We start from the raw sequence: 288,358 nt of genomic DNA on the forward strand, positions 1-288,358 counted from the left end.
CAGCGGCGCGTAAGAAAAATGTCGGGTCCGCACGGAGCCTGTAACGGTATCTCCCTTTATCCGTCTCCCCGGATAACAAATGTATATTATCATATTGAATGATACTGATTCGATGCCACGGTAGAAGAAGAATGGAAAACGGTGCTTTCGGCGGTACAGGAAGACTTCGATTAACTGCCTTCATCCTTCTGTTGTGCTCAACTGATTGCTACATTTATCGCGGCTTTGCACGATTGCATCGCAAGAAGTGAAACACTTGCACGCTTTGAGACCGGCACACGGCGTGGCGCTGGTCTCCATTGACAAATGACGATGAAAAAGATCGATAGATAATACTGTAAACGATCGTAAGCATGCGCGGATATATTTTTTGTCAAAAGGCTCCACCCATCGAGAGTTGATCGCGTTCCGTAATGCTATTTCAATGCATAAAAAGTTATATGGGGTATGTTCCACTTATAAAATTGAATACATTTTAATCATAAGAACGAATTTATGGTTGAGCAGTATAATTTTTATGGGAAATAACAATTTTGTGCGTTGATTGCAAGAAAAAAAAATAGATAAAAATAATTTTAATGAATTATATAACCAAAGTAGAATCTTAATTTTTATAACAATTACTCTTTATTTTAAATATTAATGTTTTGTAATAATTATATAATAAAGAAAGTGTTTCATATTAAAGCAACACATTTTATATTCGCATATGTGATTACTATTATAATGTGTCCTATTCTAAATTGTACATACATTTAAAACAAGTTTTCAGCTATCTCTTTCTTGATCCAGTTTCATTTATATATTGTCATTAGTTTATATAATTTCAGTATAGGCGGTGAACGTACAAAACGACGCATGCTTCGGAAGAAGATTATAGGAGAAAAAAGAAACGGAAATTCGGATTGAAAAGTTTTTTGCTCGAGCAACTGTACAGGAAAATATTTATGCTACGCGCTGAAACAACTTCTTCGACACAACCTGTTCAAGAGCGCCAGAGCAAATATTTTATTTTGCAGATCATTTTTGCTTGCTTACAAAACCAACGCATCGTCCCTCCCCCTCCGCTTTGTTAACTTTATTTTGGCAATCAGAACGGTAGGCCAAATACAGGACACGGACGCGTCACTTTCTTTTTACAACAACGAACGTACGATTCGTTCGAATGTATGCTCGCCCGTTTCGTTTCGTGCGAAAGAATTTTTAAAATAATAAGCTCGCGAAAAAATTGCAAAACGTAGATCCGGAATGCGCAAACAAACACCGTTACGGTTTGTTCTTAATTATCATTGGTGGGCCGCAGATTTTATGCTTCTATTATAAATATAAATAGGTCAAATACGAATGCTAAAATAATTTGACGATATCGTTACATTATTTTCAATTTATTAGAATTATTAAGAATGGAAACATTTTTAACTCGCATTTCTTGCAGTTAAGTTAGATAATTTGCAGTTTGCGTGAAGAAAATACAAAAGTCTTGTCAAAAGTAGAATATCGACTATCAATTTTTCTTCCAAAAGAATTGTATACTGTAAAGAAAATTGAATGCGTTATTAGTTTAATTATTGCAATTTGTATTTATGTGTATTGTAGTTTAGCATTCATTGAATTACGAATAGCTACAAAGCGACAGCAATATATAATTGAAACATTAACAGAACACATACTTAAAAGAGTTTAATGTATTCGCAGCGAACAATAACACAAAACATAATATAAATGAAAGAACCTAACATAAAAAATAAAAAAAACTAATATAACAAAAATTCATACAGAATGTAAATTATGAGCTTTTATTATTGACCATTGATTCGTGTGCAGTAGTCATTTTAATAAATTGCACACATTGGGAAGATATTCTTGGCTCTTCTATTGTCTTCACGGTTTTGTATTTAACGTAGTTGTTCTTAACAAAAATGCATAAAATCCGCAGTCTAATAATAACCGTACAGTGTGTGGAGAACGTACAGAAAACTTACGATTTCATAATGGGAACACGTTTTAAAAAAAGGCAGTGGAGATCATTATGCAAGCATTAAATTCTCTTCAATGGCGACGCGTAAGAGAGCTCTCCATCTTTGAATCCTTTATGGCGATCTGTGATTTTCCAGATCTAACTAACATGCGTCATCACTAATGAATCAAATAACTTTTTAATCATTAACCCGGTATCAGTGTTGTGTAACATGGCTTAACCCAGTCCATTTTTTAATTTTAACCTGCTTTAATGACAATATGTAACGTACGAAATGACAATAACAACAACAACAATAATGATAATAATAATGAAGAAAATGCAATGATAAAAGCAATGAAGGAAGGGGCAATGTTAATAATTTGAAGAAAAAGTAACCAAATTACTTGATTACTTTTACCATAAATTCAAAAATCATAGTCTTGTCGTAATAATTCATTAATGTTAATTTTAAATAGAGAAGCAATGCTGAAAAATATATATAATTAGTAATGAACCCTTAGTTGATACTTGCATAAATGAAATATGATTAGGAGATACTAGATTTAAAAAGGGTTCAAACTGTAATCACTAAGTTGACTTTTAGCTTCTCATTTTCAGTTTTGTTTACTAAATTATTATGATTTTTTGACAGTGAATGTGTTAACTGTCCCAGAAACAACTTTAATTAAATTTTAAATAATAATATCACAACGAGGAGAAGTCTGGATAACCCAAATTTTTATGAATGTTCAATAGTTAATTTTTGTAATAAAAAGACTGCCCAATTTGATGCAGAATAAAAATTATCCGCATTAATTGTAAAGTACAAAAACTACAATTGATTTACAGTTACAATTGAAATTACAAATATTTCTCTTAATAATTTTAATAAGTTGAAGATAGTACCTTTATTAAATTCTTTAAATGTTTCTACTGTTTCATATTGTCTCTATTAACTTTTGTTATAAATGCATAAAACACTCAGTCTAATTATATGTATTATATCGCTATTAAGTTTAAGAAATTTTCGAGAATTTTCGATCGGATCAAGAGTTGTTTCACCATTTGTTGTTAAATAAATCCTTTGACGAAGAATCGAGGGCACTGCGGTCAACGACCTTCGCCTGTGGTAAACACCCTATAGCGAATTACAGGCACGTCAGTTTTTACGTTGACAGTGTCGAATTGTGCGGTTTCTCGAAGGTGGGAAATAATCTGTCTGCGTCTGAATCGCGGGCACTGTTGAATGCAATACTACTGGACACGTTGCACAAGACTATCGAAATCTCAAGCACGCAATGCCATTCGATAAAATGGCTTATAAACTTATTTAAAACAACTGCTGGCTTTGTGTTTCACAATTCCTTATAGACAAATATTTTACGGAAAATTGTTTTTACCGAATTTATCGTAAAAAATCATATCATAATTAATATCATCATAAAAAAATATTGAATACCGCAAAAAAGACTGAACACAGAGTTGGACAAAATTTTAATCGCGTAACGGATTAAATATAGACACTCAACGAATCAAATTTTATTCAACGCTATCGAATGAATACTTGATAAAACGTTATCTAGATTAAAATTTATTCGAATAAAATTGCATTCGACACTATTAAATAAAAATTTATCTAGCGAAACATTTATCCAAATGAAATTGTATTCGATAAGAATTTATTCGTACAGAAATTCGTACGGAAAATAATTGATTTGAATAAAAATGGTAGAATATAAATTGTTTTATCATAGTTTACCGACTTATTTCTTTCATATTATTTTATTTTATTATAACTCCAATGAAAAATTAAGGAAAATCGCAGCCAAGTTACGATTTTTGGCACTCTCGACCAAAATCTGTGAAAAGTCAGCAGTTTCCTTTATTCCTTACCGAGATATTGTTTTTAAATTTTGTTAAGAAACAAGAATTTTGATCCTTTCTTGGAATTTCAAGTAATAGCAAAATTAAAAAAGGTATTCTGATCATTGTACAGCATAATAGTCCTTCCATTATTTAAAAATAAATACGCGGTCGCTGAGATCAGTTTAAAAAAGATGATTGCGCTTTGAGAGGTGTACGAACACTTTTGTGGTTCACTGTGCATTAGTCGCGTTTAGGAATCGGTAAATCTACTGTTAAAATGGTGTTTACCCGGCTCGGGTTCCGGCCGATCAAACAGGACCACCTAAACAAAGAAACAACTGTTCCGAGGAATGAGTGCGCAGAATATCTCGCCACCAGTTTTCGGAAACGTAGCCCCGTGGACTGCGTTAAGGCCGCGCGATTTGCAGTAAAAAGTAAATTGACTTCCAGCGAGCTTCATTATGAGTCACCGGCGAGCAAAAGAAACAATGGGTGTCGAATGGGAGGACAGAAGAAAGATTGTTTCGTACGGGCAGCTAGCGCGGATAGAATAAAAGGGTGAAAACGCGGAGAAATAATGGCGACAACAGGTGAGAAGATACAACTTAATACGATTGCTATAGAAATCTAGTTGCTGAATTTGAATATGTCATAATAGGTAGAAAATACGAAATAGAAAATCACCACCGAGATGGTCATTGCTTTTATATTATTTTTTGTCAGAGATCATAATCATCCAATGATTAACTACAGTTATGCAATTAGAATATGAAATTTAATATGATAATATAAATTTTAAATCATTTTTGTAATTAATTATAACAGGATCATGTTTAGTTTTTCGATTTTTTGAGAATAAATTAATAGATCATGTGGTACGAATATTCTTTCTACAATAGTTATAAACGCAATAATCGTAAAAATGTAATAATGGATAGTATAATGAAGTATAAATATTGTTTGAAATAAAAAAGATTCATTTTTATGGATAAAACTATGTTTATCGTAAACGATTTTTACTTTTATAGTATAAAATTATATTTCCTGTTATACTTAATAGAAGTAGGTATGTTAAGAGTTAAATTTTCAGCATTAAAAAATACGAGATTCTTTTCTATCTTTTCTCATTCCAAATTTAAAAAGGAGTATTTTAGTCACTCTACAGTAAACAAATTCAGAAAAAATATTCGAATCATTTAGTTCAGTTTGAAAATAGTTATCACATTTTCTAAATTACACGAACACTTTTGTAGGCTACTGTATATGTCGCTTCTTAAAACTTTTGCAATATGTGTCGTCATTTATATAATGAAACTTTGTAAAATTGAAATGAATAAACAAGCATTTGAAAAAGGAAACATTTGATTTCCTGTATAATGCACCAGTCCTTCTATCATCTAAAAAATAGTTCAAGTCATTCGGTCCAATTTGCAAATAATTATTAAAAGGTACACAAGTAATCGAATAAGCAATTAAAACGGTATAAAGAGCCACCATATCCACCGAAGCTATTTAATTTGTCAAAGGCCATGACATCGCTTTAATGACACAGTAATTGATACGCTAGCCCTAGCAGCGTAAACCCGTAGCGAGAAGTAAAAATGCCCATGGGTGTGGCACGGGGAGGCGCGGCAGGTAACGCGACAACGAGCGATGATGGGTACGTTTTAAACGGCTGATTTACGCGGAGTCGCGCACAGGTGCGCGCGTGCATTCGGTTCCCCGCTTTGTCCGTGTGGTTCAACGCAATGCGGGCGCTAATTCCTTTGATTTCCTCCCCGAAGAGAATGCTGCGGGGTAGGGAAGGGAGGGGGGGGCGGGGAGGGGGAGGTCAAGGACACCGAGGGTACGCGAGGCCTTTTAAAAAAGGGCATCAGGTGCAGGACGCGTTCTGCGTTCAAGGTAGAGTTTAATTGTTGACGTAAACTTCCCAGCCAAGGACACGCGTTTTCAGGCTGAACCAGCAAGGTCGTCGTTCCGTGATCAACTGGTGTTTCATGCACTTCTTGCACCGCGCTGCGTTCGAAAGATAAAAAAAAGAAAGAAAAAGAGAAAAAAAGCGGCGCAGATATCTCTGCGACCGGTATGCGAGTACATCACCACCTTCGTTCCGAACTGTAGCGATATTTATACGATACAACACGGGCACCGTAACGCCGCCGTTTATTTAAAGCCGTTAATTGTGCAGCTGTAAGGAGAAACGTCGCGTGACACGAATTCGGAAAAATTAAGAGTTATCGATGAAACGGTAGCATGTAGGATTTACGTATTCGTTAGAAAGAACATCGTGAAAGCGAATTCTGTGGTCTCGAACATATTTGAAGCGCGAAGCATTGGTGATCAGAGCTTTCAGCTACTGTAGATTTCACGGTTTTGAGTATTTTATATACAAGTGAACACACAATACACACGTGTAACACACATGCATGTATCTATGTATTTCTTCTAGATCCACATATTTGTCATGTGAATAAACCATATTTTTTCTCAAACTGTGTGCATACTTATAAAATAAATACTTAAAAATCAGGTGTTTCATTCTACATGAAATAATTGCGCACACTAAATTATATGTACACGTGTTTTCGTCTATTCAAATAGCCACATTTTGATACACGTGTGCATGAGAAAATGAGACATGCGTAAAATAGAGATTAATACTTTTAAAATAGATTTTTCCTAAAAGAAATAAACAAAAGTTGTCATCTTATAAACGCTTTCTAGTTATTGAGGTTCTACTGTACTTTTATGAAGTCTAACTATCCCGGATGAACGTCCTGTTATTGAAACATAGAATTACGAAAAGAATTAATACTTCGAATTAATAAACTTTTAACGATTACATTTTATTAACAAAAAAGGCATTTCAGACCTTTTTGCAGAAGATTTCTAAGGTAACAAACATCAACGATCGATAATAAAAATACGCATCGTTAGTCAACCGGTCGAGCACTTGTCACCTTTCTCTGGAGCCTATAATTATTACATAAATTAAAATAGTAAGTACTGTAATTTCTCTCGCATCGTCACTTTGGAAACAGAAATGGAAGACTTGAAAAAGAGACACGATTATTCGCGGCTCGTTTTTATAATCGCCAATTATCAACGATTATAAACACGATCCGCAAAGTTTTTATCTTATCACCGCTTCCTAATTTGTCCACTTTCGTTCCCAAACTGAGGAACAATTGGGGAAAAAAATTACTGGATACTTTACAACGCAAACCAACGACTGATTTTTGTATTCGATCCACGCGTTAACGAATTCAAAAGCTATTACGAAAATAAGGGCGAGTTAAGATGCAGTTTGCACAGGTTCTTCACCGTACATGCAAATTTGGATTCCGACAGAACCGGGACGAGAAGTGTCTGGACTGGCCGTACAGTAGCCAGTAAGTTGAAAACGAACGAGCATTAACAGAGGCAGGTTTGTAAATTCGTTTCTCGCGATTCGCGGTCCCGGCGTTATACACCCTTGCGAACGAATAAAGGTCAGACTCGCGCGGATTTTGTCAGCTCCCGTAGCCGTATTAAAATAATTGCGATAAGTATGTAAAACATGCGCCGGGTCTACCTCGTAAACCCGATCCTCGCTGGTATCCTTAAAGGAACATATGGCATCGGAAATCGTTCTCTTCGCGTGGCGTACAGCGCCGGAGGAGACTCCGGGCTCTGAGATACGGTTTTAATAACGACGCGATGAAAACGCTCACAATGTTCCGCGGGGATTACGCCCCGCGAATTTTAATTGAACAAGATTCCCGAATATGTCGCGCTCTGAATCGGCGTCGATCGACGAATAAAAATATGGAATTAAGCGTCGCACGTTTTCAACGCGAAACGCGCGATCGTGATCTTCCGAAACCTCGGTGCTCGAGCGTTCCGATATCATTTGCGAGGAATCTGGTATGCAGAGATCAACATTTGTAATGGAGGATTCGAATTATGCTGTCTAGTTGCAAATACGAGATCGGTCAGCATCGAAACGTTCCTTATTTTTAGTAAATAATCTTGCACGACGCGATCTGTACGAATCGTTATTTACAGATCTTTACTTAGAAATCGTTATTTATAAATTGTTATTTTGAAAACGTCATACAAACTTTGCTATTTATGAATCGTTACTTATAACTCGTTATTTATGCATGTCGTGCCAATAGATGCTTATTTTAACCCTTTTCATTCGAAGCCATTTCAACTATAAATCTGAAATAATTTTTTTGGCTTATAATAATTCCATTTTATATGAAATTGATTCTTATGACACATACCGATAGTTTTATTGTTAACAATTTTTTAAATCTAAACTCTGTTAGTATAAAAATAATTTTGGAACGTGCTAGAATAATTCTAGTGGTGCCTCGGAGTCACCACTCGAGTGCAAAGGGTTAATCATTTGTAATTCGTAAAGGAATTAGTAAAGTTAATTATAGCGTACTAGTTTTATTATAGCATATTAGTTTTATTATAGCATATTAGTTTTATTATAGCATATTAGTTTTATTATAGCATATTAGTTTTATTATAGCATATTAGTTTATAGCATACTGAGTTAAACTCGGATAAAAAAGTGAATAAACGACAATTTTTTAATATTTTTTATTCTAAGTAATAGAAAAATTTGAAAGAAAATTATTTCAGTCATTGTAAAGTAAACTAGTTCCTCCAACATTTACAGAAAAATTCGAATCGTTTAGACCAGTTTGAAAAAAGGTATACCATAACTTAGACCAACTTATTTTTACAGTACTGTGCAATTATCCAAATACTTATACCGAGCACAGAATTAAACGAAATAATGAAACAACAGCTAAATAAAAATTAGTGTCACCCATATGTGGCCGAGCGATCCGGCCCTCAACGTGTTAAATCCCGACTCGCGATGGAGTTTACTTAACAGCAGATAAGTTCAGAGTACACAACCGCGCGATAAAAAGAAGAAGTGTTGCGCTCGAAGTACGAGCCTTGAGTGTGCCCACGGTAAACATCGACGCGCCTATTTACATGAATTCCACGTACCGGATATACCGGAATATTATTTCACTTTAAGACAGCTGGCAGAATCTTTCGAACCATTATGAAATTGGCCGCGCGAAGTTTCCATCGCGCAAGCGGGGGGGGGGGGGGGGGATATGGAAGAGACGCGTATTGAAAGAGACATAGTAAATTACCTTGAAAATCGAACCACGTTTTACACGGAATACATTTTAAGAGACTGGACAAAATGATATTTTAAATCGTTGGAATAATTGACGAATTTTTTTGAGATGATAGGAGGATCTTAGTTAACTATTTAATCGCACGAATTGGAATTGCAGGAAATGGCAAACCAATAAAAGGACCTCGCATTTTCTAACATTCGAGTGAATAAATAAATATTAAATTTGATTATGCACGCTGAATATCGCAGGTCTCTATGCGAGGTAAAAATAGTTGAGGTTAATTATAAAACAAGGCGCGGAGAAAATTTTTTCCTCGTACGAGAAAAGCTTCTTTTTTTTTCTACAAATGTCTAGCATCCAAATTTCTTTTCTTTTTCGAATTCTTTATATATTCTTGCATCTATTAGTGTCTATCTTTTTCTTCGACGACGAAGATAAGCACCGGGCGGTGAAAAACGCCGAAAACAAGTGGCAACAAAATCCGGAGCAGCGGGCTGCGGAAATCGTGATGGTTTTCGTTTTAAAAGTGCGACCGTAAACCGCCGCAGCGTTATATGGGTCATGAAAAAACCGCGTAGCGCGGGGAATTCAAATTACTTTTAAAAGGACGGTAGTAAAATCTGGGTTAAGATCCGCAATCTAAGTAATAACAGGGTGTGCGGCGCGCGTCTTCCACGTGTTAGGTTCGGCCACCGCAAGCCCCGGCGCATCGTTCGTCGAACGAGAAAGAAAATGGTTGGTAGCCGAGGAAAAAACCGAATGAGGAATGAAACATTAAAAGGGTCGGGCGACGCGCGCAGTGGGATGGAACGACAATGTTCGGCGACAAGCAAAAAAAAACTTCTGATAAAAGCGAGATAAAGCGACGCTGTCTTTTTTTTTTGTTAAATTTATTTATTTAATCTTTTGCACTCGAGTGGGGTGACTTCGGGCACTATTAAAATTGTTATATAGCGTTCTAAGGTCATTTTCGTATGATTAAAGTTTAGATTTAATAATTTGTTAAAAGTGTAATTGTTGTATCTATTATGAGACTCAATTTCATATGCATAATATACACATTGTCGTGAAAATGTTTGCAATTTAAATAGCTTCGAGTGCGATGGGTTAATGATGCATCTGATTAATAGCAATTAACGACCACTTGTGGCATTACAATATATGTGTATTACATCCGCATGTGTTACAATAATGTATGTATACAGTATATACAATATAATTTATACAGTATATACAATATAATATATAGAGTATATACAATATAATTTATAGAGTATATACAATTTAATATATAGAGTATATACAATATAATATATAGAGTATATACAATTTAATATATACAGCATATACAATATAATGTTTACGATATATGCAATAGTATCTACATTTATTGTTTATATTAAACACTATGGCTTCAAGATAATCATCTTAATCTAGGTTCACTAAGTTATTATATAACTTTGTTAAGCAATATAATTTCTTTTAAATAGAAATATTCTTTGATGATATCGGGTATTTTAATTTTCTTCGAGATATTGATGCACGATAGACATGCTATTGAAGTATATTTAACTGTAAGCTTAATGGTATAGTTATTACAACGCGGTTTTACCAGTGTGTTTTACTATGTCCATCATGAATACTTCTTCGAGATCGATTAATCTTCGTATGAATTTCAAAAATTAAAGATTCAAAAAATCGCAGTTTTGTCTTGATTTTTTACGCTATCGAACAATATGTAATAAGAAATCTACAATTTTAAAACTTTTTTAACGTTTGTAACTTGATTTTGCGTTAACCATGTATGAATATAACTTACAAAGGTCTACAAAACGCATTTTATAAATTTTCATTAGCGGCTCCAATAAAGAAGTTAAAAAATGAGAATTTTTTATTTTGTTTTGTCACTCCAAGTAATAGCAAAATTGTAACAGAATATTTAAATCATTGTCTAGTATACAATTCAGTCATTTAGTTTAGTTTAAAAATATTTATTGCGTGAGAATGATAAGAATGAAATTTTTGAAAATTGAAATATATAAACAAGCGTTTGAAAACGAAACATTTTAATCATTATCTAGTAGACTAGTCTCTCTATCAACTAAAAGACATTCAAAATCGTTTAGTCCAATTTTGAGAAAGTTATCGCGTTTTAGAAATTGTCCGAATATTAACGAGAATCACCGTATACATACATATAGTAATATATATTATTAGCAGTAAATATTACAATAGCTCTCGCTGAAATTTGAAATAAATGTCTCATTCTTCACTTTTACAAACTAATAAAGAAGCTGCTTTGAATGCTTCATAAATCTAGCTTCAACCATGGATTTTCAAGATTAAAAATATTCTCTCTATCGGCTGCTTACACATTAACATTTCAGCTGTAACGTGAAAAAATATACCCGCTTTCAAACATTTCTATGAAAAGTTCTCCAACTTCGAGAGAAGTTCGTCACTTCGACCCAGCGCGCGCTACGCCGAGGAAGGATTTGATCGAGCAGCGGTGGTCGCGAGGAGCGTTAGGAAGACACGCGCATAGAAGAGGGCCGGAGGAAATCTCTCTACCCGACTCGTCCGATCGCCTTCGCTATCTCTTTCGCTCGCACGGCTAGCTAGCCGGGCACGGCTCGGACGAGTCAATTCCGGCGACCATGGCCCCGAGAGTCGATGGTTTGCCGGAGAGCGAAAGGAGCCAAGGGTGGCCGAGGACGTCCGAGGAAGGAGCGGTGGCTGGGGGGCAAAGCGATCTCGTGGGAAAAAGGAGCAGGTGTGACTCGAGCGAGACTCCGTGCAGAGCGACGCGAGTCTCTCCGTAGCTTGTGACGCGCGGCGCACACACGCAGCCCGGCGCGCACGCGCACGAGCGTGCGGACGAAGCGTGTGGACGGAGCGTGTGGACGAAGCGTGTGGAACACGTGGTCACGGCGGCCCCGCGGTGGGCGTGCGTGAACGGAGTCGGAGAGCCTCCGCGTGGCCGTCGCGCCACGCCGCGCCGCGCCGCATCACTCCGCTCCGCATCCGAGCGCCGAGCGCCGAGCGCCGAGGAACGTTCAGCGAAACACGACGATATCCGCCGAACAAAAAGGAGATCGCGACGCACACGCGTACACGTACCCCGGGACTCCGACCGAGAGCGGAGAAGCGCGCCCGAGTCCGGTTCCGGCTGGAAGGGGACCAGCGCGATAGATAAGAATTGCCCGAGGGGGGAAACGAGCAACAGGAGTGACGGGTTATTATTGGTCATCATCGTGCGCTGATCGATGGATCACTCCGCGGCAACGCGATTTCACGCGGTCCGTAATTGCTCTCGTTAAAGTAGTTACCGATCGACCGTGCCGTTCGGACCGTGATTCCACCCCTGCCCCCAATTTTTCTTCTTTCTTCCTACCTTTCTATCTCTATCCCACCTTTCTTTCTTTCTTTCTCGCCCTCTGCCTTTATTGCGTCTCATGCCCACCCCTGCTTCCGTAATTGTTAGTAACTAATTTAATAACTGGCGCGGGACTGGTTTCGCGAATCGCTGCTCAATTATTCGATATAACCGATTGGAGGGATGCGTGGTGATTTCACGACGGCGCACGGGGATGCTCCGAATGGCCGATTTTACTGCGTTCGTTGATTAGAGGTTCCACCGTGTTTAGTCCCTTGTCAAAATTTTTTCTTCCCGGTCCGGACACGATTGAAAGGATTTCGATTGTAATCGTTTCGTAATAAAACGTAACAATTATGTCGGTAGCGCGATGATGAGAAAAAAGGAGGCCGAAAATGGCATGTGCTGTTTGTAGCAGTCTTAATAAGGCCAATTTTTCGTATGTGGTACGCGACCTCTTAAACACGTCCATTTTACGGCCATCTCGTTTAAGACGTCTTCTACGAGCGCAAAATATTTTCATAATACATTTTAAACGTTTCTGAAACCGCAACGATTGCGGCGAAACATTTTCGAGGCGCATAAATTATTTTTAAAATATGCAGGGCGCGTTTCGTAATTCGTGGTACAAATTTGCTCAGGCAGATTCTATGGCTGGAAATAAGACGTGTATTTTTAGTGGTCATGTACGAAATCGTCGGAACTGGTCTGACTAGTGCAAGGGGTTAATTATCTTGTAACAAACATATCGCTGTTGCAATTGAAGAAAAAGCGAAATTTAGAGTTATTCTACTGCTTTATACATAACAATATTGTCTTAAACGTGTAAGGCAAAAGCATTAATCACGATACACCACATTTTATATACATCTTTTCATTCTTCGTGTGTATCTATGTATGTATTTATATTTAAATAAATTATTTTTATGATATCTATTTATATTCATATTTACTTTATTATATCATTTCAATGCACATTAGTATAATATTTAGAGCAAATAATTTTTCATATATTTTCGAATACCAAATTATTATTGGGAAATGAAACTTTAAATGTCTTTTTTATTTTATCTCCATTATTTAGGCGTAACGTTTTATCTTCATTATTCAGACTCAGTATCGCATTGGAGTGGCGATACGTAAATTATCGATTTAATTGCCGTTTCCGTAATTTTGGAACTCGGTAACCGTCCAAAGAGATTCCCCCGCGCCGCGTACAGCGGAACGTAATGTATTAATTTTATGGATAATTACGCGTGTAAAACACATGTCCTACCGTTTAATTTCTCGCGCTTCTATAAATTACGCGGCCTACACGGAAGAATTATCGATGTCCAACGATAATCAATTAAGATTACCCGGCCGTGTGTACCGTTGCGTTTCAATGTTGCGATATTCGTGCGAAGTATTTTTTTCAGGCCGGGAAGAGAGAAGTAGCTGGGTCCATTAATTATTATCGGTGGTCATTAATCGACGGCGGACTTCACAGAAATGCGATTTACGAAGTTTCGTAATTGCTCTTCTTTCGTGGAACCGAATGATCCGGCAATTATTTTCCACGGGAGCGTGCAACATTTATGCGTTTCGTCGATATATGCGTTGCATTAGTTGCATGCGCGACCGCGCTATCGTATTCTTCATCGAGACGTTTAATTCGTCGAGATTTTTTTTTTGAGATTGCTTGCTCAGTCAATTAACCGCAATATTTCGCGATTCTGTTTAATTATACTTAATTCCGCGTGGAGACGTTTAAATCGCTACCTGAAATTTGTCCGATACCGTGCGAAATATTAATTGCACGTGTCCGCTGTATAATGACAAATGTATGTTAAAAGTTACATTGCTCGTTTGTTTATCGAATTGTTGAGAAGCGCATAGGTATAAACAATGTGGATTTGCACGGTTAATCTGATTGTATTGTAGTTTGATTCCTTTTCTTTTTATTTCTACGTAGATATGATCTTGAAGAAGGAAACAGATTAAATGTAAAGTGAAGAGTATGTCGCGATAACAAAAAGAATATGTTAGACTGCAAATCTTTATACAAAATAAAAATTGTCCGTCTAAGCTCCTACTTTCTTTAATAATTTCAATATGTTCAGACTGATACGTCAACATTCTTCATTTCTTTTGATATTTGCACCGCTTTAAATTAGGCGTACTGATATTTTCCATAAATGCATAAGATCCACAGCCTAGTAATTATAATAACATATATGTGATTCAAATATGAGTTTAATTAGTAGATCGTGAATTCAATCGCTCAATCGGTTAAAATAAATTGCTGTAAGAAGCTGCGATTTAGCTCAAAGTGTTGGTTACTCGATTAAATATTAACATCGTATATAATAACATATAAATAGATACATTCTCTATGTGGACAATTTGCAAGGCATATACTTTGATATTTCAAGTTGACGGTGCTGCCAACCACCGTCAATATTGTTATCGGATATCTCAAAGACAATTAAGACGTTCACATAATCTTGTGAAAAACTGAAATTATTTGGTAAAATGTCGATACATTAGCATGAGATCCGAAAGTTACACGAGCCGATAGAGGGTTAAGATATAGAATATCTTTTCACCGCGTTTAGTACACAATGGCCGTGTTCTGCGCGGCGTTAAAATCACCTTACTTTCACGAGCCTATCAAATTATTGCGTTTTTCCCACGTTTACTTTCCGATCGACGCATAACTTCTCCGATCCAATTACCGCGCGGCACCGAAATCCCTCGAAAGCGTGACATTCGACGGTTTTCCTTGCAGCGGCAACGGAAATACGAAAACTGGGGCTTGAACTCCCGGAGGAGGAAGAAATAAATTCGCCGGTCGACATGTAATATTTGTGATTCAATTAAATTGGGGGGATATCTGGGTCGTGATCGGTAAGAGCCCGTAGCGCCAGGTGTCTCCCGCCGAATTCTCCGTCTACGTTCACGGGAGTTCGCCGCGAGAAGAAAGGATTACACCATCCGAGTAGAAAATAGGAAGGAGCGAGGCGGCCGTGCGAGGGTGATATCGTTCGAACAACTTAATAGCACGTTCCGTTCTCTTGCGGCTATTTATAGCGAGCAACAAGTTAACGCCTACGTTTCAGGAATACGCGTTTAATCGGGCAAGGGCGTTTACGCGCGATACCACCACCCGATTATAACCGCCGTAGGGGGAGGAGGAAGAGCGATTTTTACGGTGGACAAATTATGCCTCGTTGCTATAATCACGATTCGCCTAGAGCTGCGACCGGACGAGCTTTCCGAACGAGCTCGCGGCCGCGAGCGGAAAAATCTGCTCTCCGTTCAACCCGATAGCGGCCGCACCGGAAATACTGGCTGCAACACTCGGTGGAAATGCTGCAACATTCAGTCCTATGCGCTAACCGTGCAGCTTGTTCGTTGCTCCTGGCTAAATGCCATCGACCAAATACATAGCCATATTAACGTTATTGTTTTTCATAAAGAAACGAAATCGCGTAACGCTGCGTTGTGGAACTCGTGAAAATGACGGGTCTGACACTAATTGTTTAATTTTACGATTATTCAAATTGGAAAGATACATTTACGAATTATTCATTCAATGGACAGTAAGGGGCAAAAGTGTCCACGCACCTTCTAAGACAGTGTAATTTTATTAAAACTGCTACAAATTGCATTATTTTTATAATTAATATTCGAGGGTTTAACGTTTTTTCTTTTAATTTTGCTATGACTTTTAGAAAACTCTAGTTTTTCTTCTTTCTTAATCTGAGCCCGTAGTGGACATTTTATTGTTCTGATTGTAAAAATACTTTCACAGGAAACAAGTGAACATATTTCTTAATTCAAGCATACGTTATAATAAAAGTTATTAATACAATCTTGTTATTTTTACAAACTATAACGCGTCGTCACTCGTAGCGTGTTGTAGCGAAATGAATTCTAATTATACAGTAATTCAATTGTATTGCAATTCGTAATTCAAATCATCATCCCATTAAATTACAATCTAATTCGAATCTCCAATGAATTGAATTGAAATGTAATTCGTAACTACACTTGGAATACAATTACAAAATTCCAATTAACTATATCAATTACGAATTAGGCTGTAATTAATTTAAAATTACTTATTATAAAATAGTAAATTAATAGACGACAGAAGAAGAAAATAAGTATAATAGACAAAAACGAATGTAGCAAAAGAAACATAAAAATGCATCTCAAAATTTCCGATTGTAATTTCAAGAATTATAGTTCAATTACATTGTATATGAAGCACGCTCGGGGTTCAAATAGTTAAGAATTGAATCGAGTGGAAAGCTTGAACTGTGTAGTTGAATAACTGCGTAATCAAAAAACAATGTAATGAAATTGCGAAATTAAATTAGCAGAACTCTGTCGATAGGTTTAACGTTAAATTACGTTGAATAAAATCTGACCGTAATATCACCGTTTCCACATGATCTATCCACAGGATATTTCGAACGTGCGAAACGCGGTTAATTAAAAGCACTGATCAGGCGTATCGATAAAACAACGAAATCTTGTTTCGATCGGACGAGACCGGTGACGAGGAAAATCAGGTTTTGTTAATCTCTTAATTTCGGTTCTCGGTCTACTTTGCAGTGGTATCGACGAGTTCAAACATCCGCAGTCTAGCAATCCTGCGTCGACGCAGCTGATTGATAAAGCGATAATGCAGGATATATAAAGCTACGCGTGATTTAATTACAGGAACGTCCCGCGTACGTTTCGTACGCTCTGCCAATTTGCGACAACGAACGACAGATGCATCGATAATTTGCCATGTGCGTTTATAAACAAAATGTCGTGGAAAGTGTCGATGTTCATTTCAATGCAAATCAACACCTGCCTGAAATCGTCATTTATATTGAAATTGTCGCACTTACGCTCTGTCGTTATCTAGAAGCATTTTCTTTACTCCATTTTCTGCGAGATTCGTTTCTTACTCTGGCGCGCGCGCTTCGTCCTTTAAACGTTCATAAATTTCCTCCGTTAAATACTAATTATATGCAATCGTGTGTCTACCCTCAGCCATCAGAGCTGCTTATTCTCTTTTATTTCTACATAAAATTAAAACGTATTATTTTGTTACATATATCAAAACTTTAAAAAAGGATTTAATAAATTTGGTTTTTCTTACTTAGTTCTGTATGTTATATATTACTGTCCGTTCGACGAAAAATAATACCGATTAGCATGACACCTACGTATGAACTTAATACGACCGCAAAAGATTGAACTACAGGAAACATGTGCTCGGATCACGGTTGACAAAATTTTATTCCCACGACGGATACGGGATAAAGGTCAACGAATCAAATTTTAAACAACGCTATCGAAGGAAAATTTATCTAGAAATATATATGTTCAAATAAAATTTGGTTTGTACAGAAATTCATACGAAAAATAGTCGATTCGAGAAAAATGTTGAAATATAAAGTGTTTTCTTCGTAGTTTCTGAATTTATTTCTTTCATATTCCTTTTTATAAACTTAAGTAAATGTATCCTATTCAACATTAGGTAGTTCTATAATTAATCTAATAAGTCAAACTGAAATTTTCCCCGCTTCTAATTATTCTTATATATTATTTGCATCAGTTCCAAGAAAAAAGGTGTCGACTAAAAAGTTATTTATTCCTTTAACGATGTTTATAAGCTGAAGCTGATACATTGAATCATCTTTTAATGTTTAACGTCTACTCATTTAATTGCCATTTGTGTAATTTCATCGCAAAAGTACCATGTTCGTCATAAATGCATAAAATTTGAAGCCTAATCACCAGATTCTAATTATACATTTCTATTCCGGATCTGTTAAATTGGCTCGCAATAACGACGAATACCTTACGATCCAACTACGATCGAAGACAAAATTACATTTTCGAAGAATCGAAAGAGTTAGAGGACGCCTAATTATGCAAACACTTTTACTATCCAGTGCAAGTGGAGCGTTGGTCGAATAGCTTCGCATAATCCATATCAGCTATGGAAATTCCAGAGAGCAAAATCCCTTGCAGCGAAAATAGTCGAGCGAGTTTACGCTGTACGCCTTAAGGTACCCCTTCCTAACTATGTAAGTACACCCTGATGCTAAGTTACACTAAATGTGTACGCAGCATCGGGACTCTAAACGACGTAGACCGATATAGCGTCGCTATACAGAAATGGGCTTGGCAAATTGTAACGAACGATGTACATAAGGAAACAGTTGTATTACAAAGCTGTTTCATCACGCATAAGACAATCAGTGGGGCGATGCATTGCATATAATTGAAATTAGTCGGATTAAATGCATAGGACAGAAATTAGTAAGATTAAATGAATAGGACAATGATTAGTTCAATTGAATGTATGGAACGAAAATTAGTAAGATCAAATACGTGGAACACAAATTAGTAGAATTAAGTGCATGGAACGCAAATCAGTAGAATTAAATGTATAAAACAGAAATTAGTAAAATTAGATGGATTTATCAGAAATCAGAATAATGAAATGCACAGAAAATTGAAATACTTTGCTTTAATTTTGTAATGATTAAATGTTTTTTAAGGACTTTATTGACTAAACTTATTGTTAACACAATTTAAAGTTAAGTTAATTCATAGTAACTTTATAATTTATTTCACTTGCCATTTTAATATTTTGCAATGACTATATTCGAAGACATATGTCAAAACTTTCGAGAATGTAACTTATATCTTAAAATAATAAAAAATAGATGCTAATATAAAAAGATAAATGAAATAAATTGTAAAGATACTATAAATTTAATTTAACTCTAAATTACCTTAAGGTTAGGTTATGTCCACGCTACTTTTAATTCATGCCGCGAGCATTTTGTATTTCGTGATTTTTGGAAGAAGTTCAATTACACTTCTAACTGAAATAAATGTTATAACGATGACAAATCTATACAAAAAAAGAGAAAACAATTTTCTGTTATAGTTACGCGTGTCATAAACGTGAATTATAATCTACAATATTAGTCTCCACGTAAGCCGTGCGATCGCCAAAGACCACTTAATGCGACCACGCTAAGCCAAGTAAACGCGAGAGTTCAGAAAAATGTCCCCGTTAACTGAAAATTCTGCGTCGTGTTCGGATCGCGCAACTACGTCTTAACCATCGATATACGCGATAGCGGACCGGTGACGACGTGCACAGGTGATCGCGTACACTCTAACAGCATAAATATTAGAGTTTCCCCTGCACGAGAACCGAAGGCGATTAAGCCGATTAAGTCGAGCCGGTAGAGAAAGAACAGAGAACGAAAACGGTTTGGCTTTCTTGCGCATCGGCGACGTTCCTTGGCGGAGGAGCTCGTTCTACCGGTCCCCGGCAACGATCTCTTCTCCTTCGATCGACCGACACGCGGATATCGGCCCTGTGGATCGAGCTGTCACTCGTTAGACGTCTCCCCTCCGGACGACGAATGGCGTGTTCCTGCCAAAGCCACCACGGGAATAATGTCGCTTCTCATGAATCGCGACGCCTGCTGAATACCCGCAGAACCCAAGTAAGATCCCGATCCGTCGGATGATTTCTTCAGAGCACGTAGAGGGACGTGTTCGCCCGGGAGCAATGACTCCGCTCTATCACCGAGAGAGCCAAGGTAAATGTCCTAGTGATTGGACATGCCCGGTGATTAGACACCGATTTACATTTTCATCGATATCGAGCTTCGCGTTGACAATTAAATAACTGGTAGTTAAGGTTACTTTGAAGGACCGTAACATTGTCGAAAATGAATTGAAGCCGCGTTTATTTTTAAAGCGAAGAAGAATTTCGTTCTACTTCAAACGGCATCTCTGAACAAAAATTTTAGAAAATCCGCGCATTTCGTCAAATTTGATCATTTTGAATACAACGAACATGGTCGCATGTTTAAAGGGTCACAATGGCGAGAGTGCGACCAACTTAAAAGTCAAGAACATTGTCTTAATGCGGAGGTTTCAAGTTTTGATTTAAAAAGAAAGTCATCTGCCTACGATGATTTTTCACGGAGTTATCGTCGATCAAAAGTAGATCATTGGACTAAAATATTACGAAAATTAAAGTATTTTAAAAATCGTCGACGTACTATAACAGAAATGAGTACGGGTGATTTTCAACGCTAAGACAAGTAAACAATTTATAGGGGTCGATATGTTACATTGATCTTAAAATTGTTAAAGAAAACGTGGAATCTCTGTGCCACTTTTTTCTTCAAATCGACGCAGCCGACTTTGATTTCGCGATTCTTGGAAAAAATCACGTTTCTCGATTAACAATTTCAATTTAGATAATAAACAAAACTTCGTTACTGATAGAAAATAATCTGACAATAACCTTGGACTAATTAATTATCTACACACCTAAACCATCCGACATTTTGGCTCTAAGAAATACTTGGATCATGAAATTTCGTCGATCAATTTGTACAAACATAATTCCTATAACTCGCGATCAAAAAATGCGAAATCATTTCGTGCGACTCGGTAACTTTCTTATTAATAAAACAATGGCGCTTCTACCCGGTAACAATTTCCACCAGCGAGTTCGTCAAAGCCGCACCCCGGCTACGCGAATGCACGAGCAATCCACTGACGGCAATTACTTTAACGGGGAATAGGAGACGCAGGTTGTGCTCGCGACCGATCATTAACGTCGATCGGTCGATTTATATTTATAACACGCGCCGAAAAATAAATCCGAGTTTTTTGCAACGTTAACGCGTTGGAGCAGTTTGAAAAATACAAGGCACGGCGCAGAAAGGCGCGCGGAAACCAGGAGAAGGCGGCGAAGCTGCATGAATATTCCGGGCGAATAAACATCCCTTTACCTGTTTACGGCCCGGAAGCAAATATGCGCCCAACTGTGTCACACGTTCGCATCTCCTTTATTATATCGATACGCACAGCTCGATACTTTTCACCAGCTTAATTACAGTGGATGAGCAGCGTGATAAGCGGCACTCGGCGCTCGTCCTTTTTGCTTCTCCTCTTTTGCTCCGCTGGAACGCCCCGGAGCGACTCTCTCGCCTCTCGGTCGGCGTAGTCTTTCACATCTACTTGGCCGGTCGGTCCCTATCGTTGACCTCAATGACTTATCATTGGTAAGAATACAAACGCAAGAGTGTTCCCGAGGATACACGGAAATTACAACATCCGCAGGTAATTTATGGTCTTCGGGCCGAAATTACGGTACCGTGTAACTCTGGCAACAGTCCCGGGGGCCGCGGCACAGTTTCCGTTTCTTCGGGCAACTTTATTGCCAGTTTCGGGGCGACACTGGCACCGGCACCGGCACGGCACCGACTTCTTTTTCTGCGGTAGCATCTACGCCTCGCGCCCGACCGTTACGAGGCCCAATTTCTTTTTTTCCGGCCCGATCACGGAGGTGTCGGCGCGTCGACCGCGTCCCAGAGTTGGACGAGCCGTTGAAGCTCTGTCAAAATCGAAGAGCTTTTGATCGAACGGCGACGAAGCGGTTACTATTTGTTCGCGCTAAAGCGTGTACCGTTTCTCAACCGTGGAAATTTGTGTTAAACTTGAAGTATTATAAATTATGATGTATTCAATGCCATGTAGAGTTAGTTTGGTTTTTAGATGTTCCATAATACATTATCTCGAATTCTGCCTTTATTCTGGCCATTAATTCAAAATAAACAAAATTAAATAATGAAAAATATTGTTCTTCAGTTTGTGAACAATTATGGACAATTTTATATGGGGAGGTAAGATTAGTAGAACTCTCAAGGCTCGTTTTTATAGTTGCTGATTGTTTGATTTCTATCAATTCTTTGATTTTGACGTGACGAAGTTGTGTACACTGTGCGTTGTTGCGAAGACAACTTCGTTGAACATTTATTTTCAAAATTAAAATTTAAGAAAGTTATATACTAAATTGACTCGTCAGTATAATGATAATTATATCCGTTAAATGATAAAAATGCTTGTATTTAATAAATAAATAAGATAATGAAGTATCAGCGTCTCTGACCTGAAATTTAATCAGAAATCTTGATCTGTATGCCCATGATTTCTATAGATACCAATATTTTTATTAACAATAACGTAAAATGTCTCGAAAATGTCTAAATGAATCGATTAATGATAAGTATGTTATTAGAGGCAAACTGACATAACCTTACAAATATAATTAAATGTAACTACCTAAAAGTATTTCAAGATATTGTTTTTTGTGAAAACTAAAGAATTCCATTTTTTTGTTATCGACTCTTATTACCATAACGAGATCTCTTTACCCCATATCTACAACTTTAAAACTACTTTAAGGTTATTTTTAAACGCTTTGGAAATATATAATAATTTAAATTTGTTTTAATATTTTTATACTAAAGAAAACATATATTCTTTTCGAACCGTTTATGGGCGAACCCTGCCCCGGTTTCCCCTACCCGCGCGGCCCACGAGGCCCACGAGGCCCATGGGACCCATGGAGCACGCGGAACAGCACGCGAAGCACACGGGCCCCGGTAGGACCAACGAGAAAAGGGAGGGTGTGCGATCACCGCGAGGGATGCAGCTTCAAAAGGCGCACATGCTTCTCGCACACGACCTCCACGTTCCGTGCACGCTTATGGTTGCCGGTCGAGTCCTCGGCCAGCCAGGGGTGAAACCGTGAAAAAAAAATCGGCACTGCGATCGGATCACCCGGCATCCGGTGAAAGGAAGGGCAAGGAGCAAATGCTGCGAATTGTCAATGTCGAGATTCCACTTTCACCGAGCACATAATAAATAACTCCGCGTATTCAATTACACGTCCTGGCGAGAAGATATCGTGCATTAAGATTTCTGCAATTCTTTCGGTTATTTTATCATTGTAACTGCAATTTATGTGACGTATTCTTACAAAATACATTTCGAAACACAGACGTCGTAAAAAGTATTTTTGCACGTTTGAAAACAGAATGACCTTTTTTTAAATTCGGACGAACTTCCTAAATTTCTTCAACTTTAAATTGTTTAAGTTGAAGTGTTAGAGAAACGGGTTTACTAGATAATGGCTAAAAAATTGTTTGGAATAATTGCAACTCGTTGGATTGGTGAAACAATTAAAAGTAGTACATTCTCCACTTTTTCTGTTTGAGCTTATAATGAATGTTTGTTTTTTTAATTTTTGTTGACAATGTTACAGCTATTGTCTAGTAAACTAGGCCTTGTAACATACCAACAAAATGTAGATCACTTGTGACAATTATAACGAAATCATTCCGTTTTAACACGTGTACGAATACTTTTTGCAACGACTGTATTGTAATAACAAAATACCTAATGTTATTAACGAGTTCCATAGACAATATCAGATTACGATAATAATCCGTATAACTGATTCTACGTTTTTATTCTTAATCTTATTGAAGTTATTATATTGCTAATCTAAAACATAAAATAAAATATTCCTTATATTAATAACATAGAGCATAAAATAGACTATTGCCTGTAGTTCTTTACATGAAAATAAACTGTGAAAATAGTTGACCTAACATAAAACGTTATGACGTAAGAACTTATAATATTTACAAATTAAATCTACTCAAGTATTTGTCAAAGATCTCCACTGAATGTATATTTGTAATGCAGAAAGAAAGTATACTTTATAAATAATAAATATAAATAAATAATTCTATTTTACACCAGGATTTAGTAAAATAAAAATATTGTAATTGACGATGACAAATGAAATAAATAAAACATTCCGAATTTATGACATGAATGTTTTCAGACTTTTCCAAATAAAATGCTACATGAAATATCATCTGAAGAATTTGTTAAACAACGAATGAAATATATTCTTTCGACCAAATAAAACGTTTCATTTTCAAAAATACAGTCCTTCGAACAAATAAAGTACTCGACTTTAGAAAGTGCATTCTCTCGAGAACTAAATAACGTATGTCCAAATGTACCTGCGCGAACTAAGATAAAATATGTATTTACAATTCGCCATTTAAAATGCTATTTTATCCAGCACCGACAGTAACTGGCCCCCGTCCACCCTAGCCAAATAACAATATTTATGGTGTGGGTCGAATTGCACCCGAACCCCGCCGGCCGAGTGTTAAAGACCGCGATACTTTCTCCGATTCGGTGAGGTATCGACGCCCCTGCGGCTTGGGCAAGGCGCGGCGCGACGAGGCGAGGCGAGGCGAGGCGAGGCAATGTAAAGGCGAGGCGAGGCAAGGTAAAGGCGAAGCAAGGCGTGATTACTTCGCGAAGGGTTGCAGGCAGCGCGCGCGCGCGCGGCACGACGAGGCGCGGGGAGGGCGAGAGAAGAAGCAGAAAGAAAAGGAGGACGAGGAAAGAGGGTTGGCAGTCGCCTCGAGAGAGCAGCACAAGGACAGGTGGCGACGAGAAACCAGGGAACCTCGGAGCCACCGAGTTCTCACGCGCGAACCTCCAGCTGCCATCAAGAGATATACACACGCTGTTGGGGCCGATGGCAGGCAAGCGAGCGAACGAGCCGATGAACATACCCTCGAAAAACGCACCCGCGTGTACCCTGTGTGTCGGTGCGTGCCGGTGCGTGCTGGTGCGTGCCGATGCGTGATGGTGCGTCCTCCCGTACGTGTGCGTGTGCACGCGCTTGCACGTGTAGCCTCGCTCGAGTGCTGGACTTCTGCCGGAGTGCTGGCATAGATACCGTTGCGCGCACCATTTGCTCTATCTATGCAAATATGTACTCCTTGCTGCAAGGCGCCCACTGGTATGCAATTGGTACGCGGGACCGTATGTTCCCGTGAAATTGTTCGTCCGCGGAACAAACCTCGCGCGGGCACACGCGAGCCTCTGTAGCCACGCGTGTTCGCCGCGACTGGTTTCGCCGTTGTCTCGAACAACGCAACCGGTACGTATCCCGCGGCACAATTAATTGATTAAATCGAAAGCAAATTCGCAATGCCGAATGCACGCTCGTACGACGCGTAATGAGATTCGACGAGCACTCGGATTAATCTCGGATTGTAATCTCGAGGATTCCCCGGAGCCGTTTCGCCTCCGAGAGCATATGTGTAACTTGTTACAACACGCCGGGGCGGCACGCGGAAATAAGAGCACCACGGTAGCGTTACTGTTCGTAGGTACGGATGGGCAACCTGATTAAACCGGCGATCGTGTTTTTCTGCGGGCAAAAATCAAAGGGAAACGCTCGCTGTGTTCTCGGCAACTATGTTGTTTTACCAATCAAGGCGCAACGTGATTTTAGATCGAATTGTTCAATTAGCGATGCTGATCGGCTCCGCGTAATTATCGTGGAAACGATCGGAGGATATTCCAGTCTCGTTCCATGAATAGATAAGACTTTTGTAAACATAAAAGTGATTCGCGTTAATTGTATGCTATAGAAGCTGTCGAGACGTTTCTTCAACTAATTATCTTATTTATATTATATATACGGAAATAATGCAGAAGTATATTTATACTCTTTAAAATAGTTTTAATGTTTTGCATTTGATCTACAGTCTGGTGATCAACGACAAGTAGCGCACGAATTTTTATGCGACATAAAAATTGTCTCCGGCAATCGCAAAAAAGAGAAACGAAATAGAAAGTCTTCCTTTTCTTTAATAGTTTAAATAGATTGTTTTAATAATACGTCATTGTTTCTAAATTCCTTTAAAATGGTAATTAATACTCAATTTTGTCTAAGTTTATCTTTTGTTTTCTACACAATTGAATATAATTTCGAATGTGCAAGTACACGATATATTTATGGCATAATTGAATGTTTACCGTATAAGATAGGAAAAGAATTGAGAGAATTTAAAAGTGATAGTATATTTTCTACACATATTCTCTGCGCGAAATATAAATTAAATAGCAAGTTCTTTCTTTCTTCAATAATATAAACAAGTTAAAAACAATGCACTGACATTTTCACATTCTCTTCAGCTTTCTACTATTTTATATTGCAATTACTCAATTTTACCTAAAAATATATAAAATCTGCAATCTATTTATCACAAGTAGACTACAGATGTTTACGAAAAATTAAAATTATCTCAATTATTATTCATTTTCTGCTTATTATTCATTTCGGAATTCTTCTGTTATCAAAGTTTAGAAACGGAAGTAAATAAAGGCAATACAAAAAACAAAAATTATCTTAAAAAATAAACGGCCGACAAATAAGTGCTAATCAACGCAGCGTGAAAAGGGTTATATCGTAGTGCAAGGAGTCAAATAGTGTTACGATTCGACTGTGAATTTTACGCATTTATGACAAAATTTCGTAATTACACATTAACATTATCTTAAAGATTAAAAACAATTATAAACATCAACGTATTATTTTTAGTTTTATTTTTAGTTTCTATTTCTTGCAACTGATGCGGACACTTTTTATCTCGCATAAAAATCCTCCGTCTAGTTTTTACATATTGTTACGTGCCGTTTAATTTCATTTAATTTGTGCTCTACGTTTGAAATGTATCTATTCGCACCTCCTGCGCGGTGGTGCGCGCGTAAACTCGTTTGCCTGGGTTTTGTATGAATGCGCATGTCAGGCGGGAAGAGAGAGAGATAGAAACGTCGGACACTAAACGGCCGACAGATGCGTGCGGTTGGTCAGGAATCTAAATATTGCGACTCGAGCAGACCACAGCACCCCTTTAATACCACCCTTTGCATCCCATTCATCTCGAATGCGGCTACCATTAGTAAAGTCTATCCTTTTCCTTTTTGAACTCCTACAATGTCCACAATTTCATGTTTGCTCGATATAAGGTATCTTATGGAAACCGGATATTTTCGAAACAATTATTAATTAGGTTGTACTTGTTGAAAGAATTTGTGGTATCGAATATGCAGACACCTTTTACTTGATTTCAACCCTATAGCTACCGAACATTGTAAAATTGACCGATACGCGATGCCATATAAAAGTGGCAAAATACAGTTTATTTAAATTTTGTACGATTTTCACATCCTTTATAATTTTAAAACGAGGAATCGGTCGTTAGGCCGTTAGTGTTAATCAATTAAAACGGGGTCTGTATCATTAATATTCCGATTCTATGTCGATTAGTATGAATATTAATATAAAAGCATGATATTTACCAATGTATGGTAGGTAGATATGTAAAGAAGAATTATTCGTAAGTTGTGTGTGTGTTTTTTTATAATTATATAGTAATTATATAGTATACTTCATCTCGAAATGTTCATCATTGAAAAATCGATCTTTTACTTAGTGACCATCTACACTTTACTATCCGTCATTGCAGACATGCAATATTGCAGTAATGCACTCGGTGCGTTTAGTGTCAATATACAGGGTGAGTCATTTAGCTCTGTCATGTTAATTTTTCTCGTAAATTACATGTTCTATAAATAGATGTGTCGGAAAAAATACAAAGGGGTGCATACACGTCAACAATTAATTTTTTGCTATTTTCCTTTTTTATCAAAATATAAAATCACTTGTCGAAATATAAAACATAGATATATCATTCGCACTACTTAATCGCCTACAATGCTACCAATGATTACAAAGAACATTTGAACAGTATTTGCATTAAAATCAACCAAAGAATACTTCTATAAATATTCATTGTTGAATTTTTGCACCGTAAAAATATGTTATGTTATAATGTGAATAGAATGATTAAATCTTGCAGATTATATTTAAAAAAAAAAACAGAAGGCGATGAAAAATTAAATTTTGATAAAATAGTAGCATAGCGAAAAGTTAATTATTACCGCATATACTCTTCTTTTATACAACACACGGTTTACAAAAAGAATTTAATGCGTATTCGCGTAAAGAGAAACGTAACGATAAAAATCATTACGTTAATCTGGAACCGCATTCTAAACCAATGTCCGCCGTTATTATACGATTATTGATTGAACCAGTTCCCGATCCATTCTCGGACGACTCCGCGCAAACGTCCGCGTCGAAGTAACGCTATCGCGGAAAATTAAGACGCGTTCAATTTTCTGCACAAGACCGTTTCTTTTTCTTCCGATTGTCGCGAATCCCCGGCTCGTTCGAAATTACGGGGGACGTCGCGGAATATCGATAGGATCGGGCGTGACGTGTTCGTAACTCACGGGACTTCGTGAAAGATTCGATTAAAATATCTGTCGGAAATGGAATCCCGGCTGGATGTTCGAGTTCGGCGAGGCGTTAATGATCGATAGATTGAGCCCGGCCACTTATACGATCGGATTATCCGTGGAATCGGTCCATCTTATAACTTATTCCAACGATACGGGATCTGATCGGAACTGGGTAATAACTTCTGGTTACCGGTTGTAACCCGAAGCTCGATTGAGTAGAACGCCCTGCCCCGTGCACGTGTGTGGATACCATCGGCGTTTACCCGCGCCGAGTCTATTCCACGCGAGCAACCCTTTCAGTTTATTGGGTTTCTCGATTTTTATTGCGGAGACGCGACTACATATCTCATCTCACTCGCCGGAAACACGTTATAACCGAACGTTAATTCATTGAACAAGGACGTCCGAACTTAAGAACGTTCGAAGGGTAACATTATGTTAATATATTAGAATTACGGGATGATGATTTAAGGTCGAAACGGAAGGCTCTGTTACTCGTTTAGAATAAATCAGCTTGTAGATGCATGATTGGAAGATGGGTAAATTTGTTTACACTATTCCGGTGTTAGGATCTCGGTTGTAGACAAGTATAGGTAGACGTCCATTAACACATGTTCGTCCACGTGACGAAAATTCGTCGTTTGTATATTAGGGAAAATAATTGACTCTAAATATATATAATTCCAATAAAGAACTGATTTTAGCTTTGGTTGCGCCGCATAACGGTGTAAACATAACCAAAAATAAAGTTAAAGCGTAGTATTCGGTATTGTGTATAGAAGCATTTTATTCAAAGATTAAGCGCTTGGATATTGTATAACTTCAGAAAGCAACAAAGATTAAAAATTTGTATCTAAAGACAAATTTGTTTTATGTAATTTTTCAAAATTTCACTGGAAAATATACGGTTTTTAACAAGTTACGTTGTTTGTGAATGGCGGTACAACAAATTACTGACGAATATGTGTTAATACTTTATTTATTATTAACACTTTATCGACCGGTCATTGGACCGTGAACATTTTTATATTTCCATAACATTAGTATTAAATAATATTTACTTAATTTTATTTACTTTATTTATCACGAAAGGTATCTGATATTTATAAAATTATATAATAATACCTCAATAATAGATAACAAATTATTGGTTATCATAACAATCGATTCATAGACTACCAATTGGGATAAAAAGCTAATTTATAGGCTATCAATTGGTAAAATGTTAAACTAAGCTTTCCAATGATAGGGTTGCATGTAGAAGTAGTTCAACAATCTTCTTAAAAGAAAAGCACCCTTAGTACTTGAAGCAATATCAACTGTGAATATAAAATAATTTTTCTAATTTACAGTATTTTCACTTTATATGACAAAGTGCACCTTATAATATAAAATTGAATCTTGCGACTCATATAATAGTTACGCTTTTAGCAATTTTTTAAACATAAATTTTGATAATATGAAAATTATCTTGGAACGTGATATAACAATTTCATTTTTATAGGGTCAAAGAATTAAATAATAATTTTGGGATCGGGTATTCCATCTTATTAGACTAAATTATTTGTTGAATTATGGATAAAACCGTTATTGTTTTTGGAACATTTTTTTAAGAAATTCTCAACTATTGATCCGAACTGCTGGTACATATAGTGTTAAAACGGAATAACTATCATAAAATTGGACCAAATTATTGGAACGCTAGCTGCATCACAATCGCGACATCTGTCGATTTACTTCTAAACTACATTCGTAAGTATTGTAATCTGAATGTGTATGCGTATGTATGGACCTAGTGGCGACATTGTATGTTCCTTTGTCTCGTTTCTGACAAGTTGTTAATACGTGTGAAAAGTTAAATAATTCGCTAAGTGTATTTTTGCTCAACTTAAATTGATTCTTTAGCCAACCAATTATATGCACCAATTAATCCAATTTGCATCAGACGATATACCGCGGATTATTATGCATTTATGGAATGTGATTGTACGAATTAACACAGTATAATTTTACAACGAATAATCTTTTAGTGGTCGAAGCAATCTGACTTGTTAAAAAGGAGAATAAAATGTTCACGCTGAACAAGAGAATACTTAAAGAGATGAATAAAAACGTAACATGTCAATTAATTTTCTCGATTGTTATAACTTTTGTGAGCTACATGCAATACTAGAACAAGTGGACACGTTATCTCAAATATACTAGTGAAATCGATGAATGTTCTATTTTATTGCAAAATATAATTTATGTACATCCCATATTACTTCGAAATAATCGTCTCACTATCCAAAAACTACTTTACATAAATATATAGAAATCGGCAAGTTATTTTAACACATATTCGTCCGCATGACGAAAATTCTTGATTTCACAAACAATCACCAACAGCCAAATGACGAAAATTCATCATTTGTATATTACAAAAAAATAATTAATTCCTATTCTTCTAATTCTAATTTTTACCAAACAGAGATAATTTTAACCAAAGATGATATAATCATAACCATCACTGAAAAATATATGATTTTTAACAAGTTCCGTTGTTTTTATATAGACCATATCATTTCTACAGATAGTGTCAAAAAATGCCGACATTTTGTGAATGGCGGTGCAAAAAAATTACAGGGCCAACATGTATTAAGATTACATAATGCTGTAGGAGCCGTCGATATAAAACGAAAGTGTTATCTAGTGTATGATACGAGCGACAGCGAAGCTATTTTTATGGAAACTGTTCTACCACATACCATTAGTGTAGCCGACAAAGTATGTTTTTCATTCTTCGGGATCGTTCGTTTTCGGTTTCAATGGCAAACCCTGGTATCACAAACCCCGGAATTTCCAAAGACACCGCGGTCTAAGGCCCGATGGTCAACAGCTGGCCCACGATGGATTCGCAAATCCCGTTACGCAGTTGGAAAATCCGTATCCCAGGATTCGAAAAATGAAAACGAGAGAACGTGTCGCGGAAGTAATGTAAAGAGGGCGCAATGGGACCCACGCTTTGCAACCTGATTGGTTATGCATCCATCATAGCGTTGGCCAATTAGAAAACGCGTGGGTTTGAGACAGAGAAATAAATTTTCCTGTAGAGGAAAAAGAAAACTAAAAACTAAAATTCTGTCGTAACTTTAAATAAAATAACAAAATAGATGAATTTTCATTCCAGAAAGTACATGATCAAACATTTAAAACAACATGGGAAGATCTCACTGATGAGAAGAATTAATTAATAAAGAATACGGAATAAAAACAATGAAGCCCAAAAGATAATAAGAGAAAACTCGTCCAAACTAGCAGAAACTTCGAAGGTTCTCGAAAATTGAAACGCCGAAGAAACCTACTTGTGTATACGTCTAATGTAAATTTAATCGGAAAAGTATCAGTAAATGTGCTTAATATACGAAAAAATTTTCGCAAGAAAATCCAGCATACACTGTTTTAAGAAGCATAAAGCATCAATGGTTTCGTAACATTCGTGAAACCTACTCCTGCAATCGAATTTCGCGAAAGAATAACAAGCGCAAAAAGAAATGGTTGCAACAGAAACAGCGTGCCGTTTCTCGTTTTTGATTTAAGGTTAAGTTCGCGGCATTACGGTCTCCCGTGCAACAAGTTATCCTTCTACCCCCACCCTTTCATCAAATCGACACGTTTCTCTGTCGCTCTCACGCGGTTCCTTTTACTCCGGCGGCGCTTAGCACACTGTACCCGACTATACAGGGCGTCCTGTAACAACTATCAAGACGTCCCGTTCTCTCCTCGGAGATATTCATGCTGTTTCACTCACCTCCGAGATATCAGGCTCTCTATCCTTTGTTGCTGCTCGAAGTCGAGGCTACTTCTTTCTTCCTCCAGCACGATCTTACCACGTGCTTCACTCGCACTCGTTTTCCTGAACCGCGTCCAGGCTTGTGCCGCGCATGCGCCAAGTGTTACCGTGCGCAGCTCGTGCTGCGCGTACGCCGGAACAAGCGATCTTTTTTCTCTCGCTTGCTCCCGCCCCGTGTCTCTTTCTCTGTCATCGTCCGCTCCGCTCCCTCTACCATGCCGCGCCGGCTTCTTGGCTTTCATCGTTCGTACCGTCCTCTTCCGACTCCCGTTGTTCCTTTTCTCGTATCTGCATTTTTTTCTACTGCGCCGTTCGCAACTCGTGCTGCGCGTGCGCCGCAAAGTATCTATTTTCTCTCCCTCTCTCTTCGTTCCCCGCGGCCCGGGCCCCGCCGACTCGCTCGCGTCGACTCCTTTCTTACAGCCTCCGTAATCCCTGTCTCCTTCTTCTCTCGCTCTCTTTCTCTCTCTAAACTTCTCCAGCTCCCTCTCTCGACCGACTACCTCTCCGTCTGTTCCATGGCAAGCCGCTCGTGCAGCGCGTATGCCACTATAAAACACCTACTTTCTTTCTCCGTTGCTTCCATCGGCCGTCCCTCTCGCCGTTCGCCTGGCTCGTTCTAACTTCCTGCTCGGGTTCCGTAATATTTTTTTTCTCTTTCTTCCTTTTTTCTCCATCGCTTTGTCCTTCGCTTTACTTTCCTCTGCTAACAAAGCTTGTTTTCTTCTCATCTCGGGCCTTTTGTGTCTTTTTCTGGTACCGTGCGCAGCTCGTGCTGCGCGTACGCCACGGTCAACCTTTCTTTTCTCTTTTGCTCTCGTTCGTCACCTCACTAATAGTTCATTCTTCTCTCTCTCTCTCTCTCTGTCTCTCTCTCTTTCTCTCTTCCTCTTCCTCTTTCTCCACTCTGCCTTATCTGACGTCCTCTTTACGTTTCTTATTTTGTTTTCCTTGGATCTTCTTTTATTCTTTTGGATTGCCTTTGCGATCCGCCTTTGCTTTCGAGATGCGCGTAATCCGAGCCGAACGCAACTGTCAATCCTGTTTATATCCGGTTCTTGACGTTTCTGTCTCTCCCTCTCATTTACATATTTTTTTAGACACCGACGTATCGCTCCCTACATTCCTCTGTTTTCAAACAAGAAATCTTATTAATTATGGATGACAATTACAAAAAGATTGAGGGTCCCATTCAATTAACGGAGAAATTATTATTGATTTATGTGTTTCGACGTTGCGACGTATATGAAGCAACCGCGATTACACGCAATCACCCCCAACCCCACCCAAAAAAAACATCGACAACATGTACCATGTACGATAACTTAAAAAATTACATGTGATTATGCACAAGTTATAAAGTGTTATAAAACCGGTAATATACTTAGATGTCGATTGTTATTTTCCTTGAATTAATTACTCAAGCAGATATTTATGATCAACTGTATGACGATTGGTATTATTAAATTAAAATTTTAACCATTAGCAATAATAAACATTATATTCCCCTTTTATAGTCTACAGGGGAATACAAGACAGTAAATACATTTTAAAAGAAGTGAGAAAGTAAACTATTTCACCATGATTTAACATTTTTATAAAATTGTCAATAAATATTGTAATCATATTTAGATAGTCCTTACGTGTCAATAAACCACAGAATCTGATAGCCTGCGATTTTTACGCATTCTCGACGCAAACGACTACAAAATACCAAACGGTTAAGAAGTTGTAAATATTAAAAAATATATTTCCGTTCATTTACAAGTTACTAAAACCGTTGAAGGAGGAAAAACATTTTCAGCAGATCTACATTTTTTGCAGCTATCTCGAACGCTCATCATTTGCATAAAAGACCGCAGTCCGCTAACGGATAAAAGTAACCCGTTTGTTTCATTTCCGATTAATTCGCATAATTCCTTCCGCCCCGTCGTTTGACCGGAAGGACACCACGGATCAAGGGATCCGTGACAAAAGCTTACGGGGAACAAAAATTCATGTGGCAGCGTGTAAGATGCAAATTACGTGGCCGGCGATCGTTCGCCCTTTTTCCTGGGGTGCGGAACAGCAATATCGAAGGGGTGGAAACTGCCCGGCCCTTTGCGCAGACGGGTCGACGCATGTACCTGTGCGAGAGGACGACGGGTGTCTCCACCCTCTTCGATGCTCGACTTGGTAATGGCGCATGCGCAGCTTCGTCGGCTATATAAGAGGAAGACTCCTGATCCTAACTCACATTCAATCACACCTACTCAAAACGTGCGCTTCTCCAGGGAAACAGGAAATCAGATCCATCCGTGGAGTTCGCGTTGCAGCGGCAGTGCACGTGGTTTCGTCATTCCGTTTCCGGTTCGCTATCTGGCTGACCGGCGCACGCTTGCGCCGGCACTCTCGTCGCACATAGACGCGCAGAGAGACACGCTGGGCGAAACGAAATAGCTACAGGACGAGCAGCCTCCGGCAAATGCATACAGAGATTCGAGTGCGTTGACGTATGCGCGGTACAGTCAACGCAAAAGACGACCCGCGCCGATCAACGACGCCTGATCCAGCCCTGCCAGTCTGGTTCCGAAACGTCAAGAGACGCGACCGGTTTTTCTGCTCTGTCGGGCGGCGCCACCACCATGAAGAGCCTGATCGCGAGAGCGACCGTCAGTTCGATGACTGATCGACGTATTGACAGTGCGCTCTTCACGCGACGCGCTGTCAAGAATGCTCTGTCAAGTGTTCGCCGGCTGTGCGGTAGAATTCATCAGGAGATCCGTCGCGCAGATGACAAGAGCCAGCCGAAGAACCGTGTTAACGAGATGGGAAGCAGACTGACAGCGCGACGGATGCAACTGGACGAGGAAGAGTTACGGAATTTGAGGAACGAGAACCTGGAGAACGAGTTCAGGGAATTGGCAACGAAAATTACACACTGACACCGGATCAAGATCTCAGTTTTTGCTGGCGGCATCGCCGGGAGGAGAGGAAAAATGATCTCGCCGTGGGATTCTCCGGGGGCCGAGGCGCTGCCAGTGCTGCACGAGGGGGACGCGCTGGTGCATCGACGCCGTTGAATGTCAATAAGCAGATTTCTTTAGTAAGGTCTTCCATTACGCGCACACCGCGGATTTTAAGATAGCTTTAAATCGATTGTAATCGTAGAGTTTTCGTAGATTTTAAGTTTCCTCGACGTTTGTACTATAGGACTTAGCTTTGTAAATTGACTCATCGATTGACTCCTGGTTCGGAGCTTTAACTGTGTTAGGTTTACAAATCGCGACGAAACAGCCCGATAGTTTTAACGAGATAAGCTTTAACGAGTAAACTGCAATAACCGCGCGAAATACGATCTTTAAGTTAGATATTATCGATGGACTGACTTAAACTGTGATAATATGCTTAGCGATATAATCGATAGGATTACTCTTAGATGTAACGTCATCGAACTTTGGTTTCGAGAACATAGGCCGCCCAGTGCATATTCTTCAATATGAACAACTGTGATACTCTGTAAAGAGATTGCATTACTTTTTCGAAAGTGTCGTATCTGTGATAAACGATTAGGAAAGAATTTCCAGATAAATGTGATAGTAGCTATTTAAGGGAATCCACTGTGATATTGGTAGGTTAATACGAATACTGTGATAGAACGAATAATTGATCTCATTGTATGTCTTCCGAAAACTGTAATATTAGCGTGTAAGAAGATCTGATCTCGTTCTTCTAGCGAGAAATATTCTAAAGTATGTCTTCCGAAAATTGCAATATTAGCACGTAAGGAGATCTTATCATTCGAAAGAAAAATATTCTACGATACGTCTTCCGGAGATTGCAATATTAGTACTTAAATAGAGGTTGAGCTTTATAATTGTAAATTACGTTCTGCAGGTAAATTACGAAAACTGTGATAATCGTATAGGGAACACGTAGAGGCGCGATAATATTGTAAGGTAGATTAGGGTAGTAGGAACCAGCTCGAGCGATGCCTTGTGATATACGATATTAATTGTCCAAGCAGAATCGATCGAGATTATATCGATGCGCGTTCTGTCTATTGGAACTCAAAGTTGCGATTGGTGTGTCGAAATTTCATTATCTTTTTTTTTTCTGTTTGTCATGGTTTGAACTTCGAAATTCGTATTGATCTTTGTTTTTGTCGCTTTCTTCTCATTTATACACTCTCGTTCGTAGTATGTGTTTTATCTTTTCGTTTGTATTCGCACTTTTATGTAATCTTACGTTTTGTCGTTTTCTTTCCTTTTCGTATCGTACATTGACTGCATGATTCAGCTTCACGTTTAAGCTACTCATTGTAATCGTTTTAAACAAATATAATGTGTGAGAATCAAATTAATTTGCGTTTGATACTTAATACCTATCCGCTACTATACCCCTATTTCTGCGGTATTAATATTTACTTAAATTGGTTTGACAAAATGAAAATTACAAATTCGATCGTCGTATTTAGTATTCCATTCTACTTTATGGTAATACGTTTCTGTTAAAAATCAAATATCTTTTATTCAAAATCAATTTTGAAATTTAAAATTCAACATCTTTTACTCAAAATCAATTTTGAAATACAAAATTCACATTTTTTTATCAAATAAAAGTAATACATAAATAAGTGTAAATAAGTATAATATGTGTACACGTTACTCAACACAATTGGACATATTTCACTACATATCTTTCTCTATATAATAATCATTAATAAAGAATATATATACTTTATAGAAGCATGTAGAAATACACTTGAATGTAATTTTATAAACATATTCTCGACTTTCGTACAGTTATAAAGAAAGCAATAAAAATGTAACAGTTGGTAAGTGCATAAAATAAATCATATTACATACAATAAATAATTACATCACGACTCTTTAAATAATAAATATTTAATCTTGAATGATCTTTTCTCTCTAACTCAAATGAATTTAAGCCATATATTCTTCATTATACGCTTTATTGAATAAATTAATGAGGTACAATAAACAATTTTATATTATTGAATTCAATAAATACATATATGATACGATCACATAAAACAGCTAGTTAATAACAACTTTGTGCAATGTACTTATCTTCAAGTACTATAATTTATTATTAATATATTACTTTCATTGCAATCGTCAAACTGGGAGCTTTTAAAAAGATCAAGGTATATTTAAAAAATTAATACACGGTGTAAAAGATTATTACTCAAGATAAATGTATTCATAAAAGTACAATCGTTTGTTTATAGTGTGATTTGCAGCGTTAATGTATTTATATTACTTTCGTTCTATTTTTGAATGTAAGGACAATTAATTATTTTTTATATATATTGCAATAGGTGTTGCACCATCTACCATTAACTCTTCTAACTTCCCTAAACTGCACAGTTTGGTCCTGCAACGTTAGATGGCGATCCCAAGGACCTTCGCGTCCTTCGTATTCGCAGGACCTCTTGCCGCGCTAATTGAATAATCCCTACAAAATCCTATAGTTACATAACTAACGTAACAAGTATGAAATACATATCTAACAAATCTACGGATTAAATATGTAGTGAGATCGTATGTTTATAACATTTTTGCAACTTATTTTCATTAAAAAATATATTTCTATATATCCAATGGGAAAATGATTGATAATATTGCAGAAATATAGTTGCATCAGTAGTATAACAATTATATGAACAATAATAAGTACATTACTTGTTACTTCAATAGTAATGCAATTAATTTTGACGGTGCAAACAATAACCAAGAATACTAATATAAAATAAATTATGTATATCTACATGTATATAACATTTAGAATTGTTTAAACGTTTATTCCAAAAGTTGTAATACTTGTTACTGAACGAAAATGTTCATCAATCATAACGAAATAATGAAAATGAAATTACACTTTGATAAAATAAATATAATCTTTAAAAAAAGTGTAATAATTATGAAAATTTATAGAAAGGCGGTGTTAAAATAATAAGAATAATGTATTCTTACATTCAGAAATATTTAAGAACTTCAATTGTTTCGATTGATAAAGTCTCTCTTAAATAACATTTGAGTGAGTATAAAAAAACATTTTTGCACTTTTTAGCCATAATAATGATCCCATTGATTAATCTTTAGAATCATTATTAATAATAAGGGCGTTTATGCACATTTATATGTATATTTTAATCACTTGTAACCATAAAACCACCCCCTTCTATTTTTCGGCACGTGTAGTATCGTGGGATTGTGTCGTAATACATATATGTAGTATATAATATAGTACTTATAATATGTAGTTAATGTATTAATTACTATACAATATATTACAATATAATTAATGTATTAATTACTGTACAATATCAAATAATATACATATATTATAATATATAGTTAATATATTAATTACTACACAATAACAAATAATATATTACTATATTTTACACAATTGTAACTCTATGTTTTAACATTTACTTACACGTTCGCAGACAAATTACATTTTTGTAGGTTCACCAACAACCATGCAATAAATATAATTCTAAGGGAAGAACAGAGCTTTCACGTTTCTGAGATAATTATAACTTAATCGAACAGAATCTGCGTCAGTATTAAAAACATTTATGCACATGGATCAATTTTAAACGTACAAACATTCCTCCAATAAATATAATTCGAAGCGAACAACGGAGCTTTCGCGTCTCCCGATCGTCATAATGAACCCACTGAACAGGATCCTTGTCGCTAATGGAAGCATTTAGGATTGGCCAAAGGTATTCCAGCATCGACCACAAAGGCGAGCGTGGATCGCAGGATGAGATGACAATGAAGCAAATAAAGAAACTGCGGTGCGAGATCGAGTGAAACGGAATCATGAAAGAGGGCCGAACATTCGATCCGTTTTTAAGGGATCGAGAAAAATCGCCGGCGTAGGTTAAGATTACGTGCATTAACTGTCATTATATGGGTAGCCAACTACCTGGGAGCTTTCATTATGTAGCTGCTGATTCAATACAATTTCCCATTTAGATTATCGCGCTGATCTTCGCGCATCTAACCTGTTGCGCAGCCCCCAGGAAGCGCGCAACACGATACCATCGGCCCGGGGAACGCCAATAGAAGAGAGAGCGCTTTCACCGGGGAGATTTTTACACCGCATAAAGGAATTCCGTTGCTGCACGGGACCCTAATCTCTGCCCCGAAGTGGCGGAGTGTTGGGTTACGTTTTCGAAACTTTTGAAAATATTGTCAAATATTTGATGCCGAGACGCGAACGGTAGAGTCTATCCGTGGGTTCGGTGAACGCAATGCTTTTAGTTCACGCTCACGTGGATTGGATATCCGATCGCGATCGCGCCTCTCGATCGGCCTGAAAACAACCACGGACCCGCCATTCCCTTCCACCATTTTCCGGCCGAGACCATTTTCCGCATCGTGTCCCACTTGCGGCCGCTTTTTCTCTCGCGACCTCGGTGTTCACTGATTAGGGGAGGCAGCATTTAGGCGTCGCATAAAAGTCGTGCGACATTTTTATTAGTGGACTACGTGGATTATTATGAGAAATAAAAATTGTTTGCATTGATTAGAAGATGCGAGGACTATATTGGATATTTATTTCGGTGTTTAATTATTTCGATATGTCGAATATAGTGGAAAAGATTTTGTTAATTTTTGGACGTTTTTATTGCTTTATATTTGATGTAAAATTGGAAATAGAGGCAGATTAGATTAAAGTGAGAATATACAGTGATCACTTATTACAATTATTAAACGGAGAAGGAAAATTATTCTTGACTCATTCATTTGTATAACTTCATTGTATAACAAAACAGGACAATTGTGTCACGTGGAGACGTCCTGTATGCGGCTACCATGAAAAATATTTTTCAAAAAATTTAAGAATTGCAAACAATATCCACTCCTAGACAAGCTTAATATCCAGCTATTTTTACAACTTCTCGAGTAAATATATCAGTTATGTAAATTAAAGATATTAATGAAAATATATTTAGCAATCCAGAAAATCATATACAGCTGTATAAAACTTCTTCTCGTATCTTCTTGTACTTCTGAATACTATAACATATTATATAGTATTAGACAGTATTATATTATATAGTATGATATAATAAAATATATATTGTACATACATGTTTTGTATGAAGTATGACATTAATAATAGTGTATAAATTAATAAAATTCTCTAATTAATCTTATCATACATCTAATATATTTATTATATTTCAAATAATTGACAATTTAATAACATGGAATACTATATATTTTATTTTATACAATTAAATTATCAATAACTTGACAAAAATACTCCACTGCCTTTGAATTCATTAAACATTCATTTTTATCGTTTTGTGCACAATGTCAACTACATAAAAATCCATAGCTCAACTTTTAAGCGTTTCATCGGCTTTACAAAATTCGCCTCTTTCTGGAAAGGCATAAATAATACGGTGAACCAAAAAAGTTTCGGCGAAAAGTTAGAAAGGTAAGTAGCATTGTAACAGATTTTTAGGACATTCTGAATGAAGGAGCCTCCTCTCGATTCTTCTGACACTCGTGTCACATTTAGACGTCCTTTTAGTCAGTTGGGCACCTATCGGCCCCTCTAAAGGAGTTTCTATTGTCGGAGAACCCAGCATTATGGAGTGATTTTCGAGTTATTCCAACTTATTTTCGACAAAAGACGGCCTAGACTGCGGATCTCCATTGTGCCGCGCTCCAAACACTGGCGTAAAGCGAGCAAATCTTCACCTACTAAATATTGCCGACAATTTCGCACGCAAAACTATAAAAAAAAATATATATATATATATAAAAGAAAACGAAGCTCGTTAAATTCACATCAAATTATAACCGTACTATCCTTACTTATGTAACATTTAAATTATCATTGCCTATTAAGCTCCAGAATAACAGCGTGAACAAAAAATGAATATAATACAAAAATATAAAATCGAAGATATTGACGTTAATAAATGTTCGAAGAAAATTGTACGAAGTTGCAATATGAAATGCGTCGAATTCGTGGAGTTACGCCTATGGGTCTCGTAGGGCCGAGGACCAGAGCAGGCTGACTCCAGGCTCAACAAGCCGAATTTTCGACTACAATATTATGGGAAGACAAATTTCTTAAAAATGTACCTTTTCGACTCTTAAAAGGGACAATTATTGTATTATTTGACGGCGTTTAAACCTGGCAAAACGAACTTATGGAGTCCACCGGGCTGGATGAACGTTAGGCCAAGGAATTTATATTTATGAAAGGATCAACTCACCGGACGAATATTCGCATCGAGATTGTTATTCTTGCTCGGGGCCACGGAAATATTTCTGAAATAGCTGATCGAAGGAAGCGAGACCGCTGCCAGGTGGCTGTATGGCTTATTGGCTCTGATAATAGACGTATTAAGTCACATTCAAAGTCAAACTTGGCCGCTTTCGTTCGACGGTCAGCTGAAAACAGTATAATGGCGGAGAGAGCATTCGAGACATCGAAGAACCAACTCCACTGGAAATTTTACTTCCCAATGACAAGATAAATATTTCTTTTCAACGCTCAAATTATTGGCGAGGATCACCGGGATTGAGAAATCTTGATAAATTTTTGTTCGCGTGTCCAGGTTCGGTTTACTCAAGTAGACAGTTTCTCGTTTTTCAGGATTGACAAAATTGTGGATGTATGGACGGTTTAGAAGCTTACTTTTCTTTGGAAATTAGGTGCATTATGCAAACACATCTTCATCATGCGATCTTTCGATACGATACAGGTTTCTTCATAAATAAATAATAGATAGTAGTATTTATATTAATCAAGGAATAACTAAATAAAAATGTTAAGAGGAGCTGCTTTTTCTAAGAAAATATTGACGTTTTTCTTTTGTTTCTCTTCTGGTTGAGTACATATTTGTCATTTTATAATAGAAATTGTGTTTTGCATCATTAGTGATATTGCTATCTATTTATAGCTAATTTTCAAAATACATATTTATCTTATTTATCTTATTTTTAAAATAGAATTTTGATATGTGAACATTCGTGTAAATTATGGTATGGCATTTTTTAATGCTCATTTAGGGTGGAAAGAGTTATTTGTCATGCCATTTCCTGAAATAAACTGAAAAACATTTTATTATCAAATAATTTACATAGAGACACATATGTATCTTTTTAGTTAGGTCTATAAGACTCGAATACCATTAGCGTAAATTTTCACTATAAGGGATACTATGAGAGGGTTAATTTATCCCTAATTTTTTTCCCTAAATAATTGTAATAAATTGAAATTATAATCGGGATAGTAATGTGCAACGAACAAAGTAATTTTCTAATTACTTTAGCTTTAAATTGCCAAAACAAATGATGTTATTCTAAGATTTATATTATCAAAATAAAATATTTTACATTACCAAATAAAATATTTCACACTTCAGATTATCGAAAAAAGAAGCAATTTTATTTTCTGTGTCACATTATCGAAAGAAAATATTTATTTCCTATTCTATATTCCTTTATTTATGTCCTATTCGAAATACCAATTTATTCTTATTATTAATTGTTAAGCAATTATTAATAAAATATTACTCCATTAATATATAAATTATTTATTATTTCAAATAACATTTCAAACATTTTCTCCACAAACATCACCGAACTTTTAGACCTAGGAAACCCATAAATTGTTGCAAATAGCATGGCAGTAGCCGCGCGTTGGCATTCGGGGGCCGCGTTCTCCACCGAATTTTCCAAGCGTTCGGCGATATACGAAGGCACTTAATGTGGGAAGATACTGTCCGGGCGAAGAAAACGTTGGCACGATCAAAGGGATCCCTCGCCACTTAGGTATCGATTTTTCTTACGTTTCGTGACAATCGCGTGGTGCGGCTCGCCGAGCCAAGGCGGGCAGAATCGAGCAGAATCGAGCCCTTCTCCTTACAGCCACCCTCCCACGTGTCCCAGGCAATTCCTACGGTATAAAGGAGAGAAGAATCGGCCCCCGTGCACTCGGTTACACATCGTTCCCGAACGGCTCTCTCTCTCTCTCTCGCTCTCGCTCGCTCGCTTTTTGAGGCGAGTCGAAGAATCCTTTTACAAAATTCCTTTTGTGAACACGTGCACGAGAAATCGTAAATCTAACCGAAGAAAAACCCCCATAGAAAATGAAGAAGAGGGAGAGCGAGAGACCAGTCGGAATACTCGGGGCGCACCCATATATACGGAGGGCTCGTAGAAACCTATACTAAGTGGATAATGGGCCAGCGGCGTAGCGCGTTTCCATTCGGCGCAACGCGGACCCGGCCATAGGGGTTTCGCTTGTCGTGCGGGGTGGTGGCTACGACTGTGTCGGGTAGCCGATGCACCAAGGACCACTAAACTCACGAGTCTAAGGCCCATTGTCAGTCGGTCGGTATTGTATAAAACGGCTGAATGATAGAAATATTTGTAACTTCGCGCACCAAGGTTTCCAAGAGTCCCGAGAGCATTCTCAAGCTGCTTCTCGAGGAGCTCGTTGGTTATCTTTCTCTGTAGGGCAGCCTCGAGTACTGCTGGCACTACAGCACCGCTGACACAGTAGCTGTCAATGCGCCTGCATTCGATCGCGCCTAAGCGATCCTTTGCTGGCAGTTTTTTTAACTCTTTGTGTTGTAGTATTATACGTATAGTCTCTGTGTTGTAGTATCGCGGTGCAGCTTTTATACGTGAATATTATAATATTTTTTATAATTACGCTAATTTTATACCGAATAAGAATTGTATTTGCCTTTTCGAAATCGATGGATTTGATTAGAGAATCTTGTCTTGTTCGAATGTTTATGCGACTATTTATGCGAAATAGAAATTGCCCGTGTTGATTACGAGAAGCTGAAGCCAATTTATTTTTTTCCTTAATTATATCATTGAATGGGTGGAGATATTTTCATAATTATATCAACGATAGTGTAATAGTTTTTTTAATTGTTTTCGACGATTTGCATTCGATCTGCGAGTTTTTATAAAAAATGCATCAAATTCCATCTACTAAAAATAATATTAAAAATAATAGATAAATTTGATCTACGTAACTGTAGAATGTATAGAAAGTTGCAGAATCTCGACGAAACAATTTATTTACGGACACAGCTTAAACATTTTAATTTTCTTAAATTAAACCTCGAACTTTTGCAGTTATACAAACGTTGAATTTTCTAAAACAATTTCTAAGACTGAAGTTTTTACCAATATCTCGTTTTAACATTCGAGCTATTTGAAATAATTTTTCTGAATGAATCTGACAGGCATTGCCACCCCTTGACATAATCTCGTCACCCCTATAATTTCTAATAGACGTCTAAATATAAATTTTAAGTTTTAATAGACTCAACAGAAACTTCAATTAATCGATTTTAAATAGGGTTAAAATTAATAACAACATCATTAGTGTTATAAGAGTCATAATAGATTTTAATAGTAAGCATGAGTTACAATTGCGTATATATTACAAATTACATTTTCCAGCTCCGTATAATTACTGTAAATTATAAAATGTTTCATCAATAGATCATAAAACAAGGAAATCGTTACCATGGCCAGCGATTAAACCCGCCTGTCTCATCAGCAATTTGATTCGCCGGTTGTTTTTGCGTCGAGCTCCGTTATTTCCTTACAAACGGCTGCATTATTCATAACGCGGGTACCGCACATTCGAACAGTTATACTTAAAGTTCAGATTAAATGGAATACCTGCGAGAGGAAGATGCGTCGAGCGCGACGACTGCTGCGCGCGGCCGTTGTAACGCGCTCATCTTCATAGTCACCGTTCGCGCGAGACGGTATAAAATATCAATAATTTTTGGAAACACGTCGAAGAGTCGCAGGACGGATCGATTGGGCCGATTTCGTCGCCGTGCAAGGAAGAACGGTAGATTGCAGGGCCGCGTGACGCCCCTTTAATAAATCCTAAAGTGATTGGGGTACCCCTCGTACCGTTGCAAAAATTATAATATAACCCGCCACAAATCGCGTTCTGATTACTCACGAAACGCGTATTAATGAAGCACGGTGACAGGTGGTACTTACAAGAATGAGGAGAAGATTCCCAATGGACACGAATCCATCAATCACTTCTTTATGAGATTTAATTCGTTTTTAATTCGAACAAAAACGTTGTCTTCGTTAACGTCCGCCCGTCTTGTACCGCTTTTTTTTCCACGGGGCCAACGCGGACGAACTTCAAATATAAAATTATGAAGATGTGTCTCTTTTAAAGGCTATCGCGGGCAAGGCGCGCACGGCTAATAAATCACTCCGGGCTGGGTACACGGGAATACGCGAATGTACACGCGAAACCGAAAAACGTATCCGTGGACGTAATTACTTCGGCGATTAACGCGCGCTTATCAATCATCGGCGGATTTAATGATCGGTAAATACTGTGACCAAACTCGCTAGTCGTTCGCTCCTTTCTAGAGATCTTTCTCTCTATAGAGATCGTCGCGGGTAAATCGATTCGAAACGTTGCAGCGATAAGCGAGGTTGCGTTCACTCGACGAACATGTCTTTTCTGCGAACATTTCTTTTCGCAATTATTTTATACTGAGAAATTGGATTATCGGGCCAGGTCGACAACTGTTGTATATCAACGCCACTCGTTTATACATAGATAATGGGCATCGACATGCTGGTCTTTATATTTCTTAACTCCCATCACTTAAATTCAGAACCTAAATGTATAGGTGTTACTCGCTCAAAAAAGGACACTGTTCCGAAGAGTCGACAGACACGCGTTACTTAGTTCTTTACGCACGATTGTCCTAGACCAGGGCTTCTTAAACTATGGGTCGCGACCCCAAGTGGGGTCGCGTAGCAAAATTCTGCGGACGCGAGAGATTTTAATGTCAAATATTTATATATACCATTTTATTAACATCACTAGAGTTGGCGGAATACAGTGGATATATTTTCATATGTATATGTATATGTATGTGTATATTGTTACCTAATAAATAAATCATCAAAAAATATTAATTTAGTTTTCTTTTATATTTGTATGGGGTCGTCAAGAAACTCGCAATCATAAATGGGGTCGTGAATGACAAAAGTTTAAGAAGCCCTGTCCAAGACTATAAAAATATCACTGCTAACTTATTGCCAACGCGTCCAAATTTCGTGTATCTTATATCATAAAATATATCTTCAATGGAATACAACATAACTCTTTTGTCAATTCAAATACATTTTATCAAGACAGATTCTGTGCACTTTTCTGTCGCCTTGTTACTTTCTTCCATATCTATATGTGGAAAATACACTTTGCTCTCTTTTATTATCACTTTTCATGTTCTGTTTAACAACGAAAGAAAATTTAAGTGAGGGAAACTTATACATAGAGGATCCTTGGATATTATATTTTCTTTATACACGTATAACGCGGTTGTTTGGATTAAATTCGAATTTTTCGTAAAGTTAGCGAAATGTTCCTTAAACGCTGTTTTATGTACTCGCATAAAGCATTTAATATGTAAATTAAAAATTTTATCAGACGACGAAAAGATAAGGAAGATGTTGCAGTGTTTCTTCAAAATTTCCCCCTATTCTGATATTGTTAAGATATATATTCCACCATAGCAAAAATAAGAAATAAATAGATACGATTATTATCTAGTAGAGTTATATTTACTAAGCATTGATAACAGTGAATTATACCTGTGCCAATAGAACAGAAAATAATTTGATTTTAATACAGACATTCTGAACGTAATTTCGTCTTAACATTTGTTAACACAAATTATCTTAAATAATTTTATTTTAATAAATATTATTATCGAAAGAAATATCGTAGAATGCATAAATAAATAATTTGGAAATATTTTGATCTCAATATAAGTATTCTGGGCATAATTAGATCCTAATACAAATATACTACAATTATTTTAAAATATTTTAAAATAATGAAACATCTGTATAATAAATATGTGTAAATTAATACAAATATTGTGCAATTATTTTAAAACGTTTGAAAATAATGTAGTGTCCGTGTAATAAATCTATGTAAATTAATACAAATATTCTGCGATTATTTAAAAACGTTTGTAAATAATGTAACATCTATGTAATATCATTACAGTGGAATATTTTCTCACTGAAAACTCAGCTATGATAAAACAATTTTGTGCAATAATTGATAATTTTGTCTCGAGGGAGGAAACGCGAACAAGTCTACGCAGGAACAAGGAAAGAGGAGTCAGCGGGAGTACAAGCTAAAACATCAATCATCACCCACCTAACACCGCCATTAATTACAGCGGACGTAGATGGTCTACTAGACCCTCCTACGTTTCTAACACGAGGACTGTTAAACGCGTATCAGGCGAGAACGACGAAAAGCTGGCTAGTAATACGAGCTTTCGCTAAAGCTTGTCATCTAAATACTTTCAACGACTGTTCTAAATATACAGACTGACTTATGCGGTCGTTTTGTGCGCCACTATGCACCACCTTGTACAGCATATGCAGCTAGAATTACAGAAACGTGTGCTCTCTCTCTCTCTCTCTCTCTCGCCCCCACACGAACGCCGAATTTTATTACATAAACATTTTGTAAACGGAGCGTTTTACTTGAAACATAATATTCAAGCGCCGTCATTACCGATAAACGAGCGTCTCGATTTTCGCGTGTAAAATGAATTTTTTGAGGTGTTGCCTTTTAATACTTTAACTACCGGCGGTTGTAATTAACTTATTAATATAGCAAATTAATAGTTGGGTGTTTTTGAAGAATATTTCTCAGAAGCAACGGCAATTTCATTTACACATCAATCAATTACTTGGAGTTACACTGTGAGATAGCTTCTCCGGAAATTAATGTTTAATATTGCAGCCATGAAACCAATTAGGATTATTATAATAACGTTTAATAATTTAATTAACGTGACGAATGCTATATGGATATTAATACGAGTCACTCCGTGTGCCTCATTTATTTAAATCAGCTATCTCTGTTCCAATATAATCTTAAAACTTTTCAAACTATTGTTGCAGTACGTTATACAATAATTATTTATAAACGATACACTGCTCAAGAAATTATAGCATACACAAATTTCGGATTTCAAGTTTGCTGCACCCTTACACCACTATAACCCCTGAGGTTATGATTGTCCCATCGAAAATTAACAAGTTTAGCAAAATGATTAACATATGGTTTCAAGCTTTCGTTTAAAAAGAATGCTGCGATGATTTTTCACGAAGATATCGTAAATCAAAGTTGGTGAATCTTAATCCAAAATTTGTTCTATTTTATAATTTCATTAAGTATTATATTTCCGCTTTGCTTTAATCTCGGTATTATATACAACGTAATATCTTCTTTTCAGGCAGAAATTTGTTCGACTAATAAATAAATAAATATCGTTTCAACCGCGATAATTGAGGCGTCGAGATGAGGATACGGTCCAAAAGGAATTAGGTATCTCTAATCGTTCATAGTTTCGCGCGAGTCCCGAAACATCTGAGAACGATCCAGCGCCATTACGTTACTAAAAATAGATTTAGTAATAGACGTCGCCGGTATGGTGACAGTTCGTAGTGAATCGTTTGGGGTCGGGAATGTCGAGTAGCGTTTTCCTCGTTCGGCGATGGAGAGGCGGCACAAGGTACAAGGCGCAAGTGTCCGGACGATAGTATATTTGTCAAGGGCGAAGAGAAAGGACCCCGGAGAGGAAGGGACGAAGGCAGTTTCAACTTTCGACCACGTGTGTCTCGCATTACGGACGTCCAGCACTTTTTTCCCCTGACTCCTCGAAATTTTGCGCACATGCCTGAACAGCGTGGCCGAGAGTGCGCGGCCGGGCCCACCGCCGTCAATTATTATCGGTCTCGAGTGACCACTTCCGGTCTTCTTTCACCAGCAACCTCTCCCGCCTAACCGTGCAACTACTCCCGATCGAAATTCGATCACCTGACTCCGTCTCTTCACCGACGGTGATTTCGTGCTTTCTGTTTCCTCTTGACGCGGCCCGCCCGGCCATTCACTCTGCCCGGCACATCAATTTTTATTCGACCGTTTCTTTTATCGCTTTTTATGCTTGCACGTTCGATGGCAGCGGCGGGAGGGAGAGCCGCCCTGCGATGTCGAGCCACTGCTTTTCATCTCGCCGAGAATGCTCCTCTTTTTTTTTTAATCTTACTTTTCATTTCGATGTTAATTACCGGGCTTTCGTTTTATTTAATTTCGTCGAATTGTTACGGGTTTAATAAATGAGATTCAATCGATTTCGTCGCACGAATATTTAATAATTTGTTTGACATTGTTAGGTGAAATAGGCTCGTTTCGTTACTTTGTTCGAATTTATTCGAAATTTAGTCGTTTCGTGTGAAAGGGTTATCTGTATGTATTTATCTTTGTATTTGTAATCAGAGTTGGGCATTGTTCGAATTGTTTCAAGTAAATATCTAACCAAGATGAGTGTTCGAATGAATTGTTTTTAGATTAACAACGATTCGTTGTAAATTGTTCTATCCATGTAATCGATTAATTCTTATTAGATTGAATTGTCATTTTTATTGAAACTTCAAAAATTCATTATTCGAATGAATTCTTAGTCGAATAAAATTTGATTCGGATGAACATCTATTGAAATAAATTTTCATTCGGTCGGATATTTATTCAATAATGATGAATAAAATTTTTGTATGACTATGTTTATAACTGCAATGAAATAATAAGAAAGGACAATAAAAAATTAATAAATTTTCATAAACCAAATGAGAATAAGGTTAGAAATTAAATACCTATTGAATAGAAATGTTCAAAATTACTATTCATTTCAGAAGAATGTTTAAAAAGCATTATCAACACGCACCTATCATCGTGACCGGAAGATAGTAAAAATTAAAAGCGACATTCATTTTCAATTTAGATAAAAAATTACAGTCGTAACTTCTCCGCCTTCTAGAAACAGAATACGATATCGCAATAAAAATCTGAAGAACGAAAGTTGGCCCAAATATTTTAATAAGACCGCGCAGATAACTCACGTTTTCAATCAGAGGTAGACATGAGTCACAACTGTTGGTTCATTAAGTCGCATGATTTATGAACATAAATACAAAAATACGCGTTTCATCTTCTCTCATTCGTTGCACAATCCAGCACGAATGTACCATTAATTCACGATCCGGAAATGGAACTTTTATTCGATCGATATTCCAGATAATCAATGGTTTTGTTAGCCATATTGTTAATCTGTCCTACTATTTCGAATCGAATTTTTCTGAAACATAGTTGTACACGGCAAACATTTTACAATACAACAGAAATTAATTTTATATCAACACAATTATTCTGAAAATAATTTTGTCTCAATACAAATATTCTGAAAATGATTTTATCACAACATAAATATTCTGAAAATAATTTGACCCTAACACAAATATTCTGAAAATATTTAAAAGTTGTTGAAAATAATGTAACTGTTAATTAAAGTGCAAAATTTTTCCAATGAAATATTCACCCTTTGCATTACCACTTCCCTTCACCCTACGTTAATTATCACTTATCTATCTTCAATATTTGACTTAATAGGACCAGATAATACTTGTTTCTTGTATTGCCTTTATTTAGTTTTGTTCGTAGACTTCGATAACAGAAAAATTCAATTTGATTTCAATTTAGAAGAAATTAATAATATTGATATTTGGTAGATCTTACACAGAATCTTTATAATGAGTCTGACTCTTTATTATAGTTCTAGGGATTAACTGTGATAAAACAATTTTGGGCAATTGCTGTATACACAGACCACGTGTCTCGATATTTTTAGCAATTGATATAGCAATATCATAGCGATATTAATATAGCAATTGATGATATAGCAATTTTTAATGATGCCATTATAATGAAAACACTCAACCATTGTTCCACGCTATTTTGATAGTTCGCACAGTATACCAAACATACTACCGACGAAACCACTACTTTGTCGGCGTCAGAAGGTGGTTGAACACAAACAGTACCCCGAAGCGCTTGCAGCCACTCGTTCGTGTTATGATTTCGATTTACGTCTAGCGCAGCAAGCAGTCGGTGTCCTAAACCAAAAAAAAAAACGTCCTAATCCAAAAAGACGACCATGCGACGAGAACAGAGCACGCTCTCGTCTATTAATAGATAATCTCTTCCAGATCCAACCACGATGGAAAAAGTGCTTGGGAGAAGCCCGCGTGGATCCGAAAAAAAAACCGACTGACCACGTGCAGCCGTACACGTGACGTCGTGGGAAAAGCCAAGATATGATTAAAAAAATGTGGTTTAAAAGAGAGACCGAGAACGACGGCGACGCCGTAACCCCACCGTCGCGACCCAAATCTCGAGACTAAATCTCGAGACTAAATCTGATCATCCCTTCTTCTTTCGCTCCGAGAAATACACCTTACGTCATCGATCGACTTTTTAATCCTACAGTGATACGTTAAAACTTCTACTTTACAATACATTTTATTTTACGCATAAATGACAATTACATACACTGAATAAAATCGAATTAAATGGTAACTCGATATATTGTTAGTAAATGGTGTTTGGAAAAAATGTTGCTTAATGATATTTAATGAAACTTTTACTTAATGATATTTCAAATAAATGTTACTAAATTATATTTGAAGATAACATTAGCGATTAATATTTGAAGGAAGTTTTGTTAAATGATATTTTTTATATTGTTAAATGATAGGTTTCCCATTTTTTATTTCATAATTATTGAAGTCGTAAAGCTGTTTTCATTAAAAATTGTTAAATATATTACTTTACTCAGGCATGCGCTATTATAAATATTTAATAAAAATTTTAATAAATTCTATCTTGTAATTCTTACAAGACAACTTTTGTTAGTTGTTTTTAGAACATGATACTGAATAAAATTTGCATGAAACGTTACTAAATGAAAGTTATTTAGAATTATTCAATTAGTTCGTGCTCTGGGCGATAAACGATTAATATGCACAGTAACGTTTCACTGAAGAACGTATGTAATCTATATGGCTTATTAAATTTCAATGGAGGAACTCACCCCGTATCGCGAACGAACACCGCATCAATGAAGTCCTTGATGTCACTGGCTTCTCGATGAATCTAAAACAAAAAGTTAAGATCATATATCTGAATCTTCATTCGGGATTCATTAATTTAATAAACATTTAGTCGATCGTGGTTTGGAGCGGAACAAAATTGTTTAATCTGTGATATTTGTAAAACATTTGATTTGCATTGGTCTTTAAATGATTTATAAATAATACATTATAAAAGTAATATACTACAGTGTAATATTATAGCGTAAATAATATACTACAAAATTATGAAAGCAATATAAAAGATTTGATATTAGTGCAGTTAATTAATTACAAATCTAATGATTAAATAAAAGTAATATACTATATTGTAATATTATAGCGTAAATAATATACCACAAAAATTTAAAAGCAATATAAAAGATTAGATATTTCCTCCATTTCGAACTTTATAAAAATGACAGAAAAGGTAGACATCAATAAAACTTACTGTTTAAATTTTCATTACAATCTCAAATAAGAAGATTGAAAAAAAAGATCTTTATCTTTTTCTTTGTTATTTTGATCAAATATAATTTTTAATATAATTTTTACTATAATTTTAAACTAGTCAGTTTAAAATGAAAACCAAATGATTTTTATTCGATTTTAAAGAAGTTATTGCCAGGGCATTTTGCAAGTTTCGACATAATAAAAATCGGACATTGAAAAAATCTATAACATCAAATTTTATTATTATAAATACTAGATATTTACAGGATTTAAACAATATATAATGGATACGTACACATTAGTTAACACATTCCACATATTATTAACGCTTCTAGATAAGTGGGTACGTTTATGGATTTCCTCTAGAGCCACGGAAATATTTGCTAACAAAAGTGCAGGGGGGTCGAAGAATGGGTAACCCTACGATGCCGTTTGAATCGCTGCAAGTAATTCGAAGAAGTTGCCATTTTTTGCCCGATGGGCATCCCTTGTAAATCGGCCTTAGCCGTCCTTAGAATTGCGCGCCGCCTTGCAGCACGGTTTGAAATTCGAACGCAATTGTCCCGCCCGTAAATTCATCTGGAATATCCAGTTTCATCGTTAAAAACTTAAATTGGGAGAAACCTTTCCGTTCTCAAATTGCGATAGGCAGGTAAATATCACGTTTCATGGGTTATTAATCAGACGAAACCTCACATCGTAACCCCGTGAAACTTTACTCGCGATTTATTCCGTCGAATCCTTGCTTCTGCACCATCGTGATTCCATTGATTGCAGAAGTCACCTCCCCCCCCCAAAAAAATTAAAGTTATGCGATCGGCACGGTAGATTCAGTGTTAACACATGTACGTTTGCATAATTAAAATTCGTCATTTCGCAAACAATCACCAATAGCTAAATGACGAAAATTCGTTATTATATATTATAGTATAATGTATATTTAATACGTATATATGTATATTTAAACGTCATTATATATCATAGTATATTACAGAAAATAATTGATTTGCGTTCTTTTAATTTTGAATAGCGCTTGTCTAGCGAATTCTTAAGCGCTTGGATGTTCGGATATTATGTAACTTCAGAAAGCAATGAATAAAAATTAAGAAGTTATATATAAAGACAAATCTGTTTTATATCATTTTCCAAAATTTCACTGAAATATATATGATATCTAACAAGTTACATTGTTTTTATAGAGACCATATCATTTCTATAGATTGTGTCACAAAATGGCGGCACTTTGTGAATGCCAGTGTAACAAATTACTGGACTATGTTAAAAGAACAAATTATCGAATTTCTGACTATTGGTAAACATAAATGAAAAAAGCATTCTTTTCATAAACCTTCTTAGTTTTCCCATGAACTATACAGTCTTCTTAAATTATTATCATGTAAAATATGTTTTATAATCAATTGTAATGGCGTCAAAAAGAACATACACTGATAAAATAAAAGTAACATTAAGGAGAAAGACTAATTATTAGTTTTTACAACAGAAATCGTACGACAAACATACTATTTCAGTTTAGAAATGTATATACTGTATGCTATTCGATATTCGGTAGATAAAGAAATATTTAGTTAAAGTCATTCAATTATTAAAGCCCTCTAACAATAAATCGTGTGACTTTATCTAAATATCAGTGTCACGAAAATGATATATTATAAAAATAGTAAATGTATTATTCCTAAATTTACACGCATCGTGGTTATCTTTAGCTACAACAAATAAAAAACAAAACAGAACGCTAAAGTTATTAACATTGAACCTTAAAACATTTGTTAATACTTCTCAAAGTGAATAAATTGTAATCGAACGATTTCATAATAACGAATCTACAATATTAACATAGAGTTAATAGAAAACGCAAAGAAAATCGCAGCAAATTTAAAACATTAAAACGTTTCCTAGAAATCGAACGCGCGCGCCGCTTTCGAGGAACGCGTTCCAGATATGGGAAAAAAAATCTGGAGCATAATCCGACAAATGGTCAATAATCTGTGAACCGTATTCACGCGTACGCGTATAGCCGGAGCAAGCCGGAGAAGGGTTGGACAGTTATCGCTGGCTGGAATCGAAGAACCTGTACACTCGTGAGTGCAGTTTTTTCTGTTCCCGTGCGTCTTGATTTCCGAGCAAATCCATTACTACCTAAGGGGAGGGGGGAGGGGGGCGGGGAGGGGAGGGGAGGGGGCCTTAAGATCTCGCTAGAAAAAATGAATGAAGGTACCCGCGGACAGCAAAAGGGGGCAGAGAAGAGGGGTCCACCTGTTGCTGCGGCAACCCTGATCCCGCTTCTTTCTAATCTGGCCTAAAAACATCGTAGATTCACGCATTAGCCCTGCTACCACTGTTACACCTAACCGAGAGGAGGACCCCGGGCCGCTCTCTTTCATTTCTTCCTTTCCTTTTCTTGTTTTTTTTTTTTCTTTTTTTTCTTCTGTTCGTTCTGGTAACATTATACGCGGTCGCACCTGCGATTGCTGCTCCCCTCCTCCCCACCCCGCCCCGGTTGTCGTACGGAATGGAAGAGGTCTGGGAGGGGGGGTGGGGGAAGAAAGGTGGAGAGATAACCAAGCGGACACAAGCAAACCATTCCAATCCACTACTCGAATTACTATAATTTCTTCCTCTGGTCGATGCTAGAGAAGCAGTTTTCGTCGCCGCCGGCCAGGAAACGTTACACAATACAAACGCGATTCCCTTTTTTTTCCTCCTTCTTCTTCTTCTTCTTCTTTATCCCTCGCGGTGTCTTCCACCGAGATCTCGCAAAGATCTGTAATCCCGACATCCGGTTTCACGTTTCTCGACGGTCGGCCGAGTTCGCATTGTCCACCGGCGACTCCTTATTCCCGACAAATGACTCACGGGGATCACCCGCGGAGACAGTGTTGGACAAATATGTATAGAACCGGATCGAGGACGCGCGGACGATCCAGCGAGGACGCATCTGCCGGACCGGAGATGATACTGATCGATTATCGGCTGGCTAACAATCCAACCTGTAATGAAACCTTGGGAGTCTCGCTATGAAACTTGCCAGACCGTAACGCAACGCTGGCGAGTTTTGTTAAATCATTTTTTTGGTGACACCATTGTGATCTATATCGACGGAGGTAAGACCGGAAGTGGAGAGCTAGCGGGTACTACGCGGTGCTGTCCTTAACCTCTTGCACTACGATTTCTTTCGCGCTGCGTTGATTAGCACTTATTTGTCCTTAACACGTTGAATGCCACGGGGGTCACTGGTGACCGGCACTGAACTTGGCAGTGACGCCATGGGGGCCACCGGTGACCGGCGCGCTCAGATTGATGAAAATATATATAATTTAAACAAATGACAATACTTATAATTTTTTTATTATCATCATCGTTGACGTAGTGGTGTGAGGAAATGAATGCCTTATAAAACATCTGAAAATAGTTTTATTTATACATGAAATATAGTTTTATTATGTGACATTATATGTATCGCATAATAGAAAATTCATCGTGGCGCCACGGACAATTCCTGTAAAATAGGCGCGGCATTCAACGTGTTAATATCTTTACTAATAGGACCAGACAATTTTTGTTTCTTTTATTGCCTTTATGTGCTTTTATTTCTAGACTTTGATAAGAGAAGAATTTATCTTGACTTCGATGTAGAAGAAATTAATAATGTTCATATTTAGCAGATCTTGTATGAAATCTGTAACACGAGTCTGACTCGTTATTATAGTGATAGGGGTTAATTGAATACCTTAGGAAAAGTTAGTCTGATTAAGCATTCTTCAGTCTCTACTGTCTTTACTGCAAAGTAAATGCTTGAATAAACTAAGCGTTAAATATTCCGCATTTGCACATTGCTATCAATTTCCTCATTCTCGCCAACTCTCCAAACTTAATTAACCCCTTGCACTATAATAACGAGACAGACTCGTGACAAAGATAATCGTGTAAGATCTACTAAATTAATAAATTATTCATTTCTTCTAAATCGAAATAAAATTGAATTCCTCTGTTATCAAAGTCTAGAAACGGAAGTGAATAAAGACAATAGAAGAAACAAAAATGATCTGCTCCTATTAAGAAAAATATTAAGGTCGAATCAGTGCTAATTAACGCAACGTAAAAGGAGTCGTAGAGTGTAAGGGGTTAAGAAAATCTCTCCAAAAATCGACTTGTCATGCTAAATGCAAGCATTATCTTATTGAAATTAGAAATAAAATGTATTAACCCTTTACACTCGAGCCGCGACTTCGAGGCACCATTAAAATTGTTGTACAATGTTCCAAAATTATTTTTATAGATACTGCTACAACTTAGATTTAGAAAATTGTTAAATGTGTTACTGTTACATGAATCGCGAGACGAAATTTCATATGCATATTTGTGCACTTTCATTTGTGCAATGAAAAAAAAAACAAACTGAAGAAAATAGATGAATTAAGTTCAGAAAGCCGTGAGTTTTTATTTACAGATATCTTTTTCTTTAACTATCTGCCTTAGACCTGTTGGACCTATCTTCAAAGTTTAACCCTTTTCACTATTACGTCTTTCAGAGCTACGTTAATTACGACTGTTCCATCCTTAATTATTTCCTCGATGTAACGAGATGATTCCAGTGTCCTGATTGTTCTTGTTTACTTTCATTCTCAGATTTCGATGACAGGGGATTCAAATTACGTTTCGATTTAATAGGTATGATAATCAGCCATATCTATCGAATCGTGCACGTAACATTCGTTACGAGTCTGACTCGTTGTTATAGTGCAAGGGGATAAAGGTGTTGATATTTTCTAGGTATATATATTTAATTATTTATCATAAGAACACTGAGAATATTACAATCGTGAACATGACGGACATGAAGTGAACACACAGAGAACAGAAGAGGAAGAACAAACGAAAGGCGTGACGCCTAAGCGGAGGGGAATCGTCGCGCGTCCTTATTGCTAGATAACATTAAGGATTATCTTCAACAAAAGGTATATTATTCATTTTTCCGTTTCTGATAATGAACAAGAAATAAGAAAATAAGGAAATAATGAATAAGGAAAGCCTGAAAATCATAGTCACCGTCGACTGCGGATTTTGTAAAGAGTCTTTAAACAACAGTCCGTGACACTGGCATTATTCCATCTCTCCTTACAAAAATTTAGAGAAACGTAATCCAAGATTGTCCAAACAAATCTCATCAATCTCAAAACGCAACGTCTCGATGAGTCTTTGCAACAATTCTGCAAAGATGTGAAAAAGAAGATCGAACAAAATACCAGAAGAACGAATTAAAAATGCGAAAACCAAGTCGAAAGATTTGTATATCTTGCATGAAGATCATCAGCTTTCCTTTAATCACCGGCGGACACGTGACACGGATGACGCGTCGGCCTACCTAATGTCCTGCGATTGTTGCTGAGCACGGATGTTTCTCCCTTAACCTAATCGATCTTAAACGCAGCGAACGGCTGAATAGCTGATTTCTTGAAAAATCCTGGTCAGAGACATAAATTCCGGGTCACGACAAAGAGACGTCAGAGAGAGAGAGAGAGAGAGAGAGAGAGAGAGAGAGAGAGAGAGAGAGAGAGCGCGAGAGAGAGACGGGTCGAGGGTCGAAGGATTTGACTGCGCCCCCCTCGTGCCCCGTGTACACCCACGCAGCGAGGGCAAACAAGAGACAAGATGGGACAGATTCCTACGGGTAACCATAACAACCACCGTGGCCTGCCACAATGGGGAGCATGCAGCACTGTTGGCCCATAGGCTGAATGGATTTTCCGCGAGGTCGAGCAAACACAAGCAAACATAGGGGCGTCTCGATCCTCGTCCTCCCTTTTGCCAAGCCTCGCGCAGGGACAATCCCTCCTTCTTTACCTTCCTACCATTCCCGTCGTTGAGGAGTCACTCATTGTGCCCACCTATGGGAACCACTGACAACTATTTCGCTCGCGAACATGTGTACGTACTGGAAATCCATTTAGCCGGTGATGGATTAAGAGACACGGGACAAATGGCGGGCTAAACGAGCTCTTCCTACCCGCCGCGCCACTTTTCATGGGGCGAGGATGATTTAATCGAGGAAATCGTGACGCGTTCTATGCTCGGCGAGATTTAGCCTCTTAGGCACGGATGAATTCTGCGCGAATGAAGTTTCTCATAAGTAAATTACCATTTTTTCTTAATATATATATTTTTAGTACAATATTTAGTATATGCAGTATTAGTTATATATAATTTTTTTTGTTAGTGTATTGTATATATACACAGTGAACCACGAGATCGCGAGGTGAAAATTGAAACGCAAAATATAGTCCACGTTAGGAAGCGTACACATAAAACCGTAAAAATCTATTTGATGTATTATTCACTAGATGACGGTGAAAGGGTGTATGCATTGCTGAAAATGGATCTAAATGGGAATCCAAAATAATTCCTCGATTTTCTTTTATTCGAATAGTATTAATTCTTCGACATAGATTATTCTATCTATACCTTCGCATAACTCTCAAACTTATTCGAATAGAAATTGTAAAATTATTCGAACAATCATGCAAAGAATTGTTAATCTTTTACATTCACGTTTGCATAATTTTATATGAATATACGATATTGAAATGAATGCATTTGGTTCGATTTCAACCACTCGTAGAATTATAATTAAACCAACTTTCCAAAACTTTCCACCCCTCGTTCGGAAATTATTAATTGACACGTGCTACCCTAATTTCACCGAACGTCAGAAAGGTTCGATTATTCGTGACACGTGACCGCGTAGCATAGAATCAGTGTTAACGCATAAAAAGGAGGTCAGTTATTTCGGCGTTCGTGCATATTCATATATTAAATCTTAATTATCGCTGTCACCCTAATTCCCCGGGAACGGCTCGTTAATTTCACTTGCTCCATCGGTAATGAGAACTCATCAGAGAATTTACGGAAAGGCAGTAAATCTCATTATTCGGTAGTTAAACGAAATTCTTTTACGGTCGTCGTAACTGGACGCCTCCAGCTGCCTCGAAACTGTTACGCTTCCTTTAAGACCAATTAGCCCCGGGACTCGTCGATATTCCTTATACGGCGGACGTTAGGCAAACGGCTCGTTAGAAACTGGACACTTCGAGTAGTCGGATAACAGCTTTACGGGCGACGGAATCGATGACTCTATCCACGATCGTGCCTACTTGCGTTATACAGGGTGTCTAAAAAACGTCATTCGTAATCGAGAAATGAGGAGTACCTCGGTTCGTTTGAAGCAACACTTTCCTTAACCCCTTGCCTTACTTTAACGAGCCAGACTCGTGATAGAGATTTCTATTAACCAATTGCACTCGAAGCCATTCCACCTGCAAATCTGAAATCATTTTTCTGGCTTCTAGTATTTCTATTTTATGTAACAAAATTTATTCCATGCACACGAAATTGAGTCTCGAGACTCGTGTGACAATTACACTTTCAACAATTTTTCAAATCTAAGCTTCAACGACATCTATAAAAATCATTTTTGAACGTGTTACAGAAACTTTAATGGCCCCGCAGAGTCGCCACTCGAGTGCAAAGGGTTGATATCATGTTGAATATCATTGTTATTTCGTTCTTTTAAGTCGGAATAAAATTCTGTCCCCTTGTGATCAATATTTAATCGTTCTGGTAAACGTAGACATACAATAAATACTTTCCTTTTTCTCCTAAGAAATAATTACGATCGAAAAGGCGTTTACCATTGTGATTATAAAGAAAATGATACGGCAAGGGGTAAACGCAAACACAATTCGCGGTTTTGTTTACCAGTTATTAATGAAAAACAGTGACCAATGAGAGTCAAGCGTGATTAGCATAATACAACCGAGCCAATCAACGGAACTAGGCTTCGATCGCTCGATGGTATCGACCGCCTAGCGCCACAGCCGATCTCGTCTCTCATTGGTCACCGTTTTTCGTTAATAACTCGTTAATACCGTCTCGGAGAAAATTTTTCTAAAGGAAAAAGTTACTTCAATTAACGTTAAGAATCTCTAACTACCTGGTTGCGAGTGATTTTTGGGACACTCAGTATACTAGCTGGGTACTTTACTGCTCGATCGTACCTCGAGATCTGTCAGTTACGAAACACACGATATCAGAAGCCGCAGAGACAAGCTCGGTGTTAATTCCGTACATCTGTTTCCCTAATCTCGCGAAGAGATCTAGTACCTGTTGATATCCACGTTAATTTTGTACGGTCCGTGGGCCGATCGATACTAATTCGACGTCAACTGTGAGGAGACGGGACAAGGGAGACCGATGACGGTCGTAACACTTTGATTTTCGAACATGATTACTAAACTACGAATTTTGTTCATTTGTAACAAACATCTGTCGCTGAAACATACAATTCTGAAGGTCCATAAAGAATCTATAATAATATTGTTGCAGTGTTTACGGCTTATGAAAATTATTCGAAGGACCGATTTATTTCTATTTAATTTATATTTCTCGCAAGTGTGTTGGAATATTTTTACTTTGAATAAAGGTCCGCGGTATTACACATAAGTTACTGTATTTAGAATTGTTATAACAATTGTAAAAATTTCTTTTTATTAAGTTTAAATTAATTATAATTTTTTATTAAGTTTATGCATAGGTGACACGCAGGTCAGAATTAATTTTCGTTGAACGAACAGTAATTCATAACATAAAAATTTAAGAAGGGGAAACAAAATTTATTAATCCTTTTTAAAGGTTTTAATATAACACGATAATATGTTTTAATTTTATGTAAAAATGAAGAAAATAAAAGGATACAAATAAATAGCTTTCGTGGCTGAGAGTGGATATACGAACGGGTTAAGTTTTATGGCATCGTTTTATGACATTGCAAGCACAAATTAAGTTAGAAGTGTCTGTAACTTGTGCAATCGGTTCACTAATTTACTGCATCTTGCTCGGTGAAAAAGTATACCGAGTCCATTTCGTACGCATTATTTATTGGTACTAACTTTGTCGTTAACTATTACATTTAGAGCTTATAAAGATGAATAATTATTTACTCAAAATTCGATATTCTTCCATATTATGATACAAAAACTATAGCATTTCATTTAAGAAAAGAAAATTAACCTTTAAATCTTTAGAATGGCTCCACCTATAGAAATATAAATGCACTATTATGACGCGTACCCTTAACACTAATTTCTGACCAATATTGAAAATTAATTTTTATTGTAATATATTTGAACCAATTGAATTTGACTAGACTATTTCGTTAGCGAAAGAGTTGTAATGCCAGCTCCTATAATAAATATTAGCTTCCTAATTTCGCTTTAATTAAATAATTTTAATTAATTCAATTTAATTATTTAAATTGCTTTAACTATGATTTTAGTGGTCGATTGAGCGATTAAACGAAGCAATTTATGTATTGAATTTGAATTTTGCTACCCAACGCACATTTTAGAAGTCGTAGAAAGCGCATAAGTTGCGTGAATCACCCTGTACATTTATCTACTTGTTACAGTATCATAAAATTAACTTAGAAATGCTTTAAAAGATTATAGCTTCTCATCGGCTTTTCAACTTTATATAATTTTCTATAAGCACCCTACTTTCGGAGGAGAGTGTAACAATCCGTAATCCGAATGAAATTTTGCCCGGCTCTGAAAATCCGCATTTCCCGTTAAAACCGCTTAAAACCGGTCTCCCAGTCGAAGAATGGCTAATTCGAAGTAAAATGTAGCAAGACCGGCTATCGCTCGCAGCGCATTGAACGCAACGGAGCAACGATGTTGCGAGGAGGCCGGTCGCGGCGTTGGTGAACGAACAATGCGCGATCCGGTTTGCAGGAAGCTATTGACGCCATCCAGCTCGTCGACCGGGGCCCCGACACCAACCCCTCGATACAAGTAATCGCCCCCGCGGAGTGGCCAACAGACTGGCTGACACGGCTAATGCGCGAAGGAAGGGTCCGAGCCGAGGACAGACACAATGCGACGAAGACCCCGGGGTCCCCGGCGAGTCATCTGCTCGCGTCGTAAGAACACGCGCGAAAGAAAAGAAGGTCGTCGTGTAGGCGCAACGTCACAAGGATTGGTCACTTTCAATCGGGCCAAACGATGAATGGTGTCCGGTGCCGTGCGTGAAGTGACTGGCTACTTTGGCCCGCATCCCTCTCCCTCTCTCTCTCTCTCTCTCGCTCGCTCTTCCTTTCTCTCGCTATTTGTGGAATGGCACGCCACGAGCTGGCCAGTTTCACAGAGATGTCCAGGAGGATGAAAATATTTGTCGGCCGCCATTGTTCCAGGTGTATCGGTAGCTGCGCCTTCGAAGACGCCGTTAAAGGACGATTCCGACGTGGGCTTTACAAAGAGATCGGTTCTTTGCACTCTACAAAATAGGCGCGCACACGTGTGCCGCCGTTTTGTCTGTTAATGATGTATTCGACGTTTTGTCACTGTGGCTCGCGCGATACTGCTTCCATGTATTAGGATGTCCCATAAGTTTCTTCCCTCTTCTTATGCGAAATCAATAAACGATATTTGTTGTTTAACCCTCTTAGTACCGAACAACGATATATCGTTGTTGGCTATTGTTGGAAAAATAGTTTTCTTCATATTTTTATTAAACAACAATTTCATTTCTTATTTTTTCTCCCTTTTTGAATTTGTTATTTATCAAGCTTTTCAAAATTCTTGCAATCTCTTTCCAAAACTTGATCAAACTTCGTCAAACGAGTTTTAAACATTTCGCTCAAATACAGACTTATTTGCCGGTACTAAGAGGGTTAAGGTTGATTTATTGTGTTATATATGAACCGTTCTGCTTTCTTACCTTCTTTCATCTCTTAGGAAGCATACAGCTCTCTTTTAAAAGAGTTGAGACTTGCAAAATATTCATCGAGCTGCATTTTATTTCGCTTTTTTCTACTGTAATAATTTCATAGAAGGAAAAGGAACAATATTTATTGCGTTTCTCTACATTTACTTAAATGGTTAAATGCTGTGACAGGAGACAGACTTTTATTCCGGCTAAAAAGAACGGAGTAACATTTATACTTATATTATAAGATATTTATACTTATATAATAAGATATTAACAGAAATCTCGATGACGAGTCAGACTAGTCAAAATACGTCAAAATAAGTTTAATTAACCCCTTGCGTTACGACTTCTTTCAGAATTGCGTTCATTATCGTTTTTCCGTCATTAACAATTTACTTGATGGAAGAAGAGGATTTTTTTTCCCTGATTGTCTTCGTTTACTAGTTACTATAACTTAACAGAGAATTTCATAAAGAAATCGCTATCGTTATGAACTATAACAAATAGCACATGTTATACTACCAAACAGACTTCGTTCAAAAATTTATTGTACATAAATTTAAACACTCATTTTTTTTTTTTTTAAATAGTATTTTACGTCGCATCAACTACACTTGCGGTTATTAGCGACGACTTTTAGTTGGGGATGTTAGAGTTTACTGTATAGGCTTGAATTTTTCAGGAATGAGATAACTTGTCCTATTTGTTTGCTGTTATTAAGGTTATCGTGGAGGTTTTTACACAGCTTTTCAGACAATTACAAGAAGATGAGATTATCGCTTCAGCTCCATTTTAATACTATAGCTCACAAGATACTCAATAAATAAAATACACTGACATTTCCTAGGGGCTATTTTCACCCCCTTAAACCGCATGTCTGCACTCAAATAAAAACACAGTTTCACCATGAATAACTTCACATTTTACCAACCGGAAGTCTATAAATCGGCTTCTTTCCCCGATCGGTAGCCTGTGAATTGGTTGCCATAGAACCCTTAATTTGTTATCTATTATTGAGATAAACGTGTTAGATTGTACTACAAGCTTCAATATTATTATACAACTCTTTAAATATTAAATATCTTTCGCGATTAATAAAATAAATAAAATCAAAATAGAAACGAAACTTTAACGTTGAATTAAATTTTTACGACCGGTAAAATGTTAATCAACGAGTGAGCAGAGATTCACAGTATTCAACCCTAATGGAGAAATTTCTTGGTATACAAGATGTTTCCTTAACTTCGGCCATCCTTGGTACACACGAATGGTCAAAAAGGTGCAGATTGGAATGGGCAATCATGTCTCTTTTCCGCCATATAATCGAACGGGGGTCCTCGGGTGGTACCCCGGGCTTAACGAGGCGCTTTGGACCACCCGTGTTTGCCCGGAGGTATACACCGCAGGCTGGCCCCGGTCTCACAAAGATGTCCACGGCAATGAAAATATTTAACAACAGTCGGCATTGTCCTAGACAGTTCCGGACCGAGGACGAGAGCGTCGGTTTTCCACGCGACGACCACTGTGCCGGCCCATTGATCGACGCCTCCGCGAAGAGTTATGTCAAGAACGCAAAGTTTGCCCAACGTCACGCTGTTCCGCCGGCCGAAATTTACCCGCTGCGCTCTTTTAACAGCCTCGTCGATTCTCGCTCGGAGTCTTGTTACGTATTATTTAGAGGCTGTCCCACGCTGTTCGCGATCGCATTGTGCGCGCCGTCGATCCGAAGAAGAAGCACGCGTTTCGGGGCCAGGTGCGCGTCCCCTCCGCGGAGATTTCCGCAAATTAGCCGATCCGCGCTTACGCCGCGGCGCGCGCGCGCGCGTTTCAATTGGACACGGAATACTCGGCGCTGGAAACACGCGAACATAGTCGCGCACGGCCCACGGGCAGGCAGAACTGCGAGCAGCCAAGCTAATGAAAGAGCAGCCAGGGAAATGATAACCCGCAAATGATGGGGTAAACGCGCTGCCATTGATCAGGAAAGACTCGACAGCCCTGTGCTTTCCGTGGCAATAACCATTTTACAGGTATTTCGAGAGTTAAGGTCAAATCAATCATCATTTTAGTGTTACTTTTACGGTTACGGTTATTTTAATAATCATTTCAGTGTTATTTTATGGGTTAAAGTTATGTCGGTAATCATTGTTGTATTATTTCAGATCTTAAGGTTGTATAAATAATTATACTGGTATAATTTCAGATCTTACGGGCACACTAATAATAATTTTAGTATAATTTCAGAACTTAAGGGCATATATTTAATTATATTTCAGGATTTAAGGTCATATTAATTCATCATTTTGGTATTATTTTAGATCTTAAGGTCGTATCAATAATTATTCTACGTAATATTATTTCACGATTTAATGTCATATTAATAATCATTTTAGTGATACTTTAGGACTTAAAATCATATCAATAATCATTTTGTTATCATTTCAAGATTTAAGATCGTTTTAGTAATCATTTTGATGTTATTTCAAGTCTTAAAATCATATCAATAATCATTTTAATATAGTTTTAGGACTTAATGTCATATCAACAGTCATTCTAGTAATATTTCATGATTTAAAATCATACTAATAATAATTTTAGTGTTATTTCATGACTTATGTTAATAATTGCAGGTTCAAAATAATTTTGACATTTTTAGTGGTATTTAAACAAAAACTAAACACAACACCAGATTTGTATATTCCTATCTTAAAGATAATAGAAGGAGAAATATGAAAATATAATATTCTCTTAATTTTTGTTTCAATATAACAATAAACTTAACAAAATGCCATATTTGCATATTTCCATACTAGAAATAATAGAAAATTGAAATATAATAGCTTGTTAAGTTATCGTTTGGATATTGATAGCAATGCAAAACTTATTTTCTGTCCATACTTATGCATGTCACTATATACAGTATAAAGTTTAAAAATATAAAATATAAACTATAAATTATAAAATATAATATATGTATATAATATAATATAAAATAATAATGGTTTAGTGACGTGTTTTCTTATTCAGTTATTTTAAGGACACTATGTTCCCATTGTCAGATTTGCAGAAATATATAAACCATACAATAAACTATAATATATACATAAATATAAACTATAAATCATAAAATATAATATCAAGTAAAAGTAATAAAATATAATGTTTAGTGAGTTGTTTTCTTATTCAGTAATTTCTTGAGCACTACGTGCCCTTCGTCATATTTGCAGAAGCACTGTTCATTACGATTTTCTTTCTCGTCAGATCATGCGAAGCCGTACGCCAGGACAGCTCTATCTCCTGCCGCTCTGTAATCTCGAGGCTGCCGTGGCAGGTAAATAGAAGTGTGATGTCTCACGAGGTGTCTGGCAGCGGGCCGACGAACGGTGTCACTTTCGACGCCCCTGAGCCCGATCATCCGCGATGATTCTTATCCACGCATGAGCTGCCGGTTACCCTCGAGTATCGCCGCGCCGGTAAGCTCGTCCCCCGTCCCTTCCCGTAGATAAAAACAGGCCGCCCCTTGCGACCTTCTCTCGCCGTTAACCACGCTCCGATCAGCCCAGAAGAGAAACTCAACAGGCATCGATAAAAGTGCCCTCGTAAAAAGGTTTGCCGGGCGTAAGAGGGATACAAGGAGGAATAAGGAGGAATAAGGAGGCCAAGGGTGTCAAGGAGAAGGATCCTGCTCGAGCGGAGATACTCAAAGCGGACCCTGTTCTGCTTACTACCGGCGTGTGCAATTATTTGCGTAGCCCGTTCCTACGTGTCCCCGGCTCTTGCCGCGACGATGACGCAAAAAGGGACACCTTCGATGGCGAATCAGGCGACCGCAAAGGAAGAACGCCGCATGTCACGTGTTCTCACTTCCAACACATTGTCGAACGAAGTTCGGATCGCTAAGGCTTCGTATTAGCAGCCTAGCAGATTGCATAATCCATTGCCAGCTATAGAATTTGTTTTTACAAAGTGCCTTCTGCGAAGTAAGCAAATTCTATATGCTGCAGTACAATTAATGCAATAACGTAGAATTTTCGATATTGCGTCTTATGGCATTTTTGTTTATAGTTACAGAATTATGTCGACGAAAGTAGATTCCTTAAAAATACACAATTGTCACAAATATGCGACTTTGATCGCGATAAGATGATGTTTGCTATAAATTTCTGACTTAATTGTGCGATAAACATAGTTTAGCTAATTATTATTATGAGGAAGAAGTCCCCGAAGTAGGGGAGGTATTGTTTCTTTAAAAATCAATAAACTGTAATGAAAAAAAAACATTTTGTGTCAAGAAATATTAAAAAATTAAAAGTGCCAAGTGGCGATCAGTTTCATTGAGGTATTATGTTATAAAAAATTGTCTAATATCACTCTCGTTTTAGTGTCTCCTCTCTTAAGTATTGACAACAAAAGATAGAAATAACATTAATTTTTAGCACATTATTGTTAGAAAAGTCTATCATGTACCAGTCTTGTCAAAATATGTTAAAGGGTTAACTCTTTCACTAATCGCTTTTGTCTTCAATCATTTTTCTAGTAAAAAGTGTTAATTTCTATTTCTCGTGTACACGTGCCAATTACTGTGCAGTTAAACTAATTTGATATTTCCCGATGCGTTTAGATTGTATTTTAAAATTAATCGCGTCGTTTAGAACCAATAAAATCTGTCCATAACCTTTCTTTCTTACTTCTTGTAAAAGTAGTATCTGCGATATAATTAGAAGAAAACGAAAAATACATTTATCTCTATCTGCACTTTTCTTACAGGCTATAATAATACTGTAAACTCAGGAATTTAATTACGTTATTAATAGAGGAGCGTGGTATCGTCGTTTATAGGGAATAAAGTATTAAGTAAAATAATTCTAGGCAATTATAAAAGAACTGTAAATCTGTAAATTTGTCGAATCTTTTTTATCAATTCATTATATTCTATCATAAGTATTATTGATTACTTTATTTTAATCTTTTAAGCGCGAGTCTGCGTTTAACAATAATTTACAATATGAATACAAGTTATTAGAAACCTTAAAAATAACATAAACAATAGGTATTTTTGTCACTATACTCTTCCAATTTAGTTGTCACTCTTAAAGTATTAATATATTGAATTTAGAATGATCCGTCATCAAAACTGTAACACAAATTAACAAATTGTTCGAACAACAAACAAACTTGTTTCACAACACACCGTCACAAAATAGGATTTTTGTCGCTGCATTAACCCCTTGCCCAACGATTCCTTTCGCGCCGTGTTAATTAGCATTTATTCGTTCGTAATACTTTCTTTAATAGAACTAAACAATACCGATTTTTTATATTGTCTTCATTTATCTCCATCCCTGTACTACGATAACAGAATAAATCAATTCGATTTCGATTCGAAATAAATTAATAACATTCATGTTTAAGTAGATCACGCATGAAATCTTCATCACGGGTCTGACTCATTATTATAGCGCAACGGGTTAATAGTATAATTGAATGCGAGACGAATAATTGAATCTTCCGATAACGATAATTATCAAATTGCTCATGAATTTCGAAAAGAACGCTCCGGGGAAGTTTCTGACAGTGGCCAATTACCCGGGGAAACGGTCTCGAAAGCGTCTTCCAGGCACGCGAAAGAAAAATTGATTTCTGAGAGGTTAATGACATCCCTGTTCAACGTCTTCCACTTTTCCAGCTGGCAAAAGCTCGGAACAGTGACAGAAGTCGGATAAGTGGTTGAAGTGATTCCCATCGGTGTAGGGGACCAACGACGGGAACGATCAAGTATCATTACAAGGCGTCTCTGTGCACGCAATAAAAAAAAAAACAAACCCGCGGCCCTTTTCGGTGCGTTGGAAACAGGCCGCGCGCCCTTCACCTACCAAGGTGATCTCGCCCATAAAAGTCCCCAGGCGTTAAAATCTCCTTCGCCAGAAAGGACCCCGGATGTCTCACTCGCTCGGCTCGCAGATAGTGAAAGCAGAGATTCTGTGCTTCGCGTCTACCAGAGAGAGAGAGAGAGAGAGAGAGAAAGAGAGAGAGAGGCACCCACTTATTTAGATGGAAAGTGTCGCGCGTCGAGTTCGGTGAGGCATAAAACGGCACTTTAGCAGCGCCGGCTAACCTGGATAACGTCATCGGTGCCTCGTTTTTTCTCTCCGTTCCCTTCGAAAATGTGTTCCACCCTTCGGGAACCGACGGAAGAGCAGCGGAGCGTTAACACGCTTCAGATTTGTTCGAAATTTGTGGAACGTTCGTCGCGGCCAATTTACATGCAAGATAAAGCTGGCCTGATAGCTGAACTGCAAGAAACGAGGAATAAATTTATTTCTACTTTCAATAATTAATCAGTTTACACTAATTGGAGCCTGGAAATACTTTAAACGATTTCGTTGCTCTGCAGTTTATCTAGTAATATTTATTAGGATGACACGATTCAAAATCAACATTTTTTTATTTAGGTCGGTCCGTGGAAAGTTGTCTTTATATTTTGTGATTAGTAGTTTGAATATAAATATAGTAAGATCTTATTATTAATTATATTCGTAACGATTATTGTAACTTCTATTTCTGATCATCGTGAGTAATAATGCATCGCAATAAAGCATCGTGATTAATAATTAAATATATAATCGGTACGAGTAGCAATAAAATAAATAATAATAATTGTCATTAACGCGTAAAATATTAGAAGTTTAATATTAGAAGAAGCGTGCCTTTTTATGCGATAACAATTGAAAGACAGCGCATCGAATGCGAGACAAAAATTGAACAACGTCGCACGATTGGATCAAAATATTAAGAAAACAAACAAATTTTTATCGAACTCCTGTCTGTACCAATCAAGACGAAGAATATTTACTTTACGGGAAGGCCTCGTTCGAGGGCAGGTCCGTCAAAAACGCAATCAAAAATGGAAATCGCGCGGCCATCTCGTTTTTCGCAACTCTCGCCGAAGGATGGCGCGCGAGGGGCCCCCGGGTAATTTATCAATGACTTTTGCCGGTTATAAACGCTGACAGTTCCGCGGTTCGCTCATTAATACACGTAATAGCTGGCCCGTGATCGCGGCCAGTCGAAGATATTAATCGAGAGCCGGGTGAGTTAATTGCCTCTCCCATAAACCGGCGCGCACGGTGTGCGTATCGGTGGCCCCGGCCAGAAAACGATCAGACACCCAGAAGACGGGGGACGAGGGAGGGGGTGGTAAATTAGAAAATCATGAAGAGGAAATCGAGCAGAGTCACGTCATTTAACGGCGCTAATTGGCAGGGGGTAGTGACCCGGCGCGGTTCGGGATCGCCGTTCGCCCGCTCCCCCGAAATCCCGAAAAACTACTTCCGGCGGGCGGGGAGAACCCGGGTCCACCGAACGAGTCAAATTAGTTTCGAACGGTAAGCGCTCGTCCTTTCCGCGTTGCGGGCCCCGATTGCCTGGCGGAATGGGGGGGGGGGGGGGGGGGGGGGGGGGAGACGAAGGACGAAGGAGGGGAGAAGGAGAGCCGGGGTGGCGAAGGGAGGGCGCAGAAGGGAAAAAAAGTCGTGGAACCCGTAAATTGGGACCGCCGCACGATTTCTATGGGGGGCTCTCTCTCTCTCCCTCTCTCTCTCTCCACGGACTTGTGGGCGGAGACCTGCCCCTGGCAACCGAGAGAAAGGATCGCGTTCGGGATCGGGCCTAACTAACTAAGCCCGGCGCAGGTGTTCGATCTCTACTCCAAAAGGAGCCCCTATATCGGGGCCTGATTCTTATGAAAGCGCGCCATCAATGCCGCGGATAATTTATATGGTGTGTCTGTTTTCAAGCCCGTGAAGCGTAATTGCCGCGTTATTTATTATTATCTCCGGCGTAGCCACGGACGTATCGTCGAAGGGGGTGCGCTGCTGCGCATCCACCGACCAATCACGTCCGACAGCATCGCGGTTTGATGGAACCGTGTTCGAAGCCGGGCTCTCGGGTTCCGTCAAATAAATAACGGGAATTGTTAATTTAACCCTAGTGGCTACTGCCCCCATTGAAATTCACGCGACCGGCTGTTAGCGGCCCCCCCTCCTACTTCATTGCGTTATTGATGACGTTAAAGTGGTAAATGAAAAGGAAAAGTCAATCGTTCTTGCCTCGCGCGTTGACGTTGAACGATCGCCTCGGGACGAGTCGCGAATATTTTATAAGACGTTGTCGAATTCACGTGTTCGATCGAGTACAAGTTTATTCGAATCGAATTTTAGACGACGCTATCGAATGAATTAATTATCCGAGTTATTATGAATGAGTTAATCGAGTAATAAATTTATCTGGGTAAAAATATCTTAGAATAAGAATTTGGTCGAATAGGAATTTGTTCGTGTAAGAATTCATGCCGAAAATAATTGATTTGAATAAAAACGATAGAATATAAAATGATTTAGATATACAGTGTTATTTTATAGTTCATCGATTAATTTTTCTATGTTACTTTTTGAATAAGCAAATAAGGAATCATTCGAGTGAAGAATTGTTCGGGTAAATGGATCGAATAATAGTTAATCATTATTCGAATAAGATATCGGAAATTAAAATATATTAATTATATAATATTATATATAATATAAAAATATATATTATATATAGATAATAAGAGAGTGGATTATAATGGTAATTATATTATATTATAGTAGAAATTATAACATATATAATGCATAATATATTATAATAAATATTCGAGTAATATATGTATATTACAATATATTCAAATAATTATCTCAGACAAATATTTATTAGACACAATCAGAATAATACCAAACTCTGTATACAATCAGCTAAAAAATATAGAAGAAAAGCATTTTAATCACGTTCTTCTTGTCATTCCCTTCAATTAAAACTATCACAAAAATATTTCTACCTTTTCTTCAGTAAACCAACATTCGAGTCCAACATCTGAACAGAGGAAATTCAAGCAATTCGACTAAATCCGCAAAATATTATCGCGTTTCCAAAGGTGTCCACCTATCATCCTCACAAACTGCAACACAAATGAATAATCGTCGGCATTTAGAGTTTCCAAGAAAAGAGCCGACGTCCCGTAATCCGTTCGTTGCGCGTCGCCCATTGTCCGTATTTGTTAATGTTTTTCTTTTTCCTCTCCAGTGGCACGGCTCGTCACGCGCGCAGCCATGCGTCTAAGTCCACACACCTTTTCGGGGTGGGGTAGTCTACTCTCCTGAATCGTATCGTTAAGTTTCTCCAGTGGCGCGTGAAGATTGCCCGAGAGGTAGAACTCGTGTTTTCCAAATAGTCTGTCGCGCCTGCGAGGACCTCGGTTTAAGGCCGGACTATAATCTCCGAGCCCTTAATCTCCCCGATCCGGCCGAGACGAAGGATTGAGATCCGGAAGATCGTCTTTATGGGGGTCAAGAAGCGGATCGCGCATGACCGATTTTCTCCTCGCGTTCTATTCATCGCGCACGATCTGCTCCGCGCGCACCGAATTTTCGCCAAAACGTGCAAAAGCACCGGGATTAACTGGCTCGACAGCTCCCTATGAAGATCTTCTTGTATAGCGTCCTTAAGGCGGCTTAGAATGGCTCGCGTGTGATGCGGGGTCGTGTACACGGGGGCGACGTGTAAGTAAATCTAATCTATGATAGACTGAGAAATTTTTATCGGTTTGTAGATTGTACGTAAAGAAAAGCTTTATGTAGTGACATGTAAGTACAAGTAGAAATAAGAAAAGAATACTATACAATTATTAATATAATATTCTTTAATATGAATACTTTTAAATATAAATATTTTTTAATATAAATATCTTTAACCATTTGTTAAATAATTATGACAAGTCGGAAATGATAATGCAACGTATTCTCGGAAATATAACGAACATTAAAGTTTATAAAATAGATAACGCAATGTGATTGTACATTTTTCAGACGAAACACCAGTCCATTATCATTTCGTGTCTTTATTATAAATTTTTAACAGAACATTTTAAAATCAATGTTTCTGTAACATTCTTCTGTTATTTTCTCATCATCCTTACTTTCCAAATATTGTAATATTGCTGTACAAAGTCAAATTGAAATAGAAATTATTATACTTCTGTGAAATTTTATAGAATACAAAATTTTTGAAATAATTTGTACAGTTGTAAGAGTTTACTATGTGATATTCTGATATCGATACTATACGTATTCACTTAAAATATTCAGTTTTTCTATCTCTTAAGTCTTCGAAGTTTAACAAAACATGCAAAAATCGATCATTGAATTTCAAAGTATCGTCCCTTGTATAATTATTGACTTTTATTCTTTTGTTACTTGCTATAGACAAATTCACGATAATTAAAGAACTTTCACGATTTTTTATTCTAGTCAAGCAAAATAGCCAGAATCGTAGACACCGTGAAACGAAAATTTTTTAAAAACGACTATGTTTAAGCATATGCAGTGCCACTAACTTTAACTGTTTTTCCTTCCAAAAAAATGTATACCCTCGTTGACACACGTACAAATAAATCTCGCAAATTTGACTACAAAATGTACAATAGCTTCATTGCAAAAAATTCTCTGATAAAGTTAAAAATACTCATCACGTCAGACTCGTGTTCAACCACCTTCTGACGCCAACAAAATGAAGGTTTCGTCGCTAGTATGTTTGTTATACTGCGTGAACGATCAAAATGGCGACATTGTGGCACGATTAAAAATTGCCATAATATTTTATAAAGTAATTTTTATATTATTGTAAAAATATCGAAACATATTGTCTGTTTACACAGCAATTGCATAAAATTGTTTTATCATAGTTAACCTCAAGCACTATAATAAAGGGTTAGACTCATTATAAAGATTCCATGTAAGATTTACCGAACATGGATATTATTAATTTCTTGTACATCAAAATAAAATTAAATTCTTTTGTCATCAAAGTCTAGAAACGAAAATAAATAAAGACAATAGAAGAAACAGCAATAATCTGGTCCTATTAAAAACAGTATTAAGAACAAATAAGTGCTAAACAACATAGCGTGAAATAAGTCGTGGTACAAGAGGTGGATCGTAAAATAACCTCACAGCATTTTCAACTTATCTGCAACAATGTCATTAAATACTAAAACATTGAGATTATCCTTGCCCTCGTAACTCACGTCATACATTTATAAAATAATAAATAACATTTCCATTATTAAAATTTTATTTTGACTCTTAGGTGAATATTTTAGGTCTTAAAAATCGATACCGTACCTCCTCAACGCGACTGAAATTAAAACGTATTAGTCGGCGCACAATGCATCGTCGACGTCCTCGAGAAGAGAGAATTCCGTTCCACCGGCACCATAGCGGAACGAGTTCCGAAATTGGAATCGAACAAATGAAATTGTCTAGTCCCCCTCGTGCCGGGGCGAGCACACTCTATCGAGAGTAGTTCCCTCGTGTAAAAGTATCCATGACGATGTAACAAGGCGCGATGTCGGTCGGTCATGGTCTCGGATTCGGCGCGGTGCTCGCCGATCGTCCGTAAACCGACTTGCACTAGAGATCGAATTGAAGGAATTACTCGGATTCGGTTCTAGATCGAAAGCATTTTCCACGGCGACTAGACACGGTGCCGCCGCAGAATTTCCGCGGCTGTTTTCCGCGGTGTATTAAACAGGGGGTCGTCGCCGGTCGCTTCAGCTGCCACGGTGTCGTTCCGATTGGCCACGGTACCCCGGTCGAAGGGATTTATCTCCGGGACGGCCATTGTGGCCGAATCAAGGTGTCCGCTGCCCGAGCGGTGCCTATAAAACACCGTCGAAAAAATCTGCGACATCGAAAAGGCGATCGCGTCACGCCGATTTCCGCGGGACCCCGGGCATCGGGACCGATCTCTTCAAGGGCCGTTCACGAGGCAAAAGGAAAAATCGCCGGCAATGGGACCACCCGTTCCGCCGCGTTAGGCCCAGTCGTTTCCTCGCTCGCGTTCCTGCCTTTGAAATTAGCCGGTACGCCGATTTCGAGCTTCGTTCCCTTCTCCTTTCTTCCTGTCCTCTGTACGGGCACGGTTCTCGCTCCCGTCTTTTCTTCCGCCGACGATATAGTGTATCCTCTCTCCATCTCTTTCTCACTCGATTTTTCTCCCTTCCTCTCTCTCTCTCTCTTTTTCTCCCTCTCTCGTTCTCTCCTCGTCTGTCGCTTCTTTCCGACAGCTTTTCGCTCCTTCTTTACGCCGGCATTTAGACGAGGCGGCGCACCACTTTTGTGACACCCTCGCCGTGGCCTTTCACGGACGACGAATGCCGCCCTAATATGCCGTGACGACAGGTCACTCGCTGCTTTTCAAATTGTTGCGAACGGCCGCTGTGTTACCGGCCTGCCCATTCCGAGCCAACGGCCGAGCGTTATTTATCGCAGCTTCCTCGTTTCGAGCTGCGAGTTACCCTATTATCGTGTGCGAGATCCTGGCAACCGACTTAGGGAACGATCGCGAGAACTTAATCTTGTTGGTGTCTTATGCGGCGAGCCTAACACTTGTAACTAGATAAACCGCGGATTTTATGCATTTTTAACAAAAAGAACGCTAGCGTATGAATCGGTTATCATGGTAAACAATAATTTGTTATTTATTATTAAGGTAAATTGTTAGATTGTACTACTCTGAGCTCCGATATTGTTATACAATTTCTTTAAATATTAGATATTTTTCGGGGTTAATCAAATAAATAAAATAGAGATAGAAACTAGAATTTCAGATTGAGCTACTGCAAGCTCAATTATTATTATATCATTACTTTAATGTTAGATACTTTTCGAGATTAATAAAATAAATAAAGTAGATGAAGTACATATTGTTCAATGCTAATATTTTAAAGGTATAAAAAAATCTTAGTAGATTTAATTACTCTATAATAACAGAAATGTTTAAGGTCGGTAAAGTATTGAAAGAGGAAAGACATTGTCGTACGACTTGCATTTCTTATAATAACAGTTTCTATTTTACGTGAAGATCGACAGTCTATTTACAAGTAAAGCGAGTAAAAATTTAATTATAATTATATATAATTTTAAATATAAATAAATATCATTTTAATTATAATTTTATGCAAAATATAAATTGTCTGCACTAATTACGAGACACAAGAGCTACATAAATATTTCTTTCGCTCATTGATCATTTTAATAAGTTGATAACAACTATGTACTTTCTAAATATTTTAAATGTTTTTACTGTTTGATCAACACGTTTTTGATAGAAGTACATAAAATCCACCGTATAATTATAAGCATTAAATTTTACCAGTAACTATTATAAACAATCTGCAGATGAAGATCATTATCTCAAAACATAACCTCGAAACTAGCATATATTTTTACACAATTCTCCTGTAAAAAGTTTATTTTTTAAAAAGTTTTATGATATTTGGATATTTTATACTTTTATAATTATAATAGCATGCGTGTTTTTATTTAATTTATATTGATTTACATTAGATTATAATTTAATTTAATATTACAAAATAGAGACTAATGTGATGTTAAGCTCTTCTATTCTTAAACATGATTGAGAGAGTATAGTATTTACCAAATGTATTCTGCATATATGATTGTCGTATTTTTAAAAATTATTTTTATAAACTATTGTACTATATTATATTATATTACACTACATTATACTGTATTATATTATACTATATCATATTACACTATATTATACTGTATTATGTTATATTTTATTATACTGTATTACATTATACTATATTATACTAAATTATATTGTACTATATTTTATTGTAGTATATCATATTATACTATATTTTCCTCCATTACAACAACTTTTCTTTTTTCATTGGCTCTGTGTCATTTGCTTTCCTTCTTCCGAGTATTTTCAACGTACGAGAACACATCGCGAGGAAATTAAATCTAATTTTAAATTTTTCTAATTTCCCAATCTTATGAAATACAGGGTTAACGCGTTTACCCCGCGCCACGTGAATTCAGAATAAGCTGGAAAATATTATCTGAGACAACAATGAAGGTACGCGACCCTCTCTGCTATTGATCTCCATCATCTTCCGGGGGGATCTTGAAATCTAATCTCCGCTCGAGAGAAAGCAACTTTTGTCTTTTTTCTTCCCGCATACCTTTCCGCCCGGAACCCCAACACGCCATTAGAACACGTGCACCCACCGACGTAACAAGTGGCCCGTCGCCGTCACAACCCCCCGAGGGGAACGCCGAACAAAAAAAAAGAAGAAAAAAAATCGACACGGCCCATCGGGAAGACCCTCGTGTTTGAAATAGCCCACTGATTATCTTAGATTTCCCGAAAACCTGGTAGCTCTGTTTCTTCTCACTCGGCACGGAAACGTTTTTCGTGAGCGGAATCCTATGGCGTCATTACTACGATCTTCTACGAAATACGTATGACTTATTTTCTTCGTAAAGAAAATTACTATTGGCTACACGCGTCTGTAGGTTACAGTGTAATTTTGGAGTAATTGTTATACTTGTTATTGGGCGTCATTTTATTTATGCATAATTTATTAATGCTCTTCATTTTTATATCTTTCAATAATGATGGTACAAGATGCAAATATAAAATTCTGTAGTTAATGTATGTGACTCGATGATGGTTCCATAACAATGTCTGTAAAATTTAAGGTACTTTTCTTTCACGTATACCATTATAAATATATATATTAAGAATAAAATAACCTAATTTATCTATGTTGATTTTGATATGCTTTGTATCATTTTTGTCTTTATAAGAAAATCAATTATAAATAGGAAGACAATCATCAATCAACTTTGCATAATCTATATATTAATTTTGTAGCAGTATAATATAATGAAATAAAATATTAAATTATTGTAAAGTAATATTATAGTAAATCTAGAACAACCCCCTTCTTTTTTCGACATAAGTAACAATTTTAGTAATGAAAATATTGTTTACTATTTTTAATACATTTATGAAACATGTTATACATTATACAGTATATATTATTACTATATACAATATATAATATTATTCTTATACATTAAATATCGCACATTATACTCAATGTTTCGTATTTTCTGACACGTTTATTTAACGTTATTTAACATATGATATGTGTGTATAAAAAAGTATTAAATAATTAATAATTCAAGTTTTCTATTTAATATTTCAACACATACTTGTAATCTTATTGCCTTTTGAATTATAGAAATTTATGTATTTGTATTAAGTTGTTGCATATTTTATTTTACGTGCTACAACCTAACAACAAAAGCTAAGATTATTGACAAAAATTGAATAAAAATCTATGACTGATTTGTCTATAATAAAATACAATATAATATAATTATCTTTAGGTTTTAGATTTGAACTGGAAAAAGTGAGAAAGAGAAAATTAACAAAAGATGTTAATAATAAAAGAAGAGTAATATTAGTATTAACAATAGTATTATAATATTAACATTATAATAGGAATATAGTAACAATAATAATAATAAGAAGAAGAAGAATATAAGGTTAATAAAGTCTATAATATGTAATTTTCAATGCGCTTCAAAATTTAACTTGTGCGGAAAATAACTAAAGAATTGTATTGAAAATTGTCCGGCGGTATTCAAGATCCTCTTCACCGTCACGCATTCCCCGATCTGTAGAAAAAGCTGACCGAAAATACTTGATCATCTACTTCCGCCTCACGATTGTACCAGGGCCGGGGCGCCTTTTTCTGCTCGCCACGAATAACCATTTCAGGTTGCACAATAGTTTCGGCGTCACCGAAGCCTGCGTAATTTTGTTTCCGCTGTTTAACCATCCAGAGCTTTTTTCTCTTTCCCCGATGAAAGAAGCGAACGAGCCTCCGAGGATTCAAAGAAGACACGCAGCCGCCGGTTCGTTTAATTCGCCCTCCAGGTACGTAACGCCGCGCGCGGCCTACAGAAAATGGCACGCTATCTCGAGGGAAATCGGTTTTTCGTATAATCCAGCATTATGGAACGTTAATAGGCGTCAAATACGGTGCGGCAATGAACCGCGACGAGGTTCCTCGGCCGAAGAATCATTTCCGAAAGCGTATTTCTGGCGGAAAAGGTAGCGGACCATTGCGAACGGAAATCTGTCGCGTCGAAAAGATGATCGTTAGTTAGTGTTAAGGTTCTCCTCGCTTGGCAAAACCGGAATGTTCTCCAAGTTTATGTTCTTTCTTTGCATTGTTACGATATTTACAATTTTTCTAAGCATGTTTTAATTATTTGGATTTTACACATTTTGTTTTAACTATTTTAAACATTATATCGGAATATCTTTGTTTTAATTTATTTCAACACTAAATTCCAGTAATTTGATGAAGAATTGTAAACAATAAAATTTGCATATAACATTCGATAGTATATTAATGGAATAAAAGCATTTAAGTACTCCATTAGTTTATCCTATATTTAAAAAAATAATTAAAATGTTATTTTTGACGCTGTTAAGATCATTTTTATTATATCAAGATTATTATTATTAAGATTAACTTGTATTAAATTTATATATTGCCGTTTTAAATAACTTAAGATAGTAAATTTGTTAAACATTATTCAATACATATTATATTATTTAATATTACAATATAGAATAAACAACTTACAATAACTTAGATCAAAATATAGTCTATTTAAGATATCATATGGGTCACTTTAGGTTTAAAGTTATTACATATTATTTTTCATAAATAATATATAAATGCATCTAAAAGTAAATTTTAATAGTACTTAACATAACAAATCACTTTTATTTAGTATACAAATTGCCTCACAATTTTATTACAAATGGATTATATTGCAACGTAATAAAAGTATCGGAGAAAATGTTTTTCGTCGAATTTTAATTGAATATAAAATCTCTTATTTACATCGAAAAGATGATTTAGTAAAATTATATATGTCATTGTACTATATTTTTCATATATGTGATATTAATATTAAAAATTACTAAATATAATTACTATTAGATTTTAGTGCTCATTTAAAATCACAATAATGTAACCTTGAGTACACATATTGGAAAAAGTCGTGGCACATAATGTGTCGGTAACCGAGACTCAATTAATAAATACAGCGGTCATAAAACTCGTCGGAGGCAGAAAATCCGGTTTCTCCCCTTTCTTCCCCAATTTTCAAGAGACAACTAAAAAGTCGCAGTAAATCTCGTTTGTCAGCCTGGCGAGCGCCAGATTGGTGGCAATAATTACGAGCGGAGGAAAACCGTCGCGTCGCGTCGCCTAGGTCCAGAAACAAGCTCTCCCCCGCGGCACGGAAAGCCACTGGAAACTTGTCCCAAAAATAAACAAGAGCCGTCGCGACGTGAAAGGGAAATATTTCGAGGACTTGTCTCGTCAGAAGAGGAAACAGAAGACTATGGAGAATTAGAGGCTACGGGGGAGAGCCAGAGGCTTGTAAGGGCGTCTCTCTATCTCGCTTGGAGATCTTCGGCGCTGGAAGGGTCCGCTCGAAGGATCTGCTCGGACGGTCCCCTCCGCGTTTCCATCACAGGGTTGCCACCACTCCGGTTTTTAATAGGAGTCCTCGTATCTTCGGTTTCATTAAAAATGCCAACAGGTTGGTGGAAAAAACGAATCAACCCCTTTCGTTATAATGGATCAGACTCGTGACGAAGATCTCATCTTTGTGATCTATTATACCCTTTGCACTCGAAGCCATTTTATCTAAAAATATGAAATAATTCTCCTGGCTCACAGTGTTTCTATTCTGTACAATAAAGTGCACTTTTACGCCTACGAAATTGATTCTTGCGATTTATAGCAACAATTTCACTACTCAACAATTTTTTTAAATCTCAACTTTATTATTATAAAAATTATTATCGAACGCAATAGAATAATTTTAGTGGTGCCTCAGAGTCACCATTCGAGTGCAAAGGGTTAAAATATGGATGATATTTATTTCTTATAAATGAAACAACGTTTGATCTTTTTCGTTATCGAAGTTTAGGAAAGAAATAAAATACAAGAAATTAATGTTATTAAAAAAGTTATTATAATTTGTTATGAAACTTAGTTAAAAGGGGGTTGGAGCAGGGGTTGAATTTACGTGAACAAATAGAAATAAATCGAAAGTGTAGAGAGGATGAGAATAAATCAATGTTAAATATTTGCAGAATACGAAAAATATCTTTTCAAAAGCAGGGTTTAAAAAGATTTATTACTTTATAATAATAGTGCTTATCAGTTTATATAAAACAAGTTATCATTAGCTTATAATATAAGTTCCAACGCTCTTTTATATATTATTTATTAAAACAATACGTTTCTTACCGAACTTCGTTTAGTTATATTTCTTCTACAATTAAACATTTCCCGAAATAAATTATTTATACTTAGCTGATAATGTATTTTTGTAAACACAATTTTATTAACACAAACAAAATCTTATCTCTTCTGATAAATATCTATATTACATGTATAAAATATTATCATACACAAAGTGTTTATTTTATCCAGCATATAGAAATATCTTCACCATATTTGCCGACATAAAAATGATGGAGTAAATTGAGATTAAATGAAAGTAAATTGTTAATAAATTTGTATAAAAGTATACTTTAACTGTCTCTATATATCCTATCGTTATTAATTGTATAATCTCAATCTACATGCCTTACTATTGTTAATACTAATTACTTCAAATTGTAAAGGCTAATAAGACGGATGCGGACCTAATCTCTTTGTCAAATAACAAAAGAATAAAATATTCAAACATTTCGCAAAGTCCAGCTTTGACAAGAAATCTCGAGCCAACGATTCGTGATACTTCGGGTTTTACATCACGATAAGGTGGCAACCCTGTTCCCCGTAGTCTATCAAGGGCCACCTCGGGCCCGAGCTCGTTCCATGAGTCACCCTTGCACGTGTTCGATTTCAGCCCCTTTTGAGCGTTCCTTATCCTGCTGGTCAGAAACCTCCGGCGGGATCCTCGGCGGAGCCGGACGAGGTCTTTTCTCGGCGCACCGCTCCGCCCACAGGACCTTTCCCGGCCCGAGAAAAGGATCGAGAGCCCAGAAAAATCCATCAAACGGGGTCTCTCCTCTAGCGCCTTCATTGTGCGTCACGAGAGAAAAAAAGAAGAAGAAGAAGAAGGAAGCGGGGGAGCGAGGGGAAGCGAAAATGCCGGCGGCGATTGCGGGCCACTCGCAAGAAGTCATTGTAGCTTGATGGACCTATCTGCTGAAAGCGTTGCGCCCACGCGGACGTGAATAAGGCCCACCGGGCCCAGCACTGAATTAACTGTTATCGCGAAACCCACGGCAGAGGTTGGACTGGGCGGCGGCGGTTAAGGGTGGCGAAGTCAACGGATGAATCGAGCCGGAGGATAAAGTCGGGCGTTCTGTGGGCCCGACACTCGAATGCGGAATTTTCCACGCGGACAATCGAGTCGAGCGAAACCGATGGGACGGTAACGATCTCCGTTCGCCGAACATCGCCGAAATCTAGCGAAAAATCGTCTTTCGTGGTCGTTAAAAATTGCAACGTTTCTCTTTTGCTGTAATGTTCCTTTTTAAGTCTATTCTTAGCTGGAAAAAATTCGAAAATCCTTAATTAAGTGTTTTTGGTATTTGTTGTTTTGCTGTTCAAATTTCAATTTTAGTGGAAACTGAAACATATTTGCGAATTTTAAGATGTTTTGGATATTTCGAGGCTGCGGCGAAATAACAAGTAAAAAATATAAATTATTATGAAAAAATTGTGTGCATATATATAATATATTTTACTGTCTCAAGAATAAGTATTGCTATTATAAATATTATGCCAGGAAGATTCAACATAGGAAATTGTGTCGATCAAAAATATCTTGTGAATAATTAAATTCTTTGGTACTGTATTATGCAAGAGCACCGAAGAACTTTTGAATAAGATACTATACTATAGAATAACAGAGCTTGTTAAATAGTGTAAAATTTTCCTCTCAATTTTATTCCATTTTATTCCACAATTATTCCACAATTATTCCACAATTATTCCATTTTATTCCACAACTATTTCATTTTATTCCACAACTATTCCATTTTATTCCACAACTATTTCATTTTATTCCACAACTATTCCATTTTATTCCAGTCATCGGTCACGTGGTTAATTAGACCATCGATCTGACCACGTGTCGATAAAATAGTACAAAAGTCTCTGTAAAATGATAATAAACCAAGTAATTGGAGCAATAATCAAAACACAATTCCTAACATATTCACTTAGAAAAATGTTCCAAATGAATGTTGTTCCGTTCATTAAAAACGAAATAAAATTCTGCCCTCTAATTATGCAACTACAAAGAATATGGTACTATAAGTGAATTAACCCTTTCAGTACGAGCGCCGGTTATATCCGGCGTCCATGTGATGATCGGTATAAATAACAGTACTTTATATAAACATCTCTTCATATTAAAGATACAAACTTTATGTTTAAATATGTTGTTTTATTAAGCACAGTTTTCACTTAACCCTAAGAGTACAGAGTTTATTTCATAACATAAAGAACAGAGTGAGATCACTAAAGTCCCCCACGCAAAAATTGTTTTCTTTTGTTTATAAGTTGGCATATTAACATTACAAAGAAGGCTAGTAAATTAAAAAACGATTATTTAATTTACCAAGTCAAACTAAGGAATCCAATTTTACTTCTGTCAACAATATTTATGAAATTATTCCTACGAAATTATTCACGAAGTTATTAAAGAAAAACTAATCTTGGAGGGCCTAAGATCTCCCACTCCGTACTCCTGGGTTAAACGCTTAAGAAAATCTTCATATAAAGGAGAATTGACCATGTGCGAATTTTCGGCGCGGCGCCACGTGTAGCAAGAGTGTCACGTCTGATCGACTGCTCTCGTACCGAAAGAGTTAATAATTTTCGCGATAAAATAATACACTTCTTGTTGCTCGCATACATCGAATTATCTGCGACACGTCGACATAATCCGTAACACGTTATCAATATTCATCGGCGACCGTATCGATGGTGAAACCTCGACACCAAACGCGACCGACCCGACGCCTCTAAGCGTCCTTCGAGGGAGCCGTGTTCCCGGTGGCAAAGAGGGTAAAAAAATTCGTAACAGCCGGCCGGTGGATCGTGTTTCATACTCTAAACGCGGTGTCTGTCCTCGAACGGCCACGAGAGATCCGGCGGCGAAAACGAAGGGAGAAAAAAAGAGGGAAAAAGAAAGGTTAATGTAAACAGGCGACGAGAGGGAGAAGAAAAATGCAAGAGTCCCCAAAAGGGTCGATCTCGCGGCGTTGCCCTCCTCGGCGCGATAGACGAAGAATGAAATCGAATAGGCAGGATACCGCGATGACACGGTCCGCGTTAATCCACCGATAGAAATCTCAGGGGCTGCTACCGGTCATCCGACGGAACGCGCTGGAGGACACATCAGTTGGCTGCAACGGAATAGTATAATTTATGACGATAATCCTTTAAGAATGGATCCGTGCTCCGGATCCAGATTCACGGTTCTACGACCTTCAATGCGCCGGTGGCCCTGCCTCACCCCCGCGCCGGGCCGACGGTTTCACCGTCCCCTATTCGAGCCTTCACGAAACCATCCCCCGACCTTGTGGACGAGCAATTAGCCGTGACAGTGAGAAAGAAGGTATCCATTGTCTTCTGCTTTCTCGACCGCACTTTTTTTCGAATAATATTCTTTAGAACGAAATCTATCAATATTTTATTGTGCAGGGTGAGTTTTGCGATACAACGACTTCAAATAATTTGTCAAATATTTGTTGGACGAAAAAGTGTTTCGGATAAATGCGCCATGGGTTTTATGTTATTTTGCTTTTTTATTAATATATACGGGTCATCTTAGACTTAGTTTAATATTTCTTTTTATGTATATACTTCTAATATTTCTTCCCGAATTTGAATCAATTCTACATAAAAAAGTATTACATAAAATAGTTTAAAATATATAAAACTTACGGTAAAATAAAACTTATTTTGCTAATATCTTAGTAAGTAGGTATCGTAGGTGAAATCCTGTACATCAAAAAGTTAAAAAATTGAAGGTGATCTTAATATCTTGATAGAATAGCAATACAACATTAAACTGATCAGAATTGCTAGTATATGCTACGCAAATTCGATCTAAAATATTGTTAGAAAAATGAAATATTGAAATTGAATATTGAAAATTAAATATTGAGACTTACCCTGTTGTGAACAATTAAATTTTGATAATTTATATTTCAATGGACAGACTAAGATCTTCAAGTTACAGATGCACTTTTTTTTATATTTTTATCATGAACTTGAATCAGCAAGTAAAGAGAACGAGACATTTTTATATTCTTTTATTATTCTAAACAATAGTAAAATTTAAAAAAATAGCATTCTAGTTATGGTCTAGTAGACTGGTCCCCCTAACACCAGAAAATAATACAAATTGTTCAACCCAGTTGGAAAAAAATTATTGCGTACTCATGTGTATATGCGCTAATGTGTTAACAATAATATAATACAATGTAACATAATGTAAAGTAATATAGTATAATATAATAATGTAATAATAACATATTTCACCCAAATATTAAACCAAACTTTAAGAAATGTAAAACGTGCGCTCTTCTTATCCCGACATAGAAGCATCAATGAATAGGGAATCGGTGCTCTGCCGGTGGCGCGCTGGTAATAAATTGATACAGATAACAGACGAGAATATAAAACGTTAATCCCATAAGAATGGTTCCATGCCCAGATTCACGGTACTGCGAGCTTGAATGGGGTCCGGTGTGGGCACCCCCGCACCGGGCCCCGGCTCCACCGTTTCCCGGTCGTCCCTTTTCAAAATCCTCCATTCGAGCTCTTTTTTTTAGCCGGTCCGCCAATGAATCCCGGATCGACGGGGACGATCCGCGTCCGGGGAGTTCTGGCCCCCTCGTGTTTACATAGGTGCAAGACTCGCGGAGACTGTTTACTTAACAGCATAATGGGACCTCCTAAATAGAAACGGATCTCCGGGCACCGTCACGCATCCCGCTCGGCCCATGAATCTTTCTTCTGCCGTTTCCAGTTAACGATCCTCCTTTTCTACGGCGACGATCGTTACCCGGGTCACCGTCGCAGCCCCCCTCCCTCTTTCCGCAGACGTTTGCCAATACCCTCCAGCAACCAAGAAGATCGGTACACCGAGCAAACTTTGATATTCGGATTCGCTCCCCCCGTTGCCATCGTGTCGACGATGGTATCGCGAGTTTATGTTGACTCCGGGACTCTATCGTTGAGGATGAGCCTCGAGTGTTGGCGAATAGGATTCGAGGATGACCGGTTTCGTCGATTCCACGCATTCACCGTGTTTTATATACTTACTCAGGATTCGATGAGTTCGTGTTGGCTCCGAGGTTTAGGCGACGCGTGGCTTAGCTCTCGATAACGTGATCAACGGTATCGCAAATATGCTCGCGTTACTCGCTTCATTCGACGCTGATCGGTTTACGATTTACCATTGTGCGCGGCTGGATAACTGCTAGTATACTGTGGCGGCTGGAGCTTGAAATTAGTTGTTAACACGTCGAGTGCCACGCGATTCTATAAGGAAATCCTCGGCAGGCCACGCGCGCTGGTATCGTGGCACAGCAATGCGAAGCGCGTTACTAGCAAATTAGAATTTACTCGATGCATTAAATCCATTAAAATTTTCTGTAAAAGTACGTTAATAATAGAGTCCAGTGTTAAATAAAAATTAGGTGGACTTTAAATGAATTTTAGGTAACAACTTAACACATTCGCATCGGGCTATTTTTTCCTTAAATTTTCATAGAAATTGGGGTATTTCTATTCATTTCAGGAAAGCACACTAATCGCAAAATGAGAATTCTCGTTTCCCGATACGAATGCGTTAAAACAATGTAAATTTTTTAGTTTTATATCGTATTTTATACCGTCAGTCACCGGTGATTGACACGGCCTGAACGAAAAGTTCAGTGTCAGTCATCGATGACTGACGTGGCACTCAACGTGTTAAGTTTTTGTTGACGTTGTAGGGTGTCATGAGCTTCGTCTTCATTGGAATTGCTTGGATGATTAGTGAATTTTGCGACAGGTGGTTTTAACCCCTTGCCGGACTTTAATAAGATTTATAACAATAAATTCCTTTAAGTAGTAATCGAATTTTATTCTCTTGTCTCTAATATTTAAACATACAAGTAGATGCAAGCACGCAATAAATATAAAATTCCTTTTTCTACTAAGAAATTAGCGCGTGCACGTAAATATAATATACTTTTACAATTTATAATTCAAGTAAGAATGTCAAAGTATTTATTCTTTTTAAGCTTTGGCGAGTATACAAGTCACGAAAAAGTGAAAATATTTTGCGCTATAGTAAGAATAATCGTCGCGAAAAAATGGCAACAGTCTGTACTCTGGTGAACATTTTTAAAAATTACTGTATGTAAGTATTATTGTATTGTAATTTGTTATCTGAGAGTTACTTTGAAATTGAGTTTGTGTTCGGATGATAGAGATATGGAAATTATGTCGCATATTGACTATGTTTTCTTTAGCAAACCTTCCCTTTTCTACCTCAGCATCTGTTTCTATATGATTGTACCGAAGTATGTTTCTGTTGTGATAGGAAATTAATTAAAATATTTTATAATATTATTCTATACCTTAGATACAAAAGATTATAATGTAGCATTAATCAATTTGTCACGAAGAATAATGCAAATGAAAGTTAACATCAAGGGGATAGATATAAATATTATTGAAGTAACATATACATAAGGGTAGTTATTTGTTCTTTTATTACCGCCTTCCATGATTATCAAAAAATATTTTATACAAACTCTTAACTTTTGAAATTTTTACTATCTAATTCTGATTAGATAGAATCATATGTACAAAAATATACTACAATGGTGCTATAATATTATATAACTAATAAATAGAAATAATGCAAGAAGTAAACTTTTTGAAACAGAAACGAAAAACGTATTAAGAAATGTGATTTTGTAAAACGTATAAAAGTCAAACTTTTGGGTGACACTAATTTCTGACCAATTTTGAAAATTTATTTTTATTGCAATATATTCGAGCAAAATGAATTCGGCTATGATTTTTCGAATGCGAAAGAGTTCTAATGTCATCCCCTATGATAAACGTGAACTTTTTAGTTTTATTTTAATTAATTAAATTGCTTTAATTATGTGGGGATTTTGGTGTCTAATTGTGGGCGACGAACGTGTTAAAAAAATAAACCTGTGGAATGCTACGTTACTTTAATTATTTTAATAGTATTGTCGAAGCTAATATAGCTGTACCGCGAAGCAATTATCGTAACAGCATAAATTCCTATATTTATCCCTTTTATCACCAGTGCCGGAAATCAAACCGTAAATACTCACAGGTGGAGTTTGTACACAACCGCGAGGTGTGTGCTGTGAATTAACAAGTTGCTACCCCGTCGTGTTCGCTTGGTCTACCAGAGGAGTAATGTTCGGACTTCTCAACAGAGGGCAACGATATCCAAGTTCGGCGAGGGACTATGATATTTTATTAAAACTAAAATTATTAGAAATGACACGTTACAAATTTTTATTGGAATCAATATTTTGTATTTGAGATTTTAATATTTAGTAACAAGATTTTTAAATCTCACTATTTTACAGAATAAAAACGAACTTGTTTTGTAGATGTAATATTTCGAAGATGGTTCAGTTTCTGCGATTTTTATTAATTAAATATGGTTCGAAATTATGTTATTTAATCGAACTTGCTTCTAAATTATCTAACTAAATTAATGAATTAAGCAGATGAATTAAAAAATGTTAGTATATATTAAAATGATTTGTATGAAAGAAATGAATTAAACATATTTACAACACATGCATTCTTAAAAAAATTACGTAAAAAACTGTTAGCGATTACTATTGATATTATTATTGGAATAATTTTACAGTCTCCATTCAAATAATTTATTCGAATAAAAAGTTAGAAATTATTTGGATAAATAGATAGAATACAATTACGAAGAATGACTGATTATTATTCGGATAAAATATTCGTCTAAAAACAGTTTATTGGAGTAGTTATTTTAACTAAATATTTATTCGAAACAATTCGAATAATGTTCAATTGTGATAGAGACTTCCTGGAATTCTTATATACAGTGAATAACTATAGGCTCGAATTAACTTTTACATTTTTAGTGATATTTAAAACCTTAACAAGATCATATTTTACATTTCCATATTGAAAATAATATAAAGTAGAAATATACAAATATAGGTCTTTGTGTATAAGTAAAAATGTGAAGGCTACTTTGATTGTATAATTATTTACGGTACTGTACATTTTTAGAGATATCCCATAAATTTAAAAAAAAATTTTAAAACCATCACATTTGTATATTTCTATTTTCTATTATTTCTAATGTATAAATTGTCTACGTAATAATATAATCGATAATTATAATATGGAAAATTTCTATATTTCTTCTACATAGAAAGAACATATATTTCTATAATAAAGAAATAATTTATACTTTTATAATATAATTAATTTCTACATTAGCTATCACAGGAATTATAAATATACAAATGTGATATTTTATTAACCCTTTGCACTCGAAACTATTTCAACTGCAAATCTGAAATAATTTTTCCGGTTTCTAGTATTTCCATTTAGTATAAAAAAATTTATTCTACGTATATGAAATTAAGTCTCGTGATTCATATAATTTTGCAACGTGTCGCAATAATTTTATTGGCGCTACTCGAATGCAAAGGGTTAAGTTATCGTCGATATACAAACAACAACATAAAAGTTCGGTAAAACTGGATATTCACAGTTACCCGTACCGCTCTACTTGTTGAAAGGGACAAGTTGAAGACCCGCCGTCATAATCGTGAATCGTAACGCGAGGCGTCTTCCCGTTTCACGCGTCTCTTTGGAAATTCGCCATTGAACGGTGCGTGCCGTTGCATCGAGCGAGAGAGTTAGGAGGCCCGACCCTTCGGGAACCTTTTTTTTCCCGGGATTCCTTCGTCCGCCCGCGTTTAGATTTGCTTTTGAAAACGTCGCGGCAGGTTGCGTGGAGCCGCGTGCATCCGGCAGGATCTTTTTCACCGGGCAGAAGATTTTCGGACAAAAACCCGTGGACAGTGATCTATGTCCATTGCTCGGACAGGTCTGAACGCGCTCCGTTTTGCTCTGTGACCGGGACTATCTCGCCTCGCGGAGAATTCAATGCCGGGTTGCGGGAGCTCGGAGTGGCCGCTCCGATGAAAAGCCGTGGCCGATTGGAAATGCTATCAGCCGGCGTAATCCTCCGCGAAAAATTCGGCTCCCATTCGAAACGGCGCGACGGAGGAGAACGTGACCGTCGCCCTGCGAGACGTCTTAGCGAGATAATGGATCTCGCAACTTTCGGGCAGTGCGTTGAAATTCAAGACATTCTAAGGGAGTCCTGTGTTCGGGGGGCAGGGACCCTCTCGGGGCGCCTGATATGCGGGTGGCTCGATACAGTTTTATATTTCGTGTCTTCCTGAACAAAAGGGAATCGTTTGACACGATCTAAAGTGCTCGGGTGCTAACAATATTAGCCTGTTAACCGGAGAATTAGCTTTCGTTCGGCTTGTTTCAAAACGCAGAATTTTTTCTTCGCTGTAAAAAGTTATATTATCGTGTTTAAGGTCACCGTCTTAAAGCGTTAATAAATTGATAAAGTTTGAGAATTTATTTGTTGGTAATTACTGAGGGTCAGATTTATTTCTATTACGAGAATGTAGATGCAAGTTTCAGCTTTGTTTTGCAATTTTTTTAAATTGTAGATATCATGCAAGATAGCGAAATATTAAATTTTAAAAAAATGTGATACATTAGTTTATTCTTATCATATACTTTATACGCATTCCTTTCTTCTAACGACAATTGTTTTTCATTTTCTTCAGGGATGTTTTATCAATTTTCACTTCTATCAACTTTTTTGTTATTATATCAAAATAATTGAATTTTTTACACCTAATTATATAAATAGAACTATGTCACATATAATATTATTAATACAATTTATAAGAAAAAAATTCTCCTACTGTTAAAAAGATATATTAATAATCTTTATCTTTTAATCGAGAAATCGATTTAATTAACAATTTGTTGTTACGTTTAATTAAAAAAAATATATATATACACGAAATATTTTCGAAAAGAAAAGAACACTTTCATGCGAACTAGAAGAACATAAATTATTTTCAAATAGTAAAGATGAGCGCGATAAAAAGTGCACGTACGCATGGAGGAAATAACGAAAAATAATTAAAAAATGATGGACGAATATTAGCATTAATATGACATCATATGCTTTCAATGAAAGAGGAAGTATAACATATAAATCGCTGTTACGAAATATTTCAGAGCGTCTACAATTGGTTATTTATGGGGTTACTATTGAGTTGGCGAGTTCTTTATCGAGCCTGCGTCCATTTTCTAGCTTCGTTTTATGGATCAGGAACGAACAGGTCCGAACACGTCCGAACACGTTTCTGCAGCTTGCACGTGCATTCGGAGTCAACTGAATGGTGCAGGTTCGAACCTGCGCCGAGAAAAAGAAGGTCGTTTCGATGCAGCGCGTTTTAAGAGCACAGAATCCGCCGTGACCTAACAACGTGCTCGAACGAGGTTCCATGTAATCTCTTACGAATGTTACGTTCTTATTTCAGATATAGAAGTGGATTGTTAGTTAAGATCGATTACGATCTGCTTTACGACCGACTCAGGCAGACTTTATTTTGCATGAAGTAACAAATTACTACAGAAAAATTTACTAGTATCTTAAAAATATCTGCATTGTTGTTTCTGATATAGGGAAATATAAATATGATATTTCGTTTTTACAAGATCATTTTTATTGCAAGCTTAGGAAGTTAATAAATAAAGGCACAGGTTTCTGGATGGTCTACTTTCAGCGTTTCGACTAACACTAAGTGATCTTAACCTCTTAGGCACGGACTGGATTTTGCGCGAATGAAATTTTTCATTACTAAATCACCATTTTAGTTTATATATATATTTCTTTGGTATAAATATATATAATATTAGTTATATATATATTCTTTTCTTAATGTATTGTATATATACACTTTCACTTTAAGCGTTTACTTTAATAATTAATAATACAATTGAGTACAGCACGAGACATCCGCGAAAACCATTATAATGGCGCGTCGTGCCTAAGTGGTTAAGCAATGTCTGCAAAATTTTCTACAATAGTAACATATTCACTCATAATAAATTATTCGAACGTGCAATATTCTTAATAAATCATTTTATTTCACTTTTCTGTCTTTTTAAACTGCCTATCGATCATTATATCATATCAAATGTTAGAAAAAAGGGATAGTTAAGCGACAATACCGACGCGATTCATATAAATAACGATTTATATAGATAACGATATATTTAAGTAACGATTTATGTAAATATTATATAAATCTATAATATTATATTTAGTATATTATAATTTATTTAAATCGTGTTCTTAGATACTGATTTATGAAAATCCAGTCAGCTAGGCAATAACTAAAATGATTTTTTTAAATTTTGCTATTACTATTAAAGTTAAAAAGGATCTAAAAATTTAAAAAAAGAATTAAAAGCTTTCATCTTAAACTTTTCTGTCTGAACATAGAACGAAAATTGTGTTAACATATATGCATGTTGAATATTTTCTGGAAATCGGCTGACGTTGTTACGAGCTACAAACATATAATGATTATAAAAATTGTAGTTTCGTCTCGATTTTTAATAATTTCGACTAAAAACTGTGAAAAATTGGCAGCATTTTACAGCTTTCAACATTTGCAGCTTGTTAGTAAAACTTTCAGCGTGTTCATAAATTACCGAGATTTTATATTTATATTATAGCAAATTTTATATATTATAGCATATTTCTATTTTTATATATTATTTTATAAATATATTATATATAAATCATATAGTATATTTTAAATTTTCGTTGTAGGCGGAGATGAAGAAATTTAAAATAACACGAGTTTCTCACGTTTCTCTTATAATTCCAAATAATAGCAAAATTAAAAAATCGAGTTATTTTGTTCAGTTTCAAAAAAAGTCATGTCAGTGCATTAGAATCATAGTCGCCTAAATGATATTTTCAAAAATTTGGACTAACAGTATACAATAAAATCTACAGACGCAAAAATTGTCAAAAGAGACAAATAAATCAAATAACAACGTTGTTATAAATTATCTTACCTCTAAATTATCTTATCAATAAATTTACTCGACAAACAATATTCACTCTAGTAAGCAATAACCCTCGTAACACTTTATCGACCGGTAGCCTAAATCGTAAGTAGTATAAATCGGCTTTTTCTCCCGATCTGCAGCACGTGAATCGATTGTCATAACAATCAATAACTTATTATCCATTACTGAAGTAAAGGTACTACTACAACTTTTCATATTATTATATCATCTTTCAAATATTAGATACTTTTCGCAATAAATAAAATAAATAGATTCAATTATTCTGCAATGGCCAAATGACCGGTCGGCAAAGTGCTAATTTTCCACCGCGATGAAATGTACAGTGAGTCACGAAAGTATTCGAGCGCTCTAAAATAAAAAGTTTGACACGAAGAAAATGTGAGACCCATTACGAATTACAAAATATTTGTATTTCTGTAATAACATACAAGTATCACAGTTATACATGTTAAATTTCAAGCGTGATACAATAACGTGAACAATACTTATGAAAGATTTGTTGCCAACATCAGCTAAACGAACGCTACAAAAGTATTCGAACGATTAAATTGGTAATATATTATATACACAAATATAGAGTTTTAATGGTTTGTCGGTCCTCCATGAGCACTTACTATAGCTCGCAAACGTCTTTGCATGCCGTCAAGCATCTCACATTTATTTCGCGACAAACTTTTCATTTTACAACGTTCGAATACTTTCGTGACTCACTGTACCATACGCCACTCCGATCCTAACCCTCTCACTTCCCCCCAACTGTACAAAAATCCATAAAAATCATCAGGTGTCTTTATGATAATTTCGCAGCAGCAGTTTCGAGAATATCACCGCAACGTTACGACGTCGCGCTGCCCGTACCGTTAACAGGATTAACCTGCTGCCGGCGATCCCTTAACCCACATTCTCAACCCTTTTACCTGGTCCGGTCCGAAAGGGTTAGCGGGGTACCAGTCGCCGACAATGCGAGGAAAGGGTTCTCTCGGCGGTAGAGAAAGCGTTCACCTGTGGAAGGGTTACGGTCGCGGGACAAAAGAACGCGCGAACCGGGGAATCGTCGCGGCGCGTCGACCGGTGCGGCGGGGAAACAAGTGCAACGGGACAGGGTTAATCGCGTATTCGTATCACGGAGGCGATAAGAGTACCACCTCGCAGCCGTTCGATGGAGAATCACGCGCGGCCACGTAATCGCAGCTGGTCCTTTTCCACAAAACAGGAAAAGAAAGGCTGCACATGTCGGTTCCGACAGCTGCGAAAAGTGTATTTTCTCGGCGAACGGAGGCAAGCGTCGGGATCGGACGCGTTCGCTGCGTGCTCAAAGGAGAGAAAGAGTATCGGGTGGTATAGTGGAGCAACCCTTCGAAAAAGAGATCGAGCAGCCTCTCCTCTTTCACCGCGGTCGATTCGTCTCGTGTCTCGATCGAACTGTCCCTCGCGATTGCGTCCCATAGAGATTTCCACGCACGCACGCACGCACGCACACAGCCAGACGGGTGGTGCTCGTTGATGCACGTGTGCCCTTTTCGCAGGTTTGACCCTTTTCACCTGGATTTCACCGGTTCGATTCCGGGCCGGTACGCGCGGGGGTGGCGGCGGCGATGGTGGTGGTGGTGGTGGTGGCCGTTTGAAAGCGGGAACTCGAACAGACCCCATCGCCGTGCCTACCCCGTACGGTGGCCCATTCAACGATGCAAGATATGCATCTACGCGCCTGAATAGCCCTGGAAATAACGAAATTCCACCGGAGAATTTCATGATTTTGAATAATATTGCATCCCCCTTTCACCGGTGTCGGATGAACCTTTCTAAAGAATTGAGAAAAGGGTCCGCGCGCGGTCCAGGCTTTAACGGCCGCCCCCCCCTTTGTTATTGTGCTGTCCCCGAAAGTTCTTCGAACTGGTCCGCGGGACAAAGGATTCTGCGTGATTCCCGCGGATGGACAGCCGAGAGGTGAACCGTAGAAAGGATTTACCAACCGACCGAACCGTGGTGTTGGTTTTTCGATATCGTTAAAAGTACGCCGCACGAAGGATGCGAAAGTGATTCATGATTATGCGGTCATGATGATAAATGTAATTTGTCAGATACGATGCATAATTATGCACACTGTGGCGTGAGATTTCTTTAGGTTCACTTAACTCCATTTCTCTTCCTCTTTCTCTCTCTCACTCTCTTGTTTCGTCAGTCGGACAATAAAATGATTCTATTATAATATACCATATATAATATTGTTACATGAGCGCAGTCGCGACATGTTGAATAATAACGTCACGACTTTAATAACAACAGAACTCTTTATTCGGGTGGAACTTAATATTCGACCGTTTACCACGACGTCTCTCTCTCAACTCTGAGTCGTTCTTGTAAAATCGTTGCTCAGGAGATATTTACCAAGCAACGATGCCACAAGGAACTCTCGATATCTCGATATCAAAAGATATCGATCCATATTCGTAACAATATATGTATATACTATAATATATTACTATAATATAATATATTCGCATTGATTCTATTATAATATTTGGAGTGTATTTTATGGTGTGTCAAATATAGTATTTTATCGAAATTAAAAAAGTAAAACAGAAAACACCGCAGATAATAGATTTAAAAGATTTCAGTTATTGCGATAATTAAACTGTATTATTATATAGGATTTACGAATTCGTCAAGAAACATGTTATCGACGAAAATGCGACGATCATTTTAAAGTGCTGTAACATTGCGAATTAAAATCGAGATTATTTAAATAAAAGGTCGCTAATAGCCTTGCAGCTGATGCGACGTAAAACCACTAAGAAAAACAAAAAATCGAGATTCTTTTTTTTTAATTGAAGCAGAAGGATCGAATTTTATTAGGTTGTTAATAGCGTCTCTGAAAAGAATTTTACGAAGTTTGAGCATTTTCAATGTGACAAATATGCAACCATGTTTAAAAGATTAGAGTGGTGAGGGTGTATCAATCTTAACTTTTTTCAGTCGAGAGGTGACTCAGAGGCAACGCTAAAAATTGTTTTGTCACGTTTAAAAGTAACATTTACATCACCAATATTGTATTGTCACGTTTGAAAGTAACTTTTACCAAAATTGTTTATATTTAAAAAGAAACTATTTAAAGTGTTGCATGCGCCACAAGACTCGACGTCATGGTGTATAAAATGTACTAATTATAAATTGTATAATATGAAAGGACTGTGGTAAAACTATTTTGGATTTAGAGTTCAAATGTTTCCGAGTGCAATGGGTTAAAATCCAAGCACAGTATCTTAGAGTAGTATCTTAATAGTGTCTTAGTATCTTGGTATCTTCGTAGAGATTTCAAGCATTAATTTAAAAAATAAATCATCATGATACGATGATTTTTCGCGGAGTTATCATCAATCAGAATTGGCCATTTTTTTGTCAAAAGTTTGTCACGTCTTTTTCATAATAGTTTCTTCAAATCAAAGCATAATATTTCTTTTCATACTTTTCACAATTCAACAAGAGGCTGCAAATAGTTAAACCATGGATATAATGAAAGAAGAAATATAATAATAAAGCGAGAAATAATCAACTGATTAAAAAATTCGGCTTGCTATGAATTTTGACAGACAAAATTATTCTACTCACCTACTGACGAGTATCTTGAACTAGATGATGTTATCGCTCCACTTTTTATGTAGCTGTAACAAAATAACGCAGAGAAATATTTATAATGAATCTTTATATTTTTGGTTTGTCTATAAATTCTCACATTAACAAACCAAATTTTGGACAATTGGTATGGAGTTGAAAATTACTCGTGCTGCATAGGATTTCAATCATAATATTATATTACATTATATTATAATAATCATTATGTTTTGTAAATGCGCTATAAATACATAAATAGGCACAATCGATAAAATACGAAGAAAAATGTTAGTATAGATAATATAATATGTTAATGTAGTTAATATAGATATTTCTATTATTATTACCATTAACCATTTGTCCTCGAAGCTATTTTCACTGTAACTTTGAAATAATTATCCTAGCTCATAGTATTGCCATTGTATGCAAAAAGTGCACTTTTATGCATATGAAATTGATTCTTGTGAATCATAATAACAGTTTCACTATTTAACAATTTTTTAAACCTAAACTTGTTGTTATAAAAATTACCTTGGGACACTTTTAGATAGAATAATTTTAGTGATGCCTTAGAGTCCACCACTCGAATGCAAAGGGTTAATACTATTACCATTATTATTATTACATTATCAATAACATTACGTCTGGTTCGAGACTAAATCGATTAAAATAAATTAAATTAAATTACGCGAACCATATTGGAAGTTCGAACACAATCAGAAAAGGACGAAGCGAACGAAGAATGATGATTGCTTTCCTAAAACGAGACGCCAATTAAGAGAACAACTCGCCGGAGTCTCGGTCTGTCCAATAGGAAATTTCAGAAGTAATTCGACGCGATTGCGGCACGGTGGCGGCCTAATGACCTCAAAATTCGTATCGATGAGCGCCGGCACATCGAAAAAATATTTAATAACCGGGGAAAAAAGTGTAATGGGGTCGAGCTACTATACGTTTACCCCGTTGGCCCTAGCGAGGGGGAGAGAGAGATATATAAAATTCCGATTACGAAGATCTTTATCTCAAAAGCCGTTGCCTACCTGCCGAAAACGATTACCAGCCCCGTACAGGCGAGAAACAAAAAAGGAATACGGTAGCCCGTGTTACAGATTATTTTTCGCCCTGAGCAAAACGAGAGGCCCATTTTTTACCGATCTTTCTGTTCGTTAACGTACCTCCACCGTTTTTCCTTTTCCGGTGACCTTCTATTATTTCTTCCTAATTTTTAAGTCAATCATTTTTGACGGGACTGTACACTCTTCCTTCACCAACTTCCACGACTTCGAATTCTAGAACTACAATTTCAATTTAGGATTAATCGACAGATTTAGGAGTAGAATTGTGCAGAATTGTAATTGATTTACTCAAGCAATAGTAGTCACAAAGTAATTTAGTTATATTGTAATTTAGTCACATTGCAATTCAGTTATATTGCAATTCAATCGCATCATAATTCGTAATTTAGCGCAATATTCAGATAAATTACAATACAATTCGTAATTACAACTGAAATGGTATTAGAAAATACTAAGTAACTAAATTAAATTAATTACGAATTACAATATAAGTGAACTAAACTTACGAATTAAAAAATAATGAATTAACCCTATGCAATACGAGTGTTGATTGTGATGCACCATACAATTGTTCTATGTTCTACATTATCAGTGAATGACGTACATATTTAATAGTTTATGTTACAAATCTTCATAACGAGTCTGACAGGATATTTTTAAGTTAATAATATGAAAAATTGCTCGGATTCACTTAATTCAGTTAAAAACAAGGAAACTAATAAAGTGCTATGGATTCTTTATCACAACTACATGCATTGTTGCCACGATTCATTGGGATATATTAATATTCAATATTCTAGAGATTTATTTAAGTGGGATCTATATTCTGTAAATGAACGAGGAGCGTACGATTCCCTGTAATGAGTGCCGACTAATTAACGTTATAAACGCGACTCCGAAGAAACGCGGAGGGATCGGCATTTCTTCAATTCGCAAACCAATAGCATCATATCAGTATGTTACGATCCGAATGAACAGAGTTCAAATTCTACGCGTATAATGAAAAATCTGAACGTTCTATTAATACGATCTACGGTTTAATATCGTTTATTTCGTCCTGATTGGCTCACAGTTTTGTCTCTGACGAAAAAGAAGAACGTCATTTACATAAATGAATTCTCGGCTGTCAGGGACCAGTTCGCCAGGATTATCTCTGACATTCAATCGGATAAATGCTGCTTGCCTTAGGTAACGGATCGCCTTAATCATTATGTGGTCACCAGCAACGAAAATGATCTTTTTTAGTATAATACTGACTGGCAGCGAGATCTTCTAAGAAACTGCATAATTGGCAATCTGAGAAGCGAAGCCAATTGCCTCGGTTTTCAGGTTTCAACGACTATTTCAAACGTGGTTAAAATTTTAATAACGGCCGCAATTTACATAAATAAGAGGAAGACGGTCATTTTGCAGGTTTATTAATATTATTTTATGAAGTATTTTATTATTTTGCGACGGAGGCGAAGGTCAAGTATTTTTTCTTGGAAGTGGGCACGTCTCGTTCATGTGAAAATAAAGTAAATTACCGTAATTGTTGTTTCTAATGTGTGCCACTGATCTTTTTTCTTCATTATGACTGTTTTTTAATTTATTTCTTTTGAATCAATCTTCATTATTAATTCTCTAAATTTTAACAATCTTTGAAACCTTCATTTCTGTTACTGATTTTGTCTTTATTATGACTGGCCTATTTTCTAATTTTTAATTCACGTTGTTTCGATTAATTTTGATTATTAACTTTCTTAATTTTAACAATTTCTGTTACAGATATTGCCTTTATTATGACCGACCAGCTTTTTCCACTTTTAAATATATTTGATCTTTAACAAAAATTACTTAAACCAATCACGCGTGCTTAAAAGATTCAAATAAAATTGCCTGAACTCGGAGAAATGTTGGATTATTTTTTAAAGATAATTACAATTGATTATAAATAATTATAGATAATTGAAATAATTAATTTGATTGTTAGTCAAAATGTTGTGCTGAAAATTCATTTCAAAGTTTTAATTTCGAATTCGATAGAAATATTGGAAAATTCATTACGAGGAAATTAAACTAAAAATATTACTATTCTTCCGTTCATATAATTTATTGCTTGCAATTTATAAATTTTCACACACACGCTATTGAATGTATAGAACCCACAGTCCGCTCCTGACGCCAACTTACACACTGGTCGGTGAAATTCGAGTAACCACCTGCATAAGTACCTCTTACTTCTTTTTTTCTCATTACAAAAAAAGACTAATAGTGTCTTCGACGCTCACAATAGGCACGAGAGATTTGATCTGGCGGGTTGAAAGGGTTCCGTTGACCTTGGTCCATTTTCTCAGACTCGTACTTTCATCATCCCCTTCGTTTTTTGTTCACAACATTTATACCCGTCTTCGTGGCATCACCTTATTAATATTTATCGAAATTTCACGTTATGAGCCCCAATTATGGCGCCGTTAACATCGTTACGTATTTTAATGGGTAACGTAAAACAGATAAATAACGAAAACGTATAAATCGGTTGTATTAACAAAAACGTTCTTTTTACCTGCGATGTGAGAAACATGATAAATAATTGTAATAAGTATCGGTAAATAATAATTATTATAATTACTAACAATTCATAATATATTAATAATTACTGCTGTAAAATATATTACTTGATTATGTACCTTGTAAATTTATGGATAAAAAAATGTGCAAATGAACAATAAATGAACAGAATAATGAAAACAATAAAAAGATTTCACAATCTACTATACTATTTTCAGTTTATTGAAACTATTCAATGAAGAAAGAAATTAAACGAAATATATTTTCAAATAAATCAACATTTAGTATTATGAATTCATTTAATAATATATCCTAAGAATAGTAATAAAATATCTTGAAAGAAACACAAATTCTGCAATTTAATTACATTGTATTCCAATTACATAGCAATTCAATTTCGCAATTTAATTACATAGCAATTCAACTTCAAAGTAATTACATTGTGATTGAATTGTTCAACTCAAATCTTCCAGTTCATTCAAGCACTAATTATCGTAATCACGAGTGTAATTCAAATATAGGGCAATTTAAGTACAGAGTATTGGAAATACAGTAATTAAAATACAATGTAATTGAAATACAATTGTGCAAATTACAGTCTGAAACTTTAAAGTAAGATACACGTTATTATATTTTTCTATCGTATACACATGTTTTCGTTTCTCCTGCACAATTTATTACTTTTCAAATTCATAATTTTCGTTCAATTGTATCGTAATTCGTAACCTTAATGCAAACACATCGAAATTCATAATTTGAATTCAATTACATTGTAATCCGTAACTAGTATAATAAAATTACTTAACATTTAATAATAACACTCCAACCGCAATTACGAATTACATTGCATTTTAATCGAACGATGATCTGAATTACCAATTAGAATATAACGAAATCACAATGCAACAAGATTACTTTCCAATTATAATTCCTCGAGTAAACCAATTGCAATTCTGCTTAATGCCAACTAAACGATCGAATACAGGCGGTCCTCGACTATCGCGCTTTCTACTTTCGCACAATTCGCTATTTCGCAAATTTTTAAAAATTCAACTTTGTAAGCCTTTGAGGCTTGAGTTCTTGAACGAAGCCTTTATGCATCTAGACAAATTTTTAACTATTATGGAAAAACGCGATCTCAATGAAGAACGTATATCTAAAGCACTTAGGGCAATAAAACAAGACACTACGCGTTATAGAAATCTATATTACAAAAATAAATAAAAAGGAGGTACTCAACTAACTCTTGACAAGTTTATAAAGGAAACACCTGAAAGCTAAATAAATAAATAAATAATTTAACATGTTGAACGCCGCGTTAGTCAAAATATGGGTGACACTAATTTCTGACCAATTTTGAAAATTCATTTTTATTGCAATATATTCGAACAAACTGAATTTGACTAAAATGTTTCGGATGCGAAAGAGTTCTAATGCCACCCCCTATGATAAATATTGATCTTCTAGTTTCGCTTTAATTAATTAAATTGCTTTAACTATGTGGGGGTTTTAATGGCTGATTGTCGGCGCTGAATGTGTTAAAACATCGTTTTCGGTGCATATTCTTTTACATCCCTCTACTTTCGAACATTCAACATTCGCGCACACTTTCAGGAACCAATTCTGTGGGACACTTGAGGGCCAACTGTATTATGTTAACATATTCGGCGTCCACAATCGACCACTAAAATCCCCACACATTTAAAGCAGTTTAATGAATTAACCCTCTGCACTCGAGTGGGGCCTCTGAAGCGCCAATGAAAATTGTTATATAATTAACGAAATAATGTTGACACTATTAAAGACCCTTCTGTTAAAAGCGTAACAGTTTTACGAGTCGCACGACTTAATCTCATATGCGCAAATTATACTAAGTACTATACTACAGCTGGTCAGAATAGTAATTTTAAGTTGAAATTGCTTCGAGTGCAAAGGATTAAAACGAAACTAGAATATTAATATTTATTAATGGCATTAAAACTGTTTCGCATCCGATACATTCTAGTCAAATTCAGTTTGTTCAAATATATTGCAACAAATATGAATTTTCAAAATTGATGAGAAATTAATGTCACCCATATTTGACTGATATTTGATTGCAGCGCTGAACGTGTTAAAAGTGTTGACTCAATTTTGCTCTCTACTATTTTTCTTTTTTTTTAATAGTAATTTATTAGCGACGACTTTTAGTTGAGGATATTAGAGTTTACTGTATAGGCTTGAATTTTTCAGGAATGAGATAACTTGTCCTATTTGTTCGCTGTTATTAAGGTTATCGCGGAGGTTTAGTTTCATTTTCTATTTAGCGCGGAGTTCTGTGTACTTGGAACAATTTAGAAGAATGTGTTTCATCGTTATTTGGGAGTTGCAAATATCGCATAGTGGAGGACTAGTTTTGAAAATTAAAAAGGAGTGAGTTAATTTGGAATGACCTATTCTAATCCTGTTTATCGCTACTATATGACATCTTATAATCATTATAACCCATATAACACGCCGCGAAACACCTTATAGAACAAGAATTTCTCAATTTCTCGTTGCAGCGAGAGAAGCGAACGATTTTGACGAACAGCGAAACTAGGTGGACCGCTTTTAAACGGAACGATCCTGGCGAGCACCGTCCGTGGCGCGGGCACCGTAGCGACGATTTTAATCTAAAGAAGATTTGGAACGGGTGTAGTCAGCGAGACGTATAGCTATAATTTTAATCCGCGGTCCCCGAGCAAGAGGGAACCTGTGCCCGACCCGTGTGCACCGTAAAACAAACACGTAAACAGGCAGCGTCATGTAAGCAGGTAACCAAATCCGTGCCGGGCGGAGGGAAACCTGGTATCTCGATCATGAAATCAGTACGATTACACGGTCGGTGCTGGAGAAAGAAAACGAGCGGGCGCGGCGTCGCGGCGGAACGAGAGGGAAGAGGAGGAGGCGCGTAGAGAGGGCGCGAGAGAGGCCCGCGGACAGGTAACAAGGATGCACTGCTGGATGCACCTGCCGGTGACGTCAGAAGGGATTTCTTGTTTGGTGCTACATAGCCCCGGGGGTCACTACTACTGTTTCAGGCCCCGGCATCCCGGCTCCTCTTTCTTCTCTTCCTTTTCTCCCTTAACACGGTGCACTGGCCACACGGGGAACGCTCGCTCGCGAAAAGAGCGCGCGCTCGCTCGCTCGCTCGCCTCCCCTTCGGCCGGGGCATTATTTATATGCTAATGAAAACTCGTGAAAAGGCGTGATATCGGCCGAGCCGCGCGGCGGCGGTCGCAACCGCGGGATCGCCGCAACGCGGCCGAAACCACGGACACGAATTTCCCGTTGGACGTGCGCCGCAGCTGAAGATTAAGGCGAACAGGAAGAGAGAGAGAAAGGAATTTCGTTGTAATTTCAGACGAAAGAAACTTATTTTTGATTTACCGCGTGTTTCGCTGTATGGAAGATCGAGGCTACGGCCTTCCGGGCAAAGTGAACTTTGTCGGATATTGATTTTTGTAAAGTCGAAATTTATGTAACGGAAAGTTGTGTACTAAATTGATCGGTACGATGGTAATGATATTTGTTAAATTATAATAATGCTTTTATTTAATAAATAAAGTGGTAAAGCGTCGGTATATTGGTAATTTTCTAGAAAGTGGAATTTGGATATATAACCTTTTATTTTCTTTTCTTTTCTATTCTTTTATTTACTTAAGCGTTCACGGTTATTTTAAATTAATATTTGTATTGAGAATAATTTAAAGTGACTTAAAAATTATTAATCTTAAAATTAAATGTAAGTGAAGAATGTGTCAAACAGTTCAATATAATCAATTGATTTATTTAATTTCTAATTTTATTATCTCTTTTCGCTTCATAGCCTCTTTATCCCATATATGGGGCACAGAGAGACAATTGCACGGCGAATGATGCGATTAGTATTGAACGAAAGTATGTGCAGACTTCGGTGAAATTGGTAAAATGCATCGCAGTTGATATTCTTCCCCAACACAACGCACAGTGGTATGTATCTCCAACGAATTGGCCATAATTCATTATTTTATACGACTTTTACGAGAATCTTATGTCTTCAGGTTTATTGAATTGGAATATATTATCGAAGACATATCTTAGTCGGTCAGGAGAAAGGTGAAGCAAAAAGTTTCTTCCACGCTTCTTGTCACATCTATCATAATATACGGTTAATATAAGTTATTCGTTCAATTAGGTCCTGTGGAAATGTTTTTTTAATTAGCACGATTTTAAGGGACAAAATATAAGACGGATCATTTCAAAAAACGCGGTAGGTTCAATGCTAAAACTATAGTTGTTAGCTCAGCAAATGTCTTCTTTTTGTATTCTTTTGATCACATAGTATACTACAAGATTTATTGTAATAAATAGTTATACCAATATCCAATCTATAATTATCAACATAACAGTCTTTGTAAAAATTACAAGATTTCATTTATTTACACATTTCACAATTTTTATAGAAAATGTCGCGATGAATAAAGTTTATCAACAGTTCCCGGAAAAGGAAAAGGGAAAATTTTTAATTTATATATATATTATTAAATAATTAAATAAATAATTTAATATATGAATTAAATTCATTTTTAAAAAAACTAGATATCAACAAAACCGATTTATTTTTCACATCCAATTTTATATTAATAATTAAAATAAAACTTAAAAAATTATATAAAATTAACTCTTCCATCTTCGAAATAAATAATACCTTATATATACTTATATAAGTATATATAAAATACCTTATATATACTTATATTCAACTTTTAAATAAACTTCAATACCATTAAAACTTTCAAAACAACTTTGAAAGGGTCTTTATAATTTCCAGAATTATAGAATAAAAATGATCGAACATCGATGTAATAATTTTATGATTATTGTTAAATAGTACACTCCGTGATTTTAATTGCCATAATTTTATTATAAAACAGAGACTAAAACTTTCAGTTTAGATTTGTAATCAGCGACCATGAAGACATCGAAACAGAAATTCCCCATTTTTAATAGAGAAAACGTTTTCAGATTATGGCAATTCGAGACTAAAACGGCGCGCTGACACTCTGATTCGACCAGTCGGCCCTCGATGATGTAACACCGGCTACCGTGATAACGAACGGCCGGCAGATCGCGAAATCGAGGAAGCAAGCAATAAAACTTCTTGTCCTGCCGGCGAACGAGTCCGCGCACACGCGCGATTATGGTTGTCGGCCTCTTCTGTTTTTACTTTCGAGCGGAAACTTCGATTTTCGACCGAGAAAGCTAACGCGTCGTTGTATAATCAGTAATCGCCGCGGCAGGGCGAGCATGCATTGTTTTAGAAGCATGGCATCTAATTGTTAGTTTTTATTAATATTTTAATTTAACATGTTCACCGATCGGAATCTCAACAAAGCTGGAGCTTCGAAGCAATTTTATTAACTCACTGGAATACAGGTCTTTGTGCAAACTAAAAATGTTCTCTATTAATTTCTTTAATAATTTCAATGTGTTCTACATAATGCTTAGGTATACCTAAATTATTTTATTACTTTCATTGCTTTTAATTTTACTTCTCGTTTTTGTCATAATTGGTATTAACAAGTACTTCTTGTTTTTGTCATAATCTGTGTTAATCTCATTGGTTTGAAATTATTGTATAAAAGTTTAAATTGCAACAATTGTGAAGAACCTCTATAAGCAATTGCCGATGCAATAACTGACAATATCTATTATTTAAAAGGAAAGGATATTTTAATTACCTAGAAAATAATTATGCTCACACGACAGAACCAATTTTATTATGCACCAATTCATAATATTACTGATTATGTTATTAGTCTACCTAAGCTGATATTTCTTCAATATATGACTGTATAATAATTACTTCCATAAAGTGAGTAATTTGTTGTGGATCACTATACTAATCAATGTCTAACAATTAGACTGTGTATCTGTAACTGAAATAAAAATTGTCTCTGCTAATAAAAAATAAAGAAACTGCAAAGACATATACATTTATTTCAATAATTTTAATGAATTAACAATGAAGGAATAGTTTCAAATTGCTTAAATAATATTTGCTATTTTACATTTGATCCACTAATTTCTGTGATAAATCTATAAAATTTGCAATCTATTAATAATATAATTCTTACTATGTACTTGTTTCAATAAAAGTTCTACCTGTTTAATTTATAACCAATTATAGATAAAATCAACTAAACGAAACCGTTTATTTTAAATAGAATGTCTTGAAATTAAGAACCATTTTAATATAATTAATTAAATCTAACATAAAACACCTTCACTTTCAATATTGAATAAGCACAACATTTTTAACATTCTTTTATCGTTTAGTATTACAAGTCATTTATAAGCACGGATACTTATTCATTACTATACCTGGAACACGGAATTATTTACTGAGCAATTAAATTTACTAAATTAAATTTACTAAATTAAATGGATGAATATTTTGAATAATCTCGCAGCGCGTTCAGAATATATCCAAAACAAAGCACAGAACGAATTGTAACAATTGCATTGAAACAAGAGTTTCAATACTGTGCGGAATGTTTTAACGAATTCGAAATTACATGTTAATCGATATTAACATTAATTCTCGAGACAGTTAAATTACATCCGCCGCATCTCCCGCATACGAATGCAAAATTGTACTGTCTTCGAACTAAGTTCAGAAACGAGCAAAGGAACGACTCCAATAACAAGACACAAAGCAATTTATCACTCATTTCGCCCAAAGCTAAGTACTGTCCCGCTGCATGAAGCGACGATGCATGACCGACTCGTTCCACATTTATTATTTAAAACGACCGTAGGTGCGTCCGTCCGTGGACAACATTTTATATTCGGGCGTCGGATAAGTGGCAAAGATTAACGCATAAAATTTCATCCGACGCTACTGCATAAATATTAAATTCGTGCACAAATTTATCCTGGCCAAAATTCGTTCTTGTATGATTTCATTTGGATTTTATTCGATTAAGTACTCGTTCGAATAAGATTTTATTTGAATAAGATTTTATTCGAATAAGATTTTATTTGAATAAGAATTTATTCGAACAGGATTTTATTCAAATAATATTATATTCGAATAAGATTTTATTTGAATAAGGACTTATCTGTATGAAATTTTATACGAATAAGAATTTATTCGAATAGGCTTTTATTCGTATAAGAAAGAATTCATTCGAATAAGAATTTATTCCCACAAAATTTTGTGCGGAAAATAATGTCGTTCTTGCGATTAATTTTTTCCAAACTGCATCGTAAAGTTTGTTACTTTTAGATAGATCAATCATTGATGCACAACTAAATATACTCGTGTAAGTATACTATAAATATATTCGTGTAAATACATTTTCATAAAATTGGGTAAATACAAAATATATTATAAATATTGTATAAATATATTCGTAAATGTATTCGTGTAAATATATTCTTATAAAATTAGGTAAATACAAAAAAAAACAACAATTGCTCGGATTACTATTCGAATAATTTCACAATTTTTGTTCGAATACTTTATTCAACTAAAGAATTATAATTTGAACTTTTACCTGGCCGAGTAAATGAGACAGCTTCATGTGCACAAATCTTTAATCAACAAAATTCAATACGTTAGGCTGTGAAATGTAGATCTTTGCTTCACCGTTTGATTACGTTCACTGACGCCGAAATATGCGTCATCTTGCCTATCCTTCAGGTAGATAAGACTAGGTATCCCTTTCCGAAATCTCCCTTTCTTGTTAGTTTTGTTTCTTATCTTTAGCCACGTATTATCTGCACCTCGTGAGAACCACTGCAGATTATACCCAGTCACGGCTACCATGTTGGTATACATCAAATTCAAATAAATACTAAATTATTTAAATAATTCAAAATTTGCTTGTATCCTGAATTTGTTCAAAAATACGAATCATATTTCTTTATAAATATTATATTCTTTTAAATTGATTACATTGTTAAAAATTATTTGTAGATTGCATTTTCTTTTTCAAATATGAGTCCCATGCAAGAATCTATGTGCTAAATAAAAAGAAATTAAATAAATTATCTGGATTAATAGAACGTAACACGTTTAATCGAATTTATTATTTACCGTTGGATTTGCGGAGCGCTGAAAGCAACTGTTTCTTGTTAATTTAAAAAAGTAAATACGACATTTATTGTAATTTTTACGGAGCGTTGTTGCAACATTTCCTACAAGAAACACGTATCGAATAAATAACTCGTAAATGCATATTTACAATCTGAATAATTATAAATAAACACTAAACATACCATGACGATCAATACGACTGATCTAATATATTTTATTTTCAGAACGCTAAAATTACGAAGACTGTTCCTTAAGAAACCTTATAATAAATTGCTTCATTCTACCATAAATTATAATAAAAAATAGCGAGAAGTCTAAACGAAGTCACTCTTATCAGTCTTATAAAACAGCACGCGTTGATCGTGCCAGTGCTCGTACATTAACTGTTGAAAAATGTTGAAGCGACCAGTCATTGTGACAGGCTCGGTAAACCTGCTGTTAGAAGAAACTCGTCGAATATAGCTTACATGCTAACCCTGCCATCGAAAATCGCGTTAATATGCTTCTGGTAGATAACGTCAACCTTTAACAAACCAGATCAGGGATCATTGCTTACGTCCAGTGCTCTGTTTTTATTCGCAGATACGAGTTTGACCAATTAAAACTGTACTTCAAAGTCGGCACGAAAGGGGCGTCTTCGGAATTGGCTATAACGCCGACGTGTTAGAAACTGGTTACGTAGTCCCGGCACACAAAGTTGATCAGCGCGGCGGTATCCGATTTTTCAAGAACCGCGGAAGAATGCAATCGGCGGACAGACGGACAGCTTGACGTGTAGCAACGACGCTGCGGCAACTATTCTAACGACAACGCGCGAAGACACGTCGCATGCTTCTTTGCGAACCGGTTTCTAGCTGTCAACGAACAAGTAGCGCAAGAAATCGAGGGATTTTTTTATCTATTTTTTGATTTTCTATGGTGAAAACCAATTTCGCAGCCGACAACTGCAATGAGAGCAGGCTGCGGACCACCCTGTGTTACGCGCGCGCTGCGAGCAACGAATTCGCGCACTTAGGGCACTCTGTGGAATAATTAGATCGCGGATTTTATGCGTTTAAGACAGAAATGGCTCGACGTAATTTGCGACTGTAAAAAGATTAGAGGAATTTGAACGCATCGAACCACACCCAGGAAACGAGCATTTACCATATTATACGAGACAGAAACGTTTATCGTGCCCTTTTTACATTAAAATGTGCAAAGTAGTTCTATCATACACCTGCAGATGTTTTACAGACGCTATTTTGTTTTTGCTTCTAATTTGTAAATTATTTTTGATAATTGAACTCTTCATTAATTTCATCTGAGAGTTATCTTTGTTCTCTTTGTCTGAGAGTTATCTTTGTTCTCTTTGTCTCAGTTATTTCTGTTATATTTTTGAAATTAATTTTTACAAATCGCAAGGCTCAGATTTATTTTTCTTGCATGTCTCGTGCAACATTAAACAATGTTTGTATTTATTTCGCCTAAGCTACTTGTCGTTCCATGTTTCATTTACGACATGATGGATGAATAAGAAGACGTTTGTCAGAAAACATGCACCGACTAGTGAACATATTAACAACTGCATGTATTTTAATACGCGATATAAAAAAAAGTTTTGGGTTATGCAATATACTTTTTATTATAAAAGGCATTTTTATTTGTAATTGCTACGAATTAACAACTCTGAAGGTTTTTAATTTAAGTTTAATAATAGGTACTGTAGTAATGAATGAAATATTAATTGTATTAACAATGATACTATAGGAATAAATTAAATACCAATTATATGATTTTTCTTCTGCCATTATTTGTAAAACGACAAATGGAAATAAATGAGAATTTGGGTAAAAAGTCTACAGTCTGATATGTTATTTCACATACTTCAGTTACAATATTGTTCGTTCAACAAATCTGGTGTTAATCAGACTATTTAAAATATCTAAAATGAACCCTTTGTAGTAACTATATTTATTTCAAAACATATTCCCCCGGGCTTACAGAGAATACAATTAACAATAGTAACAAAAAGTAACAATAATACAATCGAGTCCTAAACACGAACATCGTCCTACAACAATTTCTACGATAATATAAATACTTTAGCAAAAAAATGCATGTAAAAATTTCTGAGAACTCTAAGAAAAAATCTTTAGAATAAAAAATGTAAAATATGTTAATAATGTTCATAATTATACAGGCGAGTACCTCCTAACAATAGGCATCCAGTAGACAAAGCGTTCGTGAAAAAAGATGGCGTCCAAGACGCATAATGCGCGCGTCGCGTCGCACAAGCCGTTGATATCCGATCGAAGAAGCGAACGGAAGACACGGAAATTATGGAAAATAAAAGAACTGACCTGTGCTGGCCCCACCGTGGCAATGACTATCGCTCGATCGTGCCTCGAGCGAAACTCCGTACGAACCTACCGAGATCTGTTAGCACGCAAATAAAAAGCGAACTGACTCCCGGGAACCCCGTGGAATGTAGCGAAGAGAAGCGCAAGCAGCACACGGCGGCGTCTTCATGAAAGTAAAATCATTTCCTGCCGCAGGGAGGACGGTTCTGGCTGCAGGTTTGACGAGCACGTCCACTTCACCTGCCTCGGACTGTGTGCAGTTCCGAAGCGCAAAGTGAAAACAAATACCCCCGATGGTACCTGTCCCCGAAGAGGGCTGTGCCAGGGCTACCCCACGAAGCGATCCCGTCGCGCCGGAACGGCGCATCGATGCCCCTACGGGATCCCGGCACGACCTTCACGAACCCTCCTCCAAACCTCAACAGGTTCACTCGGGAGGGTCGGCAGCCCCGATGCACTTGCCGGATTTCCAAAATGCCTACAATTTCGCCGGCGCTGTCGACCACCGGCGACCGTCGACGACCACCCTCGTACCGTTACGCGGACTTAGTTTCTTAGCAATATTTTCAACGACTTGTTGCGGACACTTATTTTCACCGAATTCGTTTTATAATAATCGCAGAAAAAATAATTATCTGACCGCGGTGAAATACTTTGTAAAATTTAGCGTTTGAAGAAAACTAAATTTTTAATTTTAAGAATTTTGTTTCCAATTTTGTATCTTAGTAAATTTAATAATTGTGAAGTAGAATTTATTTGATTTGTTGGACATCTGAACGATTACATTTTAATTATACCAATATTTGGATTAGCTTCTTCTATTATTTTTAAGACAAAATAGGTGTTTCTGGAAATTTAAAAATAATTTATAACCCGCGATTTAAAAATGAAAACTTTCCCACGGTTTGAGTGTCGAACATTATAAAAAGATGAAAATTGTTTACACCAACTGCAAAACGCAGAAGCCGAGAACAAATTTCATAATCACTTTAATCATTTTAACAAGCACAAAAAAGTATGTCCATATTCTTACTTTCACTTAAACTTTCTACGGTTTAAAGTTTCTTATTTTTGTCATAAATACATCAAATTGTTACCTTTTTATTGTTTTTGGTCGTGTAATGTTTAGGTGACTATTAAATTATATACAATTTGCAATGATCTATAACACAACATCTGTAACCCCGACAGCTCAAAAACCTCAGCCGAAACGACTTTAAAAAAATAAGTTAATAACGATTACATAAATGAAATTGAATGTAATTAAAAAAGAATACTCTCTGCCGGGTTCGATAAAAGTTCATTTATACGTTTAGACTAAATAACTAATGAATATTATAAGAAAGTGAACAATTTTTTAATATCTTTCTATAACTATAAGTATATTTAATTTTTTTATCAAAAATGCTCCATGAAACATTAAAAGTAAGAACGTCACACGTATCTTTAATATTTTCAACACACGTGTCTACTTTCTAAAAGAGATTAACATACACTTCCAAACTCGGAATAATAATAATACAGATATATAATGATATAATACATATAAGAAGAATATAATACATCGAATGTACAAACCCAACGCGATCTATAAAATTATTAAATGCATATCACGATTGAAGGATAAATTATAATACAAATGGCAGAAAGTCTAAATAAATCCAGTCTTGTCATTGTTCTAAAGCAAAACAACGCTTAGCCACTGTTCGAGCTCGGTAGATTTCGTGTTAACCCCTTGACGTACCATTTCCTTCACAGTCACCGCGATTAGGAATTTTTCAATCGGCACAATTTCTTGAAAGGAACAGAACAGTTTATACCGTGCCGGAATTTACTTGAATGCTTAAATATTAATAGCAAGGGATTAGAATTGTATTCCAATTTAAAAGAACAGTTAATTATTTGTTACCAATAATTTCCATCACGAGTCGAACTCGTCAAATTCCTGCAAGAGGTTAATATTTCCAACACACGTGTCTACCCTCTAACAGAGATTGACATATACTTCCAAATTCGAAATAATAATAATAATACAGACACAAAATGTCAATACATATAATAATAATATAATACACCAAACGTACAAACCGAACGCGATCCGTAAAATCGAACGAAACCAAATTTTGCCGTCACTACCGAACGCGAGCGAGCAATGGTATTTTACATTTAAGATAAAAGAACCCCTCGGACGCTCCAACAGGTTGGATCGGAAAGTTCACCTGACTCGAAAGTCGAACAGGTCGCCCGAAAAAAGGCGGCTCCACCCGAAAAACTCGTTAATTCAATGGACGCCGAGGGGAGCCCCGTTGGTATACGAACGAACAAAAAGCACGGAAAGAAACGCGGCAAAAAGAAGAAGCGTACTTTTTATTCGTAGCTTATTACAGAGAGTTATGCGCTGGAGGGTGTTCTGGCGCGTCCCTGCAGGGATGCAGACGGGAGGGGGGGGGGGGGGGGCGCGGTTCCACGGGAAAAAACCAAGCCCGAGGCGCAGTTAATGACTTTGACGGGTGTCAGGCCTATCTTGACGCGTCTAGACGCTCGACCCTAAATTTCTCTCGGCCACTGTGCGTCAGCGGAGGACATAGAAAGGGAGGGAGAGAGAGAGAGAGAGAGAGAGAGAGGAAAGGAGAGGGAGACTGTCGCCGTCGCGCGTTAATTACTCCGCTTGCAACCCCCTACGCCAACTTGTTGATTTAAGAACGCCGGCCGTGCTTTGCCCAACGATTCGCTCCCTGCGACGAACTGTCTCGTCTAATTGGCCAAATTAATCCCTCTGCTGGAGCAGTAACTTCGCTCGAGAGCAAACTGCAGACGGTTCTTATTCCGCAGCCTCGGAATAGTTGCAGAAATTAATTTGTTCGATCAGCGTTCGTTCGATATCATCTGATCGACGTTCTCTGTATAGTTTTAATATGGGAAATTGTAAATTGCAGATTTATTTTAGGGAGAATCTCGAGTACAATAGACGTACATAATTTCTCCCTTTTTTTATATGTATTAACATTATTTAGTGGAATCATATTTCGGTATTTAACTACTTCGATTTATAGTTCAGTGTGAAATTTAATACGTAGCTTAATGTTTAGTTTAATGTAATGCGTGAAATATGTGTAATGTGTGTAGTTCAATATGTAGTTAAATGTATAGATCAACATGTAGAGCTCTGTTGTATAATTTGTAGTATTTATGAACAATTTCATTCACCATCGCCTATGTACATTCACTTTGCTGAAAAAAGATAAGGAACTACATATTATATACATTTGTGTCAAATTTGACGTTTTAATAAATATAGCTCTCTTTACTGTCAATAGTGCATATAGTAAAGTATATAAATATAAAAGTAGAAAATAAATTAAGAAGACAAGAACTAGTTAAATAGTAAAAAATACGACAACTAGAAAATTATAAGAAAATGAAATTAACATCTTCGTTGACACAATACAAATTTGTATATGCTTTTATTATAATATTTTATTTCAATCTTTGTTACTTCAGTATCTATGTGGTGCAAAACCCAGATCTAATCTGTGCATAAGACTAGAAAGGGTTCAGTACAGATTGTTCCGTATAAAGGTAGGTAATTTAATTAAAATATTACGAATGTTTTGTCAGACAACTACATGGAAACTTTCATAGTAAAAATGCAAATAATCATGTTCGTGTCTATTTGAGCAAGCTAAACAGTATCGTTATCGCGACGCGGTTCTTCCAGAAAGGGTTCGAGACAGCAATATTCGAACTCGGTGGGGTCGATCGATCGAATCGAATAAATAAAAATCGACAATAAAAATAGTTGGGAAAAGTGAGAATCTGCGCCTAGAATCGCGTAGCCTCCGCAGGAGCAAGTCGAGACCTGTCGTAACAGGTTCGATCTGGTCCAGCGCTGTAGCGGGTGACTATCCACCCTTTTTGATCACGGTTGCTGCGTAGTAAAAGAGAGCCGAAAGACCCCCGGCTTCTCTTCTCTCCGTGGAAACCGGAGAGGAGCGAAAGGAAAGGAAAGGAAAAGGAAAGGAAGGATCCACCGAGAGCGAGGTTCTACGAGCTCGGGGGTGATCGCGGGGGTGGGTGGTAAGGGCCGTGCAGGTCGGGGTGGTAGGTTGGATTAGTGTCGGAGGGTATCAGAAGAGGAGGGAGAAAAGCGGCAGATGGTCGGCGTGGATCCTGACGTGGGAAGCTCCGAATTCTCCAAGTTCCCACAGCCAGAGTGCACCTGCCCTCCCCACTCTGTCACCCCGTCCTGCTCGGCCGGGCCTATATAAGGTCCGGGGTTGCTGGTTTAAGGCACCATTCGCTCACTAGCGCTTCGTACCAAAGCATCCTCTGAAAAGTCCACGACCGCTTCTCGCTTCTCTCCGAGATTTTCGTCTCCGAGATCACAGCAGCAGAAGCAGCACCAGCTTACACGGAGCAGACGGTTTTTCGTGAATCGAGTAACGACGAGCCGACGTGCGTCCCTCGTGGTCAGTTGTATACGAGACTAACACGGTCGTGTGCAACGCTCCTTTAAAACCGGTTCAGTGCGTGTTCAGAGAGAGAGAGAGATAGATTGCATCTCACCGAAGGACGAGAGCCCGATAGTCAAGATGGCCGCCACCACGATGAGCCACGTGTTCGAGTACGAGAACGAGTTGAACGACAATCTTTACAACTTGAAGATGTCGGGCAAGAGCAAGGCGAGCAGCATGCGGCTCAGGAGAGCCCTGAAGCCGATTCTACGGCTGTTGAAGAAGAAGACCAGCAAGCCCGCCAAGCCTGGCAAGGAGCAGAAGGCGGTGCCGCAGGTCGAGCTGTTCACCGAGGAGGTCGACAACCAAAACAACGCGAACGAGGCCCTCGAGAGAAGGCTCCTCGCGGATCTGCAGGACGCCGAGGAGGGCGCAGCCATCACCGTCTGCCTCGACGGACAGATGACCGTGGTGCCGGTTGTACCTGGTCAGTGCTACGTGCCGGTACACTTCGCGCACACCCACGCCGGCGACTTCTACTGGACAACCTTGAGCATGGCCGATAGTGATCTGTGCTACAAAGAGCGCGCGTTCTCCCAGCACCAGACGCCCGAGATGCAAGTCGCGTGAGACACCACCCCGTTCGGCAAACCGACGACGACGTGTCGTCATCTACCTCACACGATCTCCGGAACGCTTCCTGGGGACGACGCCGGTGCGGCAATCGCGCACTCGGCGGAAACAATTACGAGAGGATCCGACGAGGAAATGGAACTCGGAGCTTCCGGGGGGGACACACCGAGAGATCGTCGACCAGAAACCAGTTGACCAAGAAGAGAATGTTTGGCCCCGAGGATACGCGGCAAATTCCCGGTCTGACAGACAGGCGCCGCCTTTTAGATAAGATATTGCTTCGGAACTGTGATATATAGATTTTAGTTTTTACGATCGTACGCCAACTGATCATTGTGAAGTTTCTCGCATTTCAAACACGTAGTTTCCTTTTTTTTTTTCTACATTCTGCGGATCAGTTGGGATCTATAAATAGTCTATATTTTGCCGAACATTTTTGTCTCATCTTTTTATTTCATTTTTTTATTTTTTGTTTAATTAAACATCGCGACACCGTCGAAAGTCGCAATTGTGATATTTGTACCTTCTAGGTTAATCGTTAGTTGACACTGAACGTACCAGGCGGGTCGAACGACCCCTTCCAGAATTAACTTTATATGTAAAAACGTGCGATTATTTCGTTTATAAAAATATGCTCGATTATTTCATTAGAAATCAGAGATGTTACACTGCGAATGATTTCTTTGAGTAGATAACGAATTTCTTTCGAGAAATCGACAACTAAGGGGTTAAGCAACCCTTTATGCTAAGAATAGGTTATATGTAAAGAGCAGGAACGTTTAGTGTTAACGTATACATTGTGATATGGGCTTTAATGCCGTCGGTATGTGCTGACGCAACTTCCTACTGTCTTCCAATTTGTTAAGAAAATAAATTTTACTCGTAACACAAATTCACCTGTTTCGTCGATAACACCTCACCCGATTAGTACTTAAGCCTTTTAGATACAACGAAAACCGAGCAGCTCGTTCGCGGATAAAATTCCATTGGACCGCGCTCGATCTCTGCTCGATAGCTTCGTAAATCGTCTTTGGGTAGCCGTTTCGGGAAAATTCGTTTGTTCCAGCGGCGATTCACCTGCGACCTTCCGGAATCGTTAGCCTTTCAAGAAGGGGAACAACGTTTTAGAGCGTGGGGCCCCTTTGAACAGAGCCTATTCATACCTGGGACTGGTCCGAGAAAGCCTTAGGGGTCCTTTCAGCCCTTCGACGCCATGGAAAAAAAAGATCCACGAAATCTCTCTCAAGAACCTCGGTTACGCTGGACCGGAACAAGTATTGTCCCGGAACGCTTTTGCGACGCGGGGAAAGTTCGGTCAATAGTTACCCGGGTCGGAGCGATGGGAAACTCGGCCCTCGAAATGTTTCCCACGATACGCGGCGTTTTCCAGCAACGGTCGCCGGAGAGTTTCCAGCCTGGACGGGGCGAGCAACCCCCTCGAACACACGGGGATCCTTTTACCGATCGAACGACACCGCGTTTTCGACAAATTTCACCGACCAAAAGAAACGTTCGCAGCGCACGGCTATTGTAAAAATCAGTATGGGCAGGGTGTTTTTTCTTTTTTTTTCTTTTTTTGTTAGCCAGCACATTACGTATCCAATTATCTGTTATTTATACACTTCGGAACGCATAGGAACTCGAACGATTCACCATTAAGGCGAACTGGTTCGTTACGTAACGCCGAATTAACTTATTACAGCTTGCGCGCGCTGGCCCCGTTCGCCGAAATCGTGAAAATTTTTGTGAAATCAATGTCGACCAGAAGTGAAATTTTTAATGAGACATCGGCCGCGATGTAGGCAAGCATACCCGTGGTATGCTCATCTTATATTATTCATTGGAATTAAATTAAACGTGAGTTTTACATAATTGATTTTCCTTTTTAATGGATTTTGAAAGTATCGTTAACTGTACGTTCCCAGAACTCGTTCGTGATTATTTTAAATAAATGTTCTAGCACTTTTGTTCGCTTCGCTTTCCATTTACGTTTTTTCAGTTTTCTTTTTTATTAATTTCGTTGCTGTTACAGTGATTGCGACCAAGTTTTCGTTAATTTGATTCGCGTTGTGTCTCGACAGGTGGTTGGAAAATCGCCGGGCTAATTAATTTAAAACGACGCGTTCGTCGAGACCGTGAAAATGCTCGCGAAATCAATGTCGTTCAGAAGTGAAATTTTTAATGAAACGTAAGCTTACCCCATAGCAATTAAAATCGGATTAAGATTATTCTTTTTAATGAGTACTCAAAGCATTAATTATACATTTAAAAATCGTACCAGTTAAGTGTTATTTAAAAAAAAAAACATTCTATCATTTCTGTTAATTTTATTTTTCACTTTCATTTGTTAGCCTTCTTTCAACACTTTCTACAAACATTATTGAATTCGCATCGCTTGCAATCGAGCCTTTCTTTTATTTTATTTGCGCCTAGATAGGGGTGCCCGATTGAAAAATCACCTGGTTAATTTATTTAAAACGACGCGAACGGGAAGCGTGGCGCAACAACGATGAAACGAGTGATTTAATTTAGCAAAAAGTATACATCATGTGATTGACCCGGGGCCTGCCGGTTAGAACGAAGGGTAGAACTGTAGGTAGTGAATAGGCACACGTGTTACCCATATGCGACAAGCACATGTCCGTCAAGGTGGGTAGGGGTGCCCGGGTTCACATGATTTTCCATGGTCGGTTGGGGGTAACCGCCCCTACCGCGCCGAAAAATAACGAAAGATTGCTTGTGCGCGAGCGATGCTTGTGCTTCGGATAATAGGACAATAATATGTGGGGTGAATAATTTGGGGATAGGCATCCGATAGGGTTATCCCTGTTTTCTGTCCATTTAACGGTCAGCCGACCATGAGTGGCCGAGCGGATGGCGAATTCAATGGTGACCTCAATAGGATTAAAAGCGCAGAAGTTTCTGCCGAAAATTAGAATAACAAAACCGACAAAGCCGCAAATTGGTCATTGTTACCTTGCGCTGGCATCAGGTGCAACACAGTATGTATTTTATTTTCAGTTTCAAAGGCCCGTCGATCTGGGATGTTGTTAATCGTGTTATGCATTTTTCATTATTGTACTGAAACATTGTTAATTATTCTTTGTATTTAAATAGTGAGATCATTGATTTTATTTTATCCTAATAATAGTACCATTATTATAATCATTTTGCCATGATAATATTACCTTTATTATAATAACTTTATCACACTAATATTAGCTTTAGAAAAATAATTTTATCACACTAATATTTGCTTTATTATAATAATTTTACCACAATAATATTACCTGTATTATAATGATTTTGTCACAATAATATTACCTTTATTATAGTAATTTTATCACAATAATATTACCTCTATTATAATGATTTTGTCACAATAATATTACCTTTATTATAGTAATTTTATCACAATAATATTAACTTTATTACAGTAATTTTATCACAATAATATTACCACTACTATAATTATTTCATTATGATTATTATTAATTCTAGAAGCATTGTAAGTGTTAGTTTAATATCCGTTTCGTCAAACAATTTGTAAAAATGTTGATAATGTAGAGGCTCATTGTTTATTAATGACCCATGTCAATACGTAATATATAAATATTGACTGCAAAAAAAATATTAGCTAAATTATTAAAAAATTTAACCCGTTAATACACGTGTTCACGTTTCCCGCCTTTTTAGTGTTACCAAATATAACTGGATAAAAATTGAACACACTGCGATGCAATAAATGATATTGAATGTACAAATTCAAATGCTAATATCAATGAACAGAATATATTTTTAATTTCAATCATATTCTTAAACAAAAAATCATTACGAAGATTATCAAATAAAAATTCCCTGCTGATAATACTATATTTGACATAATAATAATTGTATTATTAAAAACATTAACAAACTGCAAGCTCGTGCTGTAGTAAACATACCAAATACACATTTAATCAGTACAAAAATATGATTTTATTATCATTTTCAATTCAGAGACAATCTTATTTCAGCAGAAAGATTATAAAATGCAGGAAATTGTGTGGTATCGAATTATTAGCATGATTATACTTTCAAACAGTTAAAAATAATACTCTACTATTAAAAAGTAACTTAAAATAGCATTTTATTATTTGATAAATAACAACTACACGTTATACGAAGATTAAATTTTCTTTTCTTAGTCGCACTATTAAAGAAAATTTTATCTTAGTTCATCAGTAAAATATATTACAAGCTCTGCAATAATCAACGTTACAATAACTTTACTCGAAGTTATTCTACAATTTCATTCAGCAGGTGGCAGAGAGGCGATCGGAGCCTGTAGGGTAGGCAACCCTCCACGCAACATTGTATTAGGAACACGAGCACCAGACGTTCAAGGTAGAATAGAGATTCGCGAATAATTTGAAGGTGCACAAAACAAGAAAATAAATATTAGAAAAACGTACATGTTTTCATCAAATTTATGTAACAATAAAATTGTTACCTCCACCTTCCTTATTCGTTAGTAATAAAAAGAATGGTAATACTAAATGGGAAATTTTCTCACTACGTCAAGTTTAAGACCAAATCAACAAGTGAATTGACCATTAAGTAAAAATAATCTGTAAGTTACCACAGCTATAACTACAAATATAGTTATAACAAAAATCAATTTAATAAAATTTGAGTTTATTAAGAATTGAGAAATCAATTTCTTTGAGAAATATTTCGGATATTTATTAAATGAACCAAAATTGTGAAGGAAAGGTCTTTATTTTTTTACATTATTTCAGTAAATATTCCGTATAAAAATCGGATCAAACAGTATTCGAAATATTTCTCGAATAAAATTATATTGTAACAATTTGTTCGCACCGTTCCTCGAATAAAATTTCATTCGAGGAATTCGTCCGAAACATTCCCCGCATAATATTGTACACGTACGACGTCCAACCGCGTCGACCGTGTACACTCGGGATCAAGCAATAAACATTCATGCGTCGCAAATTGAAATTACTCTTAATACTTGGCGCGTAAGGTTTTGCGCAACGTGTTAGTTTTTCGTCGCATGGTACAATATAAAATACACTTTCCACTAATTACAGTCGCGCAACAGCCGGCTGCGATCGGTTCGAGAAAAATTTCATCCCGGGGCCCCATTATCGCATCTCATTAAGCCGTATCAAGCGCGCCACACTTCCACCTTGTTGCAAACGTCGAATGTGTATGCTTAAAGGAAGTAAACAGGATAGCCACATGAAATGTATCAATTATACACCCGGGTCTCCTCTTTTTACCCTCTCCTCCTCTCCTCCCCCCCCCCCCCCCCCCAATCGGCGGCGATCAGCTTAATCGACAGCGTTTCCAACGATGAAATTAATTCATTACACGGCGCACCGTAACTGGGCCGCTCGTTTCTTTTCCCCGTGGTGTTTCGAGGCCCCGGGAACGAGCAAATCGATCGGAAAGCCACTCTGTCGCAACGCCCGTGAGACCTTTTCTTCGACTAATTGAGATGATTACGGAGTCCGGGCGAGAAATTAGTTGCTCGACGTGGATCGATTCTTTGCCGAAGCACTTTAAAAGCGCCCCGGCCGGACACGTGTGCCCCGAGAGCGTGCCCCGGCTCTCTCGAAAGTACCGACGGCGTTCGAACACTTTCAAAATGCATCTTCGATCACCGAACGAAACCGGGGAAATCAGAAACCATTGGGGAACGGGCAGACAAGGTTCCGATCCTCTGCGACTACTGTAACACTAACCTATCTACGATACTTTTGTGGAATTGGATTGAACGATTTTTTTAGGCGAAGGAAGGATCAATCTATCTACTATATCATATTCTTTTCTTAAGTTTTGCCGTTGCTTAGAATGACAAAAGAAAATAAAAAGCTCTCGTTCATCAAATTGTTCATCTGAGCTCATGATACAAACTTAACCTCTTCAGGGATGAATTTTTATAGTAGGGAACAATTTATTTAATTGTCTCATTTATCTCATTTCGTTCGATGAGGTTTTTTTGGTATTGCTGAAGGATTCTCTAGCGAATAGTTTTTGAACTGATTCTCATTTTCTTTACACTTAGAATAACCATAATTTTAAGAAAACTGAACGTGCACATACGTGGCGGTATCCCTGATAAGGTTAAAAAATCCATTCTGTAGATTTCTGTAATTTGTATGTAAAACTGTTTAAATGAATATTTTGTGTTACAGGATATTAGAACAATTTTACAATGGTAAAAAGGTAATTATATTATATTGTTAAACTGCGGTTTCTCAAACACATTCTCGTTTTCATAAATGTTGCTTTGAAAATTTGGAAGCACGTAGAGTAATAGTCCAATTAATTTTTGTTAATGAAAATCTACATTACTTGTCTTTTAATAATATAGATAACCAGAAATCCTGAAAAATCAACAATTTACGATAATCTATATATTATACTATACATGTATTATACTATATGTACTATGTATTGTACTATACTAACAACATTAAATTTCAAATACATTTCTGACAAAAATGAATACTGTGAAATATAAAACAGTGAACAGATTAAAATATTAAAACGAATTAAAACTTGCCGAAATTATTTAAAAAAAGCAATTACGTTCTACATTCAGTAATTAATGAAGACAATATTATCTTTGCATAAAAACCCGCAGTCTATTCATAACAAATCTATGAATACTTATCTTAACTGTCCGTAATTTATACAAACACGCCCTTCCCTGTATCTTCCACAAACGGCACCAACTAATTACGAATGCATGAAACGTTTAATCTCGAGACGCGAAACATTAACGGAAACGAAGTATTAATTTTGAAGCGGTGGCGAAATAAAGATATGAAAGTTTCCGGCTGGGACGCGGATTGTTCGAAAATTTGCGAGAAAGCGGCGTTGAAATCGCAGTCACACAACACCTGTCTGATATTTTATTACATTTTAAGGGCTCAGTGTCTCACGCTCAAAATGCAACATAATTTTCGTGCGACGGGCTCGCGCGGATAAGGAAGGCGATTCTCATGACGGCGTGTCGATTGACGGAATATTCGCGCTTCTTTAAACACTTTCACCACGGACCTCCGCTACCGACGCGACCACGTTGCTGCTGCTGCTGCTGTTGCTGCACATTGCTTCCATCATCGCTTAAGCGATCGTAAATACTATCGCATAAAGATACACTTTCCTTTTCCAGACCACAAATGGATCCAATGTTATGTAGAAAATGCGATCAAATGTTTTACCGCTTCGGGGGAATACGTTGTTCGCGTACGCTCACGTTTTTAATGCGACATGTTTAACACGCTGAACACAGGCAATCTTTTAGCATCTTTTATTAGCAACAGCAAACCGTATTTAAGTCGTATTTGTCAAACGTTTTTATTTTCAAGAAATCTACTTGTTCGAATCTGCGAAAGTACGGTGGTGTGAATAATTATAGACGCAAAGTAACTTTTATATTTTCAGTGATATTTAGATGAAAAAATGTCAGATTTGTATATTTATATTCTTTGCTATTGATAATATGCAAATAAAGTTTCTTTTCTTGGTTTTTGTTTAAATGTCAGTAAAAATGGAAAAATTATTTTGAATGTACAATTATTCAGTTCACAGTACTGTAGGTGGCTGCTTTTGCCTGAGACAACCTTAATGTCGAAATTGACTATAGTGTAATATAGAATAATATATATTTCTATGAGATAGAAAATTTCTATATTAGAAATAATAGCAAATAGAAATATACGAATATGTTTTGTTAAGTTTTCTCTAGTTTAGTTTTAATTGTAACATCGTGTTATACATAATATATATAAGTGTTATATAATATATTATATATAATTAATATTTAACATATAATATATAATATAAAATATTCCTATAATGTCAACATAATATATATTTCTACTTCTGAGCTACAAGTAATATATTTCTACTTCAGATACAAGTAACAATGCAAAAATCGTTTCAATCTACAATTACGCATACCATTTTATTTCGCTGTGTTCTCGATATTTAGCGCACCTTGTACAGGACGGTCCATAAATTTGTGCGGCTTTAATTCCGATTTAACTTTCCCGCAAAATAATTGCCTAACAGTTATGCCTCGTATGTCATTCGATAGCTTCGGTTTTCTCCCGTTCTGCGACAGTCTACTCATATGATTTCGCACGAGCAATAAACTGATAAATTTATTGGAAATTGTGGGTTGTCAAGGTAACAAGAACGAAGCATCTCCGACACGTTTTGCTTGTACGATTAAACTCGTAATAAAGTGATACACTTTTCGAAAACTATATATGGAGTGTCAAATTAACAAGAGCGAACATCTCCGACATGTTTTTCTTGTACAATTAAACTCGTTATCGAGAAATTAATCAGTTCAAACGTACGAAGTGTCGAGTTATGCATAATGAACATTTACGATTTAATCGTGCAGTAAAATGTATCGGAAATGATATTTATACGATTAATAACAATATAACTATATTTTATCATATTGTTCATTCACGAATATGTCTGACCAATCAAATAAAACCAGTTGGTAAATGGGACAGAAAGCGCTTTTGAAAAAGGTTGAAAATAAAGCAAATAGGCGTAAAAGAAATTCATTGACACAATGCGTTTTTATAATAAAAGAACTGATTTTTTAAATGTTCTAAGCTAGAATTAGATAGGACGTTTAGTTTTTTTTTTTATTATCTCGTCCTAAATACAGGATGTTTCAAAAATCATTCGCATAGGGAAGTGAGAGATTCCTGAAGTCATTTGAAACAACTTTTTCCTTAGCGAAAATACAATCCCCGGCTTTGTTTACCAGTTATTAACGAAATACAGTGACCAATGAGAGGCGAGCTCGGCTAGGGCTAGGCGTTCGAGCCAAGGGGCTACCTAAATCTAGTTCCGCTGATTGGCTCAACAACTGCGCGCCAATTTCTCTCGCCTCTCATTGGTCATGGTTTATCGTCAATAACTCGTTAACAATGCCGCGTAGAAAATTTTTGCAAAGGAAGAGGTTGCTTGAAATGACCTCAGCTACCTCCTGCTTCGGCATTGTTAAACATTTTTGAGATACCCTGTAGAAATCTTTCATTAATTGCAGGGTTCTCTGACCTATTGTACAAATCTAAGCAAGTTATATTATAACATATGCATCATTATTGTGTATTATAATAAATGCACGTTCACTCTAAGAAACATTAAAGTGTAAACAACTAACATGAACAAATTAAAGTTGTAAACAAGAATTGAACATCCGAATTTCGCACACCTTGAGCCACTGAAACTTCTCGTACACATCGTAAAAGTACAATGCGTATTTGTGGTACTGGATAAATGAAAATTCGGAGCAAACATTTGAAACCGGTGCTTGTACAAGGTAGCTATATCTTATCAGTTAAATCCATCCCTTATCAAAAGACGTTTAATATTTTGCTTTGAACTTACTTTCGAGCCGGTATGCGCGTGAAAACGCACAGTTATCGAAAATCAAAGTCTCCAAGGATCTCTAGTGTTGGGATTTGAAGAGGATTAGTTTGATAAGAATTCATAACAGTATAACATACCCTCGAATATCTTAAACCGATAAGTAAAAAAAAAGAACCGTCTTGATAGTTCAAGATAAGAATAATTTTCAACATCCGACAGGCGTAGCAGCCGGAGCGTTCGGTACGAACGTACTATCATTTCAAATCATTTCTGTATATTCGAAAAAACATCGTCATTTTTCTTGAAAAATCTTTTGTTGTTATTAATGCAAATACTTGGTTCAATTACTTTGCGTTTCTGTTGCCAGCAATAAATGTCGACCTATTATATGTATACAATGCGACCTGCTACCATTCGAATCAAGATCAAAGAAAAATAAAATATATAATAACATAACATTGACAAGTAGAATAAATGTTCCTCGAGCCATTGTTTGCAATTTGAAAATATTGAAGTAGAATTGCTAATAAATGAATTAAAGAATACTAAAGACGTAAGTGCGCCTTTGAATAAAAATTTTAAATGTAAAAGTGCAAACCAAGATAATTATTAATAGATAGATAGATAAATAAAGCAATAATGTTTCAGATCATCTATGACATCAGATCATCAGATCAGTCAGATCATCTAAGACGCTCCATGTAAACCACTAACAAGAAGATAATCTTGGGTCATCGATTTTGATAAAACTTTTTCTACTCAATCTAAAGCAAAAATAAGCCAAACCATAATTCGCTGTTCTGCGAACACATGAACTATTGTATTTGCAACGATCATTGTTGCACAAACCTCTTAACTACATATCCGAGATTATTAGTTAGTTACGTCAAGGAACCTGCATCAAGGAAATGCATCAAGCTGTGCATCAAGGAAATTTCGACGGTGACTTAGGGAACATTTTGTATAAATGGCATGTTGAAACTGAGTTTCCCTTCAAAAGGGATGGTCAGTATAGAATACATTAGCGTGCTGCATAATAATTTATTCCCGTTTGTTAACAAAAATAAGACTATAAAATGGACGTTCCAATAAGATAACGAGGCCATACGTATTAGTCACAGAACGACGACATAATTTCAGACAAACAGGGTTAATATTATTAAATGACCAGAATGTTCTCCTGATCAAAATCCAATAAATTATTAATTTCACACAGAAAAACGTCAATTTCAAAACATTATAAAACTAAAAAGACTGCAGCCAGCAATGATATCCATGGCGAAATTTTTCAGAGCTCAGTGAGAGTACATCAAATCGCAATTTTTTTAAATCATAACAAAGAAAAGTGGACCTACAAATTACTACCACATATAATTATATAAAATAAAATTATACATAAAATTATATATTTCATGCCGTGGTGCTACAGTTGTGCAACGATAAAAAAATCAGTTTACATAAATCTTTATTTGTGTCAATAGAAAATTACAATAAAACTTCTTTTTGTTCATTATTTATCATGCCCTTTCACCTTATATAATATAATCGTCTTTTTCGCATTCCCACCCAGAAATCCGAAATATTAAAAAATGAGAGGGCTATAATGATATAAAAATGAGGTGCTATAGTTATGCTTCTCAGCCTACATTGAGGTATTTAACGATAGAAGTCGGAGACACGGCTCGCGTTTGAGATCGATCAATGAGCAAGCAGACGAACGTGTCCGGTGATCCGGGTGGAAAGAGGTCCGGTTTAAACGCGAAACGGATTTACACGCGGCGGGTAACAAGAAACGGATTCTTTCTGTCCGTGGTACTTTCTCGGTAACGTTTCTCCGGGCGATTTACGGCTGGAGGAAAAGCACGTGTCACGGTACGGAATCGGCTTGCCTCCGCAGACCGGAGCGGCGCGGATCGGAGCCGAATGGAGCGCGGCGCGGCACGGCGCGGCGCGAGCGGTTGCCTTCCTGGCGGCGAGGCGTGACACGCTGCGGAACGGTAATCGACTGTTCTGTCCCGCTCCGACGCCGCTTTCGCGAAAGTCGACGCTCGTCGCGGCGCTCGTGCCAGAACGGTCGCGGTGTGCCCGCTCATTCCCACGGCCCCGAGAGAACGCCGTATAAATACCAGCGTACACGTGCTCACGCGATGTAAGCGGCTGTGTACGCACGCGTGTCACGTGTGCCGTGTATGCCTGCGTGTCAGGTATACACACCTACGGGCTCGAGCTGCCCGGAGAGACTCGCGGCTCGACTCGAAGCGGCGAGGCCGCGCGCCCGCGCGCGCGTGCTCCCTCGCGTGCGTTTTCTTTCTACCGGTTGTGCACGGCTGGAGAACTGATTTCTCTATGACGCTCGAATAACGAAGCGATACTCGGATTGATTGCCGGTATCGGCACGCTCATTATTTTCCGAAGCGAAAGCCTCGCGATAACTTTGGAATCGCGATTATTTGATACGCTGCCCAGCGCGGACCGCTGCTGAAAGAAATTGAGAAATTGTTGTTCTACGGGGTATCTTGCGGCGTGTTCTACGGGTTATAATGAGAATAAAATGTTAGATAGTAGTAGAGAGAGCAAAATTTAGTCAACTCTTTTAACACGTTGAGCGCTGCAATCAAATATCGAGTCAAATATGGGTGACATTAATTTTGGACTAATTTGAAAATTCATTTTTGTTGCAATATATTTGAACCAACTGAATTTGATTAGAACGTTTTGAATGTGAAAGAGTTACAATGCCAAACCGTATGATAAATATTAATTGCTAGTTTCGCTATAATTTATTAAATTGCTTTAATTATGTGGAGGTTTTAGTGGCTGATTGTCGGCGCTGAACGTGTTAACTCTTTGCACTCGATTGGTGACTCTGAGGCACCACTAAAATTATTCTGTCACCTTCTGAAATAATTTTTATAGCAACAAAGCTCAAGGTACCACTAAAATTATTCTGTCACCTTCTAAAATCATTTTTATAGCAACAAAGCTCAATTTTAGAAAAATTATTAAACGTGAAATTGTTCTTATGAATCGCAAGATTTTATTTGATATATATAAAATGCATTTTGTCGCTTAAAATGGAAATACTGTACACCAGAAAAATTGTCTCAGATTTACAGCTAAAATGGCTTCGAGTGCAAAGGGTTAAAACACCGTTTTTGGTGCATATTTTTTTTACATCCCTCTACTTTCGATGTCCCCCGAGAGGAGGCATCCCATTGCAATTGTATCCTGCTCGACTCACGATATCAGCTCACAGAGAACATTCGACCGCAGGAGCTTACAAAGTTGAATTTTTTAAATAAAATATGCAAAATGGCGAATTGTACGAAAGTAGAATGTGCGAAAGTCGAGGGCTGCTTGTATTCGATCGTTTTAGTCTGCGTTAAGTAGAATTGCAAGTGAGTTACTCGAGGAATTATAATTACAAAGTGATCTTGTTGCATTACGATTTCGTTCTAGTCTAATTGGTAATTCAAATCTTTGTATATATAACTTTTTTATACACATATATAAATTTTACTATTACTGGAAACGAAGAAATGTACAAAAACTACCGTATCTTTTTCACTTTTTTTTACATGCATGTTGAAAATTTCATTGAAATATATGTAACACAATAATATATTTTATTTTACGTAAAAATAAAACAGATTTGCTGGCTGAGAGTAAACATAAAACCGCAACAGGTTAATCTGCCTTTCGTGTGTCAAATTCGTTTTATTGAAAAAATTAATGTAATAATATCATGAAATCAATACGATTTATTTGCTAAATATTTATCAAAACTAAAGAAAAACATATTATTTGCACAATGTCGGAGAAACTGCATCCTTACACGTATCGGATAACCGATAAAAGCAGTCTACTGCATTCGTTACGTCCTGTATTGCAGTTACTGTAGTTCCTTTCACGTTATCAGCCACTCGTTATCGCGCACATCGATTCAAAATTCTTTCGAAGTATTTAGATTTGAGTTTCATGTAGCCGAAAGGTATATCTTTCACAAAAATTGCAATGACATATCTCCTCCTGCTCGTGAAATTCATCTTGCTTTTCATCACAAGTTGTAACTTTTTAATCATTAGAGATATCGCAATGAAATTTTCACCAAAGATAATTAAAAATTAGTTGTTTTTCTAAATATGTATTTCATATTTATATTTCATACATGTAACGTTTTATAAAGTACGATTTATGGAATACCTGCTGTCCGCGACGCAGACTCCTTTAAACAATTATAACTTACAAATTTGTTAGTTAAAGCACTTAGTATACAAAATATTCTTTTTTGCTAGAACATGAAGACTGCGGCAGTTCAAAAGTTATTCTCTGTCAAATAAAATTAATTTTCTAAGTTTATCACGTATTACTCAGTGTTACCCTTTTAATATATTATTATTAGTAAAGACTAAAACAATATATGATTTGCATCAGGAAGATATGATCTTTACAACATAAAAAGGCTGAGCAAAAATATGAAACGCAATGAACAGGACATCTCAAAGAAGGTGAGGAGTTCCGTCAGACGTAATATTCTTCTCTCAAAACGCTCAAAATGAAATGTCTATAGTAACTAAAATATTGATTCAATTTCATTAACATTTTCATTTCTAATGTCCAGAGCGCTTCGTAAAGCAATACGAATCTAATGATTATCAATTTAGAGAAGTTCACTTATTCGTTAGACGTCACTGAATTCTTGAAACCGGACTACTGTGCGTCGATCGCTCAAAGTGCCCGATTGATTTGACGTTGCACCGATCGTTTTACCGTTTCGCAGGCGCTCGGACAGGGAACGTGTTGAACGGCCCCATAAAAATGACTAATTACGTAAACTTCCGCCGCGTAATAATCGCGGGCCCGTGCTCGGTAGCCAGCTAGAGTTCAGGTGAGTTACGGGCGGCACGGAGCGAGCGTAATCGCGACGCGGCGCGGTGTCTCGGCGAGTCGATTCGTTAAGAAAGTGGCAAGAAATCGGAGAGGAAAGAAGGAATCGGTAGCGGCAAAGTGGCAAAAGGAGCCGAGATACGTCGGACGCGAGACGCGTCGCGTCGCGCCGCGCCGGTACGGTCCGGCACGAATCCGCGCGCGTTTCGAAGCGGGCACGTGACGCGAGCACCGATTAGTCCTGCTCGCCGAACGATATGGAATAAAAGCGATAGCGGCCACGAGCGCGCCGCTCTTTTTGCGCGCGTTCGAGCCTAGATTTATACGGCGGCTTTCTTGTCGCGCGGCCAAGCCTTGCTGGAATTCGAGCCGCGGCACTCGGCTCCGATCGGCTCGACACGGAATAACGCGGCGCGGCGCGCAGCTCCTACCGTTTTCATCGAACCCGCTATTTTCGCGCGATTAACTGCGGAGCCGTGTGTCGAGCGATATGCCCGATCCATGTATTAAGAGCAGGCGCACGGCATCGTGATTACCCGGTTAACTATCGAAACAGAGCCACGCGACGCCTGGCGATTCGAGGACGTTCGTGAACGCGTCCGGCCACGCTCTCTACGATCGGCGGCAAAATGATAATAGGATTCCTGGGCATGCTGGTCTCAATGGCAACGAGGCTGCCGATGATGCTGCAAAGACATTTGTAATCCAATATTGTTACCTAAACCCGGGCCAAAATCCTTTGTTACAATTATTATTATTATTATTATTATTATTAATAGCCTATTATTAACCCTTTGCACTCGAATGGTGACTCTGAGGCACCACGAAAATTATTCTATTACGTTCCAAAATAACTTTTATAACAATAAGGTTTAGATTTGAAAAATTGTTGAGTAGTGAAACTGTTGCTACGAGTCGCAAAAATCAATTTCGTACGCACAAAAGTGCGCTTTATTGCATAGAATAGAAATAGTATGAGTCAGAAATATTATTTTACATTTACAGTTAAAATGGCTTCGAGTGCAAAGGGTTAAATAGCACAGCAATTGGATGAACGTCACACGAATCAAAATTTTGACACCTTTTGAGGCAGAATAACTTCTTCAAAAGTGCACCAAAGGAATTGTATATTTCTTTTTTTTTAGATATTGAAGAGATTAGTTTGCTGGATAATGTTTATAAAATTTCTTTTTTGAACTGCAAAACACGTTAAAAGCATTGTTTAAAGTATTCTTGTAGGCTCAGATGAATAAAGTTGGAGAAACATTATTTGTAACATTTTTTATTCATTCCAAACGATTGCAATTTTTGAAGACAATTTTTCAGCTACTGTCTAGTAAAATTTTTGATACCTTAAAAATAATTTTAGTCATTTCATTCAATTTGAAAAGAAGCTATTCTATTTTAAAAGATGTTCGGATAATAGACGCTAGAGATCGTATTCACCTTCCTCCATTAGAAATTAATCATTTCATAGATTATGTTCACGTTTTTGCAAATAAAATTTACTCCCTTTAATTTTTTATTCGCGCCGGAATATTTATCATGTTATTCGCATCTTCATCATCGCTTATTTGGTTACCTAATTCTACTTACGATCTTCGAAAAGAAAAATCTAAGAAGGTCATTTATAAATTTAATATTCAATACAATTCAAGTTTCATTTATAAATACGGAATAAAAATAATCTTCGTTGATTCCAACAAACATAAATATCTTCCCATCTTTAATAATTTTCGTGCATAATTTAAGAACATAATACATAATGTTCTTAAACTCATTCAAAGCTTTTATCCTTTTAAATTTCACCTCGCCATATTTATTATAAATCCATAAAATCTACAGTCCGATTGTTACGCTAAAAATTCCTGGAAATCTAACCAAATAATATATATTTCTTACCTCTACAAAATATTGTAATATAAAGTGGTTGCTGTTAATGCTCCGTAAATCTAGCTTTAATGCGACCCTTCGGAAACCACGCATTTATTGCGTGGTTTACAATTTTCAACCGCAATCTCCCACTTAATTTCTCCGTTCATGAATTAGATTTTTAATAAAATGGTTTTACCGCCCCCCCCCCCCCCCCTTCGCTCGTCGGGCAAGTCGCAGATCTGTATCTCCGGAAACGATGATCCAAAGAAATAACGGAAGCATAAGAAAATCCTTCTCCCTTTTCCGTCATAAAATGTGGATTTATTTCTCGCTGGTGCGGCACGTATAATTAATTCACGGTGTTTCAAGGAAACGTTACCGCCGAGAAAAACTTGACAGCTCGACGGGAGACTCGGAAAGAGACGACTATTATATTTCCTCGCAAGATAAGCCCCCAGCATCTTTCTTTCGTGGCTCGGCAACCGTAATAATTTATGTCACGCTTTACGTCGCGTTAACACCGCGACTACCAGAACCGCCATCTTAACGGAGCTCGAATTCTTTATTTTGGAATATCAGAAGGGTTAAGGATGCCTTCGCGCGCTATTGTTTAATCGTTTATTTATTTACGCATTCGTTTAGTCATTTAGTTATTGAAAGATTGTGCAGATGGGGAGACAGTTAATGGAATATTTAAGTAACGTTGTTAACTGTTAGAATAATAGTTTGTAATTCGCGCCCTAACCAGAATTATGTATAAACATTTATCGAGCGGTTGCGCCGTTTTTGTTTATCGACGATACGATGTTGTCTTGTCGACAGATCTGATCGCATCGTTCGTTATGTTGTACAAACGCATCGCGTTACATAATTAAATACAATACGTTATTTCTTATTCAGCCAAATATATATATAATCACGCGTCAACTCTAACATTAACAATTATCGACATTGAGAATGAAAAAACGAAGTTTATCGGTGCATACCATAACTGCAGATTCAGGGTGATGGAGTTAATAATATTAAAATATGCGTCAAAAGAGTACACGACCTTTAAACAACACTGTCAATTAGTTAAAATTCATTCGAATCGAGTGCACAATATTTTAATCTATAATGCAAAAATTCATTCTTATTAAAATCGTTAGAAACGAAACCAAAGTACCATGCAACTCGCACTGTTATTTAAATTCTTCCTTCTTCCTATAAATGTCCATGAGACAGATTAAGAATTTATACTCATCTGACATATTTAAAAAATACTTTATAATAGTTTCACAGAATGATACACGCGAACAAATGTTTAAATGTCTCAAATAATTATAAATGCTGTCGATAATGTCCTTTATTCTTTCACACGAAATTATTTAGAATTACTTAAAAAATATATTTACATAGCTCTGAAGATATCGAATTATTTTCATGACAGAATATATTATGTAAATCACCAGGTACTTTCTCGGGTGTTTCATTCTTCAGTTTTTCAAACTGTCACGTATAAATTGTAAAATACTAATTGAAATATGCATTTGGAAAAATAATATAAATGGCATATAATAAAAAACGTGCAAATCGTCCCAGACGCGTCACATACCGGTTAGCAATTTCCAACATTTTCAAAAACCAAGAAACGGCTAATATATTCCGGTATCGACGAGAATAACTTATGACTGACGTACAGCGAAACCCGAACGCAGCGGTTGCATTAAACCGAATGAATAAATCATAAAGAAACTTCAGAATTTCATTGCCGGAGGATTGATGGCGACCTGTCCGATTTCCCATTTAAAACAATCCGTCGCGCGCCGGATATCCCCATCGAGCACCGCGCGCGAGCGCGCGCGCGCGCTTCTTAAAAGCGCAGATTATCTCGATGGCCTTTTACTTAATAAACATCTTATAATAAACTCCGGCGTGCATTCCGTCCTTTAAATCACTCGCGGTAGCCCACGCGTCAGCGGCTTTAATGACCAGGAAGAGCCTTTGAGATAACGAGAAAGTTGACGAGTAATCTCGAAACGATATCTGACAACCAGCGAGCAGCCAGTAGCAGCAAATGCCAGGTAATGACTTTGTCCTTTATCGTGTTCGTTCGCGCGCGCGCAAGAAAAAAAAAGAAAAGAAAAAATAATTCTGACGAATTTTATTGAACATCGTCGCCGGAGATATGGCTCGGAAGAGGCATAACGAGAGGACGACGTAGACCTTGCGAAAAGACTGGCACAGCTGACATCGTAGAAAGATAAAATAAACTGGCCGCGCATTAAAACCGTGCCCCGTTCTGCTACGCTTTTAATAATCGTTTTCTTGTGCCCGTCGCAATGCCTAATGCCCCATCGTCAGCCGAGCGTTCGCGAATAGTACGAGCGATTTGACGAACATCGGTTCTTATTTGCTGCAAAAATACCGTAAGAGAACAAAAGTAAGAGAACTAAACAGTTTCGTTAAATTCTGATTTTTTACTTTAATTAACCAATGCTAAGCAATTTATATTTATCCTGCATAGTGTGGCTATCATGTAGTTAACGAATGTATATGATTAATACCTAATATGATTAATTTTCTAAATTGTTACGAGCTTTTTAGGCAACGAGATAAGTTCGTGTTATTTTAATCTACGTTTTTTTCTTTTATGTAAATATATTTTTAAAATAGTCCTAACGTTATCTTTCTTCTATAAATTAGTATCGAATAGAGAAATATATTTCTTACAAGCTCAAATAAAAAAGTGAAAGAACGATGGATTTTTGAAAATTCTCTTATTCCAAGTAATATTTAAATTAGAAAAAAACGTATTTTAGTTATTGTGCAAAGAATTAGTCGTTCTTGCTTTTACAGAAAAATTCAAGTAATTTAGGCCGATTCTAAAAAATATTCGACCATTTTAAAGGTGTTGGCTCAATCTTGCTCCCCGCCTGTGCGTTCCAGTCCTTTAAAAGACCCTCGCCGCAAAGGATTAACTTTCGCGACACGTAAATTAGTCAATCCCGTCGTGCTTAAAATGTATAAAGATGCGCGGGCTCGATTACGGGATCGATTCTTCTTCGTCGCGGCAACGTGTAATCAGCATCGAACGTAATAATTTCGCGGTACCTCGGAGAACCGATGCTCGGGGAGGGTAGAAAGAACCGAGACAGAACAACAAATAATTTGGCCGGAAAATAAAAGACGGATTCTCCGCAACCAGTTGACCGCGCGCGCTTGCTGCCGTATGCAAATTTTGATTACCGGTGCCCCCGCGATTATCCCAGCGCTGCCGTCCCGGTTAACTATAAAACGTCCGGCCATTGGAGCGCACCGAGAAAATAACCGAGCAACCCCTGGAGGTAGGCAAACGGACGGCGCCACCGTCCGATCCCTTTCTACCCGACCAGACATCATAATAGCGCGGTAGCCGACCATAAAACGCCCGAAAAGTCGTAAGAAGGCGCAGGGGTCTTAAGCAGCCAGAACGAACAAGGACGGGGACGAGCGCTAACGCGCGGTGACAGCCAAATCAACGGGCGTTGCCGAATCTTAAATCACCCCGGTTACTCATTTAAATTATGCTACCTGCGGACTCGCCTTCGTAAAGCCATTAACCGAAGCTTCGTCGTGGTGGCGACGTTGTCGCATTGGCAATAAAGTCATTGCCGTACAATAAAGTCACTAAACCTTCGGCATCCTTTCGAGCGAAGTCCTTGATAACCGGAAAATATTTTTCAAGAATGGTGATAAATTATTCCATTTAATTATTGGAATTAGTCTTCACATTTTATTCGAATACATTATTGCAATAGAAACTGTAATATTATTCGAATAAATTATTGGAATAGAGACTGTAATATTACTCGACTAAACTATTGAAATAGAGACTAATATTATTCGAATAAATTATCGAAATAGAAATTGTAATTTTATTCGACTAAATTATTGAAATAGAGACCGTAATATTATTCAAATAAAAATATTATTCAAATAAAAAATATACAAATTCAAATATTGTCCGTTTTAGAATTTTTTGCAACTAGTGGAAGAAGATCCGCAGAGTTTATGTCTTTAATATATTAATTACTAGACCATGAGTCTTTTCGCAAAACGAAAATTATCTATGTTAATCATAAAAAATTGAATGTTACAAGGGGATTTGTTTTCTCTATTAGCTTCTTGTGATATTTATTATGTGGTACTAGTATTTTTAAAATTTTCGACCATCTTATATTTGATATTTATTTATGGAACACTAAAAGTTTTATTAGTATTTCTTCAGTATCCAGGTAGAACATAAGCTAAACCATTATCATTTCCGTGCCGAAGTTCGTACAGCTAACAGAACGTTATTGTCTAAAATAAAGTGATTTTAAGTGAATGTAACGGCACAAGTCACGCGGTTAGGCATGTCGCAACGTATCTACAGGAACTTCTTAATCCGAGGTGTACGGATTTCACACGAGGATAATTGAAACGAACCGAACACGCGCAAATCACCAAGTTGTGTGTCCAGAGACGTTTACGAGCAATTTGATATATTAATATGACAAATCCAATGTAAACCGATTGTTGCAACAATAGGCCGTAATAAAGTAATTTACAACGGAGAGTTGTGAAAGTACCATTACTTCGACCTGTCTTAACAACCGCGTGAAACGTGGACTCTCGATATTGTAGGGCGTGGACTCTCTGACGTGAACGGGAAACGGTTTTATAGTCTTTGTATCGGATGGAAATTGTCACAAGATATCTTCTTCTCGGGTGGAGCCTAAACGATCCACCCCTAATGCGACACAAGCGATGAGGGTACAAGTACAATGGCGGGAACGAGCACGTTCTTTACACGCGCCGGACACACGCTTATGCGCATAGCCTCCGGGCCAAGACCTTGTCGAAGAAACCAAATCACTGTCAAACTGGTAATGCTCGAATCTATTAATTGTTAACATCTGTATTCAGCAAAATTGATCACAGCAAATGTAGAAAATAAATGACTTGCTTTCTTTGGTTATAAATTTATCCCCGTGTATTTAACGAATGATGATAATTGACTGCAAGATAGATTATGTTATGTAATGTGATAGGGATCTTTCAACATTAACTTACGAACAATATGAACTTAGTTTCATAAAATAAAACATGAAATGAAAAATAAAATATCTCATGCTGGATACTTGATATAGTTTTTAATTGTTGACGGAAGTGATCTACTAGTATGTGCATTATACTGTAATACTATGTATTATAGTTAAAGTTATACTATTGTATAACTTTACAAGATGTAATTTATGGCGAGCCGTTTTAGAAGTCGTAGCATCTCAACATATCTATACAATAAAAATCATCAGTCATATTACATGATATATCAACATATCTATATAATAAAAATTAAAAAGGTATTATTTCATTTATAATGTTGATATAATATATAGATGTAAGAGCAAATTGAACGATATCGTAAAAGATCTGAAAACGTGTTAAATATACGAATGGTGCAATAGATTATTATTGTAATTATATTATATTTTTATTATTCCTTTCAGCTAGAATATATTTGGAGAATGGTTCAATGGTGCTAATATATTATAATGTCTCTTTAGTTCCACTTTTAATATGTAGATTGTATGTTAATGTAATCAGTATAGTAATAATTAAACTGCAAATCTTTAGGCATTTATTTTTCTACAAAACATTCGATTTTTCTGAATTTTCACTTCGTATAAAAAATTCGTTTATTTTCGAACACATCTAATATTTAATCTGCGACCGAATACGTCTGCCAACCGTACTTCTATTTATCGTATAAAGATATATCATTTACGTTACCAAAATGTATAAAAATTGTAAAAGTCAAGAAAAATCATATGTTCGAATACATCGATTTTTCGATATATCGGCTTTTCTGTGGGATGATGGAACCGGTTACTGCGGCATCATCAATTGCTGTTTCTTTTCGGACGTAATTAACTTCATACTTATCGAATAAGACATATTAAATCTTTTTACTAAAAGCTGGCAACTGGTACGAAGTCAAAAAACTTTAACACGTCTTCTCCGATAAGGGCGAAGCTATTTTTTTATTCGAGAATAAATAAGATAAAAGAATGAGAAAGTTAATAAGGTCTTCTTCGATGAAAACGACGTTATAACTTCTTGTTCGAGAATGAACAAGATAAAAAGATGGTTTAATAAGGTCTTCTTCGATAAATACAAAATTGATTTCTTGTTTGAGAATGGATAAGACAAAAGAATAAGAAAATTTAATGTCTTCTTCAATAAATACAAAATTAATTTCTTACGCGAGAATGACAAGCAAAAATAATAAGAAAATTTCATATTTCTTCTTTAATAAATACGAAATTAATTTCTTACGCGAGAATAGACAAGCTAAAATAATAAGAAAATTTAATATGTCTTCTTTAATAAATACAAAATTAATTTCTCACTCGAGAATAAACAAGATAAAAGAATAAAAAAGTTTAATACGTCTTCCACGATAAATACTTAATTTCTTATTTCTTAAACAAGATAAAACAATAAGGAAGTTGAACATATCTTCTTCGCTAAACGTATAATTAATAAAAGTAACAATAAAAGACTAGGAAAGTTTAATACGCCTTCTATGATAAATATAAAGCTAATTACGCCGGGAAACAAAAGAAAGGCACAGCAATTGGTCACCCCGCAGCAACCGGCTCTACCAGCCTACGGCTTTATTAGCAGAATTTATCGGTATCAAAATCATACCGGTTTTTTCGAGTCGCCGTTCCTAATCGACCGATAAGTGGTATTACCGAATAGCTTTCCGAGAAGAGGGCCTCGGGAACGTATCATCACCGGCCAGCTCGAAGGCAGGGAAAGGAACGGGGGTATCGCGGAATCCTTTCGATTCAAGGATATATTCCGCATAGGTCGATTCTCTAATCCGTGGCGCGCGGACAAGCGACAGGAAAGCCGGTGGCGAATCTGAGCCGGGCCGGCCACGTGGACGGGCGTTGCGATGGCGGACGAAACTTTCTCGACCGGCGTAGCTCCTGGGCCACGGCTTCTCCCGGGGCCCGTTCTCGTGGGAACCCGAGACAGATGCGTCGCGCGTGAGAATCTCGGGCAGATGCGGACTTACGCACCTTCTCTCGAGTGCGCCACGCACTGTCTTGTGTATTTATAAGAAGCCCGTGTAGGTGTACGTGTACGACATGCCGATTCGAGTATTATACGCTCGACCGCTTTACCACTTCTCTTCCCATTTTTCCCTACCGTTCTCTCTCTCTCTCTCTCTCTTTCTCCGCGCCGCGCCGATTCACCGATCACACCCCCCCACCCCGCGGCCGCCGTCGGGGCCACCGTCGGGGCCCCGGTGGGTCCACGCCTTGCCCCCACGTCCGCGCGCGTTGCTCATCTATCCGCGCGCCGCTGCCCTCGTAATTGTAATCTAGGCATCGCGCCGAGGCGTGTGCACGGAACGTGTACGGAGCGTGGCTCCTTTTCTTTCGTGTTGCCTTTTCTTCTGCCGCTTCGGCACGGAGCCGGAGCCCGCGCGTTACGAGCCGGGACCACTGCCCCGGCACCTTTCGAGAAGTTTGGCCGACGACCACGGTTCCGGAAGAAATGATACCACGTGTTTGCTATACTCGACACGTTTCCAAACAGTCGACATTTTCACCACACAAATAGATTTATCTTTAATCTAATTGTGGCATCGGAATATTGTTTGGTCGCGTTTCGTTCGAATGCTCGAAACATCGCGTTTTAACCCTTTGCACTCGAAACCATTTTAACTGTAATTTTAAAGTAACTTTTCCGACGTGCAGCATTTCTGTTTTATATGACAAAATGTATTTTATGCATATGAAATTGAATCTTGTAACTCATGCAACAGCAGTTATACTTTCAATGATTTTTGAAGTCCAATTTTTCATAATATGAAAATTATTTTGGAACTTGCTGTAACGATTTTAGTGGTGCCTCAAAGTCACCGCTCGAGTGCAAAGGGTTAATAGGTATATTTTCTTTTATACACAAGTAGAATATTACAGCATTCACAAGGTTATGCCACGATGAATATAACATTCACGTCCGCGACTATGTTAGTTTCTTAGAGATAGCGTAGAGATTTTTATTTTCAAGAAATAATATAGAACTGTCGCGACGTAAACGAAATGGTCATCTCCTTTAATATAGATTGTAAACGATAGAAATTTGGAAAGCGAATGGTGTTACACTTATAAAATTTATACGTGTGCAATAAACTGTCCCTAATTACCTTTCAGCTAGTAAACAAAAAGAGACAATTTTTTAAAAAAAAGATACGATTATTGAAGCCATGACTCGTTTTTATAGCCTCTTCTCAAATTGTTCAGTTTTATTTACAAAGCGAATTTACTGTAATTAATAGAAAGAGAAAAGCTTCATGTTTATATGTTAATATTATTAATGTGTACAGCCATCTTTGTTCTCAATCGCCTGAATTATTCGTTATTTATATAGACGTTGAATTGTATTTTGAGATAAATTATCTTATTCCGTGATAACGGATTTGTTTAATTTTTCTATGTGTCTTACCGTCTTCCAGTTTTATAAACTGCTCGTGCTAGTTCCCTCCAACAACTATAAAAACAACAATAATAAATATACAAGCTCTCCAACAGTTCTTTATAATATTTCCGACAAACAGGTCATAGTAAAAGGGATATATGTATTTAGGTATACAGTTTCCTACGAACACTGCATTGCAATAGGAGGAACACACATGGAAAAGAAGATTTGTATTATTGAAGAATCCTTGTCGATGTTAATATCAATTAATCAAATAATGAAAAAGTCTATTTTCTGTCAAAAGGATTCACTTCTGTTTCCATATCGACTCGAAATGTTTTACTTCTCCCAGCGAGTACTATAAATCCTTAAAGTCTCGAACCATTTTACTCGAACAATGTTCCTAACCGCTTGAAACAGTTATTTTTGAAACGATTTTAAGCCCTGATCGTAATCGTTAGTCATTTTGCCGATTACGTTTCGCCTAACTCGGCCCCGAGACGATGCCGCGCGGTTTCCTCGAGCCGATCGTTAACCGCGCCTACACAGGAGACCCCGTAACCGTCACGCTGCCGCATCGATAATTGGCGTCGACATTGTCGTCTCTACGAGTCACCGTGCCGCAAAGGTGTTTCGAAATGCCCGGTAGCGTTATTATACGGCAAATTGTTTTCAATAAAATCCCGGGACGGCGCGACAACCTTATATACACCGGCGACTTTTTGCTCGAGGCGAGGAGGAACATCGCGCCCGGTTCAACCCGCCTGGGCTCGGCGAGCCGGAACGTCCTGGCCTCTGATGGCCATTTAACCTTTGCCTTAAACACCTTGGCGTATAAAGACGTCCCCGGGTACGTCGGCCGGTGCTCCTGCACGCATTCTAAAAGGTCGTATTAGGTTGTCGCGGACCGTCGTTTTTTTCTTCGGAATGCGCGCTCTCGATCGCGGTCGGGTCCGCTTATCTTTTTGGTAATTCTCTGCTTCCTTCGCCCGAGGCATTTTGTAGCATTTTAAATAGCATGCTTGGGGGCAACGTTGCGATTTCGTTGGGAATAAATGGAGCCTTGGTAGAACCGGACTTCGACGTTGGCTGCGATCTGGGTATATTTGATATAATTTTATTTGACGGAGTCTTTTAAATAACATGTTACAGTTTTTTTTTTTTGGTAACGATTTGCATGCCTATGGTCGCTTTTAAAGTAACGTTACTTGAAATATTATCTTGAATAACATGTTATTTTGTGTTATAATTATTTGAGGTAATCGTGAAATGTTTCTTGTAGATTACACGGTGACATAATTATTGGTTGCGATTGCGAGCCCGGTTTGTTCTGGCGACATCACTGACGTTAATGTAAGGAAACATTTTGACCGGTTTTGTGCTTTATAGTTGAAAAATGTTGATGCTATAAAATCTCTTTATTTACAGTATAATCAAAATGGCGAAATGTCTAAATGGATTTAATTTTGTTATTATTCTAAAACAACAGTCGTTTGTCATTGTTAATGTTCGTTAAGCTTGCTTTTAAACCTACCAATGAAACTCGTGAAAATTGAATACCCTGCCATCTAATTATTTATCGTCTAATCATCAAATTAAGATCAATATTCTATTTAGTTTCTGTTTCAGTAGTTTATACACTGTGTACCGTAATTAAAGCTATTTTTCATCTGTGATACTTTTAAGAGAAGAGATGTAAATACAAAATTGTATTAAACCAGTGACATCTAATGCAAACATATTAATACCTTACTATTATGACATTACATTCTTTTTATAAAAAAAAAAAACAAAGTATATCAAAGAATGTCAAATATAAGATTCGTATTAGATTATTATATTAGAATCGCGATTATTTAAACTGAGTATTCAGAGAGAGAACACAGTGACTAAAGCACAGTCTTCAAAGAAGAAGCACAGTAATCGGTTTTAGTAGATCATGAGCACACAGTAACTGACTTAAAAACATTTGTCTCTCTTTTCTTAATATCAAAAGAAAGTTTAATATTCATTTCACGAGAAAATTAACATCAATAGAAGTACCTCTAACATTTTAGATACTTCAAAAATGTCGACAAAATTGCTAGAGTTGCGTTTAACAGCGAAAATCCCGGAGGCCCGCCAACAGGGGCACAGTAACCGGCTCCGCCACCCTAGTACACGCTACAAGCGATCCAGCCATCAAGTTACAAGGTCGGCGGTATCAAAATTAATGGTGGTGCGTTTAAAAGAAATTGATCGGGTCAGTTGGACGCCGCGTTTACTAACCAAACAACTTCCCAAGCGTCAGATAAGCATCGTCTCCCATTTAGCTCACAATCAGCCAGACATTTGACGTGGACGTCTTTAGCGGTTACATCTTGTACAACCGATCGGCGAGGTGTGCGAGAAATAATTTAACCCCCCATGATTACGCGCCGTTTAATCGAACGACCATGTACGCGACAACAAAATTTCTCTCGGTTTCACGTAACGGCTGGAAAGCGAGCTTTGCCCGGTGTCCAAGCGTTAAAGCAAGTGGTTGTTGTCCCGATCACGAGATGTGTCTTAGCCGGTAAAAGGACAACCGTGTCCCGGCGTCGTCGTTAATCGTGTATTAATAATTGCCGGTGTAAGTACCGGGGGCACCGGAGAGAATGCGCCGATTCTTATCGTGACACTTCGGGGGGACCGCGCGCCGGTTCTGTTGAAAAGCACGCTCGAGCGTGCATACAAAATAGCTGAAATTACAGGGGAGCCGTGGACGCTGACTCCCCGTGACAGCGCCGGGAACTTTGACAACCACGGTAACCAGGGTTCACCGTCGCGGTGTGCTTAACGAATGTTACGTATGGGCGGCGGCGAATATAGTGACACGCAACAACTATCAATCGCAACGGGCTCGCGCGGTCGACCGGCGTGATTGACGACAAGGAACTCTGGGGTAACGCTCGGTCGTTGGAAATTTCAAAATCCACTTTCACGGAAACGATTTAAACCCCTCCCTTGCGCCATGATTTATTTTACGGTCGCAGCGATCGGTATTTCTTTGCGAAGCGTGTTTTTGTTTAACGCGATGGAATTGATAAATTCGTCGCAAATGATATATCATAACGGAACTGTTAATATTCATTTTTATGAAAAATATACGGCAATTAACTTCATTCATTTTTAAATTCAATTTTGTTTCAATTCTTCATTTTGTAATTCAATTCTTCTGTAGTGAAGAAGTTAAGAATTTGAACACTGAATTTTGCTTTATTAATTTTTTCTCTTGCCAAATCTATTGACTCTCCCAGTCGCATAAAAATTGTAGCATTACTGACGATTACTTTTTGGATATTCTTTCTTATTAATTTTATATATTGCTAGATAAAAGATGCATCCGTATTTGTGCATTCTACGAAATTGGAAAATTTCGTAATGTAAGAACGTAATCTAAGAAATTATTTGGATTTAGTGCAACAACGTCTTGTCAATCATTAAAAAATCTATCGATAGACCTTCAGTAAATAAAGTGTTTTTTTAATTCATTGGTTGTTTGATGTTATTTTCACTAAACTATATACTTAGTAGTAAAACAACTGGTTCAAGATAATATTGTCAAAAATTAGCTATTAGAACTCCTTGGCTATTATAAAAGAAATTATTAAGATTGAACTGTACTCTTGTTTAAGTAACAGCCATTACCTCGTTCTCCCCTATTTAACCCTTTGCACTCGAGTGGCGCCTCTGAGGCGCCATGAAAATTGTTATATCGTTTCCAAAATAATATTAACATTATTAAAAACCCTTCTATCTGTTAAAAACGTAACAGTTTTACGATACCTATACATAAATTGTACTAAGTCATATAAAACGGGAATACAGTTGTTCAAAATAGCTATGTTGGTTGTAGGCTTAAAATGGCTTCGAGTGCAAAGGGTTAACATACAATAATTACACTTTTGTATTTTGTACAATGGCTGCGTTTATCCTAGACATTAAAAAAAAAGTGCACTAACTCCTCGGAGTGAGCCAGGATGAATGAAACAACTCCACGACGAGTCTGGCTCGTCGTTAGACCGCGAGCGATGATCTAAAAAAGAGAAGAAACAAATTGCACGCGCTACGGCAACGACGCATAAACAGGACAGTGGCAAGGAGAGAAACGAGAGCTCTATCGCGCGTGTTCCAAGATTCGGATAACGTCGTTGCAATTAAAAAAAAAAAAAGAAAGAAAAAAGGAAGAAAAGGAAAGAAAACGCAGAAGGAGTCGGATCGGCCGGACCTCCCGTGCGCGCGCGGTTGGTGTCGGTAGTCGTGCGATAAATCGCGTGACAAGCGATGATTTATTGCGTCAATGCAATTACCGGACACTGAAAGCGTCCTGCGAGCGTCGTTTTCTCGGCAAGCGATAATAATTGTCATTCGAAGAATGAAAAGCCCGCGGGGCCGCCCGTAGTCGCTTGCGCGAGCGATCGAGCAGGGGCAGGGGCGCGCGCGCTCACGATCGCAGCTCTCGCACGTCTCGTTTGCCAATGGGAACGAATAATTACGCGATAATTACTTCTTACGGGGAACCGATCACGGGCGTTAATCGAGGTTTTCGGTTGCCCTCCGATCCCCCGATTATGCGGCCGCATAACGAGAGAGAAATTGATCGAATTTACGAGTAGCTCCGAGCGTGACCTGCTTTCTTTGAGAAATGCGTTTGCACTGTTAGCCACCGATATAAACCTCGCCGGTGAGTTTTATTGTCCGACAAGGTAGGTGTCTTGTAACGAGCACAAAAGTAACAAGATGCCACTTTTCCCGTCCGATTCTTTTTTCGGCGAGGAAAGCACCGTGTTCGCAAATTTCGTTTAATGGACGGGTGCCCGGGCAGCGCCACGGGCTGCTGCGCCCGGCCGATCGGACGTATTACGGAGGTTTTTACGGCGCTTGACTACGCCGCCTGAAGTTGGCGTGTATTTCTGTACGAGAAGAAAGCGATCGTTGCGAGGAAATGGATAATACGGAACTGTAAATCGGTAAATCGGGGCTCGATCATGTCGACGATAATTGGCGTAGGCATTTTACTAGATGTAGAAGAGACCGGGGAGAAGTTAGTTCAGAAAAGCTTGGAGAAGGATCCAAGACTTTTAGTCAAATTTTAAATAACTTAGTTGCACAAATTCGATCGATTCATTCGAACATTTTTTTCGAATGATGCATCAGAAAGGTTGTTATTTGTATTATAAATGTAAAATTATATATACATTATATACATTATGATGCACAGAGCAACAATATATATCTATAGCCAAATAAACTGGATGTTGTAGCTGTTTTCAATATATTTAATATATATCGTTTTTAATATATTTAATATATGTTGTTACAGTTTAGTATAATTAACATAGAAATTTATCTAAGAAATTATGACAATTTCCCCCACCGATTTTTCAAATAATGAATAATGTAATAGATCTAATGATTGAACAAAACATGCGATTTTCTCAAAAAAATTAAAAAATTAACTGCAATATCCATGTTATTTTCTCTGTTATTATTATCACTGTCTTTCTCGAATGTTCGGAAAAGTAAATAATTATTTCAGAGTATCCCATCAATATTTACAAAATAACTGATTGATACGATTATATCGGCTAACCACGATAAAATAAATGGAAAGTCATATTTTAATTAAGTTGTGAGACCTGTTGGAAACAATAACACTATCGTTAATGAATTTTCTTTTTCCGCAAAAGTTTCATTACACTTTGTCGATGTCCTGCAGCAAAATTTGCACGAAATTAACAGGATAAATACCTCGCAGTCTATCGGTCTATTTAGCGATCCGAACGAAAGCGCAAATCGGGTCCAGCTGGACGCAGAATCGCCGAGTCGAAGCTTGAACGAAAAAAAACTCATCAGTGACGAAGATTCCATTAATGCGGCCTACAAACCCAGAAACGCCAGTCACGCCTCTAAAACCGATTAATTAATCATTTTTCGTTGGCGAAATGTAAACAGAGAACGTTGCGCGCATTACGAACGAGAAACGATTCCTTGGGCGAGACACGTTTAATTGAAGCGAGCGGACTGGGGCATCAGCTTAAATAAACATTTGCCCGGAATCGGCCTGGTAACGAGCGAATGGGTTCGTAAATGAGTAATTTCCAAATGAGTGGCACTTCCGTCGTGGTCCTCGTGGCCGGAGGCGCAGCATTCTCTCCGTAACTGTCACGATTTCGGGCCTGCGACGTGACAGTTGTGGTAGAGGCAAGGTAAAACGAAATTTTTATCGATTTTATTATAACTTAAAAGGGTTTGTTGTTGAAGTTTATACTAATGGTCGATAGATTGATATTTCCAGTTGGCGTAGCGAACTTCGAAATATTTGATTAATATAAGAAAAGAATTACACGAGCAAGGATCAAATATGCAATTTCTTATGGAACACCGTTTTCGTACCCTTATATTTTATGAAGCAGCACTGTGCTGCATATTAACCCTTTGCACTAGAGTGGTGATTCCGTAGCATCGCTAAGATTTTACTACCACATCTAAGATAATTTCTTAAATCCAATATTTGCCGGAAGTAACATATGAATAAATAAGCCATAAATGTACCCTTTAACCCTTTGCACTCAAGTGGCGACTCTGCAGGGTCATTGAAATTGTTGTACCACGTTCCAAAATGATTTTTATAGACACCGCGAAAGCTTAGATTTAAAAAATTGTTGAAAGCGTCACTGTTATATGAGTTACGAAACTCAATTTCATACGCATAGAATGAATTTTTTTATATAAAATAGAAATACTAAAAGCCAGACAAATTATTTCAGATTTGCAGTTGAAATGGCTTCGAGTGCAAAAGGTTGGAATTTGTATAATAGTACATTGATAAATCAGTGACCCGTCATATTGACGGATTCCGTAAATCCAGTGTTAATTTACACTACAAATCGGTTAGAGCGCAACGGTGTTTTCGTTTCTCCTTATCGAAACTCGAAATCTGTGGAACTCCGACGGGCGTCGTAAAGCTACCGTTAATCCGAAAAGTGGTCGGGGACTGACGTTGCACCGACTACTAGTCAGGTGCCATGTGAGCAAAAGTGATCATCGTGGAAAAGGAGGCAGGACCTATGGCCGCGCGGCGAGAAACAAAAACGAGAAGAAAAAAGGACCAGAAAAGAATGGGGGTTCACCGTTCCTGGATCCTCTCGCATCCGTCCAGGCGGAGATAACACAGTGAATGGACACCGGATAACCCTTTCCTAACGATCTTACACGGATGAGTAGCGAACGGCCACGAGTATCGAGTGAAACGTAAAAAGTATATCCTGCTTAATAGCCGCACATCCTTCGCTCTATCCTTCGGCCGTCTCCCGTAATATCGGTATCCCGTTCGACCAATTACTCCGCGCGAAAGGAAACAGCCACCGGCTCCGATAAGTGTTACTACTTCCATATTCCATCCGCTCCGCCGCGCCGGCTCGACGGGGCCCCGTCCGTAAAAACGTAACCGAGGATCCTGAAAAATTACGCGATATAAAACCGCGTCGGGAAGGAAACCTGCCGCGCGCAAAAACAGCGACCAGCCGCGAGATCTTCTTCGAACTTCGTAACGACGGCTAGCCGCGCTGTTATTGTTACGATTAAGGTGCCGTTTATCGGGATCGATGATTCTTCCAACCCTCGGACGGCAGGATGGTCCAATTTACGGTGTCGATGACAATTCTCAGGTTGAGGGATATCAAGTTCTAGAAAATTTTCCGAGTTTTGTTTTCGTATTTTTGAAGATAGGAAAATGGAAAATGGTTCTAGTTGGACAGTAGTTGTTATTCTGATTTGAACAAATTTAAGTAGGTGGATTATTGTTACTGATAAGTGTGTCGATTACTATGTCTAGTAAAGTGATGTCCTAAGTTTTAGGCAAATTAAATAGTTTTTATTATCTGCCTCGTATTTTTTAAAACATTTAAACTATATGTTGACGTAGTCTATGTAAGTAGCAATTTTTTGTAATTAAAATATATAAGGAAGACAAAATATTTGTAATTATACATTCAATGAGCAGAATCGTTTTTGTGTAAGCTACTGTGACCTTAAAAAGATGAAAAATTAATTTTTGTACACTGCTCTAGTTACTGTATATCAGTCTCTGTACACTGATCTAATTTCCATGCTTCAATTACTGTAATCATGCAATTCTATGTTAATAATTCCATAAAGAAAAATATAAAAGCATAAAATATTCCGTACTAAATTATTTAGCATAATTTATTCTCACATTGCTCATAGAAAAATGCGTGCAAAGGAATATTTCAAAATTTAAAACTTTACCAAGTAATTTGAATTTGCGAGAGCGTACGAATAAATTACAGCGAAATTTTTAAACCGTGACTAAAAGGTCTAGTAATTATCTTCTGCTCGCCTTTTTAGGTTATAATTGAATGCCGCGAGGAATATGAGCGTGGCATACGTGTAATCGTTAAATGAGATAATGTGTATTCCATAAAAAATCTATCGCAAGTGGCAATTATGTTCATAAATAAACGATAATGCGTCGAAGTTGAAATGTATTAATAACACAAGACCGTAGATCGTATCTTCAAGTGCATATGCAATTGAAGAATGTTGCAAACCAGCAGTCTGCGACTGAAAAATTAAGACCGGTTCCCAAAGAATTTTCTCTTAGCAAAACAGCCATTATCCTTTTCTTTTTACCATACTGACGCGTGCAGCCATCAAGGTCGAAGAGGAACAGGCAACCGCAACGATTAGCTTCTGAATACATACATGCATGTTGTACATGTATATTTGTATATATGTACATATGTAAATGTTTTTTTTTTCTTTCAAAAGTATTAACGAATTTAATAAGAACGGAATACTAGATACTATACCCTTTGGTAATGTACTATTTTATAAATTACCCCAGTATAATAAAGTATTATAATAATGAAATCTGATTAGAAGTGAGCATTCTACAACGATGCTAACAAGATTTTCTATCTTATAACGAGTCAGACGACGATAATCGAACGAGAATCATTATTTAACAGTTATTAAAGGAAAATTTTAATGTTAACGTTAGTATTTGATTTTATAGCGTTTAAAAACTCAAAATGACTCGAAATTTCGATTAGATAACATGAAGGGAACATTAACATAATTTCCACAAATTTACTCTCCTAAGAAGTAATTGCGAGCGTTATTAAAAATAATTAAGTCACAGTTAGCAAAATCATCAACTTGCAGATTTTGTAACACGTATCAGTTTGCAAAATTGGTAATATGTATTAATTGTTTTAGAATTTGTGATACATTGATATGACTCTTTAAAATACGTAATATATATTACTTTACAAAATTTGTGATATCTTGATATAAGTTGTTAAAATATATGACATATAAGGTATCGGTTTGAAAAATTTGAATTAAAAAGTGAAAATTCGTTTGCAATTCGTGAAGATTACAAATTTATCGTAACCCAATTAAGATATAAAGGTGTAGAAATAATTTTATTTTAGAAACAACGAAAAGACCAAAACCGAAAACTATAAATACTCGGCCAAAAATATAGAATAACTTTCTGTATTAATATTAAACACAACAATTTCCACGTGTCCGATTTAAAATTGTGAAACAACTTTTCAATTGAACAATAAATCACGAGCAGTGAATCGTAACTGCGGAGATATCTTAATGCTCTTAGACGAAATAATTCGGTGCTTCTCGGACGGATGAGAAATATGCTCAACTCTGATCCTAATTAATTTCCAGAGACCGTTCAATGGCATCCGTGCACCGACGCAACCAGAAACACGTCGTTAAATTTAGCAAAGTAAAGAGGCGAGAATGGTGAACGGGCATTTGGAAACACGCCAATGCCTCGTGTATTTCGAATAACGAGAACGAACGACCTGTGAAATCTGCCAAGATAATCGTCTCGTCAAGAGAACACACGGCTGTTAAGAGAACTCGAGGATCAAACACCAACCACTGTCGGATATGATTCAGATTTATGTAGTGGATAATTTCTCTACCGGGAAGGATGCCTGTTCGATATCTCGAAATCATTTAATCAGCTCGTTCGAGCTAATTTATTAGTTCATTATTTAGCAGTGTTTAGAGATCTCACTTATACTTTAGAAATTAAGAGTATGTTACACAAATGTATATTCTAGGGTGAAACGCAAGATGAATATTCTTCTTAACACATATTACAGAAAATAATCGATTCTTGTTCTTTTAATTCTAAATTTAATACTAATTTTTACCAAACAGAGATAATTTTATGCCAAAGATAGTATAGTTACAACTATCGCGAAGAATGTATATGATTTTTAACGAGTTACCTTGTTTTTATACGGATCATATATTTTATATAGAATATGTGTCAACACAGTATCAAAATTTCTATCGTGTCAACAAAAATATTTTAATTTCTATAATATTTTTATTTTATCTTTTATTCTGTTTGTGTAGTTTTAACTTTTATATTTCTTTTTAATATCTTTTAGCTGTTTATAGTTTTCATTATCTCTTTTATTTGTACTATACACTAAATAAAACAACGTTGCGATACAAATCATGTATTATATGCTTAACTATGATGTGTACTATTAATTTAAGAAGATGTGTATTCATTAAAACATCAAATTTTACTCAAATGTTAACGATATATAAAGTTTTGTTGAACGAATGTTCAACTTGATAATTAACAGCAGGTAATCTGCTTGGAGCAAAGAAAATAAGATAGAAATTGTAACGATATTACCTAAATGATTTTTTATGCTAATGTGTAATACTTAAAGTAGAATAAAATAATGGAATGACACGGTTCTATAACCGTATTTCATATGTCACTTAATTTTAAGCTGTTTTTAATGCTAATGTCGAGCATAACCATAAATATTATCTTCAATTAAAATTTGTATAGCGCTATAACTTCAAGGAAGCTTGACTTCAATAGACTATTAAAAATTATGTTTCAGAAAATAGTATATTACAATTTGAAAAAAAAAGGATTATGCATTTCACGTCAGATATGAGCAGATCAAATGCAAAAACCCGAAATATTGAAATAATTTAGAAATATGATTTTGTTATTATCAACTCATTAGATATATTCAAAAAAGAAATAAATGTCTATATGATTTCTGTATCTTGCAATTAACAAAGACAATTTTTGCAACGATGACAGAAGTGATAATAGTAGAAGCAATTTACAGTTGAACATATAATAGAAAGAATTATCGTAATCATAGTACAGCTAACGAACTACTTTCATTATTATTAATTATTACTTATTTTGATGTGTTTCTTTTACGGTATGCAAATTTAATGTCCCATATACGTAAATCGCAAATTGATATTTCGCATCGGCCAAAACGGTTTTGAAAGCCAAAAGTGTTCTGCCGATATCACGTTACATACACGCATATGTGTGTACGATAATTAAAAGCGGGAGAAATTGATTAATGTTGCAATTTTTAATTTTAACAAATCCCACTGCGAGAGGGCGATCGAAGGAATGCGTATGTCCATAAAGTATCCGTTAACAAGGGTAACACACGCAAGAAAGTTGCGATATCCAGATCATGCGTGATATTCAATTTATGGAAAATAAAAGATATCCTTTTTTAATCTTCCATTAACCGGACACGTTTCTGTGCCAGTACTGTTATTCATCGATAACGGCAACACACGAAAAAATTCTACCGGCGATAATTCATTTGATATAAATATCTGCAGTTGAATAATATTTATGGAGTTTTTAATTAATGATACATTAAAAGTACAACCTCGGGATTTAAGGATCGAATGAAACAGATAAAATTAAGAACTGGATGGAACAGTTAAATTTAAGGAACGAACGAAATGTTTAAACGGGATCAAGATAAATATAAAATATAATCACTTCATGTTAAAAGAAATAATGTTCGAACTTCTACGTTCCATTTAAGAAAATGTCGCATTAATGTTAATAGTTAATCACCATAAATACATATAATTGCTTTCAATTATTAGTCTCGATTAACGACTAAAGTAGGAATTTTAGAGAAATGTTACGAAGTAATAAACGTGATCGAAATATCCCTCGAATTCCATTCGACAATTAATAACTATTAATTGTTTCTTTCAATCAGGGACCAGCGATTACAATAAATTAATTCAATTGTTGAATTTGCAACGATTAATATTTTAAAGTGTTTGTGAAGGTTATGTTTAAGGTATAATTAAGTTTGTTCTACATATAAAAGGTACATGACCAACCCTTTTACAGTGAATCGTTTATGTAAGTATTACAAATAAATAGACTGCGAATTTTATTCATTATTATAAAAGAATCGGTTTTACATTATTTTAAAATTATAAAACCTTTACTATATTTTAGTTTTTTAGTATGCAAAATTTTTAATTTCCATAAAGATCGGCAGTCTACAAATCAGCAACATAGAATTCATTATCGTTCTTTACAGTAACTTATAATTTATTTAAGGTTTCCCTTGGTAACGTCACCTTCTTTTAAATTAAATAAGCATTGTCGTCTTGTTCGTGAATACGATTTATTATCGCGTAACCTATATTTAATTAACATTGACATCTAGTAATCCACCTCTAGTAATTTAAATATTAAATGAAATAAAATTTTGTATAAGCATACAAAATTAACGTTATTTGTCGACATTTACAACAGTAAAATTAGTGGATATTTGCAATAGAAAAGTTAGTGAACATTTGCAATAACTCCAGACGTTTTCTTCTAAACGAACATTACACTTTCAACAATATTATTTTCACAAATTTTGACTTTGAACAATTCTGTTTCCATAAATACAGAAATTTTTATTCAAATGACACACGCAAACGTAAAACTCCCTTTGAATCTATACTTGTTCACACTAATATGTCAATATAAATATTATAAAAAGTTCAACCAAAAATTCACACTATCGTCCTCTATAGCGAACATTGAAAGTCTCAGAAAGGATTAACACAAGTAAAAACTGAATTCCGTTCAAATAAATTTGGCACGTGACACTTTAATCGAGACAGAGAACCGTCTAATCATCGCGCAAACGCAAGAAATCATATTGCACCGGGGCTAACCGTCATTTCTCCAATAAAACCATGCACCCGCAGCCTATCAATTGGTAACGGCAAAAGGAAGCAACGCGCAGTCAAGGGACACTCGAGTGGTATAATTGGAAAAAGCGGGTACCGCGTTGCCACGCGGCGATCACGAGCTACAGGGGGTGAAAGGAAGGGAGGGAGGGGGAGCGGCGCGCGGGGTCAAAACCACCCTGATTCTCTATGCGGCCACGTGGTTAAGAAATCCCCAAATGCGCCAGGTCACGGAATCCCGTATACGTATACGGAAGGAACAGCGTGGAAAGAGGGCCCGTGTAGAGGATGGCAAGGAGAACAGGGACGGAGGGGGGGGGGGGGGGGGGGAGGGAGAGGGGAAAAAAAAGGAAGGGAAAAAAGGAGAGGGTGACCGGCCACCCCATAACTCGTGCAGCACACGAGCGAGCGGACCGATGCACATGCTCGATATTCCCATGGATTCCTTGCCTTATGGCGGCCAATGTGCCGCGGACAGCGTAGGTCCGGTCTTCCCCCTTCCTTTCCCCACCTGCCGCCTCGCCGTAGCGCTCCTCTCTTTCCAAACACCACGAGGAGATTTCCCCCTCGTGTGCGGACCACGAGTACGGCGTGTGTAGGCACGCACATGTCCCAAATTCCCACAGTCCCGAGGCATCGGCGTCACCTTGTGAGACAGCCACGAGAAAAGGCGAAGGATGCGCCGCCGTGCCGTAACGTGTCCTTCCCTCCTCCTCCACCTCCCCCCCTCCTTTATCCCTCTTTCCATCCTTCTCTCTCGCACTCCGTCCCCGTCTCTCGCTCTTTCTCTCTTAACCACTCCGTTCTCCCGTCGAGCACAACCCCGCACACACGCCAGAACGAAGGACAGCCACGTGCACTCACGTGCACGCGCGACCATTTGCCGCGCTTTTTCGAACGGGAGCTCGCCTTTCAAAACAGCCTCAGCACCACGCTCCGGTAAGTGCTTTTTTGTTTACAGATCACGTGCACCACTTTCGAGTCGTTGCTAAGGACGACTGTGGAATCTCAGGTGCGATACGATACGACCGTTGATAACCGGCACTCTGTCAACACAGGAACGATCCACTGCGAGGGATAGGTAGCTCCGAACTGATAGTCGCGCGAGACGGCTCGGATGTGGTAGACCCGGCTACCGGAATCTAGACTCTGATCACGGTTTGCAATTTGTTAGTAATCGACGGCGCTGGTAATGGTATAGAGTGCTTTCGACTGTCTTTTATCTACAGCCGTCAAGCAGCTGCTGTCGAGAGATTGAACTCTGGGAAATCACTAAAAGTTTTGTGTTCCGAAATCATTTTTTACGTTGTACAGATTTGCGTTTTAATACAGGTGGTTAAGTCACGTAATACGGAAATACTGCAGGTTGTAGAAAAGTACTTTGGATTTCGGGTTCAAGCGGCTTCGAGTGGAAAGGGTAGTTAACCCCTTGCCGTACTTTGACGAGTCCGACTCGTGATAGAAATTACTAGTAATAAATAATTAAGTATGGATGTTATTCTGTTCTTTGAAATTGGAATAAAATTTCAATTCCGTTCTTATTAATATTTAAACATTCAAGTAAATTCAGGCACGGAATAAACATTAATGTTCTGTTCCTTCCAAGAAATTTTGCCAGTTGATAATTCCTAATCGCAGTGACTGTGGAGTAAATGGTACGCCAAGGGGTTAAGTACCCAATTCTTATTTCACGCGGTAGATACGTTACAGAGAAAAACCATATACAAATTACCATGCAAGAAATGACATCGAACACGTGTTTAGAAAAATAGTACGGTTCTTAATGTATTTAGAAAATTAAGATTATTGTAAATAATTATCGGGAAAATTAAAGTCGATTTAACCATGCTAAATTGAATGATATAGAGTAAAAAGACAATTGAATTTTTTTTCTAGGTCATGTTAAATGAAAACCATGTAAAAATAGAATTGGTTGTAAATATATTATAATTTTTCTATGGTAATTACGACAGGAATTAGAAGTACATATCTAAGAAATATGTTGTATTATTTTCAATTCATTAATGCTATTCAACAGAGGAATCCATTTTGCTCCTGCTTTATGCAACTGTTGCGGTAAATTTTTATTTTACATAAACACTTGCAATCTAATTATTAATAACATTCATCTCACGTTTCTTCTATTTTGTGTTGCGTATATTCAGTTTTATCATAAATGCATTAAATCAGCTCAATAGTTGTGATAGGAATTTGTTCTCGGTATAAAATAATATGCAGTAATCAATAATAAAAAAAGGCTAAAACTTAATTTATTAAAAACACACACAGTTTATGACACCAAAATAAAAATAATTTGATCAATAGTCTCACAATAAACTGTCTATCTAATAATACAGTAAATTACTATAACTCTCCCTCTGCGCTTCGAGCCGACTAACAAAAGCGGTTCAACAGTCGGACGCACACGTGTGCGCAAGTGAAAGAACAATTAACGCGGTGCCAAAAAAGTTATTGAACTTTTAAGGGAGCCCCGCGCGCCTCTATACCGGCGAAACAAATTCGCAGGCAATAAACGAAACGAGAATGAATCGTGCAAATAAAAAGCCGTCCAGCGTTTTATTACGATTACTACGTTTCGCATTGTAACTTAATTATCGCAGTTAGAGCTCCCCCTCGAAAATGCAAATTCCCTGCTAACAGGTTTTCCGTGGCGCACACGAGTGAACGGTATATCACCTCGCGGGGAAGCACTTTCAATTTTTTTGAACACACAGAAACTGAGAGACACCGCTAATTAATATTCAATCAATCGCGGATCGCGAGCGCAGCCTGTCCGATAGACTTTCCTGCGAAACGCAACGGCTTCCGGTTACGGTTGAGAAAGTTATTGCAAATTAGGTGTGACCATGCGTGAAGAATCGTCTTATCAATCGTGGCTACCGTGAGAATATCGAAGTTGATCGGGGCGGTTGATACCACGCACTCGATTCCCGTTCATTTCATAACGTTCTCGTTCGCGTTCCGCGTTAATGAAGTATATAAACGCATCGAGACGCTCGGCCCAATACGAAACGTCATTAGTACCGCGACCAATCGGATAAATCAGATTGCGATCTAGAACAGAGTCCGGCGATCTTCGGCTTATCTGTTTCTCGTTCGCCGGAACCGGCGTGTACAGTTATGATGCAGGGGCCACGTGTCCCGTGGATCCATTAAAACGTCTAAGTAAATAAACTAAACTGCTATTCCGCGCGGCAGATTTCCGACCCGCACTTTGTCAACGAAGCCCGCACGGTTATCCGTGCACGTCGACACAGCAATTCGCAAGTCTTGCCTAAGTTGAGGCGTTTAAAATCGTTTTCGTATCGGCGAGATAACGAAACGTGATTCGCCGTATCTTGAACCGTTCAAGAAATACCCGAACCTAGAAGACCAGTTTGAAGTTCCTCGTGATGCCGAAGTTACTCCGAAGTTACTCCGACTGATGAAGGAAATTTCGTAGATAATCTAATGATTGTGTATAACCTATTGATTATTTAACTCAACTGTAAAGAGCGGATATAAAAATATATTGCTTCTTTGAATAATTAATTTTTCTTTGTTCTTTTCTGTATCATTTTCTTCGTTATTTTATTATTTCTTATTTTTACTTATTTTTACTTATTTGCTGTATTTATTTTTCTTTACATCTTATCTCATTTACTAATCATTTTTATTTGTTACCAAGCATATTCTTTTATATGGCTATTTATCTTCTTATTTAATTGTATTCTAGTCTCCATTTTATTTTATTACTTATATTTATTATAATATTAGCCAGATTTGATCTTTTTTTATATTTTATAAGCTACTTTGTTGTACATATTATTATATTTTAACGGGCACATAAGATGACATTGTAAGTAAAGATTTCGAACATAATGTACCAAATATGATTGTTACGAGGACGTCGAATATAACCTACTAAATATAAACGTTATTTCTAAATCGAAACAAAATTTGACTCTATTGTTAGAAAATCTAAGAATGAAGGTAAACGAAGAAATGTGAAATAAGAAATTAACAACAGGAACGCGTCCCAGGAAAACTGTATCGATTATCAATTAAAGGATATTTTTCACAACGCAGTTAGATTAATTAATGAACCATCTGATAATATTTATATAAACAAATCCAGTGCATACAATGAATCCAGACAATTATAAATAAAAGAGAAAAGTAAATCAAAGATTGGTTTTTTCTCCAACTTTGAAATATTATACAAATTTCGCTGCGAGATTTAAATTCGGATTTAAATGATTAAATTGATACAAAAAATCGGTCGTACATCAAACCAAAATTTTATCGTAAAATATCATATTTATCATAGACGTTTGATATTGAAAATCGTTCGTGCAACATTCTCTTTTGTGGAATGTTTTAAGTTGAATTTTGAAAAAAAACCATCGTCTTTCTGTTTCATTTCTAATAGAAGCACTACGATTTCGCCGGAAACTTGGTCAATTTCCCGCGCCGCGCGCCGTAGATCAGCGGCGATACCGACGGGTTAATACGACATTTACATTGCGTAACGGACAGGGATATTAAAGCGTTGCTTTAAGGTAATCGACCGAGCTTCATCTCAATTAACGCTTGGACACGATCGAGCGCGGGGACGTCCATGAAAAGCACGAGAGAGAGAGAGAGAGTCTCACCGGGTGTATGCCGGAAGAATGATTAGGTACAACCTTAGTAGGTACGCGTACCGTCCATTAAATACCGCCTCCAGATGCGTCTACCGAGATCTGTTCTCTGGCTTCGTCTCTCCTTTTGTCATTTCTCTTAATCGTCGAAGCACCACGGCACTCCCTGTATCATCCCGCCCACTCGAAGAAGACTCTCCGGGGCTCTTACAGAGGCTGCGGACGAAGGCGGGAGAAGGAGCGGAATAAAAAGAGAACGGGAACGAGAGAGAGAGAGAGAGAAGGAGAGCGGAGCGGCACGACCTATCGACGAACGGGGAGAGAAAAAAGACAGAGGAAAAGCAAAGGAGAGCCAATCTTAGCCACCCACTTAATGGCGATTCCTGGCTCTCGTGCACAGGCCCACGCGCGTGCACCGACACGTGTTCGCGCGTGGCCGGTTACACGATCGCGGTGCTCTCCCGACACGATGCAACAGGTTTCGATTAACTCTTCGCCGTTTGATTTAGTACGCCATCAGTGGATTGCGCACCGCCGCGCGCTGCCTTAGAATTATTCGCACCCGTGCTACCGCTTGGCGACCGCTTTGCGACCACTCAGCGACGTCGCTTAACTTTCTAGCTCGCTCCACCTACGATCGCCTAAATCGAATATTATAATTTCAAACGGTGGATCGAACATGGAACAGACCGAGGATAGTCGGGCATTTTTAGGCACGATGTTCAAATGTGTTTTTTTCAAACTGGTGCGCTCGTACATGTCGTGCGTAATTTTTAGAATTGCTTCCAATACATATTTATCTTACAGATAATAATACATATTTATCTTAAAAATATTAAAACATATTTATCGTAAAATTCATAATATCCTTATATTAAAAGTAAGTCGTTCTTTTAAGACGAATATTTTATTTGTGTTATTACTAGTAACTAATTTTTTATCTATTGATTCAAAAATTCTTTATTCGAGTAAACTGTTCAAATGATTCTTTACTTTTTATTCGAGGAAACTGTTCAAACGTACAATCTCTAATTATCGTTTCTATAAAATACTTCTTTACTAACATCAAGCGGTATTTAACGTAGAAGGATTTGCGGGCAGTCGAAACAAAAATAACGAGTTCTTCTAGCAAACAGAAGCGTCGTCTGCTCTATAAATTAATCTGTGATAGGATCAGTCTATAATCTAATAATTAAAAGGAATTAGCCAAGTAACCTCATTGGTTAACTAGCCCCGGTCTCCCTTCCTGATTTTTCGTGAAGCGACGCGCTGCGAAATGACTTCGATCGGTTTATCTCTCGAATGCCCGCTGATAAGTGCCGCGATAACGATAATTGAGCGATAATATCCTTGAACCCCCTTAATGCTGGCATGAGACGGTCATACAGTGGGTAGAAATAACCAGCCCGGGCGCAATTTACAAAAGAAAAAGTGTCTGTAATATTATTTAAAACATCGTACGCGGACCGGTTCAGATAAAATATTACGTTGAACAGAATTTTTATGAAGTTCCCACATTCTTCTCTGATAACGGTACATTATTTTTGCACAAGCTGTGCTGCGCAACTCCAGGTAATTTGTATCACTCTTTTTTTTTTCAGTCCGAATGGTTTTGTAAGCTCGCGGCGTTAAAACTAGTCGAGATTCATTGTCGCGCGACTTCATTTTACAAAGTTCCAACCACTTCGATCAGCTATTTCTCCAAAATTTCGAACTTGAAACAAAGAATAACAAAGCTCTCTGCGTCAAGTCGATAATATACAACTTTTAAGAAATTATTGTGGCGCTGAAATTTTACATTTTGACTTGTTTACTTAGCTTATTGTATTTCTCGCGGCACTTGGAAGATTGAGAACCGTAAATGGCACCATCGATAGTCATCGATAGTTTTCGTAAACTATGGGAAACTATCGATGGTTCTCCAAGCTCTGGTATATACGACGACTATCGGTATCCCGTATTTGTTCGGCAACGAGCGTGTCGGAGGAGAACAAGTTAGCCACGGGCGGCCGATAAATCGGGGCGATTACCCGATCTCGGTCGTGCCGAAGGAATAATGGAACCGGGCGAACAATTAAGAGATAAGGAGCGCGCGCGGCGTCCGTCTTCGTCGCGCGTCAGCGTATCGGTGACAGAGAAAGAAGGAAGAGTCGAGGACGAGGACGCTGACGGGTGGAGGGAGCGACGCGACGGCGAGAAAGAGAGAGCGACGAAGGGGGAGAGAGAGAGAGGTAGTAGGGAGAGAAGGGAGGAATCCAGGGCACATTCGTGTGCCCGAGTAATACGGCAGATGAGAGGCTGCAGGAGTCCGTGGGAAACATCCTCGGTGGTTCCTTCCTTAGGAAGGCGTGTAGGGGTTCTTGGTGGTCGTGTGCACGTACACGCGAGCGCCGTGGAGGAGTTTCGGAGCAGGCCATCTGCCCGAGTCTCTCACGATTCCAGGCCAGCTGCCGATATCTTCGCATAAGCGTGCATCGTGAAAGAGCCTCCAGGCGCTAAATGCGCGGCGTGCACACTTATTCGCGACTAGGTGTGTTAAACTGCCTGGTCCGGTGGGTCCCCCCGCCTCGGTCTTCCCGATCGCTCTTTCCGCGCCGATTTTTCGTGACTTCACCACCACCACCACCACCACCACCATCATCAACGTCGCCCGGCATCGTCATCCTCCACCCTGGGGGTGTGGGGACACCGCGGACCCCTCGGCAACGAGACCTTTTCGGGATTAATGAGCAAAGACGGCCGACGATCGGCCTCGTGGCGACCACGTGCAATCCACGGGCCCTCGACGTCGACGGTTCCGCCGCGCCGCCGACGATTCTACCACCTGTGTCGAATCACCGCCGCTCGGTCGTCCTAATCGCGAGCTAATCGCTCTCTTTAACTCCTTTACGACATTTTTACAGTCTCGCGAATAAGCTAGCTCGAACGAAATTGACCGAGTGTCGTTCGAATGGGTTCGAATCATAAGTGGCGTAGTAAATCATGTTTTAGAAAATTTTCAATTGCACCCCCGACGATTACGTTTCCGGGTAAATAATTTCCAGGCAGTTTGGTGTTGCAAGATTTGTTGTAGATTTTAGCGATTTAACGATTTTTAGCGTGTGACGATTTGCGAAAATTGTTCGAAAGCCTCAGAAATACAGCTTATTTTATGGATTAACTGCGCTACCCTAAAAACTTAATGTTTACAAAATTTTTGGAATATAAATAGTTGCAGACAAATATCATAATTAATAGACTATTAAATTTAATGTAACAAAAGACAGTTCCGTGTAAGTACTAAATTATAATAATTAAAAAGAAGTTATAATTAACTTGAAATATCAAATGTATCACCTGGCGAGACACTTGACAAATAGAAAAAGATAAGAAACATAAATGAACGCTAATTTTACGGACTCCGACAACATTTTTGTTATTTTCGATTATGCAGATTGTAAAGATACATTTATGAATTACTTAACGCTATAATAAAAAATAACAAATAAAGAATAAAGAAGAGGAAAGAATTAAAGCTGTTATTTGTTAAAAATATTGAGACAGCAACATTTCCACGAGCATAATCAACACGATACATCGTTGTTCGGTACTACAAGGATTAATCACAGGTGCAATTACATTCCACAGTTTATAAAAAAAAGCAGACACACCGCATTACAGAAAACGATGAAAATAATTCAGAGATTTATCGAACACGGCTTAACATTTACAAGCCGTGGGCTAGTCAACATTTACAACCCTGCGGTCGTATAATATGCTGCATAAGCCGCGGTAATAAGTCAGTAATTCGAGCGTGCAAAAATTTGCATATGCACGCGTACCAATGACATGTTATTCCCTTTCCCGCCACAACCCTAACGGTCTTCTCCCCCTGTGGACACAAAAGGCCGCCTCCAGGAGAGGGTTGTCGTAAATGGATCCCTGACCAGGGAAGACGGCTACCTGTTGAATAAACCGTGGGTGCACCGTTCCCACCACACGTGCACTCCTATTCTGGCCGCAATTTTCCCCGGGACACCTGCACGCACCCCCTGGACTGCGAACGGCTTTTCGCAAGGCTAAATTCGCCGACGAACGCGAATACACGTGACGTACGGTGGAATCTTTTTGTTCGAATCACAGCTTGCGCGGGAAAACGCCGACGTGGCTCTCAGGCATTTTGTGATTCAACGTTTCCGAATGGAAATTATGGCTATCTGTGTGTAACGGAATGGCTTTTGAATTATAGCGTATGTAAAAATGGATAAAATGGATGCTTTTAATCGCTTATAGAGAGATAGCCATCCCATACACTGCCATAGTTTGCTATAACTGATTTTATTAATTAAATCGTATGCTGAATTATTGCGTATGCGGAAACGGATAAAATGGATGGATTTAATCGATATAATCGCTTATAGAAAGACAACCATCCCATATACTTCCATCGTTTGCTATAACTGATTTTATGCATTCGTGATTTTATTTATTCAAAAATAGTCAAGTCAAATGCAAAACTAAGACGACGTTAAAAGATTGTAAAGATTTTAAGGACACTATTTTCAACTAATGGGATTGTCAAAAAAGAAAAGAATGCTTTCAACTAATTTATATTTCTTACAATTAAGTTAAGTCATTTTTATTCCTCACAAAATTTGATAATCACATTGAAACAAATTAAGGATTTCATACATTTAAAAGGAAAAATTTGTATTTTGCATAAAGAATTGTGATCTATTTATAACTAATGTCATTTTGTATTTTTATTGAGTTCCTTTTTGGCCTTTAGATATTATTTGGAAACTTTGCAGGAATTGGTAAGTATGAAGGGATAATTCTAATTATTTTTAAATTTTATTTAATTATCAGACGACAAGTTATTTTCTCAGATTTATTCATCAATTTTCACCTCAATTTTAGACAAAACTGTGAGAGCTGTTTTCATTGTACGAGTAAGGAATTTTTTGAGTTAGGCATTATTTGAACAACTTTTAATTCGGATAATTATTCTAATGAATAAATTATTGAGTAATTTTATTCACGAATATTTCACTATTTCTTCATTAGTGAATAATATTCGCAAATAGCAAATACAAATATTATTCTTATGAATTACTCATTAATCGAATAAACTTTGCTCAATTATTATCAACTATTATTGTTTTAAACTTATTATTACAAACTATTATTGGTAATACGTAGAAATACGTGCAGAGTATATGGAGAGTGAGGTAACGTCTGCATTAATACTTTTTTTTCGACATTTTATAATCGACTATACCTTCATCTACATTTAAAAAGAGTACAGACCAATTGAACAATTACCAGAAAAACCAATTAAGTCTATTTACAATAAGATGCACAGCATTGTAGCACACAGAGCCACGTGACCCGTTCGCATAAACGAGGATCCTTCTTACGGTACCCTTCGTATCAGCGGATCTTTTCATTCACGGTTCAGGGGGGGGGGGGGGGGGCAGAAACGAGGACACGCGAACGAAAGAGGAAGGAAGATGGGATTTTCCACGGTGTGCCGAGGGTTAAATTTACAAAATGCGGAAACGGTCGGGACATTCAATTTCGTGTCCAGCTCGTGCATTACACGCTTCCCCTGAAAGACTTCCTGAAGGGAGGGCGCTTTTAATTTCTATGGGTTTGGAGCTTTCTAGCCTGCCACCCTCGTGGCATGTATAGGGGTAAATTCTTCTGGTGTACGTTTCAATGGCGCGGAAAGTGTGGGAACGTAGCCGCACAAGAAACGGGCCGAGGAACACCCGTATGGGATCCTGTTACGTTTATGGGAGGCTCGTGCTAAGAAGCCGCATTGACGTCAAACGAGGAAGCCGCGATTTCGAGCGAATGCCTGCGACCAATAGATCGGAAAATATTAATAAAATTCCGCGTTCCTGCAACAATCGAATCGACTAACATCGCAGTAAAGTGTCTCATATTTTTCTCATTTTGAGAAACAGGGGCTGTTACTGTTTACTAAGACGCGTATTATTTAATGACTAAATCTATTGTTAAGGTAACTTAGAATCCAGTGAGTTTCGAAATTAATCTGACATTACTTCAATAATTTTATCATTTATTTCACTTGTCTTTTTAATATTTTGGCATGTATAAATTACATTTTAAAGCATAAGTTAACATTTAAGTCAGTATGATTCCAATTAACTCAACTGAGTCTTTTTTAATTAACTTCTTTTTTTACACAAAGATACTAATGTGTTACGTTCATATTTCTTTGCGGGGTTTGTTTTTAATTCAAGGATTCTCGCTGTAGTTTTTAGTTTAACTCGTTCTTGATGATACGACTTTTAAGTACGACTCCATTATGTTTACGTTAATAACATGTTAATTATGTAATTATTTTTACGGTCGTCAGAAAATCTGTGCCTATCAACCCCTTACACTAAAACGTCGTCACAGACTCGTGGTGAAGATTTCGAACAGAAACTACTTCATGTATAATATTGTTCATCCATTTTCAATCATACAAAAATCTAATTTCCTTTCTTTCGTAATAATTTATTCACGACAAAGTAATTCTATTTAAAGTATATATTACACGATAAAAACGCAGTAAAAGAGAAAAATTTATTTTTAACGAAAAGATAAATTATATAGTCCAGTTTAAGATAATATCTTTGCCAACATAATTTTAATAATTCCGCACGAAATAAAATACGGAACGCATAACGTCGACCTGCACGGTGGGTTTAGCGTCAATAAAATGAGAGCAATGTTTACAAAAACGATGAGCGAAGAATGGCGCTCGATAAAAGACCGGCAAGTGAAATCTCGTGAAAGTTCTACCGTTCAATTCGAAGGGACACGTTTATTGAATAATCTCATCCTTCGCGAAGATCATTATCGCGAATTCGAACGGAAGCAGTCGAACACGGCCATGAGACATACGTTTCCCGAGCCGTTAATGAGTCTGAAAACAGTAATATAGGGAGGCCAGGCCGCGTAAAAGAGGCGCATTCGCCGCATACAAGTGGCTCGAAAGCATCCTAATTAGGCAATGAAAGGACTCTTTGTGGTCCTCGAAAGAGAGTGTCTAAAAGCCGCCGATAACACGTGCGTCAAGCTTCCGAGAGACCAGGCGAGACGTATCCGTATGCGCGTCACAGAGCTCTTCCGACCGTTTTACATGACGCAAATGAAGAATTATGAACGTGTCGATCGTGGGATCCCATGTAAGGCCAAATCCACGCTTTGTCGGCTTCGGAAACGTCGATCCTTTTTGTATTTTCTTGCGACACAACGCCCCGAAAATATTCGAGAAACTGGCTGCCTCGCGGAGCCATTAGCATTTCCCTTTTTAATCGATTCATGCAAAAGTTTAAACGCGTTTTCCACGGAATCACGTTCTTTGTTCAGCGCCGCGAATACGTCATTGAACATATTACGAATTTTTTCTACGAATTTTTACGAACAGCCTAACAATTTCAGAGTTCAAAGTTCTTCGCGTATATTTTTATACTGAAATCAAACTCAGGCTGATTTCATATTTTTTGGACAGAAAATTATTGAAGAAATTATGGTAAATAGTTAACATGTAATTTATTCGGAGGACGAGAATTTTTAGGAATTAATCCTTTACGGTCGAATGGCGACTCTAAGGTGCCGATAAGAATTATCATCGCACGAAATAATTTTTATCAAATTTACTTATATTTAAAAAATTGTTCAGAACTGTTGCACGAGTCACAAAATTCAATTCTATAATGTATAAAATGCACGAGGTTATATAAAATGGAAACACTGTAAGTTTGAAAAAATTTTTTGGATATCCAATTAAAATAAGCTCGATTGTTTCCAGTATTCTAATAAAATATTGGCATCAGTTGGTACTTTATATATTAATCGTATACGACTTATATGTGTGGAATAGGAAGTTTTCTTTTTATTGCTATGTTCACAATTCAAAGTAGGATTAAGTATTTACTGTTTGCTGTTCGATCTGGTATTCGCAGATACGCGTTCGTGGCAACGCCAATAATGTAAGTGTCGCGGTGGTGTCCAACGGGGCCAACATGCAGAACATGCCGCATACGGTGAGGCAAGTCGCCGATTGCATCGCGAATAATTAGTCCCGATGCGATGTAAACGAACCAACGCAATTAATCACCGTCGCGCGTCTGTCCACGTTCCGTGTGAATCCGATCGCACGTTACCCATATCCTGATCGGAAGATTTTCGATCCACTAAATGCTGATAAGCTTCGCAAACCGTTAAATAAAATTGATGCGAACAATTTTCACTAGCAAAATAAAAATTTTACAAGAGAACTGTAAGAAATCGATATCAGATGAAGATTAATTGTATCGTTTAATAATTTCAGATCATTTCTCATTCTTCTTGCGTCTTCACGATTTGATATTTTAATTGTTCAAGTTTCTTGTAAATATAGAAATTCCATATTTTTTACATTTCCCTTTCACTTTTACCTGAAGAAAAGTGTTTCATATTTTGCTTGCTATACATATGCATAATAAGCGTCTGAATAAAGATTTTGATATCGCGTTTTAAAATCATTTTTACATTATAGCATTAAACGATTTAAAAATTGTTGTGACTGTTATAACAGACGCAGGCTGAGTTTTACATGGATCAAATGAACTAAGTCATATAAAATGGAAATACTATAATTCAGATAAACTATTTTGACTTTATAAATAAGATGTCTACGAGTCGGAAGGGTGTATTGATTACTTCTCATGGTGAACATGATTTTCTTTCCTTTCTTGAATATCATCCTAAGTATTGAAATACATATAATAATTTATAATTTTCCCATAGGATTATTGGCCTAGAATTGCTCACAGTAATTAGATCAATGTACCAAAATTAACATACAGGAACCAAACTATTGTACAAAAACTGACAGAGAGTAATAAAATGTCATCTTTTCAAGAGCCCAGTAGCTTGCTCAAAAAATTGTTACATATATTTTGTTAAATATTTCGTACTATACTTTATATCGTATCTCGTACCAAAATAACATAGAAACACATCAACAAATAATTGAAACGTTTTAAGAAGCGCGATACAAATAAAACAAACTAAATTGCCGAAAACTCCGCACGTCGCTTCAACGGGCACAATGATTGATGCAGTTGCCCTACACTCGGCCGTTTAGATGTGACGATTATAGGAGATCCTACCTTGGCGCGTCCGAAGAAAAACACAACAGTCCCGAGTCTCGGCACGAGTTAAATAATTTAATGAACCGGGGAACCGGGTCAAGGACCGGATCTCGTACGAAATGAAGACACGCGTATTTCGTTGAAATAGGAAGCGTCTCGCGAAATTCATGCGAAACGCGCGGCGACGTTTTCGAAAGCCGTTCCTCAAACTCATCCGACCGTTCTCCTCCCCCCCTGTAAAATCGCTGGCAATCGATTCCCCTCGTCGACGGCAATATTTCGTTGAAAATATCGCGGCGTTTAATCAAACGCCACCGATCGAGCTGTTCAATTGATTGCGACGGTGTACGGCGTAATCAATTACTCGAAACGTGGGCCGGCTCGTTAAAAAAGAAACCGGGGAGTTCCGTGAAACGAGACGCGCCGTCGGTACGGGCCGAGTAAAAATCGTTATTTACAATTGGGAAGCGTACACGAATGTGAAAGCGACTCGCGGCGGGCGCAAATCGATGGGGAGCATCTTAACGATTTGTATGTGAGCTGCGCATCGGTATCGGGAGCCGATCGGCCGCGCCGTGGAATCGGCTTGTACGGTGATAAGAATCGCGAGGATGTTCTGATTTCACGGGCCCAGCTACCGCTTCCATTCGGCCGCGGACCAACGGCCAACTATCGCGACGCAAAATTGACCGGACTTCTGGTTCCTACCAATTATCATCCCTCGACTTCGATGCTATCGACGCGCTACCTTTTCTCGAAACGTTCACGACGCCGCGGCCACGAAATCGCTGAGTTCGTGCTAAATCCGTAGAATTTCTGTCGGAAATGATATACAGAGATGACACATTGTTTTAAACTTAAAACTTGCCACAATAAGGAAAAATTGTAAGGAATATCGTGCCAACAATTATCAACATTGAACATTTATGTTAGATTTGATATCTTTCGACGAAAATTTTTCGCTTGTCCCATAATGAGTTTAATCTTTCATGAACAATGATAAATTTGATTGGTGAAAATCATAGTAATATTTTATAAAATGTAGAATTATTTTATATATGATTATTTAGAGAATATACAATTTATTCATAAATCTTATAGAATAAATATTTAGAAATTTCGATTAACCTCTTCACGCCCTTGGTCACGTATGTGCACATTTAGTTTTCTTAAAATTATGATTATTCTAAGCTTAAAGGAAATGAGAATGAGTTGAATCTCTCAGTAATATTAACAAAACCTCATCGAATGATATGAGACGGATGATAAATAAAAAAGAAACAATTAAATAGATTGTTCCTCACTATAAAAATTCATCTCCGAAGAAATTAATGAGGGTTGAATTTTAAAATATCCACAGAAGTATTTTATATTATATTCTAACGTTTTTCGTAAATAAAATATAGTATTATACCTTATGATTATATAATTTATTTTACATTGAAAATAAATATTTTCTCATTTTCATAATACCCTATAAAAATTGCCCAAAATCTTGTATTAATTTATAAACGTTTCATACGAGTAACTATTATAACTTGCGACTATATAATTTTTCCATTAAAAATAAATGATTCTAGGCACATTTCCTAGGATATTTCATAAACGGGCTTCTTTCGGCCACTGTGCACCAGCTTACTCTCGAGGCGCTCTTCATCGGCGACGAAAGCGATCGACAACTTCGAGTCGTCGCCGCTTTCTTTCTCTCCCCGCTCCGAAAAGAATCGTCAAGATCGCCGATCGCCGGCTGTTTCCTGCTCGAAAATATACATAAACGAACCGACATTTTCTCGACATTAATTAAGAAATTGGACCGCTCTGTCTACGTTATCTCGGGATCGATCTAGGCTCATCGATTACAAGCTGACTCTTATCCATTGGTTTTATTAAGCGAATATCGGTAAATACCGGCCATGTCTGTTTCTTCATTACTTTCCTGTAATTGGGAAATTAATGTTTCCACGGTATATAACGCAAGTAGCATAACGAGAGTCTCCAGGTGACAATAAACGGTTTGTACCACGGTCGACCGCGGTGTTAACGAAGCTGTTTCACTTGGACCACGAATGCTGTTTCTGCATTACGCGTAACAAGATACAAATTCGTAATGTTGTCGAATTACTACGTAAATTAGTATAGTAATTCGTGCTGTTAATATTTGTGAAACGTTGTAGAGGAAGAAGCCGCGTGTTCCGACTTAATTACGATAGATAATGTATCTATTTTCATTATTTTAAATGCAATTCTAAAGATTAATCTTTTTAGTCTAATTTAATATTTTTCAGTTTTACGTGCAATAACAGTCCGTTTCTATGACTCGTAAATTTTCACTAAGATAAATGATACTTTTTATTTGTAAGTGTACAATTTCCAAAAATAAAACATTTTTAGAAAATTTAATAGAAAATTTTTAATTCTCGCATTTACTAAGTACGCAGACTTCGTTAGCAAATGCAAAAATTACAAATATTTTCTTTGTTCATGTAGTTCAAAATATGTAAATCACTGCACTGTAAAAATGGCCGCTCAAACTGTCCGCGAATTGGAAATCCAATCGATTTTTCAGTAATAGAAACATACAGAATTATTTGTCGAGCTGTTTTTAATAATCTACACCCTTAACATTCCACTAATTTTATTCTTTCATTTTAAAGAATCGCAAAGGAATGAATTTTGCACGCGTCAAGCCACCCCTTAACATTCGTAAACCACATGGCGTCGAGCTAATTTCACTAACTCTAATTGTCATTTCATCGTTAATTGACGAACTACTGCATTTGTGCATTCTACTTTTATTATAAATTTTACTAAATTTATCCTTGTGGCAAATATTAAAACACAGCATCTTGTAACGCAATTTTTATTCGAATGACGTACTCGTGGATGGTTAATATGTAGGTTAACGTTAACCCTGTTTACAATCGCAGCGAAGATAAACTGAAGAACAAATTCGAAAGCAAATCTGACTCAGGTGTTCAGCTCGAAATGTGTGGGTGATACTTTTGGATTATCGGGCGAAGCAGAGTCTTATTTATAAGATAGAGAATAAGAGCGCGATTAAGGTAAGAACATTTCAGAAGTAACGATGACCAGCGTTTCATAAACAAGGATGAACGGGAACTTTATAATAGTATTAATGTACTACTACAAGTGCCGAAATGTTCCTCGTTAATGAACACAGTACTTTACACCCTGATTCGTACTTAAAAGAATATAGGTCGATGAGATTCACTTTCCCGTTCGTTAGGATCGACTTTATTGCTCGCCTCTCGCGCCTTTATTTTCCCTTATTAAAAATTCCATAATGCCGATAACCATCGAATGAAGTCGAGCTCGTTTTGCGCAGCACCTTTACAATTATTAAGATAGTACCGTACGGAGATTTGGTTTTTCATTGTCCGGCTACGCTTCATTGTATCTTATGACTTTTATAATTGCAATATAAATTTCGTATTTAACGTAACCAGATTACAGTTTTGCAGACGTCAATACCATACAAAGTAAACTCCGCTTTAAAAGTCCGGTTAACTTACATTAACCATCGTATTACACAAGTAATTTCGCCATACGCGTACTCTTTAATCGGCAATCTTTTCACCTTACAAATATTTAACCGTACAGAAATTATGTTTTTCCTCCGCGATAACATTCCTCGGCTTTAAACATACGTAAATAATACTCTTTATTGTTAACTGTTATTTGAATTACCGGTTTCTGATAAACTACAGCGATTAACACTTGTTCGAATCTCAACGTTTTCTCTAATAAGACGAAATCATTATTGTAATTCTCTATTTATCTTCATTCTTAGATTTTCCAACGATAGAATAAAATTTTGGTTCGCTTTAGAAGAAGTTAATAACATTCGTATTTTGTAGATTATATTCGAGATCGTCGTAATGTTTGTAGTTAATAAATCTTGATATTTATATTTAGTAGATTGCGTTTAAAAAATGTTCATAATACTCGTGTTCTGTAGATCATGTACGAAACACATATATTTATTAGATTGTGTATGAAATCTTCGTAACATTCATATTTAGTGTTCATTGTCTTCATAATATCCATATTTAGTAGAACACGTTCGAAATCTTCATAATATTCGTATTTAATAAATTAAATACAAAGTTTTCTGAAATGATCTGCAACTACTCCCTTCGCAGACGTGTTAAAATAAAATTGATAAATAAAATTACAAAACAAGCGTACCGAATATTTACGTCACGTCCAATTATTGTTCCCAAGTGATTTTAAACGAGCATTTTTCTGTTACCGTCCCCGTTAAACGATCCGGATGCCCGACTGCAATAACCCATCGCGCGAAAAGAATTGTCGCTCATACATTTCGTTGCGCGGCAACGAATTTATCAGCGACGTTCGGATCGATTACACGACCTGGCGAGCAGAACGAAAGCAAAAGAAAAAGGAGTTATTCACTTTAAAGAAATTAAGCGTTTCCAATAGTTTCCAACCGGACGACGACGCTCCGCGGCCCGCAGGGTCGAAGTAATACGCGTCCGGCAAGAACAAGCGAAATATTAACGAGCCGTTATTACTTTCTCTGGCTCGTCTCGCCTTTTTAACCACTATCGATAAATTACAAGCGGACGGTGAACGAGCCGACGATTATGTATCTCTTGCATCTTCTCACGCGAAAAGCTGTATGTCACTTTCTCAAAAGCGCATTTATGCCGACACATTAATGTAGGCCCAAATTAGGGAGTCAAAAATCGATAAATGAGATACAGTCCGTCATGACAACTACAGACAAATTGCCATCTTCGGCGCGATTTCAAATACAGATGTTCCAGCTCGTGATCTTCAATGCAGGAAGTTCGGCCCGGGAAGATATACTTCGGGCACGTTGAAAAACTCGCCCCGCGATAATATTTTACTTAAATACGTTGCCCGGCCGTGCACCGAATCTCTCCGGAACTTTTACAAATAAAACGTGACCGAACGAGATTTCAAGCTCCTTTCAAGTCGGGCATTCATCAAGCTTGATTTATGAGAAACCGACGAACCTTGCGTGCAAGGTACAGTCGGAGGAATTTTATCTGATAGCAAATGTCAACGTACTTTCCAGTAAAAATGCATAAATTATGGTAATAATCTACGGTTTGTGTACACATAATCCAGATAGCCGTGAGTTTCTTTTCCCATCGAAACATCGGCTTTTGACCAAGGGAAAATATTGATTCATTAAGTCTGATACAACGAAGTAAGCCAATTTTTATGTATAAAATTATTTATTGCTTATGAAAGCGTAGAGGAAAGCGCATAAATTCGACCGGGGGAAATGTTGTTGCGACACGTTTTGATCCGAATAAACAAACGTAAACGAAGCTGCAGTGTAGCAACTCGTTGCGGCCAACCTCGTGAAACTGCGAATAAGAATTCGACGAGGTGAGGTTAAATACTTTCGACCAGGATATTGTAAATTTTAACTATACTGTTGCCGAAATGGTAAAAGAACAATGTATAAAAAGATAAACATTTAAGTGTGCGAATTATTAAATCTGTATAGAAACAATTAAGCGTCGCGTATCTGTCTTAATCCTTTACACTATAATGGTGTGTCCGACGCGCCACTGCAAATTGCTGCATCATTTTTCAACGTGAGTGGAAGGTTAAGTTCCAAGTGGAAATGTTGCGCGAACAAGTAGCCTCGATATTATATGCACGGAATGGTAACATTTTTAAACGTAAGGATACTATATATCAGAACAAGTGTCTTGATTTTCGGGTGAAATTACCTACGAGCGTAAAGGGTTGACACAACGATGCTTTCACAATTTTTGAGTTACACACTTCATCATAGATTGTATAATGACAACTTTAATCTTGTACCAACAATTTACCACAGTAACATAAATAATTGCGTTTGCCAATAATAAAATATGTGTTGCGACTTGCCTTAGTCACCCCTACATTACGGATGTTCGATTCACTTCCAAGATTCGCTTCGAATTTCAAAACGGCTTTGTATATAGTCGTCTCACGCGTACAATCAAAAAGTAAAATTATATATAAATATAATACAAAGTAAGAAATAACTTAAGAAACAGTGTAGCGTTTCTAATATGTACATAGCATATGTATATATTTATAACAAAAGAGGGAATATAATAAATGAGAAATTTGATCAGACATACAAGAAAAATAATAGACGAAGGTAATAGACGAACAAGATTGTAAAATGGTAAACAGTAACCGTAACAATATCTACGACCCTGAAAGACAATTACGAGCCGTGAAAATAATTAAACAAGAATCCATAGTAATTTGTATCAACTAATCGGACATCCCTACCACGGACCACTATCGTGCGACCAAAACAGCGAATGCGCGAAACTCCGGACAACAAATGACCAGTAAGCCGGTAACACTCTCGACCAACAAACACCGCGGTGTTTAGCCAGCAGCGATAAAAATTAACAGCTTCGTAAGGCGGCGACGGTGTTTAGGGTTCCCAGCGTTAAGTCGACGATAAACACTCGGAACAATTCGGCCGGGAGACCGCAAATCGTGTCCGACAAACGGAAACGCGCGCACGCGCATTTCCAGAAAACTTTCACGAGCCTCGATAAGATACGCTCATAGAGGCCCCCTTGTTAGTTTCTGCAAACATCAGCATCCTCTCCGTGGCCGTGGTCTCCGACGAGCCGATATCCCGCGACCAAGCGAATCGACCGGCTCCGGTAAGTGTTCGACGAAAAGATTCCTCGCAAAAAATAGTCCGAGAAAAAAGACAAAGGAACAGCGCGAAAGAGATGAGGAAAAAAAGGAACCGCTCTCGTGAGAGAGGAGAGCCGGAGGAGGAGGAGGAGGAGGAGGAGGAGGAGAAAAAGAGAGAGAGAGGAAGATCGTATTTCGATATTCCCGCGAGTCTGACTCACCTCGTGCCAGCACGTGTTCTACCTGCCCGCCTTCGAAGGACCTCTCGGTTCTCCGTATCCTCTCCCCTGCCCCTTCTCACACGTGCTCGTGCGAGGAAGTGGACCGAAGGGGATACAGCAACCACGAGAGCGTGCAGCTCTTTACCGAGCCGGCCATTCTCGCCCTCCGTCGAGATCCGCGCGACTTTTATTTATCTACTATTTATTTAGTAACGTCGGCAGTTAATATCTCGAAGACGTTTTAACCCGAAATCCAAAAACACTTTTCCTAATTTATAGTACTGTGATTTCAGTGCATTTCATACATAGAAAATTTAATCTTCTATATTATACACCAATTACACTTTTAACAATTCTTATCTAAGTACAAACAAACTTGGTAAGGTAGAAATTATTTTTGAACTTGATACAACTATTTTTAGCGAAGTCACCACTCGGGTGCAAAGGGTTCTGCACATAATTAACTGCCGTGTTGGTCACTAATTTTTCGCTACTTTTGAAAATTCATTTTTTCTCTCCTAACAACAGGTTTCGCGCAATTTTGTGTTAAATTTTCGGCACGGTCAGAGTTTTCCTCGGATAATTTAAATTGTTTAGGTTGAGTAACTGTTAACAATAATCCATTTATGTACGAAGACGAAAGTGTAAAACCCAACCAGAAATAATTTGTCTTAAAATTCATTTTTATTGCCATTGTATTTGAACAAACAGAATTTTACTAAGACGTTTAGAATCCACAAGAGTGATAACATCATCCTCTGTGACAAATTTTTATTTTTTGGTTTCAGTTTCATTGATGAAATTGCTTCGATTTCCAGGGAATTTTAGGGGTTGATTTTCGGCACAAAACGTTATTAGTGATAAATAGTTTGTGTATTGTTCTCTATTACAATTATATTTGTCCTAGTTTGCTGTAAGAAAGTGTCAGTATAAGTGACTGTAAAAATATATCGCCTTATTGTGTGTACAAAAACGATAGGACCCCTATAACGCTGTACTTTCAAAGAATTAGTTACGTTATTTCAAAAAGGAAATAATTATAAAGTATAATATGACGACCATTTTGATAATGATTTTGTATTTTATGCGAAAAACATGTAACTAATTTTGAGAATATAATTACTCAAAATTATAACACCTAACACTTTAGAGAATATATAGTATCTCTTTGATGAGAGGATTCTACATATTTAATTCTGCGATCATACTTAAGCAAGACACCCTGCATATAAAATGGGTCGAGATCATTTAGATCTCCGGAGTTACCCTTTACTGTCTTCATTTCCGTCGAGATCATTTGGACCTCCGGAGCTATCCTTTCCAATCTCCTGCTTCGTCAAGTCCCTTGCTACCCTTTACCGTCTCACTCTCCAACTAAGTCCCTTAAATCTCCAGAGCTACCCCTAACCGTGGAGGTCCTTCACATCTCCGGACCTACCCTTTATCGACTCCTTCAGTTTTCCATCCATCCGAGGGAGCAGTTCCCTTCCCGATGGACTCCGCACGCGAGGACACGCGTGTACACGCGAGGACACGCTTGGCTACTCGAATCACGCGGCAAGCGCGCGCGCGTCCCTTTCTGCTTTCGTCAACCGAGAGAAGGATACTCTGGCTGATTTCTGTTTCTGTTTCCGTCTGACCCTGTTTTTCTCCGTTTCTCTGGACCCCCGTCCCCGGCAGCCCTCGGGACACCACCCTTCTCTGCCGTGGGGCCCGTGGTCCCCGTGGGCCCCGTGGCCTACCTCTGCTCGCTGTCCTTCGGAGAGGAGAGCCGGAGCGCTGGCCGTTCCTACACACGCGGTCCGTCGTCGTCTATCTCATCCGTATTCGAGAGGTTCGCTCTCGGAGCTCGTGGGAAAATGAGGCAGGTGGTAGTTAGATCTCGGAGTCCAGAAACGAGAGATGTACCACTCCGGCCGGCAGCGGCATTCATTCCGTGCGGGTATATTGTACGTGTGGGCCTGTCGGTGTTCGTGCGAGCGCGCGAGCGCGCGCGAACGCGCGTACACACGCAGAGACGAAAGCCCGGCGTAGTGGCGCATTGTGCCTGTGGGCGTGCAAGCAGGTAGAGATAGTCTTGTACGAGCCCGGGCGAACGCCTATCGATGAGGGGGCCCGGTACATATTTTTGTTCGATCACCAAACCCGGGACCAATTAACGAGCGCTCTTAACAGGAGCTTCCGGCTCGATTAAAATGAAATTATACGACCGACTCGGCGACGCCTTTTTACGCGCCTGTCACGACGACGTCCGCGTGGTTAATAAGTTCAACGGCGAACGCCATATACGGCGGTACGAGGACCAACGGGGGGGACTACGAGGGAGCCATGGGGGCCACGGGGTACACGGAGCCCGCAAAAGGATTTATGACGTCGACCGAAACTTGAGAAATTCGGCTTACTTAAGTGGCCCGACGATTACCGATCGATTATTCATGCTCGATCGTGTTCGAGTGACCGCGCCTGGATTTGTAATTGTAGCTCCCAATTATATCATCGTGCGCCGCTATAGGGATCCTCTTACCTTATCGATGTCTTGCTCGAGAATTAGTCGTTTCACGGCTTGCAGCCGAGGGTTATGATACCCGGTCGGTGATATCTTCATTGAAAAGTTATCGACTCGCTCGCCGGCCGCGGTAACGAAGTTAATTTGCAACCCGGACGCGACAGGTGCGATCGTATTTACTGCTTTTGCAAACGGTACTTTGTTTTCCCCGCGATTAAACGAGATTTTCGACTCCGGAGTCGGGCGAAGCCGTCGTCGGATCTCTTCTTTTAGCTTCGAGAGTGCCGGAAATTTGCTCCCGATTTTAAACGACGCCGCGGGTGTGGACGTTATTAACAATACGGTGAGGCCAAGCGCGAATCGAGAAGGCGTACACGGGGGGAGACGATAAGGCGAGTTAATCGCGTTCACGAGCAGGTAAATATCTCCGGCGATACTCATCGGACTACATTAGCAGCTTCGTCCGAAAGAGTGCAGATCGGCAATAAAGCAGCGAATTGCCGCCATGAACCATGTAAAACGCGCGTACGAACGCGATGGTAGCACGCGGTGGCGCGCATTCGTCGTTTTCAGTTAGCCGTAGCGATTCACTTCCTTATAGGGCCCCGTCTCAATTCCGACGGATACTACGAGAAGCATGAGTCAGCGCCGATGGAATTTCGGGGTAAGAAACGGCCACGTCTATCAACCGTGCCCGTGGATATTCGCGGCGTAGGTGGTCCCCGGGCGCATTTTCGAATGGCCGGCCACGACCAACGTCAAACAAGAAAAATCCTCCCTAATCTCTCCGCCATCGAATAGGCGACCGGACTTTCTTCCGAGGACGATCCGTGTCGCAGCCGTTATTCATGTTTAAATGTGCCATCCCGAAGTCTGCCGTAACTTCTTTCTTCAACACGTTCCGTGCTGAGTCATTTTTGCTCGACGTTTCACTCCAGCTATTTGATGATTTCACTGAAGATTGATATGTTACATGCAATCGTTAATTATTACGTATTTAATTGCTAAGCAAATCTACTTGCTTTATTCATACTGCGTTTTACCATACATTTTCAAGAAAAATGTTAAATGTAAAAATTACTCGACTTCAAGTAACACTTTGAACGTTCTCTTGAGGGTAATTTTATTTATCTCTTCGGGGATGAAATTTTATAGTGGGGAACAATCTATTTAATTTTTTTCTTTATTTATCATCCATTTCATTTTATTCGATGAGGTTTTTTCAGTATTCTGCAGCGAATAGTTTTTCACCTGATTATTATTGTCTTTACATTTAGAATAATTATAATTTTAAGAAAACTAAGCGTACACGTATTTAGTCTGCGTACTAGACTTTTATTCGCAGACTTTTATTCTACGTGGAAAAAAAAAATGAACATTTTTGTTTAACATTTTTTCCTGATATGTGCTGATTTCGAGATATTTAGTTTGAACGCGTTTAAATGAACACCCTGTATATTCTTCGATCTCAAAGTTATTGCGAGACATGTCTGCTGGACGCATTAAATAAATATGTAAGCGAGTACGACCGATGGTACACACGGTTCGAATGAAATGTTTAACGTGTACCATCGGCGGTACATGTGGCACAGAACGTGTTAACCGCGAGCATTGTAACAAGTCGGACTCGTGATGAAGATTTCGCTTGATGAAGATTTAAATACGGATATTATTCACTTCTACTAAATTGAAAGAAAATTCATCTTGTTAGCACAATCTAAGGATGAAAGCATGTAAACGTAGATATAAATAAAATACAGGAAAATCTGTTCAAGACAAAACATATTAAACAATGTTAAATAAGTCACTGTACGAAAATGAATGTGGAAGATGAAAGAAAATGCGAGAAAAATTAATACGAGGGGGTTAACAAAGATATTAGAATAAAAAGAATAAAAGAGCATTTATTCGTAGGTGTTCTTGCAGATCACAACTGTACGGGAATATTAATTTTTATAAATACGGATAATGGCATTATAGGATTACATGAAACGGTAAGTAAAATAACAAAATCTAAGTAATTAAATACTTTAGTAAATACTAAGTAATTTAATACACACTAAACACAAAGTTTATCCTATGAGTTTGATATAATTATTAAAAACTATAGAATCTAAATTGAAACCAATGCCATTGTGTTTTTATTATTCAATTAGTTTGCAGTATTTTTCAGGCTGGGAATACAATGATTTCCTTGAACAACTTTTACATGGACACTTTAACGCATTGCACGTGCATACGATCTAAATCGTCGACGACGAAACAAGAAATAAACAGACACCTATACGAGCGGTAGTATTGAAAACCGAAGAACACGTGTCTAGCGCAAAAGGGAAGCTGTAATCGTTCCTGTAAAACGACTTGATTTGCGAGAACGGGAAACGAGCGAACGATCTCCCGGAATTGGTCCCTTTTATTCCCGCTACCGGCAATTTGTAGTGGTTATCATTTGCCGTGGGAAGAAAGGAGAAAGACGAAAGTGGGCAGACCTTTAATTTCGAATGTCTCAGGCCCGTGTTCGACACAATGCCCCCTGCCCCTTTCCAGCCTCGGCGTTCACCCCTCGGCGAGCAGCAGACCGGCTGCGTGCTATACGCGTGGGAAAACCGAGCACGTGCGCAATCTTGAACCTAAGACCCTATAAAGAACGCCTTTGGGGTCCTATCGGGGCCGGCCCCTTCTGCTTCCAAGATGCAAACCCAACCGGCAGGATCGTTTGTCGATTTTACTCTGGTCACGGCGCACCGTGACACCGATCAATCCACGCTGTCTATTCAAACAACCTCTAATGTTTAATCTTTATGCAAATTTTTCATTCCAAGAGAAAGAGGGCAGCGTGAGGGAAATTTTTAATTTGACGATTGAGAAAAATTTAACGATGAAAGTAAAGCAAGAACGGCATTAATAGACTGTGAATCTTTATGCAAAATAAACGTTGTCTGCAGTGATTTTATAATATTGTAGAAGAGTTGAATAGAAATGTATCTCTTCTGTTAATCATTTTAATCAGTTGATAATAATTCAACAATATTCTTAAATTCTTCGAATGTCTACGCCGGTCTGTATTTAATGGATTGATGATTTTTATGCAAAATGAAAATTGTCCGCAGCGTTGATATAAAAGAACGATTAATATAAAAATGTATTTCTTCTCTGAATACTTTTAGCCGATTGAACATAATGGAACAATACTCTTAGATTCTTCTACTATTATGTATTTATATATTATTTTATTAATATTTTATATATTATTAAAGGGCGTTATACAAAATGAAAATTATCTTCAGCAATCGTATAAAACAAGAGTTAAATAAAAATGTATTTCTTCTTCCAATACTGGACTCTCTATTTCTGAGTTAAAATTGTTTTATTGCTCTAAATTGTACCTGCAAAATTTGCAAATTGAAAGAATTATTTTTGCTAATTTAAAGAAATTAGAAAAATTTCAGTATCAACAACAGACGATTCTATTAAGATTTAACTTTCTATGGTACCGAATTAACCTTATAAGATCCAGATTAGAGTATCAATTCATAAAATAGTCTATAAAAAGATACAAAATGTATGTATTGATAAAATATTGACTGCGATGCATTGAACTCTTGCATCGATATATAATTTGAAATTTTGTCTACAAACTGCGGGCGCGTTTACGATCAGCATTTTGCTGTTACTATTTTGCAACGCGTAAACTTTTTCGATGTCACTCGTTTGAGATTTTTTTTTATCTTAATCGTATGGATCGAAGGCTGTGCGACGCCGCAATCAAAGAACGCTAATTGAGGTTCCCGTGTAAATAAGGGCTGTTCGGTAGCCCCGCGGGATTAGTAGTTGAATTGACAAAAAAAAAAAGAACAAGAATGGGAGGTGGAAGGAGACCGGTAGAGGTCGAAAGTTGCAGGAAGCTAAGCAGTCCAGCTTTACCGGAAGATCCCAAGGATACGGGGCGAGGTCGTGTGTACACGGAAGCGACGACGTGTGTCGGTATTGTGAGCACGTGCTACGACGTAGCATTCAATTAAAAAAGAGGAAAGGTAGAAAAGGCATTTAAATAGGGCGAAGTGCACACGGTGCGTGCACACGCCGCCGCCAGGTGAACACCAACTCGACATTCCGTGAGAATGCTCTCACTTCTTCGCCCTCTCCTCCTCGCGCTCCTCGTGGTTACTCTGCTCGTGCAGTAGGTCAGAAGGTCCCCGTGGTGTTTGTGTTGGGAGAACGACACGGCATGCAAATTTTATCGTTTCTGAACGCCAATTTTCCGCCGACACCGAGGCACTTCCCGATATTTCGCATACGCGGCATCTCTGTTCTGCCATTGTTCCTCGCGCTCTACAGTGAATCTGGAGTGCGTATTTTTATAAACGAAATCAGAAATAGGCAGATATCGATATTTCTCAACACAATATAAGTGATTATTACTATTAATATGTTATATAATGTTTGAAAATTAATACATATTCGTCTACCTTTAATTCTAAATAAATTAAATTTTAATTTTTACCAAACAGAGACAATTCCAATAAAGATAAATTTGTTTTATATCATTTTCCAAAATTTCATTGAAAAATATATGATTTTTGACAAGTTAGGATGTTTTTATATGGACCAAAAAATTATCGAACGAACATGTTAATCTTTATTCGTATAAAATCACCATTGTATTTTAAAGAAGATTGAAAATAATGCACTGACTAGTAATAATGAACTTTTATGTCTTGTGGTTGTTAACTAATAGTTACAAATTATTGTAATCATTTTGGTTACAGATAACGATGACGGATGACGTATATTGTTTTTAGTGACGACTAACTGTTATAGATAATGGCAATTGCTTCCGGTTATGAATAACAATTAGAGATGACAACGTATTTGCAATCAACATATCCATGTTGGACCGTAAGGAGTTAAAATTCGCCAATTTATGCGCAGAGATAGCTAGTTCCTGACTTCGAGTTACACAAGCATTTCTAATACTTGACAAATTTAGGGGGTTGATCATTATTACCGTTCTTGCGGAACCGTCTCTTTAATAAACCTCGGAGCAACGAAAGGAAAATTAATGACGCGGGACCTACCTGGGGCCAGAACGGCAAACAATAAGACCCAAAAGCCTACCCATACAATGCGAAGTTTACGATGCCATAACTAGCACGGTGACGACGCCGGTAATCCCTTTATGACCCGCCATAACGTCTACGCGGGTATTTCTTCTATTCCTTAAGGCTAACTTTATGTGGTCTTTTTCTGAAAAGGTCCCGATTACCTGTCGTTCCAACGCCCGATACGTATAATTTCTCTCAATATATTTTATACGGACAGCGGCTCGAAAAACTCCGTGTTGCATAACAAACTCGAGCCGTTGCACCTAACACGGATACATGCATTAACGGTGTGTCCCAAGCAGCGACCAAATTTTATTGACAGGGATTTCTGTCCGATTGTAACCCTCTACGGTCGGAGAATTTTCTTGAATCGGGCAGGTAATATAGGGATTGCATGAAACGAAACTATATCATTTCAAAGATACCACTTTTACAAGCCGGCTGCGGATTTTAGCCATTTATGGCAGGGATTTGAAAATAGGGCCAGCGAGAAGATTTAGCAGTACTAAAAACAGTAAGTATTTGAACAATCACCTTATTTCTAGAACTTCTTTTACTATGTAATAAATTTACTACGTAAGTTTACGAGAAGTGAAGGTATTATTAATTATATTTAAGGTTTTGGCAGGCTATATATTTGTAAGAATTGTCTAGAATTTTATATTATTCCAAAATGTTTACTGCGAGTAAGGATATTATTGTGACTTAGATCTATACAACTTATTTTTACATTAAAAATAAGTTTATTGTATACAAATTTTCTGAAATAATTTAAGAAAGAAATAATACCATCGTACCTGCGGCGATAAAAAAATTGAAGGCAATAAATAGTAAGAATAATCCATAAAGAACTCTATAGAAGAAAATCTATACAAATAAAAAACCAGACTACTTCATAAATACGAACTATATCTCCACACCCACGCTCAAAAACTAGCCATACTATAAATACTTATTTCGATTTCTTCTTTTTTTCATCCGTAACCAAACTATAGAACAACAAGACTAATCCTTAGATACGAACTTCGAATTAACTATATCACGACATCGCCATTAATATCAACATAAAACGACGAACGAAATATAAGACCTAACATTATAAATCTCGTCACTATAAGGTAGTCCTTAGTATTTTCATTTGCCCCCGCTGTAAGTACTGTAAACATTAAGCAAATAAAAATTTTAGAAAAGAAAACAACCCACGTGTTATTCCTAAATAAAAGGCCAACAATAATTATCGCAAGTGAAAATCGCGCAAATCAAAATACGAGAAATGTATCGAGTTACCCCAGTGTCCTCCAGCCTATTTGCCAAAGTACATTGTTCCTGAAATAATCGTTCCGCGGCAGAACTTTTCGGGGATCCCGTGCATCGGGGGCGCAGTACAAACACGTGGGTCGGCGAAGGTTCGTGCAATGTCGAATTAGGCAACAGTTTCTACGGAGATAAAAAGGTTCTCACGGGGAGGGCGGCCGAGTTAATATAAGCGTCCGGTGGTGTTATCTCTGGAACAGCCCTCGTATATTAAGTACGCGCACGCGGAAATCGACGCGTGCGAACCAATGTCCCCCGGGGGGGGGGGGGGGGGGGGCTGCTGATACTCTATGTAGATAGGGGAGGACGGGTTCACGATTTCGTTGGCACGAGCCAAACGGCTCGCGACATATGTTCTCCAACAGCTGATGTACTCGCTAATAAGTCTCCCTATTTTGCCCCGTGTCGGAATAAACGATACCCCAGCGGACTTGGTAAACTCGCGGAGTCATGGCTATGAGAACATTTTCACGCGCCATGTGCATCGCGAATCGAAATTGCGCGTTTCGAGCGATTTTATTTATCCGGTGGCTCGCGCGATACGAGATTAACCCAATCGCTGCCAACCACGAAATACCTCGTGATTCATTACTAATGAAAAAAAGGAATTGTTACTTTTTCTTATGTTTTACGTCCTACTATTATTTACTTATTTATTTAAAAGATAAAAATAGCGATTAATCTAAATCAATTTAGGTACTTTGTTCTTATAAAAGTTAGTATAACTCTTTTGTATTTTAAAAAGCCTAGTAATATTCAGTCGACGCAATGTATTACAGTAAAAATAAATTTCGGAACCTAGTTTTAAAAATTAATATTACTTAAATCTAGTTAAAATCATGAGTTACATGAATTATTGTATATGCGTATAATTACGGATATTTATTTATATAAAACTGCTAGATGGTGGATTTTTTCGCAGAATAAAAATAGTCAGTGTTAATTGTATGATACAGGAGCTACATTTATTTCTTTAAATAATTTTAGTAAGCTGAAACTGATACAAGAGTATTTTCCACTGCTTGACATGATTTCAGTAGTACTCACGTGATCTATTAAATTCTATGGTGAACGCAAAACAACCGCGGCCAAACAAATACTTAAAAATTTCTATTTCAACCCGATACAACTAATATTCAAAGTCATTTATGAATAATTAAGACTGGAACCTTTAACAGTTGAATTAGATGCTCACAAATGAAACGAAACTAGAGTGCATAAACAATTTTAAAGATTTATTGAGTAAAATATTTTTTCTCCGCCACATTATTTAAAAAGCTACACGTTCTCTTTTCAATGATATCTTTAGAAGAACGTAACAAATTAGTATCGAAATTATAATAAATGGTAGCCGACGCGATGGTTCGTTTCAATAAGGACAAATAAAGTTCACCGACACGTTACTCTCGTATATATCTTGACCATAGAAAAATATGATGATCTAATGAATAATGTACCGAGAAACGAGACGCGCCGGAATGCGAGAGCAGAAAACATTCCGAGCACTCCAGCAGCTCTTAACCAGATTATTCCGTAACAAATAATCTCGTTCCCGCGCGGACACGGTTGATCAGGTAAGAAGAATAAAAAGTAGGAAACGGAGGCTGTTCCCGCGGCACGGTTCTATCATTTGTCTGGTGGACGGGCCGTTAATATTTTCAAAAGGGGCACATTTGTACCGGGAGTACGGTGATGTAATTCATCAGTCGCGGGTCCCCTGACTGCACTCTCTTCCGGTTAATATACAGTGCATTAATCTACGCGAGCCGCGCTACCGCAGCCTCCAGCACGTGCGGATGTAGCGTAGAAAGATCGCGCGGCGCGTGTAGCCACGTGCACGTCGACTAATCGCTGGGCCGAATTAAGTTTATATTATCCGGCGGCGCGCGCTCTCGGAAGTCTATGGTACAGCCTCGGCTAGAACGTGCAAAAACAGGGAACAATGAGCGGCACGTGAGAGGAAGCTGACTTGAAATCGAGCCGACACGTGGCCGCATTAGGTTTGTTTCAGCAATCAACTCGGCTCCAGTGGCGTGTCACTGATCGAGATGGTCCTCGTGGGATATTATTCTACGACTTCGCGTGTCGCGCCGGCTTGAAACGTTTCTCCAAAACTTTCGACGTTTATCGAGCGTAGCTGCTGCTCGCTGTGCGTTGATGTATCAGCAATCTACCTTAGCGGATTGTGTTACCTTAACACCGGAACAACCGAGCATTAACCCCTTGCAGTTTAATATCAGATTGACTCGTCACGAAGATTTCGAACATAATATAGAAAATCTGTATATCATGTGCTTTCAACGTTTTTCCTTTAACTGTTAAGCTATTAGTACAGATTAAATTTCTATATAATTTTACAAACAATCATGTCAGGTTATATTTTAGTGTCCTATAAGCGTTTAATAAAATTTAATTTATGTCTACCTTTACCTTAAAACCATATTTTATTGATGTCACATTTCTCTTCAACTTCTATTTAATATAAATGATGAATATAAATGATGAAATTTATTCAAATTATATTTTAATGTTTGTAAGCATTTGGTAAAATTTAATTTGGAAGAAATTTTACATCGATAAATATAATTTGAACGTCGAAATTGAATAAATATATAATCTTAATAAATACAGTAATTGGCTACTATATTATAAGTAATTAATTACAGTAAAAATTGAATAAATATAGTAAAATCTTATTGTTCAGTAAATAACATAATATTTAACAAGGTAAACAGTTATTATATTTAATTTACAATAAATATATTAAAATATGAACTAAGTCTTCGAGTCTTCTTTTGGTACATTTCTCGTTTTGCATGAAATATATTAAAGTCATGAGACAAGACTCGAATGAGACCCGAATAAAACTCGAATAAGAGTCATCAATTTATCAAGATCAATTTATGACCGAACAATATATAATAATAATAGTTGAACACCGTGCAAGGGTCGAGCTGTCAGAATGCTTTAATATAGCAATCCAGATTTAAAATATTTTCCATAAAATAAACGGAGGCATCGGTAGGAAAACTCGACGATCTGGTTCTGCGGTGGAAAAAAAACCTGGAAGCAGCTAATGAAATTAATATCGTAACGCGATCGTAAAACCCGATCAACGCAGGATGTTCCAGTTCATCATTTTATTATAATGAGCTCGAGTAGAACCAGTAATTAAACGAAGAATGGACAACAAAAACTAATAATAATCCGACGGAAATAAGGGGATATTTAATTAAGAAGACGGAAAGTCAACGAAACTCTAGACAGATTTCTCGTTCAGCCGCTTCGCAGCCTGCTAAAACGTTCGCGGACGAAGAAGCTGCATTTCCGATTCGATTTATCACTGTCGCCTGAACTTCGTGGGACTCGACATTTCAACGTTTAACAAGAAGAATCGAGTCCGCGTCAATCGACCCGTGCGCCACATTTGACTCCCCGTCGCGAACCCCTGTCCCTTTATTATGCCAGCAATGTTGCTTGCTATTACACGGACCGGAGGCTTCGCAAAACCGTCCTCCGCCGAGTTCTCTCCCTGTTTTCGTGTTTTGTTCGAACCAGATCCTGATATTCTATTCGCAGAGACGCGACTATCGATTACTGGCGAAATTATTTAACATTATCGATACCTTAGCGATTTATCGAGAACGCCGTTAACCCTTTGCTGTAGAATTTCATTCATAGCTATGTTCATTGACATAATAATGTTTCTTGCGTCGCGTCATTTAAGGTAAGTGTGTCAATTATTGTGCTACAATAGATTGTAAATAAAGCTTTTAGAATTAAGTAAAATTTGATATTATTGATACAATTTTAAGTAAACTTTGATCTATCATTTTCATAGCCGTCGAATAAAAATTTCAACTTCTTAATGCTTGTAAAATACGGGAGCTAATTTTTGATATTTTTGCAATATAAAACAATATTATAAGGTTGCAAATTAAGCCAGTTTAATTTTCTTTAAACCCCGATAAAGCGCGTAAAGGTTTCAAGTACAGTTGATTGAAAACTTCAATTATCGATCTCAACGCTGCGGATCAAAATTCTGCAAAATTTCTTCGCTCGAAATTTGGAATGACTCTCTTGGATGTTTTCTGGACAGTCTCGCCATTTCTATTGTAATTGGAACAATCTCCTAATCCGAATAAAACGACACAAACCCTACGAAACGTAAACACGCGAATCATACGATTCGTGTGCAAATAATGTTTGAACGATGCGAATGAAACGATCAAGAAATAACGAATAGATTTCCGCGAATACGGCTCGACGTGTTCGACGGATTCGTGTAAAGATCGGTGCAGCTTGAACGGTTAATTACAGCGTTCAAGTACGCAGAAGTAGGAGCGCTCGGCTAAGACTAAGTAATCGCAATTTCGTGTGCGATTCAAAGAAACTATCGCGCCGGGGCCAATACGCGGCGGCGAAGAACCGGGGCGCGCTCGGTTAATAACTTATTTCCTTAAAAACTGAATCGATGGGACGGGCATTCGACACAGCGCGCGGCGGATGAAATAAGGCAAAAACGACAGATTGGAGTTACGCGTTATCTCGGCATCACGTAAGTTCCACGGAGATGCCGGCGTCGTTAGGGACACGTGCAATTGGTCTGCTCGGAGGAGCATCGAAAAAAAGAGGAAGTCGAGGAAGGTATGGACAAGAGGAAGAATACGAGCGTAAGAAGAACAGAAGCAAGAAGAAGCCGGACGAAGAAGACGAAGGATGGCTCGTAAAGTTGCGGTAGCAAGAAGAGGGCGACTGGTCGAGCGAGGACTAACACAGGGGAAGAAGGATGAAACTAGCGTGCGTAATTATTCGGTGCGAACGATGTTTAAGTACCGGACTCGCGACGGAATAAGCGAGGTAGTTGGCAGGAGGAAGCGAGCCGCAACAAAAAAAAGAAAAAAAAAAGAAAGAAACGCCACGCCGGGAAAAAGGAGGAATAAGGTGAAAAAAAGGAATGCCGACAGAAAATGAGGATAGAGAAGGATTGGACGGGGGGTACCAAGGATATAATTCAGCAAAAGCCTCGGCGAAATTAGTATCTGGAAGTGCTCCAGCATCCAAGCAGGATGTACACGTGGAGCGTGCAGAGATATTCATTCGGGACGATGACTACACGAATCGGTGAACGCTTCAGCGTGAGCGCTCACGAGACGAATCTCCGGTTACAGTGGTATCATCTGCGAGGACCACTTTCAACCAATTTTCGGTAGCAATCCGTCGATCAGGCCGATGGCGAGCTTTTTGCCGTTCGCGCCCGTTAATGTTACAAATCAGTGGTCCGCGACCGAACTGCAAGCGCTGGGTTACTTTGTCGCGTAAAAATGATTTTTTGATGGCGGCCACTTGTGATCGCGGTGCCGCGCCAACTTAAATTGCAGGCAAAAATCAGATTAACCGGTGATGAGACGTTCGAGTCGCCGGGGAAATGAATTTTAATGGATCGTCGTATTTACTGCCGGCCGAACAAATCCAAAAAGCAACCGCACCGCCCGACTCGCGTTTCAGCGTGTAATAATTCTTTTCGAAGAGCCCAATGCTACTGATTAGTTTGACCAACAATTGTCGACAGATATTCGTAATATCAAAATGTTGACGATATTTTAATATACCGATATTTCATACATTCATCCCTTGCGCTACGATTTCTTCCGAAGCTGCGTTAATTACCTATTTTCGTTCTTAATCTTCTGATAAATATAATAATTAAGTTAAGTAATATAAAAAGTTAACAAGAAATGAAACAGTGTAGCTAACAGAGCCCTAAACGTGTCAGACATGTGTTACTTTACGAAAAACGTAAGATTAAATTTACTTAAACATCTTGCTATTTTTATTTCAACGTGTGTCTGACAGAAGAAATTTATTCAATCAAAAATTATAATTTTAACAGTTCTAGAAGTTAAAATAATAAACCGATCATTTCAACCGTTACGGTAGGTTTAGTGTCGTTTTAAATTATTTGTTATTTTATTTAAACGAATAATGGAAATGACAAATTATTTGAAAACAATTTGTGAAAGAAAGTATTTGAAACAGTCGAATTATTTACAATAATTATTTGTTATCTTACTTTAAATCAAATGTTTGCATTAAAATTATATATACACACCGTATAAATTATAATTATATATGTATATATGTACACCGGTTTCAATTCTGTTCCTTTGACTTTTCGATTATACCTGCTACTTTTCGGGTCCCGAGTTTCGACTGTGCATTTCGGTTGCAGTACTGTTTCGCGTAATAAATACAATGGATTTCCCTTCGGTACTAAAGGTATAAACCTCGCCAGGTTCGAAGATACGCATGGTATGATCCCACGTCTTTGTTACAGTTTGTATTGCCGGCAATAAACGACGGTGGGCGCCAAGTGGTTTTATCGATCACACTGAACCGATACCGAGAACAGAAAAACGACATTTATGGAACCAATACTACATTGTTTCTGAAGAATCGATACCGATCAGCCCAAAACGATATTCCTTGTAACAGTTAAGAAACCGTTATTATAACTGTTTTCAATTTCTGATGCAACTAATTCAATCTTTATTGATTATATTTATTTATGACAATATTTACTATTGACAACATTCTATATTTTGCACAAACTATCGATCGCTAAAATATACTTAATAGAACCATCAAAACGCCTTTTTTATTGCAACAAGATATATAAATAAACGTTGACTTGTCGATATTGTCTATGTAAACCAAAAATGGATACACGAAACATAGAGTATTGAAAACACAAGAAGAATTTTAAAATAGTGTTACCTTATTTTCACTGTATCAATATCATAAAAGAAAATAGCTTCTATTTTGTATAATCGATGGAGAAGGTTTTTAGGTTTTACCCAAAGATCCGCAGTCCGATAATCGTATTTCTCTCGACCGAATTTTTATGACGTCGGATAATCGTAAAACAAAAGGACCCGTCGCTTGGACGTGTTCGGTAGTTCCAGCGTCAGAAACCATAGAACACGATTCCAGAGAAATAAAGGGAAAGACAAAGACGACTCGAGCAGGTATTGTGGTAGGCTTCGTTGGGTAACCGCGTGTAATTACGCACGGCTTTCGAACGGCGTTCAAACGGCGACTAATTACAAAGTTCGGTAACGTTCCCGTCGCGCCCACGCGACAACAGTATTAGACGATTCATCACATCCTTTTCAGAACGTCAGGTTTTATCGCGCGATATTTGTCTTCGTGTCTACAGCGGGTTTCTCACGCGACAGTTAATACGTGCAGAAAATGATTGATCAATTACGGAGAGGAAGCGACAGGAGACGGGAGGAAGCGGGGCGGCGTGCGATCAACGCAGCGGCGGGCACGGTGTATCGTTTCGCGGTGGCTTGGTAGCATAGACACACGTACCGTGATTCAGTAACGTGTAACTAGCGGGATTGCAATCGAGAGAACGCTGGACTTGTGCCTAGCACGCTCCACCGGGCTGCTGTTCGGACAAGGACGGGCCGATCGGCCCGCAAACCGGCGAGACGGAGACGCGATCTCGATAAGAAGATGTAGCACGAGTACCCTCTTCGGGTACTAGAATGGAAAAAGGAGGAAGACTAGGTGGAACGAGGGAGCCGCGATCCCCCGTCCTTCCCCTCCGCCGCCACTCTCTCCCTCTGCCTTTGATCCGTCGGAACGTTTCTCCGTCGCTCCGCCGGCAGCTTGAACGAAGGAAAGGACGACGATATCGGGTCCTTCCGTATGAGCGCACGTTCGTGAAATAGCAAGCCGAAAGGAGCAAAGAGAGAAAGAGAAGCACGTTAAGCCGTGCATACCGTGGCACGACTAACCGAGGAGGATCAGAGGAGGTAGGAAATACGGGTTCAAACGGTAGGTGCAACGAGGACAAAGAAACGGTGACGATGGCTTGGTGTGGGCGCGTGTCTGGCAGCTGCCGCTTACAGGTGGTGTGCTTGCTTGGGAACCAACCTCTACGGACCGTTCCCACGGAAGGCCTGTCCCCCACTAGGGACCCTGACTGCAGCCCCTTGCCCCACCCTGCTGAAGGGCCCTTGACTATATAAGCTTCAGCCACAGCCGACAGCCACCACAATCACTGTGATCGCTCAGCGAGTTCGAACAGGAGACGCGTCCGAGATACGAGTCGATACGTTCCGAGAGAATTTCAGTGAAAACAGCCTTCAAACGGTTTTCGAAAAACTGTATACGCAAAGACCTGTGCGACGATAAAGGACATTGAACGACAAGTGTGATATTATTGTCGCGATAAGTGAAGTTCGTCGTTATCGGTGTGTGAAGATAAGCGAAATTCAAGGATTAACAACCATGCAGATGCACGAGCAGATAATGATCGTTGACGGACAGGAGCAACCGATCTCCAGGACATATCAGTACAGAAAGGTAAGCGTCGCTTAACTTCCGTTCAAATTTCCTTGACATAAACCACTTGTTGCTTCAGCAACGGTGACTCTTTTTAAAAACGAGTTCTCTTTTGTTTCAACATCGAGTCGGTTCTTTTCTCTTTCCTAATATTCGATTACTAGATGAACGACGTGTCGCTATAACGGTTCCCTACTTTGAATTTCCAGGTGATGAAACCTATGCTGGAACGCAAACGCCGAGCACGCATCAACCGGTGTCTGGACGAGCTGAAAGACCTCATGGTGACAGCCCTGGCCGGTGACGGCGAGAACGTGGCCAAGCTCGAGAAGGCTGATATTCTCGAGCTGACCGTGCGTCATCTACACAAGCTACAACGGCAGCAACGGCTTTCCGCGAATCCGGTGATCGACGCGGATCGCTTCAGAGCCGGATACACGCATTGCGCCAACGAAGTCAGCCGCTGCCTCGCCGCCACTCCCGGCGTCGACGTCGCCCTAGGCACCAAACTGATGACCCACTTGGGCCACAAGCTGAACGCCATGGACAAAACCGGCCCTTTGACCATCCACGTGGCCGCGCCGCAATCGTCCCCGTCCGCGAGCAGCGATCTCAGCTCCGACGAATACCCGATGCCTCTGACACCGGCCTCCAGCCAACCCTCTCCCGTACGAACGGAAATCGAGAGCATGTCTCAAGGCCACCAAGGTCTCCTGCAGGTCGCTAAACCCAACGAGCCGATCTGGAGACCGTGGTAATAGGTAGAGGAGCTGAAGCGAAACCGACGGGAAAAATCGTAATGAAACCCGGTCGGCGGAATTTCCGGAATTGCTGAAGCGACCTGATCGGGCCATCGACGAGTATCCATCAAGCGGGGAGCAGAATACCGGTGTTGCAATTTTGTCTGTGATTCGAGCGAACGAACTCACGCGCCCTCGATCAAGGGAAATCGTAAACGCGAAGAAATAACCTCGGGTAGCCTCGCTCTCGTTTTCGAGAAGCTGTACGGAGGATTATTTTGTAATTACGCATATGGGGTGTGCAAATACGGACTCGTGATCCGAAGAGAAATAGACTTAAGATTTTGTTTGCTTCGAATTTGCTCAAGACCACTCGGAGTGAAAGATCTTGGCGGGCTGGTTAACGGGAGGGAGCGAGAGAGAGAGAGAGAGAGATTCTTTTGCATGTCCGTCCGGATATTAGAAATTTGTTCGAACGAACCCCGACCGTCGTCAACGGTCGACAAACGTAGGATCTCGATGTAAACGGTACGCTCGCGAAACAGCGGCTGAAGCTTTAATCCACTCAACAGAGATATCTATTCTTTATTTCATACTTTTTATCGAGAATTTTATTTTGCCGATTTCGGTGCGAGACCGCGTTCTACGAGCTGACAGAAGGGCGGTTTTCCCGCGTCGGATCGCGCGCCGGCAAGAGCAGCCACTTCACCTCGCGCCGAAAATGTTGTTATATGTACATATCTCCTCGGTCAGCTGTATCAGTTTTACGCTTGACACAAATTCGAATGTCTATACGTTCTCGTTGGGACTGTCAACGAGAGTAACGTGATCGAGTAGAGGATCTTGTGATAGAGAAACGTGTACCTGTGATATTTACTCTAGACCTAGAGAAATGATACTAGATTTCTAATAAACATGTTTCATTGATCAATTATTTTGACTTCTCTTTATAGCTTTTAACATTATAACCCATTCATCAAATCCCGCTGATCCGTTTGCACCTACTTTTCCTATTTTATTAATAATTCGAACCCTGTATGTCGCTTAAAGTTTTCAATTTCAACATTGGGATACATTTATACTGAAAGAAACTTAAAATTCATGCTAACCGAGAAACTGAAAGTTGAGAAGTACTCACATTTTCACGTCTTCCGAAAATAAAGCGATACATTCCTCTCCCGCGTATCACCTTCACCTGTAACGAAATAATATCGGTCTTAATTACAGAGAAGACAATAGTATACTCGGAACTTCAGATTGTAGAAATGTTATAGCAACTCGTGGATCGATATTATTATATCAACAGTAATACTTAATCTCCTAATAATTGTTTTTCTCTTTATTTCGAGAAAATATTTATTTGTTTATTTCACTTGAATTTAGTAAGAAAGATATATATAGTCCGAATAACAAAGTATTATGAACTACAACGCAATTAAAGAAAAGTATCTTAAATAGCCTATCGCAACAATGAATCACAAACACGTATGTACTTCACAAATATACTTTATATCCTTTTTGGGAACATTGATGTGTTGTATTATCTCGATTTATACTAAATCGTTAACATCAAGATAAAATAGAAAATGATCTCCTGATCCTACAGTTGTATTTCTAGATCTGGTTGTAAAAGTGTTTATTTAAATATTTTAGTTAATTATAAAAAATTAAGAAAAATAACAACACGCAAGCAGGGTAGTATATTTAACACGAAACACTAATTATTTTCATATTTAATTATTTAAACATATGTATTATTGAATGGTTGTTCTAGTACAATTTCTTGTTTTCTAGGTAATGTTCTTCATGCAATCTGAATTTCGTTTTGTCTACAGAATACGCGTAACATTGTACTTTCACGCTTATGAAACATAGCAGACTTTAATTATTGTCACATTTTACTTCAAACATTGCCCGATATATTTAGACTCTTCATAAACTGATCGAAAGAACTAAAATTTTGGAATTTACAGATATCTAATTAAAAGCATCTGTCAACGCACAGAGATCCAGTAGAATACGAAATAATTACAACATGGATTAAATTGAAATATATATACAACGGGTTACATTAAAAAAAAAACAAAGAAAACTGCAAATAATAATAATAATAATAATATCAAGTCAATAACAAGCCATAAACTAAATCGAAATACAAGTTCACAGTAAGAATGATAACACACCTGACAAGTAACACAATGTCATTACTGTGACACTATATCGATTTCCTACATCAATGTAATAAGTCCTACGAACATTGATTAAAAAGTATACACATATTATGCAAATATAATAAATTGAGCGCGTATTATGTGGATTCACGCGCGAAAACTAAAAGAGAACAATGCTATTATTCCTAAGAATTCTACAAAGTATTTACCTACACCACGGTCCGTCATATTAATTTCTTCGATTAGATCGAAATCGATACACATATTCGAAATCTATCATTCGAATCGACATATTCAGATTGTACACTCGTGAGATTGAAAGTAATTTAAAAAAAAACCGTGATATATGTACGCTGCGACCTCTAGGAACGCCGTTCGTTAGACGGTATCGTATCGATAAACATTGATTTAACATATCATGGCGTTCTATTTAACAGATTCGTTAAGCATCCATACTTCGGACATACGAGTGCAAAGGGTTAGGTTAGTATCGCAGACGCATCTGATTCTTCTGCTGCTCGCGTTAATAAGAAATATCTGGCTGCACGGCCGACAATCTTTTACCGTGAATGTTCCCATGACATTCGAAACGAGCGTCTTCTATCAACGAGCACGAGTCTCGGCCAAGGTTAATTATCAATCCACAATTTACTCTGGAAACATTGGCGGCACACGTGCGAGCGTCGAGTAAATATAAGACGATTTCGTTGGAACACGTTGTTACTCGTCCGATTTTCGACGCACAATTCAAAGCACAGGACTACCCCGACAATAGATGGAAGCCAGGTAGGCCTGAGGGACCGGGAAACACCTTTAGAACACGATTATACTTACTTTTCCGAGATCGAGACCGCCACTCAGGTGTAGCACGTGCTGTCATCACAGGTGCACGATCACGCTCCGCGGCCATCTTGTGGCAATTTTCGGAAACCGCTGAAACTGAAACGGTTTCGTTGTCGATAAAACGGGAATTAGAAGATTGTTATTATTACGTTGGTCAACATTAAATCTATTTTTCTTTGTTTTCGGTTTTTGAGAAATATGATTTAAGAACAGAAAGTTGTATTTTCAACTTTAAACTTCTTTTTTCTATCTTTTTTTTTATCTACTATTTTATTCATTGTAAAAGTTACGAGAATGTTTATTGCATAGAAGAATTCTGTGGATTCTCTTCTTAAGTATAACCCGTATTTTCGTATAACATTACAGACGTTTAAACAGGTGCAAACAATGTTGGAAGACAGCGAGACTCCTCGAAGAAATTAATTTTCTTTGGTAATTTTTAATTTATTTTAATAATTGAAGATTTAAGAAAAAATGTAATTATATCACAAGACGGAACTAGAATTCTTTATTTTATAAAATAATACTTGAATTTCTTAGACAGTATTATTAAACATGTGCGAAATAATTCATTTACTCAGAAACCTAACCATCTTCTATTTTAGGAAGTTTTACTATTTCGTATAAATCAAACGCAGTGATAAATAATAAAACTATGATATACAGTTATATAAATTTTATAACTCAAATTGTTTATCCCAGTCCTCGATTATTCTTGATTACCCTAGCCTTTTGATAATTTTTATTATATTATTTTTCTCTTTTGAAATTATAAGTAATATAGCACGTGAAATTATATTTTAAAGCTTATTTATGAAACAATACGACGGATTAATTTAATTTAACTATATTATAAAATGTGTTAATTGTATGATGACTGTTTTTGATGTCCTATAAAACATTTTATAAACGTGTATGAAACATTTTGTTAGATAATAATAATTATGAACATGTTGTATATATGTAATGTTTAACAAACTGCATTGATTTATTCAAATATTTATTGTTACATCCACAATCCAGTTAAATCGAAACAAATTCCGTTTCTATATGAAACATGTTATTTTTTTTAGATGACATACACTGTGTTATCGACATGTTTCTAGCTTCATTGATAATACAGATTTGTATCTTCCAAAGAATTTGTGGAAAAGGAACAGCTTTTTTACGAAAATATGCTCTTATTATATTATAGTATGTCATATGCAATTTTGTAATAATTTAAAAGAATGTTTGAATAAATCAACACCAAACTAATTGTATTGAAATTTAGAAGAATTGTACGAATAGTTAATTAAGAACATTGGATCAGCAATGTTTCAAGAAGGTAAATACACATCTTTATTATTATATAATAAATACACATCTTTATTATTATATAATAAATACACTTTTATAACTTCACCGACTTAATTACAATTTATATGTAAAAAAGAAATGTTATTTAAACAAACTATTATTTCATATGTATATATAATTAACTTCTGCCTATTCTATAATATATTTGTCTATTTTGATTTCTTTATTTATCGACCTAAAAAATACTGTTACTATCATCACATTTAATTTTCAACTTATGCTTCTCATTGTAGTACCCCTTTTATATCCTATCATCATTTCCGTTATGTGATGGTATATGTTTATAAAATGTATCATCAAACATATATAAAATTACATAAAATATATAATTACATATAATAACAAACAATTTTTGTAATTTCCGAATCACGTATCTTTTTACTTACATTTCTAACAAATTCGCTTGATATTATTTATTCTATTTGTATTCCGTAAAGTTTTAATGTATCTGCTGTTAAAGAACGATATGAACGAATATGTTCATTCTTACGTACGTGCACACATACACAAACGCACATAGGTATTCTTTAATGCGGATTATCGATTGTACGAATTCAGTTTCCAGGACAACGAATGCACCTAAAGTTATCCGCAATATCATTAAGAAACGAAATCACGTAGTCCATCATATCCGCTCTGGTTTTTGTAGCATGTTGTACATGTTCCATTAGATTATTATATTAGTATTATTGCTGCCACGTATAGGTACCCGGTTACCCCGTTAGTGCACGATACAACTATTCGACGTATGGTGTCCAAGGAGGAAATAAAAAAGAAAACTGTAACGCTTTACGTATTTTCAATCCACGTGTCAAATACTTTGATTAATCGAACTCGTAACATTTGATGACACATTATAAATTCGAAATAAAACGTTTCTTCTTTTTAACGTAAAGTGATACAGCTTGCAATTTACCTCCACACCATTACTTAGTGTTTCATTTAAATAAAGTAAACAAGCAGCGAATCCAAGCGTAATCTGATTAATTTTTCGAGCATTCTGATAATTGTGATATGAGTGACGAAAATGATAAAAATGCTGCATCCGATGGACCGTCGGCTTCGAAAGAATCAGTAAAATCTTCCCCAAGTTTAAAGGTACACTTCTTAAATTATTTTGAATGTTTTTTCTTAGAAGCATATTAAATTCAATGAAGTATTTTTAAATTTAATCAAGCATATACTTTTTATAATGCAGGAATACAATGGCGTTACTTTGTACTTAGATACTTTGGTTGCGTATGATACTGATTACTTCAAACTTATGAATATTTAGACTGCTTTGTAATATTTATATTTCAGGATATGCATCTGTGTTATCAGCTTTTTAGATAATCATTTCACATGGTTTATGAAATCAAGACTGTTAAAAATAGTTTCTCCGGATATATTATAATAATATTTTAACGAAAGAACAAATAAATTCCACATTTACATTTATTATCTCTAACTAACTGTACATGCTTCAAATTCGGTCTGTACTTTTAATTTCTTGTTTGTTATAGTAATGTGGCAAATTATAATGTAACATTAACATACCGGAATCGTTTCGTCGTTAAAATATTTTCTCCATCAGATAAGTTAAAATCTTTTATTCCCCTCTGACTACGTCATTTGGCATTTATTTATTTAAAGTAAGTTATCACAATTAAATATCACGATAAAGAACAGTAAAAAGCAGAGCAAGATCTTTAGTATCTACAATTATTTTTTAAGAAGCATGCTTGAACCAAGGGTTGCGAATAGTCTCCATTGTATTTATGAAATTACCACTATTCATTATTACGTTGCTATTTATTTTTTAATTGACTACTTTATATTTCTTCGTTTAAAAGACTGTCCCTAAACAGAAATCGGCAGGTTGTATGGATCTACAACCTGCAATAAAGTCTCTAACCTTACCTAACAAGGATGAAAATAAACCGGAAGAGGAGGGAAATTCTAGTAAGAACAAGGACGTCGTGGATAACCCAGGAAAGTTTACTACCGCCATAGAGGTATTTTCCTATTTCCTATGGTATATAGTAATGCTATTCTAACGCGTAAATCTCTTAGTAATTCACGTGGAACTGTGCTATAATTGTTCTGCAACGTTCTTATACCAGAGCCGAGTTAACGCTATTAAAAGATCATAATTAACAATATTTTAAATTTTATAGAAATACGAAACAAATTTATACTTGTTTATAAATATTTATTTATTTTAGTAATAAATGTTCTCAATTCTGCAAACACCATTTAATTGGATCAGCCTAAATTACGGTATTTTTCAATAAAATACGTTCTACCAATTATTTTGAAACAAGGACTCCGTTTAATAATCTTTCCCTGATATTTATTTTAGCGTTCGATAATGACCATTACCATGAACTTTACATTATTATAATTACAATTGCTATATACTATAATATAATAATTATACTATTTATAACTTAAGAGATAATTATATTTATACTAAAATTTATAGTATTTATATATTATAGTATAATATAGTATTGAATAATATTTATAATATAGTCTTTCAATTATTATATTAATACTACATGGTATTAATAAAACGAAAAGCATACGGTATTTTGCAAACATCATCGACAAACAACTCGTCGCATCTGTTATTGCATAAGCAGAACAATTCAGATTCGAAATAGTCTCTTTCCGTTCGATGTAAAGGCGTGCGACGTGCAAATAACAAAACTTCGAAACAGGACTTAAAAAAGCGAAGACTGGAAGAGGTGCTGGCAAAGAAGAAGCAAGAAGAAGAAGAAAGAGAAAGATTCGTTAAGGAAAGCGCGGAGAAGAAGGCGGCTGAAAGAGCGGAAATAATAAAACAAGCGAAAAGATTAATACTTTACAGAAAACCAATGTGCAGGCGAATCAATCGAGCTTTATTAGTTTCCGAGGTAATTAATAATACCGTATGTAGCAGTGCTAAACTATTAATTTGTTTCTTCCATTTTCTTTTATATACCAGAATATTATTGACAATAGAAGTTTGTTTTTATTGAAACGTTTTTATTGTTTTTTTTTTTTTAAATCAAGAAGCTATCATTTAGTCATACAACCTAGCTGCATCGAAATTATTTTAAAGCTTAACACACAGTAAATACAAATTGTCTTTCATCTCCTTAAAAAATTATTGCAATCGGAAAATAGTCACTGCAACTACGAAGAAAATGGTACAGCAATGGTTTAACAATGCTACGAATAGGTTTCCGGTCGATAAAGCATTGTTCTCTATCGATCGAATATGAAACCATAATCGTTTGACAGTGCTACAGAGAGCTAGACGCCCAAGTGAAATTTCAAGAAACCCTGAAACATATGGACGATGAAGAAGAGACAAAATATATCAACCTGATGAAAGCCGACGTGGCAAAGTACGAGGAGGAGCAACAACGAACCGCGGCTAAGCAGCTCGAGAAACAGAGAAATTATGCCGGTGGATTGAAGGAACAGTAAGTTAATCATTGTTCGAACGGTAGCCGCTGTAACGTTTGTATGATTGAAGTGTGCCGACGACCGTAGGATCGAAGAGAATGAGAGGAATATGATCCAGAAGGAGGCCGAAGAATTGGAAAATGGTAGACAAGATCAAATTAACATAAACAAGTATTTGAAAGATATAAAGGAACACGAAGAACAAGAGGTCAGATTCTGAAAATTCTATTTTTCTGTACGGGGTGTCGCAAAATTGTCATAGAAACGTCGAGCTCGAACATCGAGTAAATTTTGTTCGTCTACTAGAATTACATTTTTTGCTGACAGTAAATATATATATATATATATAAAAACTTTGGAAAGCTGAGTCTCTTAATGAATAGAATGCGATGGGGATAAATAAAAGCTTTTCGATTGTCGAGCTCGACTTTTCAATACTTTAATTAATAATTCGGTACTTTAATTAATTAGTACTTCCAGTCTAGACCTTTAATTTTGCGACATTCTGTACCATAGTACCTCGATTATCCGAATCTCCGATATCTTAACGTGGAATTATTATTACTTCGCGTGGAATTATCTGAATCCAAGCCATGTCTTCCTGCTTAGTTCACACAATTAAATTAATAATAAATTCGACTCTGACCAAAAGGAGTTCGAACATTGTATTGGCATCGTTTCATGAAACACAGATGCTGGCCAAGAAACAGAAACTGAAACAATTCTTCAGAGACGCCATCGAGGAGAAGAAACAGTTCGATCTTAAGTTAAAACAGGAAGAGGAGTTCGAAGACCGAGCGATCGAAGCATATCAGAATGCTAGGACTCGAATTAAAAACCTGCATAAGGAAGTGCAAGTAAAAAGGAGAGCAAACATTGAGACCAAAGCTAATGCGATATGTAATTACTTATGTTTTTCTTTTACTACGTTTAACAGAATATATATAATTACAATAATCGATGCTAATTAGCACGAGCTTTACGAATTACAGATACAATTACGAACTATTGCTTAAATTATTATTATATTGTTATATAGGTTAAGTTAAAACAGGATATGGAATTTTCCTTTTAATATACTACATCTTGTATTTCATGCTTATGTTTTTTATTTATTTATGTTTATTCTTGTAAAGCATTTCCTAATTACTCTGAGCAATGATTTTACTGTATTATTGACGACAGAAAATTAATTTTATTGATAGTAGAATATTATTGGTAGCGGAACAATTATTTTGTTTACAATAGAATAGTATCGATAATGGAAACCTAATTTGTTTCACGGTATTATTAATATAATAGAAAATTGTTTTACTTGGTGATAGAATAATACTGATACAAAAAAAAAAAAACAGATATTTTCGGTAATGTAAAAACGATTTAAGAAGATGAAAAATAGGATTTGCAAGACATCGTATTGTCCAGAGTATTAGATTTCATGAAAAATTCGTTTCTTTTCCGATGACTTGAACGATCAAGTAACGTGGTCATAATAACCGAAGGCTTGCGAATTAACCAGGCTCTAAGAAAATGAAAATCTTAAAACTAAACTATACGAACGACTTGCTAATCTCATGTGAATACAGGAGTCACTGCTCTATTACTTCGACAGCGGAACAACATCGAAAGTTCATGTACTCCACGCAAGATTTGGAGGAGAAAATATTAAGGAAAGCTTTGGAGGAACAGGAGGCGACGTACCAAGAAAGACAGCGAAACGAGAAGGAACGCGAGACCCGGATCCGCCAGCAGAGACAAGATTTTCAAAAAGCAACGACCGCGGCGAGATTGGAGCAGCTTGGCAGGGACAAGCAATTGAAAGCTTGGGAAATGATGCAGAGGTTCAAAAGGGCGGAACATAACGAGGAAGTCGAGCTCAAAGAACAGGGCGCCCAATGGAATAAAAAGATCGAGTATGGAACCGCACTGCGAAGACAGATCGTAAGTAATTACGCTATAGACCAGTTTGCACGCACTGTAGAGTGTAGATACAATGACGAAAATAACGACACACAGAGTACATACACTGTACACCAACAACCTAAAAAGTTTTCTAAAATTACAGTATTTTGTTTAATCAAATTAAAATTTAAAAGACTAGCCGTGCAACGTTAGTTAATTTATATAGTGAATGAACGTAAAAATCAATTATCGTATCTGAACAAATAATTTTGTCGCTCTCATATGGGTGACACGACAAAGTTTTCAACAGTGCGTCGTTTTCTATAAATATTCAGCATGTATATAAATTATCGAGATCGAGAAAATGCATTGTTTTTAGTTCTAAGCTCGAATAAACAAGTTGAAAAGCATTATTTTCCTATTTTTTGTCACTTCAATCAATTGCAACTTTTACAAAGATGTTTTAGTTATTGTCTAATGTAGTACACCAATCCTTCTGGCATCTTTAAACAATTGAAATAATTTCGTTCAATAAAATAGAAGTTATATGATGGTTGAGGATCAAGACAATTAAGAGAATGATGACTACATTCGGGAAATAAGGAGTTCTTGAGATCATTTGAAGTAACTTTTTCCTTAGTTATTAATTCTTAATAACCAATTTAAATTTCTTAAGCGATTAACTAAAAACATCGTTCAATTGTATTCGGGCTAATGACGAAGTTACTTCAAATGAGACGAGGAACCTCTGATTTCTCGATTCGGAATGATTTTCGTGCGTTTCTAGAGTCAGCAGGAAGCTCGGCGAGAGCAGGACAAGCTTCTCGAAGAAAAAGCACTGAACACGAGTGAGGTTATCGAAACAGAAAATCGACGAGTACTTGATTACGCGGAAGAAGTTATCAACGAGTCCAGAAACGTGCGGCCACTCTATCCAATCCTCAAAGCCGTGGAGGTATGCTTAAAGCGCACAATAAATATAACAATATTAATCGAACACTGGTAAACTTTCTGAACTTCTTGCGCGTTACACGATCGAAAGTATTGAAGAATTCTAAACACTTTTACTTGCATCATATTATCTAACACAATTTATGCTTGCGCGAATACTGATTGTTGGAGTCTTCATCTTTAGGAATGCAAGCGGGAAATGAATTTGCTGCCATTAAGAAAAAAAGAAGGGACAGTAGCAACAACGGCACCTAAAAGAAGACAACGTCGCCGTGCCTGTACGAAGTTTGTTCCCGAAGAACAAATATGTTATTTATAAAAATACGAGAAGCAAGAGAAAAGACGTTTTAAGAGTCCTCTTATATTTACAATAAGCAGTCCATCGCGCATCAGAGTTTGTTTAACGAGAAATTATCGTTGAAGTTCTCATAGGAGTAGATAATTAGCGTCTGACATGCATATCCTCTGACAATTACATTTTAAAGTAAATTCTACTCGATGTCACATTTGTCATCTTCATTTGTTTTAAGTGCTAGGATACCATTGTTATACTACCTATTACACTACTCTCGTACAATATTCTTAATTCTATTATCACGCATTATAATAGTGTACTTCCGATTATTCCTATCTTTCAAGATTTTATTATGTTATTCTCGAGATGTGACACACCTTTCTCTATTTCAGACGTAATTTTTTTCTCTTTCTTTCAATCCATTTGTGTAGAGAACCCTTTTCTAAAATTTAGTGATTCTCTACATGTTCTTTATGATTTTATTTCTCTCTCGATATATTAATAATTCTTTACGTACGTTAAATTTATACTAAAACCGCTCCACAAATCTCTGCTGGTTGCAAATCCTGAGGATTTCTGTTCGATGTTCTTAATCTTCGTTTATTTACCGTGACAGGTTGCATTTATTTAGCCCCTATTACACTTTCCTTTATCATAATTTTTTAACATCTGTCTTATGCTTATGATACTAATAGTAAAAGTAATATTATACTTTAATTTTCCTAACTAGAGTGCATTTACATTGCTTTCTTTGTCTATCTATTACTAATTTCTTTATTTATTTACAGCGGCAGGTTACAATTATTTGGTACATATTACACTTTCCTTTATCATAATTTTTTAAAACTTGTCTTATGCTTATAATATTAATAACAAAAGTAATTACTATACTTTACGTTTCCTAACTAGCGCATTTACATTTCTTTTTTTAACTATCTACCACGAATTTTATCTTTTCTAATCTTTTGTTTTTTATTACCGCCTTTTATCTCCTCAGTTAAGAGTTTTGCTTTTTTTCTTATATGTATTTAATCTTATATCAATTTCTTTCTTCTTTTCCTTTCTTTCCCTGTCACGAGAGGCATTTATCCCTAACAGAGTTGTTCCGCGTCTCCTGGATGTCATTGGTCCATCCTTTATCCTTTTATACATTTTCACACACATCCTTTCATTCTATCCATATCCTCGTTCATTCTTCTGTTCGATGTCTGAAAGAACTCGTATCGAGTAACGTTATGCTTACTTAATAATACACGACGCACAGTGGTACATTTTCGAAGAAACCACGGAGCAAAACGCTGCTATAGTACGCGTATTACGACACGACCTGTACTCATAACCGGGATAAGTCGACTTCCGTATCGATGTTGCGGTTTCCGGTCAACGGTGGTTGTTTGAGACTCGGCCGATCGATCGAGAAACGTCAACGGAGCTGAACGAACAACACGATCGTATGCTAAAGTTATATTAACCCCTTGACGTACCATTTTCTTCGCAGTTACTGCGATTAGAAATTTTTCAATTCGTATAATTTCTTAAAAGAGACAGGACATTGATGTTTATTCCATGCCTGAATATAGTGACATGCTTAAATATTAATAACAAGGGATTAGAAAATTATTCCAACTTTAAAGAATAGAATAACATTTATAGTTAATAACTTGTTACTACTAATTTCCATCACGAGTCGGACTCGTAAAAGTACGGTAAGGGGTTAATTCGTATTATAGAATATAAGAATAATAAAACTGACCATTTAATAACGCTTGTAAACCAGAATTATCTTTATACAAAAACAAATTTACAAAAACAAGTTTTGAGTAATGATCGTGGATTAACCAGTGCCAATATTAATCGATTTATCAGAGGTAATCTCGAGCACAACGCGACTAGATATTTCAAACTCAATCATATCTCAATCACTATAATATAACCGGAAGTGTGTGTCGTTCTATTCAAAGCCTTTTTCGTAACCGGAAGTGTGTCTTCGTTCCATACTAAGTCTAGTACACATCATCCTTCGTCCATACCTTCAACGAACACTACAAGTATTCGACGCATCCAATATTTAACGTTATTTATTTAAATAACGAAGTTCAAAGTCGTCTCCGAAGTGTCAGCTAAATGATGCACACATTTCGGAACATCAAAAGTATCATTTGAAATTTTTAAACATCGCGCCCGCTAATTCTTGTATTTCATAAAGTTTAAAGATTGCAACATCTCTCGATATCCATCCTTAAAGAAACCAATTGTAGAACAATTTACAATTAAAATATACGTTATGGACATAAACTTTATCGTGGAAAATTAAAAAATAAAGCTTTTGCACAGTTGACTGGTTCGCAGAGTTTATACGTTCATAGTGCCTACAAATGTACGTGGAAAATATTGTAAAATAAAGACTTGCAAACGAACAAACTTTCTATTTTTGTGTCAGCCATTTATTCCGACAAAAAATGTCTATTCATACTATTATATAAACACTAAAATCAGCAGAATTAAACATTATTTTTACGTACTTGTAATTTATTTTAATGCAATTGCACTAAACATTCTTGTAACTGCAAAATAAACCTTAAAATTATCCAAGTGATTTAATATGCAAACGTTGCGGCGTTTAATATAGTTTTTCTGTCGCGTTGCATTGAATTAATCGATTGTTTATCGATTCCGTGTTGAAAGCGTTTTCTATTATCTCGAATCGATATGCGACCGTTACAACGCGGAATGGACGGCCTAACTTTTTAAATTAGGTTAACCAACTCCCAGTATGTAATGAAAATTATGACCAACCGTTGGGCTAATTGAAACCAACATTTGGAACACTCATGTTTCTGCTGAAACAAAGCAGACATGAGCGAACCAGTAAAAAAGAAGCCACTGCCACCAGCATTCACCTTCCTAAATGCAGGAGTTTCTGGGTATTTAACAGAGTTTTAATAAATATTTTACTTCGAAAGGATCCGGTTATTTAACTACCTTTTGTAACAACGCTGCCTAACGTTGCGCTCCTTTAATTAACAGTTCTTGTACAGTGTGAAAAGTTCGATGCAATTTCAATACCTGTTATTTACATCTTCATTAGTTTCTGAGAGGTGAAATGTTCAGAAAGAAGCGAAATTGTTAACGATATTGTCTCCCACATACTACAAGAAATATATTTTGTTATCACTTTAAACCACCGGTAGCCTATTAATCGATTAACGACAACCAATAATTTGTTATCTGTTATTAAGGTGAAAATGTTAGATTTTCCTACTGCAACGTCCTATATTATTATATAATTTTGCAAATATAAGATACCTTTCGCAACGAATAAAATAAATAAAATAGACGAAATAAATATTGTTGAATACTAATGTTATGAAACTAGAAAAATGTTAGTAGATTTAATTATCTTGTAATAACATAAATGTTTATGGCCGTATGGTCGGTCGTTAAATTGTTAATGCTGTGCTATATAGGTTTGTATTTAAATTTCTCAGGATGTTGGCAACCTGTGTCGTACATCCTATGGATGTAGTCAAAAATCGGATGCAAGTGCAGAAAGAAAAAACGTCAATCGGTTCTGTGATAGGCGGTATAGTGAAAAATGAAGGAATTTTGAAATTCTATTCTGGATTGAGTGCTGGTCTCGTGCGACAGGCTACTTATACTACTGTAAGACTTGGTATTTATAATCAGCTGCAAGAATATTGGAGGTAAGCTGTAAATTGATTTTACTACTTTTATTCTTATTGCGATGTATGTAATAATATAATGCTACCGACCCGCATCGTTTAATACACACATTATTATTTTATTTAAAATAACCTAAGCACTTCGAATGTTTTTTAATTGTTAGTCATGTGAAAAAACGTCGAACTAAAGTATTCTTTACGGTTTCAAGAGTATCTACAAATTTATTCAAGATTGTTTAAAGGTTACGCTTTTATTATCTTATTTATATCGAAATTTACAAACAAATCTACGAAATGAAAATCTCGGAAAGTTTAACTTTCGAGAAAAATATTCTGTTTCTAATAGTGGAACTTATAAATTAATGTAGTCTAATTGCTAAGGCATTTATCCACATTTTAATCACAACATTTGTTCTTTCAAAACAAACAATATTTCACCTTAGAAAATTTGTCATGTTATCAAAAACAACTGGAATACTGAAAGCGGTCAAATTATTTTGTTCATCCTGTATAATTTATTCCTTGAAGTGTCAACGAAAGAAGAAATCAATTTTAATAAATTTTAAGTTTAACATGTTACTGTATTCTATTGCATATAAAAGGCTTTTTCGATGTATAAAAGTTGTTAAAAATTCCGAGGTACAATGAAACATGAAGGACACAAAATTCGACGTTTTTCTTCAGTAGATCCATTAATTAATAAACGATATCATTACCGCGCATTGTAAACCATATTATTATTACCATGTGTAATAATTAGACTGTGGATTTTATGAATTTATGGGGAAAATGTATGAACTTAGTATGTTAAACTATGTATGTATAAAAATCCGCTATGTAGTAATAATACTTAAGCAAGCAAATTGTCAGGTTTGCATCTAAATGTTACGTTAATTTTCATTTAAAAATCGTTAGACAGAGGCATACCGAGAAACCTAATTTCGGTATGTTGGCACTGATGGCTGGTACAGCAGGTTCCATGGGGGCTTTTGTTGGTACACCGGCGGAAGTAGCGCTCGTAAGGATGGCGACTGACGGCAGATTGCCAAGAGGTTGTAACATTGTCCTTCTCTATCATACATGCATTCATTGTTATACCAGATTATTTTAATTATTATTTTTTAATTATTAATATAATAATTTATTATTATTATTTAATTATGAATTCGTCCCATATAACTTTTTGTGTTAGGAATTTGCAATATTCCAATATTACAATGACTGTTACATATTGTAAAAATTAACATTTGTAATCACTCCAGTGTTACAATGATAATGCAATCTATCATTTCTAATCAATTATGGCGACACGATAATTAATTGATACATTTTATTTAAAAGATACAAAAACTATACAAAATGTATTATAGTGCTATTCATTTTATATTCTTCGAAGATTTTATATTGTTTTATATTCTCCTTTAAGTTACATTTTATTATTTTTTTTATCTCATAAAATATTTCTTGCCATGAATTTTCATTTCTTTAAAATATGAGAAATTTACATCACGTAACTGTATTACTAAACAGATAGCAGTATAAAATGCATTTAATATGAAAACAAATTTATTAATTTCCTTTGCCATTGATTCACAAAATTATCTGAACATTCACCGTACAACAATGATACAAATATTAGGATGATACCGATCTCTTAAAATTATTATTAAAACTGTAAATTAATACGAGTATAAAAATTGATAATCTGCATAAAATTTTATTAAGTATAAAATGTTAATTACAAACGTACGATCACGTATTGCGGCGTACTCATAGCATCAAAGTTGGACATTCTATTGCTTATTTTGAGGATCAGATGTTGATCTCCTAATTATTAGGAAATTGAAAATCAAACGCTAATGTACATCGTCGTTGTTTTATTTAGAACAACGAAGAAATTACAAGAACGTGTTCCACGCATTCGCGATGATAGCTAAAAACGAAGGCATCTTGGCACTTTGGAGAGGAACCATAGCGACGATGGGACGAGCGATTGTTGTTAACATATCTCAGCTTGCAACATACAGCCAGGCCAAGTTTCTGATAGCTTCAAAATGTATTACGATGTTTCTATTAACTTTTTATTAGTCTTCTGATATTCATTTTCAAGCATTTTGCAATTTGCAAATTTGCAATTTGCGTTGAACCTTTTCACTGTAGTGTTGCAGTTGCATTTAACGTCTAGCACCATAGCAACGGAATCGAACTTGCGATGATGAATTCAGAAATGATCTACCAAATTGTTCGTTTCTTTAAATCGAAATTAATCTTTATTATTGCCTATGAAAGAAATCATAGTGCAAAGAATTAAGATATACTGTTTGATTCATATTTTAAACCTTACTGCACACGTCTCAGAAAAATAGAATATCTGCACAAGGGCTGTGAAATACTGGAAAAACTTCAAACTGTTTACTATTCGATTGCCAAAAATTATCGAATATTCTTTAGACATTCTAAAATAAAGACGTATAGCGTTTTCTTAAAATTGCAACTTAAACGTAACAAAAGAAACAAGAATAGAGGTAGTGGGTAGTGATTTTGTTCTACAATATAGTTTCACTGGGCTGTCGCACACCTTAAGTGTACAGTAAAATAAGGATACTAATTTTGTTGACTAATTTTTCTTTTATTTAGATTATGTAAATATTGTAGGTTCGCAATTAACTTTCTCGGTGTTATTTCCATTTAACATTGACGCGTGTCCATTTGTAGAAATTCATATCGCAAGTCACTTCTGAAAATTTAATTTCATAAAATCTAGTGTAAGAATTGGTTTCATTGCATCGTATGATAAATAGTCACTAAAACTGTAAAACATTTGTTGTGCAGTAAATATGGAAGACGGCATAAAACTCCATTTCCTTGCATCCATGCTGTCTGGATTTCTCACCACCTTCAATAGCATGCCGTTCGACATAGCTAAAACCAGGTAAAACTACGCCAGTTTCTGTAGCAATAAACTCAGTTTCAGTAATTTCTTTTAAATTACGTGAATATGTATTATTTTATATTATACATATATTGCCCTAGTTAATAATAATTATTTAAAAATAGTTGCGGAACTAATAATGTATTTTACCAAATTTTACGCATCGCATCTTTCGCTGCATTAGTGAATACACTCTCTCAATAAATAAATCGAATGTTTCGATAATTTTTGCGAATAGCTATAAAGTAAAAGTTATAAGTTAAATAAATTACTAAAAATTATACAACAATTCTATCGAAATCGATTGTACGTAACGTTGTTAGAATCTTAAAAATTACTATTACAGTTCGGTGGTCATAAAAACATTGGCTTTCATTTATATTTAAAAACATTTGCAGTTCAACAATTTTGATAAATAGTAAGCTTTTAATTTAGCAGGCAGCTCAATTGCAGCTAAAATTGCAGCGCAATATTCTCAAAAATCCTTCTATGATTTATGCATATAATGTATCTCAAAAAATCCAAATCACGTGGTCTAATTTTTTGAATGAGGTGTCCCGAAGCCATTAGAAACGATTTTTTCCTTTAAAAAAATTCTCTCCATGGCCTTGTTCACGAATTATTAACAATAAGCAGTGGCCAATGAGAGGCGAGATCAGCTGGCGTAACGTGGCCAAGCCAATCAGCGGAATTGGGCGTTGTCCGTTTGTTAGATCGGTCGACTAGCGTCAGCTGAGCTCGCCTTTCATTGGTCAGCGTTTTTCATTAATAATTCCTAAACAAAGCCATGAATCGAATTTGCGCTAAGGAAAAAGTTACTTGAAATTATCGACAACGATTGATTTTTGGGACATCTTGTATAATTATTTCGACTACTTTCGAAGATTTCCAATACAATTAAATGGGATTAACGTTTCGACGACAATGTCTGAAACAAATAAATCAATAAACTCGGAAGAAATAATTTCTCAAAATATGTACTACCGTCCTGTTTCGTTCACATTTTAGAATACAAACCATGAAGACCACGGGGAAGCCGCCTGGCATTATTTCAGTATTGATGTCCACGATGAAACACGAAGGCATAACAGCATTGTGGAAAGGTTTCTGGCCCACTTACTGCAGAATAGGACCGCACACAGTTTTAACGTTAGTAATTAACGAACAGATCGTAAATCTGTTCAGGCGATACGTGCAAGGTGAAGACGAAGCACCCAAATAACTCAATTATATGCCGTACATGATCGTGAACACAGGCGAAGCATCCAACGAAGAATTAACGCATAGTTGCGAAGCTATAATTGATTACTTAAGCATCGTGTCGTCCCAGAAATATATCGAACCATTAATGGAATTGTCAAAGATGAATCGACAAATTTTAGTAGGGCCTACCGATTTGTAGAAAATATTTGTAGAACAATATTTATGCAATAAATGAAAAAGGGAGAGCGTTGTAACTTGCAATCTATGTACATACCAAAATGTTTTTTTAGAAATTAAATTATGTTGCTCACCCGATGTGATAAATTTTTATTGACGAATACGATACGCGCCAAGTACAAGTACACAATGAGAACGTTTCACAGCTCTTGGAAAAGGGGAAGAGATACGGAAACGTTTTACATCAATCGGTTCGGGCATCAATCTTCAGGCGGCTGGAACAGTTTTATGTAAAGACTGTGAAGCTGTTCGAAGCTTATCATCGTGAGCACGGTATTAGGCGCAGCTCGTGCATAATACGGCAAAAATCCTCGCCACAGCGCGAACAACCCTTCCTTTTGCACTATGCCTATCATCATCGCAAAAAGATTCGGTGGTTTCGGCGGAGAGATCCAATTTTGTATTCTGTCGAAAACAGTTGCAAGAAATTTGTGAATAGCAGATTTGACGCACTCGTGGGAAAAAATGGATAGCGGGAATTTGAAACAATTTGTAATATAAAAAAAAAATAGAAACAAAATTGTAGTAGAAATGGAAAGAATCGAAGAGTAATATATAATGCACAGAATTATCTTTCATCTGTTAAAGTTATCAATGAAAAGGTTAAATGAATCGTAGTCGAGTTTTCAATTGTACCTAGTTTTAGATACGTCCATGGGAAGTGAAGCTGTACACGTCAACAGACCAGAGATCATGGCTGAACAAAAGTGCAATGGAACACTTTCTTCAAAGTAGCCTGAAATAATCACAAACGTATTTCGTGGTAATAATAATAAAAATAATAATAATGGTATTGCCTAATAATAGTAGACAAACATGTGAATAACAACATATACTAATCACTAGTGGAAAGACAGTGTTACAAAAGATTTTCATTTTTATCAAAATGAGCGATATAATATTGTCAATAATATTATATACGATAATAATTATTCAAAAAAATGATTGTTGCGCTACCTGAACCATTTTTGAGTCCTTCCAGATCCTTCGTCTAATTATATTATACACTACATTTAACAAATAAATGAAAAATAAATGAAAAAATAACATTAATGTTACAATTAGTGTTTTACTCATAATTTCAGAAGATACCTGTGTCTAACAACATTAGCTTCGCCTCGCTGTATGTACCCAATTGCGTTCCATTGACAACGGCTCCCCTAATCATAGTCGGCACAGCTCCCCGCCATAGTGCACGCACACCATTTTTCCTTCCAATATCGATTAATCCGCTAAAGCCGTTTCTATAATTCCATCGCTTCTCTAAAAATTGGTCCTTCGGTTTACATACCTTTTCAAAAGTTTGTTCGGTTATGAATAGGGCTTAAATAATTTCACTGTTTCTACTTCTATTTTCACTGCACTTTTAAACAGTGGTAGTATGTTTACTATTATACGATCTAATTGATATAATTCTACATGCTCATTTGTTTATTTTATATAATATTGTACATAATTCATAAATATATAAAATCTATTTTATATAATATTTCACGTAACCAATAAAGATGAACGATGTGTTCTATATAATATTTTATGCATTTAATGACTGTGAATCGTTTATTCTTTATAATATTTTATATAATTCGTAAATATAAATTATTTATTTTATATAATATCTCATGCAATCAGTAATTATGAACGATGCGCTTTATATAATATTTTGTGTGATTAACAACTGTGAATTACGTATTCCATATAATATTTGATATAACTCGTGAATATAAATTATGTACTTTGCATGATATTGCATACAATTAATTAATATGAATTTTTAATTTAATTGTGAACTCACCGGGAGGTAGTTGCATATCCGCTATCATGCGAACCAAAACCAAATCAGTTGGAGTTCCAACAAACGAAGCCGCAACGCCAGACACCATTCCAATACCGATCATTGTAGCGAAATTCAAGCGTCCGACATATTGCCTAAATTTCATTTATTAATACGTATTATTCTAAAATAAACCATGAAATGTTTCAATACCCCGTAGATCAAATTCATTGGCCATAGATCGTAGCTCATTGCGAGTCTTTTTCTGACGAAAATTAAAATTGTGTTAGAAAACAATTATAAAGGTTAAAGTTTCTAGAAAATTACTGTTACTTTTATAACTGTTAATGAAAATCTCTGACACAATATATTTACTCAGGCAAATCAAGAATCGCTAGAATTATTGATATATTTCACGTGAAATATTTCTTTATGAACAGCAAAGGCAAATAAAATAATCTGGATGTTGATACACAAACCAACATAGTATTATTTCTATTAAATAATTGTATAATATATATATATATAAACAATTTGAAATTATAAGTAACAAATATCCCATAGGAAAATTCAAGAAACTCATTCTAATAATTAATTCTTCTACACAATTATAATTATATAAAAATTATATAACATTATATATAATCTATTTATATTATATATAATAATTATATAACAGATCGATTATCCCTTCACGTTTAACATCTCAGAGAAACCGCATTTCAAACAAGATTTCGAATAACCAATTGAATGCATTTTAATGCGTTATATCCGCGCGAATAATGCAAATGGAATAAAAAGGGAGGAGCATGTACTCACTGACAGACGTCGTACAAAGTAGTGTATATTCCGAGTCTAGTCATGCCATACGTTAATTGTCGTAGAACAGCGGCGGTCCAACCAACGTAAAATCCACGTAATCCGAGTGTTCGAAGAGTGTCTCTTATCGTCGCACCAAAACCAGTCTTCGAGATCTGCATTCGCACTTTAGTCACATCCAAAGGGTGCGTTGAAGTCTGCCCCACGACCCTGTTACAACAACGTTCTTATCTTTTGCCGAAATATTTCTCAATTCTATCCTTTAACATTTCATTTATTCGCGTTGCTCCACACGCGAGCATTCTCATCTGTACGCGTTACTTCGAACAAATTTTAAAAAAATGCGTTCAAATGCGATGTTAAAGAATATAGTTTATTATAGTTTTACCCAGACACTCCACCAATGATAAAGTTGATGGAAGTGGGTACCCTCTTGTTTGGATTGGATAGCAGCGACATCGATTCATAGCTCAATTTTGTGCATCGAAGAAACGGATAAAATGATGTTTACGATGGAATTTAAAAAATTCAACACGTTTCTTAACCTTCATCTCAGTCACTTATAGTCTTTATATCAAGATACCACTGAACACAGCAGTATTTACGTCTTAAATGTACTTCTTTTTCTTGTTTCATTTATTTATAGTGGCTCCGTTTTGATGATGCTGGATGATCGTTGCAAGATGCACTTTCAATGATGAATCGATTAAAATACTCAGAAAAAAATGTTATTTTGAAATCAGTCTTCAAGAGGCCAAACCGAATAATTGGATCGCGGATTTTTATGCAAAATAAACATTTTTTAAGTCACCCATATGATATCGAAGTCGGATAAATACACATAATCTTGTTATTTAGTAACGAAAATAAAATACTGTAATAACGTTTTTTTTTGTCTTCTGACTCTACTTTTTGTTTTACTTAACCAGATAAATGTAAATATTGTTTTAAAGAAATGAGTGAACGACATTTATTTGGAACATTAAATCATATAAAATAATCCAAGAATTCATATGCACGGTTGAGATGCGTCATCGATATAATCGAGCGATAATTTCATGAAATAATCGATAAGATCCGTCATATTCGTCTCAATCTTCTTTGCTGTCTTCTTTGCGAGTGCCTCCTGCAGCAACGATAGCTTTTCATGGACCATCAATATCGTTGTACTCATGGACGGACTTACAGCAACCAACAAACCATGAGTTCTCAATTCAGAGTCGTGTAATAACATGGACGATCCCTGCTTTTTCTCTGAATTATATACGATCTAGAAATTATAGAAGCGTCTAATTAAGCAACCAAAGATTTGCGAAAATTATTCGACAATTTTTTTCTGTCTAAAACCATTACATCTTTTGTCTATTTTAATTTGTGGGACTTGTCGAATATAACAAAGAAAACACAGTCGTAGAATCATCGAATTCGATGAAACTTTTTCTAATGAATGGGAGTGATAATAGATCGATCCATGTCATTTAATCATGCAACAATGTAAGCTAATTATGATCTGCACAGATATTGAATTAATTGATGATAAGTAACGCATTGCATTAATTATAGTGGCGGAGATGATAAAATGATAAGTTCTTAAGCGTTTCTGCCATAGGAAATTAATATCTAATACTCTGTTCGTTTTCTTTTCGATATATATTTTTTATTTTTGATTTTGTGTTGTTTGTTAAATTCCTTTATTTTTTCACAAATTCTCCTTTCCTTTTTTATCATTTTTTCTCAGATTATTATAATTTTATCGCAATGTACAACAATGTGATAACTGATGTATGTCATAAAAACAATTTCGAAAGATCAATATTTCATTAACATGTCTTTTTTCAATATTTTTCATTGTTTATATATTTTCCTTGTTTCAATATTTCTTTTGAAATTCACTGTGAAATACTATTTGACCTTAACAATCATATCCAGCGTAATACGTTCTTATTAATCGAGTATTTGCGCTATGAAGTTTAAATATAAAATATCTTTATAAATAATGTATTCATGAAAATGACAGAATTTATAAATGCCAATTACTCAACGACTATGACCTCTCGTTATACGAAGTTTGGTCTTTAGTTTATTAAGAAGATCGTAATTAAGAAAAATAATTTAAACGTACGCCACATTTTTGGATCAAATTCTTCAGTTTCGGCCAGGTGTAAGTAGCAAATCTTGAATTGAACAGTTCGCAAATTGCGATCCCATACCTGTCTGTAGTCTCATTCCATTGGGGCGCTGCTTTTGGATATTGTTTATACCCCGACGATAATCTTTTCCAAGTGTGGCGTGGAATATCGGCGACAAAATGGTTCCTCTTTAACCTGTGCAAATGATAATGTTATTTATGCAAAACAAACACTGTCTGCATCGATTACAAGAAATAGGAATGAATAATAATTTTTAATAATTTGTAATATGTTCAAATTAATTCTTTTGATCTTTTCACTGTTTATACGACATTTATTGGCTGTAAATGAACAGCTACTTTCGTTTTCCCGAAATATTCAATACGTTATCCATAATATTTCGTTTTTACTTAATATCTGATTTTTTTAAAGATTCAGCAGTTACATTTCAAATTTGAAATGAAGATTATTATGAACAAATCTATACACATAATCATAATCTATAAATAATCTATTTATACATATTATGTTATATTATCGCATCAGCGAGGTGGTTAAGCTAATCGGCGGGACTCGTTGGCACGACCCCATTACGCTAGTCGCGCTCGCCTCTCATTGGTCACCCTTTTTCCTAACAACTCGTGAACAAAGTTTCGGAGAAAATTTTTGTAAATGAAACAGTTGTTTCAAATGATCTCAGGGACCTATCATTTCCCGATTCCGTATAAGAGTTATTTACATGTATGTTCCTCCAATTGCAAATTTCATCCACTCCATATAGCTCTGTATGTACGAATAAAATGGGTGCACATTTTCTATCAAGACGATTAATTTCTCACTATGTTTGTCCATGTAGCAATAACATTCGATGGTCATATAACCGAAGTAACCTTCCTTTTGCAATCCTTTGGCACATTTATTTATATCTGGTTCGAGTTTATTGTTATTTAACGATGTTTGCGGCATCATGAAAATATTCGTCGGGATACTGCGAAGATCTGCCAATGAAATTAATGGTTATTTTTGCAAACATGTACTGTTTTCGAAACTTGTATTTTGCGTACATCTAATAAGAGAACGGTGTTATTTCACGCATTTATAACGAAAGTACAGGTGTGTAGCTGTAGTTTGAAACGATTGGGAGATCGAAATAGTTGAGGAATATATCGACATATTACTTTCAACTTATTACTAAAAGTAGGGATAAATATACTGAATAATAATATGAAATATATAAATAGATTTATATTTACAAATAATGTAAATATAATTAAAGAGGTGATTTTTATACAAATAAGTAAAAGAACTATTGTAAAAGAATTTACGTTTTTTATCATTAGATTTATCCAGTAATTTAAAAGGCATACTCATACTTTTTCACCATAAATAATGACCGGAACTAGGTTTAGACCGCTCCTTGGCTCGGTCGCCTCGCGTCAACCGAGCTCGCCACTGATTGGTCAATATTTTTCATTAATAACTCGTAAACGAATCCGCGGATTGTATTTGCGCCCAGGAAAAAGTTACTAAAAATGATCTCAGGAACCCGTAATTACCCGGAAGTAAAATAATTATGGGAAACCCTGTGAATTTAATCCCGTCCCTAGTAATAATGATCCAATAATAATAAGTGATCCAATGATGGTGCATACCCAAACGCAAGATGTCGGCGGTTCCCAGCCACTTCAACTTCCCTTTGGTCCCCTGTTTGGGAACAAATAAACAGATGGAGATCTTTTTCCCGCCCTTCTTCTTAGGTGTACCCTGCAGCAAACAGCCGAACTTCTGTATATGAAGATAGAATTCCTTCCAGGAGTCGTAGAGCCTCGACAGTCGAGTGCAATCGGGGATGATGTTCGGCAAATGTTCCTGCAAGTTCGCGAGAAATGTGTTCCTCACATCGCAGCTCGGTCCCCATTCGTTGCCGAATCTTTTCCGCTCCTTTCGTATGGTCGGCATGAACGGGATGCTAATGTGATTGATAAGGAATTTGCCGCGATGCTTAGAGAGCGAGCCCAGGTTCAATTTGAATGTCCACACGCAGATCTCCGTGTGATTGATGATCAAGTGGGCAAGCGCGGAGCAAAGGGTTTCGTAAGTTTGTATGTCGCCGTAGTAAGGGGGTTGCGACAGCCCCATCGCGGCGACCATACCGGCCATGTTTGATCTGTGTAAGAACTTCCGTTGAATCTCCATGTCTGGGCTCAATAAGGCGACGCCGAGGTCCCCGGCTAATCTCATGTCGCACTCGTCGATGACCCAGGGTAAGAAGTACGCAGGCTTGTCAGCGATCCTCCTCCTGATCTCGCGAAGGGACTCCTCCGAACAATGCAGAATCCTTGAGACGTTCAGCGTACGATTACTGAAGGTACTCCCTTCGGAGAGGGCGATGAAGCAGAGACGTTTCATAACGTCTTTGTCTTGAGATATCGACTCGATGAAATCGGTATACATCGTCAGCATCTCTGGGGTCGGTTTCGCGGCCAAGATGTAGATCACTTCGGAGTTTGGGTTCCGAACGAAACAGATTCTCAAGATGTTCATGTTCTGTATCATGGCGAAGCGTTTCGGTTCGTACGGTCGACGTAACTCCATGGGGTAACCGAGGGACGTCAGATGCAAAAGCACGTGCGGCTTGCTGATTATAGTTTCGAATTCTTTGCTCAATTTTAGGGACAGCTCGCGAGTCATTTGCATCGACATCAACATATTACGCAGGTAACGCTCGTATATCTCCTTTTTCTTCTGAACTGTGAGCCAGTTTAACCATAAGACATTGGCGGCTATGTAGAGATAGTGTGATTCCTTTAACTTCTTCCGTAGCTTTTAGAAATGAACAGAATTGGAACATTAGATTCAAGTTTTGTACGAAGTATATTGAAGAAAGATGGTCAACATATCATCTTCTAATTTGATACTGAGTGATATAAATTAGAAGGGATCAGTTTTTAGTAACATTTTTAGTTGAAAAATGAGGAGAGCAAATTCTTCTGTTTAAGAAATTTGTGTACAATGATAGTTCAATTTGAGAATTAACTTTGACTCTGATTTTGAAAATTCAAAGTCAAAGATTTAAATTTTGTTCAATCACATAAATTATTCTATTTATTTATAGTATATTTATAGTATATTTAAATTTTACGAAGTCGATCCTTACTATGAGTAAAATATAACGCGATGGATAAGATTTATAGATTTGCGGCCCTGAACTTTTAAGATGAAGGGAAACTCGCGACAAGATGTTATGTCATTTTGTGACGCCTTATACGTATGAAGCAAAAATGATTTACCATGTAACCACGATAATAAGTTTGTATGAGAGTTGCCGCAATAACTTGCTTGTGCACTGTTTGAAGCTGTAATTTCCAAGAGGACAACCAGACCCTTTCCTCATTGTCTGGCAAGAGTGGTATCAAGTCTTCCTTAAACAATATAAAATTCGCCCCATTCTCGTGAATATTGGACAGAAAATTGAAGGTGGCTCTCGGATCGAAATGCAAAGTTGGTATATATCGTTCCAACATAATCTTTTCAATTTGTGGGCATAACACCGCATACCACTTCGTGCTGTATTGGTTTCCATGCAAGTCCAACGCCTTCATCCAAAGCAAAGAATCCACGAATTTTCCGTCGCTGAATTTTAGATTATGCACCTTCGATAATTCATCTTGCATGGAAAACGATTTCAGCGAATCGTATTCTTTGTGAATTTCATGGAAAGTGTCGGTCTGCGATTGCTTCATCGTCAATCGACGAACCCCTTTATGATTTTCGGATCTGAATAGAACCAATTTTTTTAGAATAATTATTCTATCGTACTCATTATGTTATCTATTCTTTGTAAATTCAAAGATTCGCATTGTTAATGAGATATTTTAAACAAATATTTCATATTATATGTCACTACAAATGTTTATAATTTAGTATTAACTATTATTACAAATATTTATTACGACATTAAATTTAATTTCGAGAAAATCAGGTTTGACATTAGATTTCTTAAAAAATAAAATCTCGACAGATTTCTTTCTATATTTTCTTTCCATCCGTGTGGCAGTACAACGTTCTTAAATTGTTAAATGGAACGGCCACGTGTCCGCGTTTCCGTTAAATCAGAATTATATTCTAACAAGGCGAACTTCTTCGTTTCTCTTGTAATAAATACTTAATATTTCTTGAGAAAAATTACCTACTGATCGTCTAGCTTTTGAGGTAGACGCAACATTCTTCCTCGGAGGTGCATCATATCTTGTTTGAACTTCACATCGGATAGGTCAAATTCTGATTCCATGGTCTCCTGCGGTTTACCTAAAATATTCTGAATGTTCTCCAGCTTCCATGGTGGTATATTCTCCCAAAAACAGCGACATGGTATTTTGTCATTCGTCTCATCGGGCGAATCGACGGACACAAGCGATCCGCAAACTTTTTTCATTTTTCTCAAAGATAGACGGAACGGTGGTTCTGCACGTTTCTCTATTGCCGACTGCAAATTGATTTTCAACCGTAACAGATGCTCCTCGCACGATCTTTCTAGATCCAGGAGCGTTTTCAGTGTATCGTCGTAAAAATGTTGTGTGACGTGCGGATCTTCGGATTCATCTATAACACCTGGTTTGCTGTACGCGTATAAAACTGATAATAGTTGTACATTCAATAAGAAGTACCTAAATAACTGTTAAATAAAACTTTACGTTCTATGCAAAAATTTGAAATTAATTAAGTTTTTAATCATAGTAATAATGTGTAAGTATATTCTATCAATTTGACTCAGTAGAATTGCAAAGGGTAATGGGGAAAGAATCGAAGGATATTGATTGTAAAAATTAAAAAATGATAAAATGTCTTTTTTTGATGACTAAATGAAAAGGTAAATCAAATAAATACACGATGAAAAATAAACCGAAAGTATATAATAAAAATAATTATTATAGTTTATACATTCATAGCGTAGTTTATTCTCGTAACATTAATTCATTAATATAAATATAACTGTATTTACCGTTACGGCAGAGCTTGTAATTAGGAATAAGAAACGAACCTCATCCGTCTAAGAACACGTTCATTTTCACTGCGCAGCAAGTGTTTAGCCGAGTTATATTTCTCTTGAAATGATTGTATAGCGTTTTGCATTATATCTATCCATCGCGCGTAAGATTCGTCCGTTAATAATAATTTATGGTGCCGCTCCATTTTGATAACTGTGGCAGCCTAATTATTAAGTAATCGTGAATTAAACGAACAATTTGAAGCTATGCTAAAATAATTCGAATAAATTCCTACACGTAAACATTTCACGAATGTTATAATTTTCGATAATGAAATATTTACGAACGAAATTTATTTATATACGTAAGATCAAGTTACTATTCTATCATATTTAATTAAAATTGTACCTTATTCTCTTTCCAAGGACCACGTTTATTAAACTTCGATTATACGATAATGAATTATGACGTATTTATTTGGAAATGTATTTGGGTTTGTGTACGTATGTCAATGATAAATAACTTAGGCAACGGATTCGAATAACAGAACACCGGTTATTTGCATTTGCATGCTTCTATTGATACGTCACCTAAGTGATGTGGAACTTGTATCTGTGTTGCGACGAGTATACTACGTTGAATTTTTAAATCTTTCGTTATAACATCGAGTCACAAAACTGAACATAGATATCAATTAATGTCAATACTGCGAATTGTAAATAGTTTAATATATCTGCAGATTTAATCAATCTACAAAGATGGCGCACATTTTGATTTACCTATATGTATGTGAAGTGCTCGGTTGACATATGAGGAGGTTATATTCCTTCGTGTCTTTCATTTTATGCCTATGGACGTGCTATAGGAAAGTTTTATAATCCATTCCCAGGAATAACAGTCAAAAGTGTAAAAACGATAACACATTCATCTGAAATCGATTATTCGTGATCGTTAAAGAATTACTGAGCTTCTATGACAGTAGATTGTCAAAGTATGTTATTCAATGTTTTGATGTATTTAATAACATAGAATTTTGATTTCATTTATCATTTTTTTCGATGCTTCAGTAAAAAAGAATGGCCTTCATACGTTTTAAATATTTATTTTATATTACATGTATTAATCAACTATACAATAAAAAATTATTGAATATGTACCTAAGTTTCAAGTAATGATACTGCATAGATAATTACCGAACACATTAGTTCATAGCTAAAACACGTAACTTCCTTACTTTCCATACTTTATACATTTCATTATTTTCAGAAGTCTAAGGGACGGCAATGGGGGCAACACCAAGTCGGAACGATGATCTTTCTAAGAATGTTTATTTGGAGAAATTCTGTGGGAAAAAGAGTATCCTGCCAAATGATCCATTTTGGGATACTTTTCTTTCTTATAACATGCGCCCACCTATCACAAGAAATGATCAAATAGAATTAGATTCACGATTGGACTCTTCTTGTCAACAATTACTTGCTAATAATTTAACCACTGGCAACTTTGGCAGTTTAATACAAGTCGCTCTTATTCGTGCCAGTAATCTGCTTACACCAACGCAAAATCAGAAGTATGATATGCTTTTGTTCTAAGAAACAATATTAAATGCAGGATTAAAAATCATAATTTCATTTAATATTATTCTGTTTGTAGAATCATATCAGCATGGCAAACATATAATGCTTTGTTTGCAGTAAGATGTATAATAAAATATTTAATTGAAACCGTCGGTGAAGAAGAAATGATCAAACACATAGAAGCACCCCAATTACCTGTACCGACTCAAACAAATTCATCTTATAGATTAGAAGACTTTTATGAAGCTTTAGGTGATATCATAACTGATGTACAATTATGGTAAGAAAGCTGTCTTATTTTTTACATTGTAATAGTTCTTTAATATATCATCCCTGAGCTATTAATATGATTTATTTTAAACTTAACAAACAGTTACTATATACGTATAATAATAGAAACTTAAAAGTACTTCACATATAATTTTTAATTTGTTGCATATGTAACATTTTACTTGATCATTTATAATAGAGATCCTGTTGTATATCAAAATTTTGTTTTTCACAGTGAATTCACATATGTCGTTCATCTAGAAGCGATAAACTGCTTACTTGTACTACTTTCGGTACAATTATTTTCACAAACTGCTGCTGACTACAGCTCCATTTACAGAATAGCAATGAATTCACATTCTAGTGAACATGCGCCAGCAATGGTTTGTACATTATTGCATAATTTTGTGCAGCAAGAACATGCTCCTCCAGGGTTACTTACTCAACAAGCGGGAGGAAGTATTGTCTTTAGTATAGCAGGTACGTTTACTAAAATGATACTAAAAATACAATTTAAGAAACAAATGTTCAAATTGATGCACTTAAATTATCTACTTACTGTCCATAACATGCAAAACTCATTTCAGCTGGTTTATGGAATGTGATTACAATGGGTATGGGTAGCAGCTTAAAAAATGTACAAGTTACAAATAGTAATAGTTCTGAAGCGGAAGAGAAAAAACGTGACACGGAAACACCGCTTGCTAGTCAATCTCTATTATTGTTACTGGTTTTAACAAATCATTGTACCACAACACAGAATCCTTACAGAAATGCTCTCTTCAGTTTTGTTGACATGCAAGGTCGGTACTACAGCACACTGATACAAGTTATTTTTAGTGTCAATTAATTTCGTATAAATAATTTGAAAATAAATGCATAATTTTTTAGAAGATTATTCTGCGATACAAGCAAAAGGTGCATTTAGATTTAATTTAAATAAATTGTACAATACCATATGTAAAATACCAAACACAGACGAAGTTACATTATTATTGTATATGTTACTACATAGAAATTCAAGTGTAAAACAAGACATCATGAGAAGACCAGATATACAACTATTGGTGAATCTAAAATTTTTAATTCAACTATGCAATCATTTAACCTTGACAAGTATAATCGAAATCAAAAAATAAATTAGAAATCTCTATGTTTATACAGGTAACACCAATATTGCAAATATTGTATCATGCTCCAAACAATACGTCACATCATATTTATATGTCTCTCATTATTCTTCTCATCTTGAGTGAAGATGAAACTTTCAATAAAAGGATACATGAAATAGTGAGTATATACATGTTTAAACATGAATCAATTTGTATGTAATTTCTCACTATTGCACATAAAAACATGATTATATTAAATACTGTTGTCACTATTAGATGCTTAGAGGTGTAAGTTGGTACACGGAAAGGTCCATAAGTGAAATATCATTAGGAGGTCTTTTAATTCTTGTTGTTATAAGGACAATTCAATACAACATGTTCAAAATGAGAGTAAGTATACATATAATATAAAGTTACAAATATAAATAATTATAGCTATGGGTAATGCAACATTTTTTAATTTCTCATTGTAGGATAAATATTTGCATACAAATTGTTTAGCAGCTTTAGCAAATATGTCTGCGCAGTTCACATCTTTACATCCCTATGTTAGTCAAAGACTCTTAAGTTTATTTGAAACTCTTGCGAAAAAGCACGTCAGACTAGAAGCAAAAATACAAGCACAACCTACTGTTCCTCCACCTGAAAGCACCGCAATTGCAGTTAATGGAACTACCGCAAATTCAGACTTGGTAAGGTTCAGCAGTATTATATAATCACATACTTTCGTTAAAGGATATAACCAAATACAAACAATTTGCACTATATTTCAGATTCAGGATCTAACAATACTTGAAGAAGTATTAAGAATGGTACTAGAAATCATAAATAGCTGCTTAACTTACAGGCTTGCACATAATCCAAATTTAATATACACGCTTTTATACAAAAAAGATATTTTCCAACCATTCAGAACACACACAGCATTTCAAGATATTGTGCAAAACATAGATTCTGTAAGTGAAATAACTATTTTTAGTATTTATAGTGAGTAGTCTGTCATTACGTAAATTAATAACAAATATAATTTTAGGTCATTAATTTCTTTTCTTATAAATTGGAGCAGAAAGATCAATCACAACTTGGTGTTAGTCAAGTATTAACTACAATACAACAAGGTACTAGTGAATGGCCTCGTGATCGATTAAGGGTACGCATAAAATAATTCTATGCGTGTGTTTTTCTTTCTTTAGACTTGCTTTAGTTCCTAAACTACATAAAAATTTGTTCATTTAAAGCTAATGTTTCCAGCACAGTTATGTAAAACATATATTCTATTCGACTTGTTATAATTTGGCAAATATGAATTCTTTCACCTTATAAATTACCAAAAATTTAAAACATTCGTGCAAAGATATTATAGGACTGTAGAAATATTGTTTATTTATGTATTAAATTTTGAAAGATCAAGTTAGTTTTAATTGCAACGTTGCCATACTATATCGTCTAATAAGCATTTGCTTATCTTATAGAAATTTCCGGAACTAAAGTTCAAATACGTAGAAGAAGAACAACCAGAAGAATTTTTCATTCCATACGTATGGAGTGTTGTGTGTCAAAGTGCTCTTTTGCATTGGAGTGCAGAAAATATAAAATTATTTTCACCAAGTAACAGCGATCAAACAACGATTATCGTTTGTTTATACTGAGACACGGGCTGCTGCTTGCAGTAATTATAGGTAATTGTAATCAAGTAAGAAATTTGCGAAGCAATATTTCATAACAAAAGATTTATTTGATACGGAATGGAATCAATATTTTTATTATTTTTTGTAAAAGTAAACAAAGAGGACATATAGAAAAAATTCTAAAAAGTATATATTCATTTTATATTTGCAATCTATTTAACATTACAATTATCTTACCTTCGTGAAAACCTCAGCTAATAATATTATTATTCGCTTTTGTAAAATAATTTTTCATTACTCATATTTTACAATAGGTGAATTAATTAATATGGTAATAATGGGTATTATGAAATATGAAATATTTTAATACTTCTAATTTGTGAGCCTAAATAGTAGCATTAATAAGAAATTCGATTTGATATCATAACAAAGTTCTGTATTGCTAAGACTGGAGAGGTAATTTATTATTCTCTGAAGTTGCATCACGTCGTATTAAATATTTATACATATTAGGACATGAAAATAAGGACGTATTCGACTGAGTCATTTTAAAAAGCACAGCGAGAAGGTGACCTATAAATACTAATTATTTCTGTCAGAAGAATCTGCTAAAAAAATGTAAACAAACATTTAGCAGTATCCAGTGTCATAATAAATGCGTCGTTAATTTAACGATGTTATTTAAAAAGTCGAATTTTGTAATGTAATTTCTCATTGTGTAATGCAGTTGAGAAAATAAAATATCAAGACACGACTTTTTGTATTAATTTATTTAAACACTATTTATGAATCTATTTAATTATCAAAAAGATGATAAATATATCAAAACGCATACATTCTATTAATTTATATTTAGGAAAATGTCCTATGTAATTATTTATATTAATCCCTAATGAATATGTTTGTTTACATTTTACAGGTCGCACGTTTAACTGTAAATATACATACAATACATACTTGAGTATATACAAAAAATATTAAATTAATATCTATTTAATAGAAATTTATTAAAATTCCAAAATACGAGCCAGCAGTTATGTAAACGTGCAATTTATGCTGTTAACATGTCAGAGATTTTTCATTTAAAAATATTTAATATATAATTTTTAAATATTATATATGTATATATCGTACACGGTATACTATTTACTATATAAATATATATACATATATTTATATATATGTGTATATAGTATTATATACTATAGTATATATATATACAGAAATAAAATATTCCGACATTTATAAAGAGTGTTAGTGTTTTTTATTGAATATGTAATCTAAAAAACAATAATTTTATGGAGAAAGAAGTAGGTAAGTAAACTGAAATTTATTATGAAATACAATAAAAAAGATCAATTAAATGGGTTACCAAATGATGTTTTTGAATAAGGTGTTTTCGAGTATAAAAACGACAAATACATATATAAAATATGAGAGGGTAAAGTAAAGTTTCCTAGATGAAATAGTTTGAGAAGCACGGGTCTAGTAAATACTATTTAATTAAAATAATTTCATAATTTAAAGGTGGGATCAGTCCATAAGATGTATTAAATTCGTTGCAAATCAGATTTCTAACTAATATCTTTCAAATAAACCAATACAAATTACCATCACAAGAAATTTAGCTGTAAAAAAAATATCATTTTGAAAAAAAATACATATTAATGTCATTATAATACTTTTCTATAAGGTAAAAACAAATATAATTAATTAAAGAAAAATAACATTTAATTAGACAAATGAACCAAGTAACGTACCATTTTCTCGTATTATTTCAAGAAATTGGATTTTCATATTTATACAGTGCTATCATTAGTGACGTACTTCTAGCATCAATGCTTCGTAAAAGTTTCAAGCAGGTATGTACTTTATCTTAATTTCGAAGAGTTTCAGGCCATACCATTAGTCGTGTGATTTCTCTTAAAAGAATTCTCCTGATATTTTAAAACGTGCACTCAGAACGTTTAGAATTATACTAACTATTTTAACCCTTGAATAGTAGGATTCGGCTGTATTATTCAAATTTATATAGATGTATTGAATTAACAAATTTGCATACACTTTGAAAATAACAAGCTGTTATAAATATTGTGACACATGTGAAGAATATATTTTATATATAAGAAAATTTCAGGGTTCCCGTAATAACATTCCATAAAAAAATGATTAAAATCTCCAATTGAAGCAAAATCTTGTTTTACAGACGAAAAATTAACAGCGGCAATGTATAGTGACAGTAAATTGGAAAATCTCGAAATTTGGAAGACGGTAATATGTAAAATTTTATGCTTCATTGCGACAATAGCAAATCAGTTGTTTATTATTCGAGCAAATTGTTACTGGCGATAAAAAATGAATTTAAGAATTCAAAATGTAAAATCAATTTTTGATCATCCTATCCAACACAAACATCATACTCCTGAACGGAACTTCATCCTTGAAAGATTCTATTTTGCGTATAGTAAGATATTAAAGTAATGTTCTAAATGGGGGTCAACTAACAGCAGTAATTGTATTATAATCAATAGTTTGATCGATTACACGTAGCCCTGCGTGAAAGAAACCCTTCATGAACAGATGGGAAAGGAATGAATTCCACCATGTTAATGCTAGACTACACACAACATAGGCAACCATAAAAAACTTAAAACTGTAATTAAAAACTTACACGTTACCCACCTTATTCACTGGTATTTACACCTATTGATTATCATTTATTTCGATGTTTGTAAAATGTATTAAACACAATAGATATCAACGGTAGTCAAATGATCAAGATTGCAATAAATCAGTTTTCTCATTCAGAGTCTCAGAATTTTAATATTTTTTGCGAGCCGAAACGTTAATAATTAATGATAAACTTAGACGACATAAAAAAATCTTCAGAACTTATGGTTTGAAAGCTATTTTAACAATTTTTCGTTTGACAAACAAATGAACGATTTACTGTTGATATACCGGGATCATAGGTGATCCCAACGTTGTAGTTCTGTTTCATTTATTAGTAAGATTTTAATTTTTCACGTTCTCCTTTGCATTTTTTATTTAGAGCCGGATTAGACCTAGACGAAAGAATAAAACCTAATCGTGTCCACCGATAGCAGAGAAACAGTGAATTCGCTTTTTCGAATGTACATCTTTATTAAACAAATACAGTTGACGTCTTAATATTATTTATAATATGTCGTTATAGATAGTATTTCACTTTCCTAGCCTGTGCAGCGTGTATATGCGGCCGCGTGTTCAGTGTCTTCTGTGTGTATGTCACGTGTATATAGTCTATTGCTAATATTTCTTTTGTCGAACGATTCTTCAGTTGCGGAATAACAAGGTAAGTTGACATTTCTGTGCGTCCCGTGCAGACGCGCCGAGCAACTCAGTGTGTCACGTTGAGCCGAAAAAACGAAGAAGAAACAAAAAAAAATACAGACATCCGTGTCGTAAACCTTCTCCTTAGTTATAACTCCACGTTACGACTTCTGAAACGTGCTTAGCGTACTGATAGTATCGTTATTCATATTAATTAAATTCCTTAACTGTACTATATCAATTACTTAATCTTATTAGTTAACACACAATCAATCTGCGATGGGAGGGAATTTAGTCGGCTCGTAATCTGTCGTTTACGGCCTAGCTAGTCGGTAGTTGATTTATTTCATTCATTACAACGTCACCGTAGGATTGGCTTCCTCATTTCCCACGCTTTCCAGCTCTAGAACATCGAATCATTCCAGACACGTGACTACGCCACGCACTTACGCACGCACATTTCTCAGGCGATTCTCGTTTTCCTTTTGTTTCTTTTTTTTTCTTAAAGGAAAACGAGATGTTACGTACCGCACATTTTCTTTACGGATCGGTGGTGAACGTATTCGTGTGTATCTGTCTGTTGCGCCCCAGGTGCCCCTAACAGAGTTCGAAAAATCGAGCCCCTCTCACGGGGACCGGAGGTTCGTGACCAATTCGGATCGCACGCGATCCGAAAGGGTCGCGGACGACCGTTCCCGCGGTCGACGCGGCCCGCGCTGTGGTAAAATTCAAAATATGTATTCTGCTGACTATTTAGGCGAACGGTACGTGTAAATGTCGAAGAGTATGTATATTTATATACGTAAACATACATACACGGGTACATGTGCATATGTATACGTACGCTAGCTGCCTACAAAATACAATAGTACATTACAAATTCATACCTTCTCTTCTCTGTTTCTTTTCATTTTCTTTTTATATCATCATTTGCAAACAGCTTAGATATATTTTTATGTATAATATATATTATAATAGTATAATCTAGTTGGATTTGTTCTGTGTAGTTCCTTTCTTTCCCATAATTAATAATTAAGTACATCTTTAGAGCAAATGTGTACACCTAGTTAGGTTGTAGCGGTGTCGCTTTCCCTTCTGTTTTTGTTCTGTCGTGTTCTTTCCCTTCCGTCCTTTCTTGTTTTCCGTCCTTCCATCTTTTTTTTTCTGTTTCACGGATATCGTCGTTACCAGACGAGAGAGGGGAGGCTTCTTGACATCTTCTTTCCAAACGACTCGTTAGACCGAGCAACAATAGAAACGCTTCCTCCTCGCCGCGCAATCATCGCGCCGCGCCAGTTCCGAGTAGTGTGTGTCCTCGCCGGGGACGACTTCCGACACAGAATCCACCGCGATTCATGTTCGCCGCGCAATCTCCGACGCTCTGCTAAGCCAGCGTTCCCCGTTTTTGTGCAGTATTCTTTAGTTATCATACTTATGCCGTGTAAAAGACTCAAGAAAGGATCTGGCGGTATTGTGCGATCGTGGAGGAATGTATCAAATAGAATCGAATTTCGCGGTCGAATGAATGCTCGTGATCCATTCGGAACGGATGTTCATGGTGTCTGGCAAGTGTGCGGGGGATTCTCCCGTGAAATGAACGAAACCATTTGTCTTCACTGTATTATATGATCGTTTTCCCGAGTGTTCTACTGTACATAAGCAAAATCTGTGTCGAACGGTCGAGTCGATGGCTCTGTTTTATTTCTTTTTTTTCAATTTTCCCGAGGAGTAAACTTAACGCCGCAGAAACCGTGAAGCGAGGAAATATAAGATCAAAATTAGAGATTCGAGAGTCGTGGCTTTGTGTCTTATGTGGTCTAGTCGCGTGGAAGATAACGAGAACCAATCGAGAGAGATGTGCATCGCGTCTGAATGCATCGGACAACGAAAACAGACGAGATAATGTCAGCGATATACATACGTATAGAAGTTTCTTTCGCGCATCATTTTAGCGAGCGTTCGCCTATTTTCTTTTTTTTTTCTCCTTTTAATTGTTCTGTTCGCCGTTCTGCTCTTTTTTTCAGCGACAATTTCAAACGCTCGAAGCGCCATTCGCGTTTCTCTCCTTGAGTCCGAGCTTATAAAACGTGTAAAGATAGCGTGCGCACCTGCGTTCGAACGCTAGAAGAAACAATGAAAATAATTCATTCGTCGAAGAGGGATGAGAAAAATAAGTCGCGATTATGGCAAGTAACATCACGATAGCGTGTAGCTATGTAGGAGCTCTTTACGAAAAGTTTTCAAACTTTCGACAAATCCCTTATAAAAATGATATGATATGCTCGTTGGAAAAATAAATTGTTCATATAGTTTCTATGAATATAGATATCCGTACACAAACTTTCAGTACTAAATATTCGATCGGTCGGTATAACTCTAAATACATAAATACATACACAAGATCCTTTCATTACTTCGTAGCGAGTATAAATGCGCAGTCAATTACGAGATCATCCATCGAGACTTTGAATTATCTTGCCGGATCCATTGCACGTGTTCGCGGCGTTTTTCGGTCGTCGAGCGATTTTTTAAGTCCGCGTCGCCCGCGTGGGCGACGATGAAATCGAACCGATCGGACTGTAAATTACCGCCGGCTCGCGAATCAGCCGGTTTAAGTATCACCGATATCTCTATGCGCGCTCGTCGCTTAACACCTATGCCATTTCTAACAGTAATGTTTAAAATACAACAACAGTAGAGCAGTTGCTTCCGAGAGCTTTACCGGGCGGTACACCTAACATGCGAGATTACTGATGGGAAATCAGCTTTCGAGTTTCGCTATTAAAATATAGAGTAGAATTCAACAGACTAATTTGCATAAAGGCACGTAAAAATCAGTTTCTCTATGAAAAGAGTGATTGCACAATAATTATTCTCCGAGTCAAAATAACAAACGATACCTCAGAAAAGGTTGATCGCTGCGCATTATTTAGAATAGTCACATTTTGCTCCTGTTTCCTCGCGCAGATGGCTGCTCACCACAGAATAATGATCGGACACTGTATGTATATGTAAGTACACGTGTCTCATGCACATACACATGTACTCCATACAGTCTGTATACGCAACGGATTCGCATACAAATCTATATGCATGCGTACACATGTATACAGATATGATATTATACCGTACTTAATGGTGAAGCACTATCATAAGATGCGCGGCAATGTCCTCACTAAGAGCTAAGAGTTTATAGATTGATTAGGAAGGAACATTGTGCAAATTATTACAGGTTTTCACTTACAAAATAAAGATTGTGAAAACTGGGAGGTATGAACTACCATGGTCTAGGTTCAGCTCAACCCACGCGGTACCGATCCAGAATGATTTTCTTTTTTTTACATACTTCCCAATTACTCCATTTCTGTTTTGAATACTAGACGCGAGAACGTTTCTCCAACACAGGAGACACGGTCTGGTCAGGAATTAAAAAATATACATTTATGAGATCAAATGTTGACTTCGAAATTCATTCAAACGTAAGACAGAACGAGTTCGATTGAAATTAGAGTTGCGAAAATTCCAAATACGTTTTATCGGGCCGTCCTGCGCATCAACTAGAATTACAATTAATGATAGCGAAATATAGCCGACGTCAGTAAAATTTATCATAGTAAATAGTGGAATAGAATAAACATAGAGTAAATGTCAAAAGAGACAGTTAAGAGTATAAAAAAGTTCCCTTGTCCTGCTACTACTACTAATAGTAATAAAAATAATAATATTATTAATAATAATATTAATAATAATAGTTGTAATAATAATAATAATAATAGCAGCTGTAATAATATTATTAGAATTAGCAGTAATGAATGACAAATATAAATTAATTCTTTTCCATATTTACCGAGAATCGTTTCTCGGTAAACGTTAAGTATTTCATTTCTTTTTTTTTTCACGTGTTTCTTTCATCTAACAACATCAGCGACATGTCGTAGATACAAAGAGTTTAACTATTCGATAAAGCGTCCCGCACTCTTACAAATTTTGCTGGCTGTTAAGGAGAGTACTAACTAGTTGGTGCATTTACGTTTCATGATGCCAATGTTATGTATGGGGACGGATATTATAATACGATTTTACGCTTCCGCGGTTGCATAAAAATATCGAATCGGTTTATCAAAAATCGAAATATCTTTAAAAGGATAACGTCGACATTCGAACGTTACCGCGAAAGGTGTATTAGAACGATTCGTGTAATTTACTCGAAGCTCGCTGGTAGGCTAGCGTATGCGTTTTCATATGAATTGCGAAGCGTTGCGAGAGTGGGTGAGAGGAAGAGATAGATAGATAGATGGAGAGAGAGAGAGAAAAGAAATTGAAAAAAATAATGACCATTCGAACGGGAACAATGGAAAGCAATGGTGAGCTAGTACTCCACTTAATCACCATACAAAGAAAGGGGATGGTGAATGCAGAGGAGGGTAGTGATTTAAACATCACGATGATCCCATTCCAATTCATGAGGTGAAGTGTGACCGCGATGCCGACCGTTGCTCAGCTCGCAATCGTTTTCGCAGTCGGAGCTATCCAGGTCGTCGTCTCTGTACGATCCGTCCTCCGAGTCGGAGCTTCCGGAATCATCGACATCGTCGTCTCTCTGATTCTGGTGATGAGAGTCGTGTTCCGTGAGCCTCTCCATCGGGTTCACGGTGATAGCAAGCGCGGAATCGTCCCAGGCCATCTCGGTCTCGGCAGCCAATTCATCGCCAGCGGATCGTCGTCGTTTTGCGGCTCCTCTGACCCTGGCGGCGCCGACCACCGCCATCAAGAGCAAGAAACAGATGCAAGCGGCGACGACAATCGTTACGGCATGACTACCACCAGCCCCGAAGCCTCTGGCCCCTTCGCGGAGTACGGTCGTTGCGTATTCCTCCGGCAGATCTGCGTGATGAGGAGACAACTGTGCGTGTCCTGCAACCGGCTCCATGATTCTAGCTATGGGTGGCTCGTCCGGGGTCGAGTGAGGAACAACGGTGGTCTTCTCTTTCGGATGAATAACGGCCAGCGTTTGCACGTACTCGTTGCTCGCGAAGCGACCGCTCAGCTCGGAGCAAGTGAGCTTGAAGACGCGATCGAGGTAGTAAGCCGGCTTGCGGTTCGTGTACATGATCAAGCGAATCAGTTGCTGATAGTTGTACGGCGTGTCCGCCCCCGACAGCACAACGCCGTCACGGTCGACACGCGCGGTGATAGAATGGAATCTACGTAGAGCGTCACCAGGCAGACCTAAGCTCTCGTGGTCGGGATTCAGACTCGGATAAACGCTGACGGCACACGCATCCAACCTAGCTGCGGAACCGGCGGTGACACGAGCGTCCGGGAACACTCGTACTCCTAAACGGAAATCTGCGTACTCTCTAGCTACGTAACCGGTGCCGTTCACGGTGATGCCCGGACGCGGCGGCGGCAAGACAGTAACGTACGATTGAACGGTCGGCACCGGAAGCGGATTGTTCTCGCTGCCTTCGCATACAATTGTTGTCTCTAAGTGGAAATTACGGCGGCCTGGTGTTGGGAAGCGTCTGGAGTTCGAGTAACCGATACGCCGGAGAAGCGTTTCGACGTTAGTGCGATTATCCCCATCGATTCGTACCTCGGTTAGATCGGAATTAGCCAGCAACTGGGTTCCCGGTTGTAGCAGGTCCATGGATGGTACGCGAATACCTTCTTGGCAACGACGCAGGCAAGACAATACGTCCGGCTTTTCGTTTCGACCAACCAGTACCGAGAGTCCGGCAAGATATCCGCGGAAATGGTGTTTGGTCTTGTTGTCAGAGCCTTGCCAGCAAGCGCCAACGACCAGGGTCGTGTTGACGCCCTTCGCGGGATGCAACGGCCAGTCGTCGATCACTTCCGGGTTCTTCTCGTCGGTTCGCCATTCTTCTCCGTCGACGTACAGGGTGACGTGCGGGAAATCGACCTGGACAGCATAGTGATGCCACTTGTCGTCGCACACTTGGCCGAGCTTCCATCGCCATTCGGCAGGTCGGAAGATGTTGGGGTCACCTTCCGAGAAATCGCGTCTGAGTAGCAAAATCAGTCTGCAGTTTCTGATGAACAGGGCGTAGTGGTGTCTATTCATTTCTGTAAGGTGAGACAGTGATTAGTGGCACGTAATTGAAGACTGAGAAAGAAACCCGATGTTCTTGGAGATTGCTTTTTGAAGAAGAAAATCGAAATCTCGTAGTATGTATTCAGTATAAAAATATCTTTACAGGTTTTTAGAAGGAAAAGGAGAAATACAAATTAAAAATTTTACTCTACAGTTAAGAAGTATAAAAAAGGATTGTGCTTTTAAGAGATCCCATTATTTCCATTATATCATTCATTTTAAATACGTACTTTCCATGTCGCTAATCAAAAACAATTTACATCTTCCTCCAGTAATTTTAATAAGTCTTATATTCCTTTAATCTTAGTTTAATCTCAGTCTTAGCACTATTTTATATTGCACCTATTAATTTTTAATTATTAATAGCATTTAATATATCGAGTATATTCGATAGATAACATTTATATTTTACAACATGTGATAGAGAGGGAGTTAAAGAAGAAAGGAGGTAAATTATACGCGTGCTTCGTTGATTTAAAAGCGGCGTTTGACACGGTAAATAGGGAAAAATTGTGGGAGGGAATAAAGGGAGTATATTTAAAATTAAAAAATGGAACGAGAACGAAAATATTATAACTGAGAACCCGTAACGCCATAGAAACGCAACTCTCCTACACGAACAAATAAATTAAAACTTAAATTTCTCTTTTTTGCAGAAACGTAGGTCCATTTTGAAGAAAGTCGTTACAAATTTTCAATCCTGGGCAAATTCTACGAGATTTAGATGTTCCTTTTCAAAAAAGCGAATTTCTAACTCCGTTTACGGAACAAGAAGAAACGAATGTGGAAGCATACTATGATCGTCGGCCGCGCAGAGGATATGTTCCTTCACGTGTGGGTCTTGTCTGGGACGAGGACGGTGTTTCACCCATACGCCGATGGTGAACTTCTGGGCCAGTGTGTGCTCGAGCACATCGCTGGGCACTATAGCAGCAGAATCGACGCCATCGAACTCGAAGATCTCGTCCGCCTCCCTGCCTTCGTCTCGGGACAAAGACGCTGTCCAGGAAGTGGTAGGCCCAGGGGTCGGTAACAAGTCAACGCTGTCGCGAGAAGCGCCGCACAGTTTGCGTTGGCTGCGTACGCCATACGTGTCACGGTCGCAACCTTTCCCTATATGGTCGGTAGCAAGGGTTAATGTAGCTCGGACGTTGCGCAATATACAGGGAGCGTCGCAGAGATCCAGCCTGGCGGAAGGCAGCAACGGTTGGGAACCGACGCCGGCAGCGTAATCTACCCTTTCTGGAATTCCTCTCCAACCGGGCGCGCATACACGGTTGACCTTAACAGTTACCATGGCCGGTGCGGACTGTTTCATGCCACAGTCGTACGCCACCACGCTCAGGATGTAATTGTGCGAACGTTCGTAATCCAGCGGTTCGGTGTTCCGGATGGCTCCTTCATTGTCGATGATGAACGGCTGATCGGCGGTCAGAATCTCGTATTTGCATACGTCGCCGAACTTGGGGGTGCAGTCTCTGTCAGACGCCTCGACCCGGACCACTTCTTCGTACAAACGGCCTTCGTCCACAGTGCTGACATAGGCTGGTTGCAGGAATTGCGGCGCGTACTCGTTCACATCGACGACAGTAATGTGCACCGTAGCACTGAAACCAGATTGAAATTATTCTTTAATCTCTTGCTATATTTTGGACGAGTCTGGCACGTGGCGGAGATTTCTGACAATAACCTGTTAACTATGAATGTTGTTCCGTTTTTTTAGTCTGAATAAAGTTCGAATTTGTTGTCATTGTTATTTAAAAAAAAAGATAAGTAAATGCAGGTATACAATAAATATAAATTGCGTTTTTTCTTCTGAGAAATTATTGCAATAAAAGAACGCGATCATTATAGTTATGAAAAAAATGCTATGGCAAGGGGTAAAATTTGTCTAGTGGACTTAGAATAAGAGTTTTAGTGTAAGCCGTTATTTTTTATTATGTTCAACAACATTGTACTTGGTACACTTCGTGATCTTTCACACGCAGTGGCATGCATATTTATAAACTGACGTTTACATTGTTATTGATATCTCAATAAAAACTTAACGAAATATCCTATTTGTATATTTCTGATTTTTATTATTTCTATAGAAATATATAGCATTATAAATATAGCATTAAATATAGAATTGTACAAATATGATAGTTTGTTAAGTATGTTTTTAATACACAGGTTGTCTCAGCTAATGGTGGTCATCTACATTCTAAAGTGCTTTGAATAACTATGAACTCAAACTAACTTTTACATTTTTTAATGATATTTAAACGCTAACAAAACTTTATTTATGTTGTCTACTATTTCTAATTTAGAAATATATAAAATTGATGTTTTGTTATGTTTTTATTTAAACGTCAGTAAAAGTGTACAAATTCCTTTGCATCTATAATTATTCACATCGCTGTATCTTTATGTCCCAAATTTGTGTTTTTATTTCAGTTAGGAACATTTTCAACCAATCCTAATTACGGAAAGTTTAGCAAACTCGGTGGCAGTAATTATTTGCTTGTTACTTATGTATACCAATTATTATTGATACACGTTTCGCAAATTCAATTCGCCCATTTGCAAATTAAATTCGCTTCTCTGTAATTATGAGTAATGAAATTCATATATGAATATAAAAATCGAATATTTGATATTCGATTCGATTTGTGAAAAGATGAATAAAACCCACGGAAGAGTTAATTTGATTTGCAAAAAGGTGAATACGATCCGTGAAAGGATTAATTTGAAGTGTAGAAAGATAAATAGGACCTATAAAAGGATTAATTTTGACTGCATAAACCGTGTGCGTAAAGCGTAGAGCTGTTTAAAATTGAAAGGCATAGAGGCAGACCAGTGCAAGCCCCCCGTGCACGAGGACCCAGATAATTAGATCTTTTAAAATATAATTCTACAAAATTGCGGCGCGTGTGAAGGTATCAAATAACATGTATTTATTATCAGATAAAAGATAAAATAATATATTGCTTTATCAAATGAAGGTCTTGATAATGAAGACTTTCTTGAGCTGAAACAAGAAAAATAGGCTGGTAACGGTTCTCTTTGTAACCAAAAATTATCCAAGAAGATCAAAATTTACTGGTAGAACAGTTTCGTTAACGTTGACGCCTTGATCAGAATTTTACAGAATTTAGAGTATCCTATTTAACAAATTAAGACAGAAAAATTATATCAATTATATTTTTGATTGGTTGCATGACAGCCATTACATTCTAAATATTCTTACGTTTCGTAAATTAAAAATTCATTTTTAAATCTGAGAAAATAGTTTCATCACCTATATGTGGACGACGTTCGCTTCAAGTGTTAAAGACAAATTGGAAATAGCCGCTCTATTACCACAGTAATAATATGAGAGTTAAATTTGATGCTCGTACGTCAATCTGCATTTCAGATGAAATTATAATTATTTAGGTTTCATGACGCTAAAATTGTTGAACAGGTTGAAATGACTTATTTTCAATTTCTTTTAGTTATTGTAGTTAGAAAAATGTTCGAGTGAGAAATTCTCTTATGTATTCCTTATTATTATAAAATACATAATTCTAATAAGGCTTTCGAGTAAGGATATACAAAAATTATTAATAATTGCGAAAAGGGCGTAACAAACAATGAAAATTAACACGAACAAAAACGCATTAAATCGTATTTCGAAATTGTAATGCCGATTTATTATATTTTTTAATCTAAATTCATTACGTTGCACGATGGTTCAAGCATATTTTGTTATGTTGATTCTCTTTCATAAAAATTTTTTAATTTTTACTTCGTACATAAATTTCAGCTGGATATGATTAAACGACGAGAACACGTCGAACGCTTATTTTAAACAATGACACAGCGGGAAATATTTAAGCGGCGAAGAGAAAGGTGTAATTTTAGCGTGGAGGGACGAATTAGTGTTAAAGAAATTTCTCGTATATAGGTAAGGTCACATAGGGTTATTTTAAGCTTCTTAAATAATTCAGGCGCATGCTAAGACCGCAAAAGGTGGGCTGACTTATAGGAACCGAACCATTGTCCTACATAAAAATGAAATTTTCACCATTCTGATTTGTCCAATACGGTTCCAGTTGTAATCCGCATAACGAACACTGATCAACAGACCACAAATCTTTATGCGACATAAATATTTTCTAATTCAATTTTAAGAAACAGGAATTAAATATAAACGTAGCTTTCCTTTGAATAATCTCAACAAATTGGAAAGAAGGCAGTCCAATGCGTTTACACTTTGGTATTTCATATAGTCATTTTTATCATATAAAATTCACAACCTACCGATCGGTTTGCTTGATATGAAAGCTACAGGAAAAAGTGCAATATTCGTTTCTCTTTGCCGTACGAAATTGCTTTTGTCTTTTCCTGTATTTCTATTCGAGTTTGCACGAAACAAAAGAGTCTCGCGTCCTCGTCTGCATGTTTTAACCTTTAGTACCGGGAGATGTCGTTTCTGCTCTTATAATAATACCGCGATCCCGCAATACACCTGTCAATCATACTCTCCGACACATTCGATCGACACTCCCTTTTCATTTCAGTCAATAATTTAGTGAAATTGGAAGCAGCGCGAACTATATCACGATTATCTAAAAAAAGCCGTGCTGTCGGCTGATCTGAACTCTTCTTCTTATCTCGTTTAAGACTTTTAACTACTTCTCTTTTCCCATAATCTAGCTTTATACTTTTATACATTTTATTTAACAATTCACAGCAATAATGAAAATTGAATGAAGAGAAACAAAATTATCAATACGTTTCGTCAATGTTTTTAATGCGTTATTATTAAAACCGTGATAATCTCTAATCTCGTTAATTATTAAAACTCAACACTGTTCTACGGTAGATGTAGCTAGCCAGGTAGTTAATACAATTAATACAGTCGATTGGTAAAATTTTCGACGAAATACAACGAACATCGAGAAACACGGAAATATTAATGCTAACGTTACAGATTCAAAAACCGTGACGCGTTTCGGCACAAACAGGAAAATCGGCGCCGAAAGGGAAGCCTTCCGCGTCTCTTAAAAACACAAAAACTGTTTGCAAGCTAACGAACAAAAAGGACCCCATATGGGAAATGTATCATATGGTCTGACGAGTTGAAATTCGAGCTACGGAACAAAAAGGAAAGAACCAGGGTGTCGTGTAAATCGCCGAACCGCTCCAGCATCCGAAATATTCAGTGAGCTGTTAAACATGGTGTCGGCTCAATAAAGCTTCGTGGTTGTTTTTCTGTGAAAGGGGTTGTGAATTTAATAAAAGTCGATAGAGCAACGACCGACAGACGGTATCCACGGCAACGCCTTAAATAACATGCTCAACTATTTTTAATTGTACAATTAACAAACAAATAAAAAAAAAAGTGTGTCTGGCGTAACGATAATAATATAAAAAGAACGTTTAGGTTTCCGTCGGTATAATACCGACAAGATTTCTAACGTATCCAGGATGGTTCAGTAAGCATTAGCAGTTTATTGCGATACTTTTTTTTATAGAGGCTGTCTAGCTGCATCAACAAATGTATAAAATGCTACACGGTTCTATATATAAAAAGGTGAAGATGATTTTGATGTCTCCGAAACCTTTGCAGCTGTAAAAAGATTCTTATCCTGATATTATAGACCATCCTAGACTGAAATATATAATTCATTATAATTCACACAGTTTCTTCGTACCTTCAGAAATAACCAAAGATATTCAAAGTACTAACTATTATTGGTCAATCCTGCATAATGGCATGCACGCCAGCGAGTAGTAACCGTAAGTTTTTAGACGCCTAGCACGTTTACATTTTTTTATTTGTCATCATATCAAATTATACAATATTTGTCATTCATATCATTTATGAAAAGGGTGGTAACGTGATACGCGCATAAAACTGTTCTAACAATGCGGCTTCACTTTATATTTTAATAAAATGATTAAAGGATTAAATTTAATCGAATGAATACTACGTTTACTGAATGAAATAATTGCTAAATATCTTTATAATTTGTTATATTCCTCTGATGTTTTTATTTTCTAAAGGTCATAAAGAAATTAAGTAATTATTTAATTTCGTAAACTTCTTATTTATTTAATTAAATTTGATCTAAAATTACTGGAAAATTAGTGAACAAATATAAAATAAAGCAGCACAATTAGAACAGTTTATACGTGTATATCGTGTATTTTAGGGTTGCGAATATAAAGTGAAATAATAGAGACTAAGTGTCTGTGAAAGCATCGAGAAATTTAATATAAAATTACGGATTAAAACAGAAGTATTATTAAAAAAACTGTGTAAACTTTGTCAATTTGCGTCAAGTATTTGGAAGATATATTTTATATAGTGTTCGACTGGATATTCAAGAATCTCCAGAACTAAAACGGGATTTATTATATGTATCTACAATAGTTCAACAGGAACATACTTAGGAACACTGCAAAATATACAGACAGGTTTTCTTACAACATAAACAATTAGCGTTTAGTTTTCATTCCGCGTATATGAAGTGTGAGCATGCGTTACAGCATAGTACAAACGAAAATTAACTGAACAAATGTTGTCTCAATCGTGGATGGAGCACATAAATGTTAATAAAACAACAGATAACACACCTAAAAAGAAAACGACCACGTTAAAACGGATGCTATAAATCTCTAAAGCCAATCGATTTGCAGTAGACATTCACGTTGAAATATCGCTGCATTTCGAACAAACAATGACTGTAAGAACCGTTCAAGAACGTTTAAAACGGTTTCGCTAAATAAGTACAGCAGTACAAAAGAATCCTCTCGTATCTAGAAAGAATCGATCGACGTGCTGCACTCACGTGCATTTAACGAACGGGAGGAACAATGATTCGAAATTATGTCCACGGCTGAAAGGAAGTTTATCTGATTTCGATCCGATAAATGCTACGTGAGGCGCCTGACTGACAAAAGATATAATAAACATTCTATGAAGTTATCGTTCAAGGTTGCACGTTCGGTTTGCGGATGTATGGATGCGGATAGCACCGACGCGGAATTTCTTTCGCTGGCATATAGAATTGCTTCATATATTTAGACGTTACGCATTTATCACAAAAAAAATGAGTAGGTCAAATTTAAAACAGCCAAATTGAAAGAATGTAATTTCTACCTGTTTGCTAGACGTTGCAATTCACTAAGAACATTTTCAATTCACATAGTGAGTTTATTAAAAGCAGAATTAAAAAGCAGAATCAAAAGAGAATTTACAAGCATTTTTGGTAAAAATAATTAAAAACATTGTTTGATAACTACATATTTAGAACTAGATTGAAGATCTTGAAGTATGCAAATTCTTATTTCCGCGAACTCTTTTATAAGAAATAGATTTTCTGCGCAGATTGGAAAGTTCCATCTGCCGAAAGTATTAATACAATGAATTTTTATTAATATTCATTTGTGCTCGGATTTTAAAAACCATAAATGGAATGTACCATAAATGGAAAAATGCTCGTGCGTTGATAATAAAATACAAAGGTTAAAGCCGAAAGGTATCCAGGATTTATTCAATACCATCGGAGAAACATGGGAATTCAATCTTTAATTAATTCCACCTAACGACATGGTATTGTAATCATTTAAAAAACAACGAGACTGAAACAGTTGCAAAGTATTATTTTCATACTTTTCGAAATGTATAAAAATGTAGTTTAATATATAGTATATGTATATTAAAAAATTTTGCTCTATACTTGTAAATTATACGATTATATAATTTACATAATTATATAATTATAAGTTTTAGGTTTTAATTGGGGGGGAGTGAGAAAGAGAGAATGAAAAGGAACAATGCGTGAGATGAAACAGTTATGCAAAAAGGTATTGTAAAACTCAAACGGCAGTCCTAATTTGATAACTACGAAAGATAGTAATATTAAAAATAGATAATTGGTTGTACTATTTGCTGGTATAATAGAAACAAGTTGTCTATTTTGAGTGGAATGTATAATACAATAAAAGGATGAAAATGCCTGTGTCCATAAGTAAATACGTGACTCCCACTGTAATAATGTATTTTATGCGAAATGAAAATTGTCTAAGTCTAAGTAATATTTTTCTTCTTTTATTAATGACAAGTTAAAAATAATATAACAATATTCTTAAATATTTATTATTAATGTCTCTACAGTTTCGTGTTTGACCTATAAATTTAAATCCACAATTTAATAATAAGAAGTAAAATTCGTAAGGAGTCCAAGAATTCAGTACAATTTATAAATTTCTTCCCTTTTCCCTGTGCAGATGTTCCGGAATAATAAATTTATTATTTTACAGAGATATATAGCAGAACGTGAAAATATACGAGAATATTAAAGCGTTCATTATTATCATTTACTTTACCTTCGTAATTATGATATTTTATGAATCGTAAAATAATCTTTTCACGATGATTTCAAAAATTGTGACAAGGAGGTTTCGTCGACCCCATTCTATTCTCATATTATAGGGTTACGACTATGAACGAAAACACTTGCAAATGTAACATCGATAGTTTACTTCAAGAAAATTTAAAATGGCCATTGTTGCACATCTGTCACGTGCATATCAGAGAATAGAGCTTCTCTAACGTCTGCGGGAATAAAATAAAATGTAAAGAGGCTGTTTATGACACGATTTCTCCTCTTGTCATAAATATTAAAACGTAAGTTCTTAATTTCACATTTTACGAAAATATTTTAGAAATAAAAGCAGAAATATTATTTAAAAGGAAATTGGAAAGTGCTAATATCAGAAGAAACCGTTGAAGGTGTGTAGTATTATACAAGTGTTGTGTTTGAGAAAATAATAAAAAAATATAGTAATGAAAGAGTACCATTAGTGATTACAAAGATTGCAACATTAATCTATATCATTACTCCATTCAAGGATTTCGAGTTTACAGTATACACTTCTGTCGATTGGTTGATAACACGATCACGCACCAATACATAACAAAGTGTGAGAGAACCAAACGAATGGAAAAACAGATGAACAAACATCTCTATTTTTCCTAACAATGGCGCTGCTTTATCTGCCGACTTTATTCATCAAGATATCCCTGCTTGTAGATTGGATTCAGAATTTATCAGATCATTGATAAACTCATGACTCACGGAAATACGCAATAGCTCACTTCGCGTTTTACTTGAACAACTGTTATAACGTATGAAATATATTCTAATAAGACTGTCAAGGTATGCAAAGACGCCCTGCTTGTGATATAATAGTTCAACAAAAACGGATTCGTTGCGCGTTGAGCCGAGGGGGCCGTTTGCTGCTAGAATCGCGTAATACCACTTGCATGTGAGTAAACGAACTGTACTATCTTTCGCAAATAATTGTTCTGTAAAGTAGTGTAACTGCAATAAACAGCCGGAGTTCTGAGAAGTTCCAAAATGTCTGAGTCGCGGAATATATAGCTTATCCCTGCAAATAGCTGTCTCATATTTCAGGAATATATTTCTCATGGCCGTCATGTTACTGTGATTTTTAACATTAAATCTTCCGAATTCTAAACGCATCTAACACGTATATTGTTTCATAACAATGGCGAGGCTAGTTTTGTAATTTCAGTGAACTGTGACAGGAAAAATAAAAGATCATTAAGACTGATAATTGCAGATCGGGGAAAATTTTATTTGAAGTGAAAATAAGAAGTAAATACTTGAAGGCATATGAACGTTATTTGATAACAAAAATAATATCAGTACATTTGAGATAATAGCAATTTTGAAGAATGAGTTATTTCGTTACTCTTTTGCTTTTAACGATTTTATTTTAAGAAATTTTTACGTCGGATGGTTTTAAGCAGAACTTCTCCTTCAAAATATAACACTTCAAATAATCTGGATCACATTTGAACAATTTTGTTCAAGCGGTCGCATCGACAGTTTCAAACTTTCCTATTCATGTGAGGTAATGAACTAATCATAAACTAATCAGTCTATATTGCAAATTAATGCAGGCTATAAAATAAGCATGATTTGATACAGGTACGAACATATGTTGGAGTTTATCAAAAATTCAAATGGCGTATGATCTACGCATTTGACGGTGAAATTTGATGCGAGAATATCGACAGATTTAAGTAAAAAACAAACTTTCCTAATACATTAAATTCGTTATGAATAGTTCTCTGCTTTAATTAGCTACTAATTTCAGCTTTTTCTTAAAAATGAAACATCCTGGGATAAATTATTTTTTTTTTAAAAACAGAGAGAACAAGACTCGGTTCAATGCAGATCTCGAATTAAAATATCGTCTAGTTAATACCTGACATTGAATTCATATGTCTATATTTGTTGGTGACACGTGTGAGCATCTGATATCGATACTCCGCCATTATCAAATTATCTGTCGTTGTTGTAAGGTCGAGACGCTGGGTAATGGAATAAAACAATATCGCCATCCATTTAATTAAAAATGAACAACTGATTTGGAAAAATAAATCGTGCGTTTTCAAGTATTTACAGTTGATTGAACTGCATGGATATTATGATCGATCGATTGTCTAGAAGATTATAGCGGAAGCTGGGGCCGACTAGAGCAGTCTAAGAGCGCGAAATGTTGACTGACGAGACCGAGAGAGAACGAGTAGTGCGTCAAGACTATACGAGAAATAACGAGAAAATGACGAGCTCAATAACAACTAAGAGAGCTAAGACTCTAAATCAGAAAGCCTGATGAATAAGAGCGAATCGAATGAGTGTGAATGAGAACGTGAATACGAATGTCTGGAGTTAAAATTTCTGTTTCTCTATAGTTTTCTCTGAAAGGAAACTTGAATGAGGATTGGTTGACGGCGAGGTAGAGAGGGAAACCAGAAGGCATGTGTCGCAAAGCCACGCAGGTAGCAGGAAAACCTTGAGCAACAAAGCAGATAATTATTTCAACCGAGTACTGCAACTTCGTCAATGAAGTATCTCAACTAATATATTATTTAATACAGAAATAAATTACTATTACAAATAAAGCATATGTCACACAGTTGACGGCGACACTATCTGCAAATAGTTGTGTTTCTTAATTGAAATATTTGTGTCCAGACTGATGGAGAGAGAGACGGCTACGTAAACGTTTTAATACTCAAAATGAAGAGCATAGAACAAGCGCTATCGAATAACTGCGAACATAATAGAACTTCGTTTATTCGCAACTGTCGGTGTACATGATGTTCTCGATAGCCATGCATTTAGCTCATATAGTACCAGATCGCTAATTCCCCTCTCTAACTGAACTTGTTAGTTACGATGAGTGCATGCATCGGCAACCGAGCATGGCCTTGTTTCGATAAATGGAGTACAAATAAACGGAGTTCTACCGTATCTCATTTTTCGAACGCTTGTTGAAGCTGCTCCATGTAAATGCAATTAATATCCGTGGCTCTATTCGTTACTCGAAAAATATTCCGGACAATTAATCCTTTAACAAGCGAACTGTGAAATTCATTTGTTTCTAGGTGAACGCGTGAAGGAGAACAGATAGACATATTCCAGTTTTTTTTTATTTAGAGTCACGTAACTTTCTGATACCAACCGATGCAACTGCATATTCCCTATTAGATGGCATTACTATACGTACATCGAAATTTTGCATACAAGTTTTTGCACGCCGGTATCGTACTATTGTCTGCCCCAGTAAAATACACCAGTGCACGTTTCCGCTATACAGTTGCGAAGATAATTGAATTTGGAGGATGAAGTGGGACAATCCATAGGTATGTACAACGTTCGATAGGATCGACATGTGAACAACATTTTCAATTTTCCTCGAAATTGCTGTTATATTTGTCTATTCTATTCATTTTATTTCTCGTCGAACTAAAATGCATTGTTCCATGAGAATCAAGAGATTTTTATTTTACCTTTTCTTAAGAGTTATTTCGAATTTTCTTTAAACTTTTATTTGGAAATTTTAATAAGGGTGACCGTGTTAATCAGATTTGGTGCTGATGATTAGATCCTCGTGTAATGTACAAAAAAATTTCGCAACTGTCCGAAATAATGGTTTCAGACAATTATAAACTAAAAGAGCATGCTATTTGGAACACTAGACCAAATTATGTTGTCTGGAAAGTGATCACAGGCGTTGAGATAACTATAAAATAAAATAATATGCTTTTTCAAATAATATTTCAAAGTATTATGATAATGTTTCCATTGAAATAATTATAAGATAAAATAACGTGTTATTTAAAATAACATTTCAAACAATATTACAAAACAATATAATAACATGAAGTATCAGATTCCTGATCTCATTAGAACTAAGAGTTAATGTTATTCTTCCGTAACTCGATTGCGACGCGTCTTAGTTATCTCTTTAATTAATTTCCAAAGTTCGTTACGCAGTTCTGAAATTTCAGGCTACGCTGCTGCTACATTGAACGTAAAAACTGCACGAGGAAAAATAGGTTTTATCCTAACAGGCTCGAACTACTGTACTTAGTCGAAGTAAGCGCGGCAAAAAAATGTATCTCAAGGCAATCTGCTTACGTAAATGGAATTATTGGCAAAAGTTTCCCCAGGATAATACCATGTAATTACAAAGGGCGACACTTAAATTATCTGGAGGAAAACGTAAGAAGATTTATTTATCTTTGAAACCCGCGCCTTTCGAAAACTATTCCCGGGAGGAAAGTCGTTTCAGCACAGAAATATTCGCGTACCGAAGTAGAAAGACGAGTTCGATGAAAAGCAATTTGTCGCAAGGATCTAATATGAAGTCGCAAGGACGTTGTTGCATTGCTTGGCTATCGAATAAAAGTTCGTTCATCGTTGTGGAACGGGTAAGTAATCTGGATTTGTTGAAAAGAAAATGAGCTGTTCGACCAGTTAGCTGTTTTTAACAAGTATACTCTTTATGAGGAAAATCGCAATATTTCGTGTTATAACGAGTATACAGACCTGGGTAAAAATAATTTAAAAAGTATTGGAAATATCTGATGAATTGTTGTCGTTTCTATGAAGTCATACTTTAAGAATTATTCGACGTCATATATATAAATACATGTATTGAAAATAGTTATTTATGCTGTAGTAATAAAATTTATTAATTGTAGTAGTATCTTCTCAACATGCACAGGAAACATATGCATTTGGAACAGTATTTTTTGCGTCTAAATATCTGCTAATTGACTGAAATTCTATTTCGCACGATTAATATTTATGGGAAGAAATATATTACATAATAAAAGCTAAATAATAAATACGCCCAGACCTGTGTAAAAATTTGCTGTTTTAATTGCAGTTTTCGTGAACACTAAAATATGTTCGTAAATTTTATGATTCTTTGTATATTTGGAATATTTGGAAAAACATAAATAATTACTACGAAAAAATTGTATAATATATTTTCGTTATCGCTTACTTTTTCGGACACATTTTAGATAGAGATTTTTCAAACAGCGATCTTGTTAAAATAATTATTCGAACTGCTATACTGGTAGATTGCGAAATAATTTCTTTGCACTGTGCAATTAAACAAAGCAAACTAAGGCATTCGTCCATCTTGTAAACGTACAAAGTCAAAGCTGCTCTTGTTAAACCGAGAAGAACAGTGCGAAAAGAAAGTACGCTAAGTACTTTCACCACGATTATATAAGTGACATAGTTACACGTGTATACATATACACCTCTCATTTTCAGTTACCTCTTACATTCTTCTGTCCCTAATTTTGATAATGTGTCGCTGTATTTCCTTTAAGGGAATAAATATCTATAGTTAAAAAGATGTTGAACTATTCATAACTCGAGAAAGATTGTAACAATTATGATGTTTTTCCTTTTTATTACCAGAAGATATAAACAAACTGAATACATAAAATTGTAAAATTTCATGCACAGTTTCTAAAAACATGAAATATATAGAATTTAATGTTGTCATCGTGGTAAGTATTATTTATTAGATTCTCTAAAAGATTTCTAAATATGAAGGATTTGAAAATATAGGAAAAATAAATAGCTCGACAAAATGTAATTCGTTTTCATCTATCACTGTCGTTGTAAACTGTTCAATGGTAAAAATGAATGAAATAAATGAATTATAAAATAAAGCAATAAATGGGAGCTCATTCTTGCTCGAAGCTTTGATGACAAGCCAAATTAGGGAAGAACAAGAGAATCGTATCAAATCATACTATTTTAGTACACTTCCCTGATTCCGATACTTGCAACTTTCGTTATTCATTAAATCAATTTTACTAAAATACTAGTGACTAGTATATTAATATCCCTTTCATGGATGTGAAATTTAACTCTATTCAACTTAGAAACAATGTAAAATTCTAGTTCGATGCTCAAATTGTAAGGCAATTTGGTACAATTTTTTTAAAATCAACAATTTTTGTTTTTACTTCAGATTATGTACATTTGATTAGCACTTAAATAATGTACTCAAACTTTTATTATCGAATAACAATTCAAAATAATCGTCCAACACAAAAAGTGGAAAATTGGTCATATTAAAATATAATAAATATAAAAAATAACGTGACAATTGTATTTCGATTTTTAAAGCTCATGGGAATGTTCTATAAAGTATCAGACCCGTTTATTTCCCAAAAGAAACCCACTATTTTCTTATTTCCTGCTAAATCACAAAAACTGTGACAGCTATTTAATGGAAATAATCACAAGAAAAATTCTACCAATTCTGTATATCACATAAAATATTCCCGAATGTTTATAAACAAAAATATCAAGAATTTCGTTATTTAAACAATTTTAGCTGCAACGCGTGATGTAAAATTGCCTGCAACACACGTTTATGCCGTATCGTTAAAACGTGAAGAGCATAAAATATCCTTAACTCATTAATAACTTGATATTCAAAATACCTCCACGTTTTACCAATCAAAGCGTGTCCCGTGCCGGAATGAAAAATATTCCGAGCGAGATACGGTTCATTTCCACGACGGAAACGTTCTCGATCCGTGGACAATATTCGCATAAAATTCAGAGACTGGTAATAAAAGAAACCGAGTCTTCCTCGCGTTGAATAAACGAAATAACACATAGAGAGGATAACCTCCGGTGCAAATGGCCCAACGGAAAGTGGGACGAACATTGGGAAACTACTGTTCCTCTTAAGCAGCTTTTCAAGCGGCTCTTTAGAAACGTTCTTTTATTAGCAAACATCGAATTTCAAAATGAAGACGTGCTCTCTGGGGATACTCGATCGTCGAAAATCCAAAGTTATAAATTTGAAATCCGACGTCGGGTTCCGGGTGACACAATTATTACGCTGGTGTGTGGCGTAGTCGATACCCGATGCAGACATTAATAGAGCAGAACCTTCGTCAGCCATATGTTACCAGAACCTTCTATTGTGTGAACAAAATGCGCGGTTCTTATCTTCTTGAAGGATACCCCTTCAACGGCACGAATTCTGTGTGCATTCAGGCGCCGCGATGTCATTAAGCCAACAATACGTAATAACATACTATGCTATAAAAGGAGAGTCGATAGAAGACGGCGAGATGATAGGAATCGGAGCATATGATTCGAAAATTGAAATCAGAAACACGGCGAACTAGCTCTGCCAAAGAAAACTTGCGAGTAGACTTTCGAATGGGCCAACTGTATTTAAAAGAAGCTCGAACATTATCTTGAAAAATAATCATTTCAAAAGATGTTAACCCTTTTCACTTGGTTATTGGCTCTGAAGCAGCGTTGAACATTGTTCGTGTAAAATTTAATTCGAATGAATTTTTCATTCGAATGATTTGGTCGATGCCATATTTGAGAGTTTCTTTAGAATCTTTTTGACAAATTTATTACTTTACGACCCGGGTACGGTCGAAGAGTAGCCGAAGACTTCCCTGGGAAAGTCAGCATGGCCGTACCGTTCTCAATGGCACTTGACGTGGCCTAAGCCCGCACAAGGCGCCAAGAGGGTTCCTACAGTCTATTTTCCGTAATTTTCACGGGGTACAAGGGGTGCCATTATCAACGACCTCACCGTTTTTGGCGCCAGACTGTCGCGACCTATCTCTACCGTCTCAACCCATTAGTAGATTCTTTCTAATTGATAAGCCTAGTGTCCCTTACTATTTCTTAGTAAATGGTGGAGAGGTATTTTACGTTTACATTTTTAGTGAACCGACCAAATCTAACCAGAATCTCGTCATCCGTCATTGTAACCACAATTATTTTGTTTGCCACAGTATACCTATTTGCTACGATCCACTGCTTCACATCCTTTATATTATTCTGACACCTTCACTGAATATCGTGTCGATTCGAAGATGTATACAAATCCGTGAATATTACCCGTGCGGATCTGTACGTGCCCATTACAGAAATATTTCAAATAAATTCTCCGAATAAAATTTCATTTCAGAGATATTTCGAGCAAGCTCTGCGCACAAAATCTGATTCGAGAAATATTTCGAATAAAATTTTATTTGACTAATATTTCGAATAAATTCTTAGCACAAGATTTCATTCGAATAAAATTGTAACAGAAATTTATTAAATAAATCAAAGTTATAGAACAAAGGCTGCTGAATCTCTTTCCCGTGGTATTGTTTCAGTAGATACTTCGTATAACATTTTATACGAATATTTCAAATACATTTCCCGGATCGTATTGTGTTCAGATCGTATTTTTCCCTATTGTGTTTAGATCATACATGCAGTTCAATGTTCTGTCAACGATCCGATCGTGTCTTCGAAAATATCGAAGATTCCCAAAAACATCGTGCAAACAAAGCCGCCGATCAGGATTAGACGGAATATTTGGAAATTCTCGATTTCCAATACAATGCTCCGAATCGAATGGAATCGGAACATGTTTCGCGTGCATTCGTACGCGGGATCGATAAATTGTCTGAAATGCTAGGTCTCATCAAGGGGTTCGTGTAACGAAAATTTCCGCGGCAACTACGCCCGGCTCCGGACAGCGGTGGGTAGATCGCGAAAATGTTAGCGGAGGCTGGAAACACCAAAAAAAAAAAAAAAAAAAAAAAAAAAAAGCGTCGACAAAAGTTTGAAATTCATTTCATGCGACTCATACTTTTCCGATAGTGCGCCATTGCATCCGACCGCTTCGATGTCGAACTTGTAGTTGCGCCGTTTCTCGCAGTTCAGAACTCGCAGTGCTCTCAGTTCCGCAATCCCTTTCTCTTTTAAAACAATCTCGAAGGGTGCTTCGCCGTGGTGTTTGTTGGCGATACGGAAGGAGCAGACTTTCGCGCCCAAAGCTCGTATCTGCGGCGTGACCTCGACCAGAGTTTCATTTTCCTTCACCAGGCCGTGGTATCCGCTTTCGAGACTATCCAAATCCAACCGGGGCACTGGAAGCACAGATAGAAATGTTTCAAAGTCGGTAACAATCAGCTGAAAACCGATATATGTATACATGCATACGCATATAACAAGCGCAAGTATCTGAACTTCTAGCAAATGGGAATGGGTATTGTAGTAATTCTGTTAGATAAAAGTAAGTACCAGTGGCAAGTGCTCCAGTTCTTGGAGTTAATAATATGGAAATGTGTTTAAATGTATATAACATTTAATTGGTTTAACTAGATATTTAGGATTTATTTAATAGGATTATAATAAATGCTGAAATAAAGAAGTTCGTGTAACGATTTCTTATACAAACGTTTCTGTACTTCATCAATGATACCCACGATCATGCGTGTGTTCAGATACTTCTGGATGGTAATGTAATCGACTTATAATATTGTTATAAATATTCAGATAGCTTTATAAACGGATAGAGGAGATTATGAATGGATACAGTACCAATCACTGTTACATAATCTGTTATACAATTTAATAATAGACGTTGCTAATTAGATAAATTGAAAAGATTGGAATTTCCAGCAGTTAGAGAAACTGTCGTCCATTAAGTAATTTAGCTTGATTAGCCTATTTATAAATTCTATTTGCAAAAATGGCGCTCCGCAAATATTACCTTTCGCAACTTCTTCATAAAAATCGAGTTTTCTCTTCCTGTTATTATTTTCCCAAAATCGAAGTTTTTAATTAAATTTATCAAAAGAGATTTAGTTATCATTAGATAACTATCGACTATCAACAAAGGCAAAGAAGAATTTTAAATATTTACTAGTATAATATCAAGGAATGCATAAATTAGGACAGTTTGTTCGCATTGTATACTGTAGAGCTAACGACAATAACACAAAAATATCATTTGTTTATTTAATAAATATGCACTTATAAGCTTAAGTTATCATAACAGTGGTATTAATTTGTTTATTTGCTTACGTATTACTGAACATTATTTAATGTATAGAAAACACAGTTAATTAACAGCGGAAACAATGAACAGTGAAATCTCCGTAAATTAGTTTTCTTTTATATTCTTTTCATTGGGTGTAAACACTAATTTGCAATGGGATACGAAGTTTGTTAGTGGAAGACAATCTAAATGGGCAGGTTCCACTAACGAGTTTGGGTGATTCATATAGCTAATAAAGGCACAGGAGAAAAATTTCTTGCGCATTTTTCAAGTCAAGTCCACCCCTTGCTCTAAAACCCTGGTTTTACGGAAGTTGATGGCTTCGAGTACCAACAAGTACTCTTAGCTTTGTGATGGATCGTACCCTAAGATCCGGAGATGCTAGCAAGAAGACCTTGGTGTTCCAATGAATAAATAAGTCGATTACTTTTAACGAAAAATGATACGATACTTGAGAATTCAAATAAATTGTTTGCATCACGAAATTTTTGACATAAACAATGTTGTTTTAATTAAATAACAGAAGTTTAATTTAATCTATGCTTTTAAGTTTCTTAGGCGATCGTAGTGGTAGATATACAACGGTGAAGAACAACGTCGAGATATAATAAGACTATAAATGTTAAAATTTAAATTCATTTTAAATAAATTTTTTATAATAATTTATTATTAATTTCATCCTCCAATTTGATTAGCTTATCTAAATTTCAATTAAAAATTTATCACAACTACAGTTTATACAGAAAATTTATTATAAATAGATGTTTTATAAAAATATATTTTAACTGATTTCACTCCTTTTTAAAATTAATTTGAAGTTTCATAAAAAGTCTATTCTAATTTATGTATAAATTCATCGAAAATTTTATTTTAATAAATAATCGCTCATCTAATGAAAGAAATCTTTTTTTATAGCAGTTTCCTGAATTTCTATATTATTTAATAAACGATCATTGCAAATAAAGATATTATTGTGAACTACATTTATAAAGATTTGTATAATGTAACATAGTAGAAAAATAGAAGGGAATAGCTTGAAATTTAAGAAGGAATGTGTCGATTCATATTATGACGTGTACGATAATTGCTCAAGAAGAAATAAATGAGGAAAAATAGTAGCTTCCTTGAAGTAGAAAATACGTAACACTTCATTAACTAGTTCTTGACGAAATGTCAAGGTGGATACTTTTCAACGAGTAATAGTGACTAATAATTTCAACAAGTAACAAAGCTTAATAATGCTTAGTGATGATAGATAAGAAATAACGGTAGTGCACATACTATTTCTTAAATGATTATCAATATTTAAAAAAAAAATATCTTTCACATTAAAAAATGAATTTTGTTAATTCATTCGTTACAGCTGTTAGTATGTGGATTGATTCATTAGTTATTGAAGGTGGTTGTCAGAATTTTTGCGATAATAGAGTTTTCATTACCGTTAATTTACGCGAGACTCGTATTACTGAATAAGCCTAATTAAATCGCAGACTATGGAAAACATCGTATGAAACTTTGAAATCATTTACCTCGAAACGATGTTTTTCGTATGATCTACATTCTACACCATGACTCTCAAATGACTGTATAATTTTTACTAGCTATAACTATAACTAATTGCGGCATGATTTACAAGTTATGAGCGTGCATATTTACCCTCCGGAAATACGGAAAAAATTGTCCGATATATGCAACTCTCACAATTTTTGGCCGAAATCGCCAAACAAATTTCGCTATCTAGCTGTCGGTATAACAATTACTCACGCAAGAGCATTTTGTTTTCAAACTATTTGTTCTCCTAAAAGTTTGTACACTTTTATCACACAGATATTGTTGTGTAACTTCAATAATTTTCAACATCGTGACAATTGTACGTTTTACAATAAATTGTTCGCTGTAAATGATAATAGTCTAATCATAAATCGTTTTAAAGGCGTTCCGATTTATAAACGTGAGCAAATAGGTGTTGAATAAAACTGATACAACAAGTATGCCAGAATTGCCGTAACTGTATAGAGAAATGAAAGAAGATAATAATACAACATAACCAGTGTCCAATTTAGTTTTTTCATACGTATGGATATACATTTACATTTGATATTGAATGAATACGTGTTTTGTTAAATTAAATGTACATATTACAGTGAAGCATATAATACATTGTTTATACTACAATATTGTTTTATTCAGTGTATATGACAATTAAGAGGAGTAGTAAAAATGTCAATACTTTTATAAAAATCGAAAAAATAAAATATAAATAAAACAATTAAGCATCTTCGATGACATAATATATAGTTTTATCCTACGTGAAACGAGAAGGTATAATACACCCAATAATATTCATATGTGCAGAAACAGTACCTGCAAAGATACAAAAATTTTTAATACAAGAGTATGGATTGAAATAAAATGATTAACAATACGAGAAGTATTGAAATAAGACAGTAATTGCTACGTTAGTAATTGATATCGTTAGTGGTTCGTAAAGTATGAATATTAAATATTTTTATAGATGGTTTCATACATATATACCGTATTTAAAACGTCAGTACTATTACTTTTGTCCCATTTTTTTATTGCTTTTATATTATTTATTGTCTCTATAGCTGAGATACCAAATGTTCTACATTTTTCGATTTCAGAATTGTATTATGTACCGAAGTTCTCCACAAGTCTTGTCACTTATATTTCAAGAGCAATTTCATTTTGAAAGTACAATTTCATTACATATGCATTTTACGTCATTTAAGAATCTTGCTTTTCCTCTTCCGAACACGACCTGAATTTTTGCTATCCAGTTAGAAGTTGCTTCTATTTCGAGCCAAGGACAATGCGTGAAAGAGAAATAATTGAACATTATTAAATGCCTAGTCATTATTAACTATCTTCCGTGTATAACTTTATGCGAAAGATTTATTCGATTAATGCCCAACTCTGCTTGACAATGCTAAATACGTACATATAAGTAATGCTCGGACGCTTTCAAGAACGAACGATTCAATGTTTCATTATGCGACTCTGCAGAATTTTTCATTTAAAACACAAGAAACTTGCATCCGAACGAAACGAATTAAAAAATGATTAGGAAGAGTAAAAGCGAAAGGAATAATATCGCATTTGAAGCACGAACGACAGAGCTTACGTAATCTCTCACGAATGCATGCTAAACGATATTTAATCAGCGTTCCGATTACGAAATGTGAAGAACGCTGATTTTGTATTTTTAAGTCCGGTATCTCTGAAGCCTTTATCAGAAACTGTCCTCCCACACTATTCTTTTCTTTCCTAGCAGCCGTTGAATGACAAGCTGCCTAAAAGTTAGATAAAAGTAGGATGTAGGTTACGTCTGAAACACGATAGAATTTATCGTCGGTGCATCAAAATCTAATCTGTCCAAGGATATTGTACCTAGAAACTTTATTTTCCAATAAGTCCTTTCGTAAGAAATGACGTTAATTAACCGATACTTCCAATTTCATCGTCGTAGGACGTGATCAACTAACAAGGGATGAAATTCAACTTATAAATTCAAAACAATTTTGAAACTTTCGGGATACGTAGGAGAAATTAAAGGATGTAAATTAACCCACAAATATTTGGCTATTTCTTATTCTATTTCCATAATTCGCAAATTTTACGAAATAGGAAAGAAATCTTCGAATAAAAGTGCACCGTAAAATTTGATAAACATTTAACCACCTCGAAGAAATCATAAACAACTAATCGGTATTTTTCGTTCATAACAAACCGAAAATATTAATTTTATCTTTCTCAATCAATAGAATTTTAAAAAATTTGTATTATGTTTTGTATTCATTCTAAGCATTAAATAAAACAATATTGTAATATAAACAGCGTGTTGTACGTTTCGCTATTAATGTATATTTTTCATTTAATAAAACGTATATTTGGTAAAATATCAAATTTTACACAAATATTAACGATATGCAACGTTTCTTAACTTTTATCTTTAAGTGAATGTATTAGAACATAAACGAAACTACTGTTTTCATTCTTTAAACATAGGTATTGTTATCGCGGACAGTGGAAACGGTAACAATGATTGTACATCTGTGATAGAGAACAACTGGTACAAATATATAGTGTATATACATATATACATGTATATATCCCGAATGCAGAAGTTCCGACAGAATCTCGATAAATGGCGTGATCGGCACTGTGACGTGGGAACGATGTATCTAGCCAGTATCTTGTTGAAATATTCACGTCTTCACAGTACAGCGAGTTGTCAATTAGAACAGAAATCAACTGGCCTGGACGAACCCGTTACGCGACTAAATAAAATTCAACATGAATGAAGACAGCTACTAGTTTCCTCACAATGGCTCCGATGGTTCTTATTCAAATTAATGCATTCAATTAGCTATTGAATTATAAACGTCGGCCCTTTGACATTACCTTTTCGGTATATTTCGGTTCATGGATTGAATCAACACGATATTTTATGTATTTTTGAAATCAATCTTTCACTAGAAAAATATTAAACAAAATAACACTGTAAAATTCGTATTTTGTACGATATTTTGTAAATATTAAATAAGCTGAGAAATTGCGTGGAGTTTAGGCATTTCAGATTTTTCAATTCTATGTAGACTACATTTCATTTTGCTTTGCATCCGTAATGACGTGAATATTAAACACACTGAAAACCATAATTATTTTATCTACCTCGATTTTGCGTAATTACCATATTTCATTTTATTTTACGTTTGTAATTTCGTCAGTACTGAATAAATTTAAAAAATTGCATAGTAATCAGTTATTTCTGCTTTTTTCAATTTAGTACAGACCACATTTTATTTTCTTTTACCTTTGTAATATCGTAAATGTTGAATAAATTAAAAAATTTCGTGAATTTTAGTTATTTCATAAATGCAAGATGTAAAAACAAACTGCGAAGCTTTGAATTGATGTAAATATTCATTTACCATTCTCATAACATTGTCTTTACTTAAATAAAAATTCGAATACTAGTTTCTTCTGGTTACACAGGAATTAATTTCGTTTTCTTTTTTAATGATTTCAAGTGCACAAAATTCGCACACTAATAATAATGACTGTTCATACAAGTCACACGGGTGACGTGTTTTTAGGGATTTAGCCATGTAGATTCCAAGCTGCGGAAGATGGTCTGCCAAATTTAAACGTGGCAATTTTGACCTCGACGATAAACCTCACTTTTGGTGGCCTTCTGCCGCTGATGACGATATTGTGCACAATCTAGCGGATGCAAATCGGCGAGTTTACCAGGCGCGGTTGCTGAGAAGAAAATTCCTCAGATGTATCGATCGTGACCAAAGCGAGTGGCATTTTAATTATTTCGAAAAATGAAATTTTCGCTTTCGCGATATTTCTCTGCCTTTCGAACGTCGTATGCTTCACAACGGTTCACAAAACTCCAAGCGCGTTTGTCCCTAAACGACATTTCCAAAGTTCGCAGACATATCTCATAAACGAATCAACCAATTCACTTCCAACTTGGCGGACATATTCGACAGATGCCATTTTGTCGTTCGAACTGGAACCAGCAAGACGATATTTCTAAAATCTGATTTACAGTTCATAATCTGGACAACGAGTGTTTCGACACAGCTGCAAGATTCGCTCCACATTCTTACATTTGTTAGCTCAAACAAATGGCCATGCTAATCGATCCTTTAGTAAGAAACTAGATCGTTTATTAACATTAAAGATACCAAGCCGGTGGGAGCTGACTTCTGAATTTTTCGTTTACATCTTCTGTCGTTGCAGAAATGTTTCCATGTGAAACTTTGTAGAAATAGTTTAGGGATTGGTAGTTCTAGTGTAAAGCACTCTATACCATAGCCACCATAACTTTACGTAGAATCATTATTAGACAACGGATTTTAAATATTTTTTACAGAAATAACTAAGTTGGTAAAAAAATTGCTAAGACATGAGAAGAATTTGAAAATATTTAAATATTATGTACGATTCGTCGAAATTATTAAAAGAGTAAAAATATTTTCATCAGAACTACGTTACATAAAATCGACTTAGACAATTTACATTTTGCATAAAAATCCCCATATTAATTATTATTCAGGACATAAAAAATTCCTTCATGCTGTCTAGAATATGCTGAAGAAAACCATAAAGTATGGAACTAATGTTGCCTCATAACAATAAAAAGATTGTAATTATTTAGACTTTCGGCTTTAGTATTTTCATGTATACCTTGATCAAGAAATTTATTCATCATTTTCTATGAAAGAGTTTTTATAATTTCAATAACTCTACGTAATTATGTATAACCTTTTTAAAATCGGTCCAAATGACTTGAATTTTTTACATGATAGACCAACTAGTTTTCTACAGGCTGAATATATAAAAATTCTTTCAGACTGCAACTGATCGGAAAATTTAAAATGATGTCTTCTCAACTTTGCTTTTATCAAAGTTTTTAAAAAAACACATTTTGTAGGTTTCGATGTGCACATGTCGAAAATTTCATTGAAATCGGTTGACACAAATTGAAATTTCTTTGAAATATAATTTTCCCAATTTCTACAGTCTTCTTCCTAAAATGTATATGTTCAAAGTGCAAACAATAAATGTTTTCTAATGGTTGCATAAAAATGATTTTAAGTTTAATCGCCCGTGCTAAATTATCTATTACTTCTAATCGACTGAGAAAGGATATAATGTTTATTTAAGAAGCGATCATTCGACCGCTTTCGGTAAAAATAGGCATGTATAAAATGTCGACAGATTAGTCAACATTTTCGAAAATGTGACTGACGCCACTATGATTCTAACCCACTCTAAATGTAGGCGACTAATTTGTATTATTAGATCGCGCCATCGGAACGTGACGCTATCTGCATCGTGGAGTAGCAGGGGAATTTTTTGCTCTCACTTGCCACACAGTGGTGAGACAATTAATTCGGTAAAGTACTATCAGTTGGAGGAACGGGGGGAAGAAATTCAAAGAAAAACGTTCGGCTCTGGCGCCTGGCAAGGATGTTATCTTTCATCATGACACTGGCAGACCGCACACTTCCATGCAGATCCAAAATAAACTTGGCGAATTGAATTGGACCATTGTAATGCACCAGCCTCGCCCATATTCACCATACGTCAAATTTCTTTTACTCCAGGCGTTAGAAAATAGTACGAACCATAGCATAAGCATGTCGAACACGTTTTTCGTTAAAACTATGAGCATCGAGCATTGAAAGTGATGAATACCTAGTATCTCATAAAAATACCAGCAATGTATTTATGGAAATTTCTCAAATGAAATGGTATTTTAAATGACAGATAGTAAATAGATATTTTATTTTAGAACATACGTACACTATTGAAAATAAAATATTTGCTTTGTCCGAAAGAATATATCTTTAAAAGTTAGATATTTTAGTCGTTGCACGAAATTTTTAAGACAGCATTTCAAACAGTATCTCGCGTGAAAGGTACTGAAAATATTTGTACTTATAACTTGACTTTATAATAATTTAATTTTTTTAAGTAACTTCATTTTATTAAAAACAATCTTATTTTATCGTTTACTTTATCAAAACAAAATATTTATTTCATGCTTTACTCGGCACCCAGCTTTGATCCTTTATAGCAAATCCCATAAAATTCTTAACATCATTCAGTATGATACAAACACAATTAATCACGAGACAAGTTATTCACACGTAGATTAATTTAATAAACTATTTCATAGAAATTAAGTTTTTCACATTTTTCATAGTGTAATATAATTTCATGGTATAATGATTTGTTACTAGACCAATTGCAACAGAATCGCAGTATTTATAGAAATTCTGCAACTATTGAACTTCATTGGTAATGAAAACATCACTTGTTGCTACACATTGCCGATGCCACCTGCGTTATTGATAGTACTTCTTTGCTATTGTTTTTCGAGATAACAAAAGCTTCTAACGTTCTAAAATGATAATGTTTCTATTGTTAAACATGTCAATGGACCGTTTGCACATACCAATATGACTGTGACCTATAGTCAGCGTAGAAACTTTGCAGAACAAGACTGATTAATAAGCTTACATAATACAAATACTTTGAACATATTTACATGTCTGAAATAAACATGTAATATTTGAAATACATTTCATTTAACAAACTAGGATATTCATAGAATACTTAAAAATATTCAAATAAATTCCACGTAACAAACGGCCGAATAATAAATACGATACACGCACGGTTGTTATTTCTTAAACAGATACAACAAATTCGTATTCTATTGAGCTTTCTTTCAACCGTTTCATGGTTTTGAATAGTTTTTCTTTATTTATATTACACAAGTGCTCGATCGACACAAAATAAAAATATTCTGTGTCTGTTGCAAAACTAGAAGGTACATATCGCCACTCTTCAATTGTTTGGATCTTCCTACTGTTTCAAGTTGCAGCTGCTTGACTTTGTCGCAAATAGATTATAAAATCGTGGTCTCGTTACAATCAACATGTTTGGAATCCGTCTTTTCCAGCAAGGTAAAATTATTTCCCATCCCGTTTCTTTCCACTGGAACGGCGGTGAGCTTTTAAAATATTAACAAGTACACGTTACGGTCCATCACCGAATACAGAATGATACAACATCAACAACATCAATGTTCGAAACTCGCAACGCACAATATGACTGCATCGATCGATAATGCTCTGTATCATAGATCATGGTGAACTGACAATTTAAAAAATTTACAATAGATTTTTTACGTCGTTCACGCAAATTTCTAATTATTTTCTGCTTTTCTCTGCTTCTGTATTTTTTCAGTCCATTATCTTTCTGCTATTATTGATACGATATTATTTTTAACGCTATTGATCGTGCAAAAGTCTCCAAATATGTTAGTATTGTTAGAAACTGTCGAGAAGCGACTGTCGTTAGTTTGCACTGTGAAACCTCGCAATATTTTGAATTATGCGAGTATCTGGATTCTTCTTCCATGAAACTCGTTCTAAATGTTTATAAGAATAAGCATACATTATTTACTTTAAGAATGCTGGTCAGCAAATCGAATTATGCAAAGTTTCCTTTAAAATTGTTCGCTGTACTAACACTTTGTACGCTCGCTGTATACGCTTCATGAAATCGAACACTGCGGTATGTTATTCAATGCCACAGTTTTCGCACACGGTAGACGGACAATAAAACTGCCGGTCGAAGAAACAATTTTTCTAACTCGACCGCGGATTCGATGCTTTCGTGAAAAAATTGAGCTAGTGAAATTTAACCCCTTGCCGTACCATTTTCTTCACTGTTACAGCGATTAGGAATTTTTCAATTTATGTTATTTCTTAGAAGGGAGGGAACATTAACATTTATTCCGTGCCTGAATTTACTCGAATACTTAAATATTAATAACAAGGGACTAAAATTTGATTCCAATTTTAAAGAACAGAATAACATCCATACTTAACAATTTATTGCTAGTAATTTCTATCGCGAGTCGGACTCGTCAAAGTAAGGTAAGGGGTTAAAACAATCGAAAGATTTAACAATTTTGAGGACAGTATATCACTGTGAATCTATTAAAATCAAAGGAAAAGTGACTTTTCTAAACCATAGCTCGAAAAATAAAACTTTAAGAATTTCTTTTAATAATATTTTAATAATATTAAAGTGATATTGCTCACCTTTCAGCTACCGAGTAAAATATATTTAATCATTATCTATATTATAATTGTTTTTTAGTTAACGTTCAAATATTTATTTCTATCATAAACTGCATCGTATACGGTTCACCTATTGTTCTCCACAGCATAGTAATAGTAACATAAATACCCCTGCACTTGTTTATTTTTAAAGCAATCTGTTAAGTTATTTTACCTTCAATAAAAACTGTTTTCACCTTAAATATCCACCTCGATAAAAACATGTAAATATTAACACTTTATTTCCTGGACGCTTGTTAATAGGAATTTTAATTATTGTGTTGTAAGTGGAATCCCAACACGCTAAGTGCTAAATTTTAATTACAAAAATGTTAAAAAATGTATTCTTTACGCTACTAAATTGGTTTACATTTACAGAGTTGTTAAAACTGTAATTATTGTAGGAGCAAATAATCACAATTTCATATGTATACATATAGTCATAAATCATACGAAATGAAAATACTACATGTCCGAAGAAATACCTGTATTTTTAAGTTGAAATAGCTTCGAGTGCAAAGTGTTAAACACTTTGATCTACATGATAATACCAAACGAAATTATTTATTTTACCGAGTTAAATCAACGGGACTCGATTAAAAATACTACCGCCGTTGAACAATTTTATCAAGAACTTCGTAACTATAAATCATAAATAATAGTACTAAGTAAATCGTTCGGTAATTGTTGCACAAACAACATTCAAATGTTATTTAAGCTATTTCAAAATAATTACAGCCACCCACAATATTTCTATCGAAAGTATCAAACAACGCCCTTTAACGATCTTTTAATAACTTTTAACAAATATTATTTCCTATGTTCTACGGTCATCGTGAAATTAATTCGGTAAATTGTGTAATACAGAAGATAGGTAAAAATAATGTTAAATCGAACTTTTCAATGGAAACGTTATCGCCACGGTGGGAGGGAAGCATCCTGACGCGAACGTGACCAAGAAAAACGAAACGAGCGTTGGGACCGATACAGTATTTTCGTCCGCGCGCATTATGATGTCACACCGTTACGCAAGTTTTCGAACTGCATGACTGTACCGAGCAAAATTTTACCAAAAATAAATGTGTTGCTTTCATAACGAGAAAGAATAAGAAACCAAGGATTCATCTTATTAATAATCGGTGGCCTCACTCCGAGGACGCCGATGTGGAAAATCGCCGGGACTTTTCCCGAGGACGAAAATATCCACGCGTTCTGACACAATTCCGCAACTTAATCTCGCGGCATTTTCTTTTCGACCGAACTTGTTTGAAAAAGAAACAAAGATCTACAGAAATAGAGCGGAAAACTTCCGGGAAACTGGAGAAGCCCGAGAGAGAGAGGGGGAGAGAGAGAGAGAGAGAGAGAGAGAGAGAGAGAGAGAGCCGACCGACGCAAGATGTAATAATTAAAGTTTCAGAACACTTCAGACAAAACTTCGGCCGGCCGTTTTAATCACCGTGCGAACGCTAACGAAAACTGCGAATGTTCATTATAACAAACCTTATTAAAACAGGAATAAGATTAATAATTTACCGCGTTCCCTCGACGGAGATTCCGGTGACGGCGATTACTGTTCGATCAACAGAAAACAATCTCCTTGATAGAAATTCCCTCGGCTCGCATTGTTCGGCGTAATCTAATTAAAAATTTAATTGAATTCTTGAAAGTCGATTATGTCGCAGATATACATTTGATCCGTTCTTTTATATATACGGGTCCGTTTCTGCCGAGTCGAATTTATAATCAACCTTCAGCCGCTCCTGCACTTTTCATTATCAATGGAATTAACAATGATTGTTACAGCGAAAAATTTATCGATACCTTGTTAATAATTATTCATCGAATATTCGCCGCCTGCAATGCGGATTGTTTCCAACTCGACGCCGATACGCAGGTACCATCCGTTCTCGTGTTTCGTGATTTATGAGAATATTTGATTACGCCTGACCCAATTCCTATATTTTCGTGAATTCATTCAACCGTGAAATTATGCTCATATGTTTTATTACAACGCCCCTTTTGCTTCGCAGTACCTTCTGCCGTCGTTGTACGAGAAATGAAAAAGTGACGAGCATCGCGTGACGTTACGACCCGCGAGAAAATATTGTTAATCCTAAATTTTGACATTGTCAACGTTCAGAAATTTCAGAAAATATCTGAAATTCAACCTTTTTCTTTGATCAGAATGGTTGTAGAGATTTAAGATATTATGAATGGAATCTAATATGAATGATATTTATTTATGGATAACGTCAATGATATTTCCCAAATGAAGGACTTGCATAATGAGTATGTTGCAGATAATAAATGCTTGTTAATGCTTAATTAGTACACATAAACAAAAAAACAGTTAGACAGGAAGTATCCTACTCTGTGGTAATTCATTCCATGTGCTCATTTATTCAAATGACAGCAATAATTTTTTACACAAGTAATATTACTGTCTCATTTAATGATGTCCCAGTGACAAGAGGTTATTATTATTTATTACTACATAAACATATTTCTATATCACGGAAGAGATTTACTGGAATCAGAGATTATAATCTTCGACCATTTTTTGGGGGCTATTAAATAATAAAAGTATTTATGTTACACATTATACAGTTGTGTACTACTATACAGTCTGCCGTTTTCGTTTGTATAATTATTTGCAATTTTTATTTCCCATCGTTATTCCATATAGATGCTCTTAAATCCTGTTATTTATTACTTGCAAAATACACATAAATGTGACAAAGTGAATTGTTACAATAACAACTGTTAATATTTGCAGGAAATATTTCATATCTAATACTTTCACCCGTGTACACGTTCCATGTTTGTTAGTAAAAGACATTTATCTTAAAAATATATAATTATCTGTCACTGCTAAATATTTGCCAAAATTTGAATTTTGATAAACTGGCTTATGTGAATACCAATTAAGTAGAGAAACTTTATTGGGCCAAGAATAAAGTAAAATATCTGTACAACTCTCTTTTTTCCCCATTGTAGCTAAAATTATTGGTAATTCGCAGTCTATTACATCGTATAAAACTTCTTTACAATCACGTCTTTTTGCAAGCAATTAAAGCAATATTTCATTCGTTCCGAATCCACCAGTTCATTTTTTTACTCTTTACATTCAACAAAAGGTCATACTTCCCGCTGGTATTACATAAAATGAAATTACTTCCTGCTGTTTACATTAATCCTGTTGTTCGAAAATTCAAATGAAACAAAGAAATGTTCATAAACTATGGATTACAAAAGCTACCTCTCTGCATAATTTGTTTTCGAATGACCACAGCATAATACTTTGTATAAAATTAAATTCTTATAGATATAGCACTCAATGAATAAATATTAATCCCAATTAGCATTGCGCGTTAAAACTTTATTTACCAGAAGCCAGTTAAGTAAAATTCTCTACGACTGTATAATATACAAATAGAAAACTTGAAAATATACTCTTAAACAATCATCGTAAAAGAAAACTTGTTTTTTGGGGAAATTATTGGATACAAAACTATTAACACTGATAATTTGATAAACGCAAAGTAACTTGTTGAATCAAAAATTAATATTGAAATGTTCAGTTGTATGTCTTCGATTAATCACAACAACGAATCCCAATAAAGTTGGGAAGATGTAACAAATTAACGAGAAAATGAATTTTTAAAGCTGAGTCGATAATTCTGTCATCTACGTATGGGTGACACGGCAGTCAAAATGTCATGCATAAGGTAAATGTTTCGCAAGTTCTTCACGATTTTCGTGCACTTTGAAAGCATGAAGGTTTGCAGAGTTCCGATCACTTAGCAAAAGTGCACAGGATCGCCAATTATCGCCCAGTAGGAGCACATATGTACAGTATTTTCTGTTAATCACAGTTGATTGGTTTTACATTGGTTTGGATTGGATTGTATCGATTTTCTTGCGTTGCACGTGCATACACACGTATACATGTATGATGGACGCCGAACGAAATACACTGACTACATCAATGCTGATTTGTTATCGATCAGATTTCTGCAGCTCTTCAGCTTCGAACGCCGAAGAGCATGCCAAAATTAAATATGCTCCTTTCAAATACACTGAAATGTGGTATTCAATTTTCATGAAGATAAACGAAAATATTTATATCTTGTAAAAGCTTCTCACTCGTGAAGATTTCAACTTTAAAAAAAAGACCAATAACGACGAATTTATTTTTGAATAGTGATTTACTGAACAAATTTAATAAAAAAGAAACTATGCAATGAATCTTTTACATAACATATGTAGCATTTGACATCTGTTTACAGCAAACGATCACAGCATTTCCCACACTATTTTCACCATAAGGTACCTCTAGATGAAATGAATAAATTTCCCCCTTATCTTGGCTGTTATAACACCCATGAAAACGGAAATTTACATAAAGATCCACGATCTTCTGATAACGAAAGACACAATGGAGCCGTACCACGTTTATTCGCTTTTGTTTCTTGCCAACGTTACGCTTCGAAAATATACGATTATCGTTTAGCCATTTAGTATTTAAAAAGAAGGAAAATGCTTGATGCTAACACGTTAAAGTACAATTACGCGAGCATTATGCTAGTCATTCAAACGGTTCGAATTGTTTGAAGCGCGAATTTATTGTCGAATTCAATTAACCAAGGGGCGCAATTTAAATTCGTACCAGAAACTATGAAATTCATTTCGAACTTATCAATTTCAGAAATGTTTCAGACCGTTTCTGTTACCTCGAGGATATTAGTATACCCTCGTACCAGAATTCTTATCAAACTATAATCTCGTTCGTTTCCCAAGATTGAGGAACTTCCAAGATATTGATTTTTTGGCAACTTATGGAATCTACTTCGATAAAAACGGAGTTCATTAACGAGGGTAATTTCCGTTACTTAAGTGGATAAAATTTCCCAATATAATAGTTATTTTCAACCGACAAACATTTCCGTCGCTTTTAACGGTTATTTAATTTAACCACAATTTCATTATAATGCCAAACCAAGAAAGACGATTCTACAAAAAAAAAAATACTAATAGCAAACGTATAAAATGTGATAGTTCAACAAGTGATGAAGAAGAAATCGTTCTAAATGATTGAAGTGATTTGAAGAAAACTACGACATAGTATGTTTTAGTCACACTGGATCCCATTTAAGAATCCTTTTTACAAATCTGTGAATTTGCATACTTTTAGTTTTTCTATTATTACGAAGAAACGGAATTTCCTTCTCTGTATTTTCCAGTAGATTGTAAAAGAACGAATACTTTAGTTTTTTTTTTTAATGAATGTTTTTAATAGAAAATTATGATTTCAGAAAAAAATGTATCTCATATCAGGTGACCTTACTCTGTAACAATTTCCGTTTATACTTGTAAAAAGCTTCAGATTGAATACAGACCAATTATGCCGACGCTTAATTTCTTCAATTATTCCCGCACGTAGTTTGATCGACGTTTGATCATTTGGGTACGCGGCCAATCTGGACGTAAAATACTAATTGCTAGATAAAAGCGTAGTTCGCTATGGACTAAGGTAAATCTCTCCTGTGACAAATGGACGGAGTTTGCAACATTTACCGCCCCCGTTTGTCAGCGTTGCGCGAACGTCAAATTTGACGAACACAGCTCGTGCAACGTGCAACCGCTCGTATTCATTACAGATTGCGGTCAAACAAGCGTTTTTACGACAGATGCTGCGACGGATGTTGCATATATAACGTCCTTATAGACGTAAACACACGTGTACGCAATGTATATGTATGATTACTGTAAACAATATACAAACGTTGCTCCTCTATCGATGTTGATATCAAGGCCCATGTGATACGTAATTATTATGAGCCACGACCATGCCGAGAAATAAATGCTCATACAGATAGACACGCGCGATTCCATTGTTTCTACGTTATCTACAGACCGATGAAGTTTATACAAATCTGCACGTTTACACGCGAATTTAAAGAAGAATGAAAAAAATTTACTTTATCTGGTCCCGAATAATTAACGATCGAACGAAACGCAGTCAGTTGTGAAAAATCTCGGACTTCGTAATATTCTAAAAAATAAGTTAGTAATAAAATAACAAATAGGAAAACAAAATGTAAAATTGATTAAAGTAACGTTATTTAACAGAAAATTTTTCAAATTTATTCTACTAATATAAATCTCAAAATAAGTAGATAATAAGTTCGTCATAATTGTTGCTCGTCAAAAGGATATTTATCCACATCATAATAAATTGTATACGCATCAATACGATCATAAGGCAGTAGAAGTTAGAACAGCTATTAGCAAGTCCTTCGTCGAATTTTCAATTATTCAGACGTTTTGCTAAATAACTCTTCGAATCAATAATTTTACACTAATAGCCAATAACTTTCTCACTTTACAAGTAATTTTTCTATTTTCCATTATTTATTATATATGGTTCTTACCAAGTTCATGAATTGGACTAAACTTTTTTCTCCTTATTATTTTATTAACTTTCAAGATAATTCTGTTTGGAAATTTTTGTTAATTTATTTCTGTTTCTTTTTATTACAAATATATAAAGATGTATGTAATTTAAAATTTATATATGGAATGAATAAAAAACTGTACGTATAAGATCGATACCAATACTACTTTATTTTATTGTACTCTTCCATTCAATGCAACCAATTGATAAATCGAACAAAATGTACCTTTTAAAAAAAAAAAAAAAAGGATTCAAAACAAAGCAGGTAAACGAAGAAAAAGTCATTAACGCTATGCATTCTTATAATAAAAGAACTGATTTTTCGAACGTTTCAAACTAAAATTGAACTGGTCGTTTAGGTTTTTTTATTGCCTTGTCCTAAATAAAAGTATCCCATTCGTGACAGTGTTACCATGGACCTATATAAAACAGCGCACAGGTACCACTTGGTAATATACTATCAACGAAAACAAAGGAATAGAAATGTGTCACGAACGTACGTGTGTGCGTTGAATCGCTAGAAACAATGAAGTAATTATTACGTGCACGTGTAAGTACGTTGAACCAGCTCGAGAGGTTAAACAAACTTTTAATCGATTTCCCGCAGTATGAAAGTAGTACTCGCATAAGTATTCTCAGCCTAATCGCCACATTTGACACACGATTATAATATCGTCGAACAAAATTTCGTTTATAATCGACGCACAGTTATCAATCGCATTTAATGGTTCTGTAATCAAGCGCAATACGATCGAGGCGCATTATAAAATTATATTTTGTTGTAGAACGTTGACGCTATTGATTATCTACTGTACCAATTAATGAAGGTATGGTAAGGAATTATAGCGGCGAATCATCGGGGTGAAACGAATTCGGCGTTAAATCTACTAGCCTCGCGTGTCAGCTGAATTTTCTAAATAGTTCACGGAACATTGTGCGACTATTCATTCCATTGGAGTAGGTTCCAAGCTCGTAACCATGGAAACTTAATAGACTAAGGATACACGGTTCCATTTAGAAAATGAAACAGTCTTTGAAGAATTCGCGACCAGCGAAACATTAAATTACGGTAGTCGATTTTATCTATACATTTTTTTCTCTCTCTTTGAGAATACGAAGGAACGACACGAGCAACGTTATAAATGTCATTTCTGAAATTTGAATACGAAAATAAATCCGCAGATACGAGTATTGCATAGTTTCCTAACCCTTTGGGGTCCGAATTTATCTATACCGACATAGAAGAATTGATGTACACGAAAACAGTAAATAACAATCTCTAGATATAAATTAACAATGAATTTACGATCTTCACTTAAAATTGGATTTGATGCATGAAATAAAAGTTGAAAATTATAATGTATGATGTCTTCTAGACTGTGAATTTTGTACGTTTGTAGCAAGGATGACCAACAGAAATATAAAATTGCGAAGATACATAAGAAAGTTGACAATAGTTTTACATATAATATCTTTTCAATTTCTGTTATTTATTTCATTTATTGTGCATAAAGATTCGCAGTCTAATAACGTGTTTCGTTTGTATAGGAGAAACTACAGAACGAGTCACTTTTGCTACGTTGTGGGTAGACATGAGATCGGATTTAAAGGGTGCGATAAATGAATATTTAACACTGAGCTATAGATCGGATGAACATTTTAGGATTCGTGTGTCGCGTTATAAATTGTATAACACAAAGAAGCGTATGCATTGTTTTAATTTTAAGCAATTTATATTCCAGATTATTATGAGCTTACCTACCACGCAACCGATCGCACGTTTCACTGGACGATGTTGAGTGTCTGTTTTATTATTTGACAGTGCGCCTGTATCTTTAAAGAAACCCGAGGTACACTAGGCGACCACAATAGTTGTCTACTCTGCTCCAAATAATTCGCATCCCACACAAGTAGTCCGAAGTAATAGGAGTGCGGTAAACAGATACTATAACCATTAGCGATCTCAGGTTCCCTTTTTAGAAAAGTAAATTATCGATTCACGGAAATTCCATCCCATTTCATTTACACAGATTTCATATGTGACATTAATTAATAAAAATCTTCATAATTATAATGAATTTTTGTAATAAATATTAAGTGTAATAAATTTGTATTGCTACGGATTTTTATAAATAGTTAAATTTCAGTAGATTTTTAATAGACACTTAATTCGAAATTTTACGTTATAATAGTTTCTTAATAAAAAGTGGCATTTTAATCACGATTAAATAGAAGTAAAATTGATTATAGTGCATTTTTATAAAAATAACACTAGAACAATAGATTTCTAAACACGGCTGGAGTGTATTGTTTTATAACAATGATAAGATTGGACTTTTTCAACGATCGTACGATTGCTATTATGATATATGCTTAAATAAAGCAGTTCAGCTAAGGTTTCCTAGTAGAAATATTTGTATTCTCTCAAGAACTGTGGAATAAAAAATTTAAAGACCAGTTATTTTATTACATACGTTGATTAGCACTTCTTCATCTTTAATAATCTAGATGCAAACGAGTTAATTGGAAAAATAACAAAGTAAATTAATTAATAATTTGTAAACCAAGTCCGATTTCTAGTCGTTAAAGTAATAATAATAATCATAATTTTCTTAATAAATAATTTAGGAGAAATGGCTTCTAAAGATCATGTATAAAATCTTCGCAACAAGTCTGACTTGTTCTTGTTTGTTCTAGGATTAAATAGATAGTGTTCGATAATTCTGTTTACTACTTTCATAGTAGATTATTCAGGTGTTGAAAACGGAAAATCGAAATAATTTCCAACATCATTTATGCAGGTTTACTTTTCATTTCGTCGTTATAATAAGTATTTACTCCGGAAGTGAAATGAAAAACAGAACTGACTCGTGAAGATGCGCTAGAGGTAAGAGAGGACACGGTTAACCCTTTACGTTCTGAGGGTTCTTTAAAGTACCACTTTCATTAAAATGCTGTTGCGAACCGAATATGCTTACATTTATATTCCTAAGTTAGTTGAAAGTACCATTATCTCCATTCATTCTCTAACGACTGTAAAACGTATGCATTTACACTTAGCATGCACGACATTTAACCCTCGAATGATCATGTTCAAAACTATATAAATGACTATATTAATGACAACCTGCAATTCTCTTTATCAATTTTACAAAACACATTTTTGAAAATCTTGTACCTCTTTTAATTAAATACTTTATTTAATTGCCGAACAATGTATAACTAGGTAACGATTTATATACACTGACTGAGTCAAAACTTCGAAGTAAAAGTACAAACGCAAAGTTTGAAATACTACAGACGACGACTATTCATGCCTCTTCACGTGTGTTTCTGACAGAATTTCAAATAATTTGCATTGAATTTCAAACATTTGCTTTTCAGTTGTTCGCGACTACCTTTTCGTATTCATTCCAAAACTAAACAACAGCTGCACCACATCGATGGATTTGCCGCAGCGAGTGTGAGATTTTATTGCTTGACCGTGTGGGTCAAAGATGACCCATTGCGTGACGCTGACGATAACACGTTAGTCGTGTGGTATACGTAACCGTTACACGTTACAGCTGATATTGTCGAAAATTTCGAGTTCCCGAAATGCAGCGTGAAATTTCGAAGGCAAGTGTTTTCGAAGCGATGTCGATTAAGCGAGCAGATTAGATGTCCACTAATCAATTCTTCGCTTCCATACAAAATTAGTTTTTCATTCGATAATTTCGAGTACCGTAATTATCATATTTCGTATACCGAACATTTTATTATTTGCAAATCGTTACGAATGACAATGGTGATCTGATAAATGGTCAATTAAATATGATGCATATGATAGGATCCCAAATAAATGTCTATTTAATTGATGTGAATCACTATTCAACCGACTTTTCGTTGATGAGGTGGATTATTTGATAACACGACATTAACGTTGCAGCATCCTATCGATTTCAAAGAGCATACTCAACTATAAGCTATTAGGACCATAAAAATATGTTTCGGTAGCAATGATAGAGGCTTTCGTTAACGTCCAATGTATAAATTATTTGTCATATGTTATGACTGGACAGCGGACTTCATGCATTTATGAGAAAAATGAATAGATGAAGCACGAAACAACAATAACACAGTCTGAACTTTTTTATAATTCAGATAAAAAATTCTTATTGTGCTTGAAGCTCCTCTGTTTAGTTATTATGTATCCATTTCTTATCGTAAATTACAATTTTCACCAATTATATATTTTCGATTGGTTGTATCATGAAAATTAATTCATTTTTCTGTCAAAAAGCAGCCATTATCACGAATTATACACTTCTTCATTGAACAATGAAAATTTTCAAAATTTCAACACATTCTTTTGTGTTTAACTGATTGAACAACAATTGAAACAAACAACACGCCGAAGATAATATATACACAAAAATCACTATGTACCATTATCATTTTCTCTGTACAAGCATTCGATCACTCGAGAAACAGATAACAGAAACAGATACTCTTACAAGTGCACAATACAACGACATTTTACACAATTATTTATTAAGGATTGAACGTGAACAGAATTGTACAATGTTTACGTTTATGAATAAAATAAAGGTATGAAAATATCGAAATTATGTATCCGTGTTAATACCAAATTGATTTTCCCCCAAAAAGACAGAGATTTAAGGTTAACTTATAGCATGATGTAAAAATTTGTTGGAATAATTGATATCATGTACTAGAATACAATTAATTGCTAGCTTTAGTTACTGTACTCCAATTAGTGGATACCTTAAGATCCCCCCCCCCCCCCCCTCCACCTCAAATAAGCGCAGCATGAAGTTCTCGTATTACGAATAATAATTAAAATTATTTATTGTTATTAAAAGGTGGACCTTTAATCGAGAGAATTTTAATTCAAAGAACTCATTTCACTGAAATGACCGCCAATACCACTATACCTATATGTACAGAAATGATAATATGAAAATAGTCAATGATGCTCGTACTACATATGAGAAAATATACCCGATTTACTGCAGACATATATATATAAAAAAAATTATTCATTACGCTACGAAATAATATTATTAATACTCATACCGTGTGAAAATATTTGACACGATTATCATAATAAAATGTAAACTGGTAGGCAAATTATAAATACGAATAGAAAGCTACAGGACTTCGTATATTGTACATAGAACAGCTTCGTAAAGCGTACCTAACTCCTTAAACTGCCAGTTGGCTATGTATTAAACAACAATGCCCTGATCTAATTGATATCTACTTTGTTATCGAGAGAAAACGTGATTCGGTACTGTCATAACGAATAATAGTAATACGTAATCGGTGCTCATATCACGATGAAATTTCTTTCTCGTGTTCGTGTCACACATCGAGTGCAATACAAACACATATCGGAACACCTATTGGGACTAGTCAATGAATTCGCCATAACAGTTTCGGTGACTGCAGGTGCCCCCGAAAGTACAGTTCCACCTGTGAGTTATCCGTTCGAGTGCAGTCCTGCACGAGAAAATGAAGCGCGATTCGAGGACGAAACCGAGACAGATTCGATATGGATGATTTTTAAAAAAGGAAAGGGCCCTGCAAACGGTTTAGGTAAATGTAGGACATCAGAAAAGAGAAATGAAATCACCTCCATGATTGTTGAAGGAACTCGGTGTCGACTCGAGGGCTGGGATGCTCGCGTGGGAGAGACCGATGGTCAACCCAAAAAGCACAGCACTAGCCGCCAGTAGCATCGTCCGTGACTTCTCTATCCAAGATGCTCCGATTATTAGTTCTCCGCCCAACCACACTTGACTTATCACTTCTAAGAACTCCTTTTTTAAAAGAGCATCGCCGTCTACTGCACGACTCGCTTACGACACCACTCACAATCGCGAAGTCAATATTTGAGCAGAATATCGATTCGCCTGAAAATCTAGTGACGATTCTCGCCGCTAGTTAGCGTCCCAGCTTCAAACTTGTGGCGTTAGTTACGCGCATCTTTTAATCGACTTGAAAGACATTGAACAATTTTTGAATATAATAATACTAAATGCTTACGAAATGTGCATCATGAATAGGAAACATTTAAATAAAATAGTAACGAAATAGTTTGCGTGAAAAAGTTAATGTCTTGGAAAAGATTCCAGAATTTTCCAATGAAAAGAGCACGGTTGACGATCATGAGAAAGATCAGAATCAAGACAGAGAAGAATAAATGAGAAAAAGAAAAATTGACGAAATATTTGCGAAGTCTACAGTGACGAAACGATTGCAATGGAGATGCGTCCATAAATTAAACATTATTTCATCGGTTGTAGTGTTGTTCATGGTTCACGGCAGGGGCTCCTCACGCGCCGGCTTGCACTTTCAAACATTTTACTAGGAAATATGCGAAGTTTCTTCGTATTCGTAGCAGGTTCATGGTGAAAATTACGCGCGCAATTATGAAAACGAGAATAGCGTGTGCGATTAACACCAAATTGGATAGATAAAATCGACAAAAGTGAAAAGATTAAAAGAAATTATGAACGTTGGTATACTAATTTCAGGTTATAAAGTTATTACTGTAATAAATAAAATTGTACTTGACCCATTTGTCTTTAATTTGTATAGAATCTCTTCAAGGAGTATAAAAATCCACAGACTAGTACTTTCATACAATTATAGTAAAATTTGGTACTCACAACTTGAACTAGCGTAACGATTAAAAGTAATTGAAGACGTCAACGTATTATTTTTAATGTGATAAGATGATTAAAGAAAGAATAAACTTGCTGCTTTGTTAGATATTTTCTATTTTGTATCGAATTTCACAGTTTATTAATGACTTTCATTATACATTTAAAATATACTTTTATTGAATATCTCCAGAAATGACAGTTTAAAATACAAAATTTTAAACCGTTTGTGTCATCATGACTGTACAAGATAGAAAACTGACTTTTATCATTAGAGACACTTTTTTGTTTGCAGCAGTACAATTTAAAAAATTGTAGATTTCTGCAATAATTTGATTATAGATTGGGACCAAAATTAATGTCAAAAACTTCAAGTGGTAGTACTTTGAAAATGACAGTATGTGTATTACAGTCAACATTTTCGAAATATGTAAATATAGGTATTTGTTATAAAAAGTTGGTTTTCTAATGATACCTATTGAACGAGTATACTTTTAAGAAGAACCAATTGTAAATCTTTTTATTCATTTTTTATGAACATTTCTTTTATAAAACATAATATACTAATCTTAGACTACAAATTCAAGAAAAAGAATTTGCTACTGATAGAATATTTTGTATACATACGTTGCCATTTATACATATATGTATCTATGCTATAGAATATTATGGTTGGGATAAAAATGCTATATTTTATATCCCTAAATTGCAAAATAGAAATGACCAACTATTTTGTTTACTTACAGCATAAAAATTAGATACAGTAATCGCATATTACATACATATACACATAACCTACTTATTACATATAATATAACAAATGTAGCAAATACGTTTATAATTTTTATATGAATTTTAAAATATTTATTTATTCAGTATGAGTAATATATTTATTACAGAGTAACAAACATTTGTAAATACCAATATTTTTGTTTGTTTATGTTACAGACCATATTTAGAAAAATATACTATATATAAAACAAAATTTATATATATATTTGTATGTATTAATATAAAATTAAACAAAATTAAGTTACTCATTTTATTCTAAACATGGCCATGCACACTTTTTAAAAACTGTAATAGTAAAGAGCAAATTAAACTTCACCCTTTAAAAGTTTCTTATCAAACAAGAACTCTCCCAAGTTGTTATTCATTTTAGATAAAGTCTTGATTTTACCAGCAAGATCACGTTGTCCTTTGTATTGCTCATCCAAGAAATCTGTGGTAAGGTAGTCTGCCAGCTAAAATTAAACAGTTGTACAGTTAAAATTGAATATGTTTACAGTAACACTTTTTCTATAGACATGAAAGTATAAAGAATTTTACTTACATGATAATCCTTTTCACATTTTTCGATGAGATCACGAATATTCTTTGTGATGGCAACTTCTTTGTCTAATGCAGTCTCAAGAGCTTCAAGACCAGTTTTTCCTGGCACACTTGTATTAAGCTGAAATTAATAATTTATTCGTTTTCAGTTTATTAAATTAACTTTCAATATAACGTTTAAATAAACATTATCATTAAAATGTTACTTTAATATATGATATACATACTGTTAAATTCTTCATACTTAAGAAAATGTCATTACTTATTACTATGCCACGCATTGACATGTATTCAAGGATTTTTATTCCATGTTCTCTTTCTTCATTAGCAGCTTTAAAAAAGAATTCACTAAATCCAGGTCGATTGTATGTATATTCAGAAAATCTAGCTCCCTATAATAGAAGTACATGTAAATATAATTTCTCATTATTATAAAACAGTGAATATATTCATAGATACCATAATAAGATAAGTACGAGCAGCTTCAATTTCTTTATAAAACTGGTCATTTAAGGCTCCTGTACATTCTTTATTTAGAGTTACCCATTGTTGTTTTAAATCAGGACTGTCATGAGTACCTAGAATTGTAAATTCACAATACTAAAAAATCTTAACTTATTACATAAATCTTATACTGTAAAAGATGATTAGAAATTATAGTATTAGTATAAAGTATTGGATTTTCTCAATAATAGTGAAAGTCTTTTCAATCTTCCTAGATAAGATTGAACTTACATATCTTTAGAATTACAAAAACCATTTTAGATTACTTTAGATTATCATCATTTCTTTAACACTTCATTCTGTGTATTATCTTTAGTTCTCATCCTTTATGCAATACTGGGATTTGCTGTTTTACTTTTACACAACCGCATTTCATAATATTCTATTTTATATTACATTAGTACGTTATGTATTATAAATTACCACACAGGAAATACGACTAATATATGAAATATATATACTATATTTTGCAGCATCAAATTCTCAGCATACAATAAAATAATAATAAAAATAGTTAATAAAATACATATTCAATTCTCTACAAGTTAATATTATTCAGAAATTCATAACAAAACCATACAAGAGGAAGTTACTTATGATATACAATAGATATCTAGATTCTAGGTTATCAAGCTTCCATAAGCAGTGACCGTTACGCACACATATTCATAGTGGACTTTAGAATATTCAGTTAATCAATATGCTCGCATTGTCATTTGAACCTTATCAAAAGTTATCACTGTGCAAACAAGACCAAACAGTAACCAATAACAGATAAGTTATAAAATTTTAGAACTTCATACAATATTACTTTACAGTTTAATCGGGACCTTAAAAGTTCCTCAATTAATAACTCCAACTATTTTCTAAAAATATGTATATATTTATTTGTTTGTTTATCTCATTTTAACATTAATTATATCTATAGTTGAAAATATTTGTATCATTAAGGAAGTGCAATTTTAGAATAATGATTTATAAGTAAAATAGAAGTAGATACATATTTCATTTCAAAATTAGTAGTGTCTAATGAATTTAACAAATTTCTTTAGTATCTGGGAAATGTAATAAGTAACATATTAATTATATAAAATTGTATTAAAAAATAAATATTATAATGAACAATGTAATTTAATAATAATTTCATTATGACAAATAATCACTATTTTCAGAGTGACAAATATTTGATAAAATCAGCATGTAAATGTAGATAATGAAACAAAGAGATGATGAAATCACACAATGACTAATAGTTATTCCCTTCATGAATAAATCATCACTGATAAAACATATAAATGGTGTTAAAAAATTAGAAACCCAACGCGATAATGATATCATTTTCTTTCTGTAGAAATGACTAAGAGGAATCTATTTATTGTAATCATCATTACGCAGAACTTAATACATTCTGCAATAGATTACAAAGAGTAACTCTAGAAGCTTACTATGTAATAAGCTATATGTAGTAAAATGTGAGCAATTCACTGTAGCTATATGGAGAATGTTTACAATCATAGATAATTGACATTCGCTAAGGTTAATTTTTTTTTTTTTAATTTCACAGATAATATGTGAACTTTATATAAGTACTTATTAAAACATCTTTACTGTGTATACTTTATATGAAAGATCTAATTCTGCCGGAGGCAAATTGTTTATAATACGCAATGTGTTCTACATGTTGTGCAACGCGTAGATAAATATTAACGTTTTCATTGGAATAAGTTAATAATAGTAAATACTGCGTACCTACATGTCAAGCTCTTTTTTTATAACATGCGAAGGACAATAACATCGATCTTGTAAACAGAGAGAACAAAGGACAATGGAATCTACAGTAATGTGTAATATTAACCTCAATTACCGCTTCAATAGAAATGTATAATAATAATCGAATGTAATATAATAATCGAAATTTTAGAAATACTTATAAACTTACATGTTAATATTTGTTCTGATGATACAGCAATAAAAAGGAAACTGGCGAGTAAGACGTAAAATAGCTTCATGATGACTTATGTAAAAATGATCACGAGTACACTTAATAAATGTCCGTTTAGATAGCAACCTTTATACACACTGGTTTAGAAGGTTACTTCTAGAGAAACTAAATAAGAGACGTATGTGAACTAAACACGATGTACGTTTGCCATTGATCATTTAATAATTGACCAACAAATGCGTATCATTCGTACTTTAATCGACGGGGAGTACAGTGGTACAATTTTCTATGATATACGTATGTACGCCTGTACATATGCGTATATATTCCCTTTCTACCGCGCATGCGCCCTATCTATCAGCTGACTGTGACTGTACTAAACTACCAACGGACAGTGTTATCCAATGTTCATTGTTGGAAGAACGTCGAAACGAGAGTATTCACGTTGCTTCCATTTAAACGAGCACATCGTTTAAACAGGTATGTAACATGGATAATTCAATTTCACTGTTCTTAGTTACTCAATTAACCGCGCCCTATGTATAAATAGAAAATTAACGTAAATACAATAGCGATATATGGACATCTTTTACTGTTTCATTTCTCTTCACTGAGTATATACTGAACTACTACGCATTTCGGTGCAATAGTGATGAATAATATTACTGTGCAATGTCCGATATCTACAATTTGAATTTTTATGATAAAGGCTCGTGACGTCCGTAGATTACATCCCTCTTCAACAACATTTAGTTTCTATCTTAGATTGCAACTTATTTGTGTAAATCCGTTTATCTCGATCTTGGTGTTAACGTGCGAGGATACAGGTTGTTAGACTATTATTAGTTAAAATGTGGTCTATTATTTTGTTTTTTGAGTTTATGAACTATGTCACATTAACTCATTACTAATAATACTTGAATTTTTTAATTGCAGAAAAATGTTGTTCTTAGGAGTGTTGCCTCTTCTATTTTTATCTGTATCTGCTCAAGAATGTTTCAAAGAAGTGGATGCGGCTTGCGATAAGAAATTCTCATCTACCGGTATATATATATATATATATATATATATATATATATTTAATGCCATTGTATGGTATTATAAGTAAAATTACATAAATAACTGAATAACTAATAAATGCTTATAGGTTTGATAGAACTTTCTAAGTGCAGTCCCATAACATTTAGTGGAAACTTACAATCTAGTTTACAAAAATTTGCAGTTGGAAACTTATACGAAAGTTTTCATCTTTTACATTTGGCAACTTACTTTGGTAGTTATAAGCTTAATCGTGGAGGATTTACAAAATTATATCGTCATTATTCTGATAAATTATGGGAAGAAGCAATTGACGTTGTGAAGTATATTACGAAACGTGGTGGTAAAATGGACTTCCAACAACCAGAGAATAGCGTAAGTTTATATTTCTTGTGATAGAATATTTTCTTAATGTTATTTCATTTTTCACTATTTTATAATTTTACTTTAGGAATTACAGGATCGTAATGATCACCACTTGGTAGAAATAACTGAAATAGAAAGTTTAGCTTTGGTACTTGATCATATGAAGGAACTTGCTCGGGAGGCAGTTAAAATTCATTCTGATGCGTCATCGACATCACATTCTGACCCAGCTGTTGCTCATTACATTGAAGAGAAGTTCTTGGAAGCATACACTGAGCGTATACGAGACCTAACAGGCTATATAACAGAATTGAAGGAATTGTTATACACGAAAGACATCTGTCATCCAAACAATATATTCTTATTCGATGAATACCTTCAAAAAATTTTGTAAATTCCTTTAATTATTATTAAAATCGTCAAATACTGAATTATATACTTATTATTACTATTAATATTTTTTATGTTAACAACTTATTCACAAAAAATTATACTTTCTCATTCTACTTACAGAAAATTCTATATGTAAAAGTAATGAATGTATCATAAATGTTATACTTTTTTGTCATATTTCATCTAATAAAGATCATACTTTATATTTATTTTCTATAGTTCTTATATTATCGAAGTAAGTACAAATTAAATTTATATTAACTCAAAATTAAATTAATTCTATAAAAAGAAGTTGGTTTTATAATAAAATTGCCATACAGCAAGATAAAAGTTTGTTCATTCTGAAATTAATGATACGTCCAATATCTGAGATTTTTTAGGAGTAAGGTATGGATCTAGTGTATGAATATAAACAGAATCCAAGTTTTTTGTAATAATTGCTATATATGTTTAATAAACTTACATTAATATGCAAAACTTTATTTGTGTCTTTATTTTTGTAAACTGTTGTGTATGTTTACAGAATTTATCTAATTTACAAGATCAGATAATGTTTCATTTTAATCGTATACAGAATTATAAAAAACAAAGATACAATTAATGCTATCATTACATTTTTACATAAACAAGGCATAATTACACAAAGTGTTCTAGACTAGGTGGTGCAGTTAAAAACGGGATGATTTTACATAAGAATACAAATATCAGACAACAAAATATTGTATACTTTTGACTTTTTTAATTATGTGAATTTACTTCCCTTTCAGTTGCCTTAATTCTAAAATGAAGGCACATTAGTCAAATATCATTTGACAAGTCTCCATATAAAAGAAACAATTATATTTATAATTAACCTATTGACAAAATTAATTAACGTTGGTGTAAGTTAACATATATAATTGTATATAATGTGATTAATAAGTAAGGTGCCTATTAAATTATAATTGTAAAAAACATTTTTATTATCACTCACTTGCTTTAAACAGGTAACTTATTTCTAATTACAATAATTTTCAATAATCATTACATTAATAAAAAAAGAATTTATTTCATGAAATATAAAATATATCACTTTGTGTATATAGAAAAATTAAAATAATATTTCTATATATTCGTAAAAAATAATTTTTTAATAATTCTTTTTGTCTTTTATCGTTCTGTTAATGGAAAAAATAAATGTGTAAATTTACTATATTTAGTATAAAAGCATTTAAATTTCACAATTTTATATGGAAGACAATCCATGTATACTTACATTATTTAATAATCAGCCTCTTAAAATCTCGGAAAAACTTATGCTCAACAATATACCGTCAAACTTAAATTGCTTACTTTTGAAATAATAAATAGTATGAACATGGAAATAGTAGTTTGTTAAAAACAAAGGATTTGAAAACACATTATGTATGATTTAGTTCGAAATATTTCATAACATAATGTTTTACAATTTGCTTTTTTTATTAATTTGTTCTTTCCTTCAAATAGAAGACATTCATTATTATTACTCTTTATATCGTCAACAATATTAAAGCAGCTATACTAAATCATATTTTTTCTATTATTTATTCTATGAATATTCTGAATTAATTGTACAGAATTAGTAATTTGGATATTATTTTGCAATACACACTAGCAAAAATGTTTACAGTATAGGACTTACTGCTTTCTTAATGCGTCACTTTATGATAGAGATTCATTATTGGATCCATTTATAATTCTCTTATACATACGTATTTGAACCACTCATGAACTTACTCATCTATGTAAGTATTTGATTGATACATTTCATGTAACATAATTCAAATCCATTGGAAATCTGCGTAACCAAATTTTTATTATTACAACCAAAATTTAGAGCAAGCAGTATTCCATTGAATTGTTTACCTTTTTACAATCCTAATAAGCATATAATATTTTCGGCTTTCAGTGCAATTTAAAACTGATTCATAAATTATGCGGATGCGTCTGAAATAACAGTTTTTAATGTAAAAAGTGTACATGTTGTAATAAAGATCATTAACTGTCTTTCAGACTTACACTTGAGGATGTGATTTGCAAATGTATTAATAAAGATGCAAGTTCTAGATCTTCACTATAATTATTTCTTAATGTGACGCTTCTGTAGCCTGGCCGTAAACATCGTACCTATTTACATCGAACAAATATTTTATCTGTACTGAATCAGTTACTTAAAAATAATACTTCTGTAATTTATGCATACAGGATATGTAGCTTGTCCAATAAAATTACTATCCCCAAACATATCCTCATCCTGTACAACGAAACGTATGAATGCAAGGTATGGATTAGCAACTTCAAACTCACAAGACTCATTCCATACAGGGTTAAATCCATTATCAGCTATAATTTGAATACAGTTATTGTATAAACATCGAAATTGTTATATCTATAGCAATATTTTACTTACGTATTGTCTTAGTTGTTAGTTTTGTACCGGTATCAAAATCTGCTCCTATGATTTCAACCTCAACAAAAGGACTCGCTATACCTCTTCCCGATCTCATTAAATATCTCGCACCAATAATTTTTAAATTAAATTTAAAAGTTTCTATACCAAGTAAGCAACTTTTGTCTTGTGGATTAAAATCATCCCTAAACATAAATTCAGGTTTTAAAATGTAACCACAGTTACCGTTTTCTCTAAATTTTGCCTGATTTAGCTGCATTGATTTATCTCCAGTTTGATAATTTAATGCCACCATTTGACAGCCAGAATTCCATATTGGTACCGGATTATAATTGGACGAATCAATGCGTTGTCCTTTAGGATAAACTCTGCTAAATTGAATCTATAGAATTACATTTATATTACAATAATTACATCTGATTTTACAAATATAACATTTATTGATAACTTTATATTGGTTTACCTGATGGTATTTTACAAAGAATTTGCTCTCTTGTTGACACATAAGTTTCTCAGCCTTTGTTTCAGGAAAGCTACTCATTTCATTAAATATAAAACCTTTTGTTCTTATTCTTTCTAAATTAAATGCAACTGACCTACAATAAACTATTAAATTTGACATTTCCTTTGCTATTCTCCAGGCACGTTCCATTTCTTTGTGCTGATTTTCCTTAAAAAAAAGATGTGAAATGTAATGAAAAGAAATCAATTAGTTATAATTTTTTTCAAATTATAAAATATAGTACTTACTCTAACACTTGCATTTTGAGCAGTTTCTTTAATACTAGACATCCATTCTAATGCTGTATCTTTGGATGAAGTCGCGACTTCAAACACTGTACACATACTGGGATTTTGAATTCTTAATATCCATTCTAATCCAATTCTTCCACCTACTCTTAAATCAACAACAGCGCCCATAATATCCAATGAACCTTTTTGAAGATTACCAAACATCATAGAATCTGCTGACTAATTAAAATAATATGTTAACAATCACTATATGATATAAAATAAAAATAGAAAGATGGGAAATACTTACGTCTCCCTGGTTATCTTGAGGTTCTATTTCTTCTACGTAATCGGCAGGAAACCAGTGTTGCTTTTTACCACCGTAATCTCCCCGCCACCACCCACCACTTTCCCGATGTACATTCGTTATTATAGCATGTTTTACTAAGGTTAATTCATCGTCTCTTCTGGCTTTATAATCATAGATAGCTTTTACAGTTACCTTTAAAATAAATTAAATTTGTCAGATTTCCTGGATTTATATGTTTAATAATACTCACTTTTGACGTAAAACTTGTAGGGTCCATGTAACCGGGAATACCGTAAACTGATCCATCATCTACATCCTATATGTGAATGAATAATTTAATAAATATTTCAAATGATATATGTATTAAAAAACGTACCAATCCCATTCTTCTAATAACGTCTTGATTTACAGGATGACATAATTTGATCTTTTTGTATAATGGATGCCTTTCATAGTAATTAATTAATTCAACTAAACTTTCAAACTGTACAGTACCAAATGTATATAAGCGTCCTTCCTGCTTAATTCTGCAATGTTTGATTTTCTTCTCTGCCCTGTAATGAAACAAAAAATTAAAATATCATCGTTTTGTGATACAGTAAAGCTTTAGAATATTTTACCTAAACGAAATAGCATAAGAATTGCTTTCTTTTTCGCTAGGCCTGACTAAAAATGCACCATCTGTAGGAATACGTTTTAACATTTCCTCGGCTAAAGTGCGAGTACAATCTGCGTGCCACCATTCTTTCTTTTCGTGTTTATTTGGTTGTGGAACGGGCTCTTTTAGCGTCATTAAAAATTCCTATTTTGTATCACATGCAAAGTTAGTTATTAAAGTAAATATGTTACCAAAAACAAAATAGTATCTTATTTGCTCTTACTTGACTCCTTAGTGGATTGTTACGATAATATGTAATTAAACTATATAAACTATCAAAACAAGATGTCTCAATGAGATAGTATTGCGTTTCACCCATCTCTCGCTTAAGTTTAATGCGACAATGATTTACTTGGCCTTTACGCCAAAAGGAAAGGCAATAATCTCCTACAAATGTAACACACTGTCGTACTAAAAAAGTACCATCATCCACATCCGGGTAATTATGAAACAATTCTTCCGCCTCTTCTCTGCCTCTTGCTAATTTACCGTGAAACCATTTTTCTCCAAAATGTAATTCATCATTTGGCACACCCTTTATTACAAAAAATGATGAGATTCAATTAAAATAATTATTGATAATATACTTGTAGTGAGTACATACATCTGTTGGCTGTCGAATAATATTTTCCTCATCATCATCATGCTCAGTTTCTTGAGTTCTAGAAAATGTATCTGTATAAAATAACTTCTGTTGAGTGAGCACAAAAAAGTGTGGATTCCATTCTCTATCAACAGGATCTTCAAGGTAAAGAATGCCATTTTTTACGGTATTTCTGAGATCCATTTCTTGCTTGCTTTCATCATTTCGAACGAGAAAGGACGTCTCATCAACACCATCAGGTAATTTTTTATGTTTCAATATGATTTTTCTTCTTAAAGCATGAGGTGATGGTAAAGCAGTTTCATTTTTATCTACAGGTTGTGTTAAGAGCATATCACCAAATACCTCTTGCATTGTAATTGCCATTTTACGTTGTTGAGGTAATGTACAATTGTCTTCGATGGATAAAATTACAGGATAACTATGCAAAATATACACTTATGTCTTGACTATTATTATAAAATTTAAATAAATTAATTTATTTATACTTACTCAGAAGTAGCAAAAGCATGCTCTTTAATGGTTTTAATCACATCCAGAAGTTTTATTTTTGTAGTAAGTGTGTGACCATGAAAAATGAATGGCATACCATCTGGTCCATCCCAGCAATCAAGTTCTATGCATCTGCAACCAGATCTTAAAGCACGTACATATGCTTGACAACTGCTTTCACTGCTAATCTGATCTCCCATTAAATACCTAGAAAAACGTTTATTTAGTTATTTCCCTTCCCACTATGATATTTTTACACAATTATCTTCTAAACCATATATTCATTATGGGGAAAAAGGTATTTTTCTTAATAGGATTTAATATATTTTCAATATGATACTTAAATCTTTTTTTCGAATAATAAACAATTTAGAATATAGTAGTATGAAAAGATAAAAATGAGATATCCATGTAAATCATGCTCACTTCAGAGACAATATTCTTACGTATTATGTGATGAGGCTATCCAATAATGTGAAAGGGGTTTATTCATATCCTGGTATATTCGAGAGTATTTGGAATCCCAAACAGTATTGTGTTTAGAAAATAAAAAATCGATAAATTCGTAAAACGTAAATTCTGGTTCATGTACATTTCTTAGAGGATCTTGTAAATAATCTCTAATAAAACATGAAACTTCTATCTCATTGTTTCCAAGTGGATCTTGTTGCTCAGTTATTAAGAAATTCTGGAAGTCATGAACACTAACAAGTGGTCCAACTTCAGAATAATTGAGAATTTTAACCCAATCTGTAAAATTCTG

The 288,358-nt window shown here is 36.0% G+C and overlaps 13 protein-coding genes across 15 annotated transcripts in view; 6 read left to right on the top strand and 7 right to left on the bottom strand.

The window, feature by feature from the left end:
• LOC144469139 (tubulin monoglutamylase TTLL4) overlaps nt 1-32,998 on the bottom strand; it is a 157,995-nt gene extending 124,997 nt beyond the window's left edge. Inside the window, exon 1 of the mRNA XM_078179084.1 lies at nt 32,223-32,998. The gene's annotated coding sequence lies outside the window, so the exon portion shown is untranslated. The remainder of the gene's footprint in view (nt 1-32,222) is intronic.
• An 18,198-nt stretch (nt 32,999-51,196) lies between these two features.
• On the bottom strand, nt 51,197-195,831 carry LOC144469140 (uncharacterized). The gene is made up of 4 exons (XM_078179087.1): nt 195,773-195,831; nt 194,176-194,232; nt 52,288-52,349; nt 51,197-51,310 (listed from the first exon to the last, which is right to left on the bottom strand). Exons 1-4 carry the CDS (start codon nt 195,785-195,787, stop codon nt 51,268-51,270), a joined length of 177 nt encoding a protein of 58 aa, XP_078035213.1. The 5' UTR covers nt 195,788-195,831; the 3' UTR covers nt 51,197-51,267.
• LOC144469085 (uncharacterized) lies at nt 116,071-116,562 on the top strand. The gene has a single exon (XM_078178991.1). The coding sequence runs from the start codon at nt 116,071-116,073 to the stop codon at nt 116,560-116,562; it is 492 nt and encodes a 163-aa protein (XP_078035117.1).
• LOC144468647 (enhancer of split m7 protein) lies at nt 192,065-193,915 on the top strand. Its single transcript, XM_078178263.1, has 2 exons — nt 192,065-192,318; nt 192,507-193,915. Exons 1-2 carry the CDS (start codon nt 192,244-192,246, stop codon nt 193,053-193,055), a joined length of 624 nt encoding a protein of 207 aa, XP_078034389.1. The 5' UTR covers nt 192,065-192,243; the 3' UTR covers nt 193,056-193,915.
• Nucleotides 195,832-198,047: 2,216 nt separating the features above from the next.
• Nucleotides 198,048-206,371, top strand: LOC144468677 (uncharacterized). The gene is made up of 9 exons (XM_078178312.1): nt 198,048-198,508; nt 199,261-199,407; nt 200,116-200,310; nt 200,681-200,865; nt 200,936-201,056; nt 201,541-201,748; nt 202,461-202,789; nt 203,538-203,705; nt 203,886-206,371. The coding sequence occupies exons 1-9, from the start codon at nt 198,425-198,427 to the stop codon at nt 204,018-204,020; spliced, it is 1,572 nt and encodes a 523-aa protein (XP_078034438.1). The 5' UTR covers nt 198,048-198,424; the 3' UTR covers nt 204,021-206,371.
• A 481-nt stretch (nt 206,372-206,852) lies between these two features.
• On the top strand, nt 206,853-211,833 carry LOC144468451 (mitochondrial 2-oxoglutarate/malate carrier protein). Its single transcript, XM_078177915.1, has 6 exons — nt 206,853-206,920; nt 207,485-207,700; nt 208,595-208,731; nt 209,565-209,735; nt 210,512-210,611; nt 211,620-211,833. The coding sequence occupies exons 1-6, from the start codon at nt 206,853-206,855 to the stop codon at nt 211,831-211,833; spliced, it is 906 nt and encodes a 301-aa protein (XP_078034041.1).
• A 418-nt stretch (nt 211,834-212,251) lies between these two features.
• LOC144469158 (mitochondrial 2-oxoglutarate/malate carrier protein) lies at nt 212,252-215,103 on the bottom strand. The gene is made up of 6 exons (XM_078179116.1): nt 215,033-215,103; nt 214,645-214,854; nt 213,847-213,980; nt 213,144-213,314; nt 212,688-212,787; nt 212,252-212,456 (listed from the first exon to the last, which is right to left on the bottom strand). Exons 1-6 carry the CDS (start codon nt 215,101-215,103, stop codon nt 212,252-212,254), a joined length of 891 nt encoding a protein of 296 aa, XP_078035242.1.
• Nucleotides 215,104-215,653: 550 nt separating this feature from the next.
• Nucleotides 215,654-221,966, bottom strand: LOC144468452 (IQ motif-containing protein H). Its single transcript, XM_078177916.1, has 7 exons — nt 221,815-221,966; nt 220,967-221,440; nt 220,064-220,550; nt 218,432-219,596; nt 217,513-217,771; nt 216,767-216,968; nt 215,654-215,914 (listed from the first exon to the last, which is right to left on the bottom strand). Exons 1-7 carry the CDS (start codon nt 221,964-221,966, stop codon nt 215,654-215,656), a joined length of 3,000 nt encoding a protein of 999 aa, XP_078034042.1.
• A 399-nt stretch (nt 221,967-222,365) lies between these two features.
• Nucleotides 222,366-227,180, top strand: LOC144469174 (dymeclin). Of its 2 annotated transcripts, XM_078179141.1 has the most exons (12): nt 222,366-222,752; nt 223,028-223,331; nt 223,415-223,618; nt 223,844-224,088; nt 224,196-224,411; nt 224,500-224,675; nt 224,773-224,898; nt 224,997-225,110; nt 225,194-225,412; nt 225,494-225,676; nt 225,754-225,870; nt 226,193-227,180. In XM_078179141.1, the coding sequence occupies exons 2-12, from the start codon at nt 223,045-223,047 to the stop codon at nt 226,367-226,369; spliced, it is 2,064 nt and encodes a 687-aa protein (XP_078035267.1). In that variant the 5' UTR covers nt 222,366-222,752; nt 223,028-223,044; the 3' UTR covers nt 226,370-227,180. The 2 variants fall into 2 exon arrangements, with proteins under 2 accessions (XP_078035267.1, XP_078035269.1); XM_078179143.1 differs by lacking the exon at nt 222,366-222,752 and having other exon boundaries at nt 223,193-223,331; nt 223,456-223,618.
• A 2,287-nt stretch (nt 227,181-229,467) lies between these two features.
• On the bottom strand, nt 229,468-276,025 carry Cals (calsyntenin 1). The gene is made up of 4 exons (XM_078177618.1): nt 275,764-276,025; nt 252,795-253,074; nt 236,571-237,382; nt 229,468-235,747 (listed from the first exon to the last, which is right to left on the bottom strand). The coding sequence occupies exons 1-4, from the start codon at nt 275,867-275,869 to the stop codon at nt 234,093-234,095; spliced, it is 2,853 nt and encodes a 950-aa protein (XP_078033744.1). The 5' UTR covers nt 275,870-276,025; the 3' UTR covers nt 229,468-234,092.
• A 1,262-nt stretch (nt 276,026-277,287) lies between these two features.
• On the bottom strand, nt 277,288-280,840 carry Fer1hch (ferritin 1 heavy chain). The gene is made up of 5 exons (XM_078179995.1): nt 280,572-280,840; nt 278,588-278,706; nt 278,356-278,520; nt 278,130-278,249; nt 277,288-278,040 (listed from the first exon to the last, which is right to left on the bottom strand). The coding sequence occupies exons 1-5, from the start codon at nt 280,639-280,641 to the stop codon at nt 277,894-277,896; spliced, it is 621 nt and encodes a 206-aa protein (XP_078036121.1). The 5' UTR covers nt 280,642-280,840; the 3' UTR covers nt 277,288-277,893.
• Nucleotides 280,841-280,902: 62 nt separating this feature from the next.
• Fer2lch (ferritin 2 light chain) lies at nt 280,903-282,580 on the top strand. Of its 2 annotated transcripts, none has more exons than XM_078179993.1 (4): nt 280,903-281,054; nt 281,511-281,617; nt 281,722-281,987; nt 282,064-282,580. In XM_078179993.1, the coding sequence occupies exons 1-4, from the start codon at nt 280,918-280,920 to the stop codon at nt 282,370-282,372; spliced, it is 819 nt and encodes a 272-aa protein (XP_078036119.1). In that variant the 5' UTR covers nt 280,903-280,917; the 3' UTR covers nt 282,373-282,580. The 2 variants fall into 2 exon arrangements, with proteins under 2 accessions (XP_078036119.1, XP_078036120.1); XM_078179994.1 differs by lacking the exon at nt 280,903-281,054 and adding an exon at nt 281,288-281,401.
• Nucleotides 282,581-282,841: 261 nt separating this feature from the next.
• Sl (small wing phospholipase C gamma 1) overlaps nt 282,842-288,358 on the bottom strand; it is a 9,186-nt gene continuing 3,669 nt past the window's right edge. Inside the window, exons 6-20 of the mRNA XM_078179990.1 lie at nt 288,042-288,355; nt 287,596-287,802; nt 287,104-287,524; nt 286,723-287,034; nt 286,462-286,643; nt 286,218-286,395; nt 286,092-286,157; nt 285,842-286,033; nt 285,550-285,771; nt 285,263-285,469; nt 284,800-285,181; nt 284,593-284,732; nt 284,409-284,516; nt 284,256-284,336; nt 282,842-284,187 (exon numbers count right to left, since the gene is read on the bottom strand). Coding sequence (XP_078036116.1) covers nt 284,316-284,336; nt 284,409-284,516; nt 284,593-284,732; nt 284,800-285,181; nt 285,263-285,469; nt 285,550-285,771; nt 285,842-286,033; nt 286,092-286,157; nt 286,218-286,395; nt 286,462-286,643; nt 286,723-287,034; nt 287,104-287,524; nt 287,596-287,802; nt 288,042-288,355 — 2,952 coding nt within the window. The 3' untranslated portion in view covers nt 282,842-284,187; nt 284,256-284,315. The remainder of the gene's footprint in view (nt 284,188-284,255; nt 284,337-284,408; nt 284,517-284,592; nt 284,733-284,799; nt 285,182-285,262; nt 285,470-285,549; nt 285,772-285,841; nt 286,034-286,091; nt 286,158-286,217; nt 286,396-286,461; nt 286,644-286,722; nt 287,035-287,103; nt 287,525-287,595; nt 287,803-288,041; nt 288,356-288,358) is intronic.

Source organism: Augochlora pura, chromosome 4 (assembly GCF_028453695.1).
Source record: "Augochlora pura isolate Apur16 chromosome 4, APUR_v2.2.1, whole genome shotgun sequence".
Taxonomy (NCBI): Eukaryota; Metazoa; Arthropoda; class Insecta; order Hymenoptera; family Halictidae; genus Augochlora; species Augochlora pura.

Bases quoted from the DNA above. Each gene is read 5' to 3' on its own strand.
- LOC144469085 (XM_078178991.1), top strand. From the start codon at position 116,071: ATGGCCGCCACCACGATGAGCCACGTGTTCGAGTACGAGAACGAGTTG.
- LOC144468647 (XM_078178263.1), top strand. From the start codon at position 192,244: ATGCAGATGCACGAGCAGATAATGATCGTTGACGGACAGGAGCAACCG. The intron at 192,319-192,506 runs GTAAGCGTCGCT...TTGAATTTCCAG, and splicing joins GGACATATCAGTACAGAAAG to GTGATGAAACCTATGCTGGA.
- LOC144469140 (XM_078179087.1), bottom strand. The intron at 52,350-194,175 runs GTGAGTACTTCT...TTTTTGTTTTAG, and splicing joins TTTTCGGAAGACGTGAAAAT to ATTCATCGAGAAGCCAGTGA. The intron at 51,311-52,287 runs GTGAGTTCCTCC...TTTTTGGTTTAG, and splicing joins GTGTTCGTTCGCGATACGGG to GACACCGACTGCTTGCTGCG.
- LOC144468677 (XM_078178312.1), top strand. From the start codon at position 198,425: ATGAGTGACGAAAATGATAAAAATGCTGCATCCGATGGACCGTCGGCT. The intron at 201,749-202,460 runs GTAATTACTTAT...TTACTTCGACAG, and splicing joins GACCAAAGCTAATGCGATAT to CGGAACAACATCGAAAGTTC. The intron at 203,706-203,885 runs GTATGCTTAAAG...CTTCATCTTTAG, and splicing joins CAATCCTCAAAGCCGTGGAG to GAATGCAAGCGGGAAATGAA.
- LOC144468451 (XM_078177915.1), top strand. From the start codon at position 206,853: ATGAGCGAACCAGTAAAAAAGAAGCCACTGCCACCAGCATTCACCTTC. The intron at 207,701-208,594 runs GTAAGCTGTAAA...AAAAATCGTTAG, and splicing joins CAGCTGCAAGAATATTGGAG to ACAGAGGCATACCGAGAAAC. The intron at 208,732-209,564 runs GTTGTAACATTG...TGTTTTATTTAG, and splicing joins TGACGGCAGATTGCCAAGAG to AACAACGAAGAAATTACAAG.
- LOC144469158 (XM_078179116.1), bottom strand. From the start codon at position 215,103: ATGTCGCTGCTATCCAATCCAAACAAGAGGGTACCCACTTCCATCAAC. The intron at 214,855-215,032 runs GTAAAACTATAA...TTGTTGTAACAG, and splicing joins ATCATTGGTGGAGTGTCTGG to GGTCGTGGGGCAGACTTCAA. The intron at 213,981-214,644 runs GTGAGTACATGC...AATGAAATTTAG, and splicing joins ACTTTGTACGACGTCTGTCA to GCAATATGTCGGACGCTTGA.
- LOC144468452 (XM_078177916.1), bottom strand. From the start codon at position 221,966: ATGGAGCGGCACCATAAATTATTATTAACGGACGAATCTTACGCGCGA. The intron at 221,441-221,814 runs GTTCGTTTCTTA...ACAGTTATTTAG, and splicing joins CGTGTTCTTAGACGGATGAG to GTACTTCTTATTGAATGTAC. The intron at 216,969-217,512 runs GTAAATAACTCT...TCATTTGCACAG, and splicing joins GCAATTGGAGGAACATACAT to GTTAAAGAGGAACCATTTTG.
- LOC144469174 (XM_078179141.1), top strand. From the start codon at position 223,045: ATGGGGGCAACACCAAGTCGGAACGATGATCTTTCTAAGAATGTTTAT. The intron at 224,899-224,996 runs GTGAGTATATAC...TGTCACTATTAG, and splicing joins ATAAAAGGATACATGAAATA to ATGCTTAGAGGTGTAAGTTG. The intron at 225,871-226,192 runs GTACGCATAAAA...CTTATCTTATAG, and splicing joins GGCCTCGTGATCGATTAAGG to AAATTTCCGGAACTAAAGTT.
- Cals (XM_078177618.1), bottom strand. From the start codon at position 275,869: ATGCTACTGGCGGCTAGTGCTGTGCTTTTTGGGTTGACCATCGGTCTC. The intron at 253,075-275,763 runs GTGATTTCATTT...CTGTGCTTCCAG, and splicing joins TTCCTTCAACAATCATGGAG to TGCCCCGGTTGGATTTGGAT. The intron at 235,748-236,570 runs GTATGCTTCCAC...CTCACCTTACAG, and splicing joins CTGCGCGGCCGACGATCATA to AAATGAATAGACACCACTAC.
- Fer1hch (XM_078179995.1), bottom strand. From the start codon at position 280,641: ATGAAGCTATTTTACGTCTTACTCGCCAGTTTCCTTTTTATTGCTGTA. The intron at 278,707-280,571 runs GTAAGTTTATAA...TTACAATTCTAG, and splicing joins ATCAGAACAAATATTAACAT to GTACTCATGACAGTCCTGAT. The intron at 278,250-278,355 runs GTATGTATATCA...TATTAATTTCAG, and splicing joins TAAGTATGAAGAATTTAACA to CTTAATACAAGTGTGCCAGG.
- Fer2lch (XM_078179993.1), top strand. From the start codon at position 280,918: ATGCGCCCTATCTATCAGCTGACTGTGACTGTACTAAACTACCAACGG. The intron at 281,618-281,721 runs GTATATATATAT...AAATGCTTATAG, and splicing joins TAAGAAATTCTCATCTACCG to GTTTGATAGAACTTTCTAAG. The intron at 281,988-282,063 runs GTAAGTTTATAT...ATTTTACTTTAG, and splicing joins TCCAACAACCAGAGAATAGC to GAATTACAGGATCGTAATGA.